This window comes from Zalophus californianus, chromosome 14, assembly GCF_009762305.2.
Source record: "Zalophus californianus isolate mZalCal1 chromosome 14, mZalCal1.pri.v2, whole genome shotgun sequence".
NCBI lineage: Eukaryota > Metazoa > Chordata > Mammalia > Carnivora > Otariidae > Zalophus > Zalophus californianus.
In genome coordinates, this window is record NC_045608.1 from 6,636,604 (window position 1) to 6,914,827 (window position 278,224).

The 278,224-nt window shown below is 53.7% G+C and overlaps 7 protein-coding genes and 1 long non-coding RNA gene across 31 annotated transcripts in view; 3 read left to right on the top strand and 5 right to left on the bottom strand.

Moving 5' to 3' along the window:
- The first annotated feature begins 20,636 nt into the window (after positions 1 to 20,636).
- Positions 20,637 to 132,548, top strand: PITPNM2 (phosphatidylinositol transfer protein membrane associated 2). Its single transcript, XM_027576740.2, is given in 28 exon segments — positions 20,637 to 20,919; positions 31,379 to 31,497; positions 99,443 to 99,615; positions 107,758 to 107,972; positions 109,059 to 109,180; positions 111,673 to 111,900; positions 114,069 to 114,377; positions 115,353 to 115,448; positions 117,723 to 117,827; positions 118,047 to 118,117; positions 119,810 to 120,057; positions 120,466 to 120,655; positions 120,779 to 120,898; positions 121,435 to 121,652; positions 122,136 to 122,314; positions 123,456 to 123,626; positions 124,039 to 124,188; positions 125,247 to 125,411; positions 126,138 to 126,196; positions 126,198 to 126,300; positions 127,151 to 127,299; positions 127,647 to 127,763; positions 128,063 to 128,179; positions 128,297 to 128,445; positions 128,550 to 128,699; positions 129,088 to 129,271; positions 129,361 to 129,489; positions 129,582 to 132,548. Coding segments are annotated over 26 exon segments (4,146 nt in total). The 5' UTR covers positions 20,637 to 20,919; positions 31,379 to 31,497; positions 99,443 to 99,537; the 3' UTR covers positions 129,906 to 132,548.
- A 619-nt stretch (positions 132,549 to 133,167) lies between these two features.
- Positions 133,168 to 135,585, bottom strand: ARL6IP4 (ADP ribosylation factor like GTPase 6 interacting protein 4). 5 transcript variants are annotated; one of them, XM_027576756.1, is made up of 6 exons: positions 135,424 to 135,585; positions 134,898 to 135,071; positions 134,146 to 134,454; positions 133,945 to 134,062; positions 133,523 to 133,592; positions 133,168 to 133,443 (listed from the first exon to the last, which is right to left on the bottom strand). In XM_027576756.1, exons 2-6 carry the CDS (start codon positions 135,058 to 135,060, stop codon positions 133,387 to 133,389), a joined length of 717 nt encoding a protein of 238 aa, XP_027432557.1. In that variant the 5' UTR covers positions 135,061 to 135,071; positions 135,424 to 135,585; the 3' UTR covers positions 133,168 to 133,386. The 5 variants fall into 5 exon arrangements, with proteins under 5 accessions (XP_027432557.1, XP_027432558.1, XP_027432553.1 ...); XM_027576757.1 differs by having other exon boundaries at positions 134,146 to 134,430; positions 135,424 to 135,583; XM_027576752.1 differs by lacking the exon at positions 135,424 to 135,585 and having other exon boundaries at positions 134,898 to 135,402.
- Positions 135,586 to 135,900: 315 nt separating this feature from the next.
- Positions 135,901 to 144,505, bottom strand: OGFOD2 (2-oxoglutarate and iron dependent oxygenase domain containing 2). 4 transcript variants are annotated; one of them, XM_027576751.2, is made up of 7 exons: positions 140,850 to 141,116; positions 140,412 to 140,468; positions 139,574 to 139,687; positions 139,385 to 139,484; positions 137,782 to 137,909; positions 137,294 to 137,551; positions 135,901 to 137,219 (listed from the first exon to the last, which is right to left on the bottom strand). In XM_027576751.2, exons 1-7 carry the CDS (start codon positions 140,979 to 140,981, stop codon positions 136,956 to 136,958), a joined length of 1,053 nt encoding a protein of 350 aa, XP_027432552.1. In that variant the 5' UTR covers positions 140,982 to 141,116; the 3' UTR covers positions 135,901 to 136,955. The 4 variants fall into 4 exon arrangements, with proteins under 4 accessions (XP_027432552.1, XP_027432551.1, XP_035579861.1 ...); XM_027576750.2 differs by having other exon boundaries at positions 135,901 to 137,551; XM_035723968.1 differs by lacking the exons at positions 139,385 to 139,484; positions 139,574 to 139,687 and having other exon boundaries at positions 140,850 to 144,505.
- A 3,668-nt stretch (positions 144,506 to 148,173) lies between these two features.
- Positions 148,174 to 176,212, top strand: ABCB9 (ATP binding cassette subfamily B member 9). 4 transcript variants are annotated; one of them, XM_027576745.2, is made up of 12 exons: positions 148,174 to 148,309; positions 153,976 to 154,661; positions 159,196 to 159,310; positions 159,863 to 159,993; positions 160,896 to 161,101; positions 163,240 to 163,437; positions 164,663 to 164,791; positions 166,759 to 166,947; positions 167,391 to 167,564; positions 170,376 to 170,535; positions 172,389 to 172,525; positions 174,924 to 176,212. In XM_027576745.2, exons 2-12 carry the CDS (start codon positions 154,061 to 154,063, stop codon positions 175,182 to 175,184), a joined length of 2,301 nt encoding a protein of 766 aa, XP_027432546.1. In that variant the 5' UTR covers positions 148,174 to 148,309; positions 153,976 to 154,060; the 3' UTR covers positions 175,185 to 176,212. The 4 variants fall into 4 exon arrangements, with proteins under 4 accessions (XP_027432546.1, XP_027432549.1, XP_027432548.2 ...); XM_027576748.2 differs by having other exon boundaries at positions 159,914 to 159,993; XM_027576747.2 differs by lacking the exon at positions 174,924 to 176,212 and adding an exon at positions 172,878 to 173,492.
- A 25,566-nt stretch (positions 176,213 to 201,778) lies between these two features.
- VPS37B (VPS37B subunit of ESCRT-I) lies at positions 201,779 to 227,740 on the top strand. 3 transcript variants are annotated; one of them, XR_003516983.1, is made up of 5 exons: positions 201,779 to 201,949; positions 223,538 to 223,709; positions 225,144 to 225,226; positions 226,007 to 226,630; positions 227,605 to 227,740. XR_003516983.1 is itself a non-coding variant. In XM_027576557.2 (5 exons), exons 2-5 carry the CDS (start codon positions 208,397 to 208,399, stop codon positions 226,502 to 226,504), a joined length of 762 nt encoding a protein of 253 aa, XP_027432358.1. In that variant the 5' UTR covers positions 201,824 to 201,949; positions 208,333 to 208,396; the 3' UTR covers positions 226,505 to 227,528. The 3 variants fall into 3 exon arrangements, 2 of the variants coding, with proteins under 2 accessions (XP_027432356.1, XP_027432358.1); XM_027576557.2 differs by lacking the exon at positions 227,605 to 227,740 and adding an exon at positions 208,333 to 208,405 and having other exon boundaries at positions 201,824 to 201,949; positions 226,007 to 227,528; XM_027576555.2 differs by lacking the exon at positions 227,605 to 227,740 and having other exon boundaries at positions 226,007 to 227,524.
- Positions 220,069 to 221,657, bottom strand: LOC113912814. The gene is made up of 3 exons (XR_003516984.1): positions 221,470 to 221,657; positions 220,881 to 221,057; positions 220,069 to 220,174 (listed from the first exon to the last, which is right to left on the bottom strand). It is a non-coding gene; the product is annotated as an uncharacterized LOC113912814 (long non-coding RNA).
- On the bottom strand, positions 227,623 to 257,573 carry HIP1R (huntingtin interacting protein 1 related). Of its 3 annotated transcripts, XM_027576545.2 has the most exons (34): positions 257,350 to 257,573; positions 243,701 to 243,764; positions 243,016 to 243,158; positions 242,705 to 242,761; positions 241,493 to 241,573; positions 241,016 to 241,092; positions 240,715 to 240,776; positions 238,831 to 238,971; positions 237,837 to 237,894; positions 237,663 to 237,738; positions 237,360 to 237,500; positions 237,187 to 237,248; positions 237,039 to 237,111; positions 236,774 to 236,957; positions 236,596 to 236,684; positions 236,386 to 236,502; positions 236,205 to 236,306; positions 235,705 to 235,899; positions 234,769 to 234,916; positions 234,526 to 234,612; positions 234,121 to 234,228; positions 233,832 to 233,968; positions 233,471 to 233,581; positions 233,062 to 233,120; positions 232,815 to 232,845; positions 232,673 to 232,735; positions 232,206 to 232,306; positions 231,979 to 232,084; positions 231,748 to 231,871; positions 231,603 to 231,664; positions 231,300 to 231,506; positions 229,270 to 231,046; positions 228,546 to 229,177; positions 227,623 to 227,759 (listed from the first exon to the last, which is right to left on the bottom strand). In XM_027576545.2, the coding sequence occupies exons 1-32, from the start codon at positions 257,440 to 257,442 to the stop codon at positions 230,999 to 231,001; spliced, it is 3,207 nt and encodes a 1,068-aa protein (XP_027432346.2). In that variant the 5' UTR covers positions 257,443 to 257,573; the 3' UTR covers positions 227,623 to 227,759; positions 228,546 to 229,177; positions 229,270 to 230,998. The 3 variants fall into 3 exon arrangements, with proteins under 3 accessions (XP_027432346.2, XP_027432345.2, XP_027432347.2); XM_027576544.2 differs by having other exon boundaries at positions 228,546 to 231,046; XM_027576546.2 differs by lacking the exons at positions 227,623 to 227,759; positions 228,546 to 229,177; positions 229,270 to 231,046; positions 231,300 to 231,506 and having other exon boundaries at positions 231,647 to 231,664; positions 232,192 to 232,306.
- Positions 257,574 to 257,846: 273 nt separating this feature from the next.
- CCDC62 (coiled-coil domain containing 62) overlaps positions 257,847 to 278,224 on the bottom strand; it is a 44,214-nt gene continuing 23,836 nt past the window's right edge. For 2 of the 10 annotated variants that reach the window (XM_027576552.1, XM_027576548.1), the window contains 4 exons: positions 277,833 to 277,989; positions 274,111 to 274,236; positions 263,126 to 263,219; positions 260,871 to 261,948 (listed from right to left, as the gene is read on the bottom strand). In XM_027576552.1, the coding sequence (XP_027432353.1) occupies positions 263,166 to 263,219; positions 274,111 to 274,236; positions 277,833 to 277,989 (337 nt within the window). In that variant the 3' untranslated portion in view covers positions 260,871 to 261,948; positions 263,126 to 263,165. Of the gene's footprint in view, positions 259,292 to 260,686; positions 260,820 to 260,868; positions 261,949 to 263,125; positions 263,220 to 274,110; positions 274,237 to 277,832; positions 277,990 to 278,224 lie in introns of those variants that run through there. The other 8 variants (XR_003516982.1, XR_003516981.1, XM_027576553.1 and 5 more) reach the window with 8 other exon arrangements.

Below are 278,224 nucleotides of genomic sequence, written 5' to 3' on the forward strand. Positions count from 1 at the left end.
CTTGATTTTAAATTTCACCCAGTGCCCTCTTGGTCGTCTTGTTCACGTCTGGAGAGTCCAATCGGGAGGAAACATCAAGATGAAGCTATTTCTGATCTTTTTGCAGTGCCTTTTGCAGTGTTGGGGACTAGAGCTTCATGCGTCCCTTCCGGCTGTTAACTACTGCTCCCGCTACTTTTGATTTCCAAGGGGCATTTTCATCTTTAGCCCAGAGCGAATGGATTCGGTGCCGGGGAAAGAATTTACTGTCAGCTGCAAATCTGGTCTCAAGTAGCCAGCATCTAGGTTTGGGCCTCATGAAGTCGTATGCAGTTTGTTCCCCTAGATTTGTTAACTACCTTCGTTTTTAAGAAAGCTACTTAAGAGTGACAGTTGCCGCAAGCCTACTCGCCCCCTTCCGCGAGTGCACTTGGCTCCTCCAGTACAGTTACAAGGCTGGCGGTGTTTGCGGAGTCAACCCCACCCCACCCCCCCCCACACCCCGGCGGGGAAGCGAGCCCAGGCCGCGGTGGGGAGACAGCGAGTTGGCCCGAAGTTTGCCGGGTTTCTTCCGGCGGAGCCCAGCCCTCGGGGCGGGCGGGGGCGGCCCCTCGCCGGGACTCGCCGCCGCTCCCCGCGCGGCCTGACGGAGGCGCAGGCCCGCCGCCGAGTGGGGGAATGCGAGGCGGGCCCGGCGCGCACGGGCAGCAGCGGCCGCTGGGGCGCGCGGGGCACGGCGGCGCCGCGGCGTAGAGCTGTCCAGCCCGTCCGCGGGCGCGCCCGGCCCCGCGCCCCGCCGGCCGCCGCCTCCTCGTCCGCCTCGACCGCCGCGGCCCCGCGCCCAGCGCCCAGACCCGCGGGGCCAGCACGTGCGCGCCCGCCGCCCGCGCCGACGGCCGGGGAGCATGCCCGCGGGGGCCCGGCCGCTCGCCCGGGGCCAGCTGGCGGCGGCGGCGGCGGCGCGCGGAGCCGCGGGGCGCAGCCGGCCGGGCCGGGGCCGCGGGGCCCGCGCCTCCCCGGCGGCGTGAGGCGGCGGCGGCCCAGCGCGGCCGAAGAGGACGGAACCGCGGCCGCGCTGAGTGGGGTGAGTGTCTCCGCGGCCCGGCCGGAAGGCGGCGCGGCCGGGACCCTCCCCGGGCCGGTGGCGGGCCCCGGAGAGCCGGGCGCGGGGCGGCGACCCCGACCGGGCGGCGGCCCCGGAGGGCTCCCCCGCCCCCCCCCCCCCGGCCTCCGCTGGCCCGCCTGCCCGGGAGGGAGGAAGGGAGGGAGGGGAAAGTGGGAGACCCGGGCCCGGCCGCCCCGCGCGGGGAGGAGGGTGTGGCGCGCGCGGGGACCCCTGCCTCAGGAATTCGACCCGGAGCCCGGCCCCCGGGGACTCGCCGGCCCTCCGGAGTCGGGGGTGGGGGGGGCCCAAATGCTAATTTCCGAATTTCCGTCGGTTGCGGCCGGGGCGCGGTGGACTCCCCTCCCCCAGTGACAAGTGTCACCGCGGTCAAGGGGCAGGTGTGTGTGCAGTGTTGGGCCTGTCCGGTCCGGCCCGCGCTCTTGAGGGAAGGGCCAGGAGGGGGCCGGGAGGAAGGGGTGGGCACAGCCCTCTGTCCAGCCTTCCGCTGTTCCCCGCCTGCAGCTGGACATCCCTCCAACCCTGGCAGGGGCTGGGTGGGTTGTCTGGGGCCTAAGCATGGGGTGTGGCCCTCCGAGAGGGGCCAGAACTTAGAAGAAGGTGCTCCAGGTGCCCCTCTGGCTGGAGGAAGATCTGGCCCATCTCCATCCGGAGAGTCTCCCTCTCCTGCTGTAACCTGAGGTGCCAGCTCTCTTGGAGTGGCCCCCTCATCCTTTCTTATCGGGGGCAGAGCTGATGGCTGGTTGGGGGAGAGGGGGCCACTTGCTCCTCCCCGATAAGGTGCAAATACCCCCCCCAAGAAACCCCAAATCGACATTCTAAGTTAACAATGTGCTTGCTACGCAAATGTCATTTCAAGGCAAGTCCTCCAGCTCTGTCCCCTTTCAGCGGACCTGCTGCCCCTATATGGAAATTCTAGATTCTTCATCCTACACTCCTCTCCCTACCTCTGACATAGGGGCTGGGGCACTTCTGCAAAGTCTCAGGCTTGCCCACCTCCCCCTCTCCAGGATTGGGATTCTTCAAAGGAGACCTCGTTTGAGCATCTTTCTTGGTCCAGTACTGGCTGTCAGCCCCTCCTGGGAGTCACTGGAGCTGAGGGGATAGGGCCCTGTCCTTCCTCTGGACCTGAACTAGCACCCAGGCCCCCAGCGAGACTGTCTCTGCTCAGAAGTGTCCCTGCACTTTAGTGTCTCTTATCGCTGTCTGCCTTATTTTATAGTTACTTTTTGTGCCTGCCTTTTATCTCCCTGTTGGCTTGGGAGCTCCTGGAGGAGAGGCGTGGAGTTTGAATCATTCCCCAGTCCCCCGCCCTGGCTCAGCACCGCGCGCACCGTCCGCGGCTGGATGGAGTCGAAGCCCCCTCTCCCCAGCTTGCCTCCAGGGCCCCAGCTCATCTGGCTCCTGGACTTTTGCAGTTAAATTATTTTTCTTCTCTGAAGAGTCTGTGTGTCCCGATCACAAGAGATTTCCCAGCCCTCTCCCTTTGCGGAAGAAACACAGCGGGTTAGGTAGGGCTGTTTTTCTTGTAAGGAGTGACTTGCCAAATGACTTGGACAGTACACGCTCCGCTGTTCTCTGGGTGGTGAGTGCGGAATGGCCCTTCTCTCTGGCCTCCCACAGCTCCCTGTGTTGGGGAGGCAGTAGGGCAGAGAACCGGACTACCCGGGTCAAGGATCCAGGCCTGACTGTCCTACGGTATCTGTGTGCGCCTAACTAAGACGCTTGGTTACTCTTGGTGTTGGTTGTTCCTTATGGAATCTGGAAGAAAATTCCTCTGCTCTGTACAGACACCTCAGGATCTGGGCCCTGCCTCCTCTCCTCTCTCTTATCAACTTTCTATTATCAGAACCCAGGCTTGTCCTCACAGGCCTCCCCAGGGAAAGTTGATCACCTTCACCTTTGCGTTACCCTCACCTGACGTTCCATGTGGAATGGCAGTTATCTGTGTACAGGTGGCCCCCAACCTCCCCACTTAGACTGAACGTCTGAGGGAGTGGTGCTGGGATGCTTTTCTCTGTGTCCCCAGTGCCTGGCTCATGGTAGGCTCTCAGGAAAACTTTGGGGGAATGGCGAGGGGTCAGCTCAGATGCCGCCGAGTCCTCACCCCAAGTCGACTTCTTGTACGTTCTCTCTTGGGGGATCCAACTCTCCTCCCTCTCCGAGGCCGATTTTAAAACCAAGCAGATGTCCTCCTAACCATCCCATCCCATTAAGTCATGGAGAATGTGCCCTTACATGTAAAGATTAGAAGAGGAATCCTCTGGTCCTTCAAGATCATTGCCTTGCTGCTTTTGAAAAAGATGCCATGGGCCGTGTGCTCTGCAATGGAAGGGCTCTAAGGATCTCACTCCTGAGGCCTTAGCGCTGGGCAGGAGTGGTGGTCAGAGTCTGCAGTCGCGGGCTTGCTGGCCACTTCTCAACCTTGCTTACGTGAGATCAATCCCCTTGCAGACAGCCATTCTGAAACCAGCTTGACAGGATCTCCTGCCGCCAGACACAGATGCAGCTAAGCAGTCTTTGCATTGCTTCTCCGTAGCTCGTTCTGTTGATGTTTATCCAGCTTTTACTGGGGACCCGGGGATGTTATTAAATAGAGCCATGACCAATCCACGTCTGGTTTGCTCTAGAACTGTAACGGGGCATTGCCCCCTCTGCTCAAGGCTTCCAACAGAGTGTTGCGTGAAAGATTTCTCTTCCAATTTAGGGCCAGGCATACTTTGCTTCCCCTGCAGGAAACTAGGTTGCTACACTTTTGACCACGAGAAGGAAGGCGGGGAACGAAAACATGCATTGTGTGTATACTATGCACACTCAGTGTGTGCACAGGGCTGCCTCGTGCGCCCTGTAAGTTAGGTAGCATTCTTCCCCCATTTTCTCAGAGAAAGAAATTGAAACACAAGGAAATCAACTAATTTGCCCAAAGGCTCTCTGGATTTGTACCCAGTTCTGCCTGATTCTCCCCTTGCCGCCCACACGACTGTCTTTCTGAGTGATTATGGTTGGTTACCTTTTCTTCTTGGCTTCCAGAATGCTTGGTGCACAATGCAGTATTCCATCTAGAACTGTATTCACTGAGCCTCATGGTCAGCACATTTATTCGTTTCTTTTGTCTCTGTGTGTAAATCTATATATATTTTTAAGATTTTATTTATTTTGTTTTAGAGAGAGAGAGCGAGAGAACACATGCCCAAGTTGGGGAGGGGGGGCGGTGTGTAGGAACAGAAGGAGAGGGAGAGAGTCTCAAACATACAGCCAGACGCGGGGCTCGATCTCACAACCCTGAGATCATGACCGGAGCTGAAACCAAGAGTCAGACAGACGCTTAATTGACTGAGCCACCCAGGTGCTCCTCTGTCCGTATTCTTTATAAGTCATCACAAAATGCTTCTGGAAATCAGGACAGATAAGTGAGTTAAATACAGTAAGTAAGGGGCACCTGGGTGGCTCAGTCGTTAAGCGTCTGCCTTCGGCTCGAGTCGTGATCCCAGGGTCCTGGGATCGAGCCCTGCATCGGGCTCCCTGCTCCGAGGGAAGCCTGCTTCTCCCTCTCCCACCCCCCCACCCCCGCTTGTGTTCCCGCTCTTGCTATTTCTCTCTCTGTCAAGCAAATAAAATCTTAATAAATAAATACAGTAAGTAGCATTGCACCTAAAACTTAGGCCAGCTCATGGTGTGGTTAGGGAGAGGTACCCCACAGTTAACACAGGTTGTGTGTGATAGGTGTCACCTAAATGGCAGGCACAGGGGCGCCCGGCTGGCTCAGTTGGTGGAGTATGCGACTTGATCTCGCGGTTGTAGGTTCGAGCATCACGTTGGGTATAGAGATTACTTAAAATCTTTTTTAAAAAAAAGAGATATTTAAATGGCAGGCACAGCTCAGAGGAGGAGACGCCCTTTCTGGGTAAGGCAGTCAGGGCTGACTTCCTGGAAGAGGTGGGATTTGAACAGGCCTTGAAGAATGGGTGGAGTTTTGATGGCCGCAGCACCTGTAAAGGTGTGTGGGGTTTATAGGGTCTAATCACAAAGGCCCCACCCGAAAAGTTCTGGTGTGAAGGGAGGGGATTGGTCTGGAGGGTAAAATGGGGGGGTCTGGTGATGCCTTTTCACATTGTCTCCAGCCCTGACCGAGTGCTTGAGAACACTGGAGCTGGGAGGGTTGCACCCTGGTAAAGACTAGAAGCTGAAGAGGAAGAGAAGCGGAAGAGAAGCGACTTGGGCAAGACCCCTCTTTCAGCATGGAACCCAGGTCCCTGATTATCAGTTCAGTGCTCGCCCTTGACACCAGCAAGGATCATGGCAGCAGCCTTGCACGTTGGCCCATTTCTCCCCTAAAACAGGTATGAGGGTACCGACTCCCTCACCCCCCAGCCCAGCAAGCACCATGACAAACCCAGGCTCAAGCTTTACGGCCAAAGACATAGAGAGCGCCGTTGGAGAGGAGAGCTGGGATTTGCTGTCCTTACTCATATTAACAACTGCCCTTGCCAGAGGACGGCAAGAAAATTAACCAACAGGCAGGGTTCCGGTAACAGACACATCAAAAACCCAAGCAACAGCGTTGGGGAGGAGCATGGAAAAAGCAGTTTCCCATCCTCTCCTGGCTGAAGTCCCTCATCCTTCGCAAAGCTTTCCTGTTGTGGGAATGGGGTCAGGAGTCGGGGTGCAGGGGAAAGGCAAAACAGCAGCAGGACTCGGGGGACCCGGAGGCGGATCCCATCTCAGAGCCCCGTGATGGGCGGGGTGTGGATGTGCCCCCCCACAGCTGTGGGGGTGATAGCCCTGCAGAGCAAAAGACCTCCAGTTACAGTATATGGTCCAGCACGTGTGCACACGGCCCCCGCTCCTTAATCCCAGTGGTTCTGTCCGTAAAGTGCCGCCAACACCGCATTAGTGAGCACAGAACCACCGTCCTAGGGGTCGGACGGGGTTAGGTTCCTGCGAGCCCTGCTCACACGTTTGATCACTGATCAATACAGAACCCCGTTTTATGTTTCCGTTTAAAGATGCCTTATTTAATAGATGCTGTTATTAACACTGAACTCCACCAACGGCAGCTATCACTCACACCTGAATGAAGCTTATCTCACTCAGGTATTTCCTCCGTGAGGCACATCGCTGCTCAGAAACAAGGGAGCGTGCTTCGGCGCGAGGCCTGGGGCCACTTCCAAGGGCGAAATCACCAACAAAACACAAAAATGTGAAAAACGTGGCACTACACTGATCCCAAAAAGGACGCTTGTTTTCGGTCTGAGAGCTGAAAGCAAAAGGCAGAATGTCTCCTTGTTCAACCTCAGCTGGGATCACATACGCTGGTGGACTCAGAATTTGTCGCTGCCCCGCACGTGTTGGCAAATGGCCACGGAAGCCCCACGAGCATTACTTGTAGTGAGTAAGGAGTTCGTAAATACAGAATCCATGAATGATGAGGGCCAACTTGTATGGGCAAAGCACGTCCTCGATGGCCTGTTTCGACGGGTGCGCCACGGCATTCCTCAGAGATAAGGACGGACTGCTGCCCGATTTTTACAGAAGAGGAGACAGGATCAGGGAGGTATCCTAACCAGCTTCAGCTTGCAGAGGTCTAGACTTGCACCCGCTCCCCGTTGGCCCCCGGCTTGGCTCTTCTTTCTCATCTGTGGCCGTACTTGTGGTCAGACCCTTTTCTCCTCGCGTCTCCCCGGGACAGGGGCCCCGCTGGCCATCAGTGTCATCGTGTCTGCCCCCGTGGTGTCCCCAGCATCTAGCACGGGGCACCTCGATGGTGCCCAGTACATACATGGGGAATGGAGGCTGGGACTGCGGATTCTGGGCTTTGGTGTCTCAGGTACCAGAGAAAGGAGGAGTACTCAGCATACGTCCCCTCCCTTGGCTCCTCTGTGCCCTCTTCCAGAAGGGCGCCCACCTCTCCTTTCCACAAGCCTGCTGGCCACACACACACACAAGGGAGGGTCAGCAAGCCCACGTAGGTCCCTCTAACTGCTCTTTGCTGAGAGGAGCTGAGGGTAATCCTTCACCCAAACGAATGATCCACTTAAGGAGGTGTTTCAGGCGAGTGTGGGGCTTCCTGTGGCCTCAAATCCTGGCCTTCTTACTCCTGGGAACCTTTCCAAAAACGTTTTGCCCCGGTGCCCTGTTAAGAGCTGGAACATAGGTAATGCAGATGATTGCTCGTTCTTCTCTCTGAGGCTGTCTTCCCTTGCAGAGGTGGTTCCTGGTGATGGACAGAATTTTCTCTTTCGGCAGGTGGGGGGCTTTCCTCCTAGGCCTCCGTAGGGTCTGGCTGACTCATCGGTGGTGCTGTGGAGCAGGGTGCTGGCTCTTTCCCCCACTGCCGGCCTGCCAGGACTGAGTCAGTCTCTGCAGCCTGCTGGGCTCACCTGGCCTCGTTCCACCAAAGAATCCAGCCCCCGCTGGGGGGCTCACAGGGCAGTGGGGTGCTGTGTAAGGCCAGTGGAGAGAGGAGGGCCAGCGCTGTGGGTGCTCCCAGCTGTCCGCCCCCCCCGCCCCCGCCCCGCACTGTCTCTGCAGCCCTTTGAAAAGCCGTCGCAAAGGGGCTGTGGGGGTGGGAGTGTGTCAGGGCAGAAATAAGGAGACCATTCCCATTTTCAGTGGAGAACAGCTTCTGTGGGCACAAGGTTGGCCAAGAGGCGGGGTTTCCCGGCAGGTGAGAGCTCGGTTAAGGGCAGGTTAGCGATAATGTGCCCCTCCCCTCCTCTGTCCTACTGGAGGGCTCTTTAATTGCTTTGCTTTTCTTGGCACTTTGTAAGAGTTGACTTTTCACTTGTGTTTTCATGAGAGAGGAAAAAAAAACCCCAAACATTTTCTGCAATTACAATTTTTCCCTCTTGGGTAATCACAATGGAAAAAAAGCATTTAAGGCCTTTGGAAACCACACATAAGTGAGGCTCACCGAGAGGGGTTGGGGGGACATTCTTCAGGGAACGGCCAGACATGGAAGCAATTCGGCGGCTCCCGTGTAGGGAAACAATCATTTCACATTTATTTTGGGTTTGCTTGTTGCAGCATATTTCAATTAGTTCTCCAGTGTTGTGCATCTGACAGGCCAAACGTTTATTGTGGTTGAACCATCTGGGAGGTGGGAGGCCTGCAGCCTTCCGCAATGGCAGTCGGTAACTACTAGTTTAAAGGAAATTTGTTTGATGTGTTCAAGAACCCAACACTAAAAACACTAATAACAAAAGCCTCAAGAGTTCTGGAAGCGCGCTCGCTTGTTTAGCCGTCAATTGGACATGCCTAACCCAAGACCTCATTTTTCCTCCGTGCGGGTGACATTTTCCAATACAGTGAAGCAAAGTTCTGAAGTGGCTTCTTTAATTGGTCCAGAGCACGATTTGCATGAATCCAGTGCAGAAAGGAGCTCATTAATTTGTAGCTGGATGCCCTGCCGCCTGTGCCTTTGCTGCGGGGCGGAGCAGGGGAGGTGTTTAACAGATCCCTGCATTAGTATGCAGCTGAGCTCCCATCCTGTACTGCGATAGAGAACGCTGGTTTTCTTTCATTTCCAGCCTTCAGTGACTCACCGTAGCATCGTGGGTCCGCGGGAAGGACTGCTGACCAGCTCAGTCCGTCCCCGCTCTGCTTGGGCACCATGGTTTAGAGCACTCATTTTTCTTTCTACCCCTGTGATTTCCCCTGGCTAAAGGGCTCCTTCCTGAGGAATGTTCTGCCCGGCTTTCTGGCGGTGGGGGGGGGGGGGGGGGGGGGGGGGGGGGGGGGCGGTGAATAGGAATTCAGAATCTTACAGAACAACGGAACGAGCTGGGTGAGCCGGAAGGAGCACTGGAAAAAACCAAGTCCAAGAGTTTGACCTTTCTGAGGGAGGAATGACTTTCCATTTCCCTGAAACCTTAAGATCCTGGGGCTGGGTGTGGAGCACAGGGGAGACTCAAGGACACGGTGGTGAATGGAGGCCGGCTCATAAATTCTGGGCCATCCCGTTCACTCGTGTTTGTCCGTGTAGCCTGGTCGCTGCAGGACTGGGGTTCGGAGAGTTTAGGCTAATAATGGCATGTGTCTTGTACCCAACAAGGTCGGCCCTTAATTATGGACTTTTCCAGATCCCGAGATTCCTGCTCCAGGAGAAGGCAGTTCTTCCCTCTTGAAACCACAGGGGGAATCCCTGGTCTGGCCCAGCCGCTCCTCAGGCTGAGGGACCTTGGCTTGTTTGCCTTGGAATCCCCAGGCACAGTGGCTGGTGGTGATTCAGGGCCTGATGACCGTGTTGGGAGAGGCAGTGACTAGAGGTCCAGAGGTGAAGGGCCATCTCTCGTTCATCCACCTTTTTATAATACCGTCCGGTACACAGAGTGCTTCCACCTGATGTGCTTTATTTGACCCACGTAAATGCTGCAGTGCCCATTTTACAGGTAAGGAAACAGAGGCTCAGAGGGGTCATGATTTGGCACCCAGTGCTTTCACCCGCCCTGTTTCACGCACAGGGACACCATAGCTCAGAGAGGTCGTGATTTGGACCAACCACAGAGGAAGCTCCCTCTTGACCTAACGTGGTCCCGATTCCTCGCATTCGTGTCCGTGTTCAGTCACGTCATTACACACCCATGCTGTGGTGTTACGTCCCATCAGTATTTCCTGATCAGGTTCAGTCTCAACAGTGCTCGATACCTCTCAGTTTGGGTTTGTATATGTTTTTCTTCTTTTCTTTTCTTTTTTTTCCCAGGGGGGAAAACAGAATTCCTTTTCTGTTGGTTCTGTAGCTTTTGCTTTTCAAAGAGGCCAAAGAGGTCCACAGACTTAGAGCAGAATCCCCAAGACAGTGTTGCATGCTCTGAGGTCGTGGCTGTCTATGGACGTGATGCTGTGGCCAGATTCGGGCCGTTGTCCAGTCCGCCAGCCGTGCACCTGGGAGGGTCATGATCAGAGCTTGTCCAGAAGGGGGAGGTCCCGCTCACCATCCACTCGGGGTTCTCATCTGGGGCTGGGCCCTCTTGGTCTGTGTCTGTCCCCTCCTCCTGCCTGACTTCCTTAGAGTCTCAGGGCTCCTGGGAGCAGGAGAGCTGATGGCCTGTGGCCCTGGGCCGAGGGGAGCAGCTGGTGCAGGTGGCTCGGGTCAGGGTCCCTTTTGTAAGCGTTAGAGGGTTTGCTTTTCCCAGAGGGCCTAGAGGCATATGTCCAGAGTGGTGGATTTGGGTCCTTGGTCCAGACAGAGACTCATCCCTGGAGCTCCTCATGCTACGTAAGTCACCCCCTGGATGGTTGTCACCTTGGGACAGCTCCTGGGTCCAGGTGACGCAGCCACGGGTGGGGCTCTCAAGGGCAGGGCCTGAGTTAGCCCTTTTTGGCTTCCTTGGAGTGCCTCGCCCGGTTGTGAACTTGGAAAGAGGGGGTTCACAAAGTCTCTGAATGCAAGGAGATGTGGGGAAGGTGGCCTGGCCCGCCTGCCTGCCCAGGTGGCTGCTTGCCTGATTGTTCCCGACTGGTGCTTAGAATAACCCAGAAGGATTCCCAGCCTCTGGCTATGCTCAGGCCTGGACACAGAGGGAAAAGGGAGGTTCCAGCCTGTGTGGCACCTGCGAGCTGGGGAGTAGGCGGGAAGGGTCCCTCGATGTCCTTTTCCATTCTTTGAATTGAAGTGAAATTCACAGAACATAAAATTAACCGTTTTTGAAGTGGACAGTTCAGTATCATATAGTTGCTTCACAATGCCGTGCAAGCGCCACCTCTGTCTACTTCCAGAACATTCTCATCACCCCGGAAGGAAACACCCGTTGGCAGCGGCTCCCCGCCCCCTCCCCCAACGCCTGGCCACCACTAATCTACTTTCCGTCTCTATGGATTTTCCTGCTCTGGGCGTCCCATAGAGAGGGTGTCGCACAATGTGTGACCTTTTAGGTCCGGCTTCTTTCAAAGAAACATGATGTTTTCGAGGTTCATCCACGTTGAAGCAGGGGTCTGTGCCTCATTCCTTTTGTGTGTGAGGTAACGTACACACCACATCAGATTTACCATCTTAGCCAGTTTTGAGTGTCCAGTTCAGTGGCAGTAAGCACACTCACAGTTGTGCAGCCCCCTCCCCCATCCGTCTCCGGAACATGTTCATCTTCCCCAAAGTGAGACTCTGTCCCCATGAAACACGAATGCCCTCTCCCCTGCCCCCTGCCCCCAGCGGCCACCCTTCCACTTTATGTGTCTGTGAGCGGGACTCCTCTGGGCGCCTCATGTACGTGGAATCACAAAGTGTTTGGCCTTTTGTGACTGGCTTACTTCACCAAACATAATGCCCTCAAGATTCATCCCTGTTGTAGGTTGTAAGTTGTGATAGAACTGCATTGTTTTTTAAATTTATTTATTTGAGAGAGAGAGACAGACAGAGCATGAGCAGGGGGGAGGAGGCAGAGGGAGAGGGAGAGGCAGGCTCCCCACCGAGCAGGGAGCCCGATGTGGGACTTGATCCCAGGACCCTGAGATCATGACCTGAGCCGAAGGCAGACGTTTAACCAACTGAGCCACCCAGGTGCCCCTGAATTTGTTTGTTTGTTTGTTTGTTTGTTTATGGCTGAATCATATTCCACTGTATGGACGGGCCATATTTTGCTTATCCACTCATCTGTCAACATCTGTCGATGTCACCGGGCCAGTGAGATGTTGACTCTGGATGGGGACAGTGAAACACAGCTGGGCTCAGAGGGCCTGGGGGTCCGGAGGCAGGAGTTGTACCATTTCCGAGGGGCGCGGCCTTTCTGCACCTCGGTTTCTGTATCCATCCAACTGGGTAGAGATGCTCCCTTCCAGGGATGCCCCTGGGGTTGCAGCGACTGGACATGCGTATGGGGGGGTAGCTTGCACACTGAGCTGCCATCTTCCTGCTCAGGGACGTGAGGCTTGGTGGTGCCTGGCCTTCCGCCCACCTGGGCTCCCCTGTGACTCCCCCTTGCTGGAAGTTTCTCTCCCTTGCAGAGGTTTCAGAGCCAGCCCCAGGAAAAGGTGGTGGCCGTGTGTCCTGCCTCCTGGTGGCCTCCAGAGCACTAGCTGATGCCTGCTGATAGCAGTAGGAGACACATGGCCTCCTGAAGCACTGTCCCCTGGGCCTCTCCTTCAGGGCTCCGGGAAATCAAAGCTGGAGGGATGACATCGGCAGCCTCCTGGGGTAGCTGAGTCAGAGCAGAAAGCCAGTCTGGAACTCACTAAGTCACACTTGCCTTCATTAGGCTAATTAACTTTCGATGTGAATTAGCTTTATGAGCTGATTTAGGAAATCCATTACCATCCCGGGGCCAGCTTGGTGCGCAATGGTGCCTCGGAAGCTGTGCTGTACATTTCCTTCTCTGCCAATTAGGGGTGCTTAATTATTAACCTAGGGCTGGGTGGCTAATGAGGGATTGCATTCACCATGCTTTATTTGAGAATTCTGTCTTTAAAATTAACCATAATATAGTTAAAATCGTCCTAGGAATCCTAAGTTGTGACCCATGTTGCAGGTGACTTGGAATGTAAACTAAGGCAGGGGGTTGATTTGTGGATGGAGGGTGAGGGGGCGTTCCTTGTGTGTTAACTGTCGGCTAATGGCTAATGGGGGGCGTTCACTGGTTAGGTTCTCAGGCTAGCCTACCCACAGAATTACCACCGACCAGGTGCCCGGGTGACTGAGTTCCCGAGGCACCTCTTCTGACAGCCCTCTGCCGTTAAGCCATTGTACAGATGAGAACACAGGCCCAGAGGGGAAAAGTGACTTCCCTGTGGACACGGAGCTAAGAGACTCAATGCCAGGCATTCTGGCTCCAAAACTCTAGGCTCAACTGCCACTTTAGGTGGTTTACCATACCATGGACCCATTTTGGAGTTAAGTATGCTTTTGAGAGCCCACCCGGGAATCTAAGTATTATGTAAACTTTTTTTTTTTAAGTGGACAAACTTGTCCCGTGGTGCACTTGGAGAAGAAACACTTCTTACTTCCAAGGCTTAAGTGGAGCCTCCTGAGGCTGCGGTGAAGAGACTACTTGTTTGTGCTGGAACGTTTGTGCCTCGGGGGCAGGGTGCTCTTTGCTTGCTGGCACTCACCTACACGGAGCCTGTGGGTGACATGTGTCCGGGACCCCCTGGGTGCCAGTCTTCGCCGACTCTTCAGGGGCGTGTCACAGATGATGCTCTGTGTTACCGGAGACCCGGGTGTGCTGTCCCCTATTTTCACGGCTCAGGGGCCTTCCCTTGCTGCTTAGGTGTTGGTCACCGAGTGGCACAGAGCTTTGGCAAGCCCCCACGCAGCTGGAGCTGAACAGACGGGGGTTTCAGGAGGTAGAGGTTTTATTTTTAGCCCCACAGCCTCTGTGATTCTGTCACTATGGAGATACCAGGCTGGGGGCCCTCCATGCTTCTCCTGCCAGTGAGGAGAGAGGGTCCTGTTTCCTTCCTGCAACTTGGTTCCCCAGGCAGCCTCGGCTTCTCAGTCAAGACCTCCATCTGTGTGTGTGTGAGAAAGAGAGAGAGACAGACAGACAGGTGCTACTGCTGCAGCTCATGATGAGGAAGGACGAGCTCTGGGCCCCGCCCTGCGTGGAGGCCAGTGTCCACAGCCACTTTGGGGCTAGACGGCACCAGGAGATCCGAGGCTCCATGGACCCTGTGCCGTGTGACCTTGGGCAGGTTGCTCCCTCTCCCTGGGCCTTCATTCCCTCTCCTGACAGGTTGGGGTGATCCTTCTCTGGATCTGGTGACGTAATCGATTGGGGCAAACTATGAGTCTACAATGAGGTTTGAGTGCCATGAGTGTGTGTGTGTGTGTGTGTGTGTGTGTGTGTGTGTGAGCGTGTCCAGTAAGTATCATAGATCACCTAGAATTTTTCCTGCTCCTTCATCTTGCTCCTGTTTCCCACCATTTGGCTGCTCCATTCGAAGGCAGAGAAGGAGGAGGTTGGAAGGAAAAATACTTAGTCCTTTCCATACATTATCATAAAAGCCGTATTGAGGGAAGTTGAAACCAACCCCTCTCCCACTACCTATGTGCCATCCCTAGAGTTTATGAAAATACTCTCTTCTGGTCCTGTGACGAGTACGCCGCCTTGCTTCCAGCAGGAAGGGACACGCGGCCCCTTAGCTGCGTTCCTACGGGGGACGTAACTGAGGCTCCGAGGCGCTGAGGTATTTGTCCCGAGCTGCACAGCTGGAAGCACCAGGGCTGGAACTGGTGTCTCCTGACTCTGCTGCACAGAGCACGCTCTGCGGCTCTGCACAGAACGGCACACGTGAAGTGGGCAGATGCCACTCTTTTAAAAAATCCTCCTTTTCGAATCTCAGGCTTGGTTATTCTCCAAAAATTGGAAGTAATGAGTGTTGATGAGGGTATGGAGAGATGAGAAGCCTTGTGCACACTGGTGGGAGTGTGAAACGGGCAGCTGCTGCAGCAACAGTCCAGGGATTCCTGAAACCATGAGACACAGTCACCCTGGGACGCAGCGATTCCACTCTCAGAAGCACTGAGGGCAGGGACCTGAACAGCTGTTTGTTTGTATACCACGTTCCTAGCATTACTGTTCATAGCCAGAAGGTGGGAACAACCCAACCATCCATCAGCCATGGACGAACGTGGATGTCCATCCAGTGGAATATCATTTAGCCATAAAAAAGGAGGGAAGGGCTCCTGGGTGGCTCAGTTGAGTGTCTGACTCTTGATTTCGGCTCGGGTTGTGATCTCAGGGTCGTGGGATCGGCCCCCTGTCAGTCTCCACGCTCAGCCCGGAGCCTGCTTGAGATTTTCTCTCCCTCTGCCCCTCCCCCTGCTTTCTCTCTCTCAAGTAAATAAATCTTAAAAAAAAAAAAAAAAAAGGAGGGGGTTTCTGACATGTGCTATGGTGTGGGTGAAGCTCAAAAACATTAAGGTGGGTGAGAGAAACCAGTCACAAGAGAGCAGGATAGTATGATTCTGCTTGTGTGCGGATCCCAGAATGGGCACGTTGATTGAGACCAAAAGTAGAATGGCGGTGACCGGGGTCCAGGGGGAGGAGTTAGTGTTTAGTGGGTGTAGAGCTTCTGTTTGGTATGATGAAAATGTTCTGGAAATTGTGGTGGTGGTTGCACAACACTGAATGTCCTGTGAATGGTGCATTTAAAAATGGTTAAAATGGAAGGAAAAAAAGAACCCAGTCAGGCTTGTCTTGGACCTCAGGTGAGACTGGGCTGGACGCCACCTTGCTTTTACTTTTAGGGAACTTCCTCCAGGCATCGGAAGAGACCCCGCCAAGGCCCCCCAGCTCAGCGGAAAGCCTGTGCACTGGTCCTCCTGCTCTTTGGGGAGGGTGTCCCTGGCAGTTAACGGCCAAGAGCAATCCCTGTGTGTGCACGACATCTGTCTCTATGGAACACTTGTGCACCTGACGTCGGGCATGTCCTTTTATGGCGCTGCTTGCTCTCAGTGAGTGGAAAGATAAATACCTTTTCAAAGAGCAGATGCCATCTGCCCAGGGTCCCTGGCGTCCACAGCTGCAAAGCGAGTGGGAGCCGGCTCCACCGAGGGCAGGTGCAGCTGCAGCCCCCCGGGGGAGTCAGGCGGGGGTGTGCAGAGGAACGGACCCCGCGTGTGGTCGAGGCCCCGTGCAGACAGCGTGGGTGTGTGGCCCTGCCACAGACCTGCTGGGGGAACCGAGTGGGTCACCGGCTCTCACCAAGCTTCTGTTGGCTCACCTGCCTTTTGACTGGTCGTGAGATTTCAAGGAGAGTATGTGTGCCTCGCACGGTGCCTGGTGCCTCTCAGAGCTTGGCAAGCCTTTGATTCACTCTTGTTGTGGCCTGCAGAGGTGCTGGGATCCCGGGTCTCTACCAGGGAGAGGTCACAGGCTTCCAAGAGTTCTGGAGGTGCAGCAGAGGTGTGGCTGGCTGGGAGGGTGAGGCCTGTGCTGACTGGGGCAGGGAGGAAGGGGTGATGTGATTGGAGGGGTTCCAGGCCACACCAACCCCCCCTGTGCCTCATGGAGCCTCCTGCCCTGTAGGCAAAGCCTGGGGCTGCTTCTCTGTCTTCGTATTCGATTCCTGGGGCTGTGTAACTAAGCACCGCACACTGCGGGCCTTAAAACACAGAAACGTATTCTCTCACGGTTCTGGAGGTCTGAAGTACACGTGCAGGGTGTGGGCAGCGTTGGTTCTTTCGCGGGGCTCTGAGGGTGAATCTGGTCCAGGCCTCACTTCCCGTTGCTGGTGGCGGCCAGCCATCCTTGGTGTAGCTGGACTCACAGACTCACGCCTCCTCTCTCCACCTCTGTCTCTGTGTGGTTGTCCTCCGTGTGTGTGTGTGTGTGTGTGTGTGTGTGTGTGTGTGTGTGTGTGTGTGTCCGGGTCTCTTCTTGTGAGGACACCAGTCATACTGGATCAGGGCCCCCCCTAGTCCAGTGTGACCTCACCTTAACTAAGTTATCTGTAAAGATCCTATTTCTAAATAAGGTCACATTTTGAGGTTCCAAGAAGGACATGAGTTTTGGGGGGCACACCCTTCAACCCAGTGCAGTCTCCATACTGGTTGAATGAATGAGTGAGTGAATGACCTCAGTGAAAAGCCACTCATGTGTGTCTGCTCAGGTGTGTTGGTACACAAGGTAGGGACATCCCTATTGACCTGGATGTGTGAGAGGGAGGCCCCAGCGTCACCCCCTTCTCCCCGGCAGGCCCTCCGACCACTGCCCTCCTCACCCTGAGTCGAGCACGCTGGCCGCCTCCTGACTTAGGCCCCTTCCCAGGTGCCAACAAGAACGTTTATTACAGGGAAAGTCATACACACCCGGGGTTCTCTGCTTCCTTTCTGCCCAAGATCTCAAAGCTCTCTTTGTTTCTCTCCCCTCCCCTTGGAGCCAAGAAAGACTGGGGTGGGGGAGCTGTGGCCTTGGGCAAATCAGCTCTCCTCTTTGAACCTCTCTCCATCTGCAGTTGTAGGAGGCTGAGCTGGGTGCCTCTGAAGGGCTCCTTTGCTCTATGATTACTTCTGTTTTACTGCGGAGAAAATTATGGGCTAGGAAAGCATGCCTTTGGGCTCCACATGAGGCAGGACTCAAATCCAGATGTTCCTGGGTCTTCTCTGCCACCTCCTGTAGGAAGCCCTCTATGATTCACCTGATTTGTGTATGGTTCCTCTAGTCCTCACTGTGCCCTGTGTGTGACCCATGAAATCACAAATACCAGCCTGCTGTTCAGATGGTGTGCAGTTGTGTGTGTGTGTGTGTGTGTGTATGCGTATTATACTGGGTTGTGGACCAGTCTCAAAAACGTAAGCAGATGATTATTTATGAGCAGATGTACTAGAAGCAAAAAGAGGGAAAAACCCACTTAGATACTCTCAGTAGATTCCAGAAGAGCATTTGATAAAGTTCAAATCCATTACTCTTAATAACCTCGAGACTGAGGGATGGACACAAGATTGCAGTGTGGCAAAGAACGTCTCCAATCAGTAGCGACCTCCTCCTAATAGCGAAACACTGCAGCAGCGTCTTGCAACGGATGTTTGAGGGGCCCAGAATGCTTCTGCAGACTGTGTCACGACAGTGTCTAAAAACTCCTGCTGGGAGAGGCATCCCTTTGAGACACACTTACCCCCTGCCATCAATATTAAACATCGCTGTAGATTGAAGCCAGGCCAGCGGGCTGGGAAAAGGAAGTGCAGAACTCCTGGAAAGGAGCTTGCAGGATTAATGTTTTGAAATGGATACAGTGTTCCTCTTAGGTTTTCAAAGTGGACACACTGAAAAGTAATTAGAAGTAGTGAGACAGTGTGGTGGCCAAGCCCCAATATAGGTACGCAGCCGCCATCACTCTCCTAGGTGTCAGAGGTCACAGGCAGGTAGATCGATGGGAAGAAGCATCTTTGGCATAGGGCTTGGGTGTCCACAAGCTTGTGGCCTTCTTTCCTGGTGAGAAATAAGAGTAACAGCCAGGAGGTCTTGGGCAGCTCCTGCACCTGCTTTGCCTCCCTGAAGTCCTGAAGCCCAGAATCCCAGGGAAATGTAGGGACAGGGATGCAATGCAGAGCATTCCAGAGCCTTCCCAGGGTCAGGTGGAGGCTGTTCCGTGGGGCTGAGCTTCCCGTCCAGTGTTGGGATTATGCAGGTGTGGCCCGGGAGTCAGGAGCCCGGCACCCTGAGTCTGGTGGTCCCATTTTGTGTCTGTGGGGTTTAGGCTGAGCTCCTTGAAGCAGAAGTTCCTCATCTGTGATAGAGGGCCCACAGCGCCATCCTCACACACTTCTTCTGAGGAGTCTGAGAATGTCTTAAGCTCAGCACCAATCCCGGACTGGGGACACAACGTGTGGAAAGAGGACCTCAGTATGTTGTTCTCCAAGATGGGCCCTCGGGGTCTCCCGGTCACCCTGTCGCGCGTCCCTGCCTGGGCGTCCCCAGAGTGGCTGGTGAGGAGAGTCCAGGTATCGGAAGCCCTGGTAGAAGCCGGAACGAAGATGAGGCCACACGTGGTCGTTCGGCTGAGGTCACCTCAGAAGCTTCGGGGCCGAGGAGGTCTTCCCATGGCCCCAGTAATGCTCCTGCTCTTTCTCGAAGGCACTTCTTGCCTCGCTTTGGTAAACGGTGGACAGTAGGTATAATTCAGTCTCTTAGGGATTTCTGAATCACTCAGCAGGCCGGCCCCACGAGGATGCAGATGGAGCTTGGCCATGGCAGCAGGGCTGCGCTCAGAGGGACGGGATGGGGCGTGACTGCCAGACGGCCCTCGGGCGGAGCCCCCGGACTCCCCCTAATTCCTTGTCAGGTAGCCTTCCCTTTTTCCTTCTCTTCTCCTTTTCTCTCCTCGGTGCAGTTTTGCTGCTGTTAATGTTTTGCCTTAGTTTAGCCACGGTCATGGTACAACCCTCCCCACCCCACCCCCCCGGCGGGGGCCAGTGTAACTGAAGTTCTTGGGCTTTGTGACAGCTTTTTCCGGGCAGCCTGGTGACCTTGCTCTGCTGGTCAGCCCACTTCTAAAGGGTCAAGGTTGCTGGCCGCTGGCAGATGGGGTCGTGGACGATCATAGGGCAAGAGTTCCCAAGCTGGGTTCGCACCAATCCCTGGGGAGCTTTTTAAGAAGTATTATTGCCTCACTGGAAAAGTGATGACTTTGTTATCTACTTTCTGATTCTTTAGGAATATATGGTTCATGCAATTAAAAGGTGGACTGGAATAGGGTCTTAAAAAATATTTTAAAATCATTTGGAGCACTCGTTACTTTCTTTGCATTCTTCTGTATGAAAAGAAACATTAAATGTTGGCTTTTTAAAAAATATAGTTAACTGAAATTTAAATTTTAAAAACTCTCATTCAATAAACTTCCCTTTAAAAAAAATTAATTTATTTAAGTCACCTCTACACCCAGTGTCGGCTTGAACTCACAACCCCGGGATCAAGAGTCGTACACTCTTCCGACTGAGCCAGCCGGTGCCTTCTTGTCCAGTAAACTTCTAACAGCGACTGACCCATACTCTCCGTGGTGTGATTCTTCCTTGAATGAGTCTGCTTTTTCTACCGAGATAATCAATTATCAACCAGTGCCTATTTCCACTCTACTCTTCCTTCCCTAACAACTCAAGACTCACAGCTTTCTAGTCTTCAGAGAACATTTATAATTTTTCAAATGCTTTTTTCACTATTCATTCACTTAATCATCCACTTATTCTCTCATTTATTAAAAAAATTACAAAACGCACACATAAAATTGTACATGATGTTATGCCAGGCATTAGCCAGGTTTTAAAAATAAATTAGATATGTTCTTTGATTTATGGAACTTGAAACTCATCGGTTATGATAAAATAATAAAATAGAGGATGGGGCGCCTGGCAGGCTCAGTTGGTGGAGCAGGTGATTCAGTCTCAAGGTTGTGAGTTCGAGCCCCATGCTCGGTGTAACGATTAGTTAAAATAAAATAGAGGATAAAGGCCATACTTGATATGAAAAGCATTGTTTGGTTACGTAAAGACCTTACACTTGGTACCAAGCTGACTTGTTTGTACTCTTGTCTGTGGTTTCCCTCTTTTTCTCCCCAGAGGCGACTACCATCACTAAGTTTTGTGCATGTGTGTACTCTCTCAGGAAGATTCTCTGCATATATGAATATGTATTACTTAGGGGAAAAAAAAAACACCTCACAAATGGCTGCCTACCATTGTGCTCCTGCTATTTTGACTTAACAATTGGTACATCCTGGCGGTGGCCCTCTGTTGGTTCACTTAGATTGCCCGGGCTTTTTTAATGCTGGGCTTCATGTTCGGTTGATGGATGTATCATCATTAGTTAAATCTTTTTCACAGCGTTTTGGATTGTAATGGCAGAAGCCTGAAAGCAAAAAGTGCCGCAGGGAGTCTCCATCCTGGTCTGGAGGTTTTCATGCACATTTCCTCTCATACCTGTGGACTAAATTCCCAGAAGTAGAACTGCTAGGTGGAGGGGTGTTTTCCTTTTATTTTCATAGCTGTTGCTAAAGTGCTCTCCATAAAGGTAGTGCCAGTTTACACTCCCACTTACAATGTGTGAGTGCGAGGCAGTGGTTTTTAACCTCAAAACCCCAGGCAAGGAAGAGCTTTTAAGTAAAATGAGAATCTGGAGAAAACCATGTGAGAGCCTTTTCTACCGCAAAGGGCAGCTCTAGCGGAGTTCCTGGCCCAGCTGGTTAAGGACGCCGGTTCCCATTAGGTGCCCACTTGCACACGGCACGGGAGGGGGCCCTTGATTCCTCCTAGCAGATGGTGGCTGGGATGGTGCCTTCCTGGTGGGGGTTGCCCCTCCTCTGTCAACTTGTCCATCACCAAGGATCCGAGAAGCACCAGATGCTTTAAAATTACAACAGGACCTGTAAAATTACAAAATAATTTTGCTAAGGTAAGAATATTTTTATTTTTTTAAAGATTTTATTTATTTATTTATTAGAGAGAGAGAGAGCACAAGCAGGGGAGGCCGCAGAGGGAGAGAGAGAAGCAGGCTCCCTACTGAGCAGGGAGCCCGATGTGGGGCTTGATTCCAGGACCCTGGGATCATGACCTGAGCCGAAGGCAGATGCTTCACCGACTGAGCCACCCAGGCGCCCCGGGACATTACCTTTAAAGAGCTATATGACTCACAGACGTTACCAGGGGCTGGAGGAGGGACAATGGGAAGTATGTTTTAAGGGGTACAGAATTGCTGTTTGGGAGGATGGGACATTTCTGGAGAGGGATGGTGGTGATGGTTGCACAAGTGCTTAAGATGGTAAACGTTGTGTCCTGTGTAATTAACCACATACACAGAGCAGCGTCCGTTCCCTGTAGCCATCCTCTTGTGAGCAGAGGGTACTAAAAAATAGGAAAGATCTAATCTAAGAATGCCAAGAGAATGTATATGGAGCTTTTTGAACAGCTTGCTCTGTTAAGTATGTTCTCATGTCACCTTGAACTGGCAAGAGTTTGGTGGTGCCTGGTGCTGACCACCTACCCGGGTGTGAGAGCCACTCGGGAGATGTTGAGGGCGGGAGACAGAGACCTCCCTGGGGAAGGAGCTCGGCTGGGCCTGTAGGGCCTCCGTGGTCCCCGAAAAGATCCCGTTTCTGACATGAGGGCCTGAGGCTGGCCTTCCCCATCCTGAGGTGCTATCTCGGAAATGAGACAAGAAGCTTGTCCCTGGCCCGCTGCTGGGTGTTTCCTGAGCCTCCTATGAGTGAGCCTCCACAAGCAGTGACTGGGTGTGATCTTTGTCACCAGATTCCTGTGTCCCCAGTGGCTCAGATAACGTTTGCAAAGAAGAGCATTTGCCTCGTCCCACCTAGAAGCTGGGGAGTAGAGCAGACGTCTGTCTGAGACTGCTTGGAGGCTCAGAGTAGATGCTGGGGCTCCAGGGATCTGACCAGCACGGAAGAGGGTCCCAGAGATGTCGCCTGGCCTTTTGCGCTGTCACCAGCCTCCTTGAGGTGCTGGGCATGGGACCAGTGGAGCCTCTGCTTCTGGAGGGCGTGTGCACGAGCTGACTCTCACTCAGGCAACGCTACTTTGGTGGAGAAAGGGCCTTGTGCTGTGTCTGGCTGTGGGTTATGACTTTTTTCAGGGTCCTCTGTCCATGCGTGGGTCTCTGGTCCTCCCCCTACTTGCAGAGAGCGAAGCACGTGTCCCAGGAAAGAGCAGGACCCCGGGTTGGTTCCGAGGCCATGGAGAGCCCCCTGATGGGGACCAGCGTGTCCTGGCCACCCTGGGACTGGGCGACCCGCTCGTGATCGCTCCCAGCCACACTGTCTCACCCCGCGCTGCACACGGCTCAAACTCCGACTCCAGGAGGCGAGGTGGCCGGAGCTCAAACCGTGTGCTACCTGGTCCCTGAACACCCTGGCTGGGGCGTTTTATGTCTTAGAGGGTGTTGCTTGTGGAAGAGCCCCGAACGCTGTGGGTTCATGGTTGATGGAGACATAGCCCTACCTTCCCTACAGTGCACCCGTCTGAAAGCCTTTGTCAGAGCCTGACACCACCACGGGAGGCCACCCAGGCACCTGTGACGAGTTTCCATTTGACTCACATTCGTCAAGAAGGTGACACGACCTACCGAATTCACAGGCCACTGTGATTGCTGAGCTGACATAGCTCCTCATGTGGGTGGCGAGCGTACGCTTCCCATTAAGAAAATCACTACTTTTGAACAGGCTCCGAATGGAACTTTTTTGCTTTTACTAAAATTAAGAAAATAATAATGAAACAGCCCACCCAACACCCCGAATTCCTTAAAAAAGGAAAACATTTAATGTCAACCCAGAAATTCAGCTTGGTATCACAATTCAGCAGAGCCACATGGGACAGAAGGAAGAAGTTCCCACGTGGGCAAGGTGAAGGCTGCCATTCTCCGTCCTCCTGGAGCCACGATACCACATCCTTGTCCCTGCCCCCACCCCCGAGCATGACAAAGCTTCAGTAGAAGCAGCTTCAAACACAAGCGAGTGGCACCGGATTTGCCTGAGAATCCACAGCAGCCCCACGGGATTGCTTCAGAAATCCCCCAGGTGGCTGCAGAGTCGAGCTGTCTTGCCGAGTGAAGTCTTGTTTGGAGCACTCGAGGCCTGGGGGGGGTCCTTGATAAATGGAAGTGAGACTGTTATTATCGGTGCTCAGCCCAGACAGAGCAGAAGGTGGGAGTTTTAGGGCTCTGCTCTCGGCCCGCAGGGGCGGAGGCCAACGGGGCACAGGCCGGCCGAGACTCAGGCTGCAGACCCCTCTCTCGGGTCCCCGTGGTTGGGAGCGAGCTGGGGCCGGGCCTCCATCAGCCCAGCCTCCATCAGTCCAAGGCGTAAAGTTTGTGGACGGGCGTGTGTCTGACAATAGATACTGCATCGAGTAGCCAGATGGTCTAAACACCCCATAGGTGGTAGGTATGTAACTATTTTCCGTCATCGTCACGTGCTGCCGTGTTGACATTAACAAGGAGGAGGAATTACTCAGGAGCTCGCCGCAGTCAAGAGCAGTTGGGCCACCGGCGGAGGGGACAGCTTTCAGGGCAAGCTTGGCCGCCTCTTGCTGCCTCCTGCCCAAACACCGAATCCTTCACGTGGAGACCCTGGGGAACATTCCCTTAGAGCTCTTAGCAGGGAAAAGTTTGCTTGTCAGCATGAACCAGGATGTTTTTCACTGTTGGCAAGAGCTCTGTGGCCCAGCAGATTTCCCTCTTTGCTCTGCCTACCAGGAAGCACACAGCTAAAATTTTTACTCATTTGCTTATAGATTGTCCTCAGGAGTCTTAGGTTTTTCTCCTTTTTTGATTTCTTTCTTTCTTTATTCATTTGTGTTTGGGGGATGCGAACCTAGCTTGTAAGGTTTTGGGAAGCAGGTAGTATGAGTGGGGCTTGGATCTGTGAAGAAGCTCTCATCGTGGGCTTAGCGTGTGCTTGCTGGGTGCAGAACCGGTCGATATCTGATCTCCCTGAACTGTTAACTTGGTTGGTGATGCCAAGGGGGTCAAGATCAGGCCTTGGCCTGATTCTGCTCTGTATCCTTCACATGTTTGATGTGTAGTAATGGTTTGGTGAATATGTTAGTTAGGATAAGTAACGCTAGTGCTATAACAAACAATTATTATAGTCTCAGCGGCTTATCCCTTACTGGCTTGTTCTCACTCTTGCAGTTGACTTGGATGCTCTGGGGGTGGCCTCCATGCAGTGATTCGGGGATCCAGCATCCTTTCCTGTGGTGTGTCTGCCACCCCCTGGGGTTCCCTTGGGGTCCTCCCCTGGACCTGGGCAGTCAGCTGGCTGGTGAGTGAAGACAGAGGGCGTTGAGGGTCACGTGGGCATTTGAAGGGGCCAGGCTTGGAAGGGGTGTACGTTCCCCTACTCACAGAACTACTCTCCCCGTCCCACCTTGAAGTGGGGGGCTACGGATGTCACTTAGGAAGAGGAAACTGGACCGCGCCAGACTGGCACAGGAAACACTGTGGAAGGAATGGTCTGTGACAGGCACAGAGACGAGAGCGGGGTTCTCAGGAAGCAGAGCTGGAGGAGTGTGTGTGCCCGCCTTGTAAATCCTGGTGCCGGTCATCTGGCCTGTGTTCGGTGTTCTGGATTACGTTCCCGCACTCCCTTCTGCCAAAACTAGAAGGTTGTGGAATGTTGGGGCTGAATGGAGAGGCCCCTTGGTGGTCAGCCTCCTCACTGGACGCATGGAGACATGGATCCCAGAGGAGGGAACTGACCCAACCAGAGCCAGCCCAGTGAGAACTCTGGTCTCAGCCCCATCGCTGGGGTCATCCCCCGCCCCCCCCCCCCACACACACAGGGAGCATCTGCGTGCATAGCGTACACATCCCTGCCCTGACAGGACGGTCGAGTCAGTCAGCGGAAGGCCTGGCTGCTGCGACGAATGGTTGGAGAGACCCACGGCCTGCACAGCAGCTGCTGGATTTCAGCGCGTGTTCTGTTGGGATTTGGGGAGTAGAAAAGGAGTCTCCTCCTGGGACTTATTCAGGCCTTGTCTTTGTGACTCACCTGTGAGCACGTGAAAGACCTGCATCGGTCTCACATTAGGAACAGACATTTCCCCCGAAGCCATTAGAGATCCTGACTGCTGTGTCAGTCATCCATCACTGCAAGAGTGCTCTCCAACTTAGTGGCTTAAAACATCAACCATTTTATTTGCTCACACCGTGGCAATTTGGGCAGGGCTTGGTGGGGACAGCTCATCTCTGCTCCACTGGTGTCAGCTGGGACAGCTTGCCTGGGGGTGGAAGATCCATTTCCAAGATGGCCCCACTCCCATGGTTTGTAGGTCGGGGCTGGCACTGGGCTCTGTCAGCTGGAGCTCTTGGCTGGGACAGTGGTTCCCCTCTTCATCCCCTCTCCCCCGGGCCTGGCTTGGGCTTCTCACAGCTCAGGGATCTCCAGAGAGTTGGGCTTCCTCCATGGTGGCTGCTTCCCCCCCAGCACACAAACACAGAAGTATGCAGGCCTCCTCCTCCGCCTCCTTTTTTTAATCTAATTTTTTATTGTAGTAAAATACATATAACATAAAACTTACCATGTTAGCCATTTTCAAGTGTCCGGTTCAGTGGCATTAGGTGTATTCACTCTGTTGTGCAGCCTTCACCACCCTCCCACCTCCAGAACTCTTTCGTCTTGCAAGGCTGAGGCTCTGTCCCTGTTGCACAACAACTTTCCCTCCCTCCCCAGCCCCTGGCACCTACCCTTCTACTTTCTGTCCCTGTGAACGAGACTCCTCGGGGTACCTCAGGTGGGTGGAACCACGCGGTATTTGTTCACTTGTGACTGGCTTGTGTCCTCCAGGCTCATCCTCAACGGTCTTCCTTTTTAAGAATGAGCAATACTCCACTGTGTGGACGGACCACATTTTGTTTATCCATTCATCTGCGGATGAACATTTGAGTTGTGTCCACCTTTTCCTTTTCATGAACAGTTGCTGCCATGAACAGAGGTGTGCAAATATCTGTTTGAGTCTCTCTGCCTTCAGTTCTTGGCCAGGCCTTCCTCAAGGCTGGGGCCCGAAGCTGGCCCAGGGCTACCTCCAGCCCGTTCCGTTGGTTAGAACGGGGCTTGGGGCCAGACTGGATTCTGAGGGCCGGGACTGCGCGAGGCCGCGGCTCATTGGGTCCGCCACGGTAACCTTGCCCGCCACAACCACTCTGGGAAAAGATCTTTGCAGAGAGGCCGGTGGGCCCGCTCGCACACACCCTCCAAGGCCTGGCTCCCCTCTCGGATGCCTCTGGACGCCCAGATGCCTGTGGCCTGGGCGTCCAGAGGCGAGGTTCTGCTGGAGAAGCTCAAGCCAGAGCGGGGCCCGTCCCGTCCCTCCTGGGAGCCTGCGGCGCTCACGGTCTGTCTTGTATCACTTGTGGCTGTTCCTCCTGTTATATAATCTGTTATTCTGTGCTGCACCAGGCCCTGCTTACTTGTCAGAAGTTTCTAAAAGCCAGCTGTATCAGCTCCAGGCAACTGGGGGTGCTGCCTGTCCCTCATAGTATTAGTCACTCTGTACTTAGCTAAATTTAACTTTTTATCATCCAAATGATATTTTTGTGGGCTTGGAATTTTACATAATGCTACCAACTGCTGCGGGCTAAGAATTTCTCCTGTTTGGGGTGTGTGTGTGTGTGTGTGTGCGCGCGCGTGTACGCGCGTGCACGCGATGGTTCTCTCCCCCGTGAACTTTTGCACGCCCAAGGAAGCATTGTTCAGTTTCTCTTCCCTGGTCTGCCTTCCCAGGTCCCGGTTTCTTCCTCGGCCTCTGCTTTGCCTTTTGCCAGCTGGGAGGAAAATTGCTCCTAACAGCTTTCTGATGGCCCTGCTAATGCTTCCTTCCTCACTTGAGGGCTCTCAACTTTGAAGGTCCTTGAGGGTTTCCCTGCTGCCTCCACAGTCTGGGATTCAGAGAAGGAAGCTCAGCTCCAGAGTACAGTGTCTGTCGAGAAAGCAGAGAGAAGGATCCGGAAGGAGGGTGTTGGGGGGGAAGGGACAAGAAATAAGAAATCCAGCGACCTGTCCAAGGTGTGGGGTCCAAGATGCAGGCTCCTCCTTTGTGCATGTGGGAGGGCGCGTGTGGGGAGCTCAGCTGGGAGAAGTCAGAGCTGCAGGCGTGGAGCAGGGAGATCTGGCATTTCCTTGGGGAGGGGCCTGGAGCCTGACGCCGGGGTGCGGGGACGCAGTGTAGCTGCTCTGACTTTCCTGAGTGCCAGCCACTCAGAAATGGTAGCATGCTGGGCCCAGGGGTCTTGTGTGTTCCACACTGTAACTGTGCGTGGGAGGTGCCTGCCTCCATCTTCCAGATGGGGAAACTGAGGACCAGGTCAGAGGGATGAGCAGCAGTCGAACCACAGCACAGCAAACACTGAGCACTTACCGTGGGCCGGGCATGGTGCCTAGCGCTTGCGCTCCGTAGCTCCTCGGCTCTTGACAGCAGTTCTGTTACGTGGGTACCCATGTCAGCACTCTTTTACGGAGAAGGAAGCTGAGTCCCAGGGAGGTTAAGCACACAGGTTAAGTTGCTCGAGGCCACAGAGCTGAGAGATGGCAGAGCCTGCCACCCCCAGGCCTCCCCTCAGCCACCCAGCCGCCTCACCTCTTCTCTGCTCAGCGGCTTCAGATGGGACGCGCACTGGACCCTGGGCTGCTCTTTCCAAAGCATCTGAGGCTGACTCCAGCCTCCCTGGTTGCCGGGTTTCTCGTGTGTGTGTGTGTGTGTGTGTGTGTGTGTGTGTGTGTGTGTGCACGTGCGTGTGTGTGTGTGTGTAGGCTGCCACTGGGAGAATCAACCCAGAATTGGTATTGGCCTCTTGGCCTCTTGAGGAGAGGAGCTGGGACAAAACTGAAACTCACGCTCACCTTGCACCTTTTTTATCTTTTCAAAAATACAGACGTATCGCTTGTTTTAAGTTATTTTATGAATACATTAGGAACCCCTAGGTATAGATCCCAAAGAATTAAACACACCTGCACACAAAAGCTTGTCTGTGGGTGCTCATAGCAGCTCTGTTCACAATAGCCCCACAGTGGAAGCAACTCCAATGGATGGATAAACAGAACGTGGGGTGTTCTTCCAGTGGACTATGACTCGGCCATAAGAAGGAAGGAAGCGCTGACCCCTGCTACAGCACGGATGACCCTGGAAAGCACGATGCTCAGAGACACAGAAGGCCATGTGTTACGCGCCCACTTGTATGGAACGCCCAGAACAGGCAAATCTGTAGAGACAGAAGCAGGGGTTGGCATTGTCCAGGGTCTGAGGGAGCGGGGGACCGGGAGTGTGCGGTAAAAGGTATGGGTCTCTCTTCGGGGTCGAAAGAAGTGTTCTGGAACTAGAGAGCGCAGTGGCCGCACAGCTTTGTGAATGCGCCAAATGCGCTGAATTGTACACTAGAAGGGTGAACGTATGACCTGCAGACTGTATGTCAATAACAAGGAGCCGTGCGTCGGGAAGGAAGGAAAAGCTGTGGCGGCTAGGCCTGGGCCAGCAGCCCGCGCGGTGGCCCGTGGTACCCCCCACCCTCCGCATCTGTCCGTCTGTGCACGCTCTTCTGCCTCCCGGTCTCCATGTCAACGGGGGATGGAAACCACGGTGTTTAACTTCAGTTATACCACCCACTCATTTGGAACTTATGCCTGAGACATACAGACGTCTGGGCAAGCTAGTAGCTTGGCACCCCATCAAACTGGTATTCTTTAAGTGTTTGTTTGACATTTATTTAGTGGGGATGAGAAGAGACCGATATCCTATTAATAGAAGTTGTATAGAGAAACAGATTCACTTACTAATTCATGTCCACTGACTGAAATCAGTCAGGGATCTGAGAAATTTTCAGGGAAGCCCTTCTGACTCCTCCAAAAGGTGGGTTTTATTTATGTATTTTTTCCACACACGCACCCCCCCCCCGGCCATTTTCCAAATCATTCAGGAGGCGTAGTGAAGATTTAGCTTTTGAAACGTCAAGGAGAGGACCTAACGTGTAACAGGATGAGTATGGTTGATGATACTGTATTGTATGATTGAAATTCGCTAAGAGGTTAGAACTTATGTGTTCTCCCCCCACCTTCCCAAAAAAGCGTAGCTCTGTGAGGTGATGGATGTGCTAATTAACTCTATGGTGGGAACTCTCCCTGGTGTGTCAAACATCCCGTCTCGTTCACTTTAAATATATCACCGGTTTGTCAATTATATCTCAATAAAACTGGGGAGAAAAACTTAAAGGCGTAACATGTTTTCTTTCTGTTCCTGATCACCAGCAACAAATATACCACCACGTCTTATTTGGTTTCCGTACCCCCCCCCCACCCTAGACCACAGCAACGACAGGTTGCGTGGAAGGTGCATGCAATAGCTCTCAGCAATGGCTTTATTGTGATTTCTCATCTTCCCTAAGGGATGGGCTGGTGGACTTTTTGCCTTTCGTGTGAGGAGTCATGGAGGAAACCTGCCTAACCTGGCAATATCTTCCGATTTCATTCCAGTGATGATTTGTGCCCCCCCCCCCCACCTCCCTAGGTCCCTAGAGGTTCCCCGAGGAGCCGACTCTCTCCTTAAGCAGATCCTGCGTTCACTTTTTGGACTTTAAATGCTTTTTTTGTCAGAAAAATGATTTCCCCACGGTGCACCTCTAAGGAGTGCGCGTTTTTCTCTCGCAGCCCCCGCAGATCTCATTCTGCTGGGTTGAGTCACAGTTGACCTTCTCACCCACCAGAGGCGTCACGGTGGAGTGGAGAGGGGCCGGACTTCAGAATCCGGCTTACCACTGACTGGTGTGTTACCATGGCAAAGCCCCTTCCCTCCCCACGGGTTTCCTTACCTCTGAAATGGGGCGGGGGGTGGGGGAGACTTAACACTGACCTCACACTGGGTTTAGAGGTTTTGTGGTGGAAGCGAAGAAACAGAATGGAGAAACCACAGGGAGGCAGGGCATGTGTGCGTGCAGTGAGCTGTGGAATTCGGTGGAACGTAGAGGAGAGAAGCTGGAGCTCTCCCCTTCTCCCCCTCCCCTGCATGCCCAGCCGGGGGACGGGGACCTGGGACCCCTGAGACTTTTTGCGCGTTGCGGGTCCAAGCGTGTATATGGGGGTGCGGCCGTGGACAGGAGGGGCAGGTGAACGGCCAAGACGGAGCCTCAACTCCTGCAGGCCCGGCCCGAAGAGGACTTTGCAGAATTGGCCGTGGCTCCTCCGGGAGTGTGGGCCTGCACTGCGGAGGGTGGGCGTGTGAAAAGCTGGTCTCTCCTGCTCGCAGCCACACCTCCCACTGCTGTGCTGTCCCCAGTTAGATTCTCTCCCTCCTCTGAACTCTTACTGCCTGTGCCCTCATTCGGCACTTGATCACTTCTGCTGTCCCGAGCCTCCACGGAATGCCCCTCACTTTTCCTGTGCCTCTGTCCAGAACATGTGGGCCTAGGCTGGTGTCCCTGGAGCCGCTGGGGCCTGGCCTCAGCTCTTGGCGGGGGTGTCTGTGGAGCTGAAGATTGGTTCCTAAAGAACCATGACTTCTACAGCCTCCAGTTGTGGCAGGTTGGGGGGCGGCTGCCTTCTGGTCACGGTCAGGGGAAAGCCTCCTCGGCTGCTACCCGCTACCTGGGCCCCGTGTGGGGTCTGGCAAGTACGTCAGACAAACAAGCATGTGTTGAGCTGCAGGTGTGGGCCACGGTGGGAGCCCCGGGCTGGGTGGCGGCTTTAGCAGTGCCTGTGAATTTTCGGATGTTTTGGAAGCTGATTGCACCCGGGACTCCCCAGAAATCCATTTCTCCACCTTTTCCATCATGTTGTGCGTGTTCATCTCTGGCCTCCGGATATCTGGCGGAGGTGGGTCTCCAGTTACACACCGCCCAACTACAGGGACTTGACGGGAAGGAGAGAGTTGTCTGCATCACCCCGTGACGCTGCTCCCGACCCCGCCCCGGGCACCAGGATGCTCCTGGCTGGTGGCCAAGAGCCCTAGGCTGCCGTTCCCCCCTTCTCTTCTGTTTGCCTTCCTTCTGCACCCTGGGGTCCCGCAGTCCCCTAGGTTGATAGGTGAAAAATCTCAACGTTGAGGCCGAGTTGGGTTTCAGTGCTGAGAAAGCGCCTGTGTGCTGGGGGTGTGGGTCCTGGTTCTCTTCTGAAGCACAGGGAGCCCTGGGCAGTATCGGGGGCATCATCCTCTGGGACCACATCCTGGACGGGTCCGTTTGTTGAGTGCAGACTCCTTCAGCCCAGCACCCCCTGTCCTCTCCCCTCGGCACAGCTAGGTTTCCAGTCTCTGGCGTTGCCCAGGATGAGGCCGGGCCCTGTCGATTTCCCAGCTGGGTTGCCCTGAGTGACCAGAGCGGCCGGCGTCTCACCTCCTTCCCCACCGGCTTCTCCCTGCAGGATGCTGACACGTGTGTCCTGGGGACCAGGACCATCCCCAACACCCTTCCGTGTGCCTAGTGAGTCGTCCCTCCTCCTGTGGCAGGACATCGAGGGACCCTTCTCACACGGACCCACTGGTAAGGACCGCCCACTAGCTTTGGAGTTTGGGGGTGCAGGGGCTCTCTTGCTGTTTCCTCTTCCTTAAACATCTGACTTTATCTGATTAATGGGGTAGATTGTATTAATCGATCCTCCTTGCAAATATTGATTGCTCTTCACTAAGTAGGTAGGACTGATGTTCTTTCCGTGGTTCTTTAAGATCCCAGATATGATACAACCCGTTAGGATGGCCCTTGTGAGTCTCTGCTGTACAGAGTGCCCTGAGGGACCTCTCTTCTCTTCTCTTGGAGCCCCTGGCCCACTCTCAGTAAACAGGGCAGGACAGGAGTTTCAGAGTTCCTAAGCCTTGGCAGTGGGCAGGGTCTTGAGCACTGCCTCGCCTCATTTCCCGCAAGCCGTAGTCAGTGACATGGACAAAAACGCGCGTGTGTTTTCATGTAAGCATTTCCCTGGATGAGAAACTGAGCGGTTGGGGCCGGGGGTGGGGGGCAGGCATGGCATGTCTGAGGTCCTCCGGAGAGTGGGCAGTGGCCTAGGCGGGGCTCCCAGTGCTTAGCTCTTTCTCTCCTGCCCTGGGTCCTCTTGGGCTTCTTGTCCATCTCATCCCATTTCCTGTCCCCGAGTCTCTGGCACAGGCCTCGCCCTGTCCCCCTCTTGTCATGCCAAGGCCTTTGGGGGGTAGAGCAGGGAAAGTGGTGTTGCCTTTTCTTGTTCTAAACTCCCACACACCCCTCTCCCTGGACGCTAATCAGCCAGTCTGAGCTTTGCAGACAAGGAGGATGGATGTTCGGGGTGAAGACGCCGGGGGGTAACACTAGTGTTCCTACCCAGACACAGTGCGAACACATTGACTCTGCTAAGCACACAGGATCCATTAGGATCCCCTTTTACACAAGGAAGCTGAGGCTCAGAGGTGGCAAGTGTCTGGCCCAAGGTCACACAGCTAGTCAGGGGTGGGCTTGGGATTGGACCCCAAGTCTAGACCCTAGAGCACATGGTGTGGTTTTCCAAATATGGCCCCGGCTTCCCCAGAGGATGGGGCCCAGCCTCCACCCTTCCTTACTTTGGGCTCCAGGTAAGCCCCTTGCCGCCACCGGGCCTCCCGTCCTTTCTGGGGAACAGGGCACAGCAGACGAGGCCTCCGCAGAGCGCCCCCCTCACTCCTGTGTTCCCATGTTGGCACCGCGGGCTGTTTTCTCTGTAATTGCTCATTCTTTTCAGTTGCTGTAAAAAGGCCTCCAAGTGCTAAGAAGAGAGAGTGCTCTGTTGTATTTTTGTTTTGTTGTCTTGTTTTAATTCACTCTGTGAGAGTCTCCGAGCCTCAGCGGCTGGGGTGGGTGTGGCGGAGGGCACAGGAGGTCGCCCTGGCCTTGGGGCCCTGGTGAGCACGCCTCTGCCCTGGAGGCCTGAGCTCTGACAACAGAACTTTGCTTCCTGTTTCCTTTTCCACCTTCCACGGGAAGGCAGTTCTTTTCTTTCCGAACAACTGCATCCCCCAGTTACGGGGTTTTAGAGATGGTGGCCTTGTGGCCATCTTATCTGGGGGCCCCCACTTAGCCCCAGGTGTGCTCAGGAATTCCTCTGCTTTACTCATTTATCCCGCGAACATTTACTGTGTCCCCAGGATAGACCAGATGCCATGTTGGGGTTCCAGGCATGCAGCTGGGAACAGAAGAGGCAGGAGTCCCGCCCGCGTGACATTATACCCTGGTGTTGCCAGAAACCCGCCCCACGGTCTCACCTCTGCGTTGGCAGAGGGGAAGATCATGGTTGCCCCTACATGCCTCTGAGCTCCCCGTGGGAGTTTGTGGCCATGACAGGCCTCCGGACCACTGGGCCCCGGCTGGCATGCGTTGGGAGGGTTGGGGAGAGGCAGGCCTTCCCCGCGGCTGAGAATGTGAAGTCTCCTCCTCATCTCGGAAAGGGCTTAAGGAGCAGGGTCTATTTTTAGAGGAGCTCCTTGCTCCAAAGGAACAGGAGCCCTTCCTTCCAGGAGGTGGGGGTGGGGTGGGCACAGGGCAGGGGGCAGCTGGGGTGCCTCAGCTCAGTCTGGCTGTGTTCTGCATCTGCTCGGCCTGGACGCAGGGCCGTCTGCAGAGAGGGTCTGCCTGAAAGAGGGGATCCCCGCCGGGGAGAGCATCCGCCCTCAGGCACCCACCCAATCCGGGGGGGGGGGGGGGAAGGTGAAGATGTTTCCCGTTCCGAGCGGGGGCTCAGGGCGTCTAGCATTTGACGGCCCCCTCTGTGGGGAGGGTCTGCTGGCCCCGGCTCTGGGTCATCACTTCCTTCCTGACTCTCCCAGCTCTCGCAGGGAGGGGTGCTTCCTGCCATTGTCTTTGTGAGGCCTCAGCAAGGTCACTATCTCCTTCTGGGGAGGAAGAGAGCCCGATGCCTCTGACAGGACCTCAGCCCACAGCGGCACTGACACACTTCCGTCCCCACTGCGCAGGCTGGCCTCCCAGCCTCCCCTTGGCCCAGTCTGGAGGCCCATGGCAGGGTGCGGGCTTCTCTCCTTCACCTATAGAAGCTTAACCCTGCCTGCAGGCAGATGGGAGAGTTAGCAGCTCGGGGTTCAGGCCTGCGATGATCGGCATGTTGGGTGGCGGTAGCCGGAGTGGGAGGCCGCGCCCATGAACGCGGAGAGGCAGGAGCTCACGGTCAGGAGGCAGGACTCTCGGACACTGCGTCGTGTCCTACAGCAAAGATGCTGCCCGCTTCCTGCGTTCCTTTGCTGTCCCCCTGCCGTGTCTGGGAGGGAGCTGGGCGGGATCTGAGTCCCCCACCTGTTCCCCCACGACTTCCCGCAGCCATGTTTCTTTTTCTCATGCGGGGCTTTGACACACAGCCCACGCTGCCCAGGACCTGGGCCGCCCCCCCACCCGCCACCCGCGTGCAGAATGCCCTGCCGGCCTCTGGCTGTCCCCCCTCTCTGTTCTGCTGCATCTCAGGGGCCTCTTGGTGCTCAGTCCCTGGCTTTGCCTGTTGACTTAGGTGCTGCACTTCCTGAGAGCGTACTTTATTCTCACCCAGGTGGCACAGTGCATTCCTCCGGCTTTGTTTCTGGTCCCTGCTTCCCGTCACCTGTTGTGGTTCACACAGGGTACCAGGGCTCTCAGAGAGCCGGGCTTGAGTGCGCCCCGCTCATGCACTCCAGGATTGGCAGGGCCAGGGCAAGAAGCCGCCTCAGCCTCCTTGGGGCTGCGCGAGGGCAATGGCTCCATCTCATCCACCCTGTCCCGGCTGGGGGTCCCCTGGAGCTCTGCCCACAGGCCCTCGGCACTGGCAGCCCCCCTTCCGGCTGCATCCTTCTGCCCGTTTCCCCATCTCGGCCTTCCCTCTGTTCTGAGGATGAGCCCACTGCTGGAGTCTCTTGTACTTCCCTGTGGATGGTGTCCAGTGCCCTCACTGAGGCCATGTTTGTTACCTCATCTTGCCCGACAAGGAGGCACCTGGAAGCATTTGCTTATGAGCTGACCCTCAGACTTCCTGGGACCAGGTCCGGTCAGTGTTCTCTGGGTCATTTCCTTGCTTTGTTCCTCCACACACTTCCTGAGCTGCAAACCTGCCTAGAGCAATCACTTTGATTCCTGGAGACAGTGTCCAGAGCTTGGGATTCTCAGAAGGACTCCTGAGATGATGCCATTCAAGCTGGAGGTTATTATGGCCCCAGACTGTTCCTTTTAGCAGCATGGTCCAACCTGCAGATGATCAAAATGTATCCATTCAATACATTGTATTCAGGGTATTCATTCAATATTTAGCGAGTACCCACTATTCTGGGAGCTGGGTATAAAGGAATGATACAACATTTAAAATCCTGGCCCTCCTGGGCGTACATGTGGGTAGACATACAATAAACAAAGACTGTCAGATGGGGATTAATGCTAAAATGCTAAATAAATAAATAAATAAATAAGAAGGCCTCTCAAGTTGGGACAGTTAAGCAAAGTCCTGAAGGAGGCAAAGGAGAGAGCCAGGCGCTTATCTCGAGGAGGAGCATCCAGGCGGGAGACAGCCTGTGCAAAGGCCCTGTGGCAGGAGCTTGTCCAGGATGTCCTAGAAACTGGAGGGAAGGAGGGAGGGGACGGGTAGCACAAGAAAGGGGTTGGAGAAGTAATGAAAGCCCACCTCCCGCAGGGCCGTGCAAGTCTTGTTGAGACTTTGACTCTGACCCCGAGCAGGAGGCGGTGGTACTGAGGAGTTCGAGCAAAGGAGAGCCAGGATCCCACTGAGCTTTAGAAGGATGGTTTCTGGCTAGGGTGCTGAGAATGGACTGGGTGGGGTGGAGGGAGGAAGCAGAGACCAACGGGGAGACTGCTGTCAGGGCCTGAGGTAGTGGACTCTGGGCCAGCCTGGCGGTGGTGGACGTGGTGAGGGAGGTGGGCTCCAGGCATGTCTTAAAGGTAGAGCCTGAAAGGATCGCTGAGGAACCAGGTGATCCCTATTGTGTGGACTTGTAGAGAGCAGGCTCTCACAGACTTGGAAGGACTCAGGAGGTCAGCCTTTTCACTTAACCTGTGGGGAAACTCCTTTGGAGAAGCTGGATCTATTAAGGCCAAAAGGGGGGAGATTCAGTTTGAATTGTCCTTCCGCCTTGTCACTTGCCCTGTCCCCATCACAACGAATGTACCAGTGAGGAGTGGCAACCTGGAAATTGCTTCCGCTGATTGATTAATGGGCCGTCGGCAGAAACGGTTCTCACTGCCCCGGGCTCTGGCCAGTGCCCTGGGACCCCAGGTGACCGTGGGGCAGGGCTAACAAGAACGCGGTGCCCAGAGGTGGGAGATCCGGCCGGACGCTGAAGAGAGGCGCGAGGCCCCGTGGGCTGGGCGTCCGGCCAGCTTCTGTCCTTCGGTTGGCGTCGTCCTCGGAGGCCAGAGGAGAGGGGAGGACAGCAAGGAAACCGAGGCACACGCTCCCTCCTTCCCTCCTTCCCTACCATGCGCCACAGCCTGACAGGGCATGCCAGGGATCTCCCCGCAGTCCTGCCGTGCTTCTCACAGGCAGACCCTCACCTGGCGCAAGTGGGGTTCGGTGCAGTTCCCACACAGAGCTGCTGGGGTTCAGGATTCACGCCTCCCCTCTGGGCTCCGTCTCCCCGAAGAAAGGGGGTTTGTTGGCCTGTTCTCAGCCAGCAGCTTTCTAGGAGGTGGGTTCCCAGACGGGAGGCACGGCCTGAGGCCGGGCCATCATTTAACTAACGTGTATTAAGCACCTTCTGTATGCCTGAGCTGTGCTGTGTGCCAGAGGTAAACATAAATCCTAGTGGTGCTTCAAGGGGCTTGGAAGGAGAGCCTTGCCTGCCCTCTTCCCTCTAGCGGAGCTGAGCCTCCTCTGGGTCTCCTTCACGTTCCAAATACTCGGGAAACACGGCGCACTCACTCCCCAGTGTTTTACCGTGAATAAGCTTATGAAAATGGAACCAAGCGGGGGAGGATGAGAGGAGAGGGCATCTCAGCAGGAGGGACAGCTCTTACATCACGGGTTGCCCCAGGGCCAGCCCTTCCCATGCTCCACTCCTGTCTCAAGGGGACATCTGAGGTCAGGGCCAGGTTTTCTTCAACCACTAAAGCATCTTGCAGAGATGGCCCAGATTTGAAAAGACTGACCAGAGGAAAGAGAGCAAATGAGAAACCCAGAGTAGAGCACCTCACATGGCCTCTGGCACTTAGTAGGTGCTCATTAAATGAACATCCCTTGCCTGACACAAGCAATCAGAGTTGGCCACGGATCCCAGGGCTTGTGGCTGCCTGGGGACCGTGGCTGTGCCCCTCGTTGGGAGAGCCCACTGATCCACATCTGTGTGGGCCTTGGGGCTTGCAAGTGAGTGGTTCCTTCTGTCTCTGAGGCCAGGAAAGTCTCCTGGAATTGGGAACTCTGGAGCTACAGAGGCAGAGTTTGAAGGGCGGTGTTTGAGGATGCACTTGCCCCAGGTGAGGCGGCCCGAGTCCTCTCTTCCTACCAAAGAATGGCCCGTGCTGTGCCGGCCCCTAAGTCCCGTGTCTGACACAGGAAGCTGGGGACAGGCCTGGCTTAGAGAAGTGGCAAGCCGACGGAATGCCACTGGGTGGTGACCAGAGCTGCCCAGCCTGCCCCTCCCACAGGCAGTTGGGACTCCCCCTGCTCTGTCTCCCCGAGCGCCCTGGGCTTATACACCTCTGCTTTTGCCTAGCGTGGTGATTTTTTAGCAACTTGCCTGGGATGTAATTTATATGGCATACAACTCACCCATTTAAAATGTACAATTCAATGATATTTCATATCTTCCCTGACTTATGCAACCGTCAGAAAATTTTAGAATGTTTTTGTCACTCTGAAAAGAAACCTGTACCCCTTCGCTGTCACTCCCTTCCCACACCCCTGGCAGCCGTTGGTGTGGTTTCTGTCCCTATGGATTCGCCTGCTCTGGACATTTCGTGTCATGGGATCAGACACGGTGTGGCCTTTAGTGACCGGCTTCTCTCACGCTGTATCATGATTGCAGGGCTCATGCAGGTTGGGGCAGGTGTCCGTACCTCACTGTTCTTTTGGCCAAGTGATAGCCATTGTATGGATAGGTTTTGTTTATCCACTCATCCATTGATGGACATTTAGCTTTTTTCCCACCACAATCTTTTTTTGTGTGTGATCATGAATAATCCCACTGTGAACGTTCATGTACAGGTTTTTGTGCGGACTTCTGTTTCATTCCTCCTGAGTATGTACCTAGGAGTGGAGTCACTGGGTCCTAGGGTAACTTTGTCTTTCTCTAACATTTTGAGGAACTGCTAGACTTTTCCAAAGTGGCTGTCCTATTTTACAGTGCATTTTTTTTTTTTTTTTAAATAATGATAGACATGGAGAGTCGGGTAGTGTGGTGGTTAATGCAGACTCCAGAGCCAAAGTACTGGGTTCAGATCCTGGCTGGGAGATGGGGCAGGTCCCTTCACCTCTCGAGACTCAGTTTCCCCATCTATAAGATGGGGACAGTATTAGGGCCTACTGCATGTTGCCATGGGAAGTAGACCAGTGACTTCTGTACAGCGCTCAGGAAGGACTGTGTCTGTTAGCTGTTATCATTATTTTTCCCTAGACTGTGGGTGCTGGGCACACAGTAGGTGCTGGGCACACAGTGGGTGCTGGGCACACAGTAGGTGCTCTGTTGGGGATGTTTTGAAGGATACGGAATTTGCATTCAGGGTGCCCCCTTTTTTTTTTCTGATCACCCCTGGGGAAAGCTCCCGTCAGCTGTCAGTGCCTTGTACCCTGCAAATCTCTTTCTTCACCCAGAGGGGCTGGCATAGGGCAGGGTGGGCCCTGGAGCAGCTCCAGCTCCAAGAGGCATGAAGCCCAGGCACACAGGGAGTCCTTGGAGTCAGGACTCGAGATTTAGGAGTGGTTTGAACAATTCAGAAGCTGCCGTGCTTGGGAGGCAAGACCCAACCCCATGATGGTGGACCCTGCTCCTCTCTGCACCCTGGCTCCTGCCCTGTGATCAGCCACGAGGAAGGAGCCCAGATCCCCACCAGGAGCCCCACAGAGGACCAGCCCCGTGCTTGGAGGCATCCTCGGAAGCTTCCCCAGGAGCCCCCGGCCCCCAGGCAGAGAGACGGGCTTGCTCCCTCCCCCGGCTGGAGCCCCTGCAGAGTGGCAGCTCCCCAGCCTGGCAGCACCAGCCCAGCACCTGCCCAGACAGCGAGGCTGAGTCAGAGAGCACCCAGGCCTGTCGTTTGCCCTGATTGCCGAAGGGAGTCCACAGGGTATGGGGTCCGTTCTTTAAAAAGTTTTTTTGGGTGGTCAAGAGGGAGTTAGGCTGTATACAAGTCCAGCCAACACAGAGTCGAGGCAAACCTTGGATTTCAAGTCCGACTGCATCACCAACTGCAGTATTGTCTTGAGCAGGGGGTTCAGCTGCCTGGAGACTTCATGTCTTCATCTGTGGAAGGGACAGGTTGTGACGTCTACCTTGTCCGCTGACTGCAGTTAAACAGTCCTGTGTAGGGTGCTCCGAGGAGAGCACCTGGCTCTCTGGTCACTCCACGAATGGGGATTCTTTCCCTTCTTGTGGGGAGGTGCTCCTGGGGCTGTGGAGGCCCAGAATGGGCCAGGGCTCCTGGGAAGGAGGGAAGGGTGGTCAGAGACAAAAGTCAGGCCAGGGGCTAAAGATCTAGTCAGGGAGGAGGTGTCAGGGACCAGCCCGGAGTCCCTGTCAGAGGACACCCCGCTCAGGCCACAGATAGAGCCGGTGAGTCTCCTCAATCCCATGTGCTCAAAGGCCCTGCTCCTGAGATCTGTGATAGGGTCCAGCACCCTTCTTAGCCTGACCCCATCTCACCACCCCTGACCCTGCATTCCTGCTCCTGGGACTTCCTGCCATTCCCCAGACACACCATGCACTGTGAGCACTAAAGCCACTGGCTCGTGCTGGTCCCTGTGCCCTTCCCCCTTCTGTCCTGGTAAACGCCTATGCATCCTTCAAAGCCCAACCAAAATGCCCCCTCTCCTATGAAATCAGGCCATCGGCTGGTGCCTTTGCCTTCTCTCTGCTCCAGCCTCACTCTGTGGCCTTCCTCTATTAATATGCCAGGTGCTCCAATGAGTGCCTGTCCTCCGTCCCAGAGGGCGAGTCCTTCCTCCAGGACGCTGAAGCTGAGGAGCACCAGCAGCCCTCCGGTTCCCCTAAGGTGCCTGCTTCTTCCCCAATCAGCCAGGTTGTCTCCGAGTGGTCCTCCTTTCCAGGAGGGGGAAGTGGCCAGGGAAGCGGGAGACCGTGCACGCGCTTCCACTGTGAGCCGTGTGTCCAGGTGCGGGGTGGGGTGGGGTGGGGAGGACGGGAGGGCGTGTCCCTGCGACCTTGGTGTGTGGGTGACCTGCTTTTTGTGAGCGTGTGTCCGGGCACCACAGAGCCTGCGTGCCCGCTCCCTTTGAGTCTCCCTTCTGTCTCTGAGCTGATTAACGTGCTGACGTCCGTCAGGAGCTCACGTCACTTTTGGTCTCCCTGCAGCCCGGCAGCTGTGATGCGTTGCTTTGGACTTGTCCGCTGCATCGCAACAGAGGGCCGAGGCCGGCCGGGAGCGAGGGATTATGTGGTTCCCCTCTGGCTTCAGCTGCCTCGCCGGCCCGACCAGCTGTTCCCTGTTGCCCACTGCCAAGCGGCAGATGTGGGGGGCGAGGTCAGCCCGGGAGCTGGGGACCTGCCCATCATCTTCACGTGAATGTCTCCAAGGCTATTTCTGGCCTCGCCATTATCCCAACGGCTTCAGGGGATAAATATAGCCACGGATTGAAAAGCCCCAGTGGCAGGCAGGCAGGCGTACATACTGGAGAGTGTGCGGACGGGGTGCTTGGCTATAAATAAGGCTGCTAGAACACCTCCCCAGCCACGCCGCCACCAGCAGTGCGTGGAAAGACAGATTTCCTTGCCGACTCCCTCCCAAAGCCCACGTGTGCCTGGGGGCCCCGGCGGTGGAGGCGGGAGGCGGGGGGACGCAGGTCTGTCCGGACGTTGCACAGAAGGGCTGGCTGCTGGAAGTAGCTAGCTCCCCTGTACTGCTCTCTAGAGTAGCTTATAAAGGGGGATGGCCAGTGGCCCCAGCAGGAATCCCAGGGACAGCCGCACGGAGGGAGGGACGGTGTGTTGTGCTAAGAACCGTGGCCCAGTTCAGCATCCTCAGCCCGCTCCATCTCCCTCCCCGAGGCCCGGCTCCTGTTGCAGAGAGGCCCGTGGACAAGGGCTGGGCCCAGGTGGTCCTGGAGCCCACGTGGCAACGTGGCTTTCTCGAGCCCCATGCCTGTCTTCCCCTCTGCTTCCTCCCTGCCTGGATCCAGCCTCCTGATAAGGGCACAGCTTTGTTTATCTTCTGCTCCCCTGGTCCTCACTGCTCAGCCAAGACAGTGACCCTCGTCCAGGCTGGAGTTGCGGGGGGAGGGGTCCAGATGCTCCCTGTCCCTTTCCCCTCCTCACTCCCGCCTTCCTGCGCAGGAGCAGGTACCTAGGGCTGGCGTTGAGCGAGGAACAGGACGCGTGCCCAAGAGACACTTCTCATGGACAAGGATAGAAGTCGGGAAACTGGCAAGAATCCTGTGAGCGCGCCACGAATACAATATTGCTCCTGTGCCATCGCCAAGCCCGGGAAGCGGCTTCCTGTGAGCCCACTCCCTTCTGCGGCCTCGGTGAGCAAAGGCCGAGAGCTGGGGCAGGCAGAGCCAGCGCAGGGAGAAGTCACATGTAATGACACCCGTCATCCAGCATGCTTGCTGGCTGCAGATGGGGAGGGGGCAGCTGTCGCGAGGGGGCCCTGCCAGTCCCGCAGAGGAGGGGTCTGGACCTCTGCCCCACGGCTCTTCTGGAGCGGGCGCTTGTGTGTGGATCCATCATGAACCCCGAGTGTGGGCTGGGAGCCGAGACGAATCGGGTCTGGCCCCCACTCTCAGGAGCTCATCGGCCACTGTACACGCTTGTGGTGCCCGTGATACCCACCTGTGGGGATGGGGCCGGGAGCCCAGGGAGGAAGCTCTCAGGGGCGCCGGCACTTGAGTTCACCCTGCACAATATCCAGTTCACCCGCCAGCCGGGGTAGGGTTGGCGCAAGCGGGGAGGGCCTTCCCTGCAGAGGGAACAGCCTGTCCGAAGACCTGGAGGCAGGAGGCGCTGTGGGTCCCACTGTGAGTCTGGTGAGCGGGTGATGCAGGGAGGCCAGGCTGAGTGGAGGGAAGGAGCAGGGTTTGGGGGCGCAGGGGGTCGTGTGCTGGCTGACGAGTGTGGATGTCCTCTTGAGAGCCGAGGGGGAGCGTGGAACAGAGCGGCTTTCATCCCAGGAATGTCACGCTCTGATGTGGGGATTAGAAAAGGCTTCCTCTGGCTTCGTGTGGATGACAGGTCAGAGGCGGGGGGAGGAGGGGACAGGCTGATGGCAACATCACGATGTCTTGCTTTGTTGAGTGCATACCTGAAAGATTTGTGTGTGTGTGTGTGTGTGTGTGTGTGTGTGTGTGTGTGTGTGTGTGTGTTTTTAACCGAGCCTGGAAAACCAGGACGTACGTGTGGGTGCATGCCCGAGAAAGTAGGATTTCTCAAGATGGCAGTGCTGAGCTGCTGTCAGCAGGCGCGGGCGCCATGCCACCATCGGCTCCCCTTGTCACCAGAGGGGTGACTTTGTCCAGCAAGCTTGGCCGCTGCCAGTAGCCTGGGTCTGGAGCCAAGATAATTGACTCCCACAGGGGTCAGCCCCTGACCTGGGGGTTCTCTCTCTCACCCCGAGTTGGCCGGCTATAAAGAGAGGTTGGTGTGTGGCTCTCAGCATCCCCCTGGGCACCCCCCTGCCTGCTACTTTTCCCTCCTCACCCGAGTGCCGAGTGAGTCCCAGCACCCCAAGAAAGAAATGACTCTAAGAGTGTTGTTTGACAGAAAGATAAACATGTTTGCTTGAGCCAACCGCAGGACCCAGGAGTTAATCTGGTCATGTAAATATTTTCATGTATTTACGGTTCTGCGGGTGTATATTGATAGAAGAAAGGAGAGATGGCGTGGCCCTGATCTCGCCTTTAGGGAGATGGTGTGATGTTTGCTACCGAATGCGTGACTCAGAGGCCCCACGCTGCTCTGGAGCCCCAGTGTCTGCAGGGCCTGAGATGATCAGAGCCAGGAGGCTCCCGAAGGCCACGCAAGGCCCGTCCTTCAGTTTTCCGACAGGGCACGGGAGGAGACTGTTTCTCTACTCAGCAACAATTTCTTTCTTTCTTTCTTTCTTTTTTTTTTTTAAGATTTATTTCTTTATTTGAGAGAGAGAAAGAACGAGTCAGGGGGAGGGGCAGAAGGAGAGAGGATCTCAAGCAGACTCTGAGCTGAGCGCAGAGCCCGACGCAGGGCTCAATCCCATGACCTCAATATCACGACCTGAGCCGAAACCAAGAGTCGGATGCCGAACCGACTGAGCCGCCCAGGCGCCCCCTCAGCGACACTTCTGATACCACATGTGTGGGTTTTCCACACCAAGCCATTCTCCGGTTATCTGTGGACTCCAGCTGGGTGTCCTGTATGTGGTTCAGTTCCGACGCTAGCTGCCTGGAGCCGACCCAGACCCTACAGGGGAAGGGCTCGGCCCCGCGACTGCCTTCCATTTCAGACGCCAGTCTCTAGGGGCGGGTCCTGGGTTACCCAGCCTTCTGTCCAACATGGCTGCAGCGTTGGGGTTCCCACACACCCCTTCCTCTGCCTCAGGTTGGATTAATTTGCTAGAACGGTTCACAGAACTCAGGAAGCATTTGCTGATGTTTGTTGGTTTATTATAAAGGGTGTGATAATAGAGATGAAGGGCCAGATGCAGAGGCGTGCGGGGTGAGGTCCGGAGGGACCCCAAGTCCTGCCCTTTTACCCTTGTGGATTTTGGAGAGTCCCACCCTCCCAGATACATACGTCAGCCTGGAGGCTCTCTGAACCCTGCTGTTTAGGGTTTTTGTGCACAAATGATTAAATCATTGCCACTGTGATTAGTTCAGGCCTCCAGCCCCTTCCCCCTTCCTGGGGCTGGGGAGCTTAGCCTCTAGCTCATTAGCACAAAAAACACTCCTATCACTCAGGAAATCACAAGAGTTCTGCGCCTGGCTCTCGTGTGGTCTGCACAGCGGGTCGGTGCTGGCTGGAGGTCCTGAGCCCTACAGGCAATGGACCTGGGTTCTGCCCAGTGCTGTCACCATCTGAGCCTTGTCAGTCAGACTCTGCAAAATGGGAATTGTAAAATGTCACCTCCCAGGGTCTGAGGGAGGTTGAAATAAAATGAGTTGAGGCAGGCCAGCTCACGCACGGTGGTGGCCTCACTTGCCCATTTCACTGCCCGCTGAAGGAGATGTTGGGGAATCCCTCTGCGCTGATGCAGAAGCCAGGCTCAGGGGGGCCCTCGGAGAGGCCTGACCAGCCCCTCTGTGCTCCTGGCCCCCACGTGCCCCTTCAGCTCCATTCCCCCGGCTGGTCACCTGAGCTGAGGCTGCCCCCTTGAAATGTACGGTCAGCCTGGGGTGGCGAGGCTGACATAAAAGAAGGACTTCTAAAATACCTGGCTGGGTAGAAAGCTCGTGACCCTGTGATGTAGGCAGAGGCAGCTGCTGGTGAAATCTGGCCTGTTCGGCAGTTTCTGCTGTCCACTTGCCCCCGACCCAGCCTTCACATCGTCCCCCTGTCCGCACTGGGCCCGCTGCGGCCTCAGACCCCAGCCTGCACTGGCCTCCCGCTCGGGTCCCAGGCTTTGTCCTTGACATGACCAGGGGTGCTGCCGGGGTCCGGCTCTGCCTCTGCCGATTCCTGATTCCTCACTGTGGACCCTGGTCTTCTGGCTACTGTCCCCCAGCTCATGGGATTCTCAGATGCCCGGTGCTGGCGGAGGGGGGGGGGCGGTTGTCCAGGGTGCGTGGCCCCTGCCCAAAAATAATACACAGTGTTGGCTCCTCTCGCATCAAGTGTCATCATTGCCTTCCCGTTGCTGGTACTGTTTTAGCAGAGGTGAGATCTCGAGGCACCATTGTCTGTAGTCAGACCCTATTCAGCCGCAAACCAACTGGAGGTTGATGCGTTGTTACCTTTGGCCTCAGGGTTGGGGGGATTGAAGATGTGGAGTAGCAGTTTCTGCCCAGGGCCACCACCTGTGCTCTGGGTCCTGGGGGGCTAGGGAGAGCCATGTCCCCTTGTTTTCCCTCCCAGCGCTGGCCCCCATGGAACGACACCCTTGAGTGATGGTTGCCCATCGAGGGGGCTGTGGAGCAGTGGGCGGGGGACAGGGCTCGGGGGGCAGAGGGGGCCTCCCTTTCAGAGCCTCTTCCAGCAGCCTTACTCGGTTGTTTACAAATAGTCTTATTTTGGGGGTGTCAGTGTGGCTCAGTCTGTTGAGCGTCTGACTCTTGATTTCAGCTCAGGTCATGATCTTGGGGTGTGGGATCGAGCCCCAGGTCGGGCTCCATGCTCAGCAGGGAGTCTGCTTGAGATTTTTCTCTCCCCTTTGCCCCTCCTCCCCCTTGCATTCTCTCTCTCAAATAAATAAATCTTTTTAAAAACCCAACAGTCTTATTTTTGCATGACAGCTTTATTGGGATTTAATTCACATCCCATACAATTCATCCATTTAAAGTGTACAATTCAGTGATTTTCAGTACAGTTGATCCTTGAATAACAGAGGTTTGAACTGTCCACTTATATGTGGATTTTTTTCTTCGATAAATACAGGACAAGACGGACTGTCAATGTATTTTTTCTCTTCTTTCTGATTTTCTTAATAATTTGTCTTTTCTCTGGCTTCCTTTATTGTAAGAATGCAGTGTTTAATACGCTGAACATACCAAATACCTGTTAATTGACTCTTTATGGTATCGGTCAGGCTTCTGGTCAACAGTAGGCTGCTAGTAGTTAAGTTTCTAGAGAGTCAAAAGTTACGTATGGATTTTCCACCACTCGGTGGGGCGGCCCTCCTACCCCGTGTTGGTCAAGGGTTAACTGTATATTCACAGGTGTCTGTGACCATTTCCCCCATGAGTTTAAGAACATTTTCATCACACATAGACGTCACTCCGTGTTGCTCCCCGAACCCCAGCCCCCGGCAATCACTAATCTGTTTTCTGCCTCTGTGGGTTTGCCTGTTCTGGATAATTCATATAGATGAAATCATACACTGTGTGGCCTTTTGTGACCAGCTTCTTTCACTTAGCGTCATGTTTCCAAGTTTATTCATGTAGTGGCGCATGTTAGAACTTCATTCGTTTTTACGGCTGAATAATACCCATTGTGTGGATGGACCTCATTTTGTTTTTCCGTGTATCCGTTGATGACGAGTGCATATTTGTTTAAGTAGGCTCCACACCCAGCGCGGAGTCCAGCGTGGGGCTTGAACTCACGACCTGAGCTGAGATCGAGTCGGACGCTCAACCGACTGAGCCACACAGGCGCCCCTGAGGGGTGCATTTTTTTTTTAAAAAGTGATTTTCCATCTCAAGCACAGTTCTGGGCTGCCGAGGGGGTCAGGGGACAATTGAGTAGAGAATGTGAACAGCATAAACCGTGGCTTCCCCGAGGGGCTTTGGAGGGTGAGGGTGTTCTTTCTCTGAGCAGCTGCTTCGGAGGGAGAAGAGTTAGGAGACCAGGACAGGGAAGGTCCGTTTCAGGTGTCCTGGCGATTTTTCTTTCCTCTTTCTGTGAGACAAGAAGGTTCTTTTTTTTTTTTTTTTTAAAGATTTTATTTATTTATTTGAGAGAGAGAGAATGAGAGATAGAGAGCACGAGAGGGAAGAGGGTCAGAGGGAGAAGCAGACTCCCCGCCGAGCAGGGAGCCCGATGCGGGACTCGATCCCAGGACTCCAGGATCATGACCCGAGCTGAAGGCAGTCGCTTAACCAACTGAGCCACCCAGGCGCCCCAAGAGACAAGGAGGTTCTAAGCCCACCGTTGAGGAAGGCGCCAAGCCTTAGCCCCGGGAGTGGTCTCTCTGAAGGAGTCCTGGGTCCCAGGTGGGAACTCTGGAGCGTGTATGTCCCAAGGCCCTACTTTGAGGTGACATCTAAGGCCTCAAGGAGCCTTATGGGCAGATCCAGGAGGAGCCCAGATTAGAGGCTGCCTGATTGATCACAACCCAGGGATTAGGGGAGGGCTGTTAAGCATTTGTTTAATCTTGCTCTAATTGTCTCCTCTTTTCAAACAAAGTGAGGAGTAATCCCGTTGAAGGCTGTGGTGTGGCAGTGCTTTCTGGGAGAAGAGAGTCTTGTAGTGAAAGGCACCACGCCTCTCAGCCCTGTGCAGGCCGCACCTGAGCCGGGGCCGGTCCTCAGTCCGGAGCTTGGAACGGGGGGTCACGGGGAAAATGCTGTAGCAGGTGGGCCCCGCCTCACCCACCCCAAAGTGTGCGTGCAGAACACCAGCTGGGAGATTTCTCCACTGAACCACTTCCCTGCAGGGACCCCTCAGGTTCCAAAATTAAGCAAGGGGGCAAGAAGGCAAGGAGAAACAGCTCCATCCTGTCTCCCAGAGGCAGGCGCCCCACTGGAGGCTTGTACACTTTATTTAATTTCACTCCCGTGTCAGCCCTGCCCGACAGGGCAGATGGATGAGGTGCAGGCAGGTCTCAGAGCTTGTGGGTGGATGGGGGCAGGAGCCTTCTGCACACAATGGGGCGGCGCCGGAGAGGAGGGCTGATCCTCGTGGCAAGTTCAGGCTGGTGGAGATGGGGTCTCCAGGGCAGTGTGGGGCGAGGCTTTCTGGGTTTGACAGCCAGGCTCCCGTAGGCTCTGGGTGGTGGCCTGGCAGTGTAATGTCACTGTCTTTGAAGACACGTCAGCAGAGCTGACCCTTGTCTGGTTTCGCAGTGGGTCTCGGACAGATGGTGACCCTGGCTTCTGTGTCCCCCCCACCCCCAGCTCACCCCCACCCAGGCCTGTGCAGGGGAAGGGGGACCCAGCATTGAGAACCATCAACCCAACACGGAGAAGTTTGATTTACGGACTTAATAACTTTCCCCCTGTTGGTGGTGGTGAGAACGGAATGGGCAGAACTGAGAATCCTCTGTCGGGTTTTATGGACAGACAGAAGGCAGCTCTCGCACCGTGTTTTTCACCTGTGTCTTCCCACCTCTGAGCGGTCACACATCACTCGGGTGCTTCTGGAAGCCTGCCTCCTCACGAAGTGGCTGCAGCAGGCGATCCTGCCGTGAAGTCAGGCACCTCGGAGCAGGCGAGGCGGCAGGACCAAGTGAGGAAAGGCTCCTTGCTGTTTCTGCAAGGCGACCGGTGGCTGGTGGCCTGGCCCCATCAGCCGGGGGCAGGGGGGGTGACCATGGGAGCGGCCCGGCCCTGTGCTGCTTCTCACGAGCCGCCTCCGTCCTGGGTGCGCACAGCCACATCCTTACCAGCTAGCTGCCAACCTGTCCTCCCTGCTCCAAGGAAGCGGGGCGCGTGTGCCCACAGGAACGTCGAGTCTGACGTGAGTTTCGTGACATGTTAGAGCAACTGCTCGTATTGACTGAGTGTGGTGGCCCTGCCCTGGGGCCTGTGCTAGATGCTTCTCTCACATTATCTTATTTCATCTTTGCGACCCTCCCACGAAGTCTGTGCCGTTATTGACCTTATTTCATAGATACGGAAACACTGGGAGGTTAGGTGACGTGGCCAGGCATCACCACCCCGGCTTTGGACTCCTTTTGGAGGCCACGCTGCCCATCGAGGGCAGAGGGCCACTGGGGTCCCCGGGCAGGACAGAGGGCCTGCCCGAGCTTCAGTTTCTACATCTGTGGAATGAAGAGGGATGTCCCGGCCTCCCAGGTCTGTCATGAAGCTAGAAGGAGGTGGGCTGGGACTAGGGTTAGGAGATTCCGAGGTGGCCCCCGTGCCCCTACCTCCTGTAGTCAGAGCCCCATGCCGCTCCCCCAACACACACACGTCCTGGCAGGGCTGACCCGTGCGGCCTGTGGATGTTGGAGGAAGGACGGAGTGTGACAGCCAAGGCGCCACGTGGTTTATGCCGTCCTGTCTTGCGGGTCCCTCACTCTGGGAAGCCAGCCGCCATGTCATGAGGAGCGAGTTCCCTCAGAAGTGGCTTGACTGTGACCTCACAGTTGACCTGGAGCCAGAGCCCCCCAGCTGAGCCGCTCTTAGATTCTCGATGCACAAACACAGGACGAAACTAGACACGTTTATTGTTTTAAACCATGAAGTTTGGGGTAATTTGTTACACAGCCATAGACAACTAATATCAAGTGCCATAAATGCTGTTTCCCTTCTATTGTTCCTCCGAGTCATCTTTGTTCATGGGGCAGATCTTGTTATCTTTCCGCCAGCTGCAGAGATACCCGTTTGTTGGCTCTCTGTCATAATTGCCGGTCTCGATGGCCGGCAGCAGGCCTTTACCCAGAGCACGGTGGGTTGTCACATCCAGAACCCAAAGGTCACGTCTGCTTTGCCGGTACGTGGAACCTGGTGTCTTTGTGCCTGAGTTTGAGGACGGGGAGGGAGGCGATGGGGGATGGGGAGGCAGAGGAAGACGCAGCCTGTCCCATGGAGCAGTAGCTGAGCCAGGGGTTTCTCTGGTGTTGTTTGCATCAGTGTTTTCGATGAGGGTGAGGCAGGGATGTTCCAGAACTTCTCTGAGGATGGGAAGAAAATTTGTGTTCTCTCTTTCTCCTCAATGTTCTTTGTCTTTCTCTTCCTTTGGCTCAGCTTTACAGACCACCTGAGCCTAGAGTGATTCCCTTTTTCCTGGGTTGGTCTGCAGAGAGCAAGTTCTGGGCCCATTGGAGAAACGAGGGCAGCCGCTGGTCTTCACAGGACAGGGCTTTGGACCGGCAGCAAGGGTGGCGAGGGCTCCCTTTGGAAGCAGGCCAGGATGAAGGCAGGGAAGGTGTAGGCCAGGCCCAGGTGCAGTTGGTCCTTCATGAGAGCCAGACTGGCTGGCTGGTCAGCAGAACTGCCCTCACCTGGTGGCAGCGTGCACTTACAGCCTCTGTCAGTGATGCCCCTGCTGTGGGCACAAAACACACAAAGACACCGACCTTGCTGGCCAGTTTCAACAAAGTACATTTCAGACCCACGACCCGGGGCGGGTGGTGGAGACGGTTTTACAACCGCGAGCCTGTCCAAGTTTGCACAGAGGGGTCCTAGCTGTTCCCTGTAAGATGGCTCACTGAAGTCCCGGTGGCTGCCACGTCCTGAAAGACCTGCCCCTTACCTTCTCAGTCTCCAGACTTTAGGTGGGACGGGGAGAGAGACTGCTGTGCTCGTCTTGGTTTGCTCTGCTGTGTCCTGTTGGGTCTGTGTATGCCTTTACAAAGCTTTGTTGTACGTCTTTCATTGTCTAGTTATCCATGATCCATTCATTCGACCGAGCTTATTTAAAAAAATGTAAAACTTTTTATTGAGGTATAACGAACATGCAGGAAATGTACAAATACGAGGTATACTGCTGTTGACTCTGTACAGACTGACTCCAGATCGACTAACAGGACATCCTCAGTCCCCAGGAGCTCCCCACCACCCGTCCACCAACCACCTTCCCTTGTAAAGTCATCAACAGGGGCGCCTGGGTGGCTCAGTCCTTAAGCGTCTGCCTTCGGCTCCGGTCGTGATCCCAGGGTCCTGGGATCGAGCCCCGCATCGGGCTCCCTGCTCAACGGGAAGCCTGCTTCTCCCTCTCCCACTCCCCCTGCTTGTGTTCCCTCTCTTGCTGTGTCTCTGTCAAATAAATAAATAAAATCTTAAAAAAAAAAATAAAGTCAACAACAGTGTTTGAACACCGCTCACGTGCCAGGCATTGTTCTAAATACTGGTGATTCAGCGGTGAACCCAATGAAATCCCTTCTTAAGATACACTGTTCCATGGTGCTCAATGCCAGGAGGGAAATAAGGGAATAGAGTAGAGAGAGAGGCTGGGGTGGTAGGGGGTTTTATTTATTTATTTATTTAATATTTTTATTTATTTATTTATTTATTTATTTATTTGACAGAGAGAGAGAGAGCGAGAGAGGGAACACAAGCAGGGGGAGTGGGAGAGGGAGAAGCAGGCTTCCCGCAGAGCAGGGAGCCTGATGCCGGGCTCGATCCCAGGACCCTGGGACCATGACCTGAGCCGAAGGCAGATGCTTAACGACTGAGCTACTCAGGCGCCCCGGTAGGGGGGTTTAGACAGCATGGTCAGAGAGGACCTCTACACTTAGGAAACAAATCATATAATATCTGGGGAAGAGGAAATGACAGGTGCAAAGGCCCTGAGGTAGAAGAGTGCCTGGCAAGTGTGAGGAACAGTGAGGAAGCCAGGGGGGCTGGAACTGAAGGAGAGAGGGGAGGTGCTAGGGCTTGAAAGGTCAGGGGCCTAGTCTTGGGGGACTTGGAGGTTATGGCAGAGACTCTGGTCTTGGTTCTAAGTGTGAAAGGAGTCGCTGGAGGGCTTGAGGTGAAGAGTGACATATTCTATTTACATTTTTCAGTGCTCACTTTGGCTGCCCTGTGGAGCCTGGAGTGGCAGCAGGGAGACAAGATAGAAATTCAGTACTGCAGTAGCCTGGCCCAGTGGTTACTTAAGAGGTTTGCAGATACCCTTTAGAAAGTGGTGTAGCCGGGGGTGGGGGTGCACATGGGTGGCTCAGTCGGTTAAGTATCTGACTCTTGATCTCAGCTTAGGTCTTGATCTTAGGGTCGCATTGGGTTCCAGGCTGGGCGTGGAGCCTCCTTAAAAAAAAAAAAAAGAAAAAGTGGTGTAGACAGAGTGAATCTCCTTTGAGAAGGAGGTGAAAACACCTCACCCTTTTACTGTGCGCAGGGAATCCGCCACCAGGGTGCAGCCCCCCCCCCATCCCTCTGGACCGGCCTTCAGATGTCCCCTGGGTCTCTGAGCTGCCGGCAAGGCGTGGAGATACTCCTTCCCTCCTGCACTCTAGCCTGGGTTCTGAGGGAGTTGATTGCATCCTCGGGTGCCTACCAACACAGCTGGCTGAGCAGAACTAAGTATGCAGATCTCAGGCTTGACACTGAAGACCTTCCAGAGAAACCAGGCCGCTACAACCCTGCTGTGGGCTTCCCCAAGGGACCTGCCCTGAGAACTTTACCACCAGCTTCCAAGGACTCACGTAGCCCAATCCGGGATCCGGATGTCAGAGCTGCAGAAGCTGGTGGTGGGGGGCGGGTGTCGACCACTGTTAGCTTGAGGCTCCTCTCTGTGCCTCCTCCTCCCTCCTTCCCTCCTCCCTCCCTCCCCCTTCCCTTCACCTTCCCCTTCCCTTCCCCTCCATCCCTCCCTCCTTCCCCTCCATCTCCAGAAATCTTTTCTTTCCCCAAACAGAAATTCTGTCCTCATTAAGCACTAACTCCCCATTCCCCCTCCCCCATCCCCACCATTCCACTTTCTGTCTCCACGAATCTGCCAATTCTGGGCGTCTCCTATAAGCAGAATCATAAAGAGTTTGTCTTTTTGTGTCTGCCTACTTTCACTTAGCATAATGCTTTCAAGGTTCGCCCATGCTGTTGGGGGTGGACTTTTTAGAAACAAGTGGGGTGTTAGCTCTGCATGCCTGCCCCTGTCCCAGGAGCCACAGAGGAACAAAATGGGGAAGAGCATCGCGGGTCCCGGATATAGCAACTCACGTTGTCCCTGTGCCCGAAGGCTGGGGCTCCTCAACTCGTGGCTTCACCTGTCTGCACCTTCCAGGTGGGCGCCCCTTGAAGCCAAGGCCTCCTCCCACCTCTGGTCCTCCATGGCGCATGTGACAACTTGAGGTTCACCTTGGGTCCTGGGCTGTGTGCTCAGGTGCATCCCATCTCAGGCTTGTTTTTCTCCCCCAGGTGATGGGTTTTGTGCCCTGACTCTCAGGTCACCTTTGACCCGATTCAGCTGGCTTCCCACAACCCAGCCTGGACCTGAACCTGGTGTGCCGGGCTGACTGGGGGCACAGGAGGAGGAGGAGTGCTTCTTAGACTATGGCTTTTTTATTTATTAAAAATTAATTAAGGGACTTTGATGTATCAGGACTTAAGAGGGGTTGACAGGTCACATGGTCTCTGAAAGCACAGGGCTGGTAATCCATTTAAAAAAACATTTTCTTCTTCTTCTTTTTAATTTAATGGAGGAAATCATTAGCTGGGAAATTGGTAGAACTGATTTATTCCTGTTTTGGGGAAGGGGAGTGGAAGAGAAAATCTGCTCTAATTGCCGCTTGTTCTAGAAATATGTCAGCAAAATATTCCCATTAGCTGGGCCTGGCATGGGTGGAGGCAGAGCCCTGAGCTTTCTTCCCTTCCTTCGGATCCTACTCTGAGCAGGGGGCAGCAGGCTGCGTGGACCCAGGTGGGTGGCCGTGATGTCTGCAGTGACACATCTTAAAAGTCCCAGCAGACCTGCCTTGGCCCCTGGGGCACATCCTGCTGGGGGCCCTGTTGCCTGTGAGCCCCAGGGATCTCATCCTCAAGCCCTCGTTCCCAGGGACACAGGACTGGGACCCCCGTCTGGGAAAAAGGACTACGTGCCTCTTGGGCTCCATCCGGTTCCAAGGGGAGGCAACTGGGTTCACCCTAAAAATAACCAAACATGCAAACAGCTTCAACATGCAAATGTTTTTCATATCTGTGGGCCAAATAATTTAAAGGTACAGCTGTTTTTCCACTGTCCCAATCTGTTTGTTTTCCCCGAGCCGGGAGGAGCTCTGACGTGGTCTGGGGCTCTTTTGGGGTCAATGTCTTCCAGCACAGTGACCTGGCTCGACCTGGCTGAGGTCTAGCGGGCGCTGAGCTGGCTGTGGGCTTTTGGCAGCTGCCCTCTCCCAGCCACCTCCTGCCCCGGGGCAGCCTGAGCCTGGCAAGGGAGAGCACCCCCCAGCGCCGTCCGTCCCCCTTTCAGGCTTGTTGCATGTGGGCAGGACATGGGTAAATGAGTTCTCAGAGGGTAGGAGGCCATAAATAGCCAGGCAGGAGGTGGAGAAGGTGAAAGGCAAGGGACTGCCAAGGTGGTGAGCCCCAGATGGACCCCAGGGCTCCCAGATCCCCATCAGAGAGAGCTGCCCTGCTGGGTGCCGGCCTCCCTAGTCCGGGAGCAGAACCGGATGCTCCAGGCCCTTGCTCACCTCTCTCTCCCCCCACCTCTGGGCACCGTGCTAGCTGCTATGAGGTTTCAGAGCAAATTGTCACGTCCGTGGCAGTGCACTCATTCTGTCCCTGTAATAATCCTCCCGTAGACAAGCTGGGTCTGGGGAGAAAGCCCATGGTGGGGGGGGAAGTCCTGCGGTGCTGGGTGTGGTCACCCCTAGGAATGGCAGGCATGAGACTGCAGGGCAGGAGTGGGGAGGGGCATGGGGAGTGGCCGCCATCCGTGGGAGTTGGTCCACAGTGGTGGGAGGGGCAGGCCCAGACCTGTGGGTGACTGACCTCTGCCAAGTCTCCATGCATGCGTGCATGCATGCATGCCTTCGTTCATTCAAAAGATTCATTCAGCGCTTGCTCCGTGCCAGGTGCTCTTGGAGGCGCTGGGAGTGCAGCAGTGAGGACAGCCAACCCCAGTACCTGTCCTCATGCAGCCTCCATGGCAGTGGGAGAGATGGTTGGTGTTTCCTTGAAAGCATGTGCTGTACCATGCATGGGCCCAGAAGACATGCTGAGTGAACGAAGCCGGACACGAGAGGACAAATACCGTGTGCATCCATGTATCTGAGATGGCCAGAGGAGTCAGACTCAGGGCGTGGGAGTGGAGGGAGGCGAGGGGTGGGGGCTGGGACTGGGGAGGGGGAGTGCGGAGTTAGTGTTAAAAAGAGCCTTGGTCTTGCCACACGAAAGAGTTCTGGAAGCAGACGGTGGTGAAGGCTGCATGAGGGTGTGAGTGTGCTTCATGCCACAGAACCGGACACTTAAACATGGTTAAGATGGTAAATTTGATGTGATGTATTTCACCACAATTTAAAAAATACAAATAAAAGAAGAAAGAAAAGCAGGCAGTGTCTTCCATAAGGATCAAAGCTGTGAAGTGAGTGAGAAAGGCTGGGGGGGTGGCGGAGGACGGCCTTAGGGAGGAGGGGGGACGGCTGTGGGCGGAGGGAAGGCCGCTCCTGGTGCTGGACAGCATGGGGCATTGGTTTGAAGGGGCTGCCTCTGGCCATTCTGTTGGGGGAGGCAGGGGGCTCTTGGGAAGTAAGGGGTTTCGCTGGGCTGGGGGGCGGGCAGTGGGAACAGGCTGGGGCTCCCTGTCCTCAGTAGTATTTCCCAGCTCTGGGTGACCACGCCTGTTCATGAGCTCACACCAGGAGCTCTGGTTCTTTGCAGCACATTTTTCTGGAGTCCTCCCTTTCAGAGCCCAGATGTCACTTCTCCCTCCCCAGCGTGGGCGGGTTGGGGTAGGTCAGGGACAGGAGTGGGCTGGCTTGGCTAGGTTTCAGTTCCTGCTGTTCAGGCTTTGAAGCTGCATCGCTCCCTGGAAGCACGCAGCCATCTCCGGGCCCTGGACCTGCCCCGACGTGGGGCCCCTCCTACTCAGGAGGTTCCAGAGTGGCCTCTAAGGAGGCCCGTGCAGACTGGGCAGAGCTGGGGGCTTGGCTTGAGCCCCCAGCTCTTCCTGCCTTGCCTGTGCTCCTCCAGCTGAGTCTGGGTTTCTGCTTCTGCAAAGTGAGCAGGTCAGATGGGATTCTGGTCTGGATTCTGGCAGACGGAATCTTCGAAAGCTTCTGTACGCATTTGGGATGGTCTCCCTGAGGGCCCAGCCCAGCAGCCCAGCCTGGGACCAAGGACCTGCTGCACATCCCCACAGGGGTCCCGGCTGCCACTTTAGGAATGGGGGAGGGTCTGTTCCAATCCTATAGCTCTGGCCGAAACATTCCAGGGATGACCTCAGGAGTTGCTGGGGGAAACGGCAGGAGATGGGGTTCTAGAATAGGGGTCTGGGGCCAGTAGGGGCAGGAGGAGAGGTCAGTGGTTCAAGGATCCACGTCATTATGGAGTCCGCCGAGTCCACTCCCCAGCTGGGGCCTGCTTTGTTCCCTGAGAGCCCGACCACCGGCCCTCTGTCCTTTTAGAGGGGGCCTTGGGGGCCAGGCTGCAGACAGAAGCCTGCTCTACCGCCCAGACAGTGTGGGGTAAGGAGGGAGAGGGAGGAATGAGGGAGCAGGGCTGTGGAGCTGGGTGCTTGGCCTGGGCATGTGTCCCACCGTCCCATCTCAACAAGTCCTTGGGGCTGTCCGGGGCGATCACCACAAGCTCCCTGCGACTACATGATTTTCATTTTATTTTTTTTTTATTTTTTTTTTTAAGATTTTATTTATTTATTTATTCGAGAGAGAGAGAATGATAGAGAGAGAGAGAGAGAGCACATGAGAGGGGGAAGGGTCAGAGGGAGAAGCAGACTCCCCGCTGAGCAGGGAGCCCGATGTGGGACTCGATCCCGGGACTCCAGGATCATGACCTGAGCCGAAGGCAGTCGCTTAACCAACTGAGCCACCCAGGCGCCCTACATGATTTTCATTTTAAATTGAAGTGAGATAAAATTTAAAATTTCATTTCCCAGCCACAGGAGCCCCACTACAGGTGCTCAGGAGCTGTGTGGGGCTGGTGGTGGCCATACAGGATGGTACAGACATAGAACACGTCCATCACCAAGGAAAGTTCTATGGGGCAGTGCCCGTCCCGTTTCTAGCACAACCCCACGATGGAGACTGTTGCCCCCATTTTACGGATGTAAAAGCTGAGGCTCAGCAGGGACTGACTTGCTGGTTGTGTAGCCCGTGGGCGCCAGAGAGTACTAGAGCCCGGGTCCGTTGGGTCTCGGAGCATGGATGTGGGGTTGGCATGCTCCTGTGTCCTGCTGCCCAGCGAGCTGGGGACCAAGGAGGTCAAGAGTCATCTGCTGGCCACACACAGGCTCTGGGACCCCTGCCTCCTGTGCTCTGTTACCGGTGGGGAGCAATCTTTAATGAGAAGGCAAATCAGGGCTTAATATTCAGTTTGGAGCCTCTTCAGCCTGTCCCCTCGAGACCAAATCCCTTAGGAGGGGTTTCAGGATGTGTCGCCAAGAAACTCTTTTTAAAAGTGAGAGAGCGCTAGCCAAAACCCACCTGTCCCTCCAAGGATGAATGCATCTGGCACATCCATCCAGTGGGACTATGGTGCAGCCGCCAGGAGGAAGGAAGCGCGGGCACCTGCTACAACCCGGATGAGCCTTGCAAACATGGTGCTCCGTGAGAGGAGCCAGACACAGAAGACCACATAGTGCATGGTTCCACCGATAGAAGATGTCCAGAAGAGGTCAATCCGTAGAGATGGAGAGTAGACTGGTGGTTGCCAGGGGCTGGGGAGAGAGGAGGAAGGGAAAGTTGAGAGGCTATCTGGTTTTGAGGGCGATGAGAATGTTCTGGAACTGACAAAGATGGTTGCACAGCACGGTGAATGCACCACAGGCCCCCGAATCGTATACTTTAAAATGGTGAAAACGGTCAGTTTTGGGAGACAGAATGGCAGGATCTAGGAGGCGCGTGGATGGATGTGCTTTATAAAATGTTTTCGACTTAGCCGTATGTTTGAGCATCTTCATAATGAAGGGTCGAGGGGAAAAGGTGACAAGACCGTGAAGGGAGGGCGCCTGGCCGGCTCAGGGTCATGAGTTCAAGCCCCGCGTTGGGCCTAGAGCTCACTCACTTACTTACATACGTACATAAAAACTTATAAAAATAAACAGATGAAAAGACCATAAAGGGAGAATGTTTGTGAGGCTGCGGCCTTCAGGCTGGACTCCCGCGTCGGCCACCCTTTGGTCTGTCTGTGTCAGAGCAGCGAGCCAAGGCCTCTGTGCTGGCTTCAGGCTGTGTAGAGCCTTCATCCAGTCCATCTCGGGGAGCGAGGAGAGGTGGGGTGTGGGGTGGGTTCTCCGAGGTGGTGTGTTTCCCGGTGCCCGTGCCCCCTCACTGTCCCCGGCCGTTTGGGTGTCCCAGGGCCTGGGGGTGCAGGCTGGGAGAGGGGGGTGGTGGGCTTATCCTCCCTTGTCATGAAGAACAGAGGAGAGGCCCAGAGACATGGCTGGACTTGCCCCCTTGCGTGATCTCCATGAGGAGATACGGAGACCCCCAAGCCAGGCCTCCTGGCTCTCTCCCCAGCCCCATTTCTGCTGCTCTGAATGTGACCGAGCCAATGGCAAAGGCCGGCCATGAAGTTGGGTTCTGTATGGAAGCAGCCCGGCTGCCCGGCTGGCAGGTGGGAGCAGGTGTCCTGGAGAGTCCTCCCCCCATCCCCTGTCCACCCCCCCCCCCCCGCCCCTCCGCATAGGCGGCTCTGGGCAAAGGAGCCCTCTGCGGGGGGACACACTTGTTCCTGAGGGTGGGAGACGTGGCTGACACTCATGGGGCCTGTGACTCAGGGTCCGGCCCCTCTGATTTTTAGACATGGGGAGGCGGGTGGAGGTCTGCAGTGCCTCCCCGGACGCCAGGGCCCCAGGCATGGCCCAGGCGGTCGGAGGGGCTCTGGTCCGGTCCCCATGGCCCGGCCGGCGGCACGACCCGAGATGGGGGCACGGCTCTGGGCAGGGCAGGGCGTGCCGGAGCAAGGAGCCGGGCGAGGAAGCCCGAGGCTCCTTGCGCCCCTGGGCCGCCGTGGGCCCGAGGCTTGGGTTGGGGGAGGCTGCGCGGCCCGGAGAAGGTGCGGATTGGCTCTCGGCTGACGCCTTCCCTCCGGCATATGGCTCCTCCGCCCGCCTCAGGCTCTGCCAGCGGCCCCCCCTTCTCCATGGCAACTTAGCTCAGTGGTCCCAGCGGAGGAGAGAGAAGCAGTCCTCCCTCTTCCCTCCCTCCCTCCCCTCTCCCCACCTCTTCCTCCTGGCCTCCCTGCCTCCTGCGTCCCCGCCAGCCCCGGGCTCCTGCGTGCCGGCCGGCCGGCCGTCTGTCCGTCCGGGAACCTCCGCGCTCCGGGCGAGGGTTGCCTGCGGAGCTGCGAGCTGGGGGCGGCTCCCTGAGGCCGGCAGCATGGGGAGCCGGGCGGACCTCCGCAGACATGGGGGGCTGCTGCGCGCCGCTCCGGCTCTCCCACTCTGTCCCCCCTCTGCCCCTTCCTTACATTTTCTTCCTGAAAGGTAATTTTCCGCGAAAACTGTCATAGCCTCAGGCCGGGTTTATTAGCAAGGAAGGCTCGGTCTGGTCACGTGGGCTGCTTGTTTTCTCTGAGTAGCGGGGCTGGAGGGAGCCGCGGAGGGAGAGGCATGGCCTGCCTCGCCGGGTGGGAGGGGGCCCAGCAGAGCTGGGGGGCGTGGGGTCTCCCCAGCGGCTGTGAGCAGCCTGGCTCCTGGCCCCAGGCGCTTGGGCCCGCTGCTGTCTGTTGCACTCCTGTTTTCCCATGTACTTGCTACATGGCACGCGCAGCCTGCTTTCACGGACCTGATCTGGCGGGGGAGGGGACATGGCGAGGCCGCACGTGCACCCCAGATGGGGCAGAGCTCCCGATGCCCCCCCCCCCCCGCGGGCTGCGCATCTCTGCCTAGTTCACGCTCACCTGGAAATGGAGTTCAGTGGGGGAATGTGTTGTCCCCGTAACCAAGAATGAGGATAGTGGAAGCGAGAAGCATCTGCTGGCTGGTTCCTGGCAGCTCGGCCATCTGTTTGGGACAGTCCCTCAGCAGAGTTTGGTGCAGACGGGATTTTAAGACCGCTGCCCAGTGGGTCGGCATTCTGTCTCGTCTTCCCCACTTCCAGCCATGGTGCTTAGGATGGGTTTCCTGGAGGGAGTGGCTGAGGTCCCCAGGCGTTCCCCAGATGTGCGCCCTGAGGGGGGTGGGGGGCAGGGAGCCCCCTCCCTGTTACCTCTGTCTCCTGCACAGCAGTGGAGGGGCAAACCTCCCATGGTCAACTAGAACATCTCCTAGGTTGATGGAAGGTGAGGCCCAAAGGGAACGGATTTAGTACCCAGTCCTTAGAAGCCACCGGCTAAATGGTGTCTGAGAAGCCCTCTGTGATCTTTAAATAGAAAGCGAGCGCCAAGTGGCCCGTCTGACTCACAGGGAAGCTTCAAAGTTTGGTGCAGGTATGAGGGGAAACAGCTCTAGACTCTGAAGGTGGCGGCCGACATGGGGTGGGGGTGGGGGTGAAATGGCAGCTATGTGTCTTAGAGTCATGCTCCCGGGCATCTGGTGGGATTATATATTCTGTTTCAGTGTCTTCTCTGACATATTGCTTTAATAACAAATTCGCCTTGAAGGCAGACCAAGTCAGGGCTCCCCGTCTGGTTTTGCGGTCGGGCCTCTTCCAACTACATTTGCACATCCCACAAAGCCCTGTTTCTCCCAAGCTGCCCTCCACTCTGCATTGTGGGTGCTTCCCCTTCATAACAGGCTGGTTCCTGTTGGGCTGGATGAGAAGAATGCTTCTGTGTCTGCAGATGTCTGCGCCGTCTTGCTTTCCCTTCGCTTTGAGCCTGGAGTCTGTCATGGAGACCCTCCTGGCATCTGGGCGCTGTGCAGGCTTCTTAATGACATTACCCGCGTCTGGACTCTCGTTGGTTTGCTGTAAATTCCGATAAGTTTACGAGTTGAGTGGTGCATGGGGAGGCAGTGTACTGGTTTTGTTTTGTTTGCTTTTGGTTTGCTGGCGCAAGGAATTATCCGATGTGACACAAATGAGGTCTGCCCCACGTGTGGCGGCGATCGGCTCCCGTCTTTGCTCTCAGTCTCCGCGGGGGCGTGCTGCAGCTGGGGGGACTCTGCCCCCCGGGGGCCTCTCATGTGCATCCAGGGTTGGGGGGGGGTTGCTTAGGTGACACACGTGTGTGTTCAGTGATCCCAGCAAGCCCGAAAGTGAGAAGGATGGCAGAGCAGGGCTGCCCCACCAACCCGCCTGCTTTCATCCGAAGTGAATCCTGAGTGCTCCGTGGCAGCCTCCCTCCTCGGGTGCCCCAGCACAAGGAGCCAGCCTCCTCTCTTAGTGTCATTTCACGTAGCAGTGACTTACTTGAAAGCTTTAGCTGCAGAGGGTGTGAGAGCAGGCGGAGAGGTGGGAGCCCTGGCTGCCGATGGCTCCAGCCAGAGAAAGTGTGGAAAGCTCATTCCAGGAAAAGTGGAATAATCACCCGTTGGCTGGCTTTCAGGCGGTGAGTGACTCTCTCTTCTTTAATTCCACGGGAGCCCTGGGATCCAGGGAAGGGCTCGGTGGGAAGCCCAGTGGTTCAGACAGATCTCACAAGAGGAAAATCTGTTTTATTTTTCCCTTGAGTGCTGGCGTCTACCACCCAGGCTGTGCCAGGCAGGATGGTGGCGCTGGTTCGGCATCCGGGATTCTAGGACTCAGACCGCGTCCACCTGGGAAGCTGAGCCGGTGTCCCGGCCCAGCCCCGTGCCCAGCCTGGAGAAAGTCTGTTGGTGGTGGCTGCTGATCTTCGTGACACACATGGCTTCAGGAAGTGAGCAGGAGAAAAGTGGCTCATGAACATCAACAATCCCAACCTGTCTTGTGCTGTCCCTGACACACACGTGCAGTCACACGTGTGCACTCACACCCACACTCACACACCCGTACCATCTGCACACACACACCTGTACACACAGTCACACACAGGCACACTCACACCCTCATGCACACACACAAACAGTCGCACTTGTGCAAACTCACACAGATCCGTCTTCCCCTTCGGCCACCAGGGCTGCTTATGGCTTATTGGCATTCTGCTTATGGCAACGTGATCTCCTATAAACGGCTCCTGGTGTTGATGAGATTGTACGACTTCCCTGTTCTGCATTGCTTTTCGGCTCTGTGTCTTACCTGCGTGAGACAGACAGCTCCTACCCACTTCTCCCATGCGCCCGGGGCTGCGTTGTCAGACGTACCACAGAGACTGGGACGGTTGTGTTTGCAGGGAAAGCCCCTGGCTGTCAGCTTTGCATCCTGGGCCTCTGAGCATCTGAAGCCAAAAGGAAGGGGAGTTGCCAGAGAGACTGCAAAGCGGTAGATGTGCTGAGCAAGGCCGGGTGTGCGCACGCGTATCCACGCTCTGGAGTGTTCATATTTAGGCTTCCTTGGCTTTGCTTCCCGTTTTCTCCCCATTTCTGGTTCATTTCTCAGAGCACAGTCTCAGCAGACTCACCCCCCCACTGCCTTGTGGCACAAATCTCATCTAAGTTAACGGTCTGCAGCTGCATTCGAAGTGCTTGGTGTGGTCCCATTTTACCTACGAGCACACTGAGTCTCAGAGGGGTTGAGAAACCCGCGTGGGGAAGTCAGCATGACCTCAGATCTCAGATTCAAATTCATTCATTCATTCATTCATTCATTCATTCATTGGGCCCTGTGCCACAGGGCTCTGATATGAAGAGGAGTCCATCCATCCCAGTTGTCTGAGGAAAGAAAAGGAAAAAGAAAGAAGCAGAGAGCAGGCTCTGGAGGCTGCAGCCCAGGGCCTGAGTGGGGAGCCCCTCCCTGCCCGCCGCCAGCCCCACTCCTGCCTGGAACTTGGGAGTCAACACTGCACCGTAGAGAACCTCCATCACCGGGTCTGGACCCGCTCTTTATTCTGGTTTCTTTTAAAAATGTTTCCAGCATCATCATGTCGGGAAGACAGTCCACAGAGAGGGGTCTGTCTGCTCTATGCTGAGAATTAGGTGTGGGTGGCTCTGTGTAGTAGGAGGGGCACCGCACATCAGGAGACTGGGCCTCAGTTTCCTCCTCCTTCACACGCCTCAGCACAAAGGAGGGGGGTGTGAGGGTGCCTGGCAGTGACCCCCATGAACTGGCACGGGGGGCAGGGCTGGGATTGTGATCATGCCTGTGAACTTTGCAGCACCTTGAGCTCTGACGGTTCTGAGCAGATTGTATGCCTGTAGATCGTGTGCAGAGAGATGTGCAGAGAGAGAGCACTCACATGGTAAAGCAAGTGATTTGAACAGTTGTGCTGGGGAGAGGGTATATGAAAATTCTCACGTTATATTTGCAACTTTTCTGTAAGTTAAAAATTATGTGAAAGAAAAAAAAAGACTTAGGCAATGTGAGGGCTTGTCCCCAAATGTGGACAGAATAGTGACATAACAGAGGAGGGTTTGTACCTCAGAGACCCCCACAAGAAGACCCCCACGTGGGAAAGGCTGATGGCCAGGGGGAGAGGGAGCCACGAGGGTGAGACTTTCAGGCCACGGCAGTCTCTCGAGAGGCAGTGGTCCTGGGCGCGAGGGCCTCTGAGGTCAGGCTCCTCCCCGGCTCCCTCCCTGGGCTCTCGGATGGGGCACCAGGCTGGAATGCCTTCCCCAGGGCCCCTGCCTAGTGGCCTGAGTCTCTTCTTCCATCAGACACAGCCTGCTGCCTGTCCCAGGCCCAGAGAAAATTGTTTGTGACTCTTGATGGTTTCTTGATGGGGTGCTGGTTTATCCTGTGGTTGCAAATGCACCCATTATGTCAGCCTTGTGGCCCCTGCTGCCTGGGCTCCTGCGAGCCCCTCGCAGTAAATCGCCACCCTCCCATCCTTGAGGCAGTCGAGGGGAGGGAGCCCTAGACCTCCAGTCCTGTCCCTGTTCCTTGCAACCTCCCGTGCTTCCATTATCTCCCTGACAAAGCCCAGCTTGGTGGGAGTGAATGAACCAGACACCTGACATGCTCTGTTCAGTCCAGCCTAGCAGCAGCTGCCCAGCACGTGCCTTGCCATAGCGAGAGGCACTTTCCTCCCCAGGTCCCCATCACCTCCGTGAAGGCAGCTCAGAGGGTAACAGGGTGCACAGGAGGCAGCACCCCAGAGCAGCTTGGGGGTATTGGGCCACCTCTAGCCTGTCTCCCACCCTTAGGTGCCCACCTGGCGCTGGGGAAGAACAGAGGGTGGAAGCGAGTCAGAAGACCTTGTCCTGATCCCCACTCTGCCATCAGCCTGGGTGCAAGACCTTGGAGAATTCCCTCGGCCTCTCCGAGCTTCAGTCTCCTGGTCTGTGCAGCAGGGTTAATGGCAGGTGCCCTCTGGAGACCAGGCAGGACAAAAGGGGCGGCCTGAGTGGAGCACTCTCTTCCACGCTGGCACCCTCCCTCGGCCTGTCGCCCCGTGCCCTTGTGAAGCAAGCACTTCACAGCTTTCTAGGCATGGGCACGCTTTATCGCGGCCTGTGGCTGTGATGGGGCTCTGTCAGGGCTGTGGACGGTTCACTTTAAAGCGCTCTCGCCGCCTGGCTTCATTCGCCCGCTGAGCCCCTGCTCACCTGCATGGCTGAAGGCCTTCCCAAGACTCTGGGCTCCCGGGATGGGGAGACTGGGAGGTAGGGGCAGACCTGGGGTGGCAGGAAGAGCAGGACTTGTTAGCCACGGGCTGGAGGGTAAGTCCCGGCTCTGTGACCTCCAGAAGTTGCTAATCCCTGGAACCTTAGCTTCCCTCCGTGCAGAACAGGGCTGTTGGGAAAGAACGTGAGACTGTGCTTGCCTGGCCCGCAGGAGTAAGGTGACAGGGTGACCATTTTATAGGGCTCTCCTCCAGCGCAGGACTTAAAAATGGATTGCTTTCAAATGGCCCCTCCGTATCAAAGCTTGTCCTCCTAGGATCAGGGCCAGGCCAGCTGCAGCTTTTCGTGCTCCCAAATGTTTGGAAGTCCGTTGCTGCTCGCAGCCAGGGGGACCTTCTGTCAGGAGGCATGGTCACTGAGCTGCCCAGGGCCTGGAAGATGAAGTCTGGGCTCTGCCAACCCCCTGAGCGTACATGGCACAGCAGGGTTGCTGACGGGGTAACTGAGGCACGGGGGGTGTGTCCAGGCTGGAGCTGCTTGTGGCCATAGCGCTAAGGAGGGGCCTCCCCTGGACCCGCAAAGAGAGCCAGGGCCAGAATCGTTGCTTGGCTCACCACCTAGCCCTCTGCCTTCCCAGGAAGGAGTCGGTACACTGGGGTTCCGGGTCAGGCCTGGCAGATGGGGAGACTGACAGAGACCCTGAGGAGCTTTCCTGAGTGACCCAGAGCCATGCTGGGCTGGGTAGCTCCTGGAGGCAGGATGGAGCCCACCTTCCCCCTCCCCCCTCACTGGCCCCTGCCCCACTGCTCCCCCCGACTGTGGGGGGCTTGTGCTGGGGACATGGTGATGTCCCTCTGAGCAGCGCTGGCCTGAGTCCTGGCCTTCTTGGGCCCAGCTCTCGCCCCACAGTCGACCCGGGTTGGGCTGACGCAAGAAGTGGCATGTGGGTGCTGGGCCCTTAGGAGTGCCCCCCCCACCCGCAACTAGCCCAGGCCAGGCTGAAGAACCGGTCGGTCCCTGTGAGGTCATTTAGAAGGCAGGGCTCCAAGCGGCAGCCTTACATACAGCTTGAGGTGCCTTGGAGCAGAGCCTTCCATCTGCCAGGCAGCCCTACTCTCTGACCGCTTGGCAGTCGGGCAAGCCGAGCATGGCAGCCAGTGGGAGGGGCTCCTGCCTCAGCCTGGCAAGGGTCATGTTCCTCTGGGCACCCTGGGAACCTGTCTGTGAAGAGAGGGCTCTGGGGGGACACCAGCGAGCACCTGCCAGTGCGGGGGTCCCTGAGGGCACAGAGCCACCATCAGCGTGATCCTCAGGCCCTTGGAAATGGTCTAGCTCAAACCTTCGCTGCCCCTGGGAAACAGGCCTGCAGAGGGTCAGGATCCTGCCACAGCTGCACAGGGTATGGGACCAGGGTAGGGCTTATGCCCCCAAGAGCAGTGGACTGTGCTGGGTGGGCAGGAGGCTGGCCGAGCCTCTGGAATCTGCCTGCCTGTCTCACTGTGGGAGACGGGCCTGCCCCTGGGCCCTCTCCCGCCGCCCTGTCCACCTGTAGCATCTCCTGGCTGGCCTTGCTGCCCTGGGCTTCCCGCTCATCTCCAATCAGTGAGAACTTGATGGCTGCATTACGGCTGGTGTGCAGAGCTCATGCTTGAATGTGGCTTTGCAGTTTCCAAAGCATGTTGCGTCCAGGTTTATTGGTTGAGTCTCACCGTGGCCTTGTGAAATGGTCAAGACAGAGGACCAAAATCTTTTCTACGGAGAGGCAGAGAGGTGGAGGGAACTGCCCAAGGTCAGACAGCTGCTCTGGGGCAGAATTTGGACTGCACATCATTTACCTAACAAATATTTGTCGGGCACCTGCCTTTGTCGAGCAACTGCTCTGGCCAGGCCCCGGGAAGGCAGCGGTGAGCAAGCTGCAGGACCTGAGCCTGAAGGCAGAGCATGCGGTGACATTGAAGTCTAGGAAGGGCCAAGAGGAGAGTCTGGGGAGCTGACCAGCCTTCAGGGGCCAAGAGGAGGGTCAGTGCCACATGCCTGGGGAGCTGACCAGCCTTCAGGGAGGCCTTACCTGGGAGAAGGATTCTTTGAGAAGACAGGGGGCTCAAGTTTTCTGATTCTAGACCCAGAGGGACACCTGGAACCCAGGCCACTTGTTCTCACCTCTGGTAGGCTTCCTGATATCATTGTGGGAATGTGTATTAAATGCAGGGTCCTGGCCTTCTCATACAGAGGTTCTGATTCAGTTCTGATCCTGGGCGGGAGGGCCGGGCATCTGCATTTTGAACAAGCTCATTAAATGTTTCTAAAGCAGCTCGTCCCTGTCCATGAGTTTGAGAAATGCTGGACTGGGCTTCTCAGAGCCCTGTGAGCTGGGATGGTCCTCACCTGGTCCCTAGGCATGGTAGCATCCACAGAGCTAGGAAGGTAGAGTGCCGGGGGTTTCTAGATGCTGAATTGTTGGGGAAGCCTTGGCGAGCTTCTTACCCCCAGTGAGAGGTTCCCCCAAAACAGATACGGGTAGGAGATGCTGAGCCAAAGCTCAGGGTGGGGGTGGAGCGCTTCTCGTTAGAGAAAGCTGCGGTCCCTGGGTTAGGAGCTCACCCAGGGAGGGCTTCCGGCTGCTTGCTTAGGGCTGGTGCACCTGGGGGCCTAGAAAAGGCGGTCCAGGTGCCAGTGTGGGGAAGCAGGGAAAACGGGGAGGCCGGGTGGTTGCACATCCAGTGGTCACTTCCGCTGAGTGTCTTCACCGTGGTTGCAGAAGGGCTTCTCGCTGGCTCCCCAAGTGCCCTGAGCTGTTTGGCTGCAGGCCTGGTGACAGTCCAGTCACAGGCTTACTCAGGCCTGCTCGGGTGCTGGTGTGGCCTCCCTGCCAGGACACCATGGGTTCTTCTCCCACAGGCTCCCGAGCAGGGGGACACTGGCTAACGTCTGTGCAGCCAGCTTGGGCAGTGTCCTGCTTCCTAATGCCACAGAGCCCGTGTCCTGTTTCCTGGGGCTGCCATCACACCGGCCTGAAGGCTGGGCTTAGAGCAACCGAACTGTCTTGTCTCATACTTCTGGAGGTCCGAAATCTGAATTCAAGGGGTCTGCAGGCCTGTGTTCCCTCCAAAGGCTCTAAGGGTGAATCTTTTCTTGTTTCTTCCAGCTTCTGGTGGCCCCAGGTGCTCCTTGGCTTATGGCTGCATCACTCTGTTTCTGCATTTGTGTGCCCATGGCCAGCCCCTCTGTCTCTCCTCCTCTTCTCCAAGGACCCCTGTCATTGGATTGGGGGCTCACCCTAAATCCGAGATGATCTCATCTCGAGATCCTTAACTAATCACACCTGCAAAGACCCTGCTTCCATATCAGGTCACAGTCCGAGATTCCAGGTGGACAGGAATTTCCCACTCAGCAGGCAGAATGTCACCAGGTAAAGGGCAGGTCTGCTGCACTGGCCAGGGGGGCAGTGGGCTGGCAGCTGGTCCCAGAAGCCAGATCTGGGGCTTCTAGCAGCCTCCGGCTCTGTTGTCAGCTAGGGCAGCTTTGCGTCTGTTAATAGAAGGAGGGAGCCCAGAGCAGAGGAGGTAGTGACTGAGGGGGCAGCTACCCCAGAGAGGGTATGCCATGTGGACACCTATTTTAAGGTGTCCTGGAGGAGACAAGCAGAATGTGGCTCTGAAGAGCCAACTGGGACCCTAGGTTGAGTCCCCAGGAGGCCAACTGCACAGCTTAGGGACTTCCTGGCAGGACCTTGTAGGCGATGAGCATCCCGTCCTGGGAGGTGGTCTAGCAGCCCTCCAGGGTGGGCATTGCAGAGAGCATCCCCATCCCCAAGAGCTCTGAGCCTGTGCTTGTCCCCAGGGTGGATGGTCCCATCCAAAAGCTCAGGGACCAAGGGCAGCCAAGGTGATGTGGCAGAGCCAGCCCCAGACCCCTAGACCCTCCCTCTGGCTGGCTGGTGGGTTTGCAGGGTGGGGGCAGGGGGTACCCCCCAGTACCCAAGGCCATCAGCCCCCTCCCGCTGCCCCCACAGAGCCCTCCACCTCTGCAGCTGGGTCTCCCCTCCCCTTGCTCTGTCCTCTGGCTCAGCATCCTGCCCGCCCTCCCCCAGGAGCCTCTCCCAGGGTGCCTGTCCAACAGGAGCTGCCTGGCTCACACCCAGGGGCTTTAAAGTTTTTTTTTTTTAATTTGGTAAGATTCATATAACATAAAATTAACTCTTTTAAAGTGAGCAATTCAGTAGCATTTAGTACATTCACGATGGTGTGGAAATAGCACCTCTGTCTAGTTCCAGAACATTTTTATCACCCTGACAGGAGACCCTGTACCCAACTCTGGAGCTTTTTTTTTTTTTTTTCAATTGGGGTGAAATACATGTAACAGAGTTGACCACTTTAACCATCTATAAGTGTCCAGTTATGTGGTGTGGAGCACATTCCCATTGTGCAGCCGTCCCCACCATCATCTTCAGATCTAGTTGCTGTCTCCGCACTGACACTCTGTCCCCACAAAACACTCACCTCTCCCTCCCCCAGCCCCTGGCGCCCCGTCCTGCTTTCTGTCCCTGGGAACTTGACTCCTCTGGGTGCCTCGTATATGTACGTGGAATCATGCAGCACCTGTCCTCTCTGACTGGCTAGTATCACTCAGCTCAGGGTCCGCCAGGGTCATCCACGACATACGTAGCACGTGTCAGAGTCTCCTTCCCTGTGAAGGATGAATAACATCCCAGTGTGTGGATAGACCACATTGGTTTATCAGTTCATCCATCAATGAATGCTTAGGTTGCTTCCATTTTTGGCTATTTTGACTCCAACCCTGGGGCTTTTTGAGAGTCGAGTGAGAACAAGTACAGAGCCAGGGGTCAGACTGGGCTCGTCACATCTCCAGTACATGCACCCATCCCCCTTAATCTGTAATTAACTCAGGTCCCTGAGCCCAAGCCTAGGGAAGGATGATCATTCCAGAATGCCCCCCACCACACACACCTGTACCTTCCTCTCTGAGCCACACTACCTTTGCTGCTCATCAGCCCACATTATTTTTCCTCCAGAAAGACCAAGACACAGCATGCTGAGAACCTCAGCCCTTGCAGGAGGTTGCTGGCCTCCTGAAATTCTGACTTGCTAGGTGACCTTGGGCATGTCTCTCCTCTGAGCCCTTGCCTCTCATCTGAAGGGCAGTGATCCGAGATAAGGAACTCACATGGGGGCTTGTGTCGGCTACTCACGAGGGGCTGGGCTCCTCGGAAATGCTCCCAGATGACTGTGCATCCTTGGTCCTGCTGTCTCTATGGCCAGCCCCATCCCCTGGTGTATTCCGTCCACAGGTATTTGCTGAGCACCTGTTTTGGGCAGGATGGGGGCCAGAGGGGCCTGCCCAGCAGAGGTGGCTTTAAGCAACCCAGAGGGATGACCAGACATGTCAGGAAGGAGGGCAGGTGTCACCCTTCGTATACATGCCTAGGGCCCCAGTTGTTATCTCATTTAATCCCACTCACCCCTGTCAGGTGGGCGATCAGGTAAACTGAGGCCTGAAGTGGTTGAATGACTTCCTTGAAGACAAAGCTTGAATTTGATCTTAGATCTGTCTGGTTCCAAAGCTAGTCTTTCCCACTGCATCTTATTCCTTCCAGCTAGCCTTGTTTGTTTGTTTCCTGCCACCTTTTTTTTTTTTTTTTTTTTTTTGCAGGGTGGGAGAATTGTGCTTGCCCCCGCCGCCCCCCACTTCCCCCGTTCCTGCTGTTCAGTTCAGGGCTGTTCAGCGCCTCCTCACTTCCCACCCTGTTGACATGGGGCTGTTGCTGGGTTGGTTTTGTTTTTGACCTAGTCAGCCTGGCAGGGAAGTGGCGGGCTGTGTGCAGAGCTTCCCAAAATAGCCCCAGGCTCCCCGCCAAAGATAGAAGAAGCCAGACTGTGTGCGATGGTCTTGGGCCAGTAGAGGATGACTCTGTTTCCTGCACCCAGGCACCCCCGCTTCTTCTTGCCCTCCCCTTGGCCTCCCCTGCCCCGTGCCTCCCCCAGCCCAGGTCACCGAATGCCACTTCCCACACCTGTGCCCCCTTAGGAGGTTCTTCCCGCTAGAGTGCCGTGAGGCCAGGATGGGTTTGGGATAGCCTGGGGCCTAGAATCAGGGATTCTCATTTCCTCCCTATGACTGACATGCGCCATGACCTTGACCAAGTCCCCACTACTCCCTTGGCTTCAGTCCTCGTGTTGGAGGTGGGGGAGGCACATCTGCACACCCGCCTGGCATTATCACCTTGAGAGAGTGGGGGCAGGGGACCCAAACGGGCAGTGGGAGGGTTGGTAACAATGATCTCAGTGAGTCATCTCTTCTCACCCTAACTGTCTGGAGCATGAGGATACAGTTCAAAGGGAGGCGCTCCATTAGCAGGGCGGTTCCAGTACCGCGTCACCTCGCAGCAATCATGGCAGCCGTGGTCATCTCTTGGGTGTTGTGTGCTGGGCATTTTATGTCCCACTGTCCCTTCATCTACTCCCCCTCAACTGCCCTCTGAGGGTACCTGGCACTGGACCTAGTTTTATAAGCATAAGAACGAAGGGTCAGAGAGGCGCCTGGGTGGCGCAGTCGGTTGAGCATCCAGCTCTTGGTTTCGGCTCAGGTCGTGATCTCAGGGTTGTGAGATCGAGCCCCGTGTCAGGCTCTGTGCTCAGCAGGGAATCTGCTTGAGATTCTCTCTCTCCCTCTCCCTCTGCCCCTGCCTCTAAAAATAAATAAATAAGTCTTAAAAAAAAAAAAGAACAACTGAGGGTCAGAGATTTCGAGTAACTTGCTAAGCCCAGGTGAAAGGGGAAGCTGTGAGGAGAACCCTGTTCTAGCTTCAAAGCCCATGCTCTGTCTTTGATGTCTTACCCCCTCCTCCAGGCTAAGCCTGTCGCTGCTCTAGGCTTTTCTCTCCAGACCCTGAGCCCAGCCAGATCAGCCAAAAGGTTCTGTGTATATTTATATGGAAAACCTGATATAGGACAGAAACCCATGAGGGCCTTACCTCAAAAGAGAGCCCTGGGGACGTGGGGGCATCTCTGGGACTGGAAAGCTGCCCCGTTAAAGCAGCTCTTTTTATTTTGGACAGTGAAGCAACGTCACTGAATGGTCAGCAAGCATTTCGCAAGGACCACCGTGTGCCAGGCCCTTGGGGGCACATGCATGCTCCCCCCAAAACCTGGGGAGGCTCCATTATTTAGACTTGGCAGGTGAAGAAATGCCGCTCAGTGAGGTCAGGCCACCCTTCCAAGGCCGCCGGCTCCTCCATGGCAGGGCCCGAACTAGACCCCCATCTGTCTGGTGCTCTCACTGCCCCTACAGAACGCAGAGACTAGGAAGCCCGTGGCTGCCACACTCCAGCCCTATTCCCCCTCCTCGCCCCTTCCTGCTCTTGTCCAGGGGCAGGTGTCCGTGGCTGCTGGGGCTACACAGGGCTGGGTTCCATCCCCAGAGCAGGGCTCCCATCATTGTTTGCTGATGCGATTATATTTACACACATTTCTCTGTGTGCTTATGTGTGTGCGCAAAGCTGTCTTTGGTTTGTGACTGATCTTGCACTGTATGCCCTGGGGTCGGGGCCTGGCGAGTTTTGGGGGCCGGGGTGTGTGTGATGCTCATCATCTGGACTGTATCGGCTGTGGGATGAACCAGGGCTGACGCACAGTTGTTTCCCGGGGAAGAAATGCTGAAATGCAGAGACATAATTCCTTAGCCTCGATTCCAGAATCCAGCAAGCTCAGAAAACCAAACGTTTTTTTCATAACTCATTTGGCAACAAAATCCCGCCTGAACCGAGGTGAGGCTATTTATAGTCCCAGTGAGGCTATTTATAACCCGTATGCAGTCTATGTCCACGTATTTCCCTGCAGAAATGTCAATATATTTGGTTATTGGATGCTGCTGAACGATGCAGTGTTACCCGTCTAAATGCAGGGAGCTCTGAATTCTTAAATACATCTGGCCCTGAGGCTAAGACCTCTCCTTTTAGCCTTCTGCAAATAGCTTCTGCTCCCAGGCACCCACAGTGTCCCTCCCCTGGGATTCCTGGAGCTGAGGAAGGATGCCGCCTCAAGTGCCTGCAAGACCTGCCCCCCCCCCCCCCGGCCCCGCAGCCCACGCCGCCAGCAGCGCCCGGCAGTTAGATATTTCTGATATTACCGTGGGGAATGGAATACATCTTTATTGCCAGGCACGGCATCTCCACGCTTATGTCTGACCCCCCTGCTGGATGTATCACCACCTCTCTTTACAGATGAGTAAACGGAGGCTCAGTTTTAAGTATCATATCTAGGGACAGAGGTGAGAAGGGCAAGTGCTGGGGCTCCAACTTGCCTTTCCATCCCGCTGTCTCTCTGGGAGGGAGTCTGGGGACACGGCAACGTGTCTCCCTGGATTTGCAGCCAAAGCACGTTGACATGGGAGGGAGGAAGCGTATGGGGACCCAGGTGCACATGCAGGGGAGTAGGCAGATGCGAGTCAGGCCCCTCCCTTGGCAGGGAGGAGGGAGGGGGAGAAGCAGGAGCCCCCCTGCTGCTGCAGGGCCTCCCTTGGGACCCACTGCCCACCTCCCGCTGTAATCCCTGCTTCTCAGATAGGCCCTGTTGTAAGATCACCTGTGCCGCCTCCCCACCTTGTCTGTTCCCAGCAGCTGACAGCCCGCCCTGGATCTGCTCCCACTCTTGGGGCTTCTCTGCAGTACTCACGGAAGCCTGGGTGCTCAGAGAGAGTGTGAAACTTTGCCTGAATCCCCTCTGCCCACTGTTCTTGGGACCGCCTCCCCCACAACCTTCAGGGGCTCCCTTGTATCTGGGCTTTGGTGGGCTCTGAAGCCCCCAAGGTTCTAGGCTCCCCAGCGTGCAAGCTCTTTCCCACTCATCGCCCATCAGTCATCCTGCGACAACCCAAGGACCCCTCGCCACCTGCCTGAGTCCTGCCTCAGAGCCTTAGCTCAGCCTCTTGGCTGCTGGAAGGCCTCCGCAGCCCCCACCCGAGGCACGCCTGCCCTGCAGCGCCTCGCCGCGCAGTGAGAGTGCACTGATGGTCAGAGGGACCCCGTGATGGCTGCAGTTCCCACCTCGACAGAGCTGTCAGTGAACCGGCCTCAGGGCAGGTCCCTGCGGTAGTCCGTACCCACGAGCCCCACCAGTAGGGACTCTCTTGCCAACCCTTGTTGGGTCAGAAAGTTTCTCAAAGCTGCCATGGGCTTAAAGAAGGCAACTGTGACCCATTGTAGAGAGCTCTGGGTTGAGAGGATAGGACTCTGGGCCCCAGTTCCAGCTCTGCCTTCACTCCCTAGAGGGAGGGGAGGGAGGGATGGATGCAGATGTGAGGCATGATGGATGGATCCATGGGTACATAGATGGATACATGGATGCATGTGCGGATGGGTGGATGCATGGTCTCATGCATGCATGCCAGATGCGTGGGTGGATGGCTGGGTAGATGCATTGATCGATAAATGCATGGATGGTTGGATGAATAGATCAACTCCCAGCCCTTCTCTGGACCTCAGTTTCCCATCCATACAATGATAGTGTTGGGTTACAAGTTCTCCTTCAGTTTCTGAGTTCTGTGATTCTGTCTGTGTCAACCTAGGACTCTTAAGAACCCCTGCCCCACCCCGGGCACCTATAAAGCACCCATACCTGTGCCCGGGGACTCTGGAACCCTTTCTTGGTTCCACTTTCCACTTGCCCTGGGCGTTCCCTGGGCCTCGTGACCGTAGCCTTCATCCTCTGCCGGCACGTGTGCGGCTGGCCCTGTCCTCACACACCTGTCCAGCTGGAGGCGTGGCTGTGCTTTCTTCCGACCTTTGTTTTTGACAGAGCCGTTTGTTTATCTGTGGGAGGGCTGTATGTCTGTCCGGAAGGAGCCACGGAGGGATCCGTAGGTGGAAGTGTTGGGTGGAAGGGAAGAGCGCCCCCTGAAGTTGGACAGCCCTCTGGTGGCAGCAGGCCCTGGGGTCCACAGCAGACGACACACGGCCCCCGTCCCTCCAAGAACTCAGAGCATTATGGTAGCATTATGCACAGTGACACCCCCTCCATGCACCGAGGGCTTGGAGGACGGAAGGGCAGCTGTGGGCCAGGGACGGCTTTATCAGCAAGGCAGATGATGTTGGGGCTCGGCTCCCTAGGCAGGGTGTCCCTGGGGAGGTGGGGACCCAGATGATGGCAGCACGTGAAGACACCAAGATTGGCCCGGGACCTCGACGCACAGGGTTGTCTGGTCTTCAGCTCCTGCCGGAGCTCGAGTGCCAGGATAAGGAGCCTAGGTGTTCTCTGGTGAATAAAGGTGAACTCTTGAAGGTCTTTAAGCAGAAGAGGGACCCAGTCAGTTCGCCTTTCTTACAGTCTGTAAAGAAACAAAGACTGAGTCAGAAAACTCACCCCTGACTGGTGCGCTGAGCCCTCAAGGCCTCGTGGTTGGGATAAGGAGCTGGGATGCCGGCTCACTGAGAAAGGGGCAGCTGCCAGGACTCAGACAAAGAAGGGAAACTGATTAACTGGAGTTTTGCCTTTTTTATTCTGAAAAAAAAATTTTGGGGGGGATATAATTCATATGATATAAAACTATGTTAACAATTCTGTGGCATTTAGTACATGCACAGTATATTAGATTGTGGTCGTGTGACCACCACCTCTGTCTATTCCAGAACATTCTCGTTATCCCAAAAGGAAACCCCGAAGCCATTAGCAGTCATTCACCATCTCCCCACGCCCAGCCCCTGGCAGCCACTGATCTGATTTCCTTCTCCATGGATTTGCCAGCTCAGCATCATCATGCCACCGGAATCACACATACATCGAATGCCAGGGGCCTTTTGGCCTGACTTCGATTCTGCTTTGCGCCCCCCCCATCCCTAAGCTCACCTGTACTTTGTGCTCTGTGGCCCCCAGTCCAGCCTGGTGTCCGACCAGACTGTAGCTCCTAGCCTTGCACTGGTCCAGGAGGGAAGTTGAGGCAGATTCCATAAACAAGCTAGTCAGCAGTAAGCTGGACCTGCTGGAGAAACAGTTCTTTTCTTTTTTTTTTTTTTTAAGATTTTATTTATTTATTTGACAGAGAGAGACACAGCGAGAGAGGGAACACAGCAGGGGGAGTGGGAGAGGGAGAGGGAACACAGCAGAGGGAGTGGGAGAGGGAGAAGCAGGCCTCCCGCGGAGCAGGGAGCCTGATGCGGGGCTCGATCCCAGGACCCCGGGACCATGACCTGAGCCGAAGGCAGACACTTAATGACTGAGCCACCCAGGCGCCCCTGGAGAAACAGTTCTTCCACCCTCATGGGGCATGGCTTCTGTGGAGGGCTGTGAGGCTGGGATAGTACCCCCCCCACCCCAGCAGAGAGCACAGACCCAGCTCCAGAAACCAGTGCTGCAGGTCACATCTGGGGCCCCGCTTCCCTCCTGGCCTGATCTGTGCGCACCACTCCATCTTGTAGACCCTCTACCAGGACTCAGGCTAAGTGACTCAATGGCCACCTTGTAATGAAACACAGGGGAGGTTCCTCATCGACTCACTGCCCGCCCCCAAGACTGCTCCTTGGAATATCCCCAGAAATGACCCAAAGCACCCCCCCCAAACTCTCTGACCGTTTGGAAACACCCGGGTTCTTTGTGCCCTGCCATGCGCCTTGGCCAGTTTTCTCCCTGCCTGGAATCCTTGACCCCCGCTTGCCAGGGATTTCTAGATGTCTGCAGGGCGCCTTGTGGCGTGCCCAGCACTGAGTGAAATGGACGTGGGCACTGCCCTTGGGCCTTGCAGTTTGGGCCCAGTGTAATGGTGTGGGAACAGAAGGTGAGGTGCTTGTCGGTGGGGGACCCTGGGCGCCCAGCGTCTCCTGGAGTGGTCAGGGAGGGCTCATAGAGTGGAAGCTGGTTAGGTGAAGACTTACGGGACCCTTTGGGGGTTTGCCACGTAGACCAGGTGGGGAAGGGCTTTTTCGACAGAAGGAGCAGCAAGTGTGAATCGCAGCAAATGCTTGAGGCAACAGTGAGGCATCTCCCGCCGTGTGCCAGATGCTGGGGACCGGGTAGAAGATGTGAGCACTGCCCTTGAGGACTTCAAAGGGGTGCTGGGTGGGGGAGAAGGGGGGAGGCTGCCTGCGACGTGGCTTCAGGAAACAGCGAGGAGAGCGGATGGAGCTGGAGAATCGGGGCGGCCAGGTGGCAGGACCAGAGAGGTCATGGGCAAAGCACGAGGACCTTGAGGGATGTTCTGGGAGCAGGGCCTCTGACCCTGGAGGGAGCTGTCAGATGTGATCAGATGCACTCTGACAGCTTCTAGGAAGATTTGGGGGTGACCCAAGCTGGAAGCATGGGGAGCAGCTGGGCATCTGTTCTGCCACCAAGGTAGAACAGGGACAGTAGGCGGGGCAGATAGAGTCCCTGGTTCTGCGTGGTGACGTGAGACCCATGGGGAGGGACGCCAGGTGGTGCCTGGGGACCGGGTCTACATGCTGGCCTGGTCCTTAGCTGCTGTGAGACGTTGGCTAAACTGCCTGACCATGCCCAGCCTTCTGTTCACTCTTCTGCAAAATGTTCAAGAGGAGGGTCGAGGAGCGTTGGTTCATAACTACTTGAAAGAGTGCAAGCCAGGGAACGAGGCTAGATTGGTTGTGCTTCCCCTACGGGAGGACCCTGGGGCTCATGGCCCAGCTCCTGCGAACTCTAGCTCCCCCAGGTCTGTGCCACTGTAAGGTCCCAGTCCCCCTTCCCAACGCCCAGTTCTCGCCGGGGCCTACCGCCTTGCCCACCCCTCCTCCCCCAGTTAATAATTCAGGACAAGCAGATGGCTCTGTTTCATTACCCTCCTGCTCTTGACTGGCCTTCCCGGCGCTTGTTCCTCAGTTTGGGGTGGGCATGGGGTGGTGGGAGCCCGGGGGTCTCTCACTGCCAGTGCCCACGGCCTCGATGGGCCCCAATGGGCCCCAGGGCGCCCCAGCTTCAGAGCTGTCAGCCCACAGCTTATGGGGGTGGGGAGGATCCTTAGACACCCCTGGCCCTGCCTTCCGCCCACCCCTGACTTCACACGGGGCCTGTCTGGGGCACGTGGCGAACAGTTACAGGATGAAGAGACCAGCGGTGCCACTTCTGCTCTTAGGAACGTTCTTTCTTTCCTTTGCTCTTCTTGATGTTCCTATGAGGAAGGGATTCACATGCATGCTTCCCACTTTGGGGATCTGAGGCTTCAGAGAGCCTCAACTTACCCAAGGCCAGCATGCCTTCCGGCCGGCCCTGCCCAGTCTCCCCTCAAGGCCGAGGGCTAGAGCTCAGTGAACAGTGAACTCCCAGATGACAGAGCCCTGCGGGGGAAGCTTTAACACATGCTCCACTCTCTGGTTGTTGGCCTCGTTCTTCATGAAATCCTGGGGGAGCAGCCAAGTGCATGTGACCCCCTAATTGGGCTGAACATAGAAAGAGCCAGATCTCAAGGCCTACTTGGTGGGTGCTTACCACCGAGGAGGCCTGGGACACGGTCCAGGGCCCCACAGGATTGGAAGAGGGCAGAAAGACTTCAGCCTTTGTCTGCTAACCCAGGAGGACTTGCTGGAAGAGGGGGGCAGGTCAGTTCAATTATTTCGTGCTTGGCGTCTGGCAGAAGAAAGCAGCAACACAGAGAAGCCAACCAGGCCCATGAGGGCTCCCTCCAGGGCTAAGGGCTGCTGTGGCATGGTCCCTACGTCTGTCCACTCAGGTGAAGCCTTCCCAGTGAGCAATTGGCACAGAATGCTCTGGAGCGGCTCTAAATCGAGAGTTGGTCTCCCAGGCAACGTGAACGCGAGCTATCAGCCTGCACTCCTCCACCTGGGTACCCAGCACTGCCCAAGAGCTCTGGCAAAGTTCAGCTGTTAGCTCTCCTTCCCAGACGAGTCAACTCAGGCCAGGCTTCTGTGACACATACAAGTGGCTGAGCTCAGCCTGATAGTCTTTCCTTTGAAGCTCGACAACCACCCTGACCTGAGGGGCAGGATCTGGGACTCAGTCCTCGGGGCCCCTCAGAGCTGACTCAGGGAAGCTTGACGGGGCTTGGGACTGGGCAGTGATGTTCCAGGAGCCAGATGGACCTGGGGACAGAGGTGGTGTGAGCTTAACACCACGGGGCAGAGCCCCTGGGAGAGGCAAGGGCCGCGTGATGGCTAGCGGGGGCATGGACGTATCATAAAAGGTGCCCCTCCCTGACTAACTTCTCTCCATTTCTTTCCTTCCTGCTCTCGTACTGCTCCCACCGACCACCTCACAAGCGTTTATGTTCGGATCTGTCTTAAGATCGTCTTATTAGCATACGAGGACACTTCTGTAGACAGGGGTCATGGGGAGCCCCCGGCACTAGATCCCCCTGCCCTGTGTGCTCCTACAGGGGCCGGGAGCAAGGTGAGGGTGGCTCAAGGGTCGGGCAAGAAGGAGATTTTCCACCTAGGATCTTGAAAGGAGGGGTCTGGTTTTGAGGTTGATCAGAAGATCCTGTAGCCTGATCTCCCCTCCAAGTGGTCCAGAAACGTGTGACTCTAAGCAAAGTCTACTGATGTGCGATTAATTTACAAACAGGCGTGCAGAGCGGGACACTGCGCACACAAGAGCCTGCTGTTCCTGCAAAGCTGTGTCAAGATGTCACCAAGCTCGGTTTTATTTTAGTACCAGTTATCATATCTGTTTAGCACCAAACCTGCTCACGCACCAGGTGGCCGAGCTGGTGGCATTATCGCCTTGGGGAGGGGACAAACCTTTGAGGTCGTTCCAGGCCCCATGGGGGGCAGCGGCGGGGGGGGGGGGGGGCGGCCCAGAGCAACTTCCCAGTTTCACAGAGAGTGCCCACGTTTCGTGGATAAAGTCTCCACGCGATGAAAGGTTGGTGCTCATCCAGAACACCGGACTCCCCGTCTGCCTGTGTTCTCCGACGTCTGCCCTCCACCCCAACCAGCCGCGGCCTTCCCCTAACCAGATGACCTCCCCGCAACTCACATGGACTCAGAAGGCAGATTGTGAGCTTTCAGATGACTATACAAAGAAAAACACCTTAGCCGATTTGAAATTTTTAATCATTCTTGACTTTGGGGTGGAGTGAAATTTATTGTAATGCCCTTCTGGAGGAGAAGATTTACTCAGCAAGTGAAGACCATGCAGAAGGTCAAGGATGATGCATCATCCTATGATTAGTCGGGACTTTCCTGGTGGTGAATAACAGCAGTCCAGTTTAAGCTAGCTCCAGCGAAAGGGGGCCCTGCTGGGAACGCTCACATCACCATAGAGGGAGGACAGGGCAGCCAGCCCCAGTGGCTGGGGTTACAGATCAGGTGCCACCAGGACTTGCACTCATGTTCAGCTCCACTGAGGCCCGTGTGCCTGGGTGCACAGAGAGGACGTAGCGGCTGACACCTTCCTTTGCCACCAGGGAAAGGACCAGCTCATGTTCTCTTTGACCCCAGGCTTAAAAAAAGGTCCCTGGCATTTTAAGCAGAGGCAAGATCACAGTCTGCAGGTGGAGGGCACACTGCAGCCTTCTCTTCTTGCTCCAAATCCCTCGATGCGATAGAACAAATATTATTAAATATCCATGTGGGCAAAGAGATGCCATTGGTGCATAAGAAACCACGAGGAGTTAGCAAAAGATGGGGTAAAAACAGAATGAGACTGAGGAAGGAAACAATGTTCAAATCGTACCCAGGAGGGAGAGAGGATTCTAGGTGTGTTCTAAGCCTAGATGTGACATATGAGGACCTGAAAGGGGTTCTTGGGTAATCTACACAGTTGGTAGGTAAATGAGGAGGTAGAATGAACACAGCTATCAAGTTTCTTCTCTTGTTGGGGAAGGAGAGGTGGAGCCTTATTAAATCTGGGCACTCTAGAGAATTATATGTCTAAGTATCCGTGTTTAAATATTTAAAGAGGACCCCTGGAACAGGAGTCAGCAGACTATGGCCTGCAGGTCAGATCTGGCCCACACTCTGTTTGTGTAAATAAAGTTTTATTGGAACACAACCACACCCATTTGTTAGTGTATTTTCTGTGGCAGCTTTCCTGCTATAGTGGCAGAGCTGAGTAGTTGCAGCAGAGACTGCATGACCCACAAAGCCTAAAATAAATACTCTGTAGCCCTTAGTGGAAAAAGTTTGCTGATCCTATTCTAGAAAAATGAAAATAACACAAAACATCCAATGCAGCATAGGAAAAAAAAAAAGATATATCTAACAAAACAAAATGAATCCAATAAAGAGCAAAGAAGAAGAAAGGAAATACATATAGTAAACAGAAAACAGCAAGAATTAGACTAAACATCAGTAAACACAATGATTGAGAAAAGAGAAAGTCTCTCAAAATAAGCTAAAAAAATTTTTTTAATGAAACTGAAAAAGAAAAAAAAGAAACTTAAGAAATTTGAAAATAAAAGGATGAGGAAAGAAATCCCTCACAAACAGCAAAGAAAGCAAATGAGCAATGTTAATATCAGATGAAAGAGAAGTAAAATGAACATATTTTAGGGATCGAGGAATTGCTTAAAGTGGTAAAAGGAATATTCCACCAGGAAGTTGAAGTTAAAAGATGTGGACTTTCTGTACTTAACGATGTAGCTTCAAATATGGTAAATAAAAATTGATGATATTATGAGGGGGGGAAAAATGACAAATGCAGAGTAACAATATTGAGCTTTGAAAGTCTCCAAGATGTCTACATAGATGTACACAGATGATAAAATTGTATGGAACGAAATATACACACATAGCACACATGCAAATAAGTACAAGGAAAACTGGGGAAACGTGATTAAAATCTGTAGATTTTATCAGTGTCGATATCCAGCTTTTGATATTATAGTTTTGTAAAATGTTACCATTGCAGGAGACTGGATAGTGTGCAAGGGATCTCCCTTTATTATTTCTTACAACTGCACGCGAATTGACAAGAAAAGTCCTTCAAGAAGAACACATCAGGTACAAAAAAACTGAATAACTCTTAGATTAGATGCAGGAGTCAAAGTGAAAATTTTAAACTACAGTATTTTATTTTTTTTAAGATTTTATTTATTTGAGATAGAGAGCACGAGTAGGGGGAGAAACAGGCAGAGGGAGAGGGAGAAGCAGACTCCCCACCAAGCAGGGAGCCCCATGCAGGGCTCAATCCCAGGACCCCGGGATCATGACATGAGCCAAAGGCAGACTGAGCCCTCCAGGCGCCCCTAAACTACAGGATTTTAAATGAAGAGCAGTAAGAGCACTGAATATAAAAACCTATGGAGTAAAGCCAAGTCAGTACTCAAAGGACAATTTGTAGCCCTAAATTCATTTATTAAGAAGCAGGTAAGACTAAAAATTATAAAAATTATTGAAGTCCGCTTTAAATTCAAGAAACTAGAAAAATAGACGCAGAGAAGGTAAAAAGGTACTATTACAAGTGAAGTCAGAAAACGGAGTAGAATTCATCAATAATTCTAAAAGCTTGTTCTTTGAAGACTAATAGAAGAGACCCAACTTTGGCAAGTCTGATTTAGAAAAAAAAAAAAACAGGCACAAACAAAAAAAAGAGAATATAACTACAGAGGAGATTTTAAAAAGAAAAGACTATTATATGCACCTTTATGCCAATTAGAAAATATAAGTGAAATGTAGGACTTTCTAAGAAAATAAAAACTTCCAAAATTGGCTTCTCAAGAAAATAAATTTTCCCCTAAAATGGGGATAAAATTTCCTAAACCTTCAAGAAATAGATAGTCCTGTTACGGAAGCTGTTTTGGAGCACAGGAAAAGGTGTTCTGAGTCCTTTTCCAAGGAGGCCTGATATCAGAATCAGAGAATAATTCAGCCAAACTACTGGCCAGTCTCACTTCTGAATAGAAACCTACAATCTTTCTGGAAAAAGAAAAAGTAGCAAATTTAATTCAGCCAGATATGAAAAGAATAATGCAAGCATGACCTGGTATGACCTAGTAGGATTTATCCCAAGAATGGAAGGAAGATTTAATACTTAAAAACAAAACAAAACAAAACAAAACAAAAACTTTTCATCTCATTTACTATATTGACTGTTGGCTTTTTTGTTTTTTGTTTTTTTTAAGTAGTTCAGTCGTTCAACATTAGGACCGTTCTCCTTATAGAACAGACAAACGCATGCCCTTGGCTTGCTGCTGAGGGAGTCCTGGGAGAACTCTGTCACACTGTTCTTTCCTGTGTCCTGCCCCTGGGGGCACAGGTGAGGCTGCAGGGGACCAGGTCCCCTTTATTGGGGTGACAGAAGGAAGGCAGTGTACTGTAGTAAATAGAGCAAAAATTCTAGAGCCAGGCCAGGCTGAGAAGAAAATGTAGAGATTAAAAGATCTAAGCTGCTCAGAGAGGTTGCGTACACCCAACGGAAAGAGTGTGGTTTGAATTGTGTCCACCCACCCCCCTGCCCCCCACCCCTGCTACCGGTGGATCTGTGACCTTATTTGGAAATAGGGTCTTTGCAGATGTAATCAAGGTAAGGTCATACTGGAGTAGGGTGGGCGTCCTTATAAGAAGGCCATGTGAAGACACAGGGGCCCAGAGACACACAACACAATGCCATGTGGCCGTGGATGCAGCCACAAGCCAAAGAATGCCAAGGATTGCAGGCAACTTCCAGAAGCTAAAAGAAAGGCAGGGAAGAAGGAACCAACCTTGACACCTTAATTTCAGACTTCCAGCCTCCAGAACCATGAGCAAATCAACGTATTATTTAAAGCCACCCAGTTTGGCGTTCTTTGTGACAGCAACCCCAGGAAACGAATACACTCATTATCTAGCCAAGGAGGAACAGAGTCGAATTGTGACCAGGCCGCGCCCAAACCACAGGGTCGTGCAGACCGACCGCTAGCTGGCGGTGGAGGGTGCTCTCACGTGGGCAGTAATGCAGGCGTTTGCTGAAGCAAACCTATATCCTCCCCAAAAGCACAGACCCTCGTCCTGAGTCTCAGAGGATTTCTACACATAACTTTCACAGAGAATGAGCAGTTCGGAGTCAAAAATCACTGAGCCTAAGAAGAGAGAAGGCACCCTGAGCCAGAGCCAGAGCCAGCAGGAATGATTTACAGCAGAAACAGACCCTCAGGACCGCAGATCCTGCAGTATTTGGGCAGAGACAGGAAAATAACCACGTTCGGTGCGTTTAAATAAATAGAAGGCATGGCTGAAAAACCGTGCAGGGAATAAAAAGCCATAAAAAATGATGAAGCAGGTTTGGAAAAGAACCAAATAGAACTTTAATAGGAGAGTAGTCGTAACCGAAGAAAGGGTTTGTAACTGGAAGCCAGAGGTGAAGAAACCACCCAGGATACGACACTAGAAGGTGGAAGGTGTAGAGAAGAAAAGACATGTGGAGAGAACACCTGACTTTCATCCAATTAGAGTTCCACAGAGAGAAGAGAGAAATAAGCTATAGGCCATGTTTGGAGAGCTAATTGCTGAGAATTTTCCAGGACTGGTGAAAGACAGAGGTAGGAATGGGGAGTGCTTTGGAGAGAGGAAGGGGAATGCTGGAGAACTAAGTGAGATTCAGCTCATAAAAGATGGCTAATTCTTCTCTCAGGTCCTGGGCTCAGAGCTCGATTCCAGCCCAGCCCCCAGAATGACTCAGGAGATGCCAAACCCTTCACCCTGCCTCCTCTCCGATCTGGGTCTGTTCTTCCTACGCACTGGTTACCAGTGGGCAGCTCCTGAGAACTGAAAAGTTCCGTGTGCTAGGACAAGGTGTCGGTGAGGAGTGAACCTTGAGACTCTTGAAAACATTGCCTCAAATCAAGCAGGGTCCTTTCCCTGTACTGCCCAACTCAGGGGACTGCCAATCCTGTAGTCCATGAGAATGTCACTTCTTAGAGTTGGGCAGTGCACAGCCTGTGCAGCTGAACTAGGCAACCAGCTACCTCTGATGCCTTCTTTTCCCAAGTAATGTGCCTGGGGTTTTCCAAGTTTAACTAGAGGTTTTTTTGGTTTTTTGGTTTTTTTTTTTTTTTTCCTTTGTAGTTTCTTTCCTCCCTCCCTCACATGATGGGATGGCATCCATCATCACCGGGAGGATTTTATGGGGCAATGAAGGGAAGCTAATAGCTCTGCAAAGGAGAGCTGGGAAATTTTCCAGGCATACAGTGTTCCCTGGCAGCCCTGGGAGGCTGGCTGTAAAGGCCACACTACTCACTCAGTGAGACAGAGCAGGGCCTGGACAGAGTTGTACAGACGCGTGAATTTGCGTATGCACACATGCACACTTCCCCCTGGGGACACTGGCTGGGCCTTTTGGCCCAGGGTCCAACCAGGCCTGCTTGCTCCCTACTGAGTTGAGCATTTGGACCCAGTTATTGGTGGCCTCGGCTGCCTGGACCCTTGCTTACCCAAGGGCACAGTAGATCAAGCCCTGGATCACAGGCCAGGAGACAAGGATTCTCGAATCGTTCTGTCCGGCCCTTAACTCACTGCGTGGCCCCATCAAATGACTCAGCCCCTCTGGGCTTTCCTCTTCCCACCTTTCCCTGGCTACTTGCAAGCATTGACTTTCTAATGAGGACGTGGCAGCCTGGTGTGATAAACTGTAATGAAGAGCTGTGCACATCTGAGAGCGAAGGTGATTGGGGCCACCCGGCATTGCAGGATCTCACTCAGGGCCAAGCTTGTCTCTTCCAAACACCCGCCTCCCCTACAGGAAAGGGGCTGGGCTGGCCCCGGATGCCCCCCATGCTCTCCGTGGAGATCAGCATTCAGCCCTCTGTCTGAGGCTTATGCCCCTGCACACAACACACTCTGGCGGAGAGGCAAGTCTGGTTCTGTGAACAGTCTGAGTCACAGACGCTGTCAAGAAACTGGGTTTGTTATTCCAGGGATGTGGCAAGGATCGTGCGCTATTCTTGGAGAATCTTTTTAGTTGCTCTGAGGAACAGCTAACAGAGCAGTTTGTAATTAGCACTTTGGCTGCTTAGTGGCATTATCTGCCTGAGGGGGGGCTTGGGGAACATTTACCGAGTGAACCTTCTTGAGTATCTACTAAGTGCCAGGCCCCTGTTGCCCAGAATCAGAGAATGTGAAAGGGCTGAATAGGACGGATGTGCTGTCATTTCTTCCGGCCGTGAAGGAGGCAGGCGAGGTCCCCGGTGTGGGGTTGCCCACGCTGTCAAGGAGCGAATCGGATCACTCGGGAGTGTGGTGAGCCGTGAGGGTCCTCCACAGAGGGGCGTGGCCTCTGGCCCGCGGCCCAGATCACCACAAGGAGCCAGCCATGTCGAGGCTGGGGTACCGGCATTTAACAGGCACGGCCGAGGCCAGACTCAGGAGCTCGCCTGGCTTACTCCAAGAGAAGGAAACATGCCGGGTGCCTAGAGCAGGGATCTCTTTCCTTTTTAAGGATGAGTACTATTCCCCGACAGGTCTTTGATGACTCAGGCGTTGTCTGTCTGCTTGTGTGGCTGAGAGGCTCCCCTGGGGCTCTGTCTTGGTCCCCTGGACCCCTAGCACCTGGTATGGGGCCTCACATCTGGCCCTGGTATAAGATTTCTTGCTGGGAGAGGAGGTTGGAGCAGTTTGTTGAGACTAGAATTTTAGGACCTTATCTGCCAGGTTATGAGGTTGAGATTTTAACCTCAATAAATCATCCAAATGGCCCTCCCTTGGTGATGCAGTAGATTTGGGCTGGAACCAAGGAGTCTGTATTTTGAAAGAAATAGCAACCTTTATTTCCAAGATCAGTCAGAAACATTAAATTAAAACCAAGTAAATACTCTTGGATGGAGTTTACGTGGGTTTTCCCTTGGCTCCAAGGTTTGCATTCACTACAAAGTAATCCGAAAGGGGGAAAAAGTATTTTTTTCTAAATCATGCATCTTTGAGGGGCACGTGGGTAGCTCAGTCAGTGAAGCATCTGACTTGATTTTGGCTCAGGTCATGATCTCAGTGTCCTGGGATGGAGCCCTGTATCGGGAGTCTGCTTGGGCTTCTCTCTCTCCTTCTTCTGCCCTTCCCCCTGCTCATGCTCTCTCTCTGTCTCTAAGTAAGTAAATAAAATCTAAAGAAAATAAATAAATCACGGCATCTTTGTAAAAAAGTATTAAAGCTATCCTGTTTGCTCATATTGTATCCGGATTCTGATGCAGCCACCACGAATCCATCAATAAATATCTCTGGCCTTGAACACACCACTTAGGTGTTTTGTTCTTCCAAAAATGGGGCGCACTTGTCTTTTCCACCTTGGAGGATTAATCTGAAAAAGCAAGAGCATGAGGCAAAAAGCTTTTGTAAACCATAAAATGCTATTATTCATGCCAAGGGTATATATCTATATAAATTGCTGTCCACTTAGATGATGATTGTTCAGTTCTTAAGCTGTTTCCATCTTGGCTTCACGGAAAGACAGACTTGACTCCAACACTTACTGAGTCACGGGGGGACAAGGTACCTTGATGACATGGAGTCCTGGCTTCCTCAGCTATGAAAGTGAACATAACAGCCATGAAGTAGAATATTATTCTGGCATAAAAAGGAAGGGGGTACTGATCCCTGCTGCAGCATGGATAAACCTCGAAAACATGATGCGAAGTGAAAGAAAGCCAGACACAAAAGGCCACACACAGTGCACAAGTCCATTTGTGTGAGGCGTCCAGAAGAGGCAAATCCGTGGAAACAGAAAGCAGACTAATGAGAGCCAGGGAGTTGGTGGGAGAGAGCAGAGAGCGAGGGCTAACGGGACCCGGGCTTCCTTTTGGGGTGAGGGAACGTTCTGGAGCTAGGTAGTGGTGAGGGTTGCACCGTCTGTAAATATACTAAAAACCACGGAATCAGACACGTTAAAAGGGTGAGTTGTATGGTATGTGAATTATATCTCAATAAAACAGATGAATGGGGGCACTCTATCTGACGCAAGGCATTTGTGAGGGTTAAGTGACTCCTAATTTATTCGGGTAGCCTGACAGTGTAGCATGGTTGAAGGGGTTTATAAGCCAGGGGACCAAGCAGAAGGTCTGGTTTGCCACGTGCCGGAGCGTGGGGTATGATGAGACCCTGGTAGGGCCTCCAGGAGCGTCAGCGTTGGGTGGACTGGACATTTCCTCCTGCGTCCTCCTCACACTATTCCTGAGAGACTGCTGTGCAGGGAGATGTGGGGCGGGGGGGTCTGAGGCTCTGACCGCTCAGTTGCTCTACAGTGTGTATCTCTAAAGCGCACTCCAGCTGGTTACTGGGATCCAGCAAGTTTGGGAGCCGTGGTTTCAGGCACTACGGGGAGCTGTGGGGAGTTTCTCAGAGCTAGAGGACTTTCATGCTCTACTGCACCTGCACCCCACTGGGCTGTCGAAGCTGCAGAAGGAATCGTGGGGCATTAGGTGTGCAGTAGGCTTAAGGGGGCAGGACTAGGGACACCGGCTCCTAAACTCCCAACATGGGGTTTGTGCCCCTCCAGATTTGAGGTCAGCCCCACAGGGCTACTTGCAGGCTGCCCAATATCAGCTGTGGTTTTTTTTTTTTTTTTTTGGAAGAAAAAACAAATCATAATTTACAGCTGATGGCTGATCAGCTTGGAGCCAACTTGGAATCTCGCACACAGTCGGCTCGGAGCTTTGTCGGTGGGTGGCTGAGCAAAGAGAACCTTCGTCCAGGCAGAAATGTATTGAAGGGCAGTGCTACCTGCCTGCCACCTGCACGCGCTCCATCAGTGGGTATGAAATGCAGGAACTAACGGAGGTCTGGAGGTGATGAGGACTGAGAATTGGCTTAGCCATTTGGGCTCCAGACGAATGGGGAGTGCGATGGTGAGCCCGACCAGTGCAGTTGCGGTGGGGTGGTTGGTCGAAAAGAGATTGGCAAAGTGGGAACCGCAAGTAGAGGTAAGTCTTAAGAGGATTTTTCCTAGAAAGGGGGAGCAGAGAGAGGGGGTGGTACCGAGAGAAGAGAGTGGGGTTAAGAGGGCCGTGGGATTTTGTTTGGTTTTTGTAAACTTGGGAACGAGCAGTTCCTTGCATGTTTGCGTGCTGAGGGGGCAGGGGTCCAGGAGAGAGGCACAGACTGATGGCAGGCCCGCCCCCCATGGCGGCCACCAGGAGCAGCAGGTGCAGGTGGGCTGGTGGATTCGATAGTGGGAATTTGAGGAGCGACAGAAGGGGACCCGAGAGAAGGTGCACGATAGCCAGTAGGAGGCTCAGGGGCTGGATCAGCATAGCAGGCTTGCCGGGCGCTGGGCCCACCCGAGGTGTGTGGTCAAAACCCGAGCCCAGGCTGGCCCGGGAAGTAAGCCCTCAGCCCCGTTAGCTGCCGTTGTCGCTGACATTTACTATGTTATCGTCACGCCGCCGTTATAACAAGTGGTCGTAACCAGTGGTGGTGAAATCCCAGCTCTGCCTCTCGGCGCGCTGGGCGCCCTAAAGCTTCTGTTCCCCTGGCGGGTTGATGAGCGGAGGCGCTCCGGGGCGGTGTCCGCAGGGCGGCCAACGCCTGCCGATGAGCCAAGCTCCGTGCCAGGCACCAAGGTCACCGAAGCCCCACCCGCCTGGAGGCGCTCCCCACCTTCAAACATCTAGGCGTTCCCCCTTCTTCCATCCCAGGGGCTGGGGGATTCTCCCCTAGAGGGGTGCTCTTCTCCAAGGCCAGCATGGCTCCAGACGCAGGTCCTTAGGTGAGTGACGTGTGCTCTGCTGACAGAGGATGATCTGGATGTTGCTACTGCAGTGGTAGCACCTGGCCGAGGCGACCACGGGGCGGGAGGCTCCTGAGCACGCCCCAGCCGAGGGGGCCAGCCGGCAACCGGGCTGTCGGGCAGGGTCCCTCTGGGGTTGTGTTTCCCTTGTCACATCTCAGCGGTGTGACAAGAGCAGTGGCATTTGGCTTGTTTGAACTGGACTCTGTGCCTGCCGTGGGGAGCACCCCCTGGAGGCCAGCGTGGTGATGGTTACAGTAGGAGTGACCAGCAGGGCTCCTGAGGGGCAACGAGTAGAGAGCAGGAGGGGAGTTCTGGCTGGAGGATCTGGGTCTCAGTTTTAACTTCCTCACCTGCAAATCTCCTCTCCCCTTTTCCCGACAAGCAAGGTCGGAGCTTGCAGGCCTGGCAAGGGAGTGGGAGTCAGGAATTTGGGGTGCCAATTGCCCTGGGCTTGTGGCTGTCCTTGAGCAGGGCAACCTGTCTTCTCTGGGCCTGCTTTGCTTTCAACCACGGCGATGAAAAGCTCTCCCACGGAGCCCCCTGGCTGCCGTTTCGGTTGAGGTGTTACAGAAGAAAAGCTACAAAACCCTCAAGCTTTTTCTGAGGATCCTGCCCCCCCTGACAGGTGAGTGCATGCCCTGCGGTGTCCCCTCTCCATCCCATGGCTTCTGATGGCCAAGTCCTGTGGTGGCTTGGCAGTCTTCCCCAGCCCAGCACCCCGGGCGCACAGCGATGAGATTTACGGCCTTCCCTGGGATGTTGGGGCCTACAGGGGGGGCCCAGGGCTTTGGGGCTCCATGAGTCTTTGTTTCATTGCTCAGGCCAGGCAGGGGGTGAGGCTGGGTCCTCCAGCTCTCAGGTCTCAGTCTCATTTATAAGGTGACCGTTGGACTGGAGTTGCCTCCAGAAAATTTTGGTGGAAGTCCACCATCTACCAGCTAAAGATGGAACACTCTGGAGGCAGCGATTGGAACCCTCCCCCCACCCCAGCTCCTTCCAGCTCAGGGGATGTGCCTGCCCCTGCTTTGACCCCCGCCCCCACCATGGGACAGTGAGACAGCTGATGAGTGCTGACTTCATGCATACATTCCCCCATCCCTGGTGGGGCTGGTCCCTGGGGCACAAGGAACTGCTCCTTTCCTCTACACCCTCCCCATTTGTCTGGAGCTAGCTGTCCCCTAGATGTAGAGGGTGGGGGCGGAGCTGCCCACGTGGGGGCAGATGAAGTTCCGTTACCCACTTCGGCCTCTGATTAGGGAGGGGCCTGCAGACTTGGGAAGCCGAGAGCAGAGGAAGAGGGCTTTCCCGGAGGATGTGGGGGAGAGACCCAAGAGACCCAGAGGGGATGTTCCAGACGCACCAGAGGCTGCCTCGGTCCCTCTCTCCCCCGCCAGCCACCCTCCACTCTGTCGCAGACTTCTAGGCAGGCTCCAATGGCCTGGCTTGGAGTCACTTCCAGACCTAATGGCCAGAATGCAGCTGAATTGCGTTTGGACAGATTCCATCCTCTGCTGTCTCCGCACAGCCTCACTCCTAAATTCCATCTGTGACGTCAAAGCCCAGCTAATCATGGAAAAACAGATTAAGTTCAGTAAACTCAATTTTCTTCTTCCCCTCCCAGTCCGGGTGTCTCACCATGGCCTTCGCTCAGAGTGGTCTTGCCCACCTGCTGGGTCGCGCGCACTTTTGAGCTCAAACCCAGCAACCTGCCAGGCTCTACCAAAATCCTTCCAGCCTGGCCACCCCAGCCCCTTTCCCCCCATGATGCCTGGAGGTCCCTGAAGCCCAGGGAGGCCCCAAGACGTGTCCTGACCTTGACTCCTCAGGCAGAACGTGGTGTTTCTGGTCACCCGCAGGCTCCTTTTGTCTTCCTTATATGGGTCCTGATGGGACAGGCTGCCTGAGGAGGAGGAGGGTGACACCCCTTCCTGCTGGGTCTTGTGCCGTGTCCGGGGCTGGGCTCAGCCCTGATTCCTCCCCGACCACCATGCCAGGTGGCTCTCGCTCTGACATCATCTGGCCCTCCTGCTTCCTCTAACACACTGATGACCATGGGGGCTGGGGTCCTTCCTAGGGTCATGAATACAAGGCTTCCGGAAAGCCAAGTGCCGTATCGGAGGCTCATGGGAAGGTCCATACCTGCCCTCCCTGGAGAGGGCCTGCGGGGAGGTGCATATGGGTGCGTCTTGGGCACAGTGGTCACTCAGACTCCTCGCCCAGCTTCCCTCGAAGAAGGGCCTCGGGAAACGTGTGTTTTTCTTTCTTCCCTCTCACTGCGCCAGGCACCAAGAGCTGCCCTGTGGGAAGCAGCAAAATATAATTCTGTCTAACCCATCACAGCGCCAGTGGGGACGGAGATGAAATGTGTGTCTCACACACACCCAGGCAGCCGGAGTGGGTGTAATGAGATTGTCTGCGGGTTCAGCCGCTGGTTGAAGGGGGCTTGGGGGACAGGCAGACACACAAGTCACACTACCTTCTCTCATTGGGGGCCTGGGGTCCGCCTGCACCTCTTGCTTCATGCCCAACCAGGGAGAAAGCAAGGGGACCCTGTCGTGCCTACCAGGTTCCTGTTGTGTCTGTGAAACCAAGCAGGCACCTGCCAAGGGGTCGTCTGTCCTTTGGATGCCTGTGCCCTGGGTGCTAGGCTGTCTTTCCTTGATGGCGGTGGGCTTAGTGGCTGCACCCGAGGTAAGCAGCTCAGCCAGAAAGCTATCCGGGCTCAGGCACCAGCCTTCCCGACCCTGCTGAGCACAGGAGCACCACCTAATTGCTAGCTGAGTACTGGGTGGAAGTGGGCTAAGCATTTTATGTGCATTATGTCATTTAATCCACAAAATAGTCCAACAGGGCAGGTGCTATTCTCCACCTACTATTTTGCTATTTTGTAGAAGATAAAATGAAAGATCAAAAAGTTTAAACAATTTGCCCACGGTCACAGCTGGGAGGTGGCGGAAGGTCTGGCTGACTCAAAGTGCATGATTTTTAACAACTACATTGACTGTCCTTCTCTGGCTGGTACTCAGACTCCTGCTCAAACTCCACTTGCTGCTGCCTTGTAAAAAGTCGACTAATAAAGAAAAGTACAAGGAAAAGTTGCCCCAAATTCCACCAATCTGAGATAACCCTCACCAGCATCCAGTGAGCATTTTTTTAGACTCTTTATACAAACACACACATACAGAGTAGTAATAACTTAACAACAACAAAAAAATGGGTCTTACTCAGCATGCAGTTTTAAAATAAAAAAATCAAATTTAATTTTCTTAAATTTAACTGAAGACATTCATTTGTGTGTACTTGAAAGGAAACGGAAGGAAATTACTAAACTTCAGAAATACATTTCTTCCTCTTTAAGTGATAATAGTTCCTAAAACTTTTAGTTCCTAAAGTTCCTTAAAGTTAATGCAGAAAAGAGAAAAACTGTTTTTTAAGAGAAAAACTTTTTAAACAGCTTTATTGAGATACAATTCACATACCGTACAATTAATTCATTTCAAGTGCACAACTCAGTGGGTTTTTGTATACTACATTATTACTTTTAAAAAATTGTAGTAAATTTATGACATAAAATTTGCTCCTATAAACATGTTAAGTGTACAATTCCATAGCGTAAGTACATTTACGATATTGTGCCGCCACCTCCCCTACTGTTTCCAAAATGTTTTCATTCCCCAAATCCCATAAATAATGCCTCCTCAATTCCCCAGCTCTCCCCAACCTCTGGTAACCTCTAATCTACTTTCTGCAAGAAAAACTTTTAACAGGTTGGAATCATTTTTTTTTTTTAACGAACAAACTTAATTTTTTAAAGCAGTCTTAGATTCACAGCAAAACTGAGAGGATAGTACAGAGAGTTCCCATATATCCCTCTGCCCCACACATGCACAGCCACTCCCCCATCAACATCCCCCACCAGAGTGGGACATTTATCACAATTGATAAACCTGTATTGGTAACATCATTATCACCCAAAGCCCATGGTTTGCATTAGGGGTCACTTTTTGTGTTGTACATTCTCTGAGTGTTGATAAACACATAATGATGTGTATCCACCATTCTAGTATCATACAGAATAATTCTACTGCCCTAAAAATCCCTGTGCTCTGACTGTTTATCCCTCATTAATTTTTTAAACCATATAATGAACCAGCTTTCATGCCATCCGCCTGTGTTTTTTCCACTTTCAATTTCAGTGGGAAATTTTAGTTATTTTATTATTTGTGTACATTGTCAGGGTTTTTATATTCTATTCAATAACAATAATTGCCCCAATTTCAAAATTATTAATTCAGTATTCACTGGGGTTCCTCCATTGATGAACTTATTTTTGATTGGTTGGATTTCAGCATCAAGTAATTTTTTTAAGACTTTGTGGATGTCTAAGCCTCTGAGTTTATGTTACAGAATGTCCATTAACTTTATACTCAAAGGACGGTTTTGCTGGGTATAAAATTCGGAGTCACAGCTCTGTAGCTATTACTTCACTGTTTTCTGAAATTGGGTTTCTGTGGAGGATTCTGAGTCTCCTCAGCTCACCTCCCTGCTCCCCTAGTTATATGGTTCTTTCTTTATCCTTTAAGATCAGTAACTTTTTTAAAAGGTATATTATTTATTTGAGAGAGAGAGAGAGAGAGAGAGAGAGAGAAAGCTTGCACTGGCAGGGGAAGGGGCGGGGGGAGAGAGAGAGAGAATCTTAAGCAGGCTCCAGGCTTAGTGTGGAGCCTTGCATGGGGCTCAATCTCATGACCCTGAGATCACGACCTGAGCCGAAACCAAGAGATGGACACTTAGCCGACTGCACCACCCAGGCACCCCAAGATCAGTAACCTTTTAAGGATGTCTTGGTGTTAATCACACCACCAAGTTTCCCTGGGCCACAGAATGGCAGTTCATTTGTAGAGTCAGTTGTTTTTTTTTTTAATTGCAGGGGATTTTTCTATTATATATTTGTATACTTTTCCCCTTTCCATTATTGTATTTTCTTTACCAATTATGTATATGTTTGATTTCCTTTTGCCTCCTATATCTGTCACTTTTGTCTTATTAGTCTTCTCCATTTAATCTTATGTGATTTCTTGCAGCCCACCCACCACATCTCTAGTTGTTCATGCTCTGCTTTGTCATTTAATCATTGCTTATAATATGGTTTTTAAAAAATATGTGATGTATTTATCTTTCTCATTTTCTACTAAGCTGTGTTAACTCACCTTTCAGCCTTCATCTCCTTCTTTTGTCAAATAATTTCTTTTTTAAAATTTCGGCATCTCTTTTCTTACACCCATCTGCCCCTTACCAGTTCTTAAGAGATTATATCTGTAATTTCTCTGGGTCTATGACTCGTTTTTTCTGAAGTCTTTCTGATTTCTCTGGATGATTCCTCCTGCTGTGTGTTCTTCATTTGCCCTCCACCCCACCCTTAATGCATGGGACCCACGTGAATTCCTTTGTGATTATTATTCTTTAGCTACCTTCTAAATAGCACCCTGTGAAAATGTGGGGAGTGGTCCAGAGCAGTCTGCAGCTGCATTATGGGCTACTTACTATCTGGAAGGCTCTCTCCCCAAGCTTTTATTTATTCTCTGCCTAGGGATTCTGTCTCTCTCAGGTTTCAGGGTTCATACGTCATAATGGTTCTCAGCAAAGCTCTTTACATCATTGGCTGTCTGTGTTATGACCAACCCCTCGCTGCCCCTTTTCTCTCCCCACCCTCACTTCACTCCCAGCACCTCCCTCAGAGGGAAAATGAGTTTCTGTCATAGAAATGGCCTGTGGGTGTGATTTCCCATCAACTCCCACCCCATTTCCATTCCACAGTGTAAAATCACATCTCTGCCTGTGCTCGGTTGTTTACAGCAGCACTATTCCCATCAGCCCCAAATTGGACATTACCCGAATGCCCATCAACAATGGAGTGGTTGAGTCATTTACAGTACATCCACCCAATGAAATACTAGACAGCAATGAGAACAGTCTACAACCACATGCAATAATTTGGACGAATCTCATGAACATGATGTTGGTCAAAACAAGCCAGAATCAAAAGAGCACATACAGTAGGCTTCCATATGAAATTGCTCAAAGACAGCTGGGTGTTGGCAATCCATCGGCTTCAATCTCATATAAAGTACAAAACAGGCAAATGGCAGGACAGTGGTTGTCCACAGTTGAGGAGACGTGACTAGAAGGGGACACACGGGGGGGCTTCTGGGGTTGTTATTTTCCCGTTTCTTGATCCTTGCTGGTCCTACAGGTGTGTTCAGTTTGTGAAAATATATCTATACTTACATGCACTTTTTTGTATGTATGTAATACTTCAATTAAAAATTTTTCTTTGGAAAAACAAATGACAGGGGGATGCCTCTCCTTGCCTGGGGTAGTATCCCCAGCCCTAGGTCCTGATTCCCGCAGGAGGATCATGGCCGTGACTTTCAGGAAGTGATATTTACCTGGGGGGTCCAAGGAGGAGGCCCATGTAAGCTCTCAGCATGTAGCTTTCTTCCAGCTCAGACTCTGTGGTGTCTGTGGTTTGGGGGCATAGCGATTTCCTTGTTTCATCAGCCGAGGTGACTGCCCTTTATCTGTAGTTGGTGTTTTCGAGGGAGGGCAGTAGAATGGAAATGCTCCTACTCCACCATCTTCAGTAAGAAGTCAGGATAGATTCCTGAACCCACTGGCATGGGTGTTGTTGTAAAGAAACGGGCCTGACTTTCCTAACTAAGTAAAATGCTGGTACTTGTTGAGACCCCTTTAGAGTGATCGCCTTGAAGGACAACACCCAGGGTGGCCAGTGCTCAGAGATCAATGGCCATCTCCTGAGTTCTGCTCCACTCGCTGGGAGCTTCCCCGTGGAAATGCTGGGTGTGACGTTTATGCTTTATGGTCACACCCTGTCTGAGGAGTGTGTCTCTTCTCCCCGCACTCCTGGAAGCAAGTGACAGTCTCTCGTCACCCTGCTCCTGCCCCACCCCCGGCACTGAACTTCGTGGGTGCTCAGCTACAGGGAACTGCCGCATCTCAGCCTTGAGCACTGTCCTCTCCTGTGGTGAGTGGCTGTAGGGTGGCCTCGGTGTGTTTACACCAGCCCCAAACACAGAATGCGGCATGACAGCGCAGGGGGCACACTGGTGGGAGGTCACTTTGACGGTGTGGCACGTTGGTGCCTCGGGGCCTTTGCTTGGCTTGTACTGTTCCTTCTCCTGGAGCACGTCCTCCTTGCATCTACTCATCCTGGGGTTCCAGGAAGCCCGCTCACGTCACTTTGAAGGTCCACCTTCCCTCAAGCCTTTCCCTAGTCCCCTCCGTACTGACAAACGCCACCCCTGGCTGGTCCACTTTTCTCATCTCGGTGACACTGGTAACCCTGGAAAGCTGCTGGTGTCATCCCCATTTGCTGTATGGAGAGACCGAGGCTCAGCAGACACAGCCGCGTGTCCTGGGGGGACACATGGCTAACAAAGGTTTTGTTGGGTTTTGAGGTCTGATCCCGGAGTGGAGCTCCCCCCGTGAGGTCCCGTCACATGGGGTCACTCATGGAGCTCTGATTCCTCCCTCCTGTTCTTAGTCACCATGCACTGAGCTCTAACTGTGCAGCACTCTGCTCTTTCCTTCTGTCTGTCTGGGTACCTGCCGGTGTAGCTCTCTGGCGACTCGTGGGCAGAAACACTATCTCTCACCCCGTGACAGGTGGAGCTGCATCCTAAGCGTCACGGGGTCTGCTGGTCTCCTGGCCGTCGTGGGGCCGGCGCCCTTGGCTTTGCCCCCCGCTTCGAATGGACACTTGGTCAGACTTGTGTGCAGGCAAGCGTGGGCAGGTCATTTTCCATGGAGCCGTTAAGACCGCCAAGGGCCGATTGCTTAGACTCCTGCAGTTTCTCAGGAACTTTTAGGGATTGCATATGACTTCTTTGTCATTGAGTCACTGAGGTGATGATGAGACTTGCCCCAGGTCACGGCGTTTCTCCTGAGGCCCCACAGACGTAGGTGTGCGTGCCACCCTGTCGTGCAGGGCGTGGTGCTTCTGTGACAAGCCTCTGGTACCTTCCGGGCAAGGTGGTCCTGGAGCCTAAACGAGGAACACATGGAGAAGCTGCGGAGGCACGACCCTCACAGAACCTCATCCTTACCCCTGCTGCCAGCCCTCACCTCACTCAGCTTCTCCCAAGCCTGCGGTTCTCTCTCCCCAAACCCCGTGCCTGTCCCACCCTCTCGGCCAGTTGGAAGCTCATCCCCCTGGTAGCTCGCATGTCTTGCCGCCTGTCCGGCCCCAGCCTCTCATGGGAGGAGGTGACGCTGTGGGGACTCCAGGCCATGTCCTCTGCCTCCGCTTCCAGCCAGGCTTGAGCATAGGCCTGTGGGCCTCGGGGCAGGCGGGTCTCAGAGCCGAGAGGGGGCAGCCCACAGCCTCCGCTTTCTTCTCCTGGACATGTCAGCTAGGGCCCGAACCCACATGCCCTCTCATCTTGGGCTGGACCCACCTGCCTTGAGGGAAGTTTAGTGATGGTCTCTTGGCACCAGAGCGTGGCCTCTGGAGAGTTCGCCCCTCCCTTTGTGGTGAGTTCAGGGGTTCGGGTTGATCAGGGGAGACACAGGACCGGGGGGGCAGTAACAACAAGCGTTTGGCGGCATTTGGACAGCTCGCTTGAGAGGGAAAGTCCCTCCCGGCAAGGGGCCTTCCAAACGCGGTGATGTGTGACCACCACCCGGAAGGGAGGGAGAGTCGGCCAAGGGGCTCGTGTGGGTAGTGACGTCACTCAGGAGCATGATGGGGAGCCTCTGAGTCACAGAACTCTCTCGCTTGAGGTCTTTTATTTATTTATTTTTAAGATTATTATTTATTTATTTGACAGACAGAGAGACAGCGAGAGAGGGAGCACAAGCAGGGGGAGTGGCAGAGGGAGAAGCAGGCCTCCCGCTGAGCAGGGAGCCCGATGCGGGGCTCCATCCCAGGACCCTGGGACCATGACCTGAGCCGAAGGCAGACGCCCAACGACTGAGCCACCCAGGCGCCCCTCCTTTGAGGTCTTTTATTGCCCCAGGGTTTGTCTGATCTATGCCTAGCAAATGTGGGGTGCAGTTTCGTGGGTGATGTAAAGTCAATGAACTCTAATTAGCTAGAAAGATGTTTATCTAGGGGGAGCCTGCGTGGCTCAGTCGGTTAAGCATCCGACTTTTGATTTCGGCTTGGGTCATGGTCTCAGGGTCGTGAGATCGAGCCCCGAGTTGAGTTCCACGCTCAGCAGCGTGTCTGCTCAAGATTCTCTCTCTCCTCCTGTCCCTCTCCCTACTCACGCACACACATACTCTCTCTAAAATAAATAAGTAAATCTTTAAAAAAAAATGAAAATGAAAAAATAAAAAGATGTTTACCTGAACCGTATTTAAAGCAGCTGGATGTGTGAGAGCTTGAGTTTGTTGCTGGGGGCTTCGGGCTAATAGTCCTACCTGCTATGTAGACGTGAATAACACGGGGGCCATCTCTGGCTTATGTATATAATACTCCCGATCCCTCAGTCTCTCTCTCTAGGTGGCTTATTAAAGAATTTCTTTCAGCCCTATGTGGCCATTGTCCCAAAAGTTCTGGTACATTCTTTTCCCTCAATCTCATTAGATAGTAATGCCTTAGTGCCTGGGTGATGCTCAGAACTCAGACAGATGGTGCCCCAGGGAGGCTGCCTGCCTGGCTGGACCCTCGCTCTTATCACTTAGGGAGCGTCACCATGAATCTTCACTGACTGCTGTCCCCAGCGTGGTCCTTCTAAAATGCTATCCTGATTCTGCCACCACCTATCTTGGAAGACTTCACTCACCTTCCAGTTAGCAGCGTTTAACCTCTCTGGGGGTAACCATGTATATTTACAGCAAAGCCCCCACCATCTAGGGGATGGATTATGATGGGTAATTCCATTTTCCAGATCACTGAGACTATGCCTCCTTCAAGCCTTGCTTGTGTGTTTTCAAATTTGATTGCTTTCGGTGCAAATCTTCATCAAATATAGTCTTTGTCATCTTAAATAGAAGCTTCTATGAGTACATGGTTTATTTTTTCAAAAGCCTTATTGAGATATAGTTCACACGCTATGCAGCCCGCCCACGGATCTTGTCTCTTCTACCTCCAAGACCGAGCTTGGTGTCGGCAATAGAACAGGTGTCGTAAATAGTTGTTGGACTGAGCTGGAACCACACTTCAGATCACCTCTCTTGGAGAAGTCAGGGTCTTCTGCCTGGAAGCAGTGGTGCCCCTCTGTGCCTGGTGACGTGCCCGGAACTGATTGTCCCAACACCGGAGGGTTCCCAGGCTGCTGATGTTTAAATTTCTCATGTGGGTTTTTCATACTTCTGTTGGTCCTCCCTTCCTTCCTGTGGCCAGCTGCAGTCACTGGGCCTGCCTCCAGCAACACCAGAGCCCCGGGCCACTGCCGCTGCAGCTTGCTGGAACAGCATATAAACGAGAGGGCCATGCTCTTTACACTTAGGGGATGCGACACCCTCCCACCGCCCGGCCCTCACTCGTGGGACGACAATCCTTTATTTCCCTGTGGCTGATCAGGGTTCACATAGCTTCCACAAGATTGCTGAGCAAGCAAGGAAGATGTAGGCCGGGGAGGTGAGGGTATTTGTTCAAGGTCACGCCATGGGCTGCTGGTGGAGTGGAGACCAGGTCTTTCCTCTGTGCTGTTGTGCCCACCAGCCTTTCAGGAAGTGACTCTCCTGCCCTCTCTTTCTCCCTCTCAGGGGTCCTCGGTGAATTTTGTCATGGTTATTTAAGGAACCTCGCCTAGAAGTCCCAACACGCATTTCCCCATCGACGGGAAGGCTTGGACTCCAAGATGATTATAAAGGAATATCGGATTCCTCTGCCCATGACCGTGGAGGAGTACCGCATCGCCCAGCTGTACATGATACAGGTGGGTCTTGGGGCCAGGGCAGGCCACGCGGGGCACACAGCTCCCCACACCCTGGGGGGGCGGGGGGTGGCATTGCGGCCTTGACAGCCCAGTGTCTGCCCAGCAGGCTCCTGGTAAGTGTGCGAACTGCATGGCCTTCTGGCTTCCCAGCACGACGCCAGGAACACAGCAGAGTGCTGTGGATGTTTGTGGCGTTGGGACGTCTCACCAGTGCTGCATTTGGTACTAACGCTGCGTTTAATACCCGACCTCTCACCGATTCAGATACTATCTATGTGTTCGGTCAGCTTGAGCTGCTATAACAAATACCACGGACTGGGGGCTTAGACAACAGACATTTATTTCTCAGCGTTCTGAAGGCTAGAAGCCCAAGGTCAAGGTGCTGGCAGAGTGGTGTCTGGTGAGGGCCCTCCTCCTGGCTTTGCCTGGATGGCCACCTTCTCACTGAGTTCTTGATGGTAGGAGGGGCAAGGGGGCTCTCCAGGGTCTCTTCTGGGAGGGCACGAATCCCACTGTGAGGGCTCCATCCCCATGACCTTATCAAATTCCAAAGCCTGACCTAGTACCATCACATTGGAGGTTGGGGGCTTCAACATATGAATTTTGAGGGGACACAAAAATTCAGTCCATTTGACAGACAGGAAGGTGTGAGCCAAAGAAGGGAAATGACTTGCCCGGGAGCACCTGGCCTATTTTCTGGTTCCCTAGGCTGCCGGCAAGACAGCAGTATCCACCATGTGGCTGATGTATAGTCACAGATGAGTTTGAGGGTGACCAATTCCTATGACAAGCCAGAGGATACCATGCACCTCCCCTCCAGCCCCTGCCCAGACGTTGGGGGCCTCCCTACTCAGAGCCTGGCTGACCTGGGACACAGAGTGGGAAGACCCGGGATCAGGTTGCAAGTGGTCCAGATATGAGCACGCTCCTACCCCCTGGGGTCCTGCTCCTCAGGGGAGGACCTCCTCCCCAGCTGCCCTGCCAGCATTGTGCTCATCCTTGGCGCCCCCTTTGCCCAGCCGGGCAGCTTTCCTCCCAGTGGGGAGTCTGATTACGAACCTGTTCTCACCTGGCTCTGCTCTTCTGGGCATACAGATGGCTCGGTGCCACCCCTAGACCATGGTGTCACATGGGGCCCTTGGTGCGGCCGGCAGGGCTCCACCCTCCACCCCTGGAACTGCTCGGTGGGCACTCACCCACCTACCCGGGTCTAGGGAGTTAGTAACGAGCTCCTTGCAGAGCCCAGACCACTAGTCCCTTCTGGAAGGAGCCCCATGAAGCTACCAGAGTTTGAGCAGCCCCCCCGCCAGCATGGGGAGCTTGAGTAGGAAGAGAATGGAAGGTGAGCCAGCCTCTCTGGGGGGCTGTTGGCTCCCCCTGCTTCAGAAGTGCCACTCGGTTCCCTCTTGAACCACTCACCCTGTAATTATTCCTAGAGAGCGGGGGGAGGAGAAGGGACTCACCTCAGCCCCCCAGCTCTGAGCTGTCTGGAAATTGCTCAGCCTGTTCAAGGATGCTGTTCATCCTGTGGCTCCCCGGTTCCCACCCAAGCCAGGGGAACCCAGACCATGGCAGGCCTCCCTCCAGCTCCACCGTGCCCGCCAGCTGGCAGGACTGGGCCTCAGGATCCAGGGGCTCACTTTTAGCTCCTAAGATATCCCACAGCTTTTTGGAGCATGTGAACACCTCTGACTGGCTCCTCAGTAGCACCTGCCATCCTCACTCCCTTTTATTGAGGTATTTTGTTCTTTTCAAAACATCTATCCTTACGCTTCCAATTAATGTTCAATATCCTATAGCCCCCCTACGTGATCCCTCCTGTGGGCCCGGGGCTGCCTGTGTGTGTTCGCTCATCCGAGCCCCACTGACACCTGTCTGTCTCTCCAGACGACCTCTTCCTCTGCTCCTGCCTTGGCACTGTCTTACCTACCACTGGCCCCCGAACTCCTGGGGGTGCCATCCACCATGGGGGGTGATGGACGAGCATATTATCTCCATTGTGTGACAGTTTCACGGGTGCAAACATGCATCCAAGCTCACCAGCTGCATCTTTACATATATGTGGTTGGTCGTATGCCAATCATATCTCAGTAAAGCTGTTAAAACACTAAGTCAAATGCAGACTTTTCTGGGCCCAGCCTGGGCAGAGGGCTGGGTTACAGAGAAGAATGGAAAGAGCTTCCTGCTCTCCAGGAGTGCCATCGGGGAGGTGGATGTGCGTGCCAAGCGCCCCAGGAGAGCCTCCACTGTGAGCGGGGCCTCACGCGGTGGATAGGCCCTCAAGGAAGGCAACTGTGTTTCTGTGGAAAGAAGAGGAAATTTAGTTTCTTTGCTCCTGCCCCGCTTACTGGCTGGGGTGGCAGCTAGCAACGGGTCTGCCTTCTAAACTCACCACCTCCTCCATGGGCTCGGGAGCAAGGTGGGATGAGCTCACGTGTCAAATTGCTTCGTGCTGTGCCTGACCAGCGCTCAATATACATGCTGTTCAAGGCAACAACAACAAAAAGAAGAAGAAGAAGAAGGAGAAGAAAAGAAAAAAAGTTGGCCTGGCTGGGAGAGAGCCTTCCATCACCCGTGGAGGTGCTCAGCAGAGGCTTGCCTTGGAGGGAGTGATTGGCGGTGGCTTGGCCAGGACCCTGGACAGCTCCAAGAATTGCTCCTTTGGAGGGGGCCTTTGAGTCCTTCATCCAGTGCTTTTTCTGCACCAGGCCCATGGTGGCTCAGGTCCCTCCCATGCAGCCCCCAGATCCCACGGGATGGGGGAGGGGGGACTTCCCCACTCAGCCTGTGTGGGCAGGGGTCCTGAGTCAGGCCTCCCCCTGGGCACATGTGTGCCCCTTGGGAGCTGGGCTTATCTCTGCCGCCTTTCTGCAGTCTCCCTGGGAGACTCCACAGCGCAGCTTGTGGGAATGGTTGGCAAGGGTGGGGCGGGTGGCTTCTGGTGTGGGAAGAGAAGGTCAGCACGATTCGAGAAGAGCTTACTCCTATGTGGCATGACTGAGAGCCTCAGCTGAGCAGGGGACTGGGCACCCCCGGATGCCATTGCCAGAGGGGAGCCAAGGGTCAGCCCTTTGGGGTGTTAGCTCCAAAGTTGGGGGAGATGCCCAGGCTCAGAGGGAACCAGTGATAGTTGAGGCCAGGACCCATTTGTTCATCCAGCTGGTCTTTACTGTGAAGCGGGGGAAGAAAGTGCTATGCAGGGAGTACAGACAGCACTCCCAGTCTGGGTCCCCGTGGCTCTGCCATTGCTAACTGTGGCCCTTGTGACCCCAAATGGCCTATGGTATCCATCTCCCATGAGTGACTTGTGTCCCCCCAAATTCATGTCCATCCAGAACCTTAGACTGTGACCTTATTTAGAAGCAGGGTCTTTGCAGATGTAATTAGTTCGGGACCTTGAGATGAGATCATCTTGGATTGAGAGTGGGCCCTAAATCTAATGACTGTTGTCCCTGTAGGAAGAGGAGAAGACAGAGACAAGGTGAAGGTCATGTGACAGTGGAGGCAGAGAGAGCAGAGTGATGTGGCCACAAGCCTAAGAATGCCTGCGGCCCCTGGACTGGAGGAGGCAAGGCAGGGTTCTCCCCTAGAGCCTCCAGAGGGAGCTTCTGGGATGGACGTGCTGGCTTTCTTAGGCAAGGAGTCTGAGGACAACTCAGGCTCAGGTCACCCGAATGGGCAGAGGCTTCTGTGCAGCCCTACAGAGGCCGATAGGACCCTCCCCACCCCTGCTCCCTGTCCCCCGTCTCTTCTCCACCGTTGGCCCCCCAGCAGGCTGGGCACCCCACCTCGGCCCTCGGACACTCCATGTGGCCCTAGCTTCTCTGACCTGCACGTCCCCTTCTCACCGAACCACCCCGAATCCCAGATGTGTTTGTTTCCTGGGGCCGCCATAATAAAGCACCACAAACCGGGGGGCTTAAAGCCACAGAAATGTGCTCTCTCAGTTCTGGAAGCCAGAAGTCCAAAATCAAGGTGTCGGCAGGGTTGTGCTCCTACTGAAGGCTCTAGGGGAGGATCCTGCCTTGCCTCTTCCAGCCTCTGGGGGCTGCCGGGGCTCCTTGGCTTACAGCTGCATCCCTCCCATCTGTGCTTCTATCTTCACTTCTTAGAAGGACATGGTAGGACATGGATTGGATGTAGGACCATAGATTGGATGTAGAATTTTGGAAACTGACACCAGAGAGAAGTGACTCGTCCAGGATGAAAGGGAGCTGGTCACAGAGTTGGGACTAGAATGCATGTCTTTGCTCGATAAATAATTGGGTACCAGCCTTGTGCCAAGGTGTTCTCATGCTGTGGGCTGAGCAGGCGCCCCAGAGTCAAACAGATCTCGAGTTCAGGCCCGGCTCCGCCACCTGGAAACTGTGTGCCTCAAACAAGTCACTCCAGCTCTCTCAGCCCCTGCCTTCCCATCTGCAAACTGGGGACAGGAGCATACTGCACCTTTCTCAAGGGGTTGTTGCAATCACGAAAGGAGAAAGTACATGGAAAGAAAGCACTCGCCACAACCGTAACAAACGAAACTACCGCGAGAGGCAGGAGCTCACAAAGTGTCTGGGGCACGGTTGCTGCTTTCATTACAGAATCTGGGCCATACTCCAAGGGCTCCTTTAAAGAGTGAGGGATGGCGCATCCCCGCGGACCCCATATGTGCCCTCCACCAGAGTCTTTCCTATTTTTTTTCTGAAGGGGACTCAGCTGCTCTGGGCCATGGAGATATAGCACATCTTTGTGCCCTAGGAGTGAGTCCGTGCTCTTGGGAGTGCCTGTGTGTGTGTGTGTGTGTGTGTGCACGCGCGCTCGCGAGCACGCGCGTGCACGCATGGGTGTGTACACAGGAGTGTGTGTGTGTTTGTGTGCACATGCACATGCACACACCTGCTGTTCAGGAAGCTGACCAAAGATGGCCTCGGCGATGGCGTCATGTCACCATGGAAACAGATGCCAGGCTTAAAGTCACCAGGACCTTGACCACGAGGCTTTCTGCATAAGCAGAAACCTGAGCTTTTGGACACTGGGAAGAACATTTGTGGCAGAGAGACACGCAGAGGTGACCCAGGCATTGTCCCACTCAGGCGGTGCCGCCGCCGAGGCCCCTTCCCACACCCTGTGTTCGAGCTCTCTGAAACCCTAGTGAGTACAGACGCAGCGTTGGTTTCTGTTTGTTTGTTTTATACCAGCCTGATTGAGATGGAAGTGGCACACCACTCAATTTACATATTTAAAGTGTACAGTTTAGGGGTTTTTAGCAAATTCATAGAGTTGTCAAACCATCATCACGATTTTAGAGCATTGTCATCACCCCAAAGAAGAAGTCACTCTCCGTCCCCCCACCCCATCCCCAGGCAACCAGTAATCTGCTTTCTGTCTGTATGGATTTGCCTGTTCTAGAAATTTCTTATCAGTGGGTTTGTACGCTATGTGGCCTTTTGGGTCAAGCTTCTTACACGTTGTTTTCAGGGCTCATCCACGTTGTGGCAGGTGGCAGCACCTCCTTCCTTCTTATGGCTGAATCATAGTCCATTGTGTGTATATAATTTGTTTATCCATTCTTCAGATCACGGACATTTGGGTTATTTCAACCGTCTGGCTCTCGTGAATAATGCCACTGTGAACATTCGTGTACAAGTTTCTGTGTGGACATATTTTCCTTTTCCTGGATGTATACCTAGCGCTGGAATTGCTGGGTCATATGGCAATTCTATGCTGAGCTTTTCTGAAGAACTGCCGAACTATTTTCCACAGCGGCTGTACTGTTTTACATTCCCATGAGCAGTACGGGGGCGGAGGGGGCAGTTTCTCCACATCCTCACCAACACTTGGTATTGTCTGTCTTTTTAGCCATCCTACTGGGTCAGGATTGGTATCTCGTTGTAGTTTTGATTTGCATCTCCCTAATGATTAGTGATGGTGAGCATCTTTTCATGTGCTTGTTGACAATTTATATACTTCTTTGGAGAAATGTCTATTCAAGTTCTTTGGCATTTTTAAATTGGGTGCTTCTTTGTTGTTGAGTTGTAATAGTTCTTTAATATTTTAGATACATTATTATCAGATACATTATTTACAAGAATTTTATCCCATTCTGTGGGCTCTCCTTTTACTCCCTCCATAATGTCCTTTGATGCACAAAAGTTTAAAAATTTTTATAAAGTCCAATTTATCTGTTTTTTGTTTGGTTGCTTATATGTTGGGTACCATATTTTAAAAACCATTGTCACATCCAAGGTCATGAAGATTTACTCCTATGTTTTCTTCTAAGAGTTGTATAGTTTAAACTCTTACATTTGGGTCTTTGATCCATTTTGAGCCAGTCCTTTTTTATTTTTTAAGAATTTATTTATTTGGGCGCCTGGGTGGCTCAGTTGGTTAAGCGACTGCCTTCGGCTCAGGTCATGATCCTGGAGTCCCGGGATCGAGTCCCACATCGGGCTTCCTGCTCGGCAGGGAGTCTGCTTCTCCCTCTGACCCTCTTCCCTTCGTGCTTTCTATCTCTCATTCTCTCTCTCTCTCAAATAAATAAATAAAATCTTTAAAAAAAAAAAAAAAAGAATTTATTTATTTGACAGATACAGCGAGAGCGGGAACACAAGCAGGGGGAGTGGGAGAAGGAGAAACAGGCCTCCCACCGAGCAGGGAGCCTGACGCGGGGCTTGATCCCAGAATCCTGGGATCATGACCTGAGTCAAAGGCAGATGCTTAACGACTAAGCCACCCAGGTGCCCCTGAGTCAGTCCTTATATGTGATGTGAGGTAGGAATCCAACTTCACTGTTTTGCATGTGGATATGCAAATTGTCCCAGCAGTATACTGGGACGTGCTGAAAAGACTTCTTTCCCTCATTGAATGATCTCAGCACTCTGGTTGAAAATCAGTGCATATAGTACATAGATATATGGGTTTATTTCTGGACTCTCGACCCTTTTCTTTGGACCTATCCTATGCCAATACTACATTGTTTTGGTTACTGTAGTTTTGCAGCGAGATTTTATGTAGGAAAGTGTAAATGCTCCAACTATGCTTTGTTTTGTTTTGTTTTCAAGATTGTTTTGGCTCTTTGAGATCCTTCACTGATCCTTCCTGATTTTAGGATCAGTTTTTCCATTTCTACCAAAAAGGCCACTGGGAATTTTGACAGGGATTGCATTGGATCTGTAGATTGCTTTGGGGAATATTGACGTCTTAACAATGTTAAATCTTCCAATGCACGAACATGGATGTCTTTCCATTTATTTAGATCTTTATTTTCTTTTGGCAGTGTTTTTAGTTTTAGCGTGTAAGTGTTTCACAACCTTGTTAAATTTACCCAAGGTATTTTATTCTTTTGAACGCTCTTGTCAATGGAAATGGTTCCTTAATTTCCTTTCTGCATTGGTTATTTCTGTGTGTGGATTTTGCATCCTGCAACTTTGCTGATCTCATTTATTATGTCTAACAGGTTTGGGGGATTCTTTAGGATTTTCCATATATGGGATTTTGTCATTGGCAGATTGAAATTGCTTTACTTGTTCTTTTCCAATTTGAGTGCCTCTGATCATTTCTTTTTCTTGACTAAATTCTTGGGCTAGACCCTGCAGTACAGTGTTGAATAGAAGGAAGAGAGCGGGCATCCTCGTCTGGTTTCTTTTTTTCTTTTCTTTTTTTTTTAAAAGATTTTATTTATTTGAGAGAGAGAGAATGAGAGATAGAGAGCACGAGAGGGAAGAGGGTCAGAGGGAGAAGCAGACTCCCCGCTGAGCAGGGAGCCCGATGTGGGACTCGATCCAGGACTCCAGGATCATGACCTGAGCCAAAGGCAGTCGCTTAACCAACTGAGCCACCCAGGCGCCCCTCGTCTGGTTTCTGATCTTGAGAACACTGTCAGTCCTGGGACCGACGGGAGTCAAATGGGGGACTGTGCACTTGCAGTGCTGGAGCTCGGAGGGAAATCAAGTCCTGCTCAGTCTCCTGTAGGAGTGCTGGGAGGGGGGGTGGAGTCTGGGTCTGGATCTGGGGGTCCAGAAGTGACACAGGAAAAGCCAGCCTGGTTGGCCAAAGCCCTTCCTCCTCTCAGCGCCCCTGGGCCTGGTCTCCTCGGCCCCCTTCCCTTCTGCAGAGTGCTCTGGCCCCAACCCATCGCAAGCACTTTTGTCCCCGCAGAAGAAGAGCCGGAACGAGACATATGGCGAGGGCAGCGGCGTGGAGATCTTGGAGAACCGGCCATACACAGATGGCCCTGGCGGCTCTGGGCAGTACACACACAAGGTGTACCACGTGGGCATGCACATCCCCAGCTGGTTCCGCTCCATCCTGCCCAAGGCAGCCCTGAGGGTGGTTGAGGAGTCTTGGAACGCCTACCCCTACACCCGAACCAGGTGGGCCTTTCCCCACACCCCAAGCTGTTGGGCAGGGAAGGAACCCTGGGGGTGGCCCCCTAGGCAGGCTCACCCTCCACACTCCAAGGAGCCCAGGCTCCTGGGGAGCTGAGCCTCTGTTCCAGGAGCCTCTGTCCTCAGGGATCAGGCAGAAGAGGGGAGGGTCAACACCTAGATACCTCTCCACCTGCCCCAGGGAGGCCGGGAAGGCACGAGGTAAGCGAGGGTCACCTGACACCTCTTTGCCCTCTGGGAAGGCTCAGGGAATACAAACCCCTGTTAATAATCACCTGACAATGGGGGACCATTAACCAACCATCTGGGAAGAAACATGAACCAAGGATAGACCAGATGGCCCAGAGATTCCCTCCAACCCTGAGACCTTCAGTACCTGTGACATTGTTTTATTATATTCCACTTTGAACGGGGCTTTCTTTGGATTCCCAAAGAAAGGAGGCTCCTCACTCCATGCCCCCACCCTCACCTGTCCAGGGTAGCTGAGCAGAACAGACAGGGGGCTGCTCCCAGCTGGCCACCCACAGCTGTATAGGTGGGGGTCCCCATGAGACACCCCCCACTGGGTGAGGACCTGGGGCTTGTCAGAGGATCTGCTGAGGTTATTTCTCTTCCCAGAGGCACTTTCCTCCTCTGAGCTCATCTCCAACCAAGAGAGAGGGGCTGTTGCCTTGTTGCAAGACCTGGTGGCTCGGGGGTGGGGGGTTTGGGACGTGACATGTCACAGAGTGCTAGTCTGGATTCATGCCACATGCTTGTGGTGTGTCTGTGTGTGCCTATGTCCCTACCGTGCCTTACACATGTGGACGATGGCCACAGGGTCTCTGGCAGCTTCCTATAATGTCTCCCTCTTCCCCCTAATCACATGCCCCCCCACCCCACAGCCTGGCCTCGGCAGTTCTCGGGACAAGGGGAAGGTTCCCGAGGTGGACAGGACAGGCGAATCTCGGCCACCACTCCAGCCCTTTCTCCCTTTCCTGCCCAGTGGGGTCCAGCAGGCCCTGACCCAGCCATCCCACAGCCACCCCTGCAAGCCACCGGTCCTGACGTGTGCTTCCCTTCCACACACAGGTTCACTTGCCCCTTTGTGGAGAAATTCTCCATTGACATCGAAACCTTTTATAAAACGGATGCTGGAGAAAACCCGAACGTGTTCAGCTTGTCTCCTGTGGAGAAGAACCAGCTGACAATCGGTAACCACCACCGCAGCCCCCCCCACCCCGGGCAGGGCCAGGGCCCCATAGGGCCACTTCCCGGCTCTTCCTGCCTGCGTGACCCCTTGGTTCTGCCCCTGGTCTCTGGGCCTGGCAGGCTCCAGACTGGGTCCTGTCCTGGGTGGGGAGGTCAGAGTCCAAGCAAGTGTTGGGCACTGGGGGAGGCAGGACCAGCCTCCTTGGCCCCATGTTCCTGATGTGCACACCGACACTAGGTGCCTTCCCCACTCAAGCCCCTTCCCTCCATCCCTTCAAGGCGTCCTCCTCCCCGGGGTGGAGATGTGTGCTCAGGGGTGTGGGGGCGGTGGGGGGACCTCAGGCTGACTGCCGAACCTAAGTGCAGTGGGCTTGGGGGGGCTGTGTCCCCTTGATGGTAGGTGGTCTCTGCTCCACTGCCCTCCAGCTCACTCTGTCATGAGGAGACAGCCCCGTGTGTTCCATCTTTTTTAAGAGAGGCCAGAAATCAGGATTTGCATGTGAAATTGTCCAGTTCCTAAATAAACGTATGCTGGCCACACAGACCACATCCGTGGGCCCCCTGCAGCCCAGCAGCCCCTGGTCTGCAACCTATGGGTTCCAGGCCCTATAGTGTGAGCCGCCGTGGGGGCGCTGCCGGCAGGTGCGCGACCCGCGTTGGACAGGTGGCTGCCAGGGCCCCGGGATCACGCTCTCAGGCAGCCTCTGATGGGCAGGAAGGGCTTTTCCCTGGGCGCCCTCACCCGGCCCCCTCCCTCCTGCTGGAGTTTTCAGGCCCCACCGGGTTTCGAGAGCTACGTTAGTCAGCCCAGGCTGCCGCAACCAAGGACCACAGACTGGGGACTTAAACACAGATGCTCATGGTCTCACGGTCTGGAGGCCAGAAGTGGGGGCAAGGTGTCAGCGGGGTTGTCTCCCGGGGTCACTGAGGGAGAATCTGTTCCGGGCCCTGCCCCTACCTTCCAGTGGCCGCTGCTGATCTCTGGCATTCCTTGGCTTGGAAACACATCACCCCAGTCTCTCCCTCATCTTCACGTGGCGTTCTCCCTATGTGCACTGGTCTGTGTCTGAATTTCCCCTTTTTGTAAGCGTATTAGTCATCGTGGGGTAGGGCCTCCTACCCTAATGACCTCATTTTAATTTGATTACGTCTTTAAAGGCCTTATCTCCAAATGAGGTCAGATTCTGAGGAACTTGGGGCTCAGGACTCCAACATATGAACGGGGGGTGGGGCGGGGGGTACACATTCTACCCACAACAGGAGGGACGGACCCAGCGTGATACAGGCCTGCCCTCCACCAGCTCAGGTCTGGCCAGCCTCAGACACGGCCCGAGCCCCATGGGCTCCCTCCAGAGTTCACCTGCCGTGGCTCCTAAGTCTCTGTAATATGACTCATTCCCACCCTAGCCCGCCCCTTGGCCTTTGCCTGCCCACACAGGCCGCGCATGTGGCCTGCTCCAGGAAGGATCTCTGTCCCCCCCCTTGAATGCCACTGCCCTTGGGCCACTCCTGACCCCTTGCTGGTTTCAATGGAGCCCATGGCTGTGTTTGCAAACCACAGCATGGATTCAGTGCAGGCCAGCAAGCAGGGAGACGAGACAGCCAGAGCCTGGCCAGGGCCTGGCCCCCCTGCCCCCTGTGCCATCATCCCCACACATCTGGGAAAGGGGCTCTCTGAGCCACAAACTCTGTCCTGGGATTTATGTACCCCAAGTGTGTACCCAGCCCTGTGTCACACATGCATGCCTTGGGAGGGGCACAGCAGGAGGAAGAAGCATGTGACAGGTGGCATGGCCCAGGTCCTCCCCAGAGCTGCTGCTATTTCTCTCGGCCCCCCACCCCACACCCAGCCAGGTCCCACCAGCCCCCAGTGCTCTATGGCCTCCACTACCCACTCTCAGGACCGGCTCAGGTCCGACACCTCCTGCCGGTCTCCTCCCTTCTGATCGAAGAGGGGCTCCTAGCAGGCCAGCCTGCCTTAAAGCCACTGTGTAAATATAAGTAGAATATGGGACCACTTCCCCCGCAGGGTGCCGCTGGGCGCCCCGCCTGGTGAGAAGAGGGTGCATCGCCATCCCCTCCCCCCTACAGACACTCTGGTGGCTCCCCAAACTGTCCCATCCGTGCTGCGGGGCCTTCTTGGCTTCACTGGTCTGCTCCTGTAGCTGAAACTTTTTCTGGGAAGCTCTTCCCAGCTTTCTGTTCGCTGCCGCCCCGCCGCCACAGCCCTCCGATCCCACATCCCCTGTGGAAATTCAGCTCTTCACCTGATTAACTGCTTAGAGTCACGGGAAGACACAGGCCCTGAGGTCGGGAGAGCTCAAGGTCAGAGTGGCCCAGAGCAGCATCCCCAGTCCCACGTCCAGCCCTACGGCATATGAGGCCCAGAGGCCTGTGAGGGCTTGCGGGTGGCAGGGACACGGGGAGGACACTGAACGGGGAGGGATGGGGTGGAGGTGGGGCAGAAGTGGCCACTGGCAGGCTCTCCCCACAGACTTCATCGACATTGTCAAGGACCCCGTGCCCCCCAACGAGTATAAGACAGAAGAGGACCCCAAGCTATTCCGCTCGATCAAGACGCAGCGGGGGCCCCTGTCTGACAACTGGATCGAGGAGTACAAACAGCAGGTTTTCCCCATCATGTGTGCCTACAAGCTCTGCAAGGTGGAGTTTCGCTACTGGGGCATGCAGTCCAAGATCGAGAGGTTCATCCATGACACCGGTGAGCTCGCCCGTGCCCGCCGCCTCCCTCTTCATCTAGCTGTGATTCGACGTTTCCCTCTTATTCCCGAAAGACGACCCAAAGCCCGTGTGCAGCTTCCCGCGGGGTGTATCTTGACCACTTGCCAAGCGCCTAGAGGTGACAGGCAGTGTATGTTGGTTGTCTGCTTAAGAAGCCCCAAAGCACGTCCCCAGACACTCTGACTGGCTTGTGTTTGTAGCTTATAGTGCCGACCCCCTGAGGGAGAGCAGCCCCAGGAGACAGCCTCCCTGCTGCTTACCTGCACCAGGCCCTGACCCCAGCTCCGCCTCCCCCGTGGGCTGGACGTCGCAGGGGCAGAGGGTCTTGGACACCATGACGCCCTCACACCAATGGGCCCAACCTGGGGTTCCTCTCTCCCCTAGCACCCTCAGCTCCCTACTTGCCCCCCAGGTCGTGGCATGAGGTCAGTGCCAAGGGCCTGGCCCAGCCCCAGGCTCATGATCCAGGAGTGGCATCCAGGCGGATATCTTTTGACTCCAAGAATCAGGGTTTGGGTTTAACTGTGAACAGAGCCACACTGTTGATAGTGTGTGTCGCGTGTGTCCTATCAGCTCACAGTGACCGATGAGGATAGCCATGTCACCCCCGCTTGCAGAGGAGGAAGCAGAGACCCCAGGTCTCCCGTCCCAGCTGCCTGAGATCTGAGCTGACATTCTTGCAGCAACAGGCAGGGGCGTCTCAGCAGACGGCCTCTTCAGTGTGGGACCCAAGGGTGGCATGCCTGAGGCCATGGCCCAGGACTTGGGACACAGAGACAGTCTTGGCTGAAGGAGGGCACAGAAGGTCAAGGGATTTAGGAAGGATTGCAGGGGAGGCAGAGTGGCCTAAGCCAGGAAGAAGTGTCACCGGAGACCAGCCCGAGGACATGACATGGCCTGACCACTTGGAAAGCCACTCCACTTTCTCTAGGAAAGTGGAAGATGCATGCCCCGACACCCAGTGACATCCCTCCCGGGTTTGCCCCCCAGAGAAATTCTTGTACACATTCCAGAGTGTTCAGAGCAGCAGATTTGTAAAAGCTAAGTGGACAAACAATGAAAGTGAGCCAAAGACCCAATGGCAAAAGAAGGAATAAACAAAACGGCATTGCAAACAAATAAATACCAGACAGCAACAAACCTGAAGCTCACCCAAAAAAAAAACCCCCACAAATGGCAGGAAAAGACATGCAGCATGACACAGACAATGTAAATGTCAGCAACATGCACACCAGCCTAACGTGTCAGGTAGGAAAACACATCTGTGGGCTGCAAAAGGAGAGGAAAGTAAATGAGGCTGGAGCGCGCGGGAGGAGAGGGTGTCCAGGATGACCATCCCAGGGCTCCCTGCTTCTGGTCGCGTCTGCTCCCTCACTGGGCGGTGTGAGTAGGGATGGTGCTCTATTCTTGATGTTTTCTTAGTGAGCTGTATCGAGGCCTAACTTTGCATACCGTACACTTCCCGCCTTGTAAGAGGACAGTTCTATAAGTGGCAGTGTATTCAGAGTCGTGCACACGGTTCTAGAACATTCCATCACCCCAGTCTTTTGTTCATGTTCACAGTCACCCCCACGCCCACCCCCAGCCCAAGGCAACCCCCCTCTGCCTTCTGTCTCTAAAGGTCTTTTATTATCCTTTATACCTTGAAAGCGATCTCATTTTCATCATTTGACTTGCATGTTATATTCTTCTAGTCTTACTTTGTCTTATTTTGTATCTTATTTTATATGTATATACGTTCTATTTGTGAAAAAGGACCAACCCACTTTGAACGGAAACTTGATTTCCATGTGGAAATTTGACAGCAAAAGTGTACTAGACACTGAGGCAGGAGACGGTGGGAGAGTCCTCCTCCAGCTCTCCCTGGGGCAGGAATTCCCCCCAAAGTTCAGTGTGGCTTCTGAGCAGCCATGATCCCTCAGGAGGCCACTCTGCTCCAATTATAGAACCTCGTGAGGCCATCTGTGAGCCAGACCCCTCCTTTGCAGATGGGGAAACTGAGGCACCGGAAGGCAGTGATTTGCCCACAACCACACAATGGGTATAACCTCGGGGGGGGGGGGCTCCCAGCCCCACGCCCAGCCCTGGGGGCTAACACTGCCGTCTCTCCTGTCTCCCCCTCCCGCCGCCGCCACCGCCTGGGGGCAGGCCTGCGGAAGGTGATGGTGAGGGCCCACCGGCAGGCCTGGTGCTGGCAGGATGAGTGGTACGGGCTGAACATGGAGAACATCCGGGAGCTGGAGAAGGAGGCGCAGCTCATGCTTTCCCGCAAGATGGCCCAGTTCAACGAAGATGACGAGGAGGCTGCAGAGCTGGCCAAGGACGAAGCCAGCCAGGCCCAGGTCCCCGGGGAGGCCCCCCAGCCCAGCAGCAGCGGCGGGGAGCCCTTGGCAGGCCGGGGCCTCAAGAAACAGTGGTCCACGTCCTCCAAGTCCTCGCGGTCTTCCACGCGGGGGGGTGAGCCCCGGGGCGCGTGGCGCCCCCGCCTTTCTCCGGGCTTGGGGGGGAGGGGGGCTCTACCCTCCCCGAGGCTGCCCCAGGACAGCCCTCAGCCCCGTCCACGGCCGCCGGCCCCCTGCCACGGCCAGAGAATTCTGACTCCAGACATGGACTCTTGCTCCCCAACCCTGTGGACCACACCTGTGGGGAGTCAGAACCATTCTGCTGGTAGCCCCCCCGGCTCAGAGCGAGCCCAGGCTGCCTCCCCCTACAGCAGGTGACCCTGGACTCACCTACAAGGGCCAGGTGAGACAGGCCGGCCATGGGGTGGCCAGCTCCCAGCCTCTCCTGGGGCCCCGAAGCTACAGCTCTGAGGAACCAGGGTTCCCAGGAGGAGAGGGAGTCCGGGTGGGTACCCCCAGCACGCCCAGGAGGGGTCTCTGCTCCTGTGGCGGGAGCCAGGCCGAAGGAGCCTGAAAAACCTTCAGATCCTGAGAAAGGCCTTTCTCGGGAGAACTTTGGCAAGAGTGCTGTGGCCGGTTGGAAAAACCAGGGTATGCCGTGTATGGCCAGGAGTCTCCTCTGCAAACCCAGCTTCCCCACGCCAGGCTGGCCTGTCTCTGTGCCGAAGGGCACTGTGGATGTATATATGTCAATACCTTTTATGTCACTCACCTCCTGAGAGGACCGCACAGTCCTATCTGCTCTGCTGCAGGAGAATTTCAGGCGCTCCCCCCCTCCCCCCCCCCCGCCGGGCAGACCCCAGGCAAGAACACAGGAGCGGACCCCGGCCCGTGTGACTGCACGTCCTGGCCTGATACCCGATACCCTCCCAGTCCCTTGTCCTCCCTGGGACACATGCATGTGGAACCTTCTTAAGAAAAGTTCCAGGAGCTTCCACCCCTCCCTTCTCCCTTCTCCCCCGAGCCCTGCTGGCCCTGCTCCGGCCTAGCCCAGCTGGCTGGTCAGTCAGCCTGAGGTTTTGCCTTCCAGCCAGCCCTTCCCGCCACAGCATCTCCGAGTGGAGGATGCAGAGTATCGCCCGGGACTCAGACGAGAGCTCAGACGAAGAGTATTTTGACGCTCACGGTAAGTGGCTTTTCCCCGGGGGGCGGGAGGGAGGATCTGAGAGGCTCAGGGCAGAGGATGAGATGAAATCCCCAGGAGTCGGGGGGCCTCAGGCTCACCCCGGCCATGTACCAGGATGTAGGATGGATTCATACTCAGACGGGGGCTTTATGCCACATGTGGGTTTACTTCCACAAGAAGCTTGACATAAGCATGGCATCTTACAATTTTCCAAATCTTTGTAACGACCTTGTTTTGTTCTTGGTTCAATGGTTGTCCATCTCACGTAGGAACCTTAGCAAATGCAAACAAGCAGGAAATATGGGAAATGCCCATTTTCCCACCAATCCCAAAATAAGCACAGTGAGCATACAGCCTCCTGAATCACCTGCCTTTGCTGGGAAGATGCGGGTACAGTTGACCCTCGAGCAACACGGGTTGGAACAGCACAGATCCACGTATGTGTGGATTTTTTCTGATAAGTACCGGACCATCAGTGTGTTTTCTCTTCTTTATGATTTTTTCTTTTTTTTTTTTTTTAAGATTTTATTTATATTTGACAGAGACACAGCGAGAGAGGGAACACAAGCAGGGGGAGTGGGAGAGGGAGAAGCAGGCTTCCCGCAGAGCAGGGAGCCCGACAGCGGGACTTGATCCCAGGACCCTGGGATCATGACCTGAGCCGAAGGCAGACGCTTAATGACTGAGCCACCGAGGCGCCCCTCTTTATGATTTTCTTAATGACGTTGTGTTTTCTCTAGCTTATTTTGTTGTAAGAATACGGAATATCATATATATGACATACAAAATCCGTGTTAATTGACTCTGTTACTGGTAAGATTTCTGGTCAACATAGGCTATTTAGTAGTTAAGTTTCTGGGGAATCAAAAGTTTGAAGTGGATTTTCGACTATGTTGGGAGTTCGGCGCCCCAGCTCCTGTGTTGTTCAAGGGCCAACTTCACTAAAACACTCACGTGCTTCCTACCTTGGTTCTTCCTCTCCACTGGCAGGCAGGTCTGTGGAGACTGGTCTCCAGCTTGCGGTTGACGAGGCAGGACACAGGCTCAGAGGGGGACAGGGGCTTTCCCACAGACACTGAGTGGGGCCGAGGCAGGCCAGAGCCCCTCACGGGCCCAGCCATGGCTTGGAGCAGGCAGAGGGGCCACCTGATTATGGTATTTTCCTTAACTGGCCGGCCCTTGAGGGAGAACTTGGGGAATCAGTGTCCAGGCAAAAGGGATCTGAGCTGGAATGGGTGGTAGGTGGTTCCTGAGCTTCCTTCTGCACCCGGAGCCTCCCCAGGGGGGAGGAAAGGTGTTTTGGGCCTCCCACCCATGCCCACCTCTTTGGGCAAGAGGTGCACCCTCTCCTGGCTGTGAGTCCCTGACAGGGGGGAAATGCACATCTAACGGAGAAGCTTTATAAAAAAGCTGGAAGAGAGAAGAGTTAGCAAAGCAGGAGATGCCAGCGTGAAAGTGGCCGGGGAAGTGCCCGTTGGTGGGATGCAGGGCTGGAGGAGGGACCGGTGCCCGCCAGCGCCCAGACAGCTGCCTCCAACTCAGCAGTACCCCAGGCTGCCGTTCTCAGCAAAGCAGAAACAAGAGTAATGGATGGAAGCGCCCACAGCGAGGCTGTCCGTTTGTGGTTGTTGAGAACGGTCAGGGACGTTAGCTGATGGGTGGAGAGACAAAACGTGGTCCATCCATACAGTGAAATAGGATTCAGCCATAGAAAGGAGGGAACCACGGACACCTGCCACACTGTGCATGGAGCTTGGCAATATGGTGCTCGGTGAAAGAAGCCAGACACAAAAGACCACACATTGTAGGATTCCATTCGGTGAAATGTCCAGAACAGGCAAATCCATAGAGACAGGAAGTGGATCGGGGGCCGCCAGGGGCTGGGGGAGGGGACGGGGAGCAACTGCTAAGGGGTACAAGGTGTCCATTCAGGGAGATGGAAATGCTCTGGAACCAGACAGAGGTGGTGGTTGTACAGCATCGGGAACGTACGAAAGGTCACCTTAAAGGGGTTTAAGTGGTGAATTTTATGTTATGTGAAAATTATCACAGTTTCTAGAAAAGGTCAAGCAGAAGACCCCTGGATGTCGGTCATGGGTTCATCCTGCAGGAAGGGAGGGGCGGAAGCAAGCATGGAGGTGGACACAGGCCAGAGAGGGGCGGGGAGCCCCCAGAGTGGCCACAGCGAGGCCCTGCACCTCCCAGCCGGGCCTCCCCACACTCCTCGGTCCCTGCCCTCCAGGGGTTGCTGAAGCCCTGCTGTCTCCCCCACAGAGGACCTGTCCGACTCAGAGGAAATATTCCCCAAGGACATCACCAAGTGGAACTCCAATGACCTCATGGACAAAATTGAAAGCCCTGAGCCGGAGGATACACAGGGTACCCGAGTTGGGCGGGGGGCTGCTGCAGGGCCTGGGGAGGGGGGCTGCAGGGGCCAGGCCGCTCCTCTCTGACCCAGCTCCTGTGCAGTGCTGGGCATCGGGGAGGAGGGGTGGGAGTACCCAGAGTCCCACTAGTCACGGTCACTGCCTCTGTCCCGTGGGCCTGGGGCTGCCTGGCTGCCCCTCTGCTCACAGCACCGCTGCTTATGTGTTGCAGACAGTCTCTATCGCCAGAGCGCCCCTGAATTCAGAGTGGCCTCCAGTGTGGAGCAGCTGAACATCATCGAGGTGGGTGCCCAGGGGGCAGAGGGCCAGGGGCTGTGCTGCCCGGGGCCCTCCGGGGCTGCAGGGGGAGGCAGCTGAGCTCAAAGGACGGGTCCCGTGGGGCTGCAGAGGCAGAACTCGGCACCCACCACCTCACGTCCCCACTGGCCTAGGCGCCATCAGAGAGAGGACTGGGGGCTCCTTTACTGCCTGCCCCGACGTCCCTGAGAACCAAGAAGGACTGCAGACAGCCCCCAAAGAAGGCCTTGACCCAGCTCCGCCGATGGAAAGTGAAAGGAGAAACTTGTAAATTCCAGACCAAAAAACAGATGTTCATCTTGTACCCAGCCTTTCCGCATTTGCTGAAGAAAATAAGATGGGAGGGGAGGAAGCGAAAGCCGTCTAGGCAGAAGTGAGCAGCCGCTGCCCCACTGGGGCCCCACGGGGCTCCCGGTGTCCAATAAAGCTGTCTTGGTAGAGTGCCTGTGTCCGCTTCGGGGGTTCTTTGCACAGGGCTCACGCCCCTTCTCCTCCTCCAGCTGTGGGCGGTCAGAGCTGTTTGCACTGGGGGCGGGAGTCAGGGCCGAGCGGAGCTGTCACACGCTGCGGTCACCGCAATGCTCGAGGTCACCATGCCGCTCTCACCTCCAGCTGCCCAAGGTGGGGACAGCACCTCCGGGAACTCGGGACCCCTGGGGAGCTTGGGCCAGGTGCCAGAGAGGAGGAGCAGCATGCGGTCCAGGGTCAATGTGGGCTTTTCTAGAAGGCAAACCGGGATGAGGGGAATTGATTTCCAATTGCCAGTTAATGGCAAGATAAAGCACATGGAGCCCACTCCCCACCTAGGGCGCACACAGCTCTGACGGCCCCCTCGGGAGGGGCAGAAGGGGCCTCGGGCTCTAGATCTGCCTCGGGATGTGTGTTGGAACCCAGCACCGGTTCTGGGCACGGCCATCCAGAGTCAGATCCCTTGGCTTGCAATAGCCCTCAAACCGGAGCCTCCTCTCCCCACCTTGTGGAGGGGGTACGGCTTTATGGAGACAGTGACGGGGTCCCCCGGCTCTCCAGAGCTGGCCCCACGGCTCCCAGGCCCAATGCACCTCCCTTGGGGCCTGTTCCTACAGGGTTTGAGTCTTGGGTGGGTGTGCCCCGGTATTAGGCACCAATGGGAGGAGAGCCATGTCTCCAGTTGGCCTCTGGGAGTCCCTCAACAGTCCCAGCCTGCAGTGCTGGGTCCCAGGAGATAGGCTCAGGCCTCTCACCGCCCACCCTTGCCCGTCCTGGGTTTCTGAGGACCGCTGGACTCCACCTCCCTAACTGGGTGATGGTGAGGCGGCCCTGAGACAGGCCTTCCTTGAGCGCCTGGCCTGGCTGTGTTGATAAGCCCTTGGTGCAGTGTGGTAGCTCCTCCTGGCGGCTGGGCTGCTGCCTGGGCCCCCTGATGGAAAGTGGAATCTGTGTTTCCGAGGCTCATCCTCAGCCCCTGGTCAGGCTGGCTGATGGGAGGGAGCAGGGCTGCTCATTGGGGGTAGGAGAGGGACCATCTCGGCCTCCCCAGGGGAAGGGACTGGGGTGGCCAACACCAGGCCCTTTAGCTGAAGAACTGAAATGGGGCTTCGGAGAGGGAGCAATGGGCCAGAGGGCCTCCCCTGGGGTGACAGGGGCCCAGCAAGGAGCTGAGTCCCCGGGGAGTTGACACCCCGCCAACCCATGCAGGACGAGGTCAACCCACCCCTGGCCGCGCCGGCCTCCAAGATCCACGTACTGCTGCTGGTGCTGCACGGAGGCACCATCCTGGACACGGGCGCTGGGGACCCCAGCTCCAAGCAGGGTGACACCAACACCATCGCCACCGTGTTCGACACTGTCATGCGCGTGCACTACCCCAGCGCCCTGGGCCACCTTGCCATCCGCCTGGTGCCCTGCCCACCCATCTGCTCTGATGCCTTTGCCCTAGTCTCCAAGTGAGTGCATAGGACTCAGACCACCTGCCCCAAAGCACCTGGCCCCAGGAGTCAGGCTGCTCCCCTAGAGTCAGGAACCCCGTCTCGATGTCCAGACTTATCATCCAGCCCCTTCTGTCCGGAGGTGACCCAAACCTATGCAGATGGTAGGCTTACAGAGGAGGGGCCCCGGGCCCAAGGCTGAGCCTCAGTTGCCCTATCTGCGATGTGGGGATGTAGACCTGCCCCTGAGACACAAGGCCTTACCCCCCGCCCCCGGCCTTGTTACCCAGCCTTCCAGGGCCGGACCCAGAAGCAACCCCGTGAGGTTGGCCAAGTCACAGCTGAGGCTCTCGGGTGGCAGGCCTGCTGCTGTGGTCGGGGGGAGGGGCCCCTCCTGCTCTCTCCTGATCAGGCCCCCTCCCCCAGCCTTAGCCCTTACAGCCACGATGAAGGCTGTCTGTCCAGCAGCCAGGACCACATCCCCCTGGCTGCCCTGCCCCTGCTGGCCACGTCCTCACCCCAGTACCAGGAGGCGATCGCCACGGTGATTCAGCGGGCCAACCTTGCCTATGGGGACTTCATCAAGTCCCAGGAGGGCATGACCTTCAACGGGCAGGTGAGTCATGGGGCGGGAGAAGGGCAGACAAGCCCCGCAGGGCAGGGTGGCGACGGCCCTCCCCGGCTGGCACCCCAGCAAGCAGGGAGGGCACTCGGGCCTCTGGCGCCTCTCCGTCTCTAGGTCTGCCTGATCGGGGACTGTGTCGGGGGCATCCTGGCGTTCGATGCCTTATGCCAGAGCAGCCAGCCAGTATCTGAGAGCCAGAGCAGCAGCCGCCGGGGCAGCGTGGCCAGCGTGCAGGTACTGGCTTCCCGCGGCCCCCAGAGCGGGGGACCTCGGGGGGCGGAGGTTGCCGGCACAGGGGCCCAGAGCCACCGGGGTGGGCGCATGGGGCGGGTGAGCAGCTGCCTTAGGACCGAGCCTGGAGCACATGAGGCTTCAGCAGGCGGTGGAGCAGGGTCTGCAACGTAGGGAGCTGGGCTCTGGTCCCAGGAGGTGGAGCGGGCAGCCCCTCTGAGCTTCCCGGCAGGAGGGTGTCCGGGGTCCCTCCGCAGCAGGGAGCGCGGCGGGGCAAGGCCGGGCAAGGCAGCGAGGTCAGCAAGAGGTCCCAAAGACCCGGGTGGCCAGGTCAGGCAGGAACGGAAGCTGTTGGGACTCGGCCAGCGGGCGGGGTGGGTGGACAGTGGGGCCGCTGGGGGACAAGGCTTTCCCCTCTCTAGTGTGGGTGAGATGCTGGCTGGGCAGTGGCCAGTGGGCCTGGAGTCGGGAGGGAGAACACTGAAGCTGGGCCCAGGCCAGTGGACACCGGGCAGTGAGCCTGCATGGGGCTGTTCCAGGACACTGACCTGCTGTCCCCCGGCACCCTGGTCAATGTGGCACATGGCGGCAGTGGCAGTGGTGGCCTGGAGAGCAGTCGGCACCTGAGCCGCAGCAACATTGATATCCCCCGAAGCAATGGTGTCGAAGACCCCAAAAGGCAGTTGCCCCGAAAGAGGAGTGACTCATCCACCTACGAGCTGGATACCATCCAGCAGCACCAGGCCTTCCTGTCCAGGTGGGTGGGGCCAGCGGGGCCCCGAGGGTCTGACCATAAGGCCTGTGGCCAGGTGAGGAGGGGGACTCCAAGAGGGGGGCATGCCTCGGAATTGAGGACGTGAACCAGGTGGTGCCGATGGCCGACGCGAGGGGACTGGGATGCCTGGGCTGGACCCGTGGCTCTTCGGCCAAGAGGAAGTGGCTTGTTGGGTGCGTCTGGGGTCTTGTACACACCGAGGGCCATCTTGGGCCCAAGGGAACAGCGTGTCCAGGGGTGGGGCAGAGTCGGGGGGCAGAAGCGATCAGGGGTGGCTGTTCTAAAGGCAGTGGCACCCCGAGAGAGATGTCCCAGTGGGCACTGGGCAGCCACATCTGCAGGACAGCTCAGGGGCTGAGCCTCGTTTGGGCCTAACGACCCCCGGGGGGCTTCCTTTGGGAGGCTGAGGGCAAGCCAGAGCTGAGAAGGGGTGTGGTGTGACCTCACGAGGCCCTCCATCTGCAGCCTCCATGCCAGCGTGCTGAGGAATGAGCCCAGCTCCCGCCGTTCGAGCAGCTCCACCATGCTGGATGGCACAGGGGCTGTGGGGAAGTTCGACTTTGAGATCGCAGACCTTTTCCTCTTCGGGTGCCCGCTGGGGCTCGTCCTGGCCTTGAGGAAGACTGTCATCCCTGCCCTGGATGGTGAGAGCTCTGCAGGGACAGGGCGGGGCAGGGGGTATATGAACTGGGTAGAGAGTCTCAGTGGCCCCCTGTCACAAGGCCATGGCCACATCCCAGGCTCCTTCCTGCATCAGCCTCATTTCTGCCCTCCCCAGCACAGACTCGCTGCTCTCCTTTGCTCCTACTCCAGCAGCTCAGTCTCTGGCCCCCATCTCTTGGCCCCTGATGTCCCATTTCATCTTCAAGGCACCTCTGGGAGCTGAGGTCCAGAAGGGAAGGGGCTGCCCTGGTATCAGATGGACACAGACCCAATCTCCTGGGCCCAAAGTCTTCCCGTAAGGAGGAGATTGGAAGCCAGGCACCCCCAAATCCTCCTAGGTGCCTGGCTTCCCAGTCCCAGAAGGGCCGCGGCCACACTGCTCCGGAGACCCTCCTCAAGGCCACAGGGGCAGGGGGTGTGACATGCCGGCTGAGCAGCCTGTCAGCAGCAGTCCCTGCAAGATGCCCCCGGGAGCAGCCAGTGTGGCCCCTTACAGGGGCTGTGCGGGGCCCGCATTATATCCGCAGGTTACAGAGGGGCAAACTGAGGCTCAGAGAGGCATGGACACTTGCCCAGGAGCAAGCCAGAGGTGGCTTATATATAAGCGGACAAAGACATGGGGCCAGTGATGTATGGCAACATCATCTGTAATCGTGAAACACGAGAACCGCTGTAAACGTCGGTCCACAGAGGGGGGCTGGTTGACTAAACCCTGGCGCGGCCCAGGATGGAGGACGCCCGCGGCGGAAGACGGGCTGATGGAACTGGCAGGACTGACATGAAGGACGCCCACGTTTTGGTGTTACATGGGGCTGGAGGAGGGGGTTCAAAAAGGAAAGCACCTGTTTTTCCGTGTGTGTTTAAAAAGTGAGACGTCTACTACTGCTCTTTATACTTAGGCTCACCCTGTCTCTCCAACGACCATGACGTGCTCGGAGAAGCAGCCCCATCTCACAGCCTAGGGCTCCACTCTGCTCAGTCTAAAACAAATTTGGTTAATAAGCGCACAGAGACCAAATCATAGAGACAGGCTTTCGGATGCCCCGCCCCCTCTGCCGTAGACCCCGCCTCCTCAGGGCTCTGCCATTCCCCCACCCCCACCCCCACGCCCTCTGCCCCCAGTTTTCCAGCTGCGGCCGGCCTGCCAGCAAGTCTACAACCTCTTCCACCCCGCGGACCCGTCCGCCTCCCGCCTGGAGCCGCTGCTGGAGCGGAGATTCCACGCCCTGCCGCCGTTCAGCATCCCCCGCTACCAGCGCTACCCGCTGGGGGACGGCTGCTCCGCGCTGCTGGGTGAGCGGCGCCGGGGGGGCCCCTGTTGGGGGGCGCGCGCCTGCCCCGGGCTCCTCCCGGAAGCTGGGTCCGCGGTGTAGGTACGGGGCTGCGTCAGCAAGGGGGGTCAGGGCCTCACCCCAGGTGCCGTGGGGGCAGACTGGGACGAGGCTGAGGCCGAGCTGTGTGGGGACCGCTCGTGGCAGCGGGCGTCCAGGGGGTTCGGAGCAGAGTGCTTGCGTGGGGACTGCTGCCCATCGCCCACTCTTGGCCCTTCCCGGGAAGCCCCCAACCCGCGCCCTCAAGTGTGTCCTGGCGTCCCGTCCCGTCCCGTCGTCAAGGAGCTCCACGTGTCCGTGTTGGAGGAGTGCGTCTGGACTGCCCACGCCAGTGTCTGTTCTTGTCCTCTCTGTTCTCTCCCGTCTGCCTCCAGTCGAGACAGTGCAGAGAAACCCCGAGCTGGTCCTGGAGGGTGGGCCCCTGGCCCCTCTCCCCCCCGGGGACAGCTTCCTGGAAACCAGTATCCCCGTTCCCGCGCTCACCTGGCAAGACGGGCCCCGCCCGAGCCCGGGCTGTGCTGAGTGTGTGTAACACCCCCGTTCGCGGTGGCATCTGCTTCGCTGGCTGACTGCTGGTCCTCAGGGACTTCCCATGCCCTCCTTGGCCACTTGGAGTCTGTGGGACCGTGGTGTCCCACGGAGACCAAACAGGACAAGTCCTAGGGACCGGGCCCTGGCGCCTCCTCTCTACACACCGAGAGCCGAGGAGCCCAGAGGGAGGAGCGGCTGTCCCAGGGTCACCTAGCATGGGTGTCAGTCCAAAGGCTCTGTCTCCCATTTGTGAGGCTGGAGGGGGCAGCCTGCAGACAGGGTGAGGCCTCGAGCCTCATCCCACCTGCTCCCCAGGAGAATCTTCCGGTTCCAGTGAGGGGTTGATTCCAGAGTCCCACTCCTTCCCTGCCTGAGGGGGTGCAGGCACCTCATGCACCCTATCTGCACGTGGGTCCTCTAGCCGAGCCCCCACTCTCCCTGCTCTGCCCTGGCCCAGTTGAACCCTCGGCGCCTGCCTTTGTCCCCAGACATCCATTCAGGGCTGGCTCAATGTGGCCCGTGTGAGGCACGTGCAGGGGTGTTGCCTCATCAGTGCCCAGCACTGGGCATCCCCCCGAGACCACTTCAGGCCCTCCTGTCAGTGCCCCTCAAACCCAGCGACAGTGCGCTGCGGGTCAGGCCCTGCTAGGCTGAGCCCGGGATGCTGGGGGGCCTAGCCAAGATCAGGAGTCGCGTGTTGGGTCAGATGCGTGGCCAGGGGGGGCGGGAGCCTGGCCGCCTTGCCTCCCTGCCTACCGTGTCTGTGTCGGTCCATCTGTCCATCCCTGCCCCAACCCTGCCTCCTCCCCCTGCCTCGGCTCAGTGCCCTGCCCTCTCGGCCCTGAGCAGGCAGGCCCTGGCACGCTTGGTTCCATCCTCACTGCCCTGTGCTCAGATGCCACCGCTCACCTGCGGCATGTCGGCCGCGGCTCCAGCCCCCCCCCCCCAGCCCAGGGCATGCTGGGCCCTACCTCCCGCTGCTCAGGGGGCCGGGGGACGGGCTGGGGGGCCCTCTCTTACCCACTGGTCTCTGGTCCCTGTCTACCTGCAGCAGACGCACTCCAGACCCACAGCACAGTCTTTCAAGAGCACACGGCCCCGTCCTCGCCCGGTGCAGCCCCCACCAGCCGAGGCTTCCGCCGAGCCAGTGAGATCAGCATTGCCAGCCAGGTGTCGGGCATGGCCGAGAGCTACACAGCGTCCAGCATCGCCCAGAGTAAGTGCGGCAGTGTCCTGGGCCTGCCCCCCCCCCCCGCACCCTCCCCTCTGTCCTAGCGGGGGGTCCGCGCACCAGCCCCACCCCGGGACAGTCGGCAGTGTCTGGAGACAGCTGGGGAGGGCACTACGGGCGTGGATAGTGGATAGTGACCGGATGTTGCTCAGCACCTACAATGGCCCCAAACGTCCAGAGAGGACTCTGGAGGGAGGGAGCCTTCGAAGGGGCTGCCCAGCAGGGCCAAGTCCAGGTGGGAGGCGATGGGCCTGGGAGGAGGGGTCCTAACCCCGGGTGCGGGGGGGAGGGGGGAGGCTGGTGCCCCCTGAGGAGGAAGCTGTGGGCCGCTTCCGGACAAGCCCGCAGAACCGGACAAGCCAGAGGGGCAGCTGAGGGGGGAGCCTGGGAGGCGGGATCTCACTGTGGCCGCCGCCCCGCTGTGGCCTCCTTCGCTGCTTGGCTCCTCAGAAGCTTCGCAGCAGCTAGAAACGGAGCCCAGGTCACCCCCACTCAGCCCCCCAGGGCCAGCTGCCCTCTCCATCGTCCCTGACCATGTGGCTGGCTGCCTGTCTGGCTGAGCAGGGCTGCCTGAGCTGTGGCTGGCATGAGTATCCTTCCGTGAGGGGCGCCAGGGAGCCCGGCACCCTTCCCCGCATACCTCGTGGCCTGGGGTGGCAGCCTGGGGGCCCCAGCACGGCTGACCCTGCCCCCGTTGTTCTTGCTTCTCAGAGGCCCCGGCGTCACTCAGCCATACCCCCAGCGTCAGGCACCTGTCTCTGCTCGCCCTGCCCCCCCCCGCCCCCCACTACCCCGGGCCCCCCCCCGCAGGCCGGGCAGGCGAGCCCCAGCCTGGAGCGGGCCCCCCGCCCCCCTGACTTGGACGCCAGAGAAGGTACCGGGCGTCACACGGCCTCCATCCACACACGCTGTCCTCCCCTAACTGGGGTCCCTCACCGTCGGGCCCTGCCCGCTGAGGCCGGCCCGGGGAGCTGGAGGCTTGGGCTGGGGAGGAGGCGGAGGTGTTGGAGTTGGCTGGGGGGCCAGGACCAAGGGCCCGTGTGTGTGGCGAGCCGGCGGCGGGCAGAACACAGGAGAGCCCTGACCCGCACCAGGGGCTACGTACAGAGTAGCTGCTGCGTGCAGCCATCAGGAAGCCACTTTCTAACCCTTATCCGGAGCTAGGGTGGTTTCCCAGCCCCGAGTGGGAGCCAGGATTTGCACCCAGGCCTTGACACTTGGCCTGCAGGCTCCCAGGTGCTGAGGGGACATCAGGCCTTGCCTTGGGGTTCACCCCGACAAAGCCTGTCACGGGCCTGAGGCCTGCAGGGCAGACGGGGGGCGGGGGGCAGGAGAGGCCTGAAGAGGACAGTGACCGGGCCCAGGGCAGGGGGCGGCAGGATCCGCGACAGGACCAGGGATAGCCCTGCCTCCTGGCCGGCACTGTCCCCTCCCACTGACTCCACATGCCCCTTCCTCACGGACTGCATGCTCTCCACGGAGGCTCCCCGCCCTCGTCCCCAGGCCTTCGGGCTGCTTGCTCGCTATCGCGGAGTCCTGTGCCTTCCCTGCTCCCTTCGGTCACCTGGCCAGGGAGGAGGAGGAGGAGGAGGAGGAGGAGGAGGCTTGCTTTGGCTGCAGCCCTGCTTCCCCGGTCAGAGGAGGGTCTGGTCTTTGGGCTGAGCCAAGCCCGAGGGGCCTGGCACCCTCCGAGGGCAGCCCGGTCAAGGCCCTCCCCCTGGCAGTTGCAGCAAGGTGGTGGGGCCAGAAGCGGATCGACTACGCCTTGTACTGCCCCGACGCTCTGACGGCCTTCCCCACCGTGGCCCTGCCACACCTCTTCCACGCCAGCTACTGGGAGTCAACGGATGTGGTCTCCTTCCTGCTGAGACAGGTACCCGGGGGGGGGGGGCCCGCCAGGAACCGCCAGGACCCACATACGGACCAAGTGATGGCACCACTGACGGGGCCCCAGTTCGGAGACAAGGGCGGTGGGGGCTCCCCTGAGACCACAGAGCAAGCAGGATGGAGGGACGCTTGCCGACATTGGGGTGGGGTGCACGTATGCGCACGTTCATGAGACATGTGACTTCGGGGGGACCAGAGAGTGGACTGTAGTGGGTTGAAGGGTGTGCCCCCAACCCTTCACGGTCTCCCATTTCTGGCTCCGAGGGCCACTGGCCTCCCCCTCCTAGAACAGGCAGCCTTGAGACGGCCCCGGGGCCGGCTCCTTCCCCTCAGGTCATGAGGCATGACAACTCGAGCATCTTGGAGCTGGACGGCAAGGAGGTTTCGGTGTTCACCCCCTCAAAGCCGAGAGAGAAGTGGCAGCGCAAGAGGACTCATGTGAAGCTTCGGGTGAGGGGGCCCCCCACATCCGCTGTCCTGCTGCGCCCTCACAGGACACCCTGCTACAGACAAGGAGACCGAGTCACAGAGTCACATGCTGTCTTACTTAATCCTCGGTCTGTGAGGTTGGAGCTACTACCCCATTAACAGGCAGGGGGGTGCACCAAGGCCACGTAGGTCACGTGGCTGAGCCGGACTTGAACCCGGGCCCTCCGGCTTTAAGCCCCGTGCTCACCCACCAGGCCCAGGAGATCCTAGCCACCCTTCCCTCCCCTCCCCTGACCCAGCCTCGCTCCTCCCAACCCCAGAACGTGACCGCCAACCACCGGATCAATGATGCAGTCGCCAACGAGGATGGCCCGCAAGTTCTGACGGGCCGGTTCATGTACGGGCCCCTGGACATGGTCACTCTGACTGGGGAGAAGGTGAGGACCCGGGGAGGGCTGCAGGGGCTCCTGCCTGGCCTCCCCCTGGCTGGGGAGTGGAGGCTGGGGAGGCCAGGGGCCCCGGCCCCTTCCTGACCAGCTCGCCTGGCCCCCCAGGTGGACGTGCACATCATGATGCAACCGCCCTCGGGCGAGTGGCTGTACCTGGACACGCTGGTGACCAACAGCAGCGGGCGGGTCTCCTACACCATCCCCGAGACCCACCGCCTGGGTGTGGGCGTCTACCCCATCAAGATGGTGGTCAGGTGAGCCCGCCTCTGGGGAGTGAGCAGGCCAGGCCGGCCACCTCCGGGACAGGGAGGAGGAGGTCTGGTGGGTTCTAATGAGCGCCCCCCCCACCCCGCCGCAGGGGAGACCACACGTTTGCGGACAGCTACATCACCGTGCTGCCCAAGGGCACGGAGTTTGTGGTCTTCAGTATCGACGGCTCCTTTGCTGCCAGTGTGTCCATCATGGGCAGCGACCCCAAAGTGCGGGCCGGGGCCGTGGACGTGGTGCGGTGAGTGACGCCGAAGGGCACTTCGGGCTTGGGGGCAGGAAGCTCCGGGAGGCCAAGCTGGGGAGGGCTCTGGGACACTTGGCAGGGGCTCACGGAGTCAAGCACCGCCACTGTCTAGCGGTGTGACCTCTTGATGTGGATGCCTCAGTTCCTCAACCTGAACAGTGGGGCTCCTAACGAGACCAGTTACGCCTGCTGCCGAGGGCATCCATGGGGACTGGGCAACCTGGCAGACTGTCCTCACCGTGGCTACTGTTTCTGCTGAGCCCCATCGGAGACGCGCTCTCCAGCGGCCCAAGGAGAGACTGGCGGGGCAAGGAGACGGGGTGGCCCAGGAGGGAGGCCGGGGCGACCGTGGGACACCCAGGCCTCCCCGCTTCGCCCCCAGGCACTGGCAGGACCTGGGCTACCTCATCATCTATGTGACGGGCCGGCCTGACATGCAGAAGCAGCGGGTGGTGGCGTGGCTGGCCCAGCACAACTTCCCCCACGGCGTGGTGTCCTTCTGTGACGGCCTGGTGCACGACCCGCTGCGGCACAAGGCCAACTTCCTGAAGCTGCTCATCTCCGAGGTGGGGTCCCGGGTGGAAGGGCTCAGGGGCGGGGCGCGGGGCGCGGGGCGGGAGGGCCGTGCCCGTGCCCACGCCAGTCTCACCCACAGCTGCACCTGCGCGTGCACGCGGCCTACGGCTCCACCAAGGACGTGGCGGTCTACAGCTCCATCAGCCTGTCCCCCATGCAGATCTACATCGTGGGCCGGCCCACCAAGAAGCTGCAGCAGCAGTGCCAGGTGAGCGGGCGAGTCGTGCTGGGCGGCACGGGCAGGCAGGCCCCGAGAGCCCAGCCCGTGACAGCCCTCTCCCTCCCCGCCCTCCCCTGCAGTTCATCACGGACGGCTACGCAGCTCACCTGGCCCAGCTCAAGTACAACCACCGGGCGCGGCCGGCCCGCAATGCAGCCACCCGCATGGCGCTGCGAAAAGGCAGCTTTGGCCTGCCGGGCCAGGGCGACTTCCTGCGCTCCCGGAACCACCTGCTCCGCACCATCTCGGCCCAGCCCAGCGGGCCCGGCCACCGGCACGATCGGACGCAGAGCCAGGCGGACGGGGAGCAGCGGGGACAGCGCAGCATGAGCGTAGCCGCGGGCTGCTGGGGCCGCACCATGACCGGCCGGCCTGAGCCTGGGGCAGCCGCGGGCCCCAAGTAGGACACCGTGAGTGAGGCGCTGTGGTCTCCATGGTGCTAGGCCGGGGCGGCCAGCCCTGCCAGGAGGCCTGGCCTGGGCACACAATGTCGGCTGGAGACAAGCTTGTCCCCAGGACCTGGCGGAGGACACAGGCCGTGCCACACAGCCCTCCCAGCCCTGCCTCGTGTCCTAGGGTCTGAGGGGTTCCAGCTCGCAGGAGGACCTGTCCCAGGATGACAGAGGGACCAGGACTCCCCACGCGGACTGGCCCGGAAGGCACTCCTAGACATTTGCCCTGCATTGACCTCCCAGCGTCCCGACGCCAGGCCTGGACCCGGGCCCAGCCCGCCACCTCCCATCCACTAGCTCACCCTGACCCCCAGGTCCTCTCCCACTCGGTAGCAGTTCCGACGGGGGACAGCCTGCTTCTTGTTAACTCGAGTTACTCAACTGTTCAACCTCACTGGTTTTGCACTGATTTTTGAGAGTGGAGATCCATTACCATCTCCTGTGGCCACGGACATGCATGAAAAGCCGACATTCGCTATCTGGGACCTCTTGCCGCACAGAAGGCTCCAGGGCGGCAAATCCTTGTGCAAGCAGGAGAGAAAGGCCATATCTTAATTTCTGCAGCTCCGCCTGGCCCGCCAGCGCTGTGGCAGCCCCGGACCCCTGCCTACCTGTCCACTCGCCCCACCTGGAACCCAGTCCAGCGGCGAGGCTGGGGAGGCCCAGAGCCGGCTCCCGAGAAGCCACGCCTCGGGCTCCTGGGCCTGGCCCGGCCGGCCTCCTCCGCCACCCCTCGCCTGCCGTCAGTCAAGGCCACGTGCCTCGGCTCTCCCGTTTCTACACCTTTCTACTTCTCCAATCTGATTTCTATGAGGTTTTTTTAAATGAGCAATCCTTGGCTGCTTCCTTTTCTTAACTCTTTCAGTACCAAGCGCAGCCCCTCCACACGAAAACACCCAGCACTGTGACGGAGTCCAGCCTGGTTCTGGGTCCCGGGGCCCTGTCCCCCACCCCCGCCCATACAGTGGGGCGTGGGGTCCCCGCCTCACCTGACCCCCCATTAATTCCACTGAATTTCTACTCTGGGGTGAGTGGGGCGCACACTTAAGTTTTTTTTTATGCCAATTCCGTTTTGATGCCGAATCTAAGAAGCCACAACTTGCTTCGTTAGCTTAAGGGCAGGCAGCCACGACGCCATTCCCCTCTTGGTAAGGACCGCGCTGTCCGGCACGCTGGGTCCGAGCATCAGCCCTCCCTCCCCAGAAATGACCATGATCTCAGCTGTGGCGCTCGGCTCCGGGCGGCCCTTCTGCTGCTTCTCCACCTTCTGCGTAAGGCGGGGGAGCCTGCCTGGCCAGGCTCCAACTCTGAGAAGCTGCTGCCAACCTGGACACGGCCTCAGGGCCTCATGGGCTGGGACGGGGAGGCACACCGATTGATGTTAACATTCTCCCGTGTGTAGATATGTACAGCCAAAGGGTCGTGTAAATGTTCCACGAAAGTGGGTTTATACAGAGTGAGAGCTATTTATTTTGTGCAGAGAAAAATTTCTGGAGGGATAGGACCTTCAGGGTTTGTTCATATTTAAGATGTAGCTTTTTGTTTTTGTTTCAGGCGTTATGTATAAAGCAGCGATTATTTTATGGACCAAGTTTTAATGTAAGTGTTGCAATGGAAGTGCAATACCTGACCCCCCCCCCGCTCCCCGCGGGGGGGGGGAAAGGGGGGAACCGCTTGGCCTGACAATCACAGCCCCGCGGGGGGGGCCCCCCCCCCCCGTGGCCAGTGCCTCCTCCTCTGTCGGTCCCACCTCACCCCATCTTGCCTACCACCTGGGTGACCAGCCATCCGGAGAAGCGCCTGGAAGAGTCTCGGGCCCGCCTGCAATAAAGGCTGGGCGGCCTCCTGGCCCGGGGAGGCCATGTGGGCAGTGGGTCCGGCCGCTCCCAGCGGGCAGCTCCCCCAAGCTCCGCACTCCCCGCCCACCTGCCCAGCTGCCAGCCATGCCAAGGACAACAGCAATAGTCCCCTGGGCCTCCCCCAGCGGCCCTTAGCCATAGATGGTGAGATGGGCAGCCCACCCTCCCCGTTGACGTCTCTCTTCTATATCCAGGTCTGCTTCCTGCCTCCCTAAAGATTCCTTTTGGCACAGTCTCTTCTTACGGAAGCACCAGTTTTTCAGAAACTAAGAGGGAGGGCAGAGTCCTTTAAAAAATACCAAAAATGTTTACAGCGTTGGGTGCTGAGCTGCAGGGCTCAGGCCTGACCAGTCGTAACCAAAGGGTGAGGCAGGCCTTGCTGACTGCCACCCCCACCCCAGGCCTGTTAGAGTAGAAGCCTTAGTCCCACTCCCAGCCCCAACCCCAAGACTGAGCCTCAGCCCACCACCCCAGATCCAACCACCTGCCTTCTCTTTGATTTCTAAAGAGGGATTCAGCAGAGACCCCACCCCCAACTTTCCCAGCTCGGTCTGAGCTGCCCGCCCACCTGCCCTGTTGCAGTCTTCGAGTCTGGGCCCCTCCTGTCTCTCTGTCTGGGCCATGTGTGAGCAGTGTCCTGACTCGCCCATCCGCCCTTGCTACCCCTGCACCTTCGGGCCTGAGTGTGCTCTGTATACAGTGTCATTGTCTGTTACACCAATTAAAGAAGCACGAAGGCTTCCTTCTGGGTCTCTTTACTGCACCGGCAACCACAGAACACCGGCTGGGGATGGGGGCCCCACCTGTCCTGGAGCTAAAGCTGTGACGGCGAGAGGCTGTTGCTTCCCGATAAAACACCACCCACTACACTCGCCGTAATACCGATACAAGTACACAAGCCTTACCCTGCCCTGGGCCTCCTTCCAGCCCCTTCCTAGACACGAACCCCGTTCATCCTCACAGCAACCCTGAAAGCCTCTCTGCTTTACAGAGCACACAGCTAGGAATCTGGGCCAGGACTCCCGCTCCGGCCACCTGGCCCCAGCACCAGCACTCTGAACAGGTGTCATCTGCAGGAAAGAGCACAGGAAGCAGTCTGCCCCCAAGTCTGAGGGGATCGGGCTTAGGAGCCAAGTCTGGGTTTGGGATGCAGCTGGGGGTGAGGGTCAGGGTCTGGTCTAGGCAGGCTGATCTGGGGATGAGCTGGGTAAAGGTGGCTGGTGTGGCCATGACCACAAGGGCACACCCCGCCTTTCCCCAAAAACTCCTGGAGCCCTTGTTTTAACTCTGGAAGTTGGGCAGCATCCTTCCCCGCCCCCCGCCCCCCATCGGCACAAAAAAACAACATGACAAAGTTTCCGACTGTGGAACATTTAATATTTGGGAAGTTAGGCTCTTTCAGGAGATGGGAGAGCTGATTAGGCCAGTGACCCTATCCTCTACCCCCTGCGTCTGAAAGGAGGCTGGGCCAGAGGCCAGTCCACAGGAGGAAAGACAAACACCCACTGGGCTTCCTGCTGCCCACCCCGAAGCCAGCCTCCAGGCCATCCACCAACACTTAGCCAGCAGGGCCCTCAGGGTAGCAGCCCAGCTCGCATCTGGAAGGCCAGGCCATCCCCTCGGGTGGCTTGCTAGAGAAGAAAGCGCACAGAAGGGGACACATCAGAAACAGAGCTGGGCGCGGACCCCGGGGAAAGGGGTGACACCAACCTTGTTGATCTCTCTGTGTCGCTCCTTAGTCACGATTTCCTCTAAGACCTCGCCATCTCCCTTAATGAGCCTGGGGGAGGAGGGGAGAGGAGGCTGAGCCTCTGATGCCAGAGCAGCAGAACGAGATACCAAGCCTCAGGCCCCCACTCCCTTGAGCAGGCGGAACCTAGGCGCTCCCCCCCACTGCCGCTCCTGCCCTTGGGACAGTGATAAAGGCAGCTGGGTAGGCTCTGCCATCAGAGCCCTTTGAAGACACTCCTCAAGGCCCTTCCAACCCCTGCAACTGCTTGCTCTGGGCAATCAGGAAGAACAGCCTAAGAAGTCCCATGAACGAGTAACCACTTTCCTCTGGCCTCTGGCCCTTTGGCGCTCCCCCTGCGCGCGCAGAGCATGTGGGGCTGAGCTTTGCCGAGACTCCCCACCTGGTGCGTCCTGTTTCCGGGTCCACCACCTTGCGGATGATGCTCTGCCGAGCATCCCACTCCTCCTTGGTCATGGGCTTCATGGCCTGGATGCGGGACTTCTGTTCATCTGTCAGGACTGCAAGCGGAGATGGCAGGGAGCTGGCGGCTGGCTCTCAGGGAGGGGACGCTTCCCGTCCCGCACCCCGGGCGGCAGACTACCTGGGCCATCCTCTCCCTCCTCAGCCGACCTGTGCCACTGGTCCAGTGAGGGGCCCGGCAGAGCCTCAGCCTGCTGCAGCTTTGCCTTCTCCTTGCCTTTCTTCTTCAGCTTCTTCTTCCTTTTCCTCTTCTTCTTCTTCCTCTTCTTGTCCCTGTGCTTCCCCCGCTTCTTCCGGCCGCCACTGGAGGAAGAGGAGGACGAGGGGGAAGACGAGCTGGAAGAACTGGAAGAAGAGGAGGAGGAGCTGCTTCGTGGTCTCCTCCGGGCCTTGGGCTTGCTTCTCTCTGTGACGCAGGGAGAAGGTGAGGCTGGCCAGGAGGGTAAGAAGGAGACCTTCATCCCCTTGCTCTGGCCTGCGGCAGGCTTAGAGGGACCACGGCGGGGTGAGGCGCTCCGGGCAGGGCCTTCCAGAGCAGGGATCAGCTCTCTCCGGAGAGGCACTTTCTGGGCTTCACCCAGTCACTGTATGACCAGGAGCAGGGCAGCCAGCGCGCCCCCCCACCACCCCCCACCCCGATCTCAGCTCCAGCTTCACAAAAGGCATCATTACGGGCTCCCTTCAGTCCGCACACAATGCGCGGGCCCAGCCTCTGGAATCCGGGTGTCTTTCAGTCCAGACATCCGGGTCCCGCGCTCTGCACTCTACTGCTCACCGCGCTCTCTCCACTGCCACCCCGGGAAGCCCACTCAGCTGCCTGCAGCTTCCTCCGTAAACTTCCCACACCCCTTTCCCATTCCCTCCGGTCCTCACCCTCCGCCCCAGAGCTGGTGTTGCTGGCCTTGTGGTCTTGGGATCTAGAAGCCGAGGAGCTCCTCGGAGCGTCCTTACTGCTCTTCTTCCTTCTCTTTTCCGACCCTCGGCCCCGGGACCGGCTTCGGCTCTTGGAGCGCTTGCGAGAGCTGACGTGAGCCATAGCGCCGCGGGCTGGAGACGGGGAGACACGCTTATACTGGGGCTCACCCAGCCGGCCCCCCAGACTGGGCTCCGAGGGCGGCTCTTCTCGGGGCCTGGCTCTCGGGGGCCCAGTGCCCATCACCACCCGGGACAGGGACTGGGCGGGGGGGGTCCGCGGCCACCTCACGATCTTCCCCCACCCCCCGGGACCCCAGGCCCCGCGCCGACTCTCGGAGCCTCGGCCCCTTTAAGGGCCCGCCCCCGCCCGGCCGCTCCACGCCTGCGCACGGCCCCTCCACGCCTGGACGCTCCCGCGCCCGCAGGAGCCGCCGCGGTCCTCAGCTGCCAGGTGCGTCCCGATTCCCTCCCCGCGCGCTCCTACCCTCCACCCCCGCGCCCTCGGCGGCCTCGGCGCCCTAGGGAAGGTCCCCGCAGCTGCTCCGTCCCCTCCTAACCGCCCATCTGGCGGGACCGTCGGACCCGCACCACGCCTTCGCGTGAGGAAGCGGCGGCGAGATGACTTCCGGCCGGGGCAGTGCTCCGAGAGGCCGTCCGGCTGGAAAGCGAGGCGCTGCCGCCTTTAGTCCTGAAGCCCCGGGTTCCGTCTCCAGGGCCGCCCAAGAAACGGAGCCTGGCTCTCCGACCTCCCGAAGAGGGAAGCTGGGGAGCCAGGCTTCCGCCCCAGGCGGTTGCGAGGTCGTGCGTGCTCCCCGGCCTCTGCCGCAGCCCTGCCCTCGTCTCCGACCGCCCCTCCGACCTCCAGCCTCCCTGAGTTGCCTGCCGACCTGTCCACCCCAGCAGGCTGTGAGATCCCTGGTCCTTGCGGCGTCCCCACCTAGCGACAGAGCCAGGGCGGGAGCCCTGTGAGGGAGTGCCCCGAAGGCCTGTGTCCGGAGTGGGCAGCTGAGGTTCTGCTGCCAATTTCTCCAGTGTGGAACGAGGCCTGGTGTTCCAGATCCTCCCACCCTCCCAGGGAAGCCAGAACTCAAGATTTCAATACGGAAACCCCTGGTTTGCAAATGTGCACCCCCAAGCCCGGCACAGCTGCACTCCCCCCAGTTTGGGAGCTGCCCAGTTGCAAATTTTTCAATAATAATGACAGCAAACACAGAGGGCTGCTGTAAAGCACTTTATGAACGTTAACTCATTTGATTCTCACAACAGCTTTAGGAGATAGGTTCTTTCCAGGAGAGGAAACCAAGGCACAAAGAGGTCACGTGGCTGCCCCACAGTCACACCACTGGAAGCCGCAGAATCAGAATCTGAGCCCAGGCAGTCTGGCTTGAGTCCTGCTCTTAAACCCCGCTGTGCTAAGCCCTCATCACCAACTAGAAGTTGCTATTGGTGGCTCACCCAAATCCCCTTTATAGACAGATGCTCTCCATCCCTGCTGTGGTGTGTGTTCCTAACTCACCTGTACTCTTCTCTGGAAGGTTCCCTTGGTCATGGGAGCCAACCTGCCCTGGAGATGGATATCTGGGAAGTCACTGCCACCTCCCCACCCACCGCCCACCGCAGCCCAGAGACACCCTATAGCCTCTCTGACGCGGGGGGGGGGGGGGGGGGGCGGGGGCGCAGACTGCTAGATTCATGCTCGAGTGCTCTGCGGGATTGGGCTGGGGCTGGATGCCCTTTGAAACCACATCTTGGCCCAGCTCTTTCCCGCCCTGTCCTTCCCTCACACCCTTCTCCTGAAGGTTTTCCTTCAACAAACCACCTGCCCAGGAATCCCCACCTCAGGCTCTGACAAACCTGACCCAAGCCAGCCTGTCTGGGGAAAGAATGACGCAGAAGCCGCTGTGTCCTTTTGAACCAAGAAGTGCCTGAGGGCTGCAGGGAGTTTATTCCTGTCCTACCCTACCCAAGAGGCAGAGCCCTCGCCTGCCATGCTACCCCCACAAGGCCCAGCCTGGCTCAAGTCAGGGCGCACACATCCACCACAGGGGGCTCCTCGCGGGTGAAGCCGTCGCCGAAGCCCTCGTCGTCCACCAGGTCAGGTTTGCGGCAGCACATGGGGCACAGGCGGTTACGCACAGCAGAGGCCCGGAGCCAGATGACGAGGTTCCAGCGCTCGCCCGTGCCCAGGGGCCGGGCCCCGTGCAGCTGGCCGCCCCGGTGCAGGATGCCCTGGCCCACCACGTGCTCCACCTCCAGGGGCCGGGCCAGGGCTGAAGGCGCCTGCAGGAAGCGGGACTCAGGCCTGGGCACTCCCGGCTGCCCCAGGCCCTGCGCCGTGGGTCACATACACTCACCTGGAAGAGGCCCCCGAAGTACAGGGCACCCCCCGTGAAGGCCTTGCCAAGGGCCACGTTGAGGGTGAGCTCGGCGTTATCATAGTGGCAGCCGAGCTCACGGTCCTGGCCTGGCGCGTATTTGACCACGAAGGCCCGGTGGCTGTCAAGCCAGCCCCCTCCACAGTCTGGATACAGCAGCGCTGTCAGTGGCTGCAGGAAGCGCTCCCGCAGGGGCGTCACCAGCTGCTCATCCAGGCCTAGCTCGTGCAGCAGCACCTGGGAGGGGGACCCCCAGAGGTCAGCAGGGAAACTGACGGGGCCTCACCCTGGGTCCCTGCGGGAGTCTCTTACCAAGGACACTGTTATTTGCAGGTACCAGCTTCACAATAATCCTACCATGACCTCATTTTACAGACGGGGAGACTAAGACCCCAACAGACCCCAACAGCTCTTCTCCAGCACCGCAGATACGTCCCCCCAGCCCCTGACGCCCCTGCCTCACCCACCCCATAATTGTTCATGGTGTTGGGTCTTCCCTTGGGCATGTCTGACTGCTCGAAGTGCTCCAGCTCCTGCAGCAGGGCCTGGCAGAATGGTGCTGTGAGCACCGGCAGCCGGTAGATACGCTTCGCCCCTGCAAAGGGAGGGACAGCGTGGGTCTGTGTCCTCGTGAGCTCTGTGAGCCTGAGCATGCCGTGTCACTTCCCTCGGCCTCAGTTTCCTCACCTGTACGATGGGGACAACATGGGTACTCACCTCTCAGGGCTGTTGTGACCACTAATGACATACTGTGTGGGTAGCAGGAAGGCCTATTCCTGGGCCCCCTCATTTGTCCCTGGAGACTCTCATCCTGCTTCCACAGGCGCCCACACGTCTAGCCTCTAGACTCCGATGTGAGTTTTGATGAGGCCCAGAGATGGGAAGGGATTAGCCCAATGACACCCAGCAGGCTGGTGATGGAGCCGAGCGGGGATCACAGAGCCAGCCTCAGGCCTTCTCTGCACGGCCCCCCCAAGAGCCATCAACATTTGCACCCCAACTGAAGTGCCCCTTGGAGCCTCTGTTCCCCACACAGGAAGGTTGAGGAGGGCTGCTCCTTCTTGCTGGGCCCTGTTTAGGGAGAAGCCAGGCTCAGATCAGAAATGCAAACATTCCTTGGCAGATGCACCAACGCCCTGGGGTGTGGGGTTCGTGTGGCCCCCACACTTTCCACCAACACACAGCCCAGCCCCACCCAGACAACCTTCACAGAATCTCCACTGATGGGGAGTGGGTGGCAATGAGGAGGAGTCCCTCCAGGCTAGGAGGGACAGTTTCATTCATATTCCATCCTGTGCCTCACAAGAGAGCACAAGCTTCATAAAGGGAGGAACACTGTACACCTGTCTCCCCACAGGACCCCCAGACCTAGGAATAACACTAACGGTAAGGTAAGGAAACCTCTCCTGAGCACCGTGCACCCGGCCTATTAGGCACATTACCTCACTTAATCACACTTTAGGAGATGGGTATTACTAGTTCTCCCCTTTCACAGATGGTGACATTGAGGCAGAGGAATTAAGGAACTTGGAAGGGCTGGCACTTCCTGCTGCGTTTAGCCAGTGGGAGATCCCAGCAGGAGATCCAAAGGCAGGAGAGACGGGGCATTTCTGAGCTTGCTGTGGCTTTGTGCCTCTGCTCAAGGCCACAGCAGTTACCTGGCAGCCCCTCTCCCACAACTCCAGTCATGGCAGGTTCAAGAAACTTCATTGCCCACTTGTCCAGGTCAAGGGATAGGAACTGTCTCTCCCCAGCCTGCGGTTAGTCCTGGGCTGGGAGATGTGGGGTGGGTCCTTCACCGTCATGCACACCTGTCTTAGCTGTCCCTTTGTTAAGTTCTGCAGTACCCCCCATTTGGGTATGCCAGCTGGTTCACACCCGACACAGGCATTGAGTGAGTATGTGTTGGGCAAGTGAGTAAGTGAATACAGATGCCCTGCTCCTGACAGGTAGTCCCACCAGCCCTTCTAGCTCCTGCTGGTTTGGATTTTGGAGGCAGGCATGGTGGAGGGACCCCAGTCTCCCACCCCCTAGTCCTAGTGCTACTAGGTGATGGGGCCAAGACCTCACCAGACACCGTCTCCAGCCGCTGGAGAAGGCCTTCAAGGTCTGCACCCGGTGATGTGCTGTACTCAGCTGCAGCCAAAAACTCGGGGGCCAGAGCCTCGTCCTGGGGGCAGAACCCACTAGCTGTGAGGCAGACAGGCCCCAAGTCTGGATGCCTCCAGCTTCTTCCAGTAACCTGCCCCTGCCAGGTACCTGCAGCGTGTTGTAGACATCAGGCCGTGCTGGGTGGTAGGAGCTCGAAATGAGGGCTTTCCTGGCAGCCGACTCCTGCCCCAGCCGCTGCCGTCGCTCCACCTCCTGCTCAAGCTGGGTGGCACAGGGCCTAGTTACCAAGATGGGGCCTCACACCCCCCCCACACACACACAAGGTCACTGTACAGAGGAGGAAACTGAAGCTCAGGAAGGGGCAGGGCCTGGGTTGAGAACGAGGTCTCCCTACACACCTGATTCTATCAGGGTAAACTGCAGGTGCCAAGCTGTTAGCTGAAGGCAACTCCACCCACTCTGGGTTGCACCATTCAGAGTCTGGCTGTGATGGGAACCCCTGGACATGCCCAACTAGCTGGGCCACTGAGGGAGGGGAATGGAATCCCAGCCAAGCCTTGTGTTCCAGAGGCTGCAGAGGGCTTGCCTAGGAAGCTTCCCCTTACTCACCCCCAGGTGAGGAAGGAGACAGAAGATGCCAGCAGCCCTGGCACCAGCCAAAGGGCAGTGGGTGAAGACATGAAGAGGCCGGAGCCCAGCTGCCCTGGGTGGGATCTCAACTCCACCTGCTGTGAAGCCTTACGCAAGTGTCTTAAGAGGGTGTAAGGCAGACAACTTGGCATTTTCCACTTTCTCTTTTTCTGGTGCCAGGCCCCAGGTGCTGCAGTGAGGGGGCACAGGAAGAGGGCAAGGGGAGGTCTCAGGAGCCCTTCAGGGAGCTGGGACTGGCAGGCCTACGGCTGGGAAGCCCCCTCAAGCTGCTGCCACCAATCTATAAGGGCTAAGAGGAAGGGCCAGGCTGGGCGTGGAGGGTGGGGCGTGTTACCTCTCCTAACAGCTGCTGGAAGTCCTTGGGGCTGACACACCCTCGGCTGCGCAGGATCTGAGAGCAGAAAATCCAGTGAGCAAGTCACTTAACGGCTCTGGGCCTCAGTTTCCCCTCGTTGAGATGGAAATGAGAGCCCCGACCTGACGGGGTCATTGTGAGGATGAAATTCGGGAAGTACGAAGCGTACTTACGTTTACGGTAAGTACGGTAAGAAGAGCATCCCCGCGCCGGGCCCTGCCCGAAGCACTTTACACGTACGTTTACTCATTCATTCCTTACGACCACCTCACTAAGAAGATACTACTATCCCCATTTAAGGTGAAAAAACCCGAGGCACCCAGAGATCATGTCCTCCTTGCTGTCAGATCGGAGCACCCGGGCAAAGCGAACGGCCTGCCCTCCCATTTCTCCGCAGAGCCGATGGAGGCCACTCACCGGGCCGTAGTCCCGGCGCAGCTGCTGCTCGCCCCGGAAGCGCACGTGGAGCCCGTAGCGCGCCACGTACAAGTTCTCGGAGCAGAAGCAGGCGCAGCGGCAGAAACGCCGCGGGGCCCCAGCCGTCGCCATGGTGAAGGGCCGCGCGCCGCCCCGCCGGCTTCCGTAGGAGCACTTCCGGCGCGCCCCGAGCCAAGCCGGGGACCGGGGTGGACCCCGCGTGGAACCGGCGGCAAGGGTCCGTGCCAAGTTCCCAAGTGCAGAAGAGAACGAAGACTCCGCCCCAGAAAACGGTCTGCGGGGGGGCAGAGACGCTCCCGGGCCAGGGGAGGGGCGGACGGCCTCGGCTGAGAGCGTGTGCTCTTCTCGTGCCGCCTCCCAGTTTCCCCGTCCACGAGGCGGGGACCATCGCCCCTTTACAGATAGGCAAACTGAGTCACACCTTCACAGGACGGGGACAAGTTGGGACTTGGAACCCCCCCCCCCCAGGCCTTTCGCTTAAATGCCACCTCCCTTTTCTACTCGGAGTTTCTGAAGAGGCAGCCAGCGGCAGGAGGACAGTTAGAGGAGCTCTGGGGTCCGATCTCTCTCTCCAACTAGCAGCTAGCCGGTTCTGTGCGTCTGAGCTCGGGCTTAGCATTCCTCCCGGGTCCCTGTCCGGCACTCCTCGAGCCTCCGCCGCGGGCTCGGGATTTGCTGCTGAGAGCCCCGGGGCAGTGTCGACACGAAAACGCTCCGTCCGCCGTGACTTCCGGTGGCTGGGCCGAAGGATTCGAGTGTGGGCGGGGAACAGGGTGTGGTCTGGTGCCGGCGACACCCCGCAAGGCGCGGTCCAGGTTCTGCACAGCCGCAGTGTGAGCTGAGTGTGTTTCTTTTAGAGCGTGCTCCGGTACCTCGGGGAGACGCGTCGTAGCTGCTACGTCCCTTGCCTCGGGGACCCCCGCCTTGGTCCGCCATGCACCCCGCAGGTCCAGGTCTGCAAAGCCCCTGGAGGAAGCTTGGGCCTCTTGCTGAGATGGGGAAAACTAAGGCTGGGGGTAGGGGATGAAGTCCTGTTCCCGCCCCCAGAATTCCGTCCCTGGCTCAGCGTGGTGCGAGGATGGGGGTGGGGAGGAAGACTGGGGCCTCGAGACTCCAGCTCTTAGCCCGGATACACAGGTGACCACGAATGGTAACTCCTGTTGGCCGACTTTCACCTTCTGCCCTTTCATCCATACAGCAAGGCTTTGAGCGAGGTAGTAGTATGTCACCCTCGTTACAGTTGGAGAAACAGGCTCAGAGAGGGGCGGCGACCTGCCTGCCCCAGGGTTCACCGCAACAGGGGTTCTCTGAGTGGTTGGATTATGAGGGATTTCAGATTTTCTCTTTGTGCTTGTTAGCATTTATTTTCTTGATGCTTGCCTCTCCCCCCCGCCCCGTGTATGCACGGGTTTACACTCATTCACATTCGCAGTGAGACACATACGCACTCAAACACACCCTTCTGTGCTCACACACATGCACACACCATCACAAGTATGCTCATACCTTTGACACACTCACACCCACTCATACACAACACTTCACATACAGGCACAGCCACACACTCATCCTCACACACCTATCACCCACACTCACACATCCAACACGGTCCCTGGTTCCTCCCAGCTCTGTGGCAAATTGGGCCCCGAGGCCTGCCTGTGGCTCCTACGGAAGCCCCAGGGCCCCAGAGGGAGGTGGGAGACCCTCACATCCTGTGCGACCATGCCAGGCTGCCCTCTCCAGCTTTCTCCACCAGCATGTCTGCAGGTCCAGGGCTCCCGCCAGCACCTGGAGGGGCTGGGAAAAGGCTTCTGCTCTCAGGGAAAAACCCACACCAACAGCCTGATTGGTTTTCACACTGGCTGGCCAGGGGCAGCAAGACCATCCTGAGTGTGGGAGCTTTGCATGTGAGCATGTGGAAGCGTGTTTTGAGTGACAGATAAGCTCCCTGCCCTTCTGAAGCTCAGTCAAGGTGGGGAGACAGGAGTAAGCAAGGAAATAAATACAAGATCAAGTTATTTTCATTCAGTCGTTAAGTGCTGGGAAGAAAGCCAGGTGATGGGATGGTGAGTGCCTTGGAGGTGGCCACTTTAGACCAAACGACTGGAGAAAGCCTCCCAAAGAGTGACATTTCAGCCGAGCTCCAATGGCTGCAGCAAGATCTGGCAGCAAAGAGTTCTAGGCAGGGGAATTAAAAGGGCAACGCCCCTGCAGTGGGATGAGCTTGCCATGCTTGAAGAGCAGCAAGGCATACAAGAGGGCAAGTCCTAGGGGATGACACCAGAGTGGTACTCGGGCCAAATCACTGGGCTTTGGAGACCACTGTTAACATTTTGGATTTTACTCTACATGTGAAGGGAAGCTGCCAAATCCTCGCAACAAACCGTATGAGGTAGGAGTTGTCCCCATTTTACAGAGGTGGAAAACGAAAGAGAGGTTGAATGGCCCACCCAAGGCCACACAGCTCGCAAGTAGTGGAGTCTGGAATGGAACAGGAGTCTGTTTTCTTTCTCCGGTGCCCTTTCCCCTCTTCAGGCAATAAATCTAGGTTACTGGGTCACGGATCCTGGGACCCAGCCCAACCCTCCTGAAGGTGCCAGTCTTCCCCAAGGGGGAGAATGACCCTCAGGGCCGCTTCCTCCTCAAGGACCCAGCTCCCCAGCCCGGAGCTGTGTGCCCTGAGAAGGTGTTTAAACTTTCATGGGTGTCTTGATTGCCCAGCGACAGTGAAGGGCCCTGCTCTCCAGGAAAGGATCCATTTCCCCAGTTCTGTGTGCACTACCCCATCTTCCTCCCCCAGAGGCCCAAGGCAGGCCTGGCACATGCATCCTCCCCGCAGTGCACACGGTTAGATTTCTCCCTTTGCAGCAGTTTGCAAGATGAGCATGTTCCGCTTATCAGTTTAGACTGGCTCTCCCAGTGGTCCCCCTTCTCCTTGGAAGCAGTGTCTCCACCCCTACCCCGCCCCAGCCTGGACTCAATCGCCAAAGGGAACAACAGCAAGAATATTAATAGTACTTGATCCATGTGCTCTCAACCAGCACTGATGTGTTTTTGTTGTCTGTGTGAGGTATTTTATATTTTTTAAGATTTTTTTTTAAGTAATCTCTACACCCAATGTGGGGCTCGAACTCAACCTCGAGAGCCAAGAGTCGCACGCTCTGCCAAATGAGCCAGCTAGGCGGTGCTCCTGTTTGAGATATTATTAAACCTATTTTACAGATGAGACTCCGTGAAGTACAGGGGCCTGTCTAGGGCCATAAACCTAGTAAGTGACAGGACCAGAATTACAGTACCCATCTTTCTGTCTGATTCCAGAGTGTATTTGTGGGGGTGTGTACATATGCATACGTCCATGTGTATATGCATGTTGCAATTACGTGTAATTCTATGTATCTATACACATTCTTTTGAATTCATATAGAGCACACTACAAAAAAGGGCACATCTCTGGTGTACAGCTGGTGAATTTTTATAAACTAGACACACCCATGTAACCAGCATCCGGATCCCAAAACAAAACATTCCAGCCCCCACCGTGTCCCTGCTCAGCCACCACCCACCTCCGAAGGCCAATCACTACCCTGACTCCTAAGAGCCAGGATTAGTCTGGCCTGCTGTTGAATTTGGTACAAATAAAATCATATACCATGTATTGTTTTGTATACTGCGTCTTTGACTCAGCATTCTGTTGGTGAGATTCATGGCTGTTGTCCGGTGTAGTGGGCGCTCGTGCTTCTTCGTGGCTGCCTAGCATTCCACTGGGGGCCCACTCCATCCCCCGAGCCATTCTGCAGCTGAAGGACGCTTGTATTGTTTCCAGTTTGGAGATGTCTCGAATGAAGCTGCTAGGAACACCTGTAATTTATCTATTGCAGTAAAATATACATAATATAGAACTTACCATTTTAACCTTTTTTATAATAGACTTTACTTTCTTTAAGATTTTATTTATTTGATAGAGAGAGCGTGCACACAAGCAGGGGGAGTGGCAGGCAGAGGGAGAGGGAGAAGCAGGCTCCCCGCCAAGCAAGGAGCCCGATGTGGGGCTCGATCCCAGGACCCTGGGATCATGACCTGAGCCGAAGGCAGCCACTTAACCAACTGAGCCACCCAGGCGCCCCTGGACTTTACTGTTTATTATTATTATTATTTTAAGGTTTTATTTATTTCGACAGAGACAGCGAGAGAGGGAACACAAGCAGGGGGGAGTGGGAGAGGGAGAAGCAGGCTTCCCGCGGAGCAGGGAGCCCAGTGCGGGGCTCGATCCCAGGACCCTGGGATCATGACCTGAGCCGAAGGCAGACGCTTAACGACTGAGCCACCGAGGCGCCCCTGGACTTTACCGTTCAGAGCAGTTTTAGGTTTCACAGCAAAACTGAGTGGCAAGTACAGAGATTGACCATATGCCCCACTCCCCCCCACTATCAACATCCCTTACCAGAGTGGTACATTTGTTACACGTTATTACCCAAAGTCCATGGTTTACACTAGGGTTCACTCTTGGAGTTGTCTCTTCTGGGGCTTGGGGCAATGTAGAATGACACATATCTACCACTGTGGTCTCATACAGAATAGTTTCACTGCCCTCAAAATCCTCTGTGCTCCACCTGTTCATCCCTCCCTCCGCCCCAACCCCTGGCAGCCACTGATCCTTTTACCACCTCCATGGTTCTGTCTTTTCCGGATGTCATATAATTGGTATCAGCATATAGTCTCTTTGGATTGTTTCTTTCACTTAGTAATAGGCATTTATGTTTCCTCTGTGTCTTTTAGTGGCTCGATAACTGAATAATACTATATTGTCTGGATGGGCCACAGTTGATCCATCCCCCTACTGAAGGACATCTTGCTTGCTTCCAAGTTTCAGCAATTATGAATAAAGCTGCTATAAACATCCACTTGCAGGCTCTTATGTGGACATCAGTTTTCAGCTCATTTGGGCCAATACCTAGGGGCATGATTGCTGAGTCATACAGTAATAGGATGTTTAGTTTTATAAGAAACCACCAAACCCGTCGAAAGTAATTCTACTATTTACATTCCTACCAGCAGTGAATGAGAGTTCCTGTCGCTCACATCTTCACCAGCATTTGGTGTTGTCGGTGTTTTGGATCTTAGCAATTCTATTAGGTAGGTAATGGTATCATGTTGTTTTAATTCGCAATTTCTTAATGATATGACGTTGAGCATCATTTCATACGTTTATTTGCCATCTGTATATCTTGTTTGGTGAGGTGTCTGTTCAGGTCTTTTGCCTCTTTTTTAAATTGGGTTGTTTGGGGTTTTTTTAATTGTCGAGTTTTAAGTGTTTTTGTATATTTTGGATAACAGACCTTCATCAGATATATTTTTTGCAAATATTTTCTCCCAGTCTGTGGTTTGTCTTCTCATTCTCTCGACGGCATCTTTGCAGAGCAGAAGTTTTTGATTGTCATGAAGTTCAGCCTGTCAATTCTTTCATGAATTGTGCCTTTGATGTTGCACCTAAAAATCCAGATTTTTTCCTATCTTCTAAGAGTTTTATAGTTTTGCGTTTTACATTTAGGTCTTTGGTCCATTTTGAGTTAATTTTTGTGAAAGGTGTGAGGTCTGAGTCTAGATTTTTTTTTTTTTTGCATGTTGCAATCCAGTTGTTTCAATACCATTTGTGGAAAAGATTGTGTTTGTTCCGTTGTGCTGCCTTTGTTCCTTTGTCAAAGATCAGTTGACTATATTTATAGGGGTCTATTTCTGGATGCTCTATACCGTTCCATTGATCTCTGTGTCTGTTCGTTCATCAAAACCACACTGTCTTGATTACTGTAGCTTTAGAGTAAGTCTCGAAGTCATGCAGCGTCAGCCCTCCAACGTTGCTTTTCTCCTTCAATACCATGTCAGCTGTTTCCACACAGCAAAAATGACGGAGCCTGGATCTGGACCCAGCTCTGAGTCACTCTGACTTTTGGATAGCCCATCCAGGATACTTTCTTCACGTACAGTCATATATTTGCTTTTGTTTTTGCACAAACATTAACTACTCCAACTTTATTCTGTCCCTTGTTTTTACTCAATCCGTTTAGGAGGTCATTCCATACCTTTACGTAACTTCTGTATACAAACACATACATACATTCATTGTTTTTTCCCCTGCCACAGGGTGGTCTGTTGCGCCCCGCTCTGTAATGATTTGGCCAGTCCCTTAAGGAAGGGTATTTAGGATATTTTCAGAGTTTTGCTACTACAGTAACTATCTGCAGACTAGGATCTTTGCTCCCCTCTACCAGTCTTATCTATAGAAGAAATTCCTACTGGGTCAAAAAAAAAAAAGCTTTTTAAAATCTGAACTTTGCCAAATTCTCCTTGAAGGAGGCTGTCCCATGTGAGTGGCAGAGGCTGTTTTAAATTCAGAGTGCTTTAAGCCTTTGACTGAAGGATGGAGAGGTGAGGCGATATATTGCCCCACTTGCCACCCACTCTGGCCTTGACCTGTTCTCCCAGGCTCTTGGTTCAGGCCACACCCTTTGCCTAGAAGCCTGCTCACCTTGCACCTTTCCCAGAGAGCCCTGCCCAGCTCGGGTAGCCCTGTGTCACTTTCCATGGCCTCACCGAGTTTTATTCCTTTATGGCACTTGCCACCAAATGAAATTATCTTATGTATATACCTGTTGATTTCCTGTCTCCCCTATTCCGCAGAGGATGGGGGTTTTCCTTTTTTCACACTCAGCCGTATTCCTAGCACCCAGCACCTAGCGGTCACTCGGTGCCTGTTGCTGTTTCCCCTACCCCAATCTCTACTATCCTGCCCTGTTCCTCTCTGTAAAATGTATTCCCTTCCAACAGATAGAATTGCCTTATTTATCATATGTATTGCCTGACTCCCTCACTAGAGTGTCAGCTCCAGCAGGGCAGGGATTCTGTTTGTTCACTGTTGTATCTCAACAGCTTAGAATGGCACAAGGCACATAGTAGATGCTGCACAAATAGTTGTTGGAAGAAAGAAAGAGACAGAGAGAAAGGCAAAGAGGGAGGAAGGGAGGAAATGAAGGAAGGAAGGAAAGATCATAGCCCCCACCCTCATGGGCTGGCAGGTTGTCCCTCCAGAGGAAAAGACCCATTGAAGAGCTGCCGCCCCCCAGGTTGGGCCTGGGCCCTCCAGACCTGGAGCACAGAGCTGGAGGGCCCGGCGGGAGGGAGGGGGGGGGGGGCTAGCTCTGGCCCCGCCCCCGGAGGCCCCGCCCCACCCCGGAGGCCCCGCCCCACCCGTCAGCAGGCCTGAGCGCCAGCCGGGCTCCGCTCCGACCTTGCCGCGGCGCAGCGGGGGTGGGAGGCGGGGAGGAGCGGCGGCAGGAGCGGAGCGAGCGCGGCGCGGGGCGCAGTCGCCAATGACCTGCGCGGAACCTGCGCCCCTGACGACCCGAGCCCACTGCGCCCCCCCCTCACGGCTCACCTGGTGCCAGGTAAGGTAACAGGTAAGACCGCGGCGCCCGGCAACCCCGGACGGGTCGTTCTCTAGCCGGGGTGCCAAGCCGGACACGGGCTGGGGGCGTCTGGGTCCCCCTGCCTCAGAGGTGGAGTAGGCATCACTGTTGAAGGTGGCACCCTTCTGGGAGCCTTCTCGCCTCCGCCCCTGTCCCCAGGCGCCCTCGGCTGCAGGTCCCAGCCCCCCATCCCTGCAGCCGCATCCTTTCCACGCCCGCAGGGCGAATGTTGCTTCTTTTTTTTTTTTTTTTTTTTTAACTCCTCACGCGCCGCTGCCTCTTGGAAAATGGTGTGGGCGCCTTTTGGGGAGGATCCTGGGATGGCTGTTCTCCCCCTAGGAACGTACTGTGCGACTTCCCAGGGCTCCCCGCGTTCTACAGCGGCGCCTGCCCACGGGGCCTGAGCACCCTGGCTGTGGCAGAAGCCTGCGGGTTCCGACCTGGGCCTGCAGATCTTGGCAGACGGTTCCCCTCAGTCTCCCCTGCTGGTCAGTGGGCTGACGTTCCACACGCATCCACCCTGGCAGTAGGCCTGTGGGTTCCCAGGGGCTCCTCCCTTATTTCTGGGTCTGTGTTAAAACAGGATGCCGCCTTCCCCCACCTGATGTCATTTAAGATAGCTTTAAGCTGGTCTGACAGGATTCAGTGTCTTCTGCCCACTGCCTCACCCCCTGGAGATAGGCTGGCCTCCATCCCTGCTTCGGAGGACAGGTGGCAGGTGACCAGAGGAGGGTTGTAGGAAGGCCACCGTAGTTCCCCGGTTGGCCTTCGCCTAGAGCCACGGGTGACCTAAAACAACTTTCCCAAGTCTCTGAGAGAGGGCCAGTCCCAGCATGAGATGTGGTGGGCTGAGCAAGGCTGGAGTCAGGATGGAACAAAGTGGATCCAGCCCAGTCCTGGTGCTATGGCCCGAAACCCCCCGGTGACACCACCCTCCATTGGCCAGTGTTTGCTGAGCAGTGAATGGGCCTTTCCACTGCTGGGCAAATGACAATTTGGGGTGGAAAGTTCACCACGTTAGGAGTGGATCAAACTGCTTGGACCACCTAGGTCCTTGAGGACCCTTTTGTCGTGGTCCCTGAGTAGCCTGGGCACGTCCCACCCAGAGAGTCAAGTGTTGGGTTTCAGTCCTGCCTTTGCCTATTGTCTGCACGCCACCTAACTTCCCCAGGCCTCCGTTTCCCCACCTGTAAAGTGGGGGTGATTACGTGAGGACCTCCCACAATAGGGGCAAGGATGAACAAGAATGGGAGGTGCCGGGCACTTAGCCCACTGTTTGGCAGTGAGTAGCGTGCCGTAAACGGTAGCTGTTACGGTTGTGATAATAATTGTCATTTATTATCTCCTGGGTGTTGCAGACTTTCCTTCCGTGCAGCTGATGGCTGGAGGTGCCCCAACCACCATTTCTACTGAGACTAAAAGCCTTTGGCAGGACCCCCTGTGGGGATGGGGTCACTTGCTAATCCTGTGCCATTCCTTAGCGTCTGGGGGCAAGGCGAGTTGCCCCTGTCTTCCCGGGCCATGTCACATCCTGGACAGGGCCTGCTCTGGCCTCTGGCCACCACCTTGTCCTTGTCCCTCGGGCCTCTCTTGCCACCCATGTGCTCACACTTTGCCCTCCAGCTCCACCTGGCTGAGCTCGGCCGCATCCACCAGATCAGGCAGCTGGAAAGCAGGGCTGTGCCTCCAAGCCACCCGGGGGTCCCCATCCTCCCCTCCTCACAGTCTTGGCTGGTGGTCTGGTCCCCCTCACCCTCCTGCTCAGTAAATTTTAAAAATAACAGAGTAGCCTGTCCCCACGGAGGGCTGTAACCCGACCCGAGCTGGATTCTGCTCCATCAGAGCCTGGAGTACAAGGACTCAGCCCTTGGGAGTATGGGGCCGTGGTGCTATAGCTACTCTGTCCTCAGCTTGCTGGGTGACTAGACAGGCTTCACCCCCTGCTTCTTCTCTGTGCCTCAGTTTCCCCATCCATATAATGTGGTTCAGATAGTCTGTGATGCTGGAGTGTGAAACGTTGCTTATGCTGGTGAAGATAAACAGTCGGGGTCCCCTTGCTGGTGACTGTCAAATGGGGTTGACATTACCCCAAGCAGAGGGGTGTTGGGAAGGAACTCCCCCAGTGACTGGGAGCGGGAGCAGGAAGAGTGGGCCAAGTCCCTCAGCTGGTGTCTGGCAGATCTCTCTCCTGTCCCACTTCTGTACCCCAGCTCCCTTCCAGGGCCAAGGAACTCCTTGTGCCCACCAAGAGGCGAGCAACAGCCAAGGTGGCTGGCAGGGCCTGGGGTGAAGGCAGTGGCTTGGCCAGGAGGCCGGGTGCGGCGCTGGGCCAGGAGCATCCCTCCCTGGGCTCCGACTCACGCTCACCCACTCACTGGCTTCCCGAGGCCTCTGCATTGCAGCAGATAGGAACCTTTTCTGGCAGCCCAGCTGGGGCTTGGGCTGGAGCAAGGGACTGGGCAGGGGGTGACTGTTCCCACCAGCCCTAGCCCTGCTCCCTCGCCTGCCCTTGGTTCCATTCAGCCCTGGCTTCCCTTGCAGGTGCAGCTGCTGACAAGGGAGCCTTTTTGGGCACTGACTGGAGTCTACCTGGAAGTGCTGGGCTCTAGGCGGAGCCCAGGCTCAGGGACTATCACACCCCAGGGTCCTTTCTGCATCTCAGACAACGCCCCCCCCCCCCAGCATCATTAGGGGGTCTTGCCTACCCCTGGAGAGGCTGTTTTGAAGCATTAGGGCTTTGGAACTCCACGGCCTGGGTTCACATCCCAGCTCTGCCACTGCCTAGCGGCGTGATCTGGGACAGCTCAGTGAACCTCTCTGTGCCTCAGTTTTCTTGACTGTAAAATGGGAATAATAGACCCTACCTCCCAGGGTTCTTGTGAAGATTCATGTATTTAAATCACATTTATGCATTTAAATCCTTAGACAAACACTCCCTATCGGCACTTGTTATATTGACAAGTGTTTTAGCTTCATAGTTTAGAGCCCAGATTCTGGAGCCAGATAGCTCTGCATTCAAATCCCAGCTCTGCTACTCACCAGCTGTGTGATCTTGCAGACGTTCGTAACTTCTCTGGGCTTCGATTTCTCCATCTGCTAAATGGGGTTGAGGATAGTACAAATCTCACAAGTCGTTGCAGGGATTAAATAAGCAAACACATATAGTGTGTGGCCTATATAAAAGGCCGGGCCTGGGGTTCCTGGCTGGCTTAGTCAGTAGAGCGTGTGACTCTTGATCTCAGGGTCGTGAGTTCAAGCCCCATGTTGGGTATGGAGCCTACTTAAAAAATAAAATTAAATTAAATGCTATTTAGAAAAAATTTTAAAAAGTTACGTAAAAGACCCGGCCCAGAGGAAAGGCTGTGTTACATAACTGTTTGCTTATACTTATTAGGCACCTGCTATGTGCCAGGCCTGCAGTACAGAGGTTGAGAGTTAGGCGCTGGGATCCTTTACATACTGGCCCAAGTCCTGGCTTGGGCCTTTGTTGGCAGAGTGATATGGGGCATATGCTTTTGCCTCTCTGTGCCTCAGTTTCCCCAACTCTATGTGGCAATATGGAAGCAACTGCCTCATGGGGTATGTGGGGTTTCTGTCACTCCAGAACATGAGCCACTAGCCTTTGGGCACCAGAGCTGTGGGGGAGAGGGTCTCTCAAGCTGACCTCCTTCTCAGTCACTACTCAGAGTGACCTCTCCTGGTGTTCCATGCCTCTCCTTTCCACTTAGGGACTCTAGAACTTTGCACATTTTGCAGATGGGATGACAAAGTCCCCAGGAAGAAAAGGGATGGACCCAAGTCAAGAGGTAGCTAGCACTCAGAGGTACACCCCCAGTCCAGTCCCCGTCCTGCCCTGGATAGGTCCCACTTCCAAACATTGCCACCAGGCCCCTACATCCTGCAGTGTTCCTGCAGCTCCTGGGGTCTCCTAGGCACTGGCTCAGTTCCAAGGGGCCCAGTGTGGGGGGTGCTTTGGACAAAGCAGACATCAAGCTCCAGAAGGCCAGAAGGGCCTAGGTGAGGGGATGAAGAGCAACCTGGGCTGAAGGAGAATATTCTGGAAACTTCCAGGCAGATGTGAAAGTCCCTGGGTTGCTCTAGGGCCTTTGGCCACCAACCCCCCCCCAATCTTGGTCTAAGGCCTGATTTGGGGAGGAGAGAAGTAAACAAACCCCTATTATGCACCCACTGTATACAGTGGTAACAGTCACAGCCAGGCGCTGTGCCCAGAACGGATGTTCACGCACTGAACCTCATGCTGTTTTATTTTTTTATTATTATTATTTTAAAGATTTTATTTATTTATTTGACAGAGAGAGACATTAGCGAGAGAAGGAACACAGGCAGCAGGGGTGGGAAGCAGGCCTCCCGCTCAGCAGGGAGCCCGAGGCAGGGCTCGATCCCAGGACCCTGGGATCACGACCTGAGCCGAGGGCGGACGCTTAACGACTGAGCCACCCAGGCGCCCCCCTCATGCTGTTTTAAAAATGAGGAAATGGGTTCAGAGAAATCAGTAGTAGTGTGTAGTAGGGTGTAGTAGTGTGTAGTACTCGTACTAGTTACTAGTAGTAAAAACAGCGACCATTTATTGCACTCTTTGCTTATCTCGATTGCGTCCATAAGGTCCTCCAGATGCCGGCACCCTCACCTCCCTGACCCTGTGGGGTCCCTCAAGCATGTCGGCACCCTCCCACCTCAGGGCTGTGTCACCGTCTGTTCTACCCGCAGATGCTTTCCCCCCAGATATCCACGCGGTGGACTACCTCACGTCTTTTTAGTCTCGCTCAAGGGTGACCTTCACAGCAAGGTCTTCCCTGGACCCCCTATTTACAACGGCTCTCACCCCCCCATCGCCCCCATCCCCTGCTTCCCATTCTTTGCCCCCCAGCCCTTAGCTCTTTTTTTTTTAATTAAAATTTTTATTTAGGGCGCCTGGGTGGCTCACTTGGTTAAGCGACTGCCTTCGGCTCAGGTCATGATCCTGGAGTCCCGGGATCGAGTCCCACATCGGGCTCCCTGCTCGGCGGGGAGTCTGCTTCTCCCTCTGACCCTCTTCCCTCTTGTGCTCTCTATTTCTCATTCTCTCTCTCTAATAAATAAATAAAATCTTTAAAAAAAATAAATAAAATAAAATTTTTATTTATTTTGAGAGAGAGAGAGAACACGAGCAGGAGGAGGGGCAGGGGGAGAGGGAGAAGCAGGCTTCCTGCTGAGCAGGTAGCCCGACGTGGGGCTTAATCCCAGGACCCTGGGATCATGACCCGAGCCGAAGGCAGACGCTTAACCGACTGAGCCACCCAGGTGCCCCATCAGCCCCTAGATGTTAACACACTATATCATTTACTTATTGTGTTTGTCTGTCTCTGACATGGGTATGTCATCTCCACAAAATCAGGGATCTTTGTGTTTGTTCATTGTTAAATCCCAGTACAGAGAACAGAGTCTGGCCCACCCAATACCCATTGGTACTCAGGAAACATTCCTTAAATGAATGGGATCTTCACACCAGTCCTGTGAATTCAGTGCTCCCGACATTGCCATCTGACAGATGAGGAGACCGAGGCCCAGAGACTCAAGCCACTTGCTCACAGTCACACAGCCAACAAGTCGCAAACCTGAACCCCTTGCCCTGTTGCCCCCTATAGGTCTGGCCTCGCCCCCACGGACCATGGCCTTGCCCCCATGAGCTAGAGCCTGCTCCTCGGCACCTGCCCACCGCCAGCCAGCAGAATGCAGCTGTGGAAGGCGGTGGTGGTGACCCTGGCCTTCATGAGCATGGACGTTGGCATGACCACGGCCATCTACATCCTCAGCCACCTGGACCGCAGCCTGCTGGAGGACATCCGCCACTTCAACATCTTTGACTCGGTGCTGGACCTGTGGGCAGCCTGCCTGTACCGCAGCTGCCTTCTGCTGGGAGCCACCATCGGTGTGGCCAAGAACAGCGCCCTGGGGCCCCGGCGGCTTCGGGCCTCCTGGACCATCATCGCCCTCGTGTGCCTCTTCGTGGGCATCTACACCATGGTCAAGCTGTTGCTCTTCTCCGAGGTGCGCAAGCCGGTCCGGGACCCGTGGTTCTGGGCCCTCTTTGTGTGGACTTACATCTCACTTGCCACCTCCTTCGTGCTCTGGTGGTTACTGTCCACGGTGCGGCCGGACGCCAAGGCCCTCGAGCCGGGGGCCGGGGCCGGGGCCGAGGGCTTCCCAGGGGAGCGCCGGTCCCCTCGTGAGCAGGCATCTGGGGCCACGCTACAAAAGCTGCTGTCCTACACCAAGCCCGACGTGGCCTTCCTCGTGGCAGCTTCCTTCTTCCTCATCGTGGCGGCTCTGGGTAAGTGAGGAGCCAGGGGGCCTGGCAGGCACCCTGGAAAGCAACTACCGCATCCTTCCTCTTAAATCTTTTAACATTTTATTCATGTGGTTCAAACATCAAATTGATGTGAAGAGGCAAACATTGAGAGTTTCACTCCTAATTCTGCCTCTGACTGCCCTGATCTCCCTGTTGAAGGCTAACTACAGGAAAATGTTCCGGAAGCTTCCAAGTGGGTGAGAAACCGCTTTTCTTCATTTCTTGTATATTCTTCCAGGGTTTCATTCTGGAAGCTACAAGCAAAAATGAACCTGTCACTCTCACCACCTCTCACACATTATTTCGTGTCTTGCTTTTACCACTTAACAATGTGTTTTATTTTATTTTTAAAGATTTTATTTACTTATTTGACAGAGAGAGACACAGGGAGAGAGGGAACACAAGCAGGGGGAGTGGGAGAGGGGGAAGCAGGCCTCCCGCGGAGCAGGGAGCCCGATGCGGGGCTCGATCTCAGGACCCTGGGATCATGACCTGAGCCGAAGGCAGACGCTTAACGACTGAGCCACCCAGGTGCCCCTTAATACACCCTTAACGGTGTATTTTAGAAATTTCCAATCAGTACCTCATTCTTTTATTTGGCTGCTCAATAGTCCACTGTGAGGCCGTTCCAGAGATTATTTAGTTGGTCTCCTTTGTTGGCCCGTCAAGGTGCTTGGAGTCTTTTCTCTGACAGTAAATAACCTTGTTCATACACATTTCATATAAATGTTGGTGTATTTGTAGGATAAATTCCTGGAAGTGGGATCACTGGGTCAAACAAAGCATTTTTTGTAATGAAGCAGAATATACTAGAGACCGTCAGAATTATGTTCTCTGTGATAAGAGTAAGTACTGTTTGGTGAAACTTTTATTTTAGGTACGTGTGCCTACATGTAAGTGTGTCCTGGTTTGTCACGTAAAATGTATTTGTTACTGTGGTTCTGGCCCAAACAGTGTAAAAGTGCTTGCTCAGACAAGGTGGGTGGGAAGGTGACATCTCAAGGTCAAAAATCCATGGGTTCCGGGGGCCACAAGCCCTCGGCATGCACTGCAGTCCTGCTCCTTACCTGGTTGTGTGCTTGCAGGCAAGTTATCGGACCCTTTCAGAGCCTTGCTTCTGTGAAATGGGGATTGTTAGCATCCTCCATGTTTCATGACATTGGAAAGCTTGAATAGAACAGATAGAAAGACAGGTCCGGAGCTTGGTACAAGCTTGGTAAGTACGCAGAAATGTTAGCCGTTCTGAGTTGTTACACATTTAACAGACAGCATCTGGGAGCGGCCCCAAAGCCAGAGGGTTCTCAGACAGGACAGGCAAGCCCCAGAGCTGACCCCTTTCCTCTCACTATTGACCCTCTGCCCTCTCAGTCTCAAACCCTTGACCGCTGTGTGATTTTATGCAAGTTACTTAACCTCTCGGGGTCTCAGTCTCCTCATCTGTAAAATGGGCATAATAACAGTACCTATCACAATAGGGGCTTATGAGGTTCAGTAAGTTAACATGAATAAGACACCGCAGATAGCTCCTGGCACCTAGAGGGCTCCCAGTAGATATTTGTGGCTGCGAGTATTGGGATGACCCCTTTCCATTTAACCAGATAGTTTCTCCTGCTCATGTTTCAAGATCCCAATGTCCCCTGCTCCGAGAAGCCCTCTTGAGTTATACTGACTGTGATCCTTTATCTGCACCTCAGTTGTAGCACAGGTGACATAAAAATCATGCGTCCACTGTCCTGCCCCCCCACCAGGATTTGAGCCCCTTTGGGCCCTTTGGGCCAGGTCTGACTCACCCCAGGCCCCCCCCCCCCCCCACAACCTGGTACAGAGGCAGGATCACAGAATGAATGAACACATGACCATCCTATCTGTGTAAGCAGATGTCACCCACGACCTCGTTTCCCCCCCGCCACCGCTGGGGCCCTGTTGTCAGCTGCTATGTGCTCGGGGAATACAGATGTCCTACAATACAGCCGAGCAGAGTCTGCCAGCCTGCAGGATTGCGTCGAGGTTAAGGACTTGGACTTGAGATCAGGCCCCCAACTGCACTGATCACCTGAGACAAGGTTACGGAACCTGGCCAAGCCTCAGCTTCTCATCCCAAAAGTGGGGTGTCGCTGGGCTCTTGTGAGTTGGGTGAGCTGGAGTGCAGTGCCGGCAAAAGTAAGTACTTCACACAAGTTAGGGACTGTGACTACTGATAATTTTTCTCAATCAGCAAGCCTCCAGGTGGGGCCAGCTTTTTCTGAAACCTCATGATCCAAAAGAAAAACTGCCCATTGTGAAAAGAGGTTAGTTTTAGTGTGGAGCATCTCCTAGTACATTGAAATTCTTTTATATGGATTTCATAGCAACCCAACTAGAAAACCTTGGGCAAGTACCTTAGCCTTTATTTCCTCATCTGTAAAATGGGAAGACTGGTGATAGCACACCTATGGGATTACTGGGGGGCATTGGAGACTTGGAAAAGGTGAGGGAGCAGATATCCAGGGTAACAATGCTCTAGGCAGAGGGAACAGCCCGTGCAAAGGTCCTGAGGCAGGAAGGGGCCTCGTTGTGAAAGGAAAGGCAAAGAGGCCAGCGTAGCTGGAGCAATGTGTGTGTGGGGGGGAGGGCGGGTAGGCAGAAAGAAAGTAGAAGATGAAGTCGGGGCAGTAGCAGGTGCCTGGTCATGTAGGGTGCCATTGGCCACTGTAAGGGCTTTGATTTTTACCCTGAATGAGATGGAAGCCTGAGGAGTGACAAGGTCTGACTTGGGTTTCCTAGGGCCCCACTGTATGCTGGGTGGAGAACAGACTGATGGGAACAGGGTGGCAGCAGGGAGGACCAGGAGTTGGCTGAGGAAGTCCGAGTGAGGTTGGAGATTTGAACCCAGGTGGCAGCAGTAGGGGCAGTGAAAGAGGTTGGATTCTGGAGATACTGTTGACCCTTGAACAATACGGGGAATAGTTGAAAATGCACGTATGACTTTTGATTCCCCTAGAGCTTAACTACGAATAGCCCATTGACTGGAAGTCTTGCTGGTCACATAAACAGGAGATTAGCGCATATTTTGCATGTTCTATGTATTATACACTGTATTCTTAGAGTAAAGCGAGCCACAGGAAAGACAACGTTAGTAGGAAAAATCATAAGGAAAATACACTTACAGTCCAGTACTGCATTTATGGAAGAAACCCACGTGTAAGTGGGCCTGTGCAGTTCAAACCCCCGTTGTTCAAAGGTCAACAATATTTTGAAGGTGGAGGCCCAGGATATGCCAATGGATTGGAGAGTTTCGTGGGATTCTTGCGTGGATTCAACAAGAGTTTGCGCACATGCTTAGCGCAACGCCTGTTACCCAGGAAGGGCTCCGTGTTTGTTGTGCTTGATATCATCATCAGTGTTTGCTGAAGTCGAGCTGCTCTTGGAGCTCGCCGATGCCCTTTTTTTTTTGCTGCGGGTAAACTGAGGCTGAACTTCAACTCAGGTGGACTCCACAGTGTCCACAGCGAGAAACCCCATCTAATGGACTGTGGGTACTGAGGCCCTCGAGGTTGCCACCTTGTGGTCCCTGTGCCCAGACCAGCAGAGGGCAGCAGCACCCCACAGAAGGCCTCACCGTCTCACACAGAGCGGGTCAGGATTCATTTACTGACCCTGACTGAGCGCCTACTGTATGCCCAAGGAAAGAGCCCTAGTGACAGTGAGGACACAGCCTGGTCTGACCACCTTCAGTTCCGTGTCCACCATCCCCACAGGATAACAGCAGGCTTTCTGGGTTATTGGGAAGGAAGGGGTAGGAAAGAGCCCCCTCTTTGGGTTTGAGTTCTGGCCCTTCCTCTTAACTTCCCTGTGCTGTGTGACCCCAGGCAAATCACCCAGCCTCTGACTCTCCTGTTCACCTCTGTGAAATGGGGGTGACATCCTGCTTGCCCCCTCTCCCCACACCACCCCCAGCGTTGTTCTGAAGATACGGTAGTATAATGGGTACGAAATCACATGGCAAACTCTGACGTGCTTCACCAAAAGGGGCTGGGTGGCCATTTCCAGCACTGCTTGGAACCAGAAAATCCACATCTTCTGAGGTTCTAGAATTTGGACTCTGAGCCCTCCGCCAGCGAGAAGGAAGTGAACTTTGGCCGTGCGGCCTGTTGAGCATCCCCTCGCCTTCCAGCTCCATTGCCCCCTTCTGTAAAATGGGCTGATAACAGGACCAGCTGCAGAGCCTGCAGAGGGGAATCAGTCCCGTGGCTTCTTATGCTCAGGCCTGGTGCCCGTTATTAACAAGACCACCCCGGTATAGATTGAATAACCCATGTTTCCTGTGTTCCTGGTCTCTGAAAAGAGGGGGCCTGAAGCAGTACGGGCCCCCACCCTGCCTCCCGCCATGGTGAGAAGCAGAAGTTTGCCAGGAGAGAAAACCCCATCAGAGGATTGAGCGGAACACGTGGTGTGTGGGCTTCCCGAGGCTCAGGAGGCCCGGTACGGGCTCCCCCCCGCTGCAGATGCCCCCTGAGCCCACCTTGTCTCCTGGCAGGAGAGACCTTCCTTCCCTACTACACCGGCCGGGCCATTGATGGCATCGTCATCCAGAAGAGCATGGAGCAGTTCAGCACGGCGGTCATTGTCATGTGCTTGCTGGCCATCGGCAGGTAGCCGGCTCCCACCCCCGCACCCCCCTCCTCCAGGCCTGCAGCAGGGGAGGGAGGTCAGGGAGGCCCAGGAGATGCCCCTGGTGAGCCTGTCACTCAGCCGGTCATCGTGGTAACCAACAACCAAACTGGCTTAGAACCCGTATCCATTCAATTGCGCCCTGCCCTCGAGTCATACCTTCTTGTCCCTAAAATTGGCTTCAGGCCTCAAGGTTCCCCTTTTACTCTCCCTGGCTACTCTCCAAACGGGAAACCAGGGACAGCCTCGTCTGTGCTGTTCTGGAAGGAAGAGGGGTCTGGCTGGCAGCATTGGGTCCCTTGTCCCTGGTAAACACAACCCCTCTCTGCTCTCATCTTGGGGACTCCAGTTGGGGAACAAGGGAGACTGCGTGGTGGTACCAGCCCTGGAAAGGGGCTCGAGCTTGGGTCCCTCCCTGTGTCTGCCCTGCAAGGGGCCCACGCCTGCCAGCCGCGGGAGGGGGCAGCCGGGTTATGGCTGTTGGTTGTCGCAAGGACGTCGTGCTATATATAACATCTCTTATCTGCAATTAGCTCATTTGCCGCAGGTATTCGGGGCGGCATTTTTACCCTCATATTTGCCAGACTGAACATTCGCCTTCGAAACCGTCTCTTCCGCTCACTGGTGTCCCAGGAGATGAGCTTCTTTGACGAGAATCGCACAGGTTGGTCCTCCCGCGGCCTGGGGTGACCTCCGGCAGGGGGGCCCAGGGGCGGGGGGGCTTGTCTCACGTCGGGGAATTCCATGGCTGGTTTTTCCTGCTATCCTGTTCAGCATAGAAACGCTCCAGGAGGCGCTGCCTGAGGCCGGGAAGCTGGCCTGCTGGCTGAGGTTTCGGTATGAGCTATGGCCACTGTAGGAGGACCCTGGCCAGGCCAGCCGAGATCCCTGCAGGAGCCAAAGCCTTGCTTTCCACTGCTCTTTGGGAACCACAAAGGCCAGAACTATCCAAGCCTGTGGCCTGAGAGGCTCAGCTCCAAGGGGGTGTGAGGGGTGGGGTGCAGGGCAGTACAGTGTAAAATCAAGACCCCAGGCTCTGAGACAGACCGGCCTGTGGCCCAGCCCTGGCTCCACCATTCACTAACTTGGCCCCTCTGAGCCTCTGTTTTCTCATCTCAAAAATGGGAACAATAGTAGGAGCTACCGTCGAGTTGTGAAGCTCTTAGCCCGGCCAAGTGCTGAACGTTTCTCCTCCCCACGGCCCAGATGATTGTTTCTCTCTGAGGGAAGAGGGGAGTTATCCCCTCTGCCAGTGACAGGGAGGAGAGATGGCTTTGGTTCCGGCTCAGTCAGGGACGGGCCGTGTGGCACCAGCTTCCCTTTCTGAGCCTCAACTGCCTCCTGCGTACGGTGGGATGTGATGTCACGAGATGCTAGTGACGGGGGCTGGGTTCAGAGCAGCCCTCGAGGGGTGTCTGCTCTTCTCTCCCCTCCCCTCCCCGCCCAGAAGGAAGGGGAGGCCCGAGCTCTGTGGTGCCTGTCTCGGAAACCCCTTCATGTCTCCTGCCCTGCCCCCGACCCAGTGGCCCCATTGCCACAGTGGGAACTGAGCTGCCTGTGTTCCAGGGGACCTCATCTCCCGCCTCACCTCAGACACCACCATGGTCAGTGACTTGGTCTCCCAGAATATTAACATCTTCCTGCGGAACACGGTCAAGGTCACGGGCGTGGTGGTCTTCATGTTCAGCCTCTCGTGGCAGCTGTCCTTGGTCACCTTCATGGGCTTCCCCATCATCATGATGGTGTCCGACATCTACGGCAATTACTACAAGGTAGGCCCTGCCGGGTCCCTGCTGGGGTGTGCGCACCGCTCCGAAGGGAGGGAGGAGCCTCACCAGGCGCTCGGGGGAGCCCCCGGGGGCTACTGAAGGACCCATCCACCTGTGCGCTGGGTCATTTGGAGGATCCTTATGAAGCACCTCCTATTCCCAGGCACCAGGATCCATCAGTGAAACCAAAAAGCTTCTGCCCTCAAGGGGCTCATGTTCTAGTGGAAGAGGCAGACTCTAGGTAACAGCAATAATAGCGCCAGTGTAGAATGTGACGGAAGGTGGTGAGTGCTCAGGCGGAAAATAAAGTGAGAGAGAGAGATGAGCATGGCGGGTGGCACTTTAAATCGGTCCTTCTGAGAAGGTGACAGTTGAGCAAAGACGTGGACATCTCTGGGAAGCACGTTCCAAGCGGAGGGCAGAGCCAGTGCCCAGGCCTTGAGGTGGAAATGTGCCTGGTGTGTTTGAGGAGCCTCAGGGAGGCTGGTGGTGCTAGAGCGGGGTTGAGGGGACTCGAGAGGGAACGAGGGCAGGGAGGTGACGCGGGTCAGGCTGTAGGCCTTTGCAAGAACTTTGGTTTACACTGAGTGCAGAGTTTGCTCTCTTTCTGTAGGGTGTTGATGTGGGGGTGGCTCAGGCCCCAGGAGCGAGGCCCTCGCCCACGATGCAGCTGTGGGCAGGCTGTGGTCCCCTACGGCCACTCCTCGCGCTGCCCCTGCCGGGAAGGCTGGCCTGACGAGCTAGACCCCGGCCTCACCCCCTCCTGCTCCCCACCTTGGTGGGTGCTCCTGAGCCGTGAGTGACCAAGGCTGGGTTTAGACAGGTGCAGGCAGCTCCTTCCCCGGTGACCAGGCCTGAGGGGACAGGGGTCCCCCTGAGCAGGAGAGACTGGCTCAGTTAGAACCTTTGGTGGCCATGGCCCGAGGCCAGCCCCAAAATGCATCCATTCCCCACAACCATTGTTGCGCCTTCTGGCAGAGCCCACCACCCAGGAGGACCCTCTCCCCCGTGATTCTGGGTCACGGGCCTCTGTTTTCCTCCCTGAGAAGAAAGAGTAAATATATGAGTTGGAGCCATTTCCCTTCCTCTGCTCCCCACCCTGCCCTTCCTGCCTTCCGGCCAGCTCCCCCAGACAGGGCAGGAAACCCTGGAGCTTCCCCTATCAGCCCCCCTGCACACCTCAGGCCCTATCGGTTGGGCGGGGTCTCAAGGAAGCTCTCTAGGTCTCCTGCTGGTACCTGAATGTGTTGAATACAGCCACCGAGTCATCGCCACAAGCCACACACACCCTGCCCACGGTCAGACATGACTCAGGACACAGAATGGCTCCACCCGAGTTGCCAAAACATGCTGCGTGCTTCTGATGGCCTCAGTGAGACTGGAAGGTCATGGGACGCGCCCATGCATGATCCTGGCCTGGCCTCCCTGGCAACCTTCCTTGATGGTTTGAGAATCTGAGCATGTTAACTGTTGCAAGGCCTGAACAGCTCTGCCCAGGGGCCACTTCCATAACGCTGGTGGGCAGCAGCCTGGTGGTCCGCCACTTGGGATGACTTCTCAGCCATCTATACCCAGTCATACACACACAGTGCAGCCAGATTTCACAGCCCTCCACCACCATCTAGAACTTGGCTAGGAGTTCTGGAATCTCTGTGCCAGTCAGTCCTCAGGCTCTACCATAATTTAATGTATTTTGATAATGTAAATGGCACCCCCTTAATACTTGGTGTTTTTTGTATAGTACCCAACCTGAACAACCATCCGGGGCATCCCTGTCTTATACCAGCACAGGATCAGGTGTTGAGGCTCCTTTTCTGAGAGGATTACCAAATACTGTGTTTGTGAATAACCACCTTTAAGTAGTGGAGATGACTTCATGATCGGTCCCCCAGCCCTCAGGAGCTGGAACCTCGGGAGCTCACCCCAAGAACCCACCTAGAGTCTATTCTCTGAGTCTGTCAAAGAAGCTAGAAGGCCATGGGGAAAAGCGGGGAGCTCGGTCTTGTCCTTTTGCCCTTAGGCTCCGTGCACAGAGCTGGCGCTAACTGAGGGTAGAAAAACCGGAGAGGCCGAGGGGCCGTCAGATGGTGAGACTGTCTGCTTTGGGGTCTCTTCCTTCTTGTCCCCGCTCCTGTCCACAGAGGCTCTCCAAAGAGGTCCAGAATGCCCTGGCAAGGGCCAGCAGCACAGCCGAGGAGACCATCAGTGCCATGAAGACGGTGCGGAGCTTTGCCAACGAGGAGGAGGAGGCAGGGGTGTACTCACGGAAGCTGCAGCAGGTGTATAAGCTGAACAGGAAGGAGGCCGCAGCCTACACCTACTATGTCTGGGGCAGCGGGGTATGTGCCCCTGGCCCGGGCAGGTCTGACTGTCGGGGGGCAGGACACAAAGATGGGGCAATCCCTTGACCAGGACGCGAGCCTCGGTCCCTCCGTGTCAGTGTCAGGCTGGTTGCACTTGACTTTACTCTGTCCCACATTTCTGCTTGTCCATGGAGAAATCTTTCTGGAAAAGAATTCACCCTTCCAATGAATGTGCTCATGGGCCCCTCCTCTTTCCCTCTCACATGGGCATGGGGTGGCTGGGGAAACATCTTTGCCCCGGAAGGGAGTCACCCCGAGGCCAGCGGGACCCAGCCTAGGCCACTGTCTGGCAGGCCCCGTGTCACAACCACACACACCCCATTGGAGTGTCTAGCTCCCTCCCTGGGGGTGAATCACAGCCCCTCCTGGAGAACGGGGAGCACTTGGAGCCTGTGGCTGTCTGTTGGCCACGTCTGGGAGGTGGGCACATCGGGGCACAGCTGGGGTAGGAGGGTTCGGAGTTTAGGGGGAAGAAGGCGTGGTGATCCACCAGGGGGCCAGGTGACAGGACAGGCCACCCCTTCAAGGTACCCAGCCGGAGAGGAGAAGGGCCCGAGACCCAGCTCAGCTAGCCAAGCCTCTCAGCAGCCTGCCCACCCGCATGGGTGCCTTTTGTCCCTGGCACAAAAGCACCGTGGTCTAACCATCGATCTAGGTGTAACCCAGCCAGGGGCTTGGGGTGGGGAGAGGCGGTGGGAGGCAAGGGTGCCCTGGACACAGCCCCTCCTTCGTGGAACCTGGTGGGGACAGGAAACAGGCCCATCGTCGTGCCCTGCCTGGCTTGCCGTGTGACCTTAGCCAGTGGACTGAACCTCCCTGAGCCATGCTCTTTCCAGTGAGGAGGACTAACAGCTCCCTCCCGGCCTGGCTGGATGCTGGGGGCTTTGTGGGTGTGTGCCAAGGCCTCACAAAGAAAAGCCTTGTTCTCCGCCAGGCCCACGGCTCCCTCCAACTGGGGGCCTTTGCGGGGAAGAAGTCCAGGGCCGGGGAGCGGGAGGGCATGAGTGACAGCCGGGCACCAGCATGTGGGAGGACATCCCTGCCTGGCTGGAGTTTCAGTCTGTGGCTGGGCGAGCACAGCCCACAGCTGCTCTCACCTCCCCCTGAAGCCTGGGGTGGGGGGTTTGGGGGGGGGGGCGTGTCAGGGTCTGAGCCAAGGCCCCTGTGACCCAGGTCCCCCCACCCTTCCCTCTGCCCCCAGCTCACGCTGCTGGTAGTCCAGGTCAGTATCCTCTACTACGGGGGCCACCTCGTCATCTCGGGACAGATGACCAGCGGCAACCTCATCTCCTTCATTATCTACGAGTTTGTCCTGGGAGACTGCATGGAGGTGAGGGGCTGGCTTGGGGAGGGAGTCCGGGGGAGCTGGAGGGATGGGGAAGAGGGATGTAAAGGGGGGAAATACTCCAGGGTCTGACGGATGGGGTGTTTCTTTCTAAGTAGGTGGGGGAGAGAACACAATACCAACGATGACACAGCAGTATTGCCAAGTGGCTACCGCAGCTCCATTTACTGAGCAAAGTGACAGGGACAACGATGTTTCAGGAAATGCTCTGAAGAACACCGTGAGGGGTCTCAGTACTATGCTACCTCCCATTTCTCTGAGGCTCAGACAGGTTAAGGGACTTGCCCACCACGCTGGTGGGGGAACCGGGTTCAAAGCCAGACGGGTCTGACTCTGAGGCAGGGAGCTGGGGTGTTTCTGCCCGAGCCGCCCTCCGCCGCTGCTTGAGGATGCTTCGAGTGGGGGCCTTAACTCCCTGGCACTACGACGGGCCTCTGTGTCCTCCAGTGATAAAGCTGGGGGTGTGCCTGGGGGAGGGGGTGTTAGCGCTCTGCATCGGCTAGAGCCACACCAGCCTGTCATTTGACGCTGCAGTTCTGCCTCTGGGAACCTGGGCCACAGAGACGCCCACTCCGGTGGGCAGAGGTGTGTGCGCGCTCAGCGAAGCGTTGCTTCTCATAGTGCAAAGTCCAAGCGTCCTCCAGTGCCGGGGTCAGGGATTGGGCCAGCATGGCCCATCCGAGTCCCAGAAGCAGGACGTCTGCACGATAAGAAACTAGGCAGCAGCTACTGATGTAGGCAGATCCGTGGGTACCAGCGTGCAAGGGACCCTGAGACGCACCATGAAGCAATGGGAAGAGGCTGATTCCAGTGGCGTGGTTTTTAAATCTCAAAATTATTTATCATGTATGTGCACGTGCTTGTAAATGCACAGAGGAAGGACTGGAAGGAGACAGTACGCAGATACCTGGGGCCAGCTGTGGGAGGAGGTGTGAGGGGCACCGCTCCACGGTGCGCGTATCTTAACATGAGTGATACTGTCTTGATGTTAATGATAACAGTCCTAGCTGTGCTGGATTCCCCAGCCAGGCCCCTCGGTCATAGCACGCAAGGGCCTGAACTCAGCAGCCGACCGTGCCCAGGTTCAAGGCCTGGCTCTGCCACGTCCTGGCTGTGTGAGCTGGGGGAAGAGACTTGAGCTCTCTGTGCCTCAGTTTTCTCATCAGCAAAAAATGAGATAATGCTAAAACCTACCCCATAACATATGCAAAGTGCTCAGCAAAATGAGTCGTCATGATCACTCACATTTATGTTGTATATGTTTTTACCCAAGGAGAATGGATAGCGTGAATTAAGGGCCGTTTTTTAAAACCGAAATTTTAAAAATGCTGTGGCAGCCTAGAGAGGAATTCCGTTCCGAATTCCTGTTCTGCCACATTCTAGCTGGTTCCTTTAACTGCCCTGCCCTTCCGTTTCCTCCGCTGGGGGGTGGTAACACCCACCAGGCAGGACGGTGGTGAGCTTTAGCTGTACCGGCCACGAGGCGCTGGGCTCCTGATGTGTTCTCACCAATGGCTCAGTCTTCGTTATTGCTGCTCTCGTGGGTTTTTGGTTTTTGTTTGTTTGTTTAAGATGTTATTTATTTGAGAGAGAGAGAGGGAGAGTGAGCATGAGCAAGGGGAGGGGCAGAGGGAGAGGGAGAAGCATGCTCCCCGTGGAGCAGGGAGCCCGATGCAGGGGTCGATCCCAGGACCCTGGGACCATGACCTGAGCTGAAAGCAGATGCTTAACAGACTGAGCCCCCCCAGGCTCTCCTTGGCTGCTCTCCTTTTATCAGTGTTGTCATTATCTGCTCTACTACTGGGGGGCCCCGGCAGTGTCCTGCACCCCGCCCCCCAGAACGGCTGCTGTGTCCCTGCTCTCTCTGCACCCTCTTCATCTCTCTGGCCACCATGGGGGTCCCAGCGCTGCGGTGTCACTGGGCCAAGAACTTGTGTCTCCTCCCCCCGCAGTCCGTGGGCTCCGTCTATAGCGGCCTGATGCAGGGAGTGGGGGCCGCCGAGAAGGTGTTTGAGTTCATTGACCGGCAGCCAACCATGGTACATGACGGGAACTTGGCCCCTGACCGCCTGGAGGGCCGGGTGGACTTTGAGAACGTGACCTTCACCTACCGCACTCGGCCCCACACCCGAGTCCTGCAGGTAAGTGGTGCCCGAGGCCCGCCCACATCATCCCTTCCCTCACAGTGTAGCCAGGATCACGTAAGGCGGAGTCCTTGTCCTCGTGGAGTTTGGAGTCAGGGAAGGCAGATCATTAACAGAGCATTCCAGATACTAAGTGCTAGGAAGGCAGTAAATCAGGGTGGTGTGGTAGGGGTAGCGCACAGGGATGGTGTTAACAGTCAAGGAGGGCTTCTCAGAGGAGAGGACATTGGAGCTGGGTCCTGAACAAGGAGAAGAGGCACCCAGGCAGTGGAAATGAGCATCCAAGTCCTGCCAAATCCTAGAAAGGAGAGCATTCCAGGGGCTGGCAGTGCCCAACCATGGCAAAGGAGCATGGGTGGGCTGGGAAGGGTGCCCGCCGGTGTCCGAGGCCAGAGCATCTGAGCCAGTGGCCCCACACCGTGTCTGCCTGTTCCTTGCAGAATGTCTCCTTCAGCCTGTCCCCAGGAAAAGTGACCGCGCTTGTGGGGCCCTCGGGCAGTGGGAAGAGTTCCTGCGTCAACATCCTGGAGAACTTCTACCCCCTGGAGGGGGGCTGCGTGCTGCTGGACGGGAAGCCCATCAGCGCCTATGACCACAAGTACCTGCACCGCGTGGTACGTGAATGGGCCTTTGTTGTCCTCCTGTGCACTTTGTCTGACCTTCACCCTCGCGAGCGATAACGCAGGTGCAGACAAGTGATACAGGTAACACAGGCTCAGAGGGTCGTACCCGCGCACCGGCGCCCAGGTCAAGAAACAGAACATTCCAGCACTCCTCCACCCCGTGTGTCCCTTCTCTTCCCCACAGAGGCTGCATCTCCCTGACTCTTATGATCTTCTCTTTCTTTTCTTCAGTTTTACCATCGCTTTGTGCCTCCCCAAATAACAGAGCTGTGTTTTGCCTAGTTTTGAACTTTATCTGGCTGGAATCATAGAGCATGCGTTCAGATGGGTCTTGCTTCTTCCACTCAGCCTTATTTGTGAGACATCCAGGTTGAGGCTGTGGTCGTAGTTCATTCATTTTCGTTTCTGGGTGATAATCTACTGTGTAAACATGTCACAATCTATTTATGCATTCTGCCCTTGATGGAGACTTGGGTTGTTTCCTGTTTTTACCATTACCAATACTGACATAGACAACTTTGTCCACGTTTTCTGGTGCACACGGGTACGTATGTTCTCCCAGAGTGGATGTATATGCCCAACTTTAGTAGCTACTGTCACTAGGGTGGTCATACCACTTTACATTCCCACTAGCAGTGGATGAGAGTTCCAATTGCTCCACATTTAAGTCATCTCTAGTACTCAAAGGAGGCTTATTCATGACCGTAGAGTTTTTGGTAATCATTTCAGGAAGGGATCCTCAACACCTGATCCTGTGCTAGCATAAGAACAGGGATGCCCTGGGGGGTGCCTGGATGGCTCAGTCGTTTAAGCATCTGCCTTTGGCTCAGGCCATGATCCCAGGGTCCTGGGATCGAGCCCCGCATCGGGCTCCCTGCTCAGCGGGGAGCCTGCCTCTCTCTCCCCCACTCCCCCTGCTTGTGTTCCCTCTCCCGCTGTGTCTCTCTCTGTCAAATAAATAAATGAAATTTTTAAAAAATTAAAAAAAAAGAACAGGGATCCCTGGATGGTTGTTCAGGTTGTACATATAACAAGAAAAACCAACTATCAAGGAGGCACCATTTCCATCATCAACATACGTGAAATTATAGGAGAGCCTGAGGGTTGGCACAGAGATTCCAGAACTCCTAGCCAAGTTCTAGATGGTGGCAGAGGCCACACATTGTGATATATGCCTACCCATCTGCATATAACCAGGTGTAGATGGCTGAGCAGTGACCCCAGATATGTGATGACAAGGCTGCTGCCCAGCAGAGTTCTGGAAGTGGCCCTTAGGTAGAGCTATTCAGGCTTTGCAATAGCTAATATGCTCAGACATGTAATATTCTTAGACAGTTAATATTGTCAGTGCTGATCTTTTGCCAGCTGGTGAGTACATACGTAGAGGTAGTTCACAGAGGTCTTTTGCATTTTCCCGATGACCAAACATATCAAGTACTTTAACATACGGTTCAGTACTTCGATTTCCTCTTTTGTGACTACCTTCTCTTTAGTTCAAATTAAAAGTTTTAATTTTCATAAGCCCCAAACAGTAAAATGCAACAATCTAACCACATTCCCATATATTCAGAGAATTTTGGAATTAAGACGTGAGAGTTCCCCTTCATCTCACCTTTTAAGTTCCACTCCATGGAGATTAACTGGTGTTAGCAATTTAGCAAATATCCTTTCCAACCTGTTTCCTATCTTTATATAAATATATTGATAAGTAAAGGTACATATATAAGTTTTTTGCTTTTTTGTTTTTTTTTAAAGAGAGAAGGGGAGAGAGAGAGAGAATCCCAAGCAGGCTCCATGCCCAGCACAGAGGCTGACGCAGGGCTCGCTCTTAGGACCCTGAGATCATAACCTGAGCCAAAATCAAGAGCGAGACGCTTAAACGACTGAGCCACCCAGGCGCCCCTACATATATAAGTTTTTTTTTTAACAAAAACAGAATCATGGTGTGTGTGTGTATGCGTGTATGCATATTTGATTTAATGGATACACTGTGATTATTAGTTAAGCCCCAATTTATGAAACTGATTTTTTTCTGTTTACAATGTTGCAGTGATATCCTCCATAATATCATTTTTGTAGGCTACATTCCTAAAACTGGGATCATGGAACAAGCTTCTTTAAATTATTCTCTCTGGGGGCGCCTGGGTGGCTCAGTCGTTAAGCGTCTGCCTTCGGCTCAGGTCATGATCCCAGGGTCCTGGGATCGAGCCCCGCATCGGGCTCCCTGCTCCGTGGAGAGCCTGCTTCTCCCTCTCCCACTCCCCCCGCTTGTGTTCCCTCTCTCGCTGTGTCTCTCTCTGTCAAATAAATAAATAAAATCTTTAAAAAATAAATAAGTTATTCTCTCTGGAGGGAGGGGACACCGGGGAGGCCTTTATGGCCTGGGGGCTGCTGTGGCCTCTTGTCTTCTGGTGTGGACAGAGTGACTCACATTCTACATTCTCTTTCTTTCTACAGCGCCGCCCCGCCCCCCCACCCCACCACACCCCACCCCCGCCGCCCCAGGACTGGGGCAGAAGGCAAGCTCTCTTAGCGGTCAGGGAACTTGGCTTAGCCCAGAGCACCCAGCTCAGCAGGCCCCAGATTTTTGGTCAGGGGAAGCTGAAGGCTTGTGCAGATTGTGGACTCTGTTGTTTTTGAAGGAGAGAGGCAGCTGATGCTATAGCAGCCAGGCGCAGGCCCTGCTCGGATTTCAGACCCGAGACCCCTGGCGTCAGGCAGGCCTGGGGCTGGCAAGGTTCCCGGTGACAGCTGGACGGATGCGTGCCCGGCCTGTCATGCCCCATCCTTTCTCCTACACAGATCTCCCTGGTGAGCCAGGAGCCGGTGCTCTTCGCCCGCTCCATCACAGACAACATCTCCTACGGCCTGCCCACCGTGCCCTTCGAGATGGTGGTGGAGGCTGCACAGAAGGCAAACGCCCACGGCTTCATCATGGAGCTCCAGGACGGCTACAATACAGGTACATAGCCCAGGAGCATCACCTCCACCCTGCCTGAAAGGTCCACCCTCAGGGATGTGACCCTCTGAGTTAAGCATTACTCTCTGCCAGTTGCTGTTTACTATTTCAGGTGAAACTCACTTGACATTTAGTACCTTTACAGTACTATGCAACCAACCACCTCTATTTAGTTTTAAAACATTATTTTTTTTAAGATTTTTATTTATTTATTTGAGAGAGCGAGAATGAGAGAGAGAGAGAGAGCACATGAGAGGGGGAGGGTCGGAGGGAGAAGCAGACTCCCCGCTGAGCAGGGAGCCCGATGCGGGACTCGATCCCGGGACTCCAGGATCATGACCTGAGCCGAAGGCAGTCGCTTAACCAACTGAGCCACCCAGGCGCCCATAAAACATTATTATTATCTATTATTTTTTTAGAGAGAGAGAAGGCATGAGCAGAGCGGGGAGGGGCAGAGGGAGAGGGAGAAGCAGGCTCCCCACTGAGCAGGGAGCCCGATGCGGGGCTCAAATCCAGGACCCTGGGATCATGATCTGAGCCGAAGGCAGGTGCTTAACCAACTGAACCACCCAGGCGCCCCAGAGAGAGAGAGAATCTTAAGCAGGTTCCACCCAGCAAGCCCAGGGCAGAGCCCGACAAGGGGCTCGATCCCACGACCGTGAGATGGTGACTTGAGCCAAAATCAAGAGTTGGTTGCTTAACTGACTGAGCCACCCAGGCGCCCCCAAATATTATTATTTTTAAATTATATATATATATCTCAGATTAATTATAGTTGCTTAATTTTATATTAATAATATAATAAATTTAACAATATACTGATTTATGTTATATATTTTGTTATATTTAACATACTTTAAAATTTTAACTCTTGTGAAGGGGCTGTTCGCATGGTTCAAAACTAAAAACACATATGAAATGATAAACAGTGAGGGGTTTTACTCCATCTCCTTCTCTGCCCCTGTTTCCTCTTGGGCCACCAAAACTTTTGTTAGCTTCTTACATGTCCTTTGGGAGCTTCTTCATGCAAATAGGAATGTATATTTTTATTTCCTCCTGACCTTTTACAGAAAAAAAACAGCACCCTATATTCTGCACCTAGCTTTTTTTTTTTTAACTTAACACAGTGTCTTAGTGCCCATTCCACATTGTCACTTAAAGAGCTCCCTTGATCCTTTTTGAAACAGTTGCATAGTATTCCAGGGTATTGGGCTTTATGATAATTTGTTTAAATAATTAATTCAGTTTCCTGCTGATGGACGTTCAAGTTGATCTTTTGTTTTGATTTGCAGTATTAGTATTGTGAGTCGTGCATAACACGTGCCTTTGCCACTGTACGTGGGAAAGTCAATTGTAGGGACAATTCACAGAGGTGGGGGTGCTGGTGCCAGGGTTGTGCACTTGTACTTGTGATCCGTAGACTTGCACAGCACAAAATGATAGACACAGAGGTATATGCCCTGCGGCCAGAGGGATCACCCCCCCCGCCCCCGTGCTTGCCCCAGGAAGGTGGGGGAGTGCCTGTCTCCCCACAGCCACGCCAGGACGGTGTATTATCAGACATTGGGATCTTTGCCAAATTAATAGGTAAAAATTGGTATCTTGGTACCAATTGAATGTCGTTATGATTTGCATGAACAGGGAAGGAGAGCATCCTTTTGTGAGTTTGGGAGCCGTTGGTTGTCCGGTGGCCCTTCGACCCACACCTTTTCCCGAAGAGCACAGCTCCTGTGGCAACAGGGAGAGGAAGGGGAGGGGGCCTTCTCTCTACCCCAAGTCTGTGCCGGCCTCTCTCTACCCCAAGTCTGCCCTGGCCCCACCCTCTGCTCACTTGCCCCGGCCCCTTTGTCACGCAGAGACTGGGGAGAAGGGTGCCCAGCTGTCAGGTGGACAGAAGCAGCGGGTGGCCATGGCTCGGGCTCTCGTGCGGAACCCACCCGTCCTCATCTTGGACGAAGCCACCAGTGCTCTGGACGCAGAGAGCGAGTACCTGGTGAGTTGCGGGCTGGTGGGGTGACGCCAGAGTACGGGGCAGGCGCCGGGAAGGGCTTGGAGGCGCCATGGGGGCTCTCCCAGGCCGTCAGCTTCCGGACTGCGGTGTTCAGGGCTGAAGGCGGGGAGCCGGGGAGAGGGGACCCAGGGCTGAAGGTCTAGCCAGCCGGCTCTTGGCAGAGCTGAAACTATGTGATGCGGGTTTGGAGTCGAGGCCCTGCCCTCCGCTCATCGTGGGAGTCAGGGTTGTCTGCTCCCTGAGCCCCCTTTTCAAGGTAAAGAGCGTCCAATGGTGTATTTGTCACTGACTAGCCACCTTGGCCCCCCCGTGGGTCGAATCATTGATTACACAGGTATTCCCTGAGCTCCTCCCGGCCACCAGGCTGCAGTGGGGGCTGACCAGACAAAGGCCTGCCCGCACAGCGTTTCCAGTCCGGGGGGAGACACGTCACAAACAAGGAGACAAGCCTGAGTTCAACCTGTGGCCTACAGCACGGAGAAAACGAAACCATCATTTGAGAGAGAGATTGAGACAGGTCACCCCTGTCAGAGAGAAACACAGCCAGACACTGACGCTGGAAAAACAGATTTTATTCAGTAACAAGTGACAGTAGGGGAAAGAGCGGGACTCCCTTCTGCTTTGTGCAGAGGGGACAGCGGTGACAGGCATTGAAGGAGGATGAAGGCATAGGGAGCGGGCTCACGGGAAAGCCAGTGGTCGGCCAGTGTGGACGTGGTTAGGAGCGGTGTCTGCTGGCTGCCAGCCGCGGGCCGGAATTCTGTCCTCCTGTAGAGCCTCGAGACCCAGGCCTGTCCTCCCTGATGATTACATTTCAAAAATGGCCTTCAGGTCCTTGAGGAAAACACTCTTGACTTGTAGGAGATTCACATATATATATATCGAAGGGACAGAGAAAGGATTTACAATTATAAGCCCTTTTTATTAAACGCTCTAAGAAAGGGAGGTCGGGGGCCTACCGTCAAGTGTTGGCTAGAACAGTCAATTCTCCTGGCAGCACCGAGCATTGGGGGGGGGGGGGGGCTGGGTCATCCCTGAGACACGGCCTTACACTGCCGGAGCCCTGCTGGAGTGTGCCCGTCTCCCCGATGGAAGTGGGGTCTTCAGGTGCCATTTGAGCTGAGACCCAAGAGGAGAGGAGCCAGCTGAGCGTCCAAGGAGGAGAGGGCAGCAGGTGCAAAGGCCCAGAGCAAATTCACAGGCAAGCCCAAAGGTCAGCGTGTCAGGCTGGTGGGAGTCTAAGCTGAGGACGGAGTCATAGACACAGCCTCCTCACGCCCTAGTTATAGTTTGGGTTTGTTTGTTTGTTTTTAATTAATGGAATTTTTTTTAAAGATTTTATTTATTTATTTGAGAGAGAGAGAATGAGAGACAGAGAGCACGAGAGGGAGGAGGGTCAGAGGGAGAAGCAGACTCCCCACTGAGCAGGGAGCCCGATGCGGGGCTCGATCCCAAGACCCTGGGATCGTGACCTGAGCCGAAGGCAGACGCTTAACCAACTGAGCCACCCAGGCGCCCTGGAATTTTTTTTTTTTTTTTTTGAAGAAAAGTTTCAGTTTTAAAGAAAATTGAGCAAAAAGTGCAGAGAGTTCCCATGTATCTCCTTTTCACCCCCCAGTTTCTCCTGTTATTAACATCTTGCCCTGGTGCATCCGTTACAATTGATGAGCCAGTTTTAATACATTGTTACTAACTGAAGTCCCTGGTTTATATCAGGGGTCACTCTTTGTGCTGTGCGCTCTTGTCTATGACAAGTGCAGAATGGCAGGTGGAGGGAGTCTGGATTTTATTCTCGTTTGGGACACGAAGCTGTGGGGTGGGGGGTGGCTCAGAGCAGGAATTCAACAAGAACCGATTGAAATGTTAAATCCACGCAGGCAGTGGGAGGGGGCGGGGCGGGCAGGTTGCAGGCGTTCGGGTGAGAAGTAACAGGTAGCCGTGGGAGGATGGAAAGAACCAGATGGACTGGGGAGAGATGCACCTGCAGGATTCGGGCGTGAGTTGGATTTGGACAATGAGCGAAGGAGTTGAGGGTCATGGTCTCGTTGGCTTGAGCTTTGGGGCTGACGGTGAGACCTTGAGGCACGGCGAAGGTTAGCGAGCCGGAAGGAGCTGGAAGAGCAGAGGTGACCAGGTTAGCAGGTTAGGGTTCACCTGTCACTCGCCACGCACCTCCCCTGTGCCGGGCCCTGAGCTCCGTCCCCTGTGAACAAAACCCCAGGAAGCCTGTCATGTGCGAGCCCTGAATGAGGAACGGAGGCTCAGAGAGGTGAAAGCATCGCTGCGACGTGGTGGGTGCGGGAGCCGAGCCAGGCCCAGACGCGGTGGTGGGCGGCTGGGGGCAGGGCCCGCACGAGCCGGCGCCCTCGTGTCTCCCCAGATCCAGCAGGCCATCCACGGCAACCTGCAGAAGCACACAGTGCTCATCATCGCGCACCGCCTGAGCACGGTGGAGCGTGCGCACCTCATCGTGGTGCTGGACAAGGGCCGCGTGGTGCAGCAGGGCACGCACCAGCAGCTTCTGGCCCAGGGCGGCCTCTACGCCAAGCTGGTGCAGCGGCAGATGCTGGGGCTCGAGCCTGCCTCGGACTACTCAGCCGGCCACAAGGAGCCGCTGGGCAGTGGCGGTCACAAGGCCTGACCGCGGGCCCGGCCTCTCACGGTGGGGCCGAGGCCCCGGCGCCCGCCTGGCAGATGTACCCATGGGGGGCCCCCCCACACCCGCTGCCCTCTGAGCCCAGGCCCACAGCGCTGGAGGGCAACCTGCCATGTCCCATGTGTCACTGCTTCCTGCATCGTGCCCCTGCTTCCTGCCCCGTCCTCCGGGCCACCACCAGCCCCCTGCCCCCCTTCCCTGCTGCCACAAACCGCCGCCTCCAGTCGGGCAGTGGAGACACCACTGGTCTCTCCATCTGGTCTCCCAGGGCTTCTAAGAGAAGGTAGAGCTACCTTTTTAAACCAAGATCTTACCAGGTTTTTTACTGCTTGGTTTGATGGGCCCCAGTCAACTCCCAGATTTCAAAAACTTTTTTTTTTTTTTTAATTGGGAGTAATGATGGGCAAGGTCACTGAGATGCTCTAGAAACTTCTGAGCCAGGAGTAAACGATCCTTCCTAATAGCCTGAGGGATGCCAGAGGAGAACTAGGCCTCTACCCTTTGCCCCTCAAGAGAAGGGGCTTTCCTGTCCCAGAAGGGGGACACAGAGGGGGGGACTTCTCTCTTCCCAGCTTCGTGAGTCAGGCCCAGGGTCGGCGGGGAGAGTGGAAAGCGCCTGTCTGCCCGTGGTCCCTGCCGCCCTGCCAAATCTAAGCCAGTCTCACTGTGAACCACTACTAACCTTAACTGGGGGAGTGAGGGGCTGGCCAGGCCTGGCAGAGCCTCAGGGTGTCCCCAGCCCTGCACCCAGCTTGAGCCCCTCAGGCCCACCTTCATCCCCTGCTCCCATCAACCCCCTCCAGCTGGCAGCACCCCCCCCCCCCCAACATCCACCCCTGCCGCTCTGCTCTTCGGAGGCCCGGAAGCCCTTCAGATGTTGGATGTTTGAGAGACACATTCTCTTCCCTGTCTGGTGGACGGGACGGCGGCAAAGCTCAGGCTCTGGCTTTGCAGGGGGGTGGGGTGGGAGGGGCATCGCAAGATGTTGGAAGAACCCGGTCAATAAAGTGTACTACCTCTGACCCCTGACCTCTGACCTCTTCCTGGGCCCTGGGCCCCGTCACCTGGTTAGGTTTTTCCATCAGACCTAGCCTGAGAGATTTGGGGTGGTATAGGGCCTCCCCGCCCCAGGGTCTGGGAGCCCCCCTTCTGTGCTCTTCACATCCCCACAATCTCCAGCCCCAACGAATTATTCAGGTCTGTCTGTCTGTCTCCATGGGGCTTGTGCAGGGTCATGGAGGCCTGTCTCCTTGAAATCTGGGGGACTTCTGTGCCTCCTGGGGCAGCCGAGATCCAGCAAATGCCACCTGCTTTTCCATCAGGGACCGGGCACCCCACATCCACTCCACCCCACGGAGCCAGGAAGCCTTATCTCATAGCTCCATCAGAAGGGAGGGGGGCGACTGGACTCAGGAAGACTTCTGTGGCAGTTATTCTTACTTGCTGGGCTGTGAGGAAGCCTGGGGTCCTGGGAGGGGGCCGAGGGACAGTGGCTATTTACCAACCAGTAGAGAAATATTTCAGTACCGTAACTGCTGGTACAGCCATACGGCATACGTCAGCTCAGTGTCAGCCACGTACCCATTTTCCTGCCAAATAAGCTGACCCACGCTGCGATCAGCTGAGTCTCCTGCTTCGCCTCAGGGGCTTGAGGGAATGGAGTCCCAGGGAGGTTAAGCTGCTGGTTCAAGACCACCAGCTAGTAAGGGGTAGAGCCGGGATTCACGCCCAAGAAGTGTGTGTGTGTGTGTGTGTGTGTCTGACCCTGACCACGGGACACCTAAGAGTGGAGCTCCAAGGGCACGGGCTGGGGACACTCTATTGGCCTTGCAGTGAAGACTACAGATTGAATGTTGGACTTGAGTTCTCAAACAGAAGTGCCTCCAGGAACCAGGTAGGGATCAGAAGTGTGTGCAATCAGCCAGGTGTAAGAAAAGTCAGACAACGCTCTTGGTTTCTTTTCTGCTTTTCCATTTTTGCGATGGTGCAGAGAAATCTTTCTGTTCCGTTAAAAGAGAACACGGTGCAAGGCTGAGGATGAGTGGCAACCAAGACCTCAGACCTGTGAGGCACGGGTGGCTGGGACTGGGCTGCAGCCCCTCAAGGACGTGTAGGAAGGTGGCCTTGAGTTAGCAGATCTGCAGAGATTTTCAGAGAAGCTGGAAATTCCAGTTTTAGTGTGAGATTGACGGCTTTTTATAGATTGGCTCAAATTAGTTTTACAAAACCCAGGGCCAATAAACACATCTGGAGGCAGTCTGCAGCCTGTGGGTCACCAGTTTGCAACCCCTATGCTGAACGTCCTTTTCCTCCAAAGTCTTTGGAGCTTCCCCATCAGGGAGTTTTCCCTTCTTGCGGGGCGGGGGGGGGGGGCCGCAGCCCAGCTCCATTCCAGCCCAGGCTCCTCTCTCACCCCCTCCCTGCTGCCCGTCTCTTCGCCTCACCCCCCACCCCCCCCAACAACCCCAGGCTGGGCTCTCAGATTCTCCCCACTTTTCCACGCCAGTGGCAGCTACAACTCCCCAGTTGGCAAACCTGAACCCAAAAGCAGACCCTACGCAGACAAGAGAACCTTCCAGAGACCAAGCTTGTTGCTTTTCAGAAGGCAGATATGATTTTTATCTTTATTTTTTTTTAAGATTTTTTTATTTATTCATCAGAGGGAACACAAGCAGGGGGAGCAGCAGAGGGAGAAGCGAACTCCCCGCTGAGCAGGGATCCCAGGACCCTGGGATCATGACCTGAGCCGAAGGCAGATGCTTAACCGACTGAGCCACCCTGGTGCCCCCGGATAATTTTAGTATAACAGAAAAGTTGCAGTGAACAGAAAGAGTCCCTCAGCCAGTTTCCCTCCTGTTCCTATCTCATGGAATTGTGGCGCACTCATCGTGACCAAGAAAACAACACTGGTCTCTCACTGTCCACGAAACTCCAAGCTTTTTTTCTATTTCACCGATTCTCCAATAACGTGGTTTTGTTGTTGTTGTTCAAGGATCCAATTCAGGGCACCATATTGCATTTCAAGATTTTGGGGGGTTTTTACTGTAATAAAATATACAACATAAAATTTACCATTAATGACATTTAGTACCTTCCCAGTGTGGGACAACAATCAGCATCTTCTAGTTCCAGAACATTTTCATCCTTTCCCTCCAAAAAACCCATCCCATTAACAGCCCCTCCCCGCTGCCCCCTCCCCAGCCCCTGGCACCCACCAGTCCGCTATCTGTCTCCGTAGATTCACCTCCTCTGGACATCTCCTATCAGTGGAACCATGCACTATGTGGCCTTTCGTGTCTGGCTTCTTTCACTCGGCATCATGTTTGCAAGGCTCACCCGGGTTGTAGCAGGTGCCCGCGCTTCCTTCCTCTTCAAGGGCTGAATCGTTCTCCATTGTGTGGATGCACCACGTTTTGTTTATCACTTCATCCTCTGACGGACACTTGGGTTGTTTCCACCTTTCGGCTGTTATGAATAGTGCTGCCGAGAACATGCATGTCTTTCTCCGGATCTAAGTTTTCCTATCTCTTGGGTAGACACCTAGGACCAGAAGGCTGAGTCATACGGGCACTCCCTGTTTCGCATTTTGAGGAGCCACCAAACTGTCTCCATAGTGGCTGCCCCATTTTACGTTCTAAAGTATTAGGGTTCCAATTTCTGCACATCCTCACCAAATGCTTGCTATTTGCTGTTTTTCTTTCTTTATAATTTTAAATTACAGTCATCTGGTGGGCCTGAAGTGGAGAGCCATGATTTTTAAAGTAAACTTTTTCTCCTTTGTGATTAATTGAGCAAATAGGGCTGTCCTGTTCCGTCTCAGGTCTTGTGTGAGGCAATCAGGGAAAACCCACGGCAGCCAAGCCTTCGGGGAAAGCGCCATCCGCTGGGGAGACAGACAAGGAAATAAGTAAGGATGAGACTGAGTGGAGATGGGCACAGGGGCCGTGGGGGCCCAGAGCAGGCTTAATCCTTAATCCTGGTGTAAGGACCCAGGGACGAGAGGAGGACAGAGGCAGGGCTGTCTTCCCACACACTTGCAACCTACACTGAAATTTTTGAACAAGGGGCCCTGCATTTTCATTTTGCACCGGGCCCTGCAGATTCTGTAGCTTGTCTTGGGTAGTTGTCCCAGCTGGAGGCAGGGTTCTGGGGAAGCCAATCTCCACAGCTGCATCTTTGACATCTGGAGGAGGGGGCTTTTTGTTTTTAATTTTTTTTAAAGATTTTATTTATTCATTTGAGACAGAGAGATACAGAGAGAGAGAGAGCATGAGCAGGGGGAGAGGCAGAGGGAGAAGCAGACTCCCCGCTGAGCAGGGAGCCCGATGCGGGACTTGATCCCAGGACCCTGGGATCATGACCTGAGCCGAAGGCAGACACCTAACCGTCTGAGCCACCCAGGCGCCCTTTAATTTTTTTTTTTTAACCTGGGTATTTCTGACCTGTCAGGACCCTGCTGTGGATCCTCCTTCCCCTCGTGCTGCCTCCTCTCTCTTCCAAGCCGGTCCCTGAAGCTGAATGAGTGCATTAGGCAGCAGATGGGTTTTTCCAAATGGCTGGTCTCAGCAGACTCTGATCCAGAGTGTACATGTTGGGAGGAGGCTGTTAATCTGATTTGGGGTCACAGTCACAGCTGACAGCTCCAGAGACAGAAACCCAGCCCCTTAAGATGCTGGTTCATCAGCTGCAGAGCTGGAGAGGTCGCTGAAGGTGGGCTCTTTGAGGCCAAGCAGCCTCACCTGGATAGTAGGAATGACGGTCCCTCGACAGTATGTTCTGTCTGTTGCCCAGTGGCTATGCCAAGGCTCGGACCCCACCTTCCCCTCAAGCTCCCAAATCTGCTTTTCTCCCCAAGTCTGACTGAGACCTCCCCTACCTCAGGAAGCTTCCATAGCTCATGGGCTCAGAAATCCACCTGTCCTCCTTTTCGGGTTTTTTTTTTTTCCAAGATTTTATTTATAGGGCTGGCTCAGTCCATAGAGCACGTACATCTTGATCTCGGGGTCCTGAGTTCAAGCCCCATGACGTAGGGCTTGCTTTAAAATAATAATAATAGGGGCGCCTGGGTGGGTCAGTCATTAAGTGTCTGCCTTCGGCTCAGGTCCGATGTGATGTGAAACTATCATCAGGACCTAATTCCAGAACATTCTCGTCACTCCGGAAAGGAAGCCGTACCCATTAAGCCCTCAGTCCCCATTTCCCCTCCCCCCAGCCCCTGGCAACCACTAATCTGCTTTCCGTCTCTATGGATTTGCCTGTTCTGGGCACTTCATAGACATGGGATCATACCCTATGTGACATTTTGAGTCTGGCCTCTTTCACTCAGCATCACGTTTTCAGGGTTCATCCATGTTGGAACATGTATCAGCATCTTATTCTTTATTACGGTGGAATAGTATTTGCACGTGGCAGGAACATCTCTTGTTGATCCGCCCATCTGTCGATGAATACGTGGGTTGTTTCCACCCTTGGCGGTTGTGAATAGAGCTGCCGTGAACATTTGTGTACACGTTTTCTTGTGGACATCCATTTTTAATTCTCTTGGGTGGAATTGCTGGGGGAAGAATATCTTTTAAGCCTTGTTTTTGGGGCGCCTGGGTGGCTCAGTCAGTTAAGCATCTGCCTTTGGCTCAGGTCGTGATCTCGGGGTCCTGGGATCGAGCCCTGCGCCGGGCTCCCTGCCCCCTCTGCCTGCCGCTCCCCCTGCTTGTATGTGGTCTTTCTCTCTGTCAAATAAATAAATAAATTTTTTTTAAAAAAAGTACTTATTACAAACTATTCTGACCTATGTCATTTAAGAAAAAAATAGATTTCATGACCCATTAATGCCTCAGGCAATTTGAAAAGCACTGCTTTGAGATTTTTTTTTTTTGAAGTTTTTTTTTTAATTTAAATTCAATTGGGGCGCCTGGGTGGCTCAGTCGTTAAGCGTCTGCCTTCGGCTCGGGTCACGATCCCAGAGTCCTGGGATCGAGCCCCGCATCGGGCTCCCTGCTCCGCGGAAAGCCTGCTTCTCCCTCTCCCGCTCCCCCTGCTTGTGTTCCCTCTCTCGCTGTGTCTCTGTCAAAATACATGAAAAAAAAATTAAATTCAATTAATTAACATATAACGTATTATTAGTTTCAGTGGTAGAGGTCAGTGATTCATCAGACTTCTATAACACCCAGTGCTCATTATGTCACGTGCCCTCCTTAATGCCCATCACCCAGCTACCCCATCCCCCCACTCGAAAAACACTGGTTTGGAGCAATCCGCCCAAGGATGTTTGTAGCAACCTGGTTTGCATTTGCAAATACTAGAAACAACTTCCCTGTCTTTAATTTGGTTTTAAAAAGTGTGAGGTAACTGGGTGTTATGCACAAACAATGAATCATGGAACACTACATCAAAAACTAATGATGTAATGTATGGTGATTAACATAACACTAAAAAATTATTTTAAAAAAGTGTGAGGTAGGACATAGGTGGAATATTATGTGAGAGGAAAAGGCATAAATTGGATCTATGCATGTTAACTTGGATAGATCTCAAAAACATAAAAATGAGCCAAAAGCACACTGCAGAATAACCTATTAGGGTAGAGTTAATTTATTTATGTTAATTAATACACACAAAAGAGTAACAGCTATATTTCTTGCATATATAAATATGTGTGTAAAATTTTTTTCTAAGTTTTTATTTTAATTTCAGTGTTATATTAGTTTCAGGTGCACAATATAGTGATTCAACACTTCCATACATCACCAGGTGCTCCTCACAACAAGTGTGCTCCTTAATCCCCAACACCTATTTCCCCCATCCCCCAGCCCCCTCCCCATGTGTGTAAAGTTTAAAAATAGGCTGAGGGATGCCTGGCTGCCTCAGTTGATCTCAGGGTTGTGAGTTCAAGCCCCATGTTGGGTGTAGAAATTACTTACATAAAACCTTAAAAATAAATACATAAGTAAATAAAAGTAGGCTGAGAGGCTATGCACTTCGTTGGTGTTGGAGTTTGTCTTGTGATTAGATGGAGGGGCAAAACATATACAATTTCATTAAGAATAAAAAATTCGTGGAGTGCCTGGGTGGCTCAGTCGTTAAGCGTCTGCCTTCGGCTCAGGTCATGATCCCAGGGTTCTGGGATCGAGCCCCATGTCGGGCTCGCTGCTCCGCGGGAAGCCTGCTTCTCCCTCCCCCACTCCCCCTGCTTGTGTTCTCTCTCTCGCTGTGTCTCTCTCTGTCAAATAAATAAATAAAATCTTAAAAAAAAAAGAATAAAAGTAAATTCAAAGCAAATAGAATAAAATGTTAACGTTTGGTTCTGAGTGTTGGGCACGTGTGTTTGTTCCATGTACATTTCTTTTTTTTTTTTAAGATTTTATTTTTAAGAAATCTCTACACCCAACTTGAGGCTGGAGCCCACAACCCTGGGATCGAGAGTAGCACATTCCCCCAACTGAGCCAGCGGGGCGCCCTCATGTACACTTCTGAATATTAAAATTTTCCCCAGGGATGGGGGAGCGGGACACTCAAAACAAAGTAAACCAACCCTTGTGTGCTAAGCCCTGAGGAGTCCCACCCACACTTCCTGGAACAAGATGGAAGGCCGCTGTTGTGATTTCTGTTTACTGGAAACAGAGGTTGTTGAAAGCTCAACAGCGAGCTAGCCTGTCTAGACATCTCTTTTGGACCTGAGAGGCCACGGTGGACATCTTCATCTTCCTCCCTCTCTGAGAACCTCCACTCCAACCCTGCACTTCTCCAGGGCCCGAGATTCCAGAAAATTCCACAGAGCAGCACTCAAACACCCATTACAGCCGAGGTCAGTAATTTCTGGTCCCAGGTAGGAGAGCTATTATATTTCAAATAATAATACAGAAACGTTCTTTCACTTTTTGGGGGGTGTTGGGTAGGGTGGGGTCTGAAAGAGGTTGGTGATTTGTTTAATGTTTGCTAAATTACAAAATTTATTTTGTAATGTTAATATTACAAAAATATCTGTTTGTAAAATACAGATAACATAAAATTGACCATTTTAAATTGTGCCACCCAGAGGCCTTAAGTACAGTCACAATTTTCCTTTAACTTTTATTTTAATTTTAATTTTTTAAATTTATTTAAGTAATCTCTCTACCCAGCATGAGGCTTGATCTCAGGACCCCAAGATAGAGAGTCACATGCTCTTCTGACTGAGCCGGCCAGGCGTCCCTCCTTTTATTATTATTATTTTTTTAAGATTTCATTTATTTATTTGACAGAGAACACAAGCAGGGGGAGTGGGAGAGGGAGAAACAGGCTGCCCGCTGAGCAGGGAGCCCGATGTAGGACTCGATCCCAGGACCCTGGGATCATGACCTGAGCCGAAGGCAGACGCTTAACGACTGAGGCACCCAGGTGCTCCCCTCCTTTTACTTTTTAAAAACACATTTATTGGGGCACCTGGGTGGCTCAGGTCATGATCTCAGGGTCCTAGAATCAAGCCAGGCTCAGCGGGGGTCTGCCTCTCCCTCTGCCCCCCACTTCGTGCTCTCTCTCTCTCTTAGGCATTCTCTCTCTCTCTCAAATAAGTAAATAAAATCTTTAAAAAAACAAAACAAAATTTATTATCTCCTTTCATCTGAATGGCCAGCCTGCAGATATGAGGTCAGAGACGGGCAGATGATAGTGATGCTAGCCACTATTCTGGTATAAAACGTTTCGACACACTAATGTCACACTAAGCATTTTGTGTAATATTCATTCTTCGGCTCCTCACAACAAGCCTGTGAGGGAGCTAGTACTATAAACCATGTTTTTCCGAATAAGAGAAATGAGATTAAGTAACCTGCAAAAATTCACAGAGCTATGTGACAAAGCTGGGACCTGACCCGGTCATCCTGAACACCTGAACCCCAAGCTGGAGCCCTTAACCAGCATTACCAGGCTGATCACGGCCTTATTCATCTAACCAGTTCCCCACCCAAATTCTTTTCCATCTTCGTGGCTTTTTTTTTTTTTTTTAACCTTTGCAATAAGTCATTAAGAGTTACTTGTTCTGGCCCAAGGACTGGGAATCGCTGAAGAGATGTCTGTGCTGAGTCACAAACAGGGAAGAATGAAGAAACAGAGCATAACCAGTATTTGCTTTCTCGGAGCGGGAGGAAGTAGTCCATTTAAATAGCTAGTCACTCCTTGGCAGTCCCAGCAGCAAACTCAGATGACAAAGACATGCCTCACGTTGTTGCTGCTTCTTAACTTTGACAACCCGAGATCAGTCATTCAGCAATGATTATCATGTATTGAGGGCCTACCGTGAACCAGGCACTGTGCTAGGTTGTGGGTCACCACGGAACATAAGAGGTACGAGGTCGCCTACGTTCTAATGGAGCATGAACGTCAAATGGTGAAAAGACAAGAGAGTGACTTGGGGGAGGGTGCTGTTTGAGTTGGGGTCATCTGAGGAGCTGACATCTGAGCTGAGTGAGGCAAAGGGCCAGCTGCAGGTATCTGGGGGAAAGAATGAGCCAACAACAATCAGGTGGGTCCTCAGAACCCTGAACATGGAGTAACCCTAGGACCCAGCAACTCCACTCCTAGGTAGAGACCCACAAGAAATGGAGACATGTCCACGCAGAAACTTGTACATAAACGTTCGTAACCGCTCTATTCACAAAAGCCAAAAGGCGGAAACAGCCGGATTGTGCATAAAGTCACAATGGATAAACAAACGGTGGTATATGCACACAGTGGATATGGTTCAACTGTAAAAAGAGAACAAAGTTCCGACACCTGCTACCACGTGGATGAGCCTTGGAAACATCATGGTAATGAAAGCAGCCAGTCACAAAAGCGAATAGTGTATGACTCCCTTTGTATTACATACTCAGAATAGGCAAATCAATGTCAGAAAGCAGGTTAGAGGTTACCAGGGCATGGGCGCGGGTGGGGGGGTGGGGATGGGGAGTGACTGCTTTAATGGGCATGACCTGTCTTTATCAGTTGATGAGAAAGTTTTGAAGCGCGAGAGACCTAGAGGTTGCATAGCACTGTGAACAGGCTAATGCCAATGCATTTGCACACTTGAACATGGTTAATTGCATGTTATGTGAATTTCACACACACACCCCACCCCGCAAAAAAAAAGGTGGGTGGAAAAAGATTGATCTGGGCAAAGGAATGGCAAGTTTAAAGATCACAAGGCAGGAAGAAGCCGGGAATTTGTGGAGCAGGAAATGGGCAGTGACAGGGATGCATGGAGAATGTAAGAGAGGACAGGGCTGGATCCAGCGGCTTCTGGAAGGTGGTTGACCTACTCTGCCAAGAGTGGAGAGTGTTGGAGGGTTCTGAGCAGGGTGTGGAAAATGTGCTGGACTGGACGGGGCCCAAGAGAGGCAGCAGACACCCCACGCCCCACCCCAGGCAGCCAGGCCTGGGCTCAGCTCCCTGTGGAGCCTTGGAGAGGGACCCTCACTCAGGACATCCTGCTGTTACTTATAACCGAAGGGGCCTGGGGCTGTATGAGTTTCCAGCGCTTTCAGAAAAACACTTCAAAGAATTTTCTGATGGAACCAGAGGGTGTTATGCTAAGTGAAATAAGCCAATTGGAGAAAGACAATTATCGTATGATCTTGCTGATATGTGGAATTTAAGAAACAAAACAGAGGATCATAGGGGAAGAGGGGAAAAAAATAAAACAAGACGAAATCAGAGAGGGAGACAAACCGTAAGAGACTCTTAAGCATAGGAAACAAACTGAGGGTTGCCGGAGGGGAAGAAGGTGGGGGATGGGGTCACTGGGTGATTGACATTAAGGAAGGCACGTGATGTAATGAGCTCCGGGTATTATATAAGACTGATGAAATCACTGACCTCTACCTCTGAAACCAGTAATACATTATATGTTAATTGAATTTAAATAAAAATTAAAAAAAAGAATTTTCTGCTCTATATACAACAACATCAAAAAATGGCATTAGCTAGGGCCCTGGGGTAGATACACAATAGAGGCCCTTCACCATTCCTAGCCCCAGAGCAATACAGCACACACCCAGAGGCAACTGGAGACTCTGTGACACCCCCGCCCCCCCCAACGATGACTCTTGGCAGTTATGTAAGCCCTTCAGTTGACAGGTCTGGTCAGCTGCCAGACATGAGTTCCCTGACCTCTGACCCTCAATTATCTGGCGATTCTGAGTATCAGCCTAGAGAAAGAGAAGGCTTTTTCCAAAGGGGAGACGGGCTGGAAGCCGGACTGATGTGTGCTGGCTCCAGTCAAGGACAGGCTTTCCCAGAGCAGGAAGCTGGCTGACATCTGCTGTGCCCTTCGGCCTGTTGGCATCTCCCTGATTCCCCACTACCCCAGCTGGTCTCCTCCGTTCTCATTGGTTTGACCTGTCAAAGCTTCCCTGGCCTGTTGCTTGCCCTTCGAACATACTACAAGTTTCTTCAAGCCTTTTCACACCTGGATCCCCTCCTAGTAGGTGTGCTCCTTGCTCCTAAGTAGGTACCCAAACCTCCACCACAGGACAAACTCCCACAACCTCCCTGCCTACTCGATCTTGCCTCTCTGATGCCCCACAGGCCCCTCGGAGTCATCGGGGCAGAAATGCAGCCCCAGGCTTTCCTCCCAAACCTACTTTTCTCATAGTCAACTCCATCTTAGTTAATGACACCGTCCACCAGGTGCTCAAGTTCAAATATCTGGGCATCATACCCGACTCCTCCCTTTCGCTGTCCCCTACAATTCACCTCTTGGTGAGGCCTGCCACACTGTCAGGGGGTCAGATCCCTTGAGTTGGATTCTCTTTTTCCCTCTCCCCCCGAGACCCAACGTATAACCCATTCTCCACAGTCACCAGCCAGATCTAACCTTTTTATTAGAGGACTTTGTTTTTTAGAACTGTTTTAGAGTTACAGAAAAATTGCAACAATAGTACAGAGAGTTCCTGGGTGCCTGGGTGGCTCAGTTGGTTAAGTGACTGCCTTCGGCTCAGGTCATGATCCTGGAGTCCCAGGATCGAGTCCCGCATCGGGCTCCCTGCTCAGCAGGGAGTCTGCTTCTCCCTCTGACCTTCCTCCCTCTTATGCTCTCTACCATTCTCTCTCTCTCAATAAATAAATAAATAAAAATCTTAAAAAAAAATAGTACAGAGAGTTCCTATAACTCGCTCACCAGGTTCCCATTATAATACTTATGTTAGTACAATCCATTTGTCCCAATTAACCAATATTGATGTGTTATTATGAACTAAAGTCCATAGTTTATTTAGATTTCCTTCCTTTTCCCCTAACGTTTTTCTTCTGGCCCGGATCCTGTCCAGGACACCATGTTCTACATGGTCCTCGCATCTCCTTAGGCTCCTCAGGGTTGTGACAATTTCTCAGTCTTTCCCTGTGTTTGGTGATGAGGACAGTTTTCAGGAGCAGGGGTCGTGGACTTTGCAGGTAGTCCTCTATCGGGATTTGTGTGATGTTTTTCTCGTGATCAGACTGTGATTTATGGGTTGGGAGAGGACATGCCGTCGTCAGCACATCGCATCACGAGTATCCACCAAACATGATTGCTCACTCTTGACATTGACTTTGATCAATCGCCTGTGGAGCTAGTATCTGTCAGGTTTCTCCGCCGTGAAGGACCCTTCTCCTCCCTTTTCCATACTGTGCTTTTTGTTGTTTGTTCGTTTGTTTTTAAGATTTTATTTTTAAGTAATCTCTACACCCACCATGGGGTTCAAATCCACAACCCCGCGATCAAGGGTCACACGCTCTACCAACTGACCCAGGCAGGTGCCCCCATACTGTGCTCTTTGGAAGGAAATCACTAGGAACAGCCCACACCTAAGGAATGGGAGTCATTGAGATCATTAAAACTGTTAATCTGTTCTCTTACTCCTCTGGTTCAAACCTTGGCCCTGGGTAGCCTGGCCCTGGCCCATCCCAGACTCTCCTCTGCCACCACCCACCCCACCTCGCCATTCCAGCCATGCTGTCCCCTTTCTTTCCTCAAAATGCAACTCTGGGTGCGCCTGGGTGGCTCAGGTGTTAAGCGTCTGCCTTCGGCTCAGGTCATGATCCTGGGGTCCTGGGATCGAGCCCCGTGTTGGGCTCCCTGCTCGGCGGGAAGCCTGCTTCTCCCTCCCCCACTCCCCCTGCTTGTGTTCCCTCTCTCTGTCAAATAAATAAATAAAATCTTAAAAAAAAAAAGGCAAATCTGTCCCCACCACTGGGCTTGTGTGAGGCTCTTCCCTCTGTCTGCATCCCCTTCCCCCCAGTTCTCTCCTGGTGGGCTCCTCCTCATTCAGGTTTCTGCAGCTCAAATGTCACCTCCCCTGGGGGATCCAGGCAAATCCTGGGGGAAACCCTGAGTCCCATAAGGGCTCATCAAAGGCTTTCTTTTGCAAGGGCATATGCCAACCCATGCACACAAAGGGCAGCATGGCTTTTTTTCCTCCCTGATTGCTAAACATTTACCCAGACACCACCGACAGACATCACTTGACCCCAATCCTAGGGGATGGTCAAGAAGCTTGTCTGGACGCTGAGCGACCCGGAGGAAGAGAAAGGAACAAGAAGAGAAAATTCCTGAGAAGTTGTCACAGCTCACCCACAGACACGCCTCAGCTGTGTGTTGATCCGAGGTGGTCCTGCTGGGTGGTGCCCTGGGAAGCTGGCAGAAGCAAACACAACTCTTCTTCAGAGCACGGCTCATTCATTCTAGGCGTCTCTGAATCCCTGCAAATAATTTCCCAAGGGTAATGCCCCACATACAGTTGAAGAAAACCTGGCCCATGAGGAAACAAGGCGCCGGGAGCGAGAACCAAGAGAAGGAAGGGGGCAGCACATAGACCTCAGATACTGGAATTTTCCCAACACAGATTTGAATGCAGTTATGCTTACCCCATGTAAAGAAATAATCACCAAGCTTGAAGGGGTTTACAAGGAATGGAAGTCTGTAAAAAGTGGCATAGAAGATTTGATAAAGAACAAGACAGAACCAGGGATATTAAAAAATAATAAACTCAACTGTATTTGACAGAAGATGGGACACAGCAGAAGGATTAACGAGGCATCAGAAGAAATTATCCAGAATGCCACACACAGAGACAAAAAGGACAGATAATACCAGAGAGAGAAAATGAGAATGTGAAGATTCTGGGAGATGTTGTTGTTATGCATTTGTTTGGAGTTTCAGACAGAGGCGAGAGAGGATGGGTGGAGGGCGCTTTTTAAGAGATAATGGCTGAGAATAATCCAGAATGGATGAAAACATGTCAACCTACAGATTTGAAGAGGCCAAATATTTGTTGAATGAATGATTCAACATCTTTTTTTTTTTTTAAAGATTCTATTTATTTATTTGACAGAGAGAGAGACAGTGAGAGAGGGAACACAAGCAGGGGGAGTGGGAGAGGGAGAAGCAGGCTTCCCGCGGAGCGGGGAGCCCAATGCAGGGCTCGATCCCAGGACCCTGGAATCATGACCTGAGCCCAAGGCAGATGCTTAATGACTGAGCCACCCAGGCGCCCCATTCAACATCTTTCAATAGGAATGAAAGATTCCTTGGTGAGCCTGTTCTGCCCCCCTCCCCCTTCCAGCGTGAGCTGCTGTGGGTGGAAAGCCCCCTCATTCTTCCCCAAAACTTTGCACAGTGGGAGCCAATCCACGTGACTGAAAGTCTGTCAGCCTCCTGCCAGATGTCCTTCACCCACTGTTCAGCCTTTGTGGTCTTGCCTCGCCTCCCTAGTTATCTGTGTGGTTTTAAACTAGACGGGCAGGGAGAGGAATGTTGCCCAGCTACTGAGCTGAGACAAGCCCAGCTTGCAACCCCAGAGATTCTCCAAAACTTTCCCCTCAGGGAAAAGGAACATCTAAACCTGCTTAGCAGTCTTTTTCTCTTGGAACAAAGGGAAAGATTTCCGAACCCAGAAAAACAATCCGAGTAGCCCTCCAGCTGAGCAAGGGGGGAGGGGTGGGTAACGGATGAGAACAGGTCTGTGTTGTTGTCATTCTCTCTGCTGAGCCCCCACCAGGCATCAGGGGCATTGCACACCACCTGCACTGGGCTGCCAGGGGGCTGATTGGTCAATGCGGCATCATTGGCCCCATGCACGTTTTTCTAGAACTATTACAATGGCTTGTTTTTGTGGTGAAAGAGCTGAGACAAGAATCGGCCCCATTTTCCAGAAGGGAAAACTGAGGTCCAAGAAGCAAAGCAATCTGCTCGTCTTTTTAATTGACAGAACCCAGTTTCTCTGGTGGGCCAGAAGAGGCTGTTCCTTGTCGTTGAAAATGGACATCAGTACCTGCCACCATGAATCAAATTCTCATGTCCAAAGCAGGCCACTGGACTCTGTAGGGGACCACCATCTGACTTTCCTGATCCTGGGAAATTGGATCAGCTCATTGGCAAGGACAGACCACATGCAGGTGGAAAAGGTTTCAGTCAGTTTACAAAAGAGAAGGCAAACAAAGACAGGTCGAGAGAGCACGGACGGAAGAAGCGCGGGGTTGCCAAGTGGAACACAGGTAACGCGGTCCGGCGCGGAGGAACTCTGAAAACCTACGCAAAGTTGAGGAAGCTAGATACAAAAGCACAAATACTGTATTTCATTTACATGAAATACCTACGACAGGCAAATTCAGAAAGTGGAATTGAAGTCAGCAGGGGGTGGAGGAGGGGGACAGGGAGTTGGTGGTAAACAGGGACAGAGTGTCCGTTCAAAAATGTTTGGGGTAGTGGGGCGCCTGGGTGGCTCAGTCAGTTAAGCATCTGACTCTTGATTTCGGCTCGGGTCGTGGTCTCAGGGTCGTGAAATCGAGCCCTGTGTTGGGCTCTGAGCTCAGCCGGGAGTCTGCTTGAGATTTTCTCTCTCCTCCCTCCCCCCTCCTTAAAAAAAAAATGTTCTGGAGACAGATGGTGGTAATGGTTGTACAAGAATAGGAAGGTACTTAATGGCACTAAGCGGCAAATTTAAAAATGGTTAAGATGGTAGATTTTTTTTTTAAAGATTTTATTTATTTAATTGACAGAGAGAGAGAGAACACAAGCAGGGGGAGTGGGAGAGGGAGAAGCAGGCTTCCCGCTGAGCAGGGAGCCCGATGTGGGGCTCGATCCCAGGACCCTGGGATCATGACCTGAGCTGAAGGCAGTCGCTTAACCAACTGAGCCACCCAGGCGCCCCAAGATGGTAGATTTTATCTTATGTATAGTTTGCATGATACACAAATATTTTTAAAAAGTGGTAGCTGAACTTATTCTATATATATTAATAGAGGTGGCTCCTTAGAACAGAAAAAGAAGCATGTCACATAATATGATGCCCTTTAGGTTTGGGGTTTTTTTTGTTTGTTTATTTAAAACTCCACCAAAACCAATACTAAATAAATATGCTATGTATTCATATGTACATACGTTAAAGCATAAAAATGGTCTGGAAAAATGCACCCCGTAGAGTTAATAGTGGTCACTCCTGAGGGAAAGTCTGGAGAATAGAGCTAGGCGTCAAAGGCGGTCTTAGGTTCTAATTTATTTGTTCTTGAAGGAGGACGGCATGGCAGGCTGGGTACCATCCCCCATCCCCTTCTCCCCCAGTAAATCCGCATCCCAATCCTCAGCACCTGTCAGTGTTGCCTTTGGTGGCAAAAGGGGCTTGGCAGGTGTGAATCAGCTAGAGATCATGGGTGGGCTATCCAGGTGGCCCATATAACCACAGGTGCTTATAAGGGGGAGGCAGGAGGGTCGGAGTCGGGGGGGGGGGGGGGAGATGCGAGATGCGAGATGCGAGATGCGAGATGCGAGATGCGAGATGCGAGATGCGAGATGCGAGATGCGAGATGCGAGAGCAGAAGCAGTTTCCTGCCATGCACTTTGAAGGACAAAGGGAGCCACCAGCTGAGGAGTGCAGGTGGCCTCTAGAAACTGTGAGAGAAGCAAGGAAGCAGCTTCTCTCCTCCCAGCCTCCGGAAGGAACCTGTTCTGCCAACACCTTGGCTTTGGGACTTCTTGACTTCGACTGCTGAGCTTCGGAACTGTAAGAGAATAAATCTGTGTTGGGTTGGTGGCGGTTTGTTAAAGAGGCGTGGGAAACTATACATGGCTGGGTTCATATATTGTGCAGTTAAACATTACGGAAGGTATGTAAATAAAAGACAAGGGACACGGGAGGAGGCAGGTCAGGCGAGGCAGCCCCTCTCAAGAGTGAATTCGTGGGCTTCTGGAACCCCGGAGGAGTTGAGGTAAGAGGTACCTGAAGTGGGGGGTGTCGTGAGGCGATTAGCATGTCACAGCCGCCTGGGGAACTAAAGGTGTTCATGAAATAAACTCACATCTTCACACATTCTTCTGCCTAAGATTAGACCTGCAAAATTTCACAGTGCTCAGAACAGTCCCGATTTAGTGTCTGAATTAACACCTTCTGCCTAGAAGAATCTTCACTTAAAAAACGCATGGATTAAAAGAACAAAACGACTCTATTCCAGTACTAAGGAAGCAACGTGAACTTGGGCAGCGTCTCTTGAGAGCTTCACACGCTTCTGGAATTATCCGAGGGTCAGATCATGTTAAGGAGTCGCATCTATTCATCTTTAGCAACATGATTTCAAAATGTCAAATTCCATTTGAATTTAACTCCCCTTAAAAAAGGGGGGGGAGTCGGTGGCAGGGTGGAGATGAGCAAAGTTGCTTGAATATGCATTGAAAGATGGGGGTGCCTGGGTAGCTCAGTGGGTTGAACGTGGGACTGTTGATTTCGGCTCAGGTCATGATCTCAGGGTCGTGAGATTGAGCCTCGTGTGGGGCTCTGTGCCGAGTATGGCCTCTGCTTGAGATTCTCCCTCTCCCTCCGTGTAGCGCCCCCCCACCCCACCCTCTTTTTTTTTTTTTTAAGATTTTATTTGTCAGAGAACACAAGCAGGGGTAGCAGCAGGCAGGAGAAGCGGGCGAGGATGCCGATGCGGGGCTCGATCCCAGGACTCTGGGATCATGACCTGAGCTGAAGGCAGATGCTTAACCGACACTGAGCCACCCAGGCGCCCCTCATTAGAAAGTGAGGGGAACATGATTCCCCACTCTTCAGGTGTGGGCTGTGCTGAGTGACTTCCTTCCAAAGGGCACAGTATGGAAAGCCTAGGGTGGGATTGGGGTGGGGGTGGGGGGGTGAGAGGGGCAGTCCTTTCAGAGCTGAGAATCTCAGCAGGTGATCAAGGTTAACATCAGTGGGATCAATCAAGTTTGGTGGATACTCATGATGACAATGGCATGTGGCCTCTGTGTCTTCCTCCCCATAAACCCATAATCCCAGTCTAATCCTGAGGAAAACCTCAGACAGATCCCAGTAGGGGACCACCCACCAGTACCCCTCAGAACTGCCCAGGTCATCAAAAACAGGGAAAGCCTGAGCAGTTGCCACAGCCGAGAGGAGCCTGAGGAGACCTGGAGTAAACATAATGCGGTGTCTTCCCAGGGCAGAAGAAGGACATTAAGGGAAAAACAAAGGAAATCTAAGAATATGGACTTTATTACTAACTAAAATATTAATGTGGGTTCATTAACTGGGCATCTGTACCATATTAATGTAAAATGTTAACAGGGGAAACTGGGTGAGGGGGTATATGGGAACTTTCTGAACGACTCAATTTTTCTGTAAATGTAAAACCATTCTAAACAAAATCAAGGGGCTCCTGGGTGGATCAGTTGGTTAAGCGTCTGCCTTCAGCTAAGGTCATGATCCCAGGGTCCTGGGATCCTGTCCTGCATCAAGGCTCCTTGCTCAGGGAGCCGCCTTCTCCCTCTCCCTCTGTCCCTCCCCACAGCTCATGTTCTCTCTCCCCCAGGGGTGCGTGCGTGCACTCTAAGTCCTTTTTATTTATTTATTTATTTTTTTAAAGATTTTATTTATTTATTTGACAGAGAGAAACACAGCGAGAGAGGGAACACAAGCAGGGGGAGTGGGAGAGGGAGAAGCAGGCTTCCCGCGGAGCAGGGAGCCCGACGCGGGGCTCGATCCCAGGACCCTGGGATCATGACCTGAGCCGAGGGCAGACGCTTAACGACTGAGCCACCCAGGCGCCCCATGCACTCTAAGTCTTAAAAAATATTTTTAAAATCTATTAAATGGTTCAGTTCAATTTCTAGGAAATTGTCCTATGTATATGCTCACAGGTACACAAAGACATGTACGCACAGGTGCCCATTACATTGTACTATGGGGACAAGAAGGAACCTAAATGCCCAAAGTGGGCACTCTGGAATACCCTATAGCAGTTAGAGATTGTCGTCTGGCTAAAATGACCCGCCAGTTGCCAAGTAGTGAGATCCAACTTACGCTAAATGAAAAGTTACATATGTGCCTGTTTTTCTAGACGTAGAAAAATTCTAGGGAGAGAAACACAACTACTTGTAGTTGGATTTGTTGTCTTTAACGTTACAGTTTACCTCTTTAATGTTTGGACAGCTTTTATAATAAACAAATATTTAAGTATTTGAATGTTAATTTGTATACTTAAAAAATATTCTAGACTAGCCCAAAGGGGTAGAGAATATTAAATCTGTCATCCAGCTAAGAAATGAAAGATGCAAATTACTTCTATGACTAAAAACAAAACCCCAAACCCTATAAAGTTTCCACCTTGAAAGAGTTTCAGTTTCTCCCTAGAGAGTTTGCAAGCCCAGTGCCTGGAAATCCTGTCTCTCTAGTTCTACTTAACTGTAAAGCAACTCGAGTGTCCTACCCACTTCCCCAGTGTTGAGTTTTTCAAATCTTGTCAGGGCTGCAAGTGAAATTTAGAGCTACGTTTCTTGGTGCATGAACCTGATATTCTCGAGGTAGTGGGGCTTACTGCAATGTATGCAAGCACAAAACAGGCTGTTTACGGCCTCTGTCGCTAAACAGCAGCGTCAAGGCAAAACAGGCCCAAATACTGAAGGATCATTTTTGAAAGTCCATTGTGGTGAGGAAACCAAAATTCCAGCATTTGAAAACTTTTGGGGTCCTCTCCAGGGATGACCTGTGAATTGCTCTTCCGAGAAGCAAAAGTTACTCTTACAGATGATCCCTGTGAAATGGGGTTGGCTGAGCAACAGGATGTAAAAATTACCTCTGATTACGCTTATTACCTCATTTTTGTTTTGCACTTTTATTTCAAATGTTTTTTGGTGAGCTACAAAAAGCAAATCAAACATGTTAACTATCAGGACACTTCTCTGTTGTAAACCTTTCTTTTTGTTTTGTTTTGAATTAGGTACTCTAGGTCCAACAACTTAAAAAGACTGTTTCTATGTTCCTAGACAAACCTGACTTGTTCATGGGTATGTATAATTTCAGCACAGGCATACATTTATATTTTGCTTTTGTACCTCAGTATGAATTCATACTGGATTTTCCATATTGCTTCATGATCTTATTTTAATGACAAGAAAATATACCTGAACCAGATTTACCATGATTTACTTAACCATCCCTTGGTCATTTAAATTATCCTTTTTAGTTGTTTAAGATTTTTTTTTTAAAGATTTTATTTATTTGACAGACACAGCGAGAGAGGGAACACAAGCAGGGGGAGTGGGAGAGGGAGAAGCAGGCTTCCCACGGAGCAGGGAGCCCGACACGGGGCTTGATCCCAGGACCCTGGGATCATGACCTGAGCCAAAGGCAGAGGCTTAACAACTGAGCCACCCAGGCGCCCTAAGATTTTATTTGACAGAGGGGGAGGAGAGAGAGAGAGAGATTGAGAGCACGCACAAGCATGGGGGAGGGACAGAGGAAGAGGAATGAAGCAGGTCCCCGCTGAGCAGGGAGCCCGATGCAGGGCTTGAGCCCAGGACCCTGGGATCATGACCTGAGTCGAAGGCAGATGCCCAACAGACTGAGCCACCCAGGGGCCCCATTTAAGTAATAATAATGGTCACTTATCCATCCTTCCCACTTATGACCATGGTATAGAGGCTGCGTTATCTGTTGCTGAGTAACAAATTACACCCAAACTTAGTTTAACAAACGTGTATTATCTCAGTTTTTGGGTGTCAAGAATACAGGAGCAGCTTAGCTGAGTGGTTCTGGCTTGGGAACTGTCAGGAGATTGCAGTCAAGCTGTTGGCCAGGACTGCGGTCACCTGAGACTTGACTGGGGATGGCTCACTTCATGTGCCCTTCTGCGTTGGCTGCTTAAACATCTGCATGATAGGACAGCCAGCTTCCCCTAGAGCTGGTCATGTGAGGAGGAGAGGGAAACCTAGAAATCCCCTCTTGGGGGTGATGTGCCATCACTTTTGCCATTGTGTATATCATGCAGACCAACCCTGGTATGATCCAAGAGAGGGCTACTCAAGAGCCTGCACATCAGAGGGTGGCTGCCTCAAGAGCCTGCATATCAGAGGGTGGCTGCCGTAGGTGCCTTCTGATGTTCTAGCCATCTGCTTCCCATTCCTTTCTTTGCTTTCGTATTCTGGGTCTTAATCTAAGAAGACCTTTGTTGCAGGAACAATTAGTCACATCCTTTTTATATAGAAACATTTAATTTTCTGTGCATCCCAAATTATCTTCCTGGGTTGTAGGAATAAAGAAAGATAAATTCTCTTTATAGATGATCCTTACTGGTTTCGGAACTTTTCAGACCTCTTGCAACTGAACTGTACTGAATAAGAAATGAAACGATGCTCATTCTTATGACACAAGAAACCCTAGTTAAGGGCGCCTGGGTGGCTCAGTTGGTTAAGCGACTGCCTTCGGCTCAGGTCATGATCCTGGAGTCCCGGAATCGAGTCCCACATCGGGCTCCCTGCTCAGCAGGGAGTCTGCTTCTCCCTCTGACCCTCTTCCCTCTTTTTTTTTTTTTAAAAAGATTTTATTTATTTATTCATGAGAGACAGAGGGGGGGAAGAGAGAGAGAGAAGCAGAGGGAGAAGCAGGCTCCCAAGGAGCAGGGAGCCCGATGCGGGACTCGATCCCAGGACCTCGGGATCATGACCTGAGCCGAAGGCAGATGCTTAACCATCTGAGCCACCCAGGCGCCCTGACCCTCTTCCCTCTTGTGCTCTCTATCTCTCATTCTCTCTCTGTCAAAAAAAAAAAAAAAAAAAAAAACCCTAGTTAACAGCAATGACAACCCAACCCAGGATGGCTATTACCAAAAAAAAAAACAAAAAAAACCCAGAAAACAAGTTTGGTGTGGATATGAAGAAAAAGGAATCATTTTGTATAGCTTCTGACAATATAAAATGGTGCAATCACCAAAAACAGCCTGGCAGTTCCTCAAATTAAAAATACTATATATTCCAGGGGTGGCTGGGTGGCTCAGTTGGTTAAGCGACTGCCTTCGGCTCAGGTCAGGATCCCAGGGTCCTGGGATCGAGCCCCGCATCGGGCTCCCTGCTCGGCGGGAAGCCTGCTTCTCCCTCTCCCACTCCCCCTGCTTGTGTTCCCTCTCTCACTGTGTCAAATAAAATCTTAAAAAAAAAAAAATATTCCAGCAACTTCACTTCTGAATATATACCCAAAAGAACTGAAGCAAGGACTCAGCTATTCGCACATCAGTGTTCATAGCAGCATTGTTCACAACGGCCAAAATGTGGAAAGAGCCCAACCCATCAACCGATGAATGGATAAACAATATGGTATGTACATACAATGGAATATTCAGCTTTCAAAAGGAGTACAATTCTGAGACCTGCTAGGACATGGGTGAACCTTGAAGACCTTCAGCTGAGTGAAATAAGCCAGTCCCAAGAAGACCAATATTGTACAAATGAACATACCAGAGGTACCTAGTATAGTCAAGTTCATAGAGCTAGAAAGAAGTACAGTGATTACCAGGGGCTAGAGGGAGATGGGGAATGGGAGTTACTGCTTGAGTTCAGAGTTTTCAGTTCTGGAGATGAATGGTGGTGATACTTGCACAATGGGAATGTATTTAAGGCCACCAAATTCTACACTCAACTATAGTGAGAATGAGAAATTCCACATGTGTATTTAATCACAATAAAAAAAAACTTTTGGAACAACCACTTTGGAGAACAATCTGGCAATATCCAATAAAATTGAAGATGTAAATACCTATGACCCCCCAACCACAGAAGAATTTCCTAAATTGTCATAAATGTATACAATGGGATGCTATACGGTGTGGAAAAATGTTTCAAACTATATAATCTAGCAAGGATCCATCTCAAACTTAACATTGACTATAAAAAACAAGTAGAAAATGTACCTGTAGAGGTGCCTGGGGGGCTCAGTCGTTAAGCGTCTGCCTTCGGCTCAGGTCGTGATCCCAGGGTCCCGGGATCGAGCCCCACATCGGGCTCCCTGCTCGGCGGGAAGCCTGCTTCTCCCTCTTCCACTCCCCCTGCTTGTGTTCCCTCTCTCGCTGTGTGTCTGTCAAATAAAATCCTAAAAAAATACCTGTATATAAATATTTTTTTTAAATTCATGGATCTATACATATGAGGTAAAATAATAGGCTAGTAGCTACCCTCTGGAGAAGCAAATAGAGAAATGTGATTGAGGAGAAAGGACACATAGGGTTTTCAATTGTGTCTGTGATGTCTATCCTTAGCCTGGTCATTATGAATGTTGTATTTTCGTTCTCTCTCGCTCTCCCTTTCTCTTTGTGCCTGAGATAGTTTATTAAACTCCACATAGGAGCAAAAAAATAAGAGGGGGGGGAATAAAAGACCAAAAGAGCCAAAGCTCAAATCAAAATAACCAACCTCTTTTCACCCTCCACCTTTATAACACACAAAAATATCAACCTTATAAAGATATATAGTATTTTTAAAGTTATTTTTATCTTCTCTCCCCAAAGCAGGGGTTGTGTCTAAGATGGTTTTTTTTTTTTCTTGTTGACTCTTGCTTGGGTCATGTTGGGCACTTAGTAGATGATGGTGACGTCAGGCTGTGAGGAGCGTGACAGCTTTACCTGTTGCCTTGGGGAATAATTCCTCCCCTGCCCACACATAGCTGCATAGCATATGCCATGGATACCCTGTCATCAGGTCAACACATTTTCTCCCAGCTCTTCCAACCGAAAATATGTATACTTCTACTAACTTGTGTTGAAGAGCAAGAATTCTAAACTTAAGGCTAGCTGATTTTAAGGTTCAACTATGTGAAGGTTACTTTATGCCTTCCAAATGGTTCCTGATGTTGTGAAACAGGAGATTCATTTCTCCGGCGGTAACAATAGTCCCATTGAGAGAGCAGCCCTGGCACATGCATATGTCGTTCGTGGTTTGCCAGAACAAAATCTTAGTTAACCCACAAACATTACAGGCAGACGTAGGTGTGTAGAGAAACCCAAATATCAGTCAGCCAAAAGGAGGAAAATGTGCAAGTCCACCCGCACATTAAATTGACAGGTTTGGCACCAATGTAAGGATTTTCTGACGTTCCTTCTCTCCTTCCAGTCACTTTTAAGAGTGATGAGAAGTTTTTAGAGCAGCATAAAACAAGATGTTTGTATGGTTTGCCCTCTTTGGCAAAGAAAACCGTCTTTGACTCGACTAGGTCTGTGGCAGAAAACAGGTTTGAGAAGAGTTTTGAAAGAACCAGGTGAGGGGCGCCTGGGGGGCTCAGTCGGTTAAGGGTTCGACTCCTGATTTTGGCTCAGGTCATGATATCACGGTCGGGAGACTGAGCCCCATGTCAGGTTCTGTGCGGGGCAAGGAGCCTGCTTAAGATTCCCTCTCCCTCGGCTCCTGCCCATCCCTCTCCACCTGCAGGTGCGTGCTCTAAAATCCTAAAAAAACAACAACAACAACAAAACAGGCAAGGCTGAGATGTGAATGTTTCAGCTGAGCGTTTTAGTGGTCACTGTATACAAAAGTGACATTCAGAAGTGGGTGTGTTCCCGATGTGTGTTCTTGACTGAGTCACTTCATCCCTCTATATTCTGGAGTGCTCTGACCCTTAACCTTATTCTCTCCTTCTGTGAGGACTGTGAGAAATTTCTGGATAACATCTTAAGCCTCATGGGTGAGAATTTCCTGGAAATACAGCAATTATTCCCAACTTGACAGGTCTACTCTTTTCCTGGAGAGAAAAGAAAAACACTGAGTTAGTACCCTGAACCTAACTTGACTGTTGACATTCCCTTCCTCTTTGCTGTGGACTTTCCTCCTCAAGGCCACGTTTTGAGACCAAGTATAACAAGTACAGAAGAAGAAAACTACAGAGTGCTCCTTTTGAACTCAATAAAACCTTTTGCTTGCAGATAATATGAAATACTTCTAACTTTTCTACAAGTGTGTGCCTTCCTCAGGAGGGGCTGGAAGGAGAGTGAGAACAGGGTCAGTGGAGCCCAGTCTAATGTATGGGTGGACAACTCAGGCCTTATGTTCTACAGATGTTAGAGCAGAAGCATCATCTTCATACACAAAGCTCATCAGTCAGTCAATAAGCATTTACTGAATGCCTCAACTGTGTTCAGTACTGAGTTATGCGTGAGGTCAATGTGGTATGATGCCAGCCTCGTCAATGCCAGACTGGGAGCCAGGAGGCCTGCCAATCACTGGATTTTGGGAAAAACCAAAAATTTTCTCCTCCCAGGGCCTCAGTTTCTCTATGTGTAAGATTAAGAGGCTGCAGTAGTTAACCTCAGCCTTTAGGTTTCTTCCAACTAGAATGGTCACAGATTCCAAAGGAGGATAAAGAGTTCACAGGCTCCTGAATCTCGAGAGACTTCTAGATAGCTGAGGAGACTGAACAATTGTACCCCACATTGTGTTGTTTCTGAAAGCACAGCTTGGCCCACCTGGGTGCCTAGGTGTCTTCCCCAAAGTTAGTGCAAAGCGGTCACATGAACAGGTCTCTCTGCTCATGATCCTGTGGCCCTACTGCTTTTCTGAGGACTCCTTCCCTGAGTGTACTAAGCTAGTCCTAATCGGGCCTTTGCACATGCTTGTCTTGCCACATTGGACTTCCTACAGGAATGGTGGCTGGTTCCTCCTTTCTCGTCCTTTAGCTCTCCTTAGCTCTCCCCTTCTGAGTGCGCTGTCTTCTATCTCTAAGGTTCTTCTCTCGTCTCTTATTTCAGCATCTCTGTCCTTCTTTACAGTCTCCCAATTTGTAGCCCTTTTACTTGTTTCTCGTTTGCTTCCCTTGTCAGTCTGTTGGCTCCACTGGGCAGGGATGCTTCTTGTTTTGTTCAGAACTGGTCACCCAAAGCTTAGTCCACGTAGAAGTTCTCACTATTTGTTCAACGAGTGACTCTGCAGCTCCACAGTTCCGAGGAACCGAAGGCATCTAAAGTTGCTTTCCCCATAAAAATGCCCTTTTTTGAGATTCCCCAGGCCAGGTAGGGCTTAGGCTGCAGTAACTTCTTTCCCACTGCCTGCTTTCTTTGGATCTAGACCTTTCTTTGCCTTGAGGAAAAAGGCTCTATGTCATCACAACGCCTTCTCCTGTGCCGCAGTGACGACATTACTGCTTGGGGCGGCCTCACAAATCCATTCGCAGCTCCTTTCTTTCCCTCTAGAAGCTCCCAACCTTTCCCGGGTCAGCCCTGCTTCACGTCTTGCCCCGGGTCCGGCCTCCTACGTCACGTCCGCCCGCCCGCGCGGTGATGACGTCATGCTCCAGGGTTGGCGTCACGTGCGCCCCCCCCCCCCCACCGGGGACGGGCCTTGAGGGCGGTGCTTCCGGTCGGCGGAGCCTGGCGGCCGGAGCGGCGGTGGCGGTTGAGACGCGGGGATGGCGGGCGCCGGGAGCGAAGCCCGGTTCGCTGGGCTGTCGCTGGTGCAGCTCAACGAGCTGCTGGAGGACGAGGGGCAGCTGACGGAGATGGTGCAGAAGATGGAGGAGGTGAGCCGGGCGGGGGCGCGCGGCGGCTGCGGGGCCTCGAGGAGGGGCGTGCGGGGTCGGGGGCCCGCGGCGGGCTGGAGGTGGCCGGAGGCGGGGGCGGTCTCGGTGCCTCAGGTTGGGCTGAGGACTGCGTCGAGGAATGGGAGGGCTGGGGACGGGGTGAGGGGACGGAGCTGGAGCTGAGTGGGGCGGGGGGAAGCGCCCTGAGACGGGGCTCGAGGGATGATCGGGCTCGAGGCGAGGCTTTGAGGCACGGAGGCTGGGAATGAAGCCGGGATTAGAGAGCCTGGAACGGGCATTTGGGGGCTCGGGGGGCTGGGGCTGAGTCTGGTGGGTCGAGGAGGGAATTGGGATGGACTGGGTTGGAGAGGGTAGAGGGGGCTGCGGCGGAGGACTGGGGGTGACTGAGACCGGACGGAGGGGGCCGAGGGCTAGGTCTGGGCAGGGGTTGAGGGGCTTGAGGAGAGGGTTGAGAGGTCCAGGCGGACTGAGGCAGTAATCGGGCTCTGCGAATAGGTTTTCAGGGGCTGAGTGGACTAGCTGGTTAGGAGTCTTAGGATTGCCATTTCCAGGATGGGTTTTGGGGGGGGGGAGCTGAGGCTCCGTAGCTGAGCCTCAGCCTGAGAGGACTTTAGGATTGGGCAGCGTCTCTGAGGTTGTGGGAGGCAGGAGGCCACGGATTTAGCCAGATTAAGATTTGAGGGGTCCGTGTATCTAAGAGTTCCCAGGAGCGTTGGAGGGGCCCTGTGGGGTCTGCCTTTCATTTGGAAGGGGCCCTAGCGAAGCCATCCCAGGTGGTTCTCCGTGGTCTGGTGGGTGGGAGCAGGAACCCCTTTCTCCATAAAGTTGCCCCCTTCTGTGAAAGCAGGGAATATGGGAATCTAGTATGGTGGCTTTGCCCCGGTGTCCTACCCTGCTGGGGCCAGTGAGAGTTCCTGGAGCTATTTTTTTTGGGAGAAGATAAACCGGGGGTTGGGAGGCTGACAGCCAATCCCCACCTCTTTGATAGTTGAGGTCCTGCCCAGCCTCTGGAAGGATATGGCCACCCTGTTTCTGGTTATGTCACTGGGTTTTTTGTGGCATGGTTTGCTCTCTGGGGTAACTGGCTTCACGCTTGGATTTGCACTGTGTTGGTCTCTCCTTTTCCCAGCCTTTTTGGACTCTTTCTCTGAATGCCCCATCCTCCGGGTCTGGGTCTCCTCCAGGCAGGTGCACCCAGGCTGATCCCAGCTCTCCCCAGCCCATGTACCACTCCTACCTCTTTGTCTCCCAAGTCTGAGCCTTCCCACGCCTACAGGGCTGAGCCTCTCACCCAGAAGCCTGAGTGGGGGCTTTTGGCTTTCTTTCCCAAGAGGGATTGTTCAGCCCTGAGCCAGCTTCCTTGAAAGGGGGCTTGTATGGAGGTGGCACATTCAAAATGACTGGAAAACCCTCAACAGATTATTGTCCTGAGCTACAGAGAGGCCACTGTAGTAAGATGGTATCAGTCTCTCCATTAATACACCCCTTGTGTTCACGGGCTTTGTAACTTGGCACATAGAACATTGCTCCGAGATGCAGTTTCCCTCATTTATGGTCTCCATGTGGCACTTTCCATTTTAGAGAATAGTAAGTGACAAGATCCATCTTTCTTGACTGAAAGAGTTTCACGTTTCTAAAGAAAGAAAATCTTTGCTTAGTTTTTCTGCTTTTCAGTTGCTGGGAGACCTTTTGTTATATGTCAGCAGGCATCTTTCTAGTTTAATAATAAAATGACAGGTATAGTTTTCTAATGTGTAATACCACCTACAAATTATTTTGCTGTGTGACCATTCTGTTTCAGTAAGAACGGAATACTGTATTTATATTGGTGTAGTTAGATTGTTTATATTCTACCTTAATAGAAATAAACTGCCTTTTAGTGGAGGGAAGATTGTAGAAAGAGTCAAGTAATTTTCCTGACTCCGAGGCTGTTAGGGACAGCATGACTTGTTTCCTCTACCCAAGAAACTGGAGATTAGTACATAAAGGGAAAGGCAAATTAATCTAGCAGAACTTTGTTGGTTGCTTTTTTTTGTAAAGGTGACTGTCTTACCAGAGTACCCTGTACAAATACTGAGGACTCACCGACTGCCCTTGATTAGACCACATAATTCAAATTAACTTACTCAGCAATAGTTTGTTCTTCAGGGTGTAGTGCTTTTAAAACAAGGAAACTGATCTAGAAGACCAGAATACTTTAGCCAAGCAGCTCACCTAGCTACAGTCACACTTAGCAAATCCTGTTCCTCTGGTCACATGTGGCATGTTTCTGTGGGAACGGGTATAGCATGAATAACTAAAATTTTGGCCGTGTTACTTTGACTCAGCTGTTAATGTTATGCATTGGTTTATTGGCTTATTTCGGAGTGGTTGTGAGACACAGAAGAAAATACTCTGTAAACTGTCATCTCTTGACCAAAAGGGAACTTAGAGACTTTGGAATCAAATACTGCAGGCTGGACTTGGCCACTTGCCAGCTGTGTGATTTCAGGCAAGTTAATCCACCTCTCTGAGCATCTGTTGAAGGCTGATATAATAGAGTTGATGTGGGGATTATGTGAGATAGTGCATGTTAACACAGCACATGGTTAGTGCTCAATCAAGACTAATTGCAGTTACTAATAACCAGCTAATTCATTGTTTTTTAGAAAGGTACTGACAGCCATTAATAGCAGGTCATCCTGACAAGTTAATAGGGTCTTATTTCAAGAATATTAAGTAAGTTTTTATTTGCCATTAACTTAAGAATTCATATCTTACCTTTTTATGGTCAAAACAATTATGTAGATATCTCAGTAGGTTTAGGATGAGACTGTAAATGCAACAGGCCTTTTCCAGCATAGAATCTCTTAATCTGAACCAAAGGCTTTTTTTTTTTTTTTTTTAATTGGCAGAAGGAAGTGTTTTAAATTGTAGAGTAAGACTTCTTCAAGCCTTGAGGGGATGTTTTGTGGCAGAAAGCGTGGCTAGGTTTTGAAGGCATTCGCTGTTAGGTTTGAATACAGCTGTGCATTCTTCACTTACATTGTTTTAATTGTGGTGTGTGAGCTTTAGCGCAGCTCAAGACATTAAAATCATGTTGAAGCTATAGACGGTCTCATTTTCAGTGCCTGTGTGTTTATCTTTTCGTGTTCCTCCTGTTCCTTATGCAGTTCCCTAAATGTAGTACCATCCCCAGTGATCTTTGCTCTTTCCTTTCCTGTGGGCTGACGTTTCATATGCACACATTTTATTTTTATTTAAAGTTATTTTTACATGGCAATGGAATGTGCCTTTCTCTCTCCATCCACATTAACCCCATTGGACTTACAGGGCACTCCCTTAAAAGGAACTGTCGCTTAGGGGATTAGGCAGCTAAACCACACCTCTTGGGTCAGGTCTCCTTGTGAGCTTTCTGAGGAAATGTTGATTGGTTGGTGTTAACTAATAATTTCACCTCACTAAGGTTCAAATTCAGGATCTGTGTTCCTTTGGCAAGTGAAAATGCCCACATGCAAAAACGCTGAGGGTCTGAAAAACATTGTTTTGTGGGAAGAGTCTGGTCTGGGAGAAGCTGTTTCCCTAAGGCGTGTTCTGGTGTGATTTGTGTGGGGCTGCAGAGCTACTGCATGAATCATAATGGCTCATTGAAATGTACTGACCTTGCTTTAAACCCAGGGACTGTTTCCTCAACATGGCACTGAGCGCTGGTGGGACTGGTTTTTGGAAGTTAGGATTTAAACTCTTGGAGTGCCTGCTACTGAGTTTGTTTCTGTTCTCGTTGTTATATACAAAGGCTTCAACTTTTATGTTTGAGTCTTCTCTTCCATGGACTTATTATTTTAACCCTTGAGTAAAAAATTACTGTGCCTGAGAATATTTTCTGAAATTCGATTTTTTTTTTTAAGGAGGCATTAAGATTTTGAGGAGGGGCGCCTGGGTGGCTCAGTCGATTAAGTGTCTGCCTTTGGCTCAGGTCATGGTCCCAGGGCCCTGAGGTCGAGGCCCCCCCCCCCTCCCCAGCCAGGTCTCCCTGTTCAGCGGGGAGCCGCCTTCTCCCTCTCCCTCTGCCCCTCCCCTCCACTTGTGCGCACTCTCTCTTTCTGAAATAAATAAAATCTTAAAAATTTTGTGGAAAGGGGCGCCTGGCTGGTTCAGTCGGTGGAGCCTATGACTTTTGATCTCGGGTCATGAGTTCAAGCCCCACGTTGGGGGTAGAGCTTACCAAAAAAGATTTCATGGAAAGCACATAGCTGAGAGTGGTGTGTCTTCATTTCAGTTACTTAACTCTCTGTGCTTCGGTTCCTCCACTGTAAAGTGAGAGTAGTAACCATGCAGGTTTTGTGAGGCTGAATGGAATAGCAGGTGAAGGCAGTACTTGGCACAGAGGGGGCTTCTGTAGAGGCTAGCCCCCTTTCTTTCTTAGGAGATTTTCAGAATTGTTAGACTGGCTGGCTTAGGTGAAATTTGACCGCTTATGTAATTGCTCTCTACTTCTTTTGCATAGATTAAAAGTGCAGTGGGAGTGGTACAGTGCAGAACCGACTTTGATACCAGCTGTGTAACCTTTGGCAAGTGTTGTCTTCCCGAGTGGAGTTTCCTTATTGCAAATAAAGGGGATGACAACAGTAACCTACTTCATCGGGTTGGTTGGGTGGATTAAGTGAGTGTATAAGATGCTTAGTATGGCACCTAGCACAGTGAGCACTCAGGAAATTGTTATCAGCTGTTATTGCTAAAACAAAAAGGCTGCATATCCTTGCTGCCATTTCAAGAAGATTCCACTTCAGTTCCACAGCTGTGGGGCACTAACTGCATGCGAGGCATTTTAAGGATGGAAACATGAATAGGGTATAATCCCCGTATTATAATTTGGGGAAGAAACCAAGTATGCAGACGTTTACAGTGCAAGAGAGAATAATAGGGAGTTTCGGTTTGGAAAGATGAACATGATGAGGTGGTGGTGGTGGTGGCTGTCCAACAGTGTGAGTGTACTTAAAACTGGCACTTGAAAATGGCTAAAATGGTATAGTTTATATTTTATCACAATTTTTTAAAAAGAGAGACTAAGAAGAAGGGCCACATGTGAATTGTAAATGATATTGAAGTTCCGATGAAGAGGCTGTCTGGCTAGAGTAGTTAGATTCCTAGTGCAAGAGATAGACTTTGGTAGGTGGGTAAGATTTAAGAAAATAAATGATCGAATACAATAATACCTCTGAGAGGGTCTGGAATAATGTGAGGAGTATCTGTGCACCTGCCACCCGGCTTAGGAAGTAAACACTGCCTACCCAGTGAAAAGCCCTCTTTGTGCTCCATCCTGAGCATGACACCCCTCTCCACCCCCAGCCACGGTCTTGAATTAGATATTTATTTCTCTAGGGTTTTGAGTGAGAAACATGGGGAATCAGGAGGAAGTGACAGCAAGAGCACAGGCCCAGAGCAGGAAAGCACAGGGCAGGCTTTATGAGTGGTGAGTTGCCATCTCCTTTGCCAGATCAGATCTGCCCGTGAGTAGGGAAATGACCGAGCGCCAGAGGGGGCAGAGTGCCAGTTGAGTGAGTGGAAGGCGGGTAATTTGTTAGCAGTGAGTTTCCATGACTTTTTGGAGCAGAAGAGCACTATGATCAGAAGTACGCTTTAGGAGGTTGACTTGGCAGCAGAGTATGGGCTGGGTGAGTGCAGGAAGGTTCAGGAAAGGCCAGGGTGGAAGTGCAGTGGTGAGAAGAAACCAGGGTTTGAGCTGGGGTTCTGGGAGAGGGGACGCCAACCTCACCAGCTTTGCCTTCCATGTGCCCCCCCCACCTCCTCAGTCACAGACACATGGTCTCTTCACTCCTTTGTATACCTCTTCCGTGGCACTTGTCACATGTTTTGTAAGTCACATTGACTTCCTTGTGTCCCTGGCTAGTCTGGGGGCTCCATTTTGTCCTGTGTGTCTTTGTGACCTTGGCGTGTAGGTGCTGCTGGGTGAGTGGTGCTAACTGGCTGCAGGTGGAAATGAGTAAGGGGGGCGTGGGGGGAGGGCTCCCTGAGACTCTGCAGCCCGAGAGTGCGGGGCAGGGAGGACCGTTGTGTGGCATTTCCGGCAGCAGTTGGAAATATGGCTCTAGAGCTTGGGAACAGTCAGCTGAGACACAGGTTTTGGGGCCCACTTCCTTCAGGAAGAATCTAAAAGTTTGGAAGGCCAGCAGGAGTAACTAGCGGGCTGGGAGAAGCACAGGGAGAAATGAGTCTGGTGTTTTATAGACAAGCCGACATCCTCTTGTAGTGTTTGTACTGACCGTATCAGACTAGTCAAAAGAGGAACCTGAACTGTTTGAACCTCATCTGTCATGCAGAACTGATGTGCTCTTGAGCTAAGCCAACTTTGTTGTTTGTAGACGACCCTGACCTACGCTGGTTCAACCTAACGACTGTTGGACTTGACGAGGGTGTGAAAGCGGTATGCATTCGGTAGGTAGCATACTTGGAATTCTGAATTTGTCTTGTCGCAGGCTCACAATCTGCGGTCCCATTCTCTCCCAAGAGGCTGAGCAGTGGCCGCAGCTCCCCGTCAGCCACATGATCATGAGGTTCAACAGCCAGTATGCTGACCACCACCTGCACCCCCACGGCTGTTCTGCTTGTCACTCTCAGTGCGGTAGTCAGGAGATTACATGGGATAGTCAACACTCCATTATAAAATAGGCTTTGGGTTAGGGCGCCTGTTTGGCTCAGTCGGTAGAGCACGCGATGCTTGGTCTCACGGTTGTGAATTCAAGCCCCATGTTGGGCATGGAGCCTACTTACCATTTAAGAAAATAATAAAATCTTAAAAGAGATAGGCTTTGTGGTAGAATATTTTGCCCAACTGGAGGCTCACGTCAGTGTTCTGAGCACAATTAAGGTGGGCTAGGGTAAGCTATGGTGTTCACTAGGTTAGGGTATATTAAATACATTTTTGACTTAATGATATTTTTTGTGATGTTTTTTTTTTTTTTTTAAAGATTTTATTTATTTATTAGAGAGAATGAGAGGTAGAGAGCATGAGAGGGAAGAGGGTCAGAGGGAGAAGCAGACTCCCCGCCGAGCAGGGAGCCCGATGTGGGACTCGATCCCGGGACTCCAGGATCATGACCTGAGCCGAAGGCAGTCGCTTAACCAACTGAGCCACCCAGGCGCCCTTTTGTGATGGTTTTATCGGGATGTAACCCCATTGTAAATTAAGGAAGATCTGTATTTGGCTTTTATCACGGTATTTGTAGTAGAATGTTGCTGTGGGGATTATGCCAAATGTGCAGTGCAGGGTTTTCTATAACGACCTGTGTGTCAGCCACTGTTCACATATATAATCACTGACTCTCTGAACGTGCTGAGACAAGAGTTGGTTTATTTCCTCCCTCTGCTCTGTGGGTTTTTCAGATTCCATCATTATTAGGGAAAACTGTCTTACCTAGTGGTAAAAAGGCGGAGGAAAGTAGTTTGTGGAATTGGTTCCTAGGGAAGAATGAAAGCAGAGCAGTAGATGCAGCTTTGTTGTCCTAGGTTACGTTGCAGTATGTCAAGAGAAAGCTTTTGAAAGCATTTCTCATGGAATTATGAGGAATATTGTTCATGACTCTGCCGAAGAGTTGATGTGAAAAGCGTATATTTGAATAGTTTATTACGTTACAAGCAGTGTCATAGTTAATGTTTCCTTCAAGTCAGATCTTTCATTATCACCAAAGGTGGTGCCACCAGGAGTGGCCTCGAGGTTCTGTTCCTGTCCGTTGCCTGGTGCCTGGGTCGGCAGAGGGACAGAGTAAGCGCTAATTAATGCTTGCCATCAGACAGCAGCTTTCGTCAGTGTGAACACAGCTGGGGCCGAGCCAGTTTATTCATTACTCAGCCTTTATGGAGCACCTTGGGGATGGGAAGCCACGAAGTCACTTCGCTTTCCTCTTTTAGGATTTCGCAGGTGTACAAAAGTCAGTCTTCACAAATATTGGATGTGTGAAACAGTAGTGATGGGGACACTAGTGGCAGGGGACCCAACAGGCCTTTGTGGGGCTGGGGGAGATCCACAGAGAATGTTTCCCAGAGGAGAGATGACTCATGAGCTGTGATTCAAAGGAAGAGTTAACCAGGTAATGAGGGAGAAGGCCTTCCAGGCACGGGGGTGGACAGCCGGCACAGATGCAGAGGAAAAACCTAGAGAGGGGTGCACAGCAGGAATATTCAGCCTTGCTGGAGGGACCGAGAGAGGCCAGATGGCTTGATCCTCTTGGCAGAGGGAGCCGCGGGAGTGCTGTGGTCACAGTTGTGGCTTAAATGGACAGTTCGGGCAGCCCCGTTGGTGGGGGTGGATTTGAGGGGGTAAGACCAGAAAGCAGGGAGATCAGCTGGAAGGCCGAAAGGTGGTTGGTAACAAAGACCTTCGGGGCAGCCCCAAATCACTGACTTGAGGGCTCACGCCAGGCTCCTCGCAGGCCTGGGAGTCTTGTTTTGTACCCGATTCAAATAGGAACACAGTTATATGGTTTGTCTGTCAGAGGCAGACTTTTGAAGAGTATAGGGAGAAACTAACAGAGCCACTAACACCATCTGGAAAGAAATGATAAAGAGGAGGCAAAGGTTATAAAAAGCCTCACAAAAAACGTAAGGTCGGTTCCTAAGCATAGCGGTTAAAGATGGGGTTTGGGTTGCTAGGAAACGCTGGGCACCGTTAACCTCCCCGAATGTCCGTTCCCTCATCTTTAAAACGGGCACATTAGAACAGTGGGCTTACGAGGCATCAGGAGGGTCAACCACGAAGATGTTTGTGAGCTGCTGAGCTCGGGCTGTGGCAGGACTACGTGCCCGGTAGATGGAGGCCGTGGCCGTCTTAATAAGGTGCTGGGGCTGTTTGCTTCAGGGTAGCATTTCCCTTGGCCGTCCTTGGGGCGCTCATGCTGTGCATGTCAGTGGCAGTCACATGAAAAGGAGTTCCATGGTAAATAAATTTGGGAAACCAGTGTTTTAAAAGGTTTTGGTTTCGCTTTGCTTTGTTTGGTACTTACTACCAGGGTGTGCGGTGAAGCTCCGGAGGGGCAGACGTTGCTGCATTTCCCAGACTTGATCATGGAACTCGTGGGACTGCTTCCCTGGGGCATGCTTTGGCAAGTGCTTGTTTAGGGGATAATGTGCCATCTGCTTCCAATGCCCATGGGTACTGCTGTTTCACACACGGTCCCGTAGTTACTTGATATTCATAGCGCCCCTCTGTGTCCTCAGTGGCTGGTCTCCTTTCACATACTCTGTTGAAGAACACAGGCTGTGTATGGTATTTTATTTTATTTGTTCTGAGTATATAGTATTTCAAATTTCTGATTCCAATTGATCGAATCTTTAAAAATATTTTTTGTGTTTATTACAGAAAATTATAAAGAAGAAAAACATAATCACATGTAATACCACCACCCAGAGAGAAGAGGAATACTGTTAACATTTTATATTGCTTTTTTTTTTCTTGTTTTCCCCCCACTGGGATCATTCTGTATAGAGAGTTTTTTGTTTGCTGTGTGTGTGTGTGTGTACGTGTGTGTGTGTGTGTGTGTGTGTGTGTGTGTGTTTTAACCTAAAGTTATACTCTGGTCATTTTATTTTTTTATTTTTTTAAGATTTTATTTATTCATGAGAGACAGAGAGAGAGGCAGAGGGAGAAGCAGGCTCCCAAGGAGCAGGGAGCCCGATGTGGGACTCGATCCCAGGACTCTGGGATCATGACCTGAGCCGAAGGCAGACGCCTAACCATCTGAGCCACCCAGGCGCCCCATTTTCTTATTTTTTTTTTAATCAGAATATTATTATAGGACAATTTGGGTTTTTGTATTTTTTTTTTAGATTTTATTTGAGAGAGAGCGAGAGTGAGAGAGCTCGAGAGCGTGTGCATGCATGCAATCCCAGGACCCTGAGATCATGGCCAGAGCCAAAGTTAGATGCTCAACTGACTGAGCCACTCAGGTGCCCCATGCAGTTTAATGGCTGCATGATACTTGATCATGTGGATATGTCCTAATTTATGTAATCATTCCCTTATTGGATATTTAGGTGCTTTTTTTTGCTACCATATTACGTTGTCATTAACATCTTTGAACATAAATCTGTTAATCATTTTTTTTTAAAGATTTTATTTATTTATTTGACAGAGAGAGACACAGCAAGAGGGGGAACACAAGCAGGGGGAGTGGGAGAGGGAGAAGCAGGCTCTCCGCCGAGCAGGGAGCCCGATGCGGGACTCGATCCCAGGACCCTGGAATCATGACCTGAGCCGAAGGCAGACGCTTAACGACTGAGCCACCCAGGCGCCCTGTTAATCATTTTTTTAAAAATTGATATTTTAAGTCTTAGGCAGTTTTTTAGTTAGAACATCAAATTCCCTACATCAAATAAAATTGTAGGTATTTTTTGTTATGAAATTTAAGTAGAGGGGTGCCTGGGTGGCTCAGTCGTTAAGCGTCTGCCTTTGGCTCAGGTAATGGGCTCCCCGCTCAGCGGGAAGCCTGCTTCTCCCTCTCCCACTCCCCCTGCTTGTGTTCCCTCTTCACTGTGTCTCTCTCTGTCAAATAAATTAAAAAAAAAAATTTTTTTTAAAGATGTCATTTTTTTTTAAGATTTTTATTTATTTACTTGACAGAGACAGAGGCACAGCGAGAGAGGGAACACAAGCAGGGGGAGTGGGAGAGGGAGAAGCAGGCTTCCCACTGAGCAGGGAGCCCGATGCGGGGCTCGATCCCAGGACCCTGGGATTATGACCTGAGCCGAAGGCAGACGCTTAACGACTGAGCCACCCAGGCGCCCCCCGCAAAAGAAATTTAAGTAGAATAGTTTCGGGGTAACTGATTCTTCTTTGACTAATCCTTCTCTACCCCTGGACTAAAGAAATCCCACAATTAGAATAGCATTTTCTCATACTGAATAGAAGATGAATAATTTCAGTCATGTGAGAGTAAATTTTATCCACTAAACTGAATTCTTGACTCAGGTGTTGGAAAATTTATATCATGATGTATTTTAAGTGTAAAAGCAAAATTGTCAAAAGATTGTAGTCTTAATATACGTAAGCTAGGATCCACCTGGTTAGGCATTTTTGTATTTGCACCTGTGTAAAGACTGTCCCAGAAAATTTATACATTCAATTCTTGTAAATTGTGGTTAAAAGGAAATAGAGAAAAGGCAAAAAACCCTTCAGCTCTTACTAAACAAATGATTGCTTTGGTGGTTTGTCCTGGCCAGAAACTGCTAATAAGAAAAGCAGGACTTATAGGGCGCCTGGGTGGCTCAGTCGGTTAAGCGTCTGCCTTTGGCTCTACCCTGGTCATGATCCCAGGGTCCTGGGTCCACACATTGGGCTCCCTGCTCAGCGGGGAGCCTGCTTCTCCCTCTCCCTCTGCGTGTCACTCTCCCTGCTTGTGCTCTCTCTCTGTCTCTCTTTGTCAAATAAATAAAATCTTTAAAAAAAAAAGGCAGAATTTAGACGTTCTATCTTCCATAGGCTTTCCTTTGGGGAAGGGAGAAGTAATCTGGATTTAAAATTACAGTAGGAGCTATTAATTGACAGACCTCCACTTAACCAGAATGTTTCAGTAATTGACATTTCCCACCATCAGATATAGTGATTAATGCCCCCCTCCCCATGATCATGATCAGGTATCTGGACATTTCTGCTCCCACACTGCAGTTGTATACTTAGAGTTGAGAACCTGTCCATTCTGTTTTTTTTTTTTTTTTTTGAAGATTTTATTTATTTGACAGCTCAAGTAGGCAGAGAGGCAGGGAGAGGGAGAAGCAGGCTTCCCGCCAAGCAGGGAGCCCGATGCGGGACTCGATCCCAGGACCCTGGGATCATGACCTGAGCCAAAGGCAGCCGCTTAACCGACTGAGCCACCCAGGCGCCCCCATTCTGGTTTTCTTACAGTAATTATTTCGCTAAGTACTGTGGCAGCTGATGAGCCATGAGTGAAAAGACAAGGAGAGAAATTGGAGCTGAGTGCTTTGAAGAGTTAATAGAAGGTGGTGCCCTAGAAACAAACTTGCTAGTGAATTAAGTATGGACCAGGCTTCGGGAGAACGGAATTCCAGGATTCTGCACTCACCTCGCACATCTAGTCTTAAACCCTCCACATCAAAGGATGTGGTCTGGATGAAAAAGAACTTCTGGAACTCAAGCTAGTGGAACCTTTCTCTTGGAAAAGACCTTTGCCTTGAATGAAGAAATGGACAGATGTATATCTTTAAAATTTTGTGTGTTTAGCGATTTACGGCTTTAACGAAACTGCCCAGCTGACCAGCAGCTAATTGGTTCTGATAATATGGACTGAGGGCTTCTTGATGGCTTCCCTGGCTCACCTGCCAACGTTGATTTGGTAGGACCGAGTGTGACAAGCCCCTTGCCTTTAGGAGACAGGGACAAAGGCAGTTAACGTTGTGATCAGGTTGGTGCTCCTGTCCTGCCTTTTCTTCCTCCCTCCTCCCAGAGTACTCAGAAATTATAAGGTCACTGATACTAGGAAAGTAACATTTTCTAGCATGTGACAAGTTATCAGAACTGGTCACACCTATTATTATATTTCTTATTGACATCATTAACCACATAAGTCCAGGAAGTAGGGAGATCACCCACCCCTGTGAATGTTAGGAAGTAAGTCTAGGAAAGCAAAAGCACCCTGGTGTGTTGAACCTGCCAGAACTAGAAAGCTAATTCTTCTCTGGGACTAGTCCATTTATTTTCAGACCTAGCTTTTTGGCATTTCTACGGTTAGTTGCACGTAAAGTGAATAACATACTGATTTTTAAGATGTGAGCCAGCTCCATATGGAAGGGATCATTCCAGTCTCTGTCCTGTTGCCTGCTACTTTGAGGGCAGCTAGTTTCACCTCAAGGATTTTGACATCCCCAATCAAAAATAGCAATCTTTATTAATCTAATATGTTCGCTCTGTTGAGTGGGTTGTTTTGGTGGAACATTAGCTAAGCAGCCGGTAAATTTTCTCTCCCGAGTAGGCTGTAGCCTTGGAGATGGTTTCACACAACCCACCAGGTGGTTGTATTTTAGGACAGTTTCATAATGTTCTACAGTTCTTTCACTGTATTTTTGAGTTTTCAGATCTTTAGTTTTTGTTAACATGTTAAACAGTCCAACTCTGTAACTCTTAAGTTTTTTCACTTGTGGATTTGTAGCACACCTCCGGGATATTGTGGGCTTGGATTACAGGCTCCACTGAAAGCCTGAATTTGGTTGGAAGACTGGAGAGGGGGAGTTTGTCACTGGCAAGGTCTTCACTGAATGGAAGATGAGTTTGGGCTTGCTTTTTTTTTTTTTTAAGATTTTATTTATTTATTTGACAGAGAGAAAGCACAAGTAGACAGTGGCAGGCAGAGGGAGAGGAAGAAGCAGGCTCCCCGCTGTGCGGGGAGCCGGATGTAGGGCTCGATCCCAGGAACCTGGGATCATGACCTGAGCTGAAGGCAGCCGCTTAACCGACTGAGCCACCCAGGCGCCCCGAATTTGGGCTTTCTAATAACCTAAGCTTTAACAGGAAAGCCCACACTCAAATTGCATGTGATCTTGGTGATATTTACCCTAAGATTAATTGGTGAGTTAGATCATGTGTAGTACAATAAAAGGAGAGATTAACCTGGCTGAACGCATGCCAGGCTTTTTGGTCACCTGATCCATAAGCTTGCTGTATTTAGAGTCTCAATGCAACCTAACATTTTCTACTGGTAGGGAAGTACAAAAGCTAAGCTTTAATTTATGCCTCATCTTTATATTATGGATAGCTTTCAATTTAATTTTATCTGGAGAGGAAAATAGAAATATAAAAATGAATTTCCCACCAAAAGGAGCCAGTATTTCTTGGAGAAGGACTAGTCCAGATCGGGGGCAGCAAATGTACACATGGGTCTGGGACAGCTTGTTCTACTAGAGAGCGGGAAAGCTCTCCAACCCCTGGGGACCCACCTTGAAGTGTCTCCCACTGGCCGTGGGCAATTTGAGCCTCAGGAAGATTACTAACTGCAGTTAATTGAAACCTATAAAAAATACATATCCGTTACTTAATAATGCCCCCCCAAAAAAGCTTATTAGTCTTTATCAGGGGTTGCTTGATCATTAACTCAGTCTTCTAAAAGTTGGTTTAAGACTGGGGAGAGGTTGCGGTGGAAATAAACAGTCATCCTGCTTTTCCTATATAAACGATTTCAGATGGTCAGCCAGATGAGGCAGAAGCTCATTACAAGAGGAATTGAAGCCAACACAGGCAGAAGTTGAAGTTAGAGAGTTATTGTTAATTTTAATGTGATTACGGCATTATAGTTGTAAAGTTCTTGCCTATTAAAGATACATACTAAAGTTTTTTAAGGGTGAAATGATAGGATGCCTGAAATTTGCTTTAAAATACTTGAGGAAAAAAAGTGGGGGGGGGGGCACCTGGGTGGCTCAGTTGGTTAAGTGTCTGCCTTCGGCTCAGGTCATGATCCCAGGGTCCTGGGATCGAGTCCCACATTGGACTCTCTGCTTGGCAGGAAGCCTGCTTCTCTCTCTGCTGCTCCCCCTGCTTGTGTTCCCTCTCTCGCTGTGTCTCTCTGTCAAATAAATTTTAAAAATCCTTAAAAAAAAAATGGGACGTATCTCAATGAAGCAGTATGGGTGAATATCACTAATTGTCAAACCCTGGACAAGGTACACAGATTCGTTATACTCCTCTCTCTACTTTCCCTTCGTGTTTGAAAATATCCTCAATAAAAAGGTAAATGAAAGATATAAACAGAAATTGAGATGAGTGAATCCTGGAACTTGAAAAGAGAAGTGAGAGTCGAACAGTTCTGTGCAGTGGATGGTAGATGCTACGGCGTCATGCAGGGCACAGTCCTGTAGAAAACGCACTTGGGAGACAGAATATCCTGACCCTTAACCTCAGGACTCTAGTCACTCACGGGCACTCCAGACTCTGCTGGTCTCTTAAACCTCCCTGAGACTGTATTTCTTTCCTGGGTAAAATGGGGGCAAATCTGTCTCCCCTTTGCTGAGAGGATTGAATACATAAAGAGAAGGTGGCACAATGCCAGGCATGCAGTAAGTGCTCAGTAAATGTTAGCAGATACTGTTGAAACATGTAGGGTGCTGACGGGAGTGAAGTTTTCACACCAGTAACTTAAGTGTTTAAGTTCATACTATATGGGTTTTTGTTGTTCTTTTTCTCTTTTGAGCCATTTCATTTATTTTTTTTTAAGGATTTTATTCATTTGAGACACAGAGATAGAAGAGAAAGCGTGAGCAGGGAGAGAGGCAGAGAGAGAGGGAGAAGCAGGCTCCTTGCTGAGCCAGGAGCCCGATGTGGGGCTCGATCCCAAGACCCTGGGATGACCTGAGCCGAAGGCGGACGCTTAACCATCTGAGCCACCCAGGCGCTCCCATTTCATTTATTTGGAGAGCAAATGCAGTCTGTGTTGAGAGCTGCAGGGAGAAGGGTCTGGCGCCCCCTGAAGTTGGGCAGCGGGATGCTCACAGGGCCTGCTTACACTTGGGGTTGTGAGGACAGACTGTTCTGGTTATTGGCTCCCCAGAACCTGGTGACAGGTGCTATTTTAGTATTTCTTGAATGAATGAACGAACGAACCAGCCCACCATGGTGTTGGAGCATCTTGTTGTGGCTGCTCCGAGCTCTACGTGAGGTCCTGAAGTCTGTGCGTCTTTGGGAATACAGCCCTGGGGCGCCCTTGCTGGTCCTTCCGGCCCCGCTTTCCCGGCGGGAGGGGGCGGGCTCCGCCGCGGGGATGGGGCAGGGGTTGTGCGCACTGGCTGCTGGCTGAGGTGTGTGTGTGTGTCCCGCGTCGCCGGTTTCTCTGCCGTGATGGGGAGCCTTGCTTCAGAGCCGTAGCGGTCGTCACCCTGAGAGTCTCCTCTTGCACCTCCCTTCCAAACCACTGTATGCTCTGGAAGTGTCTGGTTTGGAAAACCCGCACCGCGAGCTCAAGCCTCTGAACCCCCGCGGCCAGCAGGGCGCAGGCCGCTGCCATCCCTCTGCTTCTCCTCGGCGACCATTGCACGTGTCACCCATAGGGCATTTATATCTGGCTTCTTCCGCACCAACTTTATTGTCGACTGCACTTCCCTAGCCCAAATTCAGCTCGAATGGCATGCGTGTGAGGTAGCGTGTAGCATGTGCATGCTGTGGGACCCTCAGTGTTAACGTGAGCGTCGTGAGAGCGAGAGGGGGGTCTTCACGTTTCTGCCTGGACAAGCGTGTTCAAAATACCTCGTTTTCTTTTTCTTTTTCATGTGTGTGGGTGTGTGTATGTGGTTGATGGTCCTTTATTTTTATTTATTTTTTAATTTAATTTTTTTTTTACTATTTGAGAGAGAATGAGAGACAGCACGAGAGGCAGGAGGGTCCGAGGGAGAAGCGGACTCCCCGCTGAGCAGCGAGCCCGATGCGGGGCCCGATCCCGGGACTCCAGGATCATGACCTGAGCCGAAGGCAGTCGCCCAACCAACTGAGCCCCCCAGGCGCCCTGTTTTGATTTATAGAAGCGTAGTTGACCTGTAACTTCCTGTGTAGATGATTCAGTGGCCGCCACGATGAGTGTGGTCCCCGTCTGTCATCCTCCCACGTTGTGACAATGTTACTGTGTTCCCTGTGCTGGGCTTTCCATCTCCATGACTTACTTATAACTGGAAGTTGGTACCTCCTAATCCCCTTCACCTATGTCACCCTTTTTTGAAATAGCTTATTTTGCTAGAGCCTCTGCTCTTCTGGTTCTAATACTAACAGGTTGTATTAAAAAATAATACTCTTGGGCGCCTGGGTGGCTCAGTTGGTTAAAGCGACTGCCTTCGGCTCAGGTCATGATCCCGGAGTCCTGGGATCGAGTCCCACATCGGGCTCCCGGCTCAGTGGGGAGCCTGGTTCTCCCTCTGACCCTGTCCCCTCTCATGCTGTTTCCCTCTCTCTCTCTCTCTCTCTCTCTCTCTCTCTCTCAAATAAATAAAATGTTTAAAAAAAAATAATACTCTTGGGGCGCCTGGGTGGCTCAGTCGTTAAGCCTCTGCCTTCAGCTCAGGTTATAATCCCAGGGTCCTGGGATCGAGCCCCGCATCGGGCTCCCTGCCCCGCAGGAAGCCTGCTTCTCCCTCTCCCACTCGCCCTGCTTGTGTTCTCTCTCTCGCTGTCTCACTCTCTGTCAAATAAATAAAATCTTAAAAAAAAAAAAAATACTTGAAGCACCATGTACAAGGAGAAAGAGAAAAGTTAAAAAAAAAAAGATCATTCAGAGGTTGCTGTTAACTTCGAGTGAACATTGTTACCGCTCATGGAGGGAAGGGGCAGAAAGGATTAGAGAAATTGGGTGCTGTTCCACATGCTACAATCCTGCATCTCGTTTTTCTCTGATTATGAACAGAAAAGGAAACTGAAGTGGAGTATGTGTTTAAAAAATGTTTCCTTACCACAGTGAGGCTATTTCCTGAAAGGATTTCTCTATGGTTAAGAAAAAGGCTCATGAGAACCATCCAGAGGTCGGCAGCACGGTTTTCAGTCTCAGGTATCTGTTGGCCCTGTGACGTGGCTCCTAAACCGCGGTGACCCCTGCAAGCATTCTCAGGGTCACGGCACGGATCCAGTCACAGTCGCCGAGCCTGGGGTCGGTCTCACGGGCGGTGGAGAGCTGGGCCGTGTGTCACCCACAGTGGCTGCCTCTTGGACCTTGCTGAGCGTGCTGTGCACCGTCCCCAGGGAGAGGGCCCCGGGCCTATTCCAGCCAGCTCGCCTTTGCTTTGCAAGTGATAGAACAAGACTGGCTGTTTCCTCCCCATTTCTAATTGGAGCAAGGGAAAGGAATATTACGGAGAAAGGAGTTTTTCTGCATCTAGTGCAGCATCCCAGGTGTGTTCTGAGGTGCATCCGAGTGTTGGAATGGCTTTATCAGATGCTTAAGAAGCTGCTCCCCCCTCAGCACACTGTCCTGGCCTTGTCCCCTGGAGAGTGCTGTGGGTGGTCACTTAGAACTTACCAATATTTACTAACAAAAACATCTGAATACCCGAAGGATATAAAAAAAAATTACAGCTTTTAATGCCTGTCCGTTGTAGTTTTATTTGGCCCTTGCTGGCTGGCATATTAAACCAGCCTTTATGCATCCTGTGCAAAGAGGCTGTGCTGCTTTGTGTTGCTGTCTTCTAGGACTTTCTGACATGCAGGAGACGTGATTTTGACCGATTTAGACCCTGCGGGAATAAAATTTCTTTGTAGATATGTTTTATGCGGAGACCAGAGCAGTGGTGCTTAGCTGGACCCATGCCTGGGCCTCATGGAGGATTTAGCTGGCGCGGGGGGGTTTGAGCAAACCAGCACCCCTTCCCCTCAGGTGACTCTAAGATCCGGCCACCGTGGGCAAGCACTGCTGAAGAGCAGTCCTTTAACGGCATGCTAGAATTAGACACCTCGGGATGCCAATACCTTTCCATTGTCCCTACGGAGATCTTTGCTCACAGCTGTGCCTCCACTGAAGATGGAAATCCTGCTTCCAGAATTAACCTTAGCCCCAGTGTGAGACCCCCCACCGCCCCCAACTTGGTCTCAAAAGACTTCATCAAGGGAGCCTGTCTGCTCTGCGTAAAGGATTTGGGGCATTTGTTGCTTGACCTACACAGCTTTTACCTCCTTCTACATTATGTGATCCATCTTATTTGCTGGACCTGGCCTCAAATGACTGGCTTTTGGGGGGTGGGGAAGGATCTCTGCTTCAGTCAGCAGATCCTTCCTGAGTGATCCCCGTTAGGTGCTTGGGACACCAAGATCCTGCCGATGTTAGTATTCCGGTGGGGAAGACTGTGAGCAGGGAGACTTCCTACTCGCAGATTGCAGCCAGTGGCTGCGAAGACATGGGTGCTGGGGCCCCACCCTGAGCAGGAGCCCGTGGGAAGAGCAGACCTGAGCTCCAGAGGCCGTGCAGGAAAAGGCTGGGGGTGCTCTCGGAAGTTCCCGTGGCGGGCAGATGGGGACCCAGTGATGAGGGCATGTTAAGGTCCGTTCCATTTATGATGACTGAGTTTATGTGACCATAGGAGTGCTCCTCTTCCTCCCAGTGCTCTGGGCCTAACTCAGGGCCTGGCAGAGAAGAGTTGCCCAATAAATGTTTATTGAACAAAGACTTAAGATTGAGTCAGAATGCTGGAGTGCAGGGAGCCGGGGGGCGGGGCGGCCCGGGCTGTGGCCTTGAACACCTGCCCCTTCGCCGCCGTCAGAGGAGACCGGCATGCGGGGGAGGGGGGTTGTAGAGAAACTCCTCAGCAGTTTCTTGATTTATAATTAAACTTTAAATTTTGAGGTAGTTGTAGATTCACAAGTGGTTGTAAGAAACAAGAGATCCTGTGTGTCCCTCCCTCCCCCACCGTGGGGACCCCTTGTGGAATTCTGCCCCACCCTCACAGCCCTGTTGTTGACCCTGGTCGGGATAGGGGCGAGCAGAGCATCCCCTCCCCATGAACTTCCTTCCCGAGGCCCTTCCCCAACCACTCACCTGTCTCCATTTCTGTGATTGTCATTTCAAAAGTGTTGTATACACTGGATCCTCGAGTGTGTGACCCTTGGGCTGGCTTTTTTCACTCAGCATAATTCCCTGGAGTCTCGTCCAAGTTGCCACGTGTGTCAGACTTTGTTCTTTTTTAGACTGAGCGGTGTTCCGTGGTGTGGATGCGGCGCACTTGGTTCAGCCGTCCACGGACAAGGACGGCTGTGTGGCTTGGGGGTTTTGGCCGTTGCAAATAAAGCCGTGTCGAACGTTCCCGTACGGGGTTTGGTGGGAACAGAAGTTTTCATTTCCCCTGAGGTGAATGCTCAGGAGTACAATTTCTGGGTCGCATGGTAGTTGCATGTTTCGTCTTAAAAGAAATTGCTGAGCTGTGCTCCCGAGTGGACTATATACAAAGGTTTATGTTTGTTTGTTTGTTCTTTCAAATGGCTTAACAATAGAAGGAAAGCCTCCTGTGCAGGGGCTCGGGATGCGGCGCACGGGTGCGGCGGAGGGGGGGGGGGCCCTTCCGGAACTCTGCGCTGCCAGGAAGCCTGTTTACACGAGGGCCCCAGATTCTCCCTGCCGGCTAAAAGCAGCAAGAGAAGAGAGAGTATTTCTGCTGCTCTAATTTTGTAGTGTTGAGCTAGAGGCTCAATTTTCTATCTTAATTTAAATCCCGTTTTAAGGTGAGCCTAATCTTTAGGGCCCTGGGCCCAGCTCCTGGGTATGGAAGGTCCAGACCACGTGCCTGCTGCAGGGAGCCCCCCCGCCCCGGGGCTGGAGCTGCTGCCGTGTTGTCTCCCATCACTAGGGCACGCGTGTGAGTGGGTGCCTGCGTGCCGGCTGCGCTGGGGACTGGGCTGGCACCCTGGGTGGGCTTGGCCAGAAGCAGAGGCAGCACAGTGGGAAATCTGCACCCAGACTCTCAAGAGGAAGGAAGTCATGGCGAAAATAGCCTGGGTGGGGGACGCCTGGGTGGCTCAGTCGTTAAGCGTCTACCTTTGGCTCAGGTCATGGTCCCAGGGTCCTGGGATCGAGCCCCGCATCGGGCTCCCTGCCCGGCGGGAAGCCTGCTTCTCCCTCTCCCACTCCCCCGCTTGTGTTCCCTCTCTCGCTGTGTCGCTCTCTGTCAAATAAATAAATCTTTTTAAAAAAAGAAAATAGTCTGGGTGGGGTGGCAGCAAATATCAAGGGGAAAGTGAGGTAACTGGCGCTGGGTTGCAGGAAAGCTACGAGAAAGCAGCAGAATGGGGCAGGACCGTGCGCTGTGGGAACTTCAGGTCCACACAGCGAGGTTGCTGCGGGCAGGCCATGGTGGTGGAGTCCTGTCACTAGCCAGTACGAATGGTGTCCTATGTGTTTGGGGTTTTCTTTAAACATAGTTTTGCTAAGTTTTATTAGGGAATTCTTTGCCTTGTCTTCAGACCCTAACATTTCCCCCTCACCCTTGTGGTCCCGGGCGCCAGGGCTTCTCCCTCCCAAATAATGCCTGGCGGGCAGATCAGCCCCTTGGCCCCAGCTTTGGGTCTGGAGGTGGGCGTGGGAGAGCGAGCAGGGTCACTGTAAACGGAATGCGTTCCCAGGGGGTGTCAGGCTTTTGTGTTTGATCTCTAAGCCTGATGATTGAGCCTGAATTGACACCATGCCAACTGGTTCTCTGCTGTTAAAAGTGATTCTTTAACTTCCTGTGGAGCAGCAGAAACTGGTTTTGAACAAATCTAGCCCTAAATCTTTACAGCTGTTGATCCCTGCAAGCACAGCGGAGGAGTAAGGGATTCCAGCCACAGCGCAGCTAGCGAAGTAAAGAGCCTTGACAAGTCACAAGACAAAGCCCGTCTGCAAATCGTTGGAAAGGAAGTAGCTTTGCTCTTTAAGAACAGGGAGCCGTGTCCAAACTACAAACCCAGAGGGGCTGGAGTCTGGGCCGGGAGTGGCCCACATGTGGTCTCAGCCGGGGACCAGCCCAATGACGGAAGCAGATGCTGGGGCTCCTGGGGGCGGGGCTCAGGAACCTCCAGAGACTGGTCTGCGAACTAACACTCGTTGGTTCTCATCATCCTGTGTTCCTTAACAGACGCAGAATGTTCAGCTCAACAAAGAAATGACACTCGCCAGCAACCGGAGCCTGGCAGAAGGAAACCTTCTGTACCAGCCCCAACTGGACGCCCTGAAAGCACGTTTGACCCAGAAGTACCAGGAACTCCAGGTTCTCTTTGAAGCCTATCAGATAAAGAAGACCAAATTAGGTAACTTTTCCAGGGTGATCCTTCCAGAATAAAGAGTGGAGGGAAGGGCACATTTTCAAGCTGTTGGGCTACCAGGAGAGAAGTATTATTATGGAAAAATTTCAGATTGAGACACTGGTTAAGGCCACAAAGAAAAAGTGTACATACAGAGTCATTCCACCTATTTAGAAAAGAGACTTAGCCACTTTTTAAACAAAATTTCACTTTCTCCAGACAGCCAAAAAAAAGTAATTTTCTGAATCATGGTATTGAACAAATGTCTCCTCCTGTGAGTTAGGCCTTCAGAGTTAGTGCTGAGAAATATTCCTCATGGGGGGAATATTTCATCTTATGGGGACATTTCATCTTAACATCTCACTTAGATTTATGTCATTATGAAGAGCTGTAGGAACTGAGTATGGAGTCCTGAGCTGAGTGCTCGAAAGCCTAATGGCTTTCGAGGGGGCTCCAGTGAAGAAAAGGTTAAAAGCCCTGCCCTTCAGTGAGGTCTGATACCAGGACTCCCTCAGCGTCTGCGTCACTGCAGTAAAAGCTCAGGAAGGCAGGCCCAGCCTGAGGAGCTCTTTCCTGGCTGGGAGGATGTACCTTGTAATGTAAACTGGTAAAAATCGGCTTGGGAAAGTTGTTTGGCAAAACCTACCTGAGGGAAACCTGTGCTGACTCTGTGATTCAGCCAGTCTGCCCCTCGGTGTGCCCCCAGCAGAGATGGACGCTCGTGGCTGTCCATGGACAGGCCCAAGAATGTTCACGTAGCTTTGTTTGTAATAGTGGAGTTTGGAAACCACCTAAATGTCCGTGTACAGAATGCTGGGTCCGTGAGTTCTGGTCTCTACACAGTGGACATTGAAGGAAACCGGGATCTCAGATCCACGGTGTGGGCTGGAAGGGGCCAGCACAGAGCACGCCCTGGGTGATGCGCTCCCGTGAAGTTCTCAGCCAGGCAGGACTTGGGCATCGGCGCCGCCTCGGGGCCAGTCTCTGGGAGCGGTCCTGGTGAGCCTTTGCGAATGTTCTGTATCCTGATCTGGGTGGTGGTGGTGGGGGTTTATACACTTTTAAAAATTGAGGTGCTAGGCTTAAATTACATCTATTTGATGTAAGTTACTACTCAGAAATACAAAGGAAATCTGCATGGGGTGGTTCATGTTATGTTGTGTGTTGGGTGACAGCCCTCTGTAGGGCCAACGGTGACATGGGGTGTGGGATGCATGGTGTAGCCCCGAGTTTGTCCCCTGTTTTGTCCCGTGTGCTCCTTCCTTTCCTGGATTTTAAGGCTTTGACTTTCAGCTCCCTAGGAAGCTGTCTGTTAACCTTTCCAGGTAAGGTGCGCTCCTCTTTGAAAGGAGGATGGCACGGAGCCTGGGGGAGCATGTCGTTCTGAGGGGCTGGGGCCCGGATGCCCCCTTCTCTCATCATGCCCCTTGCTTCTTTCAGACAGGCAGTCTAGCAGCGCTTCCTTGGAGACCCTGCTGGCACTCCTGCAGGCAGAAGGGGCCAAGATTGAGGAAGACACCGAGGTAAAGCCAGCCAACCGGCGTGAGTGCAGTGCCCCAGGGCACAGATCCCAGGGTCTGGGCCAGTTCCTCTGCGGCCAGGAGGCTGTAGTGGGCCTGGGGCTCCAGCGAACGGTGCGCACCGTACTGCGAGTCCACGCCGGTCCCGGGGGCTTCCAGCAGCCGACGCACCTTCGGCTCTGAATCCGCGGGCAGGGCCGAGCCTTTGAGATGCAGCTCGTTGAGCGCTTGAGGTTGGAGCCTCACTAAGCAATACGGCCCTGAGTCAGGGTCAAAAGTTGCACAGCTGTAGCAAGCTGAGGTGGGCGGCACGTTGCCAAGTTGGGCCGGGTGGTCGAATTCACCCCTGGGTGTGGGTGGCTCCCTGGTGGGGCACGAGCCTGTCTCTGTCCTACTGACTCTACGGTGGAAGGAAGGAAATGGACTCGGGCTGGCTTGGTGAGAAGGTGGGAAGCGGGTCGGGTGGTTTCCTCTGGGCCTTGAAGCCCAGCAGCTCAGGGCTGCCGAGAGGCCCGCTTCCTCAAGGGCTGGCTCCCCCTCAGGCCTGCTGCCTTGTGCAGCTTGTGGGGGTGCGGCGGGCGGTCAGGACCAGCTACCTCTTTCCCCTTCTCTCTGCCAGGGTGCTGGGGGGGCCGCTCTGAGGTCAGCCAGGGTCTGCAGTGGGAAGCGGGGGACGGGGGGGCGGAAGGAAGCTGGGTGTTGTCTCTCGCTGGGTGGTGAAGGGAGCTTCCTTCCCTAAGGGCTGACCTGTCCCTGTAACCAGCTTTCTCCTGCTGCTTTCAGAACATGGCAGAGAAGTTTCTTGATGGAGAGCTTCCTCTGGACTCCTTCATCGATGTCTATCAGAGCCAGCGGAAACTGGCCCACACTCGAAGAGTTAAAATCGAGAAGCTCCAGGAGCTGGTGCTGAAGGGGCAGAGACTTCCACAGGCCTCTGTGCCGGCCCCACTGCTGCCCAGGGTGCCCGAGCCGGTGCCCGCTGCCCCCCTGCCCTACCCTACCTCGGAGGCCGGTGGGCCTCCCTCCATGCTACCTCGGCGCATCCCTCCGCCACCGCCCCCGGTGCCTGCAGGACGCTTGGCCACGCCGTTTACCGCCGCCATGGGCTCGGGACAGGCCCTCCCGTACCCGGGGTCACAGTGCCCTCCCCTGCCCCCCCGCATGGGCCTGCCCCCCCAGCAAGGATTTGCCGCACAGTTCGTGTCTCCGTACCCGCCCGCTCTCCCCCAGAGGCCCCCGCCCCGGCTGCCTCCACACCAGCCAGGCTTCATCCTCCAGTGAGCCTCCCCCGTCCTTCCTGGGAGGCTGCACCTGCCGGCCGGGGCTCTGCACACACAGGCTGCGAGGACCAGGGGGCCGGTGCCCTGGGCCAGCACGTCCATTTGATTTTAGAACTGTAGGTCAGCGGTAAGTAGCCGTAGGACCCGGTTTTGTACCCAGGAGGTTGTGTGTGCAAGGCCTCAGCCTGGCATCCCCACGGTCGCGCTGGTTGGTTTTTGGTATGATTTTTAAGTCTTGTAATGTTGATGGACTTCTAGGTCTGGGGGAAAAGCGTCCCTCCCTCCCCGCTTAGAATTGTGGTCCTCCCATTGCGACTTTATTTAATGAGCATGCTCCATCGTTTCTTCTTTGTTTGCAAAAGTCCAGACCGCGCGGCCTCGCCCACCGCGCGCCACGGTCCCTGGTCAGGGTAGGTCAGGTGGGCTGGCCTGGAAGGTGCTTACTGAATCTGGGGGCAGGGGTTGCCAGTCACCCCTCCCCCCAAACCTGGATGCTTCAAAGCCCCGTGCAGCGTTTGCACTGGGCCCACGGCCAGGTCCAGAGGCTGGGTGAGTTGCAGCCAGGCCGGAGGAGGGGGGTCTGAGCTGGGCCTTGCACGGCGATGCCCTCCACTCCTTTTCTCTCTCCGCCGTGGGCCAGCCCCTGACGGTTTCTACAAAGAAATACTCCCCCTAATATTTTTACTACCTAATTTTCCTATTTTATATTGGCAAAGAAAACTTTTTGGACACAAGACCATTCAGGGAAACTTTATAAAAATGCAAATATTGTTTAGAGCAGATTGAAGTACAGAAGTGAATGCCATTTCCTTTTTTACAAGCAGTGTATGGTCACACCTGTGGGTGCCTGTGCTGTGCCTTAGTTTCCCCTGGCGCCAGTGAGGGGCCGGCCCCAACTCCCCTGCAGGCCCCCAGGCTGGGCAGGCGGAGGGGTAGCTCCTATAAGCGGCTTTATGTTCCCAGAGGGGCTTGTTAGTTGTGTTACCAGCGGAAGCAGCCTGTCTCCCCCCCCCCCCCCCCCCCCCCCCCCCCCCCCCCCCCCCCCCCGCCCCATGGACCAAGATCCTTGTAGCCAATCTTCTCTTCTGCTGGGGCCTCCAGGCAGGAGGGGCACAGAGGGACTCGAGCAGCATCTCGGCTGGGGCCGGAGCCAGCCAGCACCAGGATCCTTGGAGGGTGCCAACAAACTCGGACGCGCTGGCCACACCCCTGGCTCTTCCTGGCCCTTTAGGGTCGCACCGGCCCAGGTGACAGAACTGAGACAGAGCACACAGGGGGTCGGTCCCAGCAGGCCAGGGCCGAGACCACCATGCTTTGTCTTCAGCTGCCCTGGGCGTGAACACCCCTGTACCATCACTGTTTGTAATGCTGGGGGGGACGATTTACTGCCCTGCCACTCAGAGTTCTGGGAAGCTTGAGATTGGTGCTCCCCCCCCCCAATCCCTCCACCACCCACCCCGAGGTCGGGGGATGCCCGCAACCTGTGCAGGGCGTAGCCAAATGTGTGAGCTCAGTGTGGATGTGGGGAAGGGGCTGCCAGGCTGGCCTCGTCTCTCTCCAGGGCCATGCCTGAGCCGGGGCTGTAAAGCTGGAGGACCCTTTTTAATAAACAGAATTAACGATGGTCCTGTCATTTCTTTACTTGGGGATGTGCATGGCATGTTTGGTTCTAGATGCTCAGTGATCAGAGTTCCAAGAGGGAAGCTGACTTGTGTCTGTTGCAGTTGAGAAGCCACCCAAGATGGCTGAGGTGTCTGCCTTGACCGGGGTCCCTGGCACTAATAGAGCCTTTTGTGCTGCTTCCCAGATTCTCCTGGCCAGGGGTAAAGGTGGGAGAGCGTGTCCCCGGGGTTGCAGCTGCCCCCCGACCCCCCCCCCCCCCCCCGGCTTCTGGGTTCACTCTCTCTGGCTCTGTCCTCCGGGTCACCAGCATGGACTTGCACTGCTGAGGGGAGCTCGGGCCCTTGTCTGTTTCAGGTAATGATAGAACTGAATGGGTGACCTTTTGTTCTGGAGCCGAGGCAACCCCCCTCCCTGCCTACCGGTCCCAGGTGGAGTTGGGTGCTGGGAGAGGGACCCTCCAGGGCTGCACCCCAGAAGGGACTTTCCGCACTGCGTTGGCCGGAACAGGAGCGCCGAGACCAGTCCCGAGTCAGCCTCCCTGGTGCGGCCCCCTCCGGGGGGCTGCCGGCCCGTGCCTGTCCCTGCACAGGGAGGGTGTGCCAGGGACACGGCTGGGGTGGGCCTGGGAGGAAGAGGCAGGCTTCTCCCGAGAAATCCGTTTGCTTTGGTGAGAATTTTTGTCTGACAGTTGCTCTTTCCCCAGGGGCTGCTTAGGAAGCTTCCAGCCAAATCTGTAGCCTCCCGTGGGGGCGCTCGCTAGACAGGGCTGTGCTCGTGGTGGCTTCTCAGCAGCCCAGCCTCGTCCGATCCTCGCCTCCCTCCTCCAGGCCCCTGTGCTTGGGAGGGGGTCAGGGAGGCGCGGTGGGGGTGGGGGTGGGGGGTGGGTGCGCAGACCCCGGGGCTTCCGGTTAAAGGTTGGCTCCTGGAGGACTTCACGTCAGTCCGGCTAGCGTTGCTCTGGACCGGGTGTGGTCCACGCAGGGCAGTTTTCACTGGTTTGTATTTGGTGGACTGAGCATCTGCTTTCATGTCTTTTCTGAAGCCGTTTTCCCTTACAAATGAGAACCAGACACCGGTTCCATTTGACAGCCCCACCCACGTTTCCCAACCAGCCCGGAGCCAGCGAGGCAGGCCCCATGTCACCCTTCGGGAAGGCCGGGCTCAGGGAGTGGGACTCTCGTCCGAGGCCGCATGTCCTTCTCGGACCCGCACCGTGTCGGTTTCCACAAATGCTGGTGACCTGCGGGGGAAGGGGGCACGCGCACCAAGGCAAGCCCGCCCGGCCCGGAGCCGTCCGCACCCCCGGGGAAGGCGGGGGCCCGCACAGCCCGAGGCCGGTCAGGTTCTCGGAGGGAAGGCTGGGTGTGGCCGCGCCGACAAGTCCCACCAGCGAGCCCCACCAGGGGCCATTCTTAACTGCAAGGACTCCGTGGTCACTCCTCCCCTTCCCGAAGCAGTGAGGTTTCCGAGCAGGCTGGGGGAGTGGGGGCAGGAACCCCGGGGGGGGGGCTTGGGGGCCCCCCAGAGCGCGGGGGGCCAGGCGGGGGGCCTCACCACACCGGCGTCTGTCCCCAGGCCTCAAGCCCCAAAGCTCCCCGGACACAGGCCAGGGCACTGCGCGGCAGAAGCAGCTCGAGCCAGTTCTGTGGTTCCAAGCGCTCCGTGCCCTGCAGAAGCTAAGCGGTCCCCGACCCCGTGTCGCGCGTCCCGGCCCCGGAGAAATGAACAGCCCAGGCGCGGCCCCTCTGGCAACAGTCCAAGTGCACTTTATTGCTGACCTGACTCTTCCAACAAGGTAGCGCGAGGGGCAAAGCAGAAGAGCTGGTCCTTTTGCTCCTCTCGGAACCAGGGCTGGGGCCGGACCGTCGGGGGTGGAGGAGTTTGCGGGGGCCCTGGCTGCTGGCCCTTTCCTCAGGCGTCGGGCTGGGGGCTCCAGGAACACAGGTTCTTGCAACTCCTCCCCAGGGGGCAGGGCAGGCCAAGGGGGCAGTGGGGCTGCCGGGCGGCCCCCGCCCCGGGGGGGGGGGGGGGGGGGCGGCACAAGGCGCCCTCGGCCTGGCGGACAGCGGGTGGGCGTCCTGGTTCCCGGGCTTTCGGTGGCTGTGGGAGGGCAGGCTGGGCCGAGTGAGGGGAGGGCGCGGTGGAGAGGGCGTGGGCGATGGGAGACCCGCAGATCGGGGCCTCCAGGGCAGGAGCAGTGAGCAGGGGCATGAAAACCAGGAACCAGGAGGCTTGCCCCAGATGGGAGCAGACTCCGGCAATGCCAGCAGGCCAGCACCCGTGCCCACCAGCTGGGGGCTCTGGCCGCTGCCCCCAGACTAAGGGCACGTCCTCTGTGCTCCCCTACACGGAGGCCTCCGAGGGAGGCCCAAGGAGTCTGGGCACGTACCCGGGCCCGTCTCCACGGAATCCGGGCCCCAAGGCGGCTACAACTAGGTGACATCTTGCCTCCGACCCTGGCAGCCAGCAAGGACTGGTTTTTCAGTATTAACCTCAGACCTTGAGTTCAGAAGGCAGGGAGGTCCTGCCCAAACACCCTCTCCAGGGGCCCTGCTTCCCAGGGTGAATCCAAACTCATGAAGGAGAGCTCTAGCTCAGATTACAAATGTTCCATATATTTCCTGAACACCCGTGGCTCAGGCCTGCTAGGTTCTGGCTGCTCTCACCAGTACCTGGTGCAGACAGACTCATGTCCAGGAGAACCGCCCCAATCCCTGATCCTTTGGGTTCAGCCAGGCCTGGGGGCCTTGGGGACACCGAACCTGGCTGTGGGGCAGGGGGCTGCACCCCTTGGAGGCTCCTGAGCCCAGTCGGGACAGCCACCCCAGGCCCAGGCCTGCCCACTAGCCTCCCCAGCAGACCCTTCAGGAGCCTAGTAGTTGACGAGTTGAGCTGGGTAGACGCCATCCTTTTTGTCAAGCTGCAGGAGGCAAAGATGAGGGGCTCAGTGGACATGGCCAGGCCCCCAGACACCCTCCTGGGCCCCCTGCATCCTGCCCTTGAGCCAGCCTCCCAGCCTCCCTACCCCCCCCCGCCTTGCCCACCCTCCTCCCCCTGTTGCTGCCAGTCAGAGGTTCCCGACTTTCCCGAGGCCCTGTGCCCTGCAGACTGGGGTGCAGAGACAGGGACAGCACCCCCAGGGCCCCTCCAGCCCCAGCACTGATGCCTGGCACCTGGTGGTCCTGCCGGGGGGCCACACTGGGCTTCTGGGCCAGAGGCGGCTTCTTGCAGGCCCCGCTGCGGGCGGCAGCGCTGGGTCGGCCGAGATCCTCATCACGGGGCGCCCCCACCGCCCCCGCCAGCATGTAGTGCTGCTTCCGCAGCATCCCCAGCCGCACGCGCTCGGCCTCCAGCGTCTTCTCCAGCTCCAGCACGCGGACCTGTGGCCCCACACGCCCGCTCAGGTCAGGATGGCCTCGTGACCCGGGCCGCCCACCCGCCCAGAGCTCAGCCCTCGAGGAGGAGCCGGTGCTCACCTGGGTCTCCATCTCCTCTTTCTTCAGCTTGATGAGGGACAGGCCCGAGAAGTCCATGGTGTCTGTGGCCAGAGCAGGGTGGGGGCGGGGGGTGAGCGTCTGCACACCTGCCCCCACCCCAGCGGCTAGCAGGGCCCACACTCACCTCGTTCTTCGATTTGCTCCTGGCCTGACTTGGTGGAGGCCACCACGTTGGCGGCCATCTCGTTGACGCTGCGGGAGCACTCCTGGAGGCGGCTCAGGTGCGGGCTGTGCTTGTCCGCCTTCACCTGGGGGAGTGCGGGGGCGGGTCAGGCTCAGGCCCCCCGCACGGGGAACCTATCAGCCAGATTTGAGTTGAGGCTGCGGCGAGAGGCTGCCACGCACCGAGCCTCACCTTGGAGGCAGCCACGAGCTGGGCTGTGCTGGCTGCGATCTCGTGGGAGCAGACGATGAGCTCTTCGTACTTGCCCGTGTGGAGCACCACCCTGTCCGCCGCCTCCCTGCGGACAGAGCCGGGCAGGGCCTGGGTCTCCAACCCCATGGACCCTGGACCACCGCCACGCTCCCTCCCCAGACCCTGAGCACCACACGCCCTGCTGCCCCCCACCTGGGGCGACATACACCAGCTGCGTGGCTCCCCAGCCCACGGCCTTGGAGGCGGAGATGAGGCCTTCGGTCCACCTAGAGTTCTTGGCATAAAACTCCTGCTGCGTGGCTGCCCCCTAGTGGCAACAGGAAGGTAGGGCAGGAGGGACCAGTCAGTGATGTCACATGTGGCAAGGGATCCCCATGGGGTCCCTCTGCCTTCACCTCCGCCACGAGGGGACATCCGGGGGCCGGGGTGGGGGGATGCAGGTGTGAATCCTGGGCACGTTGTATGCATTCGGGGGGGGGGGTGGTTTTCATCATTGCACAGGTCAGGTAGCTCCTGCCCAAAGAGGCTCTGAGGTCCGGGAAGCCAAGGGGGTTGTGGTCTGGGACGAAGACGGCTCAGAGGTCACACCCCTCTCAGGAATCTGACCCTCGCTGGCCCGGTGGTGTGGCCCAGCCTGGGACGCCCGGTCAGACCAGTGGGTGGCCCCACTCACCCTGCCGCTCTCCACAATTTCCTTCTGTAGGCTGGTGGATGTTGTCACCAGGAGCCGGATAGCCTGCCAAGACCAGAACACAGGTCACTCTTGGGCTGGCCTTCCCAGGTGCACGGTCCAGCCTGGGGTCCCAGCCACTCACCTTCATCAGATCTGTGCAGGAATTGAGGATCCTGAGGGGAGCAGATGATGGGGGGAAGAGAGGACAATCTTCAGTGTCGCCCCAGGGAGTCTGCCCTCTGGCGAACGACTACTACCAGGCCCAACGAGGGTGCTCAGTGGGTGGGAGGGGGTGCTGACTTGTTCCCAGGCCCTGCTGGAGAGCTAAGCAGGCAGGACAGCACACCCTGGAATCTGGGGGGCGGGGGGGGGCCATGAGCGGGGCTCACCTTTCATTCACCTCTAGCTTCACCCCAGAGCTGGCCTGGCGGGCCTGGTTCATCATGTCCTACACCAGTGACAGAGCTGTGAGCAGGCTGGGGGGAGGGCAGTGCGGGAGGAAGGGGCAGGCAGTGCTGGACCAGCCCCAACCCCTCCCAAAAGAGCCACTGAGCCAGGGAGGAGGGAGGGGAAGAGGCTGGAGGGAAACAGGGCAGGGGGGGCAGGGTGGGGGGCAGGGTGCGGCCAAGGCAGAAAAGCCAGGGCCACCTCTCCCCCCTCCCAGCTGTGAGCTGCAGAGGCCGCCTGCCCCTCGCGCAGGAGCGAGGGGTGCGGAGGCGGGCGGAGCCTGCATTCAGCCCAGCTCAGCCCCCAGGGCTCCTGCAGGACCGGGAGGAGCCCCTGCAGCCCAGGCGTCACCTCGATCCTCCGCACAGCATCTTCGATGGCTGCAGACGTGGCTGCCATCTCCTTGTCCACCATGGCCCCAAGCTCCTCCTGACGCACATCCAGGCTCTTGGGCTTCAGCTCCTGGGGCAGAGGGCACGGGGGAGATGGGCGGACTCCCCCTAGGAGTCTGGGAGAGGCTGGGGCAGCAGCACGCTGGGGGGCGGGGGTGCCGTCCCTGCCCCGTGTCCTCCAGCTGCCGGCTCTGCACACGAGCCCCCATTCAGCCCAAACCAAAGGGAGGTGCAGGGAAATTGAGGATCCGAGCCTCAGCCCGGTGTCATCACCCCTCCAGACCCCAGCCCACGCTCCGTGCCATGGCTGCGTCCCTCACCTGGCCCAGCTGCAGGATGCCCTGCAGGGGGGTCCGCACCAGGCCGGGCCGGGCCTGGTGCAGAGTCTGCTGTTCCTGCAGCTGCCCCATGAGCTCCAGAGCGCGGGCCCCACACTCCCTGCAGGTGTCGACCAGGCCTGGGGAAGAGAGGTCTGTCAGGGGGCCGGCACTGGGGAGCCCTGGAAGTGGCCCCGGCGTGAGTCTGGCGCCAGGACCCGTGTGCAGGCCCCAACCTTCCGGGGGGTCCGCTGTGGGCACTGTGGGTGAGTCAAACCTGGGGCCCACTTACGGTCCGCGGGGTCGGTAGGGGCCAGGTGGGAGGTGGCACCGCCATTGACAATGGTGTCTGCAGCCAGGTAGGAGAACTGGGTCAGGGCTGCCACCAGCGCAGAGGCGTCTGTAGGAAGGAGCAAAAAACTCTAACACCACTGCTGCGGAGCAAGGACCGGGGCCTACAGCGGGCTGCTCGGGTCTTCAGCCCCGAAGCCCAAGGGGCACCAGGGCCCCCGTTTATGGATGACAAGAGGCAGGCTCGCAACAGCCAAGGTCAAGCTGCTGGACAGCAGCCACGTCTGAGTGACCCCAGGCCCACAGAGCGGGCAGGACTGGGCTCCTGGCGGGTGTGGTTGGGGGGGGGGGGTGTGGCCTCCCCAGTGGCAGGGGGCAGCCATGGCCAGCCTGTTGCCGTGCTTACCTGACCTGGACACCAGGTACTGGGCATGGCCCTTCTCCAGGGCGCTCATGGCGTCCAGGGCAGCCTGGGCCCTGCTCACCAGGTAGTCTGCAAGCAGGGGAGAAGCGGTGAGGGGCGGAGCCTGCCTGGAACCCCATGGCCCTGCCGCAGGGTCTCTCAGGGTGGGGTGGGCTGGACACCCTACCAGGCCAGGGAGGAAAGGAAAGGCCCAAACAGCCTGAGTGCCCGCGCCGCGGCCCCCACCTGGGGAGCTGGTGCAGCGCAGGTGCAGGGGGTCATCGAGCTTGGCCACAGCGTCCTGCAAGATGCGCTCGGCCTCGGCGGCAGTGCTCCGCAGCACCTCGAACTGCTGGTCCAGAAGCCTCCGCCGTAGCTCCTGTTCCTGAGACTCCTGGTGCGGGAGGGCAGAGGCAGCTTAGAGACCCTGCCCCAGGGGGGCGCCCGCTGGGACCCACACTGCCGACTGAGGCCTGAGGAGGGCCACCGCTCCGCCCCAGGGCTGGGGCCGCTCCTCCGGGGAGCGGGGCAGACGGCTCAGCAACAGACACCCCAGTTAAAGAGTCGGCAAAGGATCTGAACAAACCTTTCTCCCAAGATACACAAAAGGCAACAAGCACACAAGATACTCAGTATCGTTAACCCTTAGGGAAACGCCAGACAAAACCACGGGGAGCCGCTGCCTCCCACCCGCTGCGGTGGCAGAAATAAACTGCAGAGTCGCACGCCCTGTCAGGGACGCAGGGAAATGGAAAACCGCACACGTTCCCCGCAGCATCACCGATAGCCAGAAAGTGGAAACAAGCCAAATACGCATGGACGGCCCAACGGACAGGCTGTGGTCTGTCCCCGTGGTGGGATATTACTGTGCCATGACTCGCGGACGAACCTGGCAAACACCGCTCAGCGCAAGAAACCGCTCCTATGGTGCGGCCCGTCCGTGTGCGTGTCTGGAACGGGTCATTCCAGAGACAGAGCAGGGGGCAGCAAGCAGCCCGGGGGCCGGGACCGTTGCGGGCGGGGACTAACGCCTTAGGGGGTAAAGTTTCCTTTCGGAGCGGTCAAAATGTTCTGGGAGTATGGCGCGGACCCACAACCGTGTGGACACATGGCCCGCACCCTCACCCGTGGGGGGGAGGGGCTGGGCTAGTGCCACGTGAGGGGTCTCAGCCCAGCCGTTACCTTGCCCGCTAGCTGCCCCCGCAGCTCAGCGCTCTCCTGGGAGCTGCGCTGCCGCTCGGAGCTCAGCGCCGCCTCCTTCTCCCGCACCAGGCCCTGGGCCGCCAGCAGCTCCGCCTCCCGCCGCTGCACCTCACTGCTCAGCGCGGCCTTCTCTGCACTCAGCGTGTCCAGCCTCGAGCTCAGCTCCGACCCGCTCTGCGAACCCCCGGCACCTGAGCGGGGCTCCCGGGGCGGGGGGGGGGGGGGGCGCCCTCAGCCGCCCCCTGTCCCCACCCACATGTACAGACAACACCTGAGGGCCCCGTTCTCCTCACTCCCCGCCGTGGACAGAGAACGTCCTGCGTCCCCCCGGTGGTGGGCCAGAGCTGCACCCCACCACTGCCAAGGGCTCCTCGGAGCCAACCGAGTGGCATCGGGGCAGGGCCCCGTTCACGGGAAGGAGAGCCCTAACCCCCATCCCGCTGGCTCCCGCGAGGCAGCCCCGCCAACAGCCGCCATACCTGCTCGGTGCGGGTCAGCGCCTCCTGCGCGCGCGCCAGCTCTCCGGCCTTGGCCTCCAGCTCCTTCTTGAGCTTCTCCAGCAGGTCACTCTGCTCCTCCAGCTGGGACAGGGCAGCGTGTCACGGGGGGCGGGGGGGGGGGGGCGCGGGGCAGGGGGGCCCTGGCGCGCACGGGACGCACCTTCACTTCCGACTCCCGTTTCACTTGCTCCATCTGGAAGACCAGCTGCTCCTTCACCCGTGCCACCTCCTCCTGGCTCTGCTGCGTCACCGTCAGCTGCTTGGCCGTGTCCGCGTTCTGCATGGGCAGGGGACAGACGCCCGCTCCAGCACCGCTGGGGGCCGCACGCAGCGCTGCCCGTGGCCGGCCACGCCCGCACCCCCCACCTACCTTCCGGAGCAGCTCGGCGTGCGTGCCGATGAGCTCGCTGTGCTTCTCCTTGAGCTTGTGGTAGCGCGCCTCGATGGCGCTGGCCTTCTCTGCAGAGGACAGGAGACACGGTGGTCCCCGCCGCGGTCCCCGCCGCGGCCCCCGCCCCCTGCCCCCCACCCCGGCGCCGCTGACGCACTCTCAGCCTCCTCGCGCAAGCCCTGGCTGCGCTCGCCTTCCCGCTGGGCGGCCTGCAGCTGGGCCAGCTCATGGCGGAGCTGCTCGTTGTCCACCAGCGCCTTCTGCTTCTGCTTCCGCTGCTCCTCCAGCTCGGCCTCCAGCGCATTCACCTGGCCCTTCAGCTGCGACACGTAGCGCTGGGCCTGCGCAGCGGAGGGGGTGTCGTGGGGGCGGTGCCCGCCTGCGAGGAAGGGGGGTGCCCCCCAGCCGGGCCGCGCCCTCACCTCCAGCCTGATCTTCTCCAGCTCCGCACGGAGCGTCTCCACCTCTCTCTTCAGGGTCTCGATCTGCACGTCCCTGGGGACAGATGGCCTTCAAGTTCCGTGCTGACCACAGCTGAGCCCCCACCGTGGGCAGCGCCCGGGCCCTCACCTATCATCCTTCAAGGAGCCATTGGGGGGTCCAAACGTCTGCTCGAAGAGGTCAGCCACCACCTGCCACACAAACACGGTGACCCACTGCCACCCCCCACCTCCGGGGCCTCCAGGCCAGGGGCAGAGGGACACTCAGTCGCCCGACACCCGACGGGAAGAGGGGGCCCTCACCGCTGGCTCCTCAGCTGGCGGCCCTGTGCTGATCTCAATGAGATTCTCCGGCTCCTCGTCCTCGGGGGCCTCCTCGGGGATCACCACCACCGGCTTGATGTGTTCAGCCAGTGCCGAGGCCCGCAAGAAGTTGGGAGGTCCCTGGGGCCGGGGGGGAGGGGGTGACCAATGTGCGGGAGCTGCTCCTGGAGGAAGCCCCCCTCAGTCATCCCCAGAGCCCAGTGGGGCCCCCCACCAGGTACCCCGGGTCCTCCGAGCGCCCAGAGAGGGAAGAAGGCTGCAGCCCAGGGGGACGATGGGTACCTCGGGCAGCCGGGGGATCTGGATGAGCCGCTTGAAGTAGAGCATGTCCGAGGCTCTGCGGAAGAAGTTTCTGAGGCTGCGGGAGCAGAGGACGGGAGGTCACAGGGGAGCCAGGCCCAGCCAGGCAGCCCCAGCTCATGAGGTCCCAGAGCCTCCGCCCTGCCCGGGCCGTACCTGTGAAACTGCTCATGGAACCGGTCCCTGTGGCCTTGCAGGGTGTCAGCTGGAAGACCTGAGGGAAGGACGTTTGACGGGACTTCCTCTCTGATCCCTGCTCCCGTGCCCACCCTGTTCTGCCCCCTTCTAGAAACTGTCATAGAGGAGAGTGAGGGGAGGCCGCAGTGGGGTTCAGCTCTCAACTTTGAGCGAGAGAGGGAAGGGGCGCGTGACTTGACCATGGCAAACCTGACCTGGGTTTGCCCGCAGGTGCGCTGTGAAGTCGCTTCTGGACTCGAGCCTGGGCGGAGAGCATTCCAACAGCTCCCAACCCCCTCGGCCAGGGGTTCCCAGAGCGGGATGTGGGGACCAAGACCTCCTCAGAGGGCCCCCACCAGGGCCAATCCCCTTGTGAACATGAAGGGGAGGAGGGGGCCACAGGCCCTGTCGGACCTGCTGCGCCAGCCCGAAGGGGATGTGAGGCGCCCCGGCGGCCGAACGCAGACACCCACTGCCCCTCCGAGGCCGGGCCTTTTGGGGAAGCACAAACACGGAAACCTACGCCCCTCTCCTCGCTAAATCTTTGTGCTGGAAAAGAGTAGTTTTCCGTCACAACTATGCTGTTATGTCCATGGGTAATGAATGCGTTATTGCTACGTTTAATAGTAAGTATTGGGGCGCCTGGGTGGCTCAGTTGTTAGGCGTCCACCTTCAGCTCGGGTCATGCTCCCAGGGTCCTGGGATCGAGCCCCGCATCCGGCTCCCTGCTCAGCGGGAAGCCTGCTTCTCCCTCTCCCACGCCCCCTGCTTGTGTTCCCTCTCTGGCTCTCTCTGTCAAATAAATAAAATCTTAAAAAAAAAAAAAAAAAACCATGTCTAACATCTCGATTTTCACTTCTGCTGTGGTAAACATCTAGCAACATAAGCCGCCTGAGCACAGCCCTCTGTGGTTCTGGCTGAACCTTGGGGGGTGGGGGTCTCCGGCGGGGGGCGGGGGACCCGGGGGACTTACAGGCGTGCAGCTTGAACATGAGCTTCACGGTGTAGTGGTAGAGGTGGCTGCAGTCCTGGATGACCTGGATGAGGGGCGCCAGGCGGCACTGGCCCGAGGACATCTGGGACACAGCAATGGCTGTGTTGAGCTGCCGGAAAACTGCCAACAGAGGTGAGGGAGGAGCGTGTGCGTGGGGAGCCACGCAGCCTCGGGGACAAACGTGGTGGGAATGGTGGCGGAGTGCGGGCCCCGCGCCGTCACCTCAGGGCATTGTGAGAACCACCCTGGGCGGGGGGGGGGGGGGGGGGGGGGCCCGCGGCCCGGGTCCCTGTGGTGCCAGTCCCAGCCGGGCAGGACACCTCTGCCCCGGGTCCTTGGACCCCAACACGCTCTCCACTGCTAGGATAGGAGCCCCAGGGCTGTGGCTGCCCCAGACGGAGCCCCAGAGCACCCCCCCCAAACTAGGGCCACAGCAGGGTCGGGCAAATAGAAGACAGCTCGGCATGGCCAGCATTTCCCCGACAGCGTCCACACAGCGCGCCCGAGCCCAAGGGATCGGGGGACAGGGGGGCTCAGACGGTCCTGTACCCATGGGCCTCAAGCTCACCCTAAAGCTCAGGGAAAGGAGGACGCTCAAGGCTGTGCAGCCAAGTGCCTCATCTTACGGCCGTGGAGAGAGGGGTCAGCCACATGGCAGCCAGCTCAGGACTCCGTTCTGCAAACCCCAAGTGACCCCAAAACCTCACTTGCACCCGGGGTCAACCTCCCCTGTCCCGGACAGTCAAGCCTTTCATCACATCGGCCGAGCGGGAGGGAAAGGGACAAACATGAGGCTGCCCCCACTGCGATTAGCCTCTTCGTCAGGGCAGGGGGCAGACCACACACGACACAGAGGCCAGGACACTGTTCCAGAACGCCGGGCCCCAAGCCCTGGGGTCCTATGCTCACCTGGCCTAGGGCGGCGGGGATGGGGCGGGGCTGAGGAGGAAGAACCAGCGAAGGACAGTCCTTCACCTTTCTAAACCTTAACGTGTCACATCAAGTACGTGTTCCCGTAAAAACTGAAACACACATAAAATGCTATTTCGGGTTTTATACAAGGCAAAGCCATCCCTTTCTCCACTGAGGGGCATTGGGGACGGTTCCTGGTTAAAACAGCATGGCGGGGAACACCCTGGCACCCTCTCCCCAGGGAGATGCCGGCCTGTGGACATTAGGGCACCCCTTCTTGCTGCTTCATCAAGACGTCAGTGTCCCCTGGGGTGGGCACCTGCCTGGGGGTTTCCTCTACCTTCCCTCGTGGGGACAGCCGTGAGAGGCACAGCCCACCTCTGCTCCCCACCAGGGGACCTGGGCTCCCCTGGGTGCAGCTCTGAGTCCAGACCCCGCTCTCAGTCCCGATTTTCCCTTAAAAAGGCATTTGCTACTCATTCTCCTACAAAGAGCCTTGAGTCACCCAACAGGCCGTCCTGAAGCTGCCGCCCAGAACAATCACCTCTGTAGCCCCCCGAGATTTCCTGTCCAGCAGTGGCTAGGTCCCTGGGCCGGAAAGTCCGACATGACTCACAGGCCTTTTAACAGCAGGAAACAGGCAAGATGACCCAAACCAGCTCTCTCCCGGGTGGGCTCTGCAGATGCCAGAGGCCGGGGGTGCCCGGCTCAGGAAACTGAGGCGACACTGGGCCCTGGACACACCCCCGGGGCCTGACACCTGCAGGGGCAGTGACCACCTCTCCCCACGTCCTGGGGACTCCTGGGGGCCCCATTACCCACTCCTGGCGGGAGAGGGGGTGGACACCCCAGGGTGCAGTTAGCTGGTGGAGCTAACTTCTCATCTGGCTGTGGGCCCTGGGGGATCACACTGGACTCGGGCGGGCCAGGCCTCCTCCTCGGTTGGCTTACCTGATTCAGAAAGCCTCAGCTCACAGTCCATGTAGTCAAACATCTCCACGGTGAGCTGGAAGCTACGAAGGGGAAAATGGGGGCCTGAGCGGAGCGGGGGGGAGTCGCCCCATGAGACCCCGCCCCAGGTGGGAAGAGGGAGGAGCTCATCCACACACCTCTGCAGAGGGCAGCCATCCTTCAGCCCAAGATGCCCGATTCCAAATAAACCCCAGGCCTTTGATTCAGCCTCAGCTCCCTCAGGAACGGGACCCCCAGCCCCAGCCATCCACTGAGGAGCACCCACATGCGTGGGACTCACATGTTGTTGACGTCGGTCCCAGCGGTCTTCTCTAGCACCTCGTCTGTCACCTCCAGGCCTGCAGGAAACTGGGGGTGCTACAAAGAGGACACCCCCACTCAGCTGAGGCCCATGCTGGCCCCAGCCCAGAGCTGGTTCTGGCTTCCGAGGACAGGAGACAAGGCTGGAGAAGTCCCCATCTGCCCTGGGCACTGGCTGAGGGGGGGCTGTGGGTGACCGGGGAGACCGGGAAGGGAAGAGAGGACGTCCAGCCAGGGCAGGAGACTGCCCAGAGCCAAGGGCAGGGTGGAGACCACCTCCAGCATCGGCGGGAAATGCCCCAAGGTGCACGGACCCTCAAGGTGCCCTGGGCACCCCATGTTTCCCCTCAGGTCAAGATCAGGACATGGGGGACCCCACCGCCCTGCTTCCCAGGACATCTCAGAGATGAAAGTCCAGGGCCCCTCCCTCCAGCCCCACAACTACCGAGGAAGCTACCTTGAGGTGGAAGGAGATTTTGGTCAGTAAGAGTTTGGTGTAAACGTTCACCAGCTGCCCGTAGCGGTCATGCAAATGTCCCTGTGGAGGGAGCCCAGGGTGAGGGCCTGCCGTCCCCGGAACGTGCCCACAAACCCTACAGGGCCTGGCCACGCTCTGGGGCAAGCGAGCGTGCAGAGGCAGGAAGGTGCAGGAGGCCAGCTGAGTGTCCTTCCTTCCCCCGCCGCACGGATGGACGGACGTGCCCGCACGAGTCCCACTCGGCCTTGCCGAAGGACCTCCGCCAGCCCTCCTCTCGGTCTCCAGCTCTTTAATTTTTAAAAATCTTACTCCTAGTCCTTCTTGCCAAAGAAACTCTTGTTGAGAAGAGGGCTCTCTGTCCAGGGCAGCAGGCCAGCTCTGAGCTGGGACACTTCATTAAAATGCTGGTGGCAGCCAGGGAGGCACATTCTGCCGGGGGCATCCCCCACACCGTGGCCCCTGCAGTCACACCAGCTGGGCCGTGTCTGCAAACGGCAGCACGGGCACCGCTTTCTTTACCTCAAGGACATGGGGGAACACAGCCCTTCGCGCCCCGCCCGGGCCTCCCTCTGGTCAGTCCCCCCAGTCCGCCCAGCCCACGGGGCCCCAGCAGTACTCCCAGAGGACAAACACGACCTGAGGGCCTCCCTCCAACGCCCCAATTCCCTGAGGGTCTTGCAGTGGATCTTAGCATGCAAGCTCTTGGGACTTTCAAACGTCACTGTGGAGAAGAATCTTCTGGGGAGTCTTTTGAACCCAGTTTCCAATCCTGAGATTCTAAGGCAGCCAGTCTTTGGTGGGGGGGCAAGGAGTCTGCACCCCTCACATGGGCTGTAACCGCCAGTCAGACACCCAGACTCGGGCGTTGCCACGGTTCCCAACTCCCGGGGACTGCAGAGCTGGTGAGTGGCTGGAGCCGGAGGGCCCGCTACTTACGTGAAGCTCCCCCCGCCCCCCCGAGGCCTTAAAAGCAAGGCCGACATTTCCCTCATGGTGCTCATCTGCCCCCACTGTTGGCCCAGAGAGCACCGTAACTTCTGCTCCGAGGGAAAGGGGGGAAAAGCCCATCTGTGGGGAGCGTCCATTCGTGCGGGGGCAGGGGAGGGACGGAACCCCGAGCAGGACTAGGGTGGGACTTTCTGGACGGCACCCGGGCGAGGGGCTCGGGCCGTGCTTGCTCCCCACACCTACCCACAGATCTCCTATCTCCCGGATGTTGCTCCGATGGCGTTGGCAGTCGTGCAGCACCTGCAGCACACGGTGGACAAGAAGGATGGAGCCAGCCCTGCCCGGGTGGGGTCCCGAAACAGGCGCTCCCTCGCCTCCCACCCCTGTGCTAGCTGGCCTGCCAAGGGCAGGGAGGGACGGGCAGAAGTGGGGACCATCTCTCATTTCGAAGGCACCCTGCTCTGCTCCCTGGGGTGCCGGCCTGCTCAGGCAGCAGCGGACAGAGGGCCCAGGAGACCTGCCCCACCCAGTACCAGTGGACAGCAGCTACTCACATTCGGGTGTCCGTCTCGAAGCACCTTGTGCAGGACGTGGCAGAACTTCCAGCTGAGGATGGAGCTACTGGGAAGTGGCAGACCAATGGCGTAGGACCAGAAGGTGAAGGCCCCCTTCTCATGGTGAGTGCCCAGAATGATGCCTACCAGGGTCAAGGTCAAGTGCAGGAGGCAGAGACTCAAGGGTGGGGAAGGCTGGGGGGCTCGGGCGAGTGCAACTCAGGGATGCAGGGGGAAGGCTGGGGGGCTCGGCGAGTGCAGCTCAGGGATGCTGGGGGAAGGCTGGCCCTTCACCCACGGCTACCCAGCACCTTCTCCCTCCATGTCTGCCGGAGTTCGCCGAAAGCTATGGTTTTCTGCCAAGGTCAAGAAAATGAGCAAGGTCAAGCCTCAGGAATTTAACCAGGCCCAACAGCCTGAGATGATAAATGGTGTTCCCCAGATGGGATCTAGAATCTGAAAGGAGCAGAGCAAGGCCGCCTCCTTAGGCCTCTGTCTCCGCAAGGGCAGACTTGACAAAGCTCTGGTGGCCGGCCCCCTGCAGCGGCCCCTGCCCCCCACTTCACTTCCCACCAAGTCCATGGTCAGAGACCATGCAGGGCAGACCCCCGTCCTCCTCACACTCTCCCCCCCTCCCCGCCCCCACCCACAGGGACAACGGCCAGCTGGAGGCAGGGAAGGGTACGCCGGGCATGCTTCTCCTTCACGGGGGCCTCCTGGGTGTTGATGGCTTTGCTGATGCTGATGGCCTGGGAGGGAAAAGAGAAGGCAGCGTTCAGAGACCCACCAGGCGGACGTCCCCAGAAGGCACAGAGTCTTCCCGCCAGTCAAAGGCAGGTGTAAAGATACAGAGGAAACGGCTATTTTCTCAACCTAAGCGAACCAGGGCAATGAAGATTTTTTTTTAATCAATTTCTCTGAGAGAGAGCATGAGCGGGGGCGGGAGGTGCAGAGGGACAGGGAGAAGCAGGCTCCCCGCCGAGCAGGGAGCCCGACACGGGACTCAATCCCAGGACCCTGGGATCATGACCTGAGCCGGAGGCAGACGCTTAACCAAATGAGTCACCCAGGCGCCCCTGAAGACTTCTTTCACTTGATATGTGCAGCCCAAACTGAGCCAATAGCTGATGTCAAGAAGCCACTGGGAGCCTTCAGGGGGCTGGGAAGTAAGCACAGAAGCTGGCTGGCGGCTGGAGGCCACCTCTGGTGGGACACCTGCATGTGTTTAGCTCACCCTGGAAGGTGAGCCCCCCACCCCGGCCCCAGGGTAGCCTCCATCCCGTCCCTCCCTGAGCCCTCATGACACTCCAGGAAGACACGTGTCACCCCATGGAGAACCAGGACAAACCCAGGTCCTGCGGCCTTGTCTGCCAAGCAGGCCACCTCCCTCCTGGGTGAGGACTCAATGCCCACCCTCACTGAAGCAGAGGGCGACAGTGGCCCGACTGGGGGTGGCGGGAAGCGGGGCGGGGTCCACCTACCATACTCACTGCTGCCACCCGGGCCCTGAGCAAGCAGCCAATTCATTTGTGGCAGAGGTTCTCACCCACCTCCGCCTGCCGGGATCTGGTCTCTTCCCCCTCAGCTCAATGCTCTGCAGTCCCCGGCTTCCTGGATGGGGCTGCTCCCTCACCAAAGGTCCCCGGCACTTAACTGCCATCTCTGGCCCTACTCACCCAGGAACGAGAGCCGGCCCTGGGCTAACGTGAGGATGAGTTTTATTTCTCCACCTGTGGGCAAGCTGACAAGTCTCTGTGCACCTGCCTGGCGCAGAGCTGCGACATCAGTGTGTGCGGATGGAGGGGAGCTGCCCGTGCCGCTGGTGGGAGGGATGGGCAGGTCCTGGCCAATGCAGACACGACCCAGCCCGACCCAGACGGGATACTCCCGTCTCCCACGGGTCCTTCACCAGGGCCCAAGCCGGCTTGCCCCCCACCCCAGGCCGTGCTAGGGCCTGTAATGGGCTGAGCAAGGGCTGGGGATACCGTGCACTCCTAGCCTGCAGATCAGCACCTGGTCAACAGGACACACTTGTATGGTGGTCTGACTCGGGCAGGAATGGGAAGGGGACAGGGCAGAGGGAGCTCCAAGGGGCAGCCCTGGTGCTTGCTTTCCTCTTAGCGTAGAGGCCACCGTGCCCTCCGCCTCCGGCATCTATTCATGGTAACTGCCCAGCCTGGCGAGGAGGTGATTTCACTCACGAACAGCTCTACTATGAACGGACTTTGGGGTTACTTGGCAAGGCTGGGAGACTTCCTCTGTCGATATAAAAAGGCAACCCCATGGGAGTGAAGGCAGTCCTCTCTGGGCAGACACGCAGCTTCAGAACCACCCCCCCACCCCCAGAGCCCACAGTGGCCCCATTGTGTGGATACAGGAGTGCTGGGGGCTGCAGCATACCCCACAGTGGGCCCCGCGGGGGCCACTCTTCTGGAGTCCCACCCCACGGTCCAGAGAGAAACCCAGACAGGCTCTGGCCTCTCTTATTCCCAAAGCCTCAGCGAGCCAGACCCAGAAGGCTCCCTCAGCCATCTGTTTGCCGACCCTCTGCCAGCACAGCCTCCCTGAGGCCTCAGCGCCCGCCTTTGTTCAAGAAGCATCACTGAGCAGCCGCCGGGAGAGCAGCCGAGCCCAGACCTTACTTCTCCCCGCCCCACCTAATAACCATGCCCCGCCTGGGCAGAGCTCCGTCCACAACAGTGGTGGTGACAGTGACGATCACCAACTGCCATTTCCTGCGTGGTTACCCCGTGCCAGGCACAGGCAACACGCCTCCAGCCACAGCCCTAGGAAGTGGCCACGAGCCTGCTTTCCGGATGAGAAAACAGAGGTACAGAGAGGTTAGGTGTGCTGTCCATGCAGCTCCTAAGGGCCAAACCTGATCTAGCAGACTCTGCTGCCGTCAGCGCCCCAGGCACCTCCCTCCCCTTCAGGCACAGAGCTGGGAGGGGGCAGGCAGCAGGGGCCATGCCGCCCCCAGTGAGCTGCCCACTCACACGCCAGGTGTGTCCTGTCTCTGGGGGTGTGTAACTCCATCCCCCAGCTGCCCTGACACCTGAGCTGGCTCTTCTGACGACTGCCACCTGGCCCAGCCTGATCCGGAAGATTCTGGGCAACAGCAGAGCCCAAGCTACACGTGCACAACAGGCCCAGGAGGCAGCTGCAGCTGCAGAGATGTGACCGGCAGGCAGAGTCCTGCAGTGAGTCCTGCAGCAGGCCCCAGCAAGGGGCTTCGGTATTAACTGCTCGGCCTCCTGGAGGAGCCCTGCCACTGCACAGCAGAACAGAGACATGCCCTAAAGGAATGGGGGGCTAGGGCCCAGCAAGGAAGAGGAGTGGTGGGGAAGGCGCCTTTTCCTCTGAGGAGGGAGCAGTGCAAGCAGCCAGGGTTGAGCTGAAGGTGGGGCGCCTGGGGCAGGCCGTCCCCCCACCCCCAGCCTTCCCTGCAGGTCACTAAGCACGGCCTCTACTTCATCACTGGTCCAAAGGTAGACGGAGCACCCACTCATTGCTGGGCACCAGACCCTTCCCCACCACCCCTCTGGGTCTCTGCTTCCCGGTCCCCTTCCTGCCGCCACCCTAGTGCAGTCTCCCCGATGAACGCTTCTCCGTGGACTCGGCGACAGGCACCCTCTGACCCTGAGGTTTTCCTGTTCTGATCCATCCTACCCGGGAATGTCAACCCTGTGAGGGAAGTGCTTCTGCGGCTCTGGTCGCTGCTGTCCCCCCAGCCCCTAAATGGTGCCTGGCACATGGAGGGGGGGTGCCCCAGGGCCCCAGTGAGAGGTAGTGACTTGGGTCCACGGCAGGGTCTGCGCATCAGGCTCCCCCCCGCCCCGGCTGCCTGCAGGAACAGGGTTCCTCCCGGGGTGGGAACACGGCCCCGTTGTGTACAGGACAGCAGATGTGCGGGTCGGGAAGCCTCATAAGGAGGCACAGTGCTCACACAGAGGGAGTCTGTGCACACTTCACAGGGACTTGCTTTTCCTACCAGGCACAGCAGCCAAGCCTCGTCCCAGGAGGGGATGTCAGGCCCCGGGGATGCCCTAGCCTGTCCTGAATGAGCTGCAGGGGTGGGGAGAGCGTCGGGGTTCTGCTCCTTGGTGCTGGAATGAACCTATGCTGGGCGACTGTGCACAGCTCGGCATCTAGAGTTTAGCCTCGAGGCAGCTCCGATGGTCAGCAACACGGATTCTGTCCACAAAGCATGGTGCCCTCAGAGCAGGCCGACAGGTGGCTTGGCAGGGAGGGGGGCTGAAGGGTAAGGGGCAGTCAGAGGGGGGCCCAGCACCATCACGAGGGTGCTTTCCAGCCTGCCGGACTGAAAAAAGGCTTCTTTCGGCCCTGCGACAGCCCCCCCCCCCGGCCAGAACTACCCCAGCAGCTCTGACAACAGCCCATTGAATCCCTCACGGCTGGCAGGTCAGTCGCCATGGAGAGAAGCGGCTCTGAGTGGAATGGATTGAGGAGGGGCCTCAGTGTGTGGGTGGAAAACCCAGAGCTGAGAGAAGGTCCTGGGTGGGAGGAAGGACAGGTGGCAACCAGTCTGGGACTTGTCTGCTTATCGGACTCCCAGGGGAGAGGGGAAGCAGCTCCCACTGGACCTTCCAGGAGTCGGGAAGGGGGGCCAGGGGGCGGCTCTCCCCACTGCAGGACGGCGGGACAAGAACAATAATGTTGAGTGCCAGGGCAGCTGGGAGACCCCAGAAGTGCCCAGGGGGACTTCGGTGGGAGCTGGACAGTCTGCAGAGACGGGTTCCTAGACCGGCAAGCGTGAGACAGTCAGCGGTTTCGTGGGCTTTCAGGCCACTGCTGCCCCTTCTGTGCTGGGAAAAGCCACACCCCAGGCCCTGGGCAGCCACCTTGCCGGCCTCTGAGAGTCTGCACTTTGTTCCGCCCAGGGCCTGGGTGGGGAGCAGCCCGACCCTCTGAAGGGCAGAGGTGGGTACAGCACTGGGGCTGGCCAGGAGCCAAGGGATGGGAAGGCTCCAGCAGGCCCCAGCGATGCCATCAGACTTGGCGGCACCGGCAAGCTTCACGCCCCAACAACGGCAAACTAGGCTCCATAACCTGATCGTAAAAGGATTTTTATCAAGTTCAGCCATGGGTCAAGCAGCGTGCTGAGCACTTGACTAGTATTAGCTCATTGACTCTCCGAAGTCTCCTTAGGAGGAGGCAGATGAGGAAATAGAGGCTCACGGAAGGTAATCACTTGCCCAAGGTCATAATGATGAAATATTGACCAAGTGCTTGCTCCCTGCCAAGCACTGTTCTAAGGGCCTTGCATATCGACTCGATCCTCCTCTGCCGGTGGAGGGAAGGGCAGGGAAGCTGCAGGACCGGGCCTAGGCTGCGCGGCTCTGGATACTATCCTCTCAGCCGCCACTGGGTCCCGGAGGAGGGAGGCTGGGCCCAGGCAGCAGTGCGTCAACAGACCTCCTTCTCTGCCCCGCCACAGGAACCCAGCGCCCCCAGGGCTGCTACCGCTCGGGGAGGACCTGGCCCGACTCCAAGTCGGGAAGCACATTCTGGATCAGGGATCGGTTCCGACCTCGGGTAATAACAGCATCAGGGCGGCCCGCGGCTCTCCATTCCCACGACCAAGGGCATCCAACTCTGGGCTCTGACCTTCATCTCGCTTACCCTGGCTCCCTCCCAGGGCAGCTTCTGTCCTGCAGCCAGGACAAGCGAAGCCCGAGGAGACCATCCAAGGACCAGGCCGGACAGAGCCACCAATGGCACCCATCCTCAGATGAGGGCCTAGCAGGGACGTACACCAGGAGGCATCCCAGCAGGTGTGGATGCGGGAAAGAGGAGACCCATGAGGCAGCCAGGCCCAGGCTGGAGCCACAGCCGGTGGTACCCGAGAGGCTGGGTGCCTGGTATAGACTCCAGAAGCAGGGCCTCGGGGTGCAGACCTGGTCAGCAAAGCTGGATGACCGAGCCTAGAAACTGCAGTCAGTAGCTGCCCACAGCAACGCAGTCCCTGTCCCACTGGCTGTGGGCCTTCACAGAGGGCAAGGGGGGCCCTGGGAAGTTTGGGAAGAGCCACACAGGGAGGGCAGTGGGGGAGGCAACAGTCATGAGGACAGAGCAAGAGTGTGGGCATCTCATGGAGCCACTGCTCCTCGGCCCAATGCTCACCAATACCCGTTCACTGTTCTGGAAACCCACAGCCCTTGGCAAGGGGCTAAGTGGCTGTAGAGGATACAGCCCCGGCTGTCCTCTGGGAGACCAGATATTCAAAAGACCCCTCTGCCAGGAGCCCCTGTGCCTGGGGACAAAGACAGGTCTTCTCACCCATCCCATCAGTGATGCTACAGCACCCCAGCCTGCAGACACCAGTCATCTCGTCCCCAATCACTGGGGAGCCTTTGCTTTAGAAACTTCCCCTTTCCAGGCAAGGATTTCCTCATGGGGAAACAGGAATGAAAAACCCCTGGGTCCTCTAGAATGCAAACATGCACGCAGCGTGTCCAAAACACCTCGCTTGGTTCCAGCCACACATTCCTCCCTTTTCTTCCTCATAGGGCAAGTCAGGTCCCACCTCCAGGCCCTGGCGCATCTCCCATGACCGAGCTCTGAACTGAAATGCTCCTTCCCGGAGGGTCTTCCCCAGCCACCCTCCTTGGAGGAGAGCATCCTCTGTTTACATCCCCCAGGATGTTTATGATCTGAAACCATCTTGTTTACCACTTATTCTCAGCTTCTACCTCTGACCCCCAAACAGATGTCCACGGTACAAGGGACCCTGTGAGTCTTCTCCCTGCTGAATCTCCAATCCCCAAACCCGTGCCTGGCAGTCAATAAATCTTTATTGGATGAGTCAGAGTGAACACTTGAATGAACAAAAGCTCTTTCACATATATGTTCTGGTTAAATTCAAGGCAGTGAGTGTCTTTTTTTCCAGCTAATAATTTAGCCACTGGTTACATAGTAAAAGCAGCTATAAAACATTTTCTATTCTGAAAATCAATCCTGAAATGAATCAGACTTAAGCCTCCTTGTCCTGTTATCACACTTAACAGAGGCACTCAACAGGGACAAAAATGTCCTTCAAAGAGCCGAAGCACAGGGACTGGGCAGAGAGGTGGGTAATTCTGCTTTAGTGTTTCCAAAGTGATGTGTGAAGGACAGAGACCTCATTCAAAAGCGTTTGCCATCTCACAAGCCACTGCTTGCTGAAAGCAAACACAGGATTTCTGTAGCTTAGGAGGCGCTGGGATGTGGTCACGTGCAAAGCAGGGAGGTGCCCTGCAGCTTGGTGATCCGGCAGATGGGAAGTCGGTGGAGCGGTGCTGGTCCTTTCCCGCTCTCACCCCATGCATATGCCCCAGTCCCCACTCAGTCTGGGCCCCACCATCATGCTGTTTATGCAAACTGGAGGGTCGTACCCACGCCTACACCCCTCCAGCGGCCAGGCAGGAGAGCACCAGGGAAGGATCCTCCCTCTCACCGGGATGCAGCTAACACGGGGCAGCCTGACCCAAGGCCACTTCTCCCCAGGGCTCTGCAGGGCACACATGAAGAGGAAGATGACGCAGCTCAGAGTCCCGCCTCCACAAGCTGTTTCTGAACGGACAGGGAGCCAGCCCAGGTGGTTTTGTTCCTCGGGCCCTGGTGATATCACTCCACAGACCTGTCTGTCCCACAAGCCAGGGGGCTGAGTCACCCCCCCCCCCCGGGCAGGCGGACCTATTGCAGTTGGAGGATTGTGTTTATTTCAACAAGAGAAAAAAAAAAAATTCTGCCTGAACTTCTCTCCACAGGCTCAGTCTTCCCTGCAGTGGGTGCTGGGGGGTGGGGGGTCTCCTAGGTCTCGTCAGGTGGCCGTGTCAAAGAAGGGAGGCCTGCTGGCCCCAAGGCATCCACGCAGCGTGTCCCCTGAGCCATGTGCTCCGAGAGGCTAGGACATAAGAGGAGCCAACAAGATCCCGCCTGAGGATCCTGGGGTTCAGTGAGGACTCCGGGCCTCAGAGGGGGAAGCAATGCAATCCTTTCTCCCATGTGCAAGCTTACAGCTGCCCGCTTCTGCTGGACTGACTGCCACGTACAGGGACCCAGGGACACAGTGTCAATGTCATGAGAACTAGGGAAGTGGAGCAAGGCTTGGGCAGGGGGTAAGGGGTGGATGGCTTCACAAACGAGGTGATACCTGAGTCCACCTGGAAATCAAGTGAAGGGGAAGGGCGTGGCCAACAGCGCAGCCCGGCTGGCAAAGGCAGCTCTACTCTATGGGCCAAGTGTCTCAGGTTAGCAGACTGGGTTTCCCTGAGCCTCAGCCAAACAGGCCTAGACTCCAGAGTTTCCACGGCAAGCTGTGGGAAGGAGCAAACGAGCGCCCAGTAGGGTTTCATTCACAAACGGGCCCAGCCTGGAGCTGGCTGGAACTCTGGGTGGGGGTGGGGGGCGGTGTAACCTGCTGTCTTCCCCCAACCTGGGTGGGGGGGGCATCCCTGGAAGCAGGGGCCTGCAGTCTCCAAGAAAGGGGAGTGCTTCCAGAGCAGGAAGGGACTGTCCCGCACTTTCCTGCATCCCCCTGCCACCCCGTGCTGCAGATCGGCTTCTCTTCCAAACAGCCCTCGCTCCCCCTACAGACAGCTAAACTAGGGACACAGGGACACAAACCAACAAGGACACGAGTTCGACTTCTTTCAGTCCAGCCTGCTTTTCCGTACACAACAAACCACTAACACCCTGCGTCTCCTCTGTACCAGGCAGCCCCGCAAATCCTCACAGTCCCTCGGTGACGTGCACACGATCTGCAGAGGAGTCTGGCTCTGACCTGTGCTACCAGAGCACCCCTGTCGCCCTCGCCCCTCTCACGTCTCCGTCATGGATACCGAAACTCCTGGAGAGGACAAGACTGGTCTTCACCTTCTGGCGGCACAGCCCAGAGCACCAGACCAGCCACGCAATAAACGGTCCTCAGGAACGTGTCACGGGGGCAAATGTACACCAACAACGGGAAGGGAAGGACCAGCAGCCCCATCCCCACCCCAACCTGGACCGACAGGTCACCTGACACCCAGAGAGTAGAGGGAGAATCCGGGGGATTCTGGCTGCCTGGGGATTCAGGAAGTCAGCTGCCTGCCTGGGCATCACCAAGTGGGGGCGTGTGGCTCCTTGGTAGGAAACGGCAGTGGCCACGGCAGAAAGGGCGCAGCTCACCACCCAGGACCCACCCCAGCTGACTTGGACCTGGGCAAGGGAGCAGCTCACCGGCAGCTCTGGGTGGGGGCAGCATCCTAGGGAGGTTGTGAGCCTGGTTTCTCCTTTGCAGAAAGCCTTGGCTCACCTCTGTTCTTTAGCCATTCAACCTGTCTGTACTGGTGCCGGGCACCATGCCCGCATATGGGGACCTTGCGCCCCACCCCACGGCCATTGGGGGACCCGGGGGGGAGGGGAGCTCTGGCTCCCCACCACGTGGTTTCGATCTCTTCCCAAACTCGGAGGCCAGGGGAAATTTTTTTGGTGAACATTTGTATGAGGCCCAGAAAGGAGTTGGTGACTTGGGGAGCGTTAGAACACCACAGCGTTTATAAGGAACAATGAAGACCCGAAGGTGGGCGTGTGTATGTCTGGTCAGAGGAGACCCCACGGCGGGGGTGATGGGCACCGTGGGAGGGGAAGGGCGGAAGGACCAGCATGTCAAATACGGGAATCGGAAGGAATACTGCATACTTGGGAACGGCTCTCAAACCCAAACTCAAGGTCTCAAACACATGTTTGTGTCCTGTGGGCTGCCTTCAAGGAGACTCTAAAGAATTCTTGGCTAGGGGACTTAAACAACAAAACCAACCAACCAACCAACCAACCAACGCCCGGGGCTTATCCAGGGCGAATCACTCCTCATCTCCAGCACCTTCACATGGACATTTGAAAGACACTCCCCAGTGGGGCTCCTGAGCACCTTGAACAGACAGAGGCGCTTTGTCAAACACATAATAGATATCGAAGAATAGGAAGAGAATGTAAAAGATCCCATTCATAATTTTTACAGCCATTACATATTGAAATAGTTACATTTTGGATACACTGGGTTCAATAAAATACACGATTAAGATGAATTCCACCTGTTTACTTTGCCATGTGGCTACAAGGAAATCTAAAATTACACGTGAGACATGTATTCCGTTTCTATTGGACAGTGTTGCTCTAACATGAGCCAGCGCTGACAAGTCCTGAATGTCAAAAAAACGTTACTCTTTACAAGATTTCGATTCCCCGGAAGGGTGCTGAGGGGATGGGTCACTGACCTGGAAAACTGGACTTATGAACTGTTTTCTACCTGCTGTGCCCTCCTCACCCCTGCACGGTGTCCTCCCCAATGGAAAACCCCTAACACCTGGGTAGTCTCACCTCTCCATTTAACGCCCACCCACTGGGCTTGGCTCACTGAACAGGATGGTCCCTCTCTGTCCTGACCTGAATAGAAGCTTTTGGGCTCGATTTCTAGATCTTGCAGAGAACACCGAGCCAGAGAAGCACAAACACTCCTAGATAAGGAGAAAGTAAGTCCGACGTTTAGCATTTCCAAGACTCCTGAGTCCTCATCCATAATATGCCTCAAAGATGGATCTCCTCTCTAGTGGAAGTTCTGACATAGTTCTCAAATGGTAAAGCTTTTTGGGGGGTGGGGAAGGAAGGGAAGGGGGAGTGACAGTTGGCTATCTGCAGAGCACCAGACCATGCGTTTTGCATTCTGTGTATACTAGCAGCCCATGAGTGCCACAACTGAGTGCCTTCAAACAACACACATTTTGGTCGTCTTACAGTTCCGGAGGTCAGAAGTCCAAGACAGGTCTTCTGGAGCTAGTATCGAGGTGTGAGCAGGGGTGCCTTTCTTTCTAGAAGCTCTACGGACAGCTCCATTCCTTGCCTTCTCCAACGCCTACGGGACGCCCACCTTCCTTGGCGAGGGGGCCTCTCTTTCCACCTCAAAGCCAGCAACAACCAGTTCCTCCTTGCAGACCACCCCCCCGGGACCTCCTCCCCTCCGTCCCTCACCCACATTTAAAGGCCCTGGGAATACACTGGGCGCACCTGGCAAACCCAGGAGAATCAGCCCAATCAGCTGATTGGCATTTTCTTACCAAGTACTACAATAAAGTCTTCCCAGGTTCCAGGAATTAGGATGTGGCCATCTTTGAGGGCCAGCCTGTCACACAGTGTTTCTCTATACCTCAAACCAGCCATAGGGGCCAGGTGGAATTAATCTGTTTTTACAGGTGAGGAAACAGATTCAGGAGTTAAACAACTTGCCCAGGGGCACAGGCTCCAGCACTCAGGTCCACCTGACTGTAATTGCTTCCCATGATACACCATCTTTTTTAACGGTATGGCCAGTTTCGGGTTCAAAATGCTGATATACTGTATTCTACGGTATTCCGTATTCAGAATGTTACAACAATGAAAAGTCAATACTACTGTGTCATCGCCATTTTGAAAAGCACTTTTATCACCAAAAAAGGCTCAAGTTGTGGGGAAGAGTGGACCAACTTTCCAGACACTCCCTCTGGGATTACACACACACACACACACACACACACACACACACACACACACACACACACCCCTTTCCAGACGCTCCCTCTGGGATTACACACACACACACACACACACACACACACACACACACACACACACCCCACACCAGTCACAAGGACTCACCAAAAAAGGCTCAAGTTGTGGGGAAGAGTGGACCAACTTTCCAGACGCTCCCTCTGGGATTACACACACACACACACACACACCTTTCCAGACGCTCCCTCTGGGATTACACACACACACACACACACACACACACACACACACACACACACTTTCCAGATGCTCCCTCTGGGATTACACACACACCACACACCAGTCACAAGGACTGGCTACACAAAGGAAGTGTGACTGGTCTCCCCGAACACTCCCGACTTGGGTAGGGAATGGACCTTTGCAAAACGGGGTGTGGCCTGCCAAGAAAGCTAATGTTGGAAGCATTTTTCCTGCTCCGGATTCAGGAGCCAAGGAGAAAGGCGAGGCTGGCGGATGCCAATGGCAAGTTCTAAGCAAGCCAAAGAGCTCCCCCGCAACAGAGGGCACCGGGGTCAACACGAAGACAGAAGCAGTGTATTCCGAAGGGAAGGTGGGTCCGTGAATTGGACGTGCTATTTTCTGTCCACAAGGAGACCTGTAAGTAGCAACCTCAGCTCTCGGGCTCCTTTCCACCAATGGGGCCTCGCTGGCAGCTCACCAGATATTTCTGGAAGCGAGCTAATTAAATATTAACGATGCACAAAATCTTTATCCTCCATCCCTCAATAAGTCACTCTGAAGACCAGCAAACCCAGACACTGAACCCAAACTCCATCTATCCAGAAAAAAAAAAGGGTCAGGGAAGGGTAAATCCTATGAGAGTCACCCATTACAAAGTTATTCATTATTAAGTAACCCTCTCAGCCCCTAAGAAAAACCCAACTAGAAAAAACAAACCTGCTTGTTTACCAAACCAACCACTAAAATGTATGGATCTAGATCAGAGATTCTTTTTTTCACATTAAAGAAGGTTGCCCTTGATTTATAATAACTTAAAGAGTAAGATTAGTCAAAATGGCCCTTTAAATTTCATCTCTGTGACAGAACTTTTTATACCTTCTCAAAAGCACAGGGGAAAAAAAATCTAAAAAATCAGTGAATAAAGCTTCTGACAACACCCAGATTCCCTCTGCCGATTAAATTTTCCTCTCCACCCTTGCACAAACTCCTGCCACAATTAATTACGTATTAATGCCTTTAAATTAAATGCCACATTTGTTTTGATGATGGGCTATCCCGGCTGAAAATAGCCCAGATGAGGAGGATCATAAAGATAAATTAATAACTTGCAGGTGGGTTGGTTCCAGGCCTTGGCTTTCATAAAGCCTTGGAGTCCCAAAATTTCATTGTCGTTTTCACCGCTAATCGTAAGCACAAAGGTTAGACGGTCCCCTTGAGTTTTCCTTCTTTCTTTTTTTTTTTTTTAAGATTTTCTTCATTTATTTGAGAAAGAGAGAGCACAAGTAAGCAGAGCGGCAGGCAGAGGGAGAAGCAGACTACCCGCTGAGCGGGGAGCCTGATGCGGGGCTCGATCCCAGGACCCCGGGATCGTGACCCGAGCCGAAGGCAGATGCCTAACCGACTGAGCCACCCAGGCGCCCCGAGTTTTCCTTATTTCAAAATGAAAGCTGCTGTAGACGGTGGTGTGTAGATAACTTGATTTGAAAGCAACTGCGGAAGTCACTGCTATGGGCAGGGACAGGTGGGAAGGAACTTGGTACAGCAACCAGCCACAAATGACACCATAGGGCTTCAGACAGGGGCAGGAGGGGTCCTTTCAGCTTCCTTTATTTGTAAAGCAAAATTGTTCTGCTGTTTCAGTCTTGGTTGACTTACTTTGGCAAATAAACAAGCATGCTGTCCCCTCCCCCAGGCATAAGGACACCTCAGTATTTGTAAAATAAAAAGGAACAGAAAACCAGAAGCCCAGCAGCGACAGTGTTCTGTGTTCTCAGCAGGAACACATGTACCAATGCACACCCGCGCCATTGCTGAATTTTGAAAATAACCTTTCCCAGGATAGACGCGTGGGAAGCGCAGGAAGGGAGCCCTAGGAAGTTTCTGTCAGGCGCCCGTATTTAATAAGGGGGTGTGAACCTATTTATATGTGGGCCAGCGCTCAAACAAGTCTGGCTACATACGTGAAACTTTTCGCCCAGCATATAATAAGATATTGTGCGGCCCTGGAAAACAGCTCAGGCGAAGAGGAAACTGGGAGTTTCCTTCAAGGAAACGCTCTGCTTCCCCGAGGTGGGAGCATTTTCACACGGCCTGGAAGAAGGTGGCAGGAGCCCGTCCGCCGGAGCCGGGGAGGGGCGGCACGGCCAGGGCAGAGAAATCCAGGCAGGCCCCGCCGGGAGGCGCACCTAGGCCCGGGCACACCTGACCCCACCTGGCTCACCGCCGCATCCTCCCTCGCCCCGCACCTGGGTCGCCCTCTACCTCGCCCGTCGGCCGCCTCGGCCCCCTCCACCTGGGTCGCCCGCCACCTCGCTCCCAAGCCACTCGCCTCCCCCCAGCCCCCGGGACCCCGCCACCTCAGTCCCCCGGCGGCCTCTCGGCCCCGTCGCCGGCGCGCGCTTCCGGTTCACCTGCGCGCGGGGCGGCTCGGGGGGGCGGAGGCCCCGGCGCAAGGTGGCCGGGGGCGGCCCGAGCCCGGGAGCTGCGGAGGCGCGCACCGGCCAGGCCCCGGGAGGCGCGTGCTAGGGGACCGGGGAGAGGGCGCCCGCCCGCGGCCCCGCCGCTCGCCTGGGTCTTGTCGAACTGCTCGCGCTCGGCCTCCAGGCTGTGGCCCGGCCTGCGGCTCAGCACCCGCGCCGGCACGCTCTTGATGCTGTTCATCCTGCCGCTGCCGCCGCCGCCGCCGCCGCCGCTCGCGCTCCCGGCCCGGCTCCGCGCGACTGAGCGTCACGGATGCCCGCCCCAACCTAGGCACCGCGAGGCCGCCGCAGGGCGCCCAGCCGCCCCGCCCCTGCTCCCGCCCCTGGCCCTGCGCGCGGGGGGCGCGGGCCTCCCCCTCGCTCGCCCCGCCCCCGGGCCCGCCCCTCGCTGGGCGGTGCCCTGGCCACGGCCCCCAGCCCCTCCACACCTCTGCCTACCCGCCTGGGCCGAGTCCCCTTGCCCACATCCTCCACCCGGCTCACTAAGTCCTGTCTACACCAGAGCAGGATCTGGCTAACTGGAGAAAACTTGGCCTCAATGAATCTGACCAATGGAATCACAACTAGACATTTTTTTTTTGCCTTTTTTAGTCTTAATTTATGTGTGAAAATGCATACAAGTAAGCCGTCCGCTTTGTGCATCTCCAACGTTAACAGCAGCTGTCATCAACGCGGGGCTGTGGGATGAATCTTCGGAGGCTGCAGGCTCCGTACGCGGACACCTTGCCAGAGCCGAGGAACTGCAAGGGGAGGAGGGCAGGCGGGGCCGGGACAACCTGCGGACAGATCTGAACACAACACAGCGCTGGACCATCAAAGTGCACGGAAGAGACGCCACAGGAGGTCGTGGGAGTCTTTTAAAAACGTTATTGTTGGTTTGCTTTTTAAATTATCCAAGACTGAAGTAAAAAAAAATATATATATATGTATATATCTCACAATTCTCCCAAGTGTATGCTATCAAATGGTTATTTTGTTTCTGCTGTCCTCAGTTTTCCTCTCAGGATATAGGTGTGAAATCACCCAATACAGGTACTAAAGACTCCCCCTTGAAGAGGGAGTGATGAGTATGAAGAGTATGATGCCTACATACCCCTGACGGTGGTCTCCCTTTCTGTAACTTCATGGATTAATCTCTGCCCGCCCCCAAACTGACACTGGATACTTGAAAAGCTGTATTTGACAAGGCTCTCTTCCAACTCCACCAAAAAGAAATTAACCATGCTTTATCTAATTTCCAATCCCTGAAAGGTCTCTTTACCTGAATAACAATGGCTAATATTTATTGATTATTATTTGCCAGGCACTGAGCTAAATCCTTCACGTGTACTATTTCATTTTTAATCCCCAGCACCCCAGTCAACAGCTGTGGTCAAATAAAGACCACAGTAAAGGGGCTTGCTGGCTCCAGACAGCTGTTTCTCGGACTCCTTTTTCCACATCGAACAAAAGCAAGTTATCCTGTGAACTTCATACTTAACACAGCATCTTCTTTCAAACCAGGCAACGACCCCTCTGGGTTGAGAACATCTGCCACAGTGACTTAACATTAGCAACCAACTACCACTCTTTTTAATAATAGTTGGTTGCTGGGGTCCCGAGAGCACTAAAATATCTCTAATGAATTATAATGTATCTGCTTGTATGTAAGCTTTTGAGCCCCTGGAGGGCAAGGACCACATCATCTTACTCCATTTTATAACCTCAGTGCCTAGCAGAGTGCCTGGCACATTAGCAATGTTCAATAAATGTGTGTGCAATGCAGGGTTGAGAAAGTGAGCAAATAACCCTCCGTAATTTGGTACACTTTAACATATGGCTTAGTTTTATAAAACGAGCAGCGTGGGACACAAGGGTATAAGCTTCCCCACTCTGAATTTGCCAAGGTTCATCTCTGGTAGCATCTTCGGGCAGGAGACCTGGTTCTAGTACTGGCTCCGTCACTGGTCAGCTGAGATTCTCCATGTCATCAGAATCAGGGTGCCATTTTGGTGTATCTCCAGGGCTCTTTTCATGCTTCCCGCGGGTTACTACAAAGGCAAAGGATTTGGGTTACGAAGACCTCATGTCAAGGAAAACCCAAGAAAGACGAACAGTAGGGTTTACATCATTGGGCTTACTGAAATGATGGAGCTGCAACCCCCACACTGCCTCACTAACACGTGTGTATGATCTGGCCCCAACCCCTCAGTCCAGCTTCATCTTACGCCATCCTAGTCCATCAGGTATGGAAATGCACCAAGCTCCTTTCCACCTTAGGGCCTTTGCGTATGCTATTACCATTGTGAGGAATGCTCTTCCTCTTCCTGTTTGCTGGTTGGCATCTACTTATCTTTCAGCTTAGTTCAGGGAAGCCTTCCCTGAAGACTCCGCCTTTGACCTAAGCCCCTGATGTATGTTGTCACAGTAGCTCCAAGCTTTATTTCATAGCACTTACCAGTTTTTCATGAACTATTTGTGATTATTTAAGGTCTCCTTCACTGTAAACAAGGATTCAGTCTTCTTTGCTCACCGTTGTGTCTCCAGTGGCCAGCAAAGCAGTATTTACTGTGTGCTCAAATTATTTTGTTTTTTGTTAGATGTCCTAAGTGTGCATTTGGCTGAGAACCCAGAAATCATCCTTTATAGGACTAATGTGCCCTCCTCATTTGATAAACTCCTCTCAAAGACCACTCTGGGTTTTTTGTTGTTGTTGTTTCCCTATTTATTTATTCATTTTATTTATTTTTTTGATGTAGTGTTCCATGACTGTTTGCATATAGCACCACTCTGGTTTTTAACCTACCTTGTCTATTGTGGTCCTGATTAATGTGTCTGGTTTCTTCGTCTAAACCAACCTCACCCCACTGAGCCTCTCAATACCACGCTTTTCTACTGTAACTTTTTAGGTAAAACTGCTTTTAGTGTTTACGTATTATCTTGATTCAGAATTTCTTCCTTTGGGGGTATTTCTATTTCACCTTAGAAGATCTGTCCACAAATTCTAAAATTACACCAGTCTCTTCTGATGGCTGAGATGATTTCTGGCAGGTGAATTACAGTACTATTCCTCTCAAGATGGAAGAATGCTGATGACAAAATATAAATGTTCAGTTTTATCTTGCAACTCTTTCAAACAGACCGAGGGCTGACTCTCCATAACAGAAACTGCTCACGTATTTAAATAACTTAGGCTGAGACAGATAAGTTGGTAAGAGTATTAAGATTCCCCATTTTTTAGTTGTATGTGCTATACTTCACGGTAACGTGTGGGGTAAGGTGGGCAGAGTAGATACGGTAATCCCATGAGCTCAAATACATTGGGCCACAAAATAATTTTTGACTTTTTTCATTCTTTAGTTCCCTGAAATTTTCCTACTTCTTAGCATTTCATCAGTGTTCTCCTTCTCTTTTCACTGGGCAAGATGACGTGTAGCCACGAACCTAGCATAAAGAGGAGAAATTTTCATATTTTGTTTCTCAGACTGGAAATGAGCCTCTCCAGGGACATTTTCGGTTTCCAACAGCTCAGAGTCAACTCTACCTTTCTCAGACTTCCTCTATACAAGCCAGCCGTGCCTGAGGGAGAAAGCAAGCATTTATAAGGAACACAGCCAAACCTCACCCAATTTCTCTTTTCGGCACCCTAATTAAAAGGCTAAATGGGGTGGCTCCTCCACTCTCAGGAAAATCATCTCTGAAGTAGCACTGAAACCTTTCAACAAAGGGGCATTCATACAGTACAACGGAACCTTGGTATCTGCAATGCTTAAAAAAAAATACATTCCCATTCCTGAGGAAATTAACTTGCCAGGTTTGGTTTGAAGGGAATAACCTTCCTTATTTTGCTCCTGCATAATAAAAAGAAACCCAAGAAAATTATTTTTTTCTTTCTTATTAAAAATATTTTTTATTGAATGAAGCTGATCAATTCTCTTAGAAGGGACAGAAATGCACATAGTATATTCTTTAAAAAATTAAATTATAAGTTAAAAGGGAAGTGTTCTGGTTTTTAATGATAAAAAAAAAAGGCATATAAAACTTGATCTTCCAGCAAGCTTTTGTTTGTGTAAGTAGATGGGACTTACTACAGACCCAGACGAGATGGGGCTCTGTTCAGCTTTGGGACAGAAGGACCTCAATTGTCAGTAACTGAGGAGATACTTTCCGGTTAAAATATTTTGTATCATATCATTTTATGTCTATTTTACACAGCAAAGTTCAGGGCTAGAGCCACAAAAGAAGAGACTACTACTACTCATATGTCTGCAGCTGACTCTTGAGAAGCTGTTGGTTATAATTTAAATGTATGCACAGGTTTTTAAACAATCAGATAGTTAAAAAAAGCATTTTACATGCAGGGATTCTCTATTGGATGTCCACACTTTTAAAGAGCTTCTCTAGTATTTAACTGTAGTCTGCATCTTTACAGAGAAGTCCTTTTCTCTCTGAGCATAATTCCGAGTTTATATATAGATAATACACAGTAAGGTCTATTTCTTACACGTAAAAAAAAAATTTCTTCAAAATGAAAACGGTCAGCTTGAAAACAAATAAAATATAGATGTTGAAAAATTAACTTTCAGTTTCTGCTTCCCTTTGGTATTAAATGTTCCTTACAAAGGATTACAATCCCCTTTTTGTTTTCAAGGTTAAGTATTAGGTATTGATGTCTGCTTCCTGCCTTCCAAAGATGAGAAATCAGCTTCTGCAGGAAGGAAACACAGAATTAATAAAACCAAGGCAAAGAGAGCTGTGCTCTTTAAGTTCCCAGCCTCTAAAAAATTAACTATACATCCTGATTTTTATCTACATAAGGTCATGCAAAATACCATAAATATGAAAACTTCTCAGCAAAGAGAGAGAAAGAACAGGAGAGAGGAAGAGGGCTACCTACACTTACTGCTTTCACAGTCTTCTTGAGATGTTACCAAACTGGATTCTGAAGAAACTTTGCATTTGAAATGCAGGTTTGATAGAAGGAAGCACAGATCAAGAAAGTGCTTACTACATCAATGAACCTTTCTTTCTTTTTTAAAGATTTTATATTTAAGTAATGCTTACACCCAACGTGGGGCTTGAACTCACAACCCTGAGACCAAGAGTCACATGCTCCATGGACTGAACCAGCCAGGTGCCCCAGTCAATGAACCTTTTTACAAAACTTAAAACCCCATGAAAAGACTTCTTTCCAGCCAAATGAAATACTGAAATGTTATTTAAGAGAGAGAGAGGTGGGAGGGAGGGGCAGGGAGAGGGAGAGAGAGAATCTTAATTAGGCTCCATGCCCAGCACGGAGCCCGACTCAGGGCTCGATCTCACGACCCTGAGATCATGACCTGAGCCGAAATCGAGAGTCGACGCTTAACCAACTGAGCCACCCAGGCACCCCTGAAATGTTAATTTAGATTCTGATTTTGAAAGCTGTCTGTAGGGGCGCCTGGGTGGCTCAGTCAGTTAAGCGTCTGCCTTCGGCTCAGGTCATGATCTCAGGGTCCTGGGATCAAACCCCATGTCAGGCTCCCTGCTCAGTGGGGTGCCTATTTCTCCCTCTCCCTCTGCTGCTCCCCCTGCTTGTGACCTCTCCAGCATCCTCTCTAATAAATAAATAAAATATTAAACAAAAAAAGAAAGAAAGGTGTCTGTATTCACTTCCTTGTGTTTAAAATTCTAGGCATTAAGATCAAGAACTTTTTGATCTGCATTTCTCAAATAATTGACATTTTACTGATTAAATTTAGAAGGTATGTATAAATAGGTCAAATAAGAGAGAGGATTACAGGTCAAACAAATGCATGGCCTTGACTCTACATTATCAATGTTCCCAAGTTACTTATTAAATATCAAGGGAGATAGAAGGGGAGATACACACAAAGGTGACTTACCTATGACCACAATGAACAGTGAAGCTGACTTTTGTTTTCTTCAATTACTAAGAAAGGCAGTTTTCTGAGCTGACTCTTCTGAGACTTCTAAGTTCTACAAAACAACTTCAAAATTAAGAGTCCAGAAGAGAAAAACTTGACAATACTTAAGACAATACACAAATATAGCAGAAATGCCTTTAAAACACCTTAAGGAATCAATGAAATACAAAGAAGTCATTTCATACAACTACCTTCCATCCAGCAAAGAGGTACTGATTTCCTATTCGTGTGTGGGGCCCTTTTGGGTCTAATTGCCTAGTAGGAAGGCTCTGTTTGCTTTACCATGTATGTTATGCCTTCAACTACGGCAACCTGCTAATGCCCAAATATAACTGGCTCTTTGTCAGCCTTAATATGGACTATGTCACGAACCCTTAATGAAGACAGTGGTCATCAGCAGGAATGAACAACTGTAAGTGCCACTGTTGATAAAGTCCCTACTAAGGGCTGGTTAGCATTGTTAGTTGTTTCAGGAGATATTTTTAAAAAGAAGAAGAAAAAAAAAGGAAAGAGGAGAATGATACCTGGAAAGACACGGGTAGACGCAGATGGTGAACTTCAGCTTGTAGGGTAAGCCCACCTCCTCAGCCTCTTCCTCTTCCCCGTGGGGCCCGCATTTGAGCTAGGCTAGGGTTATTCTCTGGGCTTTCACTCGTGCTGCTTCCTCTCTGCCCAAACAGCCTTCCTATGTATTTTATAACCTGATGTATTTTATTTTATTCATTTAGAAACATTATTCTAATGGGAGAAGATATTTGCAAATGCCTAGTGGATAAAAGAGCTAGTATCCAGAATCTATAAAGAACTCAATAAAATCAACACCCCCAAAATAAATAATCCAGTTAAGAAATAGGCAGAACACATAAACAGACATTTCTCCAAAGAAGACATACAAATGGCTAACAGACACATGGAAAAATGCTCAGCATCACTCATCATCAGGGAAATACAAATCAAAACCATGATGAGGTATCACCTCACCTCTATCAGAATGGCTAAAATTAACAAGTCAAGAAACAACAGGTGTTGGTGATGTGATGATGTGAAGAAAGCGGAGCCTTTTGCACTGTTGGTGGGAATGCAAACTGGTGTAGCTGCTCTGGAAAACAGTATGGAGATTCCTCAAAAAGTTAAAAATAGAGCTACCCTACAATCCAGCAATTGCATTAGTAGGTATTTATCCAAAGGATACAAAAATGCTGATTCGAAGGGGCTCATGCAACCGATGTTTACAGCAGCACTATCAACAACAGCCAAATTACAGAAAGAGCCCAAATGTCCATTGACTGATGAATGGATAAAGAAGATGTGGTGTATATATGTATGATGGAATATTACTCAGCTATCAAAAAGAATGAAATCTTGCCATTTGCAACAAACAGATGGAACTAGAGTGTATTATGCTAAGCGAACTAAGTCAGAGAAAGACAAATACCATATGGTTTCACTCATATGTGGAATTTAAGAAACAAAACAGATGAACATAGGGTAAGGGGAGGAAAATTAAAATAAGATAAAAACAGAGAGGGAGACAAACCATAACAGACTCTTAACTGTAGAGAACTGACGGTTGCTGGAGGAGAGGAGGGTGGGGGGATGGGCTAAATGGGTGATGGGCATTAAGGAGGGCACTTGCTGGGATGAGCACTGGATGATAAATGTAAGTGACGACTCACTAAATTCTAGTCCTGAAACCAATACTACATTATATGTTAACTAACTTGAATTAAAAAAAAGAATACATATCAAAACAAACAAACATTACTCTAAAAGGGATCTATAGGGTTTATCAGCCTGCGATAAAAAAAGGTTAAGAACCCTGGCAGACAACACCAACAGTCTCAAAAAAGCAATGAGGATGTCCTGTTCCATGTACTTGTCAAAAGTCCAAATTCAGATTCCAGCTGAATCTCTCCCCAACCCCACCCCTCAAGTAAGTAGGAAGCCTGCCGTGGGGGAAGGTGATGTGGTCAGCTGTGCAGTGTTTTACTCTTTCTTTCCTTTTTTCTCTCTTTTTAAATTCCTGGGGCTCTTTTTAAATAGTACACTGACAGAAAATAAAGATAACATGTTCTTATTCCCATCCCCTTTTGTACATGTGAAGAATACCACAGAAACCTTTCAGTACCTTGCTTCTATTCACTTAATAATACATCCCAGAAGTATTTCCACATCCAAGATCTTCCTTATTCTGGTTAATGGCTCTGTAATATTCCATCGTGTAGACATACCATCACGACTCCCTCAGTTCCTTTTTGCTGGAGACCTGGATGGTTTCCGAACTTTTGCTATTACAAAGTAGTCCTGCAGTGAAAAACTTGTACCCGGGCCCCTTTATACACATATGGGTGTCTTCGTAGGAGAGATTCCCAGAGTGACACTGCTATGTCAAAAGATCAGTTCCGCAATTTTTAGGAAACAGTGCCAAGCTCCCCGCCAGAAGGTTTGAATCACTTTGTGCTCCCCCAGTGATGTCTCAGAGTGCACTGCAGAAAAAGGCTTTGAAATAAGACCCTTGTTCTCAGCACCAGATGGCAAAAAATGGTGAAGCAGACAGGCCGCTCAGCACCTTATCCTGCTTCCATATTGCAAAACCTAAGGATTTTTTTTTTTTAAAGATTTTACTTATTTATTTGAGAGAGAATGAGAGAGAGCATGAGAGGGAAGAGGGTCACAGCGTCAGAGGGAGAAGCAGACCCCCCTGCTGAGCAGGGAGCCCGATGTGGGACTTGATCCCGGGACTCCAGGATCATGACCTGAGCCGAAGGCAGTTGCTTAACCAACGGAGCCACCCAGGCGCCCCAAAACTTAAGGATTTTTAACCAATTATTTGCTTTCTCCTATAACTAGCTATACCCAGTTCATAGGACCAGACGAAGTGAGTTGTAAAGTATGTTGCCAAGTAGATTTACTTTGTTTTGTTTTAAAGATTTCGTTTTTTTATTTGACAGAGAGAGACACAGCGAGAGAGGGAACACAAGCAGGGGCAGAGGGAGAGGGAGAAGCAGACTCCTCACTGGGCAGGGAGTCTGACTCAGGGCTCCATCCTAGGACCCTGGGATCAAGACCTGAGCCGAAGGCAGACAGACATTTAACCAACTGAGCCACCCAGGCACCTCTAGATTTCTGTTAATTGAATTGTTTTTGCAACATTTTCAGAATTAGTTAATAATCTTCTGGAAAATTTATTACATCTGAAGCCAATATTTTTTCCAACTAATTCCAAATGATTATCTGATTCTGGCTATGGAATGTTAAGTAAGAGATTTAATCACTTTTCCTTACCCATAAGATGAAAGGTTGAGATTACATACCTCTTCTGGGTCTTTCTAGCTCAAAAATTCTCTTAAACCAAATTTTCATCAACGTCAATAGTTTTGGCATGTTTTCAGTCTATAGCCGAGGTTACTGTTTTGTTTTTTTCCTATCATGTCCATTCCAGGTATTTACTGAGCAATCTCCGTAGAAGATACTGTGTGTGCTACAACTAGGAATGCCAAGATGAGTAAGAGGGACTCCTGAAGGTGCTCACGGAGAAGAGGAAGACAAGCATGTAATCTGTCATGCACTGTGACCTGCATGTTCAAGGAGACACATGCACAGAGACTGATACACATAACCGTGTCATGAGGACAGAAGTGAAGGAGCTCTCGATTTTATCTCAGACAGGAATTTAACATAAAATCCTACAGAAGAGGTTAAGAGCCTGAGGCCATAAGAATGAGTAGGAGTGGGTGCCTGGGTGGCTCAGTTGTTAAGCAACTGCCTTTGGCTCAGGTCATGATCCTGGAGTCCCAGGATCGAGTCCTGCATCAGGCTCCCTGCTCAGCAGTGAGTCTGCTTCTCCCTCGGACCCTCCCCCCTCTCATGCTCTCTCCATCTCATTCTCTCTCTCAAATAAATAAATAAAATCTTTAAAAAAAGAATGAGTAGGAGTCTGTCAGGTAGATCGTACTGAAGGACGGTCAGTTCCGTTAGAAAACTTGTTTTGAAAATATGAAGTTGTTCTGACACAGCCGATATATTAGGGAACAATCTGGGCATAATGTGAAGTTTGAATTTATTCACGTGCAACTTTGTCCACGAGAAACACTAGGTTAACTGTACCCAGCTGGACTGAGCCACAGCATGCAGGAATACATACATCCACATGCACCCCTCAAACATCCGCTGGCCCCCTAGCTTCCCCTGTGTGTTATAAGCCACACCCATCCACATTTGCCGCTACAACTTCCCATTGGATTACCTTCCTGCCACTTCCCAGTGAATCACAAGCTGCATCTCCCTGACACCCAATTCTACATGCAAACTTCAGGTCTCTTTCCAGATAAAGTGCCATATTTATTGCTGTATTTATGTATTTCTTAACCACCCAACAGGTATAAAAACTCCTACCATTTTGATTACATTCCTGTACTTTTTTAAAAAAATGTATCATTGGCAAAGTGTGTGAGTATTACGCTCCTAACCCCATTTTTTCCTGTAAGCTGTGTGGTTTTTATTGTATAGTTTTGTACTGTGTGGACATATTTAGGAATCCATAAGTTGTATTACAGAAGAAGTAATGTGGTTATCAAAATATTAAACAAGGCTGTGATATAATAATATGCACCTTTTTTAAGTTTTATTTAAGTAATCTACACCCCATGAGGGGCTCGAAATCACGACCCCAAGATCAAGAGTTGCATACTCCACCAACTCAGCTAACCATGTGCTCCTTGCACTTTTTTTTTAAAGATTTTATTTATTTATTTGAGAGAGAGAGCATGAGCAAGGAGGAGAGGGAGAAGGAGGCTCCCCACTGAGCAGGGAGCCTGACGTGGGACTCGATCCCAGGACCCTGGGATCATGACCTGAGCCGAAGGCAGACAGATGCTTAATAGACTGAGCCACCCAGATGCCCCTGTACCCATTTTTTTTTAAAAGATTTTATTTATTTATTTGAGAGACAGAGAGAGAGAGAACATGAGCTGGGGGAGTGGCAGAGGGAGAAGCAGACTCCCCGCAGAGCAGGGAGCCCGACACAGGGCTCAATCCCAGGACCCTGAGATCATGACCTGAGCGTAAGGCAGACACTTTAACCAACTGAGCCACCCAGGTGCCTCTGAACTCTTCTTTATTAAAGCATTAAATAATAAGATCTAGCAGCAGGTCTACTATTCTATAATTCTGAGGTAGTGCTAAGTTATAAAGGATATTTCAGGATATCTGCAATAACTATAATGTGATATGAAACCATCTGTGATCTCTACTAGGGACAAAGTCACAGGCTTTACATACTACTATGGCTTGTTTCCTATATTCATAATTAAAGGAAATGCTAAATTTCAATTAGAGGTTAGTTAAAATAAGCTTATGTGTGATTTCTATTCCCAAAGTTTATGGATCCCCCAAATTCTATTCAACAAACTGATTAAAGATCTCTGCCCAAAAAATCCACAGAGAAAAAAAGTAGATTAACAGTTGCCAGGGGCTTGGGGAGAGGGAATGGGGAATGACTGCTAATAGGAACAGGGTTTCTTCTGGGATGACGAAAATGTTCTAAAATTGGATTAGGGTGACAGTTACACAACTCTGTAAATATACTAAAACCACTGGATTGTACACTTCACATGAAAGAACATTATGTTATGTACATTATATCTCAATAAAGCTGTTTAAAATAAAAACCCTTATGAATACTTAAAAACATTTTCTGTGCCAAAGTAAATAAATTGCTTCACTAATGCTTTAAAGAGTTTGTCAAGAAAAAAAAAATCTTCCCAGAAAACACCACAAAGTCCATCAGGGTTTCCACTTTGAAAAGCTCATATGGCATACATGGTATATATACTTTCAAAAATCACTATTTTGGGGGCCCATTATTTAAAGGTAATCTTTGAAACTATATTGAAACTCACGGCAATGAGCGTGTTGATTCTAAAATGGTTAATGTCCTTGGGGCGCCTGGCTGCCTTAGTTGGTGGAGTGTGCAACTCTTGATCTCGGGAGTTGTGAGTTCGAGCCCCACGTTGGGTGTAGAGATTACTTAAAAATAAAATCTTCAAAAAAATAATAAAATAGGGGCACCTAGGTGCCTCAGTCGTTAAGCGTCTGCCTTCGGCTCAGGTCATGATCCCGGGGTCCTGGGATTGAGCCCTGCATTGGGCTCCCTGCTCCACGGGAAGCCTGCTCCTCCCTCTCCCACTCCCCCTGCTTGTGTTTCCTCTCTTGCTGTGTCTCTCTCTGTCAAATAAATGAACAAAATCTTAAAATAATAATAATAATATAATAAAACGGTTAATGTTCTAATTTCAGATCATCTGAGGCACATGGAAACAGTGCCATGGAACTCTGAATCTAATAAAATACCAATATGATGGAGAGCTACGCAAGCAATACCCCCACCAGAGAGAATTTCACTGAACAAGACAAGGATGTCCACTCTCACTTTTCTATTCAGCATTGACATGGAGGTCTTAGCCAGAGCAATAAGGTAAGAAAAAGACATAACCTAAAGATTAGAAAAAGAAATTATTTACAAATGACATGATTGTCTATGTAGAAAATCCTAAGAATCTACAGAAAACCTACCAAAATAGGTGAATTTAGTTAAGAACAATTTACAAAAGTCAACTGCAATCCTTTATATCATCAACAGACAATTAGAAAGTGAAATTTAAAGTATCATGCATAATAGCATCAATAAACAAAATAATAGGAATAAAATTAACAAAAGATATGCAAGACCCCTATGAAAACTACACAATATGGTTAAGAGAAATGAAGAAAGACCTAAATAAATGGAGATATATACTCTCTTCACAAATGTCAATTCTTGGGCACGTGGGTGGCTCAGTCGGTTAAGCGTCTACCTTCGGCTCAGGTCATGATCCCAGGGTCCAGGGATCAAGCCCTGCATCAGGCTCCCTACTCAGTGGGGAGTCTGCTTCTCTCTCTGCCACTCCCCCTGCTTGTGCTCTCTCTGTCTCTTAAATAAAGCTTTAAAAAAATGTCAATTCTTCCCAAAGTTATCTATAAATTCAACAAAATCAGAATATCAGAGTGTAGTTTTGTGAAAATAGACAAGTTGGCTCTAAAAGTGCTACAGACCTGCAAAAGATCTAGGAGAGACAAAGCAATTTTGCAAAAAAGAACAAAGTAGAGCATGTATACTACTTGATTTCAAGACTTTCTACAGAGTTACATATTCAGTACAATGTGGTCTAAGGAGAACAACCAGATCAATAGAACTGATCAGAGAGTCCAAAAATAGACCCTTGTACATACAGTCAACTGATTTTCAACAAAGTCAACAAAAGTAATTCAAGGAGAAAGGACAGTCTTTTCAACAAATGGTGCTGGAACTGGATATCTATGTGAAGAAAAATGAGCCTGATCCTTACTTCATACCTTCTGCAAAAATTAAACTGAGATAAACCATAAACCTAAACAGAACTTTAAAACTTTTAGGAGGAGAAAGTATTCACACCCTTGAGGCAGATTTCTCAGGGTACAAAGAGGATCATTTGAAAAAAATTGATAAACTGGACTTCATCAAAATTTTACCTTTCTGCTCTTCAGAAGACACTTAAGAAAATAAAAAGGCAAACCACAAACTGGGAGAAAATATTCACGATATATCTGACAAAAGACAAAGGCTGTATGTGCAGACTATGTTAAGAACTCTTACAATTCAGTAGCAAAGGAAACAATTCAAATTTAAAATGGGTAGAAGGTTTGAACAGACATCTCACAAGAGAAGATATGTGAAGAGCCAATAAGGATGTGAAAAGAGGCACATCATCAGGTTATCAGGAAAATACAAGTGAAGCAGCAACCAGATGCCACTTCGCATTTACTAGGACGGCTAACTAAAATCAAGCTGACTGACAAAACCAAGTGCTGGCAAGGATGCAGAGCCCCTGGAACTTGCACACACTGCTGGCAGGGACGTAAAGGGTGCAAACCACCTTGAAAAACAGTATGGTGGCTTATTAAAAAGTTAAACATATGACTGTCCTATAACTAGTGATTCTACTTCTAGGTATTTGCCTTAGAGCAATAAAAACATATGTCCATTTAAAAAAGGCTTATATAGGGTGGCTCAGTCAGTTAAGCGGCTGCCTTAGGCTCAGGTCATGATCTCAGGGTCCTGGGATGGAGCCCCACACTGAGCTCCCTGCTCAGAGGGGAGTCTGCTTCTTCCTCTCCCTCTGCCCCTCCCCCCACCCCACTTTTGCTCGCTCTCTCAAATAAATAAAATCTTTAAAAAAAAAAGGCTTGGGGCGCCTGGGTGGCTCAGTCATTAAGCATCTGCCTTTGGCTCAGGTCATGATCCCAGGGTCCTGGGATTGAGCCCCACATCAGGCTCCGTGCTCAGCCAGGAGCCTGCTTCTCCCTCTCCCGCTCCCCCTGCTTGTGTTCCCTCTCTAGCTGTCTCTCTCCCTATGTCAAATAAATAAATAAAATCTTTAAAAAAAATAAAAAATAAAGGCTTATATAAAATGTTCATAGCAACTTTATTTGTAATAGCCCCAAACTGGAAACCCAAATGTCCCATCAATAGGTGAATAGACAAACTGTGGTCTAGTCATACAACAGAATACTAATCAGCAATAAAAAGGAGTGAAGTACCAACATATACGACGACATGGAGGAATCTCAAAATAATTCTATTGAAAGAAGCTAGACAAAGAGTACATACTATATGACTGCATTTATAGTAAGTTATAGAATAGGCAAAACTATTCTCTCATGATAAAAATCAGATTGGTAGTTCCCTGGGGTGGGCGTAAGGGAGGGGTCCACTCCAAAGAACATGGAGAAACTTTATGGGGTGACGGAAATGTTCTATATCTTGACTGGGATATTGGTTACATGAGCATATATACATTTATCTAAACTTACTGAACTAGTGATCGTACTAGTTTTCTTTCTGTCTCTCTTTCTTTGAGAGAGAGAGAACTCGAGCTGGGAGGAGGAAGAGAGAGAGAAGCCGACTCCCCACTGAGCAGGGAGCCTGACTCGGGACTCAATCCCAGGACCCTGAGATCATGACCTGAACTGAAGGCAGATGCTAAACTGAGCCACCCAGGCATCCCATGGACTAGTTTTCATTAAAGAATGAGTATATATGCATTAAAGGCTACAAACAGTTGATTTTAAAAGAAGTATTTTGGTGTTCTTACAGACCTTTTTTATTTTAGTTTTTCAGTCAGGGATACAAAAAAGTTTAATTTGATGGCTTTCAAATTATCTTTATGTACACAGCACACCCAAGTAATGTACCTGGTCTCTTAAATTTAAAAGCATCAGTTCCAAGCTCTTACTTTACAGATTAGGAAAATGGAGCCCAAGTATCCTGATTTCAAGTTCAATGTTCTTTTCACTATTTATGTTAAGGCTATAAAATCCACAAAGCAACTTACATCACTGCTATTGAAATGTTACTGTGCTCAGAAAAATCAATTAAAATTAATTTGTAAAACACTCCCTGAAGGAATGACAGATTTAGAATGACTATTTTGCAATTCCTAATGAAATAATAGATCTAGGGACACCTGGGTGGCTCAATTAAGCATATGCCTTCAGCTCCTGTCATGATCTCAGGGTCCTGGGATTGAGCTCTGCATCTGGCTCCCTGCTCAGCAGAGAGCCTGCTTCTCCCTCTCCCTCTGCCCCCCTCCCTGTTCTCGCTTTATCTCAAATAAATAAAAAATTAAAAAAAATTTTTTTTAAATAAAGAAATAATAGATCTGAGTAATAATCAAAGAATGCTAAAATCATTAAGTGAACTTTATGATAATAAAAGCTCAGGCTGACAAACTCTTGAATTTGCGATCAAGCTTTACATCCTCAAGTAGCAAAACCAGATATTAGGATCTTCCTGATATGATGGAATACGCAGCAGACGGCATCATCAGTGAAGGAGTGATGCCAAAGCAAACAAAAACCCCAAACTGATCCCAAGTCTAATCAAGTCACTAGATTTAAATACCAGTTCCTAGAAATCATGGAGGATAGGGGAATGTGTTAAATAACAGTGAGGACAGTTAGCAAGACCCAGAATGTGGGAAATGCTACAGGACAAATGACCCAATGTCTCTTCCACAAATTAATGGTATTAAAAAAGTGAAGAAGGAGGGGACGCCTGGGTGGCTCAGTCGTTAAGCGTCTGCCTTCGGCTCGGGTCATGATCCCGGGGTCCTGGGATCGAGCCCCGCATCGAGCTTTCTGCTCAGCGGGAAGCCTGCTTCTTCTCCCTCTCCCACTCCCCCTGCTTGTGTTCCCTCTCTGGCTGTGTCTCTCTCTGTCAAATAAATAAATAGAAAATCTTAAAAAAAAAAAAAAAATGAAAGAGAAGAAAGAGGAGGAAGTAAGAAGGAAGATGGGGAAGGACCTGTCAGTGACTAAGACTTTATTTTTTTGTTTTTTTTTTACTAATCTCTACACCCAATGTGGGGCTCGAACTCATGACTGAGATCAAGAGTTACATGCTTTTTTGACTGAGCCAGCCAGGTGCCCCTTAAAAGATACTTTATTATTTTTTTAAGATTTTATTTATTTGAGAGAAAGAGAGTGCATGAGAGACAGCACAAGGAGGGGGAAGGGGCAGAGAAGAGGGAGAAGCAGGCCCCCCACCGAACAGGGAACAGATGCCCAACCAACTGAGCCACGCAGGTGCCCTGTAATATTCTACTTCTGTATTTGAAATTTTCTATAGTAAAATGTATATTTTTTATATCCCCAAGAATTTATATTCATAAACCCAGGCAATCAGGAAGAGGAAGTTTGGGTGCAGTGACATTTGAGTGTGATTTTTCCCTCATCTTTAAAACCAGTTCCTTTAAAGGAACTTTCCTTCTGATAGAAAGGGATGCTCGACCAGTGATATTTGCAAATGAATACTCAGGGGAATATTCAGATACACAGATGGGGTCAAAAGAAAAGTAACCACATACATTTCTGGCACTGCTGCTGAGATTCTCAGAGCTGATGGGGAGCAGAGTACTCAGCTCCAGGTCTGTAACCATCTGGCGAGACTCTGCCAGCAAACGCTGAAGCTTGCTTGTGGGCGAAAAGTCATCCTGGGAAAACAACACAATGTAAGCATTCAAGAAATCAGGAAGCATTTTTAAATGTTTATAGTTACAAGTACAATGTTATAAACACAAATGTTAACTACCCATTAATATTTCTCTGACTTTACGTATTACATATCAAAGCAGGACATTAAATACTAGAATAACCAAACTCCATTTATTTCTTAGAACCTACTTAGCTAGGGGTGCATGGGTGGCTCAGTTGGTTAACTGTCTGACTCTTGGTTTTGGCTCAGGTCCTGATCTCAGGGTCATGAGATCGAGCCCCAGGTCGGGCTCTGCGCTCCGCAGAGTCCGCTTCAGATTCTCTTTCCCTTTCCTCTCCCAGTTGTGCACACTCTCTAACAAATAAATCTTAAAAAAAAAAAAAAAAAAAGTACCTACTTGGCTAAATTATTTGATTTCAACAGAACTTACAACTAATTAAGTAACATCTATGTGATAAAAAGAACTGTAGGCTAGGGTACCTGGCTGCCTCAGTAAGTAGAGCATGCAACTCTTGATCTTGGGGTTATGAGTTTGAGTTCCACACTGGGTGTAAAGATTAAAGATAAAAATCTTAAAAAAAAAAAAAAAGAATCCTAGGCATTGTTTAGCTCTCCTAAATCCACTTTCTAAAGCCATAATTAGCATGCTAATTAGTATTAGCCAAAATACTTGCAAAATGTAGCTTTAACACTAAATAAAGGCTTGTAAACTTTTTAAAATATGTGGATATGTGCCTTAGTTTGTTCTTGTTTAATTTTTAACTTTGGGACCTGAAGTTTTAGCACGACAACAACCCTCAAAAGTACCTAGACTAATTTTTTCATTAAGGAAAGTTAATTCTGGGTGCCTGGGTGGCTCAGTCAGTTAGGCATCTGCCTTTGGCTCAGGTCATGATCCTGGAGTCCTGGGATTGAGCCCCATGTCAGGGATCTTTGCTCAGCAGGGAATCTGCCTCTCCCTCTACTTCTGCTCCTTCTCTCTCGCACTCTCTCTCTCAAATAAATAAATAAAACCTTAAAAAAATAAATTTAGGGAAAGTTAATTCTAGGGGCACCTGGGTGGCTCAGTCAGTTAAGCATCCGATTCTTGATCCAGGCTCAGGTTGTTTGTTTTTTTTTTTTAAAGATTTTATTTATTTATTTGAGAGAGAGAATGAGATAGAGAGCCTGAGAGGGGGAGGGTCAGAGGGAGAAGCAGACTCCCCGCTGAGTGGGGAGCCTGATGTGGGACTCGATCCCGGGACTCCAGGATCATGACCTGAGCCGAAGGCAGTCACTTAACCAACTGAGCTACCCAGGCGCCCCTAGGCTCAGGTCTTGATCTTGGGGTTTTGAGTTCAAGCCCTGCACTGGGCTCCAGTCAATTATAATTTTCCAGGAACACAGATGATCACTACTGACCTGGATCTAGAAGATATGTGTGTGCACATGTGCACACACACACACACACACATGCACAAACCTAAATATATATGTATATATGGACTACATAAGCATGCAATGTCACATATTGCCTCAGAAAAATAGGTACAAACTTTGAAAAAAAGGTCTCATGAGAGCTAAAAAAGATAGTAGCTAACACCTGAAACCATACCCACAATGAATAGGGATCCTATTCATCAAAACCTATGCTCCTTTGGAATTCCTTCCTCTTGAGTCCCTCCCCTCATTCTCAAGCAACATTGATCTGTTTTCTGTCACCAGAGACTAGTTTGCATTTTCTGGAATTTTATATAAACACTTTCATACTTTTGTCTGTCTGGCGTCTTTCATTCAGCAATAATTATCTTGAGATTCACCCATGTTATGTATGTGTAAGTAGTTTATTCCTTTTTATTCCTGAGAAGTACTCCATTGCATGGATACACCACAGTTTGTCTCTTTACCTATTGATGTGTAGTTGGGTTGTTTCCAGTTTTCCAGCTAATACGAATAAGCTGCTTTAAATATTCACATGCAAGTCCCTGTGTGGACATATTTCCATTTCTCTAGGAGTAGAATAGCTGGGTCATATGGTAGGTATATATTTAACTTTTTAAGAAATTATTAACATGTTTTCCCAAGTGAATTTCCCCACCACCAGTGAAAGTCTGTGTTGCTCCAGATTCTAGTCAACACTTGGTAGAGTCGATTTTTAACAAAGAGAACTAACACTCATCAGATACCTGTTAGGGGCCAGGCCCCGTAGTATCACATTTAGACCAAGCAATTGTAATGTTATTATTGCATATTTGCACATAAGAAACTGAGGCTCAAAGAAAGTAAATAATTTTACTCAGGTCATTGAGCTAACACAAAGCAAAACAAAGATTTGAACTCAGATCAATTTCAAAGCCCATTATCTTCCCCCCAAATAACACCAAAGGTGATTAAGTTCACTTGAACTTATTTTCTCTGTGAAAGAGCTGCATTGAAGATCCCATTTATGGTGAAGATACTGACTGGCTCATCCATAATAGTGACAATGTAGTAACAACTTTACTGACCATCAGGAGGTGTGTATTCAAATCAATGGACTACACATCAATCAAAAATCAAAATGAAGAGACAAAGTCTTCAAGTATGGGCATGGATAAATGTCACAAAATATTCACAAAGTTGGAAAAAATCATATTGCAAAAGGATAGAGACAGTGTTTTACCACTGATGTACATTTTATTTATTTTTAAAGATTGTATTTATTTATTTGACAGAGAGAGCAAGAGAGCACAAGTAGGGGGAGCAGCAGAGGGAGAGGGAGAAGCAGGCTCCCCGCTGGGCAGGGAGCCTGACAACACGGGACTTGATCCCAGGACCCCGAGATCATGACCTGAGCCAACAGCAGACGCCTAACTGACTGAGCCACCCAGGTGCCCTTATTTTTTTTTTTTAGATTTATTTATTTAAAAGAGAGAGAGAGCACACGTTGAGTGTGCAAGAGCAGGGGGAGGGGCAGAAGGAAAGAATCTCAGAATCCCCACTGAGTGTGGGGCTCAATCCTAGGACCCTGAGATCACGACATGAGCCAAAATCAAGACTGGGATGCTTAATTGACTGAGCCACCCAGGCACCCCCATTTATGTACATTTTAAGCATAAAACAACATTATGTAGTGCTTAAATATATATTTTTACATACTAGGTAAAAGTATAAGAACAAGCACGAATGCAACTTCAGGATAGTGATTAACTGTTGGGGAGATGGGGCATGGGGAGAATGGTGCATGGGACTCACACTTTATCTGTAATATTTTATTTCTCCAACAAGAAAAATAAACAAATATGGCAAATGTAAACATGTTAAATCTGAATGTAGGTGCATACTGCTAGTTATAGCCTTCATTTTTTGTTATGTTTAAAATACATGTGTATATATATATCTACCAACCACCTGGAGGGCCTGAGGGACATTTTAACTAGACTTAATCTATAGGATGATATTTTAAGGAAACTCTGACTTTGGTTAAATGATGTAATTAAAATCACATAATTAAAAAAAAAAATTGAAGAATGACCAAACTTAAGCTCACTAAAAGCAGTACTACAGAAGAAGTAGAAGTATGTTGGGGAGAAGTTTTGCTTGAATAAACTGGGTATTTCTAAGCAAAACACAAACCTTGTCAGTGGACAATGGTGCCTCTTTGTTGAATAACAAAATCTTAGGTGAGTTCTTTGTATCAGAAGAGGGCTCTGTGTCTATTAATTTCTCATCCTCTCTTGTGGCAGATTTTGAAGAACCCAAACAGTGGGAATGCTGGATGGCAATTAGCTCACTATAAATAATAAAACCAAACAGAAACAGACAACTTAAAACAGTATCAAACATATTATCACCCATAGTCTTATACTTAAAAGTATCTCAACAGGACCCCCCCCAAAAAAAGTTTTTCTTTTTCATGAAGAAGCTCAAATTTGAGCAGAACATTATAGATTTGAATAGAATGCTTGAGTGGAATATTATAAATTAATGCATATGCTCTGCAGTAAGAATTAAATCAAAATTCTTAG

Excerpts from the sequence above, each read along its gene's own strand:
- HIP1R (XM_027576545.2), bottom strand. The coding sequence starts at position 257,442 with ATGAACAGCATCAAGAGCGTGCCGGCGCGGGTGCTGAGCCGCAGGCCG. Across the intron at positions 237,501-237,662 it reads AGATCCCCCGGCTGCCCGAG|GGACCTCCCAACTTCTTGCG; the intron begins GTACCCATCGTC and ends CCCCGGCCCCAG. Across the intron at positions 236,958-237,038 it reads TGGAGAAGATCAGGCTGGAG|GCCCAGCGCTACGTGTCGCA; the intron begins GTGAGGGCGCGG and ends TCCGCTGCGCAG.
- ABCB9 (XM_027576745.2), top strand. The coding sequence starts at position 154,061 with ATGCAGCTGTGGAAGGCGGTGGTGGTGACCCTGGCCTTCATGAGCATG. Across the intron at positions 154,662-159,195 it reads CCTCATCGTGGCGGCTCTGG|GAGAGACCTTCCTTCCCTAC; the intron begins GTAAGTGAGGAG and ends GTCTCCTGGCAG. Across the intron at positions 172,526-174,923 it reads ACGCAGAGAGCGAGTACCTG|ATCCAGCAGGCCATCCACGG; the intron begins GTGAGTTGCGGG and ends GTGTCTCCCCAG.
- VPS37B (XM_027576555.2), top strand. The coding sequence starts at position 201,839 with ATGGCGGGCGCCGGGAGCGAAGCCCGGTTCGCTGGGCTGTCGCTGGTG. Across the intron at positions 223,710-225,143 it reads GATAAAGAAGACCAAATTAG|ACAGGCAGTCTAGCAGCGCT; the intron begins GTAACTTTTCCA and ends TGCTTCTTTCAG. Across the intron at positions 225,227-226,006 it reads AGATTGAGGAAGACACCGAG|AACATGGCAGAGAAGTTTCT; the intron begins GTAAAGCCAGCC and ends TGCTGCTTTCAG.
- ARL6IP4 (XM_027576752.1), bottom strand. The coding sequence starts at position 135,180 with ATGGGCACTGGGCCCCCGAGAGCCAGGCCCCGAGAAGAGCCGCCCTCG. Across the intron at positions 134,455-134,897 it reads CACCAGCTCTGGGGCGGAGG|CCTCACCTTCTCCCTGCGTC; the intron begins GTGAGGACCGGA and ends CCTCCTGGCCAG. Across the intron at positions 133,593-133,944 it reads CCGGAAACAGGACGCACCAG|GCTCATTAAGGGAGATGGCG; the intron begins GTGGGGAGTCTC and ends CTCCTCCCCCAG.
- OGFOD2 (XM_035723967.1), bottom strand. The coding sequence starts at position 141,258 with ATGGTCCCCGCCTCGTGGACGGGGAAACTGGGAGGCGGCACGAGAAGA. Across the intron at positions 140,469-140,849 it reads TGCGCCGGGACTACGGCCCG|ATCCTGCGCAGCCGAGGGTG; the intron begins GTGAGTGGCCTC and ends TTCTGCTCTCAG. Across the intron at positions 137,552-137,781 it reads ACACCATGAACAATTATGGG|GTGCTGCTGCACGAGCTAGG; the intron begins GTGGGTGAGGCA and ends TCCCCCTCCCAG.